Here is a 232,346-nt window from a genome sequence, read left to right on the forward strand (position 1 = left end):
ATATTTCTATAGCAGGCACAAAATACAATGAGTGCTGAAGTCATGTAGATAACAGTGGCTATAAAATGTGGCTGTCCGCTGTTTCAAAGGAAAATTAGACCTTGCAAATAGTGGGCAGGTGTGTTTTCAGGATAAAAGCACTTCTGCCAGTATTCTGTAGAGTATAATGTGATCTCATTGCGTACGGATTTATATGCATAACTTTTATTAAAATCAACCAATGTTACTTGCATAAATGCCCTTGCTTGTCCACAGGAATAAAGTAACCCCTAAAGCTGCAATACAGTTTAATCTGTTTAGTAGATGTAATGTAATACTACAGTATGAAAAAGACTTGGGAAACTAATGCTGAGCATGCACTAACTCATTTTAGGAACATTCCAGATTCATAAATACATGAGCTGTTTATTATCCACACATACCAGAAAGCTTCTATCAAACATAATTATGCAGTAGATTATGTACAATGGATGCCTGCCAATATTCCCTACTTGTACGACCACCATTATAGGATGGTCAGTTCTGAGTATGCAGTCTGGCCTTCATCAAGAGATACTCTCCTTAAGATGCTTTAGAAAACTAATTTTTTGTTTTCATGCCTGCTGCAAGCAATGTGCAGTAGTTATTAAAAGACAACATTGATGTCAGGATGTCACATTTCTAATTTCTGTACCAAGCAGAGGAGGTAAACATGGGATTTCAGGTACCAGATAATGGCTACAGCCATTTAAAAAAAAATACAGAAAAAAAAGAACAGCTACACTGGCTCAGAACAAATATCTCTGTAGTGCTGTCTCTGACAGTGGTTAATAACGTATGCCTAGGAGAAGAACTTAAGCATAGTACTATTGGTTCCCTGCTCTACTATTACTTTTTCATGATAAAGTAAATTGTCTGATGTCTAGAACTGGGGATTAAAACCCCAAAGTTCAAGTTCCTAGCCTTGCCTCTGTTATTAGTACCTAAAGCTGAGCAAATAAGAAACAATGTGTGCACCAGCCCAGCCATTGCTAATGTGATTCCCTTATCCCTGTTTTTCAGGGTGAAGACTGTGAAGGGTCCTACACAAGGGAGTACTGTCATTATTTACGGCAGTGAAGTAAAACCATTATTTATCTCTTCCTAGCTAAGAATATCCCAAACTTTAATGGGAAATTGCATCACCTTTCAAGCGTGGGTGTACATAAGCGCATATGCGTGTACACACACAGCTCAAATATTTTGCCCTGAACAAGATCTAACATCGCTGACAAAACCTCAACAGGTATTAAAAAGAGATGACATTAAAAGGTAAAATAATTACCTGAGGGTTAAACTGTATAATTGCATATTTTGTGATAATGTAAATATATTGAAACCAGATTTAATAAATGACAAAGTTATGAACAAAATTGTACCGAATGCTTGGGCTCCTTCTAAGCTGAGAGACCTGGGAGTGCTGCAGTACTCCATGTCAGGGCAAGACCAGGGTGTGTACAACTCCCTCTTCCTCCTGCTTTCACTGTTCTCTATGCCCCACTTTCCACAGAAAGTAAGCCCAGGTTTCTGGGCTGGACAGGACCTGCGGCACCTTCCCACCAGGACGGAGAGACAGAACCCAGTGACTTACTGGAGTTCTTCACTGCAGATCAGCTTAGATGTACTTCTGAAATTTCTAACACCCAACTAACATAGCTATTTTATTATTTTTTTTATTTCGTAAAAGCTTTGACATATCAAAATTTACTGCATGTATTTTCTAAGTATTAAGGGAAAAACCAAAGCAGAAGCGAGAACAGAAAGCAATAAAGGAGGCTTCATCCAGCCTGTCCATTATTGGTGTAAGAGCAGCTCTTATTGAAATCTTTCTAAGTGTCCCTGCTTCACTGATTAAACTTCCCTGATCTGTTTTTATGTCACAACAGAAAACATCAACCGTTTGGCACAGTTCAGAAGTGAACCCTCCATACTAATTCTATGACTGAATGTTTTAGTTTATTCTTATATATGGCTCAATTCCAGGAAAGACTAATGCATCAAAATGTAACTTGACAAGGAATTTGGATGTCCAGATTTATAATCACAGTCCTGAAAACTCCCACTCTCCTACTGCCTAAATTCAGTACACCAAATTCAGTAATTCAGGTTTCTGCATCTGGGGATACAGCTATTTCCAGAAACGTCCAATAGTAATGTAGTACAAAAGTCATTAAGACAGCAATTTTAAAAATCTATGAAGAACAATAGGCTTCTCATAAGTCTATCTGAAGGCAAAAGTTAGACTGGTTTCTTTCCAAGTATACGTTTACATATTGTTTCCACAGTCCTTGAAAGCTCTTAACGGTTATGAGTAACAACTTTGCTGTAACACCTGCCATTCAGAGAAAACCAAATTGTTGCAGTTAAAAACTAAAGGTGTTCTTACATTCATTATATAGTTAGAGTACTTTCCCATACTTAAACTACTGTTTATCAGAGACTAATTATTCAAAGGATTTTGTTGCAAGATAAGAATCTTATTGCAATTTTCACTTTTTTATTGCATGCGCATGCAGGAGCTAAAATACAAACACGGTGCATAGGACTGCCTTTTCTCTTGAAACCATGCCTAAAGGAAAACAAAATGTCATATGGCACCACAGAAAATATTGATTCTATCAAGGTTCCTTCTCTCAGCTTCAGTCTCTTTAAGAAAATGTGAATACTTGCCTTTGCTGTTCTAAAAACAGCGTAAAAGGTTGGTATCCCATGACAGATGTTTTTCTTACCATGCTTTGCATCACCAAAGAACGCGTCCCCTGACCTCTTCTCTTGGCCATACTTCAGTTGAGAGAGCAGTAGAAGATCAATGTTCCTCTGCACTGTTATTAATAAAAAAATTGCGACAGAGTTCTGAATTAGGGAAAACTAGGAAACACGTGAAAACTATTAGATTTGGGGGTTTAGGTAGAGATGCAGTGGGTTTTGAGGGCCAGACAATGATCATTCATACCTAACCTCAACGTACTCTATAAAAACATGGTGAAGCCCCGCAAAGCTGCTAAACTCAGTAAAGACACTGCGTGAAATTTATGGATAGGAAAATGGAGACAAAAAGACTAGTGCAAGGCAGAGACGATGGAAGAAAAAATGGGTTTTGCCACCTTGATCCACGAGCAGGCAGTTCCTGTGACAGGAAAGGGAGCGGCAGGGCTAAAGGACGAGCTAGGACAGGACTCTGCAGAGCTGAGCTGGATCCAGCTGCCAATGCGGGAGGGAAGGGGAGGGAAAGACAGAAGCACCAGAGACCTGTGGTGCTTGGGGGCCAGCTTGCCCAGCATGGCTAACAGCAGTGCCATCACACTCCCTTCCTCCCAGCAGTTGTCCCCATCTTCTGGAACAGGCAAAGCAGGCAGCAAGGACACAAACACAAGGCTGCACCCTTCCTCCCCTTGCCTCCCCCCATGCCCCACCTTTGCCATTTTGCTGTATACTAAGCTTCTTGAATAAAAGTATTTATTGATATAGCCACGCTCTCCTTCCTCATTGTCTTAGTGATCTCTTGCTACTGTTTTAGCCTTTCTCTAGCATATACACATGCTTTCCAGGACATGGAGCATGGCCTTATCCCTCAAACACAAATTATCCCTAAGTATTAGAAACTACAGTACAATGACAAGTAAAGCCACTTTCTGAGTGATGGAGGGAAAGGGAAAGGGTACTTGTGTATGTCAAAGACTCTTTCACTTTATACAGGGCCCAGCATTGATGCACTAGAGTAAAAGGAATCATTCTTGAAGAGTTTGGGTTCAGCCTGCCACAAAATTGTGCTCAGGGGAGTCTCAGACTGCAAGGAGGAGCTGAACTCCCGTTCATTGAAGGCAAAGAAAGTTCAAGGCTCTTGCACCTCCAAAAGAGGCTTAGTGCCTTTTAGGATGGAACCAACAGTTAATTAATAGGGCAATTTGCATTTATAGTTATGATGTTTAAAATGTTTGTCTTTTTTTAAGTAGGAACCACCATAACAAGGGAAGAAGGCACAGAGCTAGCTGGAAATCTACAGACACTGGGATGCATCAAAAGCGACAGCTTTTTGTATCGGATGTGACAGCTCCTCTAAAAAAAACTATTTAAAGTTCAAGGGGAAAAAAGCATGCAAATGGGATGCCTGGTTTTCAAAAGTCCATCCAGCAGCTTGCATGAGCTTCCAGGGGAGCTGCTGGGAACTCAGAGGCTTTCAAGGACTCTAAAGATTTTAAAAAACATGTCTATTATTTAGATGTCTAACTTGAGGCTCCTGCTTCCAAAGTCACATTTTATATCTCCATAATGGGCTGGGGACTTATTCATGCACCAAAAGAAAGAGATCTGAGGGTAAAGATTATGGACTAATTTCACTTATTATCCATCAATGACATTTTTGGTGCTCATCATTCAAAATAACAAATTTAAGAGCGCTGCAACAGACTCATTGTTCAGTAATGTTATATCAACTCTTAATGATTAAGCACAGAAAAAACATAGGAATGAAACCAGTAACTGTGGTTATCGCTTATCAGCTGCACAAGAAATTTGACTCAGCAAAGTAAGCTGTCAGTGCCACACACATCAGATTAAGCACACAACTGCCTTTTGCTGCAGGGTAATAACCAATGTACAAACTTGAAATGAAACTACAAAGTGGTTATTCTGAATGCTCATCATGGTACTAAAAGATCAACAAAAACTACTGATGTGAAGCGCCTTTGTCTTCTCATGCACTCGGCTTCAGGTATTTGGAAACTGACTTTTATTTAGTTCTTCAAACCTTCAGCAGAAAGGAAAACATACATTGTTCTTGAAAAAGATGGAGTTCATGTGATACCCATTGCAATGAATCTGTAAAATTATAATTTTAAAGGAAATGAACAAGGTTGCTGTGAATTCAGCATTTTACTTGGCAGCAAAAGAAACCTAAAAAAGACTCCTGCAGTATATCCATACCAGTTCAGGCATTTGGAATATAGAAGTTGAGCAAGTTAATATCTGTCTTCCAATTGGAAACAATATCACTGGAGATCTGTATCATAGCATTTAAAAGCCTGTAACTGCAAAAGCTGAATCCATGGGTAAACATATGAGAAAAAAATGGATCTGGATAGGCAGGCTCCCACGAGGTAAACAGGTCTGTTGAAGTCCACCGAAGTCAAAGGCTAGGCCTTTCTTGTTGCCTCAGAAATATTCATCAGTCCTAAGTAACTGAAATAGGCTTTGGAAGTGCATAAAAATAACTGAAATGGAGGAAAAATGCGAACTTATCTTCCTCAACCTCAGTTTCCCCATTTGTGTTTTAAGGTACCTGGATTGAAATTGCAATATAAATAAGTATTATTATGAAATAAACATTTTAATATGTAAAGGAGTAAGAATAGTTCTCTAAGGTGTATTCTAGCACCGCAGATACACAAGTTAGTAAGGAATTTGCCATGGTTCCACAAACATGCCAGCTTCACGCTCAAAAGCTGGTCATTCCCTGCCACGCTAGCAAAGACCATTTTCATCATGCAGAGGCACCTTCAAAATGTTATACCTATAGTTGGAGATTGTTGTCTGATGGGAACTGTCTGCTTATGTAGCTATTCTGAAAGACATGCAGTAGTCAAATACTATGGAAAGGTCCATCTTCCTGAATTCTAGCTATCTAAAATTTAGGCAGCTACTCTAAACAAACTAGCTAGTTTCCCTCCATAGTTACTAAAGGCTGGGTGCTTCCAGAGAATTATTCATACTACTGCTCTTAACTATCATTTAAGGCAAGATGACTCATGCTATGAGTATCTATCTCTTTCTAAACTTAACACCGAACTTTTAGATCACCAACTGTAGGTGAGATGAATGCCCTCTTTGGTGTAGGGGAGTGCGCCTTTCCTTAAGGGAACTGCACCTAACCAAAAAACACCACGAATGCTCTGTGCCTGCCAAGTCGGAGCAGGGTGGGGTGGGAGTGAAAAGCAACTAGCCCTTTTTTGGGGGTGGATAAACTGTAGGATTTAAAACAGGAAACCAGCCTGAGCAGTTTGGCTTTGGAACTTCATCATCACATGCTGGACCCTAAGCCTCCCCTACCTGAGGTATCAGTAATAAGACTGCTTGGGAGTTTTAAGGGTAAGTTGGACCATGGGAAATTTTTAAAGATGAAAAAAATTGAGGAGACTTCTCATTACCCCAGTGCAAACAAAATATTACTAATGGCTTCAGTCTGAAAATCTTTCAGAGCTGACAATACACAGCTTGAAAAAATGATGCATGATCGTAACTCTAAAAACCAAGTAAATTTTTTTTAATGCCTAAAATTAGGTTATTCAGAGTAGCCTCTGGGATCCTGTGCCCAAAGCCTTCCATAGTGTTTCGTCCCCTCGGCCTTTCAGCCATCTCCCAGTTCTGGGCTGTTTCTGATTTTAATTAAAGGGAAATAATGATACAAGGTATTTTCTTTCATGAACTCTAGAAGGGAGAATGAGAATTAAAAAAGGTAAAGGAATACTTTAGACTCAAGGAAGTAGGGATTATGAATTACAGGAAATATACTATTATATTAAACATTCTTTTAAATCAGCATGGTTTGTTTCTTATCAACGGCTTGCTTTTAGCTCCTAGTTCCACTAACTACCTCTTGAAATGGATGCCAGGACTCTCCGTTCTTTTTGAGCTTGTTCGCCTTATCCAGGGGTGGGACATTAATGTTAGAAAACAGGAAAAAATACTTTGCCTCAAAGCGTGCCAAGCCCAGTAGCTGAATACTAGCACTCTATGGGCAAAATGTACTGACTACATTTTAGGCAGATCCACTGACTGCAATAAGAGTTGAAATGAGTACAACTCAAATGTTGGCTCCATTTAATATAAGAAGGGAACCTCTTTTGATTTGTACCTATTTCCATAAATAGAGTGAATTACAATAACCTGTGTCAATTAGGTTTGTTGATATTTTTGATTGGAACAGGCTTTATCTAAGAAAGTAGAGCCTTTAAACAACAGGGACCCACAGTTCAAGCCTTTTGTCAGTGCTGTAGAAACCAGAAGTTCATAAAAATAGTTCCTTCAATTGGGCTTTTTTCATCGAAACATACAGGGTAACAGTTGGTGATGAGAGACAGTTTTGCAAAATTTGATGATATTGTAAAGTATAGTAGTAATTTAAAACACACAGCTTAGGAAACACAAAAATGTTGTACTAAACCATGAGGTCAGTTTCTTTGAGCATCTGAATTACTGTGGAAGTTGGTATCACATTTTGTGACCAGCTTGGAAAAGAAGCTGTTTTCAGGTGAGTCTTGCTATATAGTTGGACCAGACTCCTTCTCAGTCCCTTTGATCTAGAAATACCCCTGCAATGTGTAAAGAATAAGAGATTTCTAGATGTTCTACATTCTCAGTTGGGTCAGAAATACCATCAGAGAATCATTCTTGCGGCATTTTGAGATCTGGTGTCTAAGGACACTAAGAAGCAGAGAAGCTAAAACTAAACAAAAAGCAAGCTGAACACATTTTTCAAGATAGTAAAAACCATAAACCAATGTAAGTTGAGAAAAACAATAATTACCTTTCATTTCAGTTATATGTAAATTATGTCTACAAACTGAAGTTGGTTCTTATTGTACCCACAGAATCACAGAAAAGTCGAGGTTGGAAAGTACCTTTGGAGGTCATCTGTTCCAACCCCCCTGCTCAAGCAGGGTCATCTAGAGCTAGCTGCCCAGGGTCACGTCCAGATGGCTTCTGAATATCTCCAAGGATGGAAACTCCACAACCTCTCTAGGCAACCTGTAGCATTTGTTCATAAAAATGAATGAATGAAAAGAAAGAATTTGTTCTTGGTTCCTGCCAGGACTTACCAAAGTACATCTCACTTCTGTGAATCAAGGATTCAGGATGGATTTCATTGGCTGCTTCTCTCCCTCTACTTCCTCTTCACACTTGATTGATATTGATGACTTAATGGTCCCAAGACACAGGGAAAACTGATTTTAGTGACCTTCACATCTAGGCTAAAGATACTTCTTTCTTAAGAGGGAACACTGGCTCCCACCACACAAAATAATACTGAGTCTGTGGCTCTGGAGCCACAAACAGAGCTTCAGGGCATCATGTGTGGCTCTGCTGGAATCCAGAGGAGCTGAGGGAATTGCTACCTGTGGCTGGGGACGGCAGGGGAACTGTGCTTGTTACAAGAGTGATCCCTGTGATCCACAGGGCAGGGACAGCTGAGCAAACATGGCACCAGGGAGGACCCTTCCTCATTTCTTTAAGTGGCCAAAATAAGGAAAAGGACAATGAGGGAGAGAAAAAAAACCCCAAACTGTAATAAGAGTTTGGAAGTGGGACTGGGGAAAATGAAGATTATGAGTAGAAATGCTTTTTATTCCCTGCCAACATCTACAAAAAAGGTGGGAGTATGATGAGTGAAGTGGTTGAGATCCACAATAAAAGGCTGAGCTTTGCACTATGGCATCTGTCTGTCTTCTACAAACCTGATGATCAAAGGTCAATGCATTCTACTCTTTGATGGTATTTTTCATAACAGAGAAACTTGAGAAGGAAAATTCTTAGTATCCCCATTTCTATTCCACTATGCAGATCTATTGTGGAACAATTATTAAAAAAACCAAACCAACACAACCAAAAACCCAAACCATCCTTGAAGTTGGTGGCAAACAAATAATATCAATGTTTTGCTCTCTAGGCTCCCTCTTCTGGCTCTGGACTAGTAGTTTTTTAATCAGCACTGTTCCTGGAATCATATTAATTTCTGTTAACTGAAAATGACTTCAGAGCACAAAGAAATAAAGAGGAAATAGTGAGGAAATTGGAGAAAATCCATTCTTGCCCAAGTGGAGAACTGAATTGGTATCTCAAGAAAAGTTTAGCATTTTGAAGGTGTGGTGCCAAAAGCAATTTAAAAAGCACAAAATTACTCTGTTAGTTATTAGTAAATGTACAATATACTACATGTTAGATATGATGAATGTTTTAGTTGTAATGGATTAGATCCAGTAAATGAATAAACCAATATCCCTCTTCAGCTTCTGTGACTCGTTTGTCAATATCAATTTTATTGGGATCGAAATATTTCTGTAGCTTAAATATGACTTCTCCCATAGCAGCGTAAGTAGACCATAACAAACTGTCTTAAAGCCTAGAAGATGTAAATCTGGTCTTTGAATTCAGAAATAAATGTATTTTCATTGACAAACATAATCACAAGTAAAGACCTAGTCATATCAACGAAGGAATGGCACAGAGTCACAGCAGAGCACGGGTGCATATTTGGCTCAGGGCATGCCAATACACTTTTTCTCTGGCCATAAAAAACAGAAAACAGGCAGTTGCTTGAGTGTGAAGTTTTGAGTGTGGCACCTTCTCCCCCCTCAAATACTTGATATGTGTACGGAAAGAGAGCTAGAGACTTAAGTAATAATATACCATTTTGTTTTCCTGTTCGCTTTTTCATTTAACACAGCAGCTAAACAACCAAGCTTGAAGGTTTTTTCCCCCAAAAAGTTCTTTCCAGATTTGATAAATCTTAAAGGATTCCAAAAAGTGCCTTAGAAAGCATTTTAAAAGGCATCTTATACTGTGGGAAAATTTACAGTTAATCAGTGGTCAAGTTTTTGGGAGTGCTGGGTGATTACCTCTCCCACAGGAGTCATCAGGAGCTGTGGGTACCTCTGAAAATCAGGTCAAAATTCTTTCAAAACAGAACTGCCAGATATCAGGTACCAGATTTATTCTTGGTGTTATCACACTAAAGCACAATAAATAGCTTACACAGAAGGATTAATTTGGCCAATGTTTGTTAGTTTGTTTTGGTCCCATAGTTGTTGAATCCATCTTTCTAACCTGCTGGAGAACTTTTGTCCAGATCGGAATTGCCAAGCAGTTACAAAGATATCCCACCACTTGGCTTCCAGGCTGCTGGGCTCCCACTGGGATAAACTGAAACCCATCCTGTCGTTTCAGTGGGGGGGACAGGGAGCACAATGACTGCTATAAAAGACATTGATTTAAAAATAAAAGAAAAGATGGGACCCCTCCTTAAAGAGAACCATGAAATATAGACTGAAAGGGATCCTTTTCACTGCAAATTCCCTCTGCATTGCCTGATTTGCTTGCTATTAACTATCTGAGAGCAAAGTGTTCTTGACTTAAATGGGTTTCATCCCTGAGCTCTGAACAGTACAAGTATCTATCCTTTTACCAGCGCCTTCAACCTGTATTTTCCACTGCTGCATGCAGCTATACATGAATATGTCTATCATAACATATAACAGGGCTGTAATAATAGATTGTTTATTTCTGGACTACAGCAGCTCTGAAAAAAAAGATATACAATGCCTATGAAGAGGAAGTCTAACTTTACTCTCTAAGGATCTCTGCTGTGTTGTTTTATAAACAGTTGAACGGCAACATAGGGGCAGTATGCGTAGTTCCCCTTATCTCTAGGATGTCTAATGCTTTCAACCACATTAAAATATCATTAATTTTGTTTGAAAAGTTTCCATATCTCCATGGTTTTCAAATAGGCTTTGAAATTTGGCAGCAGTAGTCCTGGAGTCAAGAAAATGCTTTTTGTGAGAACTATGTAGATCTGTTTAAAACTAGCCAAATTATAAGATGTCAAAATCATGACCTTTTCTGTCTTTCAGATGGCACAGCTTGGTTTTGGCTCTGTACCAGAGTTCCCTGGGATCTGCTAATGCTGAATGTGCACTTGGCCAACCTCTTAGCCTTGCTGTCAGTACCCGGAACAAATACTCAAGATGGGACATGCTAAACAGATCCTTCTCCTTATCCTCCTGCCATCATTTTCATGGGGATCCAAGAGACCATTAATTCTGGATCTTTTCTCACTGCGGTGAATGAATTCTTACTGTATTTTCACGCCGATGCCTTGTTAACCTATGACTGCAGAACCTGCAAAAAGATTCTCATTCCTTTGGATGGCCAATATCGTCTTGAGGTTTTGCCACTGGATCACAACAAATCTGTGAAACTGTACCTAGTGAAAGCAGCTGCTCCTACAGATGAAGCCTGCTGTGGTTTGTGTAAGGGACAGAGCTCCTGTCACTTAACAGTCACCTTGCTAAAACATGTCAGTGCTATGTTTTACTGGACTTTGTTGTTTAAATTGAGAATATTGTGATTATTTTATTCTCTCTTAAAGTTGTGGTGCAGCCCACAGCACGCTGCTGTTGCTGGAGACACCTCCAGGATGATCCAGTACAACTGTGTTCAACAGCAGGGTTTATTCTGTAAGGTTGTATCTGAGCTACTCAACCAAATTTCTCAATGTGTCCCAGAGCAATACATAGACATTTCTGTGAATATAGCATTATAGTAAATTCATTTGACAAATAAAGGTTATCCACTGAGCAGGAGTAAAAGTTGGGTGTTTTTTTGCTTCGTTCTGCTATTATTTGTTGTGTCTTCACTTAGAGGCAGGCAGAATTTGCGTGCAATGTAGTATTTTCACATTTTTTTGGCGTGACAGTGGTATTATGGACTTGCAGACTTGCAGAATCACATGGAACACAAACCATTAACAATATTGGCTTTGTTTACATCCAACTCTGCCACAAAATCTCTTCCTCAAACTTACAGTTTCATGTGAGCTATAAGGCATTTAATGAATACAGACCCTAGAGACAACTTTTATCTGGGCATGAGCTACTCTGTTCTGCCAGCTAGGTCCCTAGTAAATCTCTGTTCGTTTACATCTCCGGATGTTATCAGGGACATAATCATTTATGGAGTGCCATAAGTTAACACAGATCCTGCTATGGAAAGCTTAAAATATACAAGGCACAAAGAAGTAAATTATTATCCAGAACAATTGCACCCTGGTTTGGCTATTACAGAAGGCGGCTCTAAATGGATATCAATACTTTGAGACTCGTCTAGCCTTGAACCCCTCAGAGATTTGGAAGTGGCTGGGGCTGTCCAGTGTGATCCACTTTCACTCAGTTCTTCTCAGCTGCCTTTCTGAACCACAAACTGTTTTTTCTGCATGGGGGTGTTGTCATTCTTAGTATGGGCATCTCTAAAAGCAAGGGGTTAATATATGGATGCTTTGGCCTGCACTCAACACTCAGTATTGTTTAAATGAAAAAAAATCCAAAACATTTTATGTCTTTCATGCATTTTAACATGGTTTAAAGGCTGGAAATAAGGAGGAGCTAGAAGAATATAATACGTGAATACTGACCTCGAGCAACACTCCGTGAATTACTGCCAATAGGCACAGTATCAAAACCAATGCAATTAAATTCATGATAGGAAGTGTAAGTCTACAGACATAGAACTGATGACTATAGATGTAGAACTGATGAAAAGGCAAAAAGATACCTGGACATCTTCCTGTCCAGGCTATTAACCAAGTGGCGTGTCTTTTTCTGTCATTACAAGATGATGGAGTGTAAGAAGTGCTACAGATAAATAGGTCTTAGGTGTAATTTCCCACATGAAGTATACACTATTTTCATGCCCAAAGATGAGGCATGCTGAACAGAGAAAGTGGGAAAAGTCCTTTGATGGTGATGTTTAAGACTATGAAGAAAATAGCCTGAAGAGAGCTTGCATGGGGAATGAAGAGGATGTGAACAGAAAACAAAGCACGGGAAATAGGGAGATGATAACTGATGAAAAAGGGTACTGCACTTGTGCATCATAGGCACTGGTGGAAGGTTTAGAAGTTGGAAAGAGGAGATGTGTTTTGCCATGGGAATGAGGACAACAGTTAGCATCTGGAACAACAGCTGATTAGACAATTGAAAGAGAGAAAAGGAAGAAAAATATATTATGATGATTTTAGAAGCTTTTGAATGTTAAAGCAGCTGATAACAAACTAAGCAGACATTGCCTGTTTGATGATTATTAGATCTTCCTCTCCCACCTCCATACTCTGTAATATCCATTCACAGAGACATTCCCTTCTCTTTGGTGTTGCTCTGAGAACTGAACTTTAAGCTGGCTGTGTCCATGGCTCATGTCTGATTCACAGCGAGTCCAGCTTGGGGAACCCTGAGAACTGCTATTGCAACAATTCACACAGGTGGTCTGGCCTCAAGAGCAGGTTTAAAGGCAGAAAAGTATCAGATTTGCGAACTATCACCAAATTTAGTAGCTTAAGATTCTTCCCAACTAGGCATTGCTTGTCATTGTCGAACACTACGTATGAAGGGAGGTTTAGTCTTGATTTCCTCTGCCCTGAGGTAGGAAGTTTGCACACTCTTATCACAGGGTTGGCTTGTATAGCTACAAATGGTAATGAACAAACAACTAACGAACAATCCTTTTGCAAAATCCAACTGCAGAGTCTTGCAACTACATTCTGCAGTGTCGAATTCCAGTCTGACTGCACACTGCTGAAGGAAATACTTCCTTTTCTTTGTCAGAAACGCACTACCTTTGTATTCTTCATTTTTTCGTCTATCATTGCACAGGGGTACAGCAGATGGGCTGTGAGTTTCTGTGGAATCCCTGAGAATTCTCAATATTTCAGTCAGGTGCCTTTCAACTTTTTGTTTTCTTTAGAATTAAAATCAAATTCATCTTCATAAGCTTTGCGTGTACCTAAGACCATTTATTCTCTATTATCCATTCTTTCACTCTGAACTAGAGGACCATAAAGGTAAGTTGGTACACAAAGGACACCTTACCAGAACTGAGCGATCTTTGCCAGTTTTTTGCTCTGTATCTAGGACAACAGACAAGTTCTGTTACAACTTGTAACAATGAGGTAAAACAGTATTACATTTAATACCCCTAACACCCAAATGACCATTGCTAACATTAGTTGCTGACAAGAAACAGAAATACATTTTATTGCAATTCTATGTCCTCCTTTGCAACAAATCAGAGCCTATCAGCAGACAAAAGATGTTTTTAAAGCATAACTTCTCACATGTTTATCCAAAAAACTTTTGATCTCTGCTATTCAGTCGTCTTCAGCCATGGTACAAAAATTCAGTGAGAAATTGCAGCCGGAATTTCAACTCCCCATAATACTTACTCATTTTTGTCTTTTTCTAATGAAAATAATGGCTTGGAAAACCAAGATTATTTTATTTCCTTTTTCAGGTTTTATCAAACCCTTTTGAAACCTATTTTGAATTGGCTTTCAAAATTGTCAATTACACCTCCTATTCCTTCAGTTGGTGTTTAATTTGAATATAACACCTTTTGAAAATTAAAATTTACTTCCTCTTTCATGGCATGAGTTCTAAGCGTATCAAAGAACACCACTGCCCATAGCAGCAACTGGCATATCTTACTATTTTTTATCACTCTGAAGAGCACCTGTTCATTAGTACTTTGATTTTATCATTTAAGAAATTTTTAATCCAGACAAGTCGTTTGCCCAATGATCCATGAATATGTGACTTCCTTATTAATTTCTTATCAAAGCTTTTTGAAATCCACACAAATTACATCTCCCAGGTTGTTTTTATCTACAGATTTACAACCTACACAAATCCTGTCAAGTTATATTATGTTTACTCGAACTTTGCAGTTTCTGTAGGACTGTGAGGATGCTGGGTAGTCATGTTGTTCCAAAACCCTTCTTAGATAATTTTTTTAACATGCATACTAATAAAATAACAGCAATGCAGCAGCTTTTAAGATTCTAAATACGACTTCTTCTCTGAGAAGTATATTGTTTATATTGTTAAAATCTCAGCTTTTTCACAACATAATTTCTTAACGTTTCCCATTCTTACGCACTTCAGTGAGTAATATCATCTAAGTTGTTTAGGTTGCTCCAGAATATCTTCCAGGATGAAATGTACTCAGACTATTAGTCTATGTGATTTTGTGATAGTACTATTCTAGAATTTTCTGCTCTGATATTCAGATAAAATATTTTGCCTGACTTCTCAATTTGGTTAACTTATACCCGTTGACACGTTCTAGGTCTCCAGTTAAGCTAGGATAACACTGGAATGTAAGGCTGCGAGCGATGGTGCTGAAGGACAGTTATTTCAGTGGGGGTTGCTCTAGTTTCTTGGTTAATGCTGAGACAATACTAAGGGAGACATGCTGTATCTTTTAAATAAGAGGTAAGTAGATATCTTGACCATCAGTCCTATGACATCTTGTAAAAATAGGGTTATAACAACCTGATTTTTTAGCCAAGCTCTGATTGAGACCACTGTCCTATATTCTGACTGTCCTCTGTTACCGTTAGTACAAAACTAGGTTTTAACACATATAAATTACAGATTTTAAGGACTGAATTGGCACAGGGATTGTGTTTCACCTCTGATATAGCACAAGGCATATCTTTTTACCCTTACTACCAGCCTACTAAATGTCACTCGTGCTGAACATAACACCTTATGCTTGACTATACTGTAATTTTCACTAAAACTTCTATTCTTTATTTATCTACATCAAGAGATGGGGAATCAATTATTTATTTCGCACAAGATTAACCCAAGCTAACAGGCTGTCATAAAGCTTTCTACTGGCATCCATTAAATGAAGGTTTTGTTCATCTATGCTACCCATCACTAGTTGGGTTTGGGGTTTTTTTTGCTCCATTTCCTTTCACGACTGTCTGACCAAGATCACGCAGCTAGATAAATCCCAGCACTGCAAAACAGATGATCCATTTTCAAAAAATCAGTAAAATGTCACTTACAAGAAAAACAGCACATGACAATTCTGAAATTTCCATTTATGATTCAGTTTGTTCATCAGCAGGCTACTGAGCACATTGTGCAAATCTACAATATGTTAGGGTAGGAAAAGCTATGAAGAACATATTTTTAGATTTTTTACAAATTAAGTGATTCATAAAAACTTAAAAATATTTGTCAATGTTTTCTGAATTTTGCTATTATTAGAGGAGGGCCAAATTGAAGCAAGGGAAAAAGAAAGAAAGAAAGAAAAAGAAAGAAAGAAAGAAAGAAAGAACTGTCTAATTTCTAGATTCGGGCATCTACCATTGACTCAGACAGATACCCAGATGCCATCAGCTGCATCTGTAATTTATTGCAGATAAGTGTGGGAACAAATGAGAAGCTAGCTGCCTTCTTCCAAGAACTGTGAACATAAAGATAACATTCTGTTTGCTGCATGAACAGCAAGGAAATATCATTAAACTGGTCTGTAAAAGAACTTTAGCAAGGTCATTTTATGGCACTCAATAGTAACTTAAACCTTTGTGAATTTCCTAGCTAATGTCAATTGAACTAGATAAAGGATGAATTGGGCTCACTAAATAAAATTGTTAAAAAAGTGGGGCTCATCAAATACCTTAACAATTCCATGTCACAGTACATTCCTTTTTTTTTCTTGTTCTCTCTCTTTCCTTCCTTTATTTTTCTCTTTCTTCTCTTTTACACACACACACAATTTTGTATTAAACTAGGATCCTGAAAACTGTAAAAACTCATCTGTGAGAAACAACAACAACAACAAAAAAACCAAAAAGAAAAAGCAAAAAAAGAAAAATAAAAAAGAATAGAGGACCTAGCAACAGAGCTGGGATCTGCAGAAGATTTTATGAATACTCTAGGGAAATTCATTGAAATTTTTTTTTATAGATTAAAAATTTACTTGGAAATTCTCCATTGAATGAATTAGCTAAGCGCATGAGTCTTAAAATTTGGCTTCTAAATTTTGTCTGGAAAAGCTCATGCAATATGTGGTATGGCTACAGTAAAGCAGAGCTAAGACCTGAATTACTCTCTCAGCTTTTTGGTGGGGAAATTAACTAACAAATATCCTGACCTATTTGATTTACTTTCAAGTATCTGAGCATTTGAAGCACTTCCTGCTATTCACCCAAAGCTCCTTCTAATAGAATACTTTTAAAAAAAAAAAAAAGTTAACCATTATATACTCAGAAAATCAACATATGTTTCTAAAAGCAATCTTATTCATACATTTTATAGATTCCTATGAAAGTGTGCACTGTGACCTGGACCATGAGAAATGTCAGGCTTTATAGTCTTAAAACAAACTTAATGGAAAACTGCCTGGAAGAGGCACCTATGTTCCAAAATATAGGTTGAAATATGGATATAATTATTTGTGACCAATCACAGAGATGTTGTGAGAGTGAATGCAATTGTTAAAATGTTGTTTTAGGTTATTAAACAAGTAAATGGGTATAGATTTCAAACTCAGTATATTATATTCCAGTTTACCTTTGAGGGGGATGCCACACACTAATTTGAAATAATACAGGAGCTTGGTAAAGATGTAAGCGACCTTCTGATTTAATGATTGCAATCCAGATGTCCGCAGAGCATTGCTCCTACCAAGCTCTCAGAAGAAAGAGAACTTTCATAGGATTTCCCCGTTGAAAATTTTGGCTGAAGTCGAAAGAATACTGCCTATCATGCCAACAGCTGGGGAGATTAGCTCAGTTATTAGAAATCAAAAATTCAATTTTTTGGCTTTCTTTGAATGAGTGACTGAATTGTATAATCCAAATGATGCATCTCCTCTTTAATCATGATGTTGTAAGAAATAAATAATAATGATGACCTAACAGGGGATTAAATGAAGGTCTTTTGGCTGCTATTCTGTCAACCAAACCATTAAAACATCTGCCTGATCTAATGTTTGTTTTGTTGATATCATTCACCAAGCCTATAACTTCAGATGCAGTCTCCAAGAGACAGCCTGATGCCTCATCATAGCCTGCTTGGATAAATAAAAAAACCCTCCAACAACATAAATAAACCTTTTTAAGAGAGTTTAGGCCTCCTCTCCTACCTTATTTATTAAGTGCAATTAGGCAGAGGTTTCTCAAGGGTGTCCACAGTTGAATGTTGATTTGGATGAAAGTAGGATGTGAATTAAGGACAAAATTATTTTTCTTCATATTCTTGCCATTTGGACAGGAATAAGTTTAACTAGAACAACTCTTTGTATGCCCAGAATTAAGCTAATGAATGAATACAATAAAATTAAGAAAATATATTAAGTCATATTTTACTTTATATATGGGGCAGATAAAAACTATTCATGTGGGTTGTGTAACAGTTTCACTGATTAGCAGTGTCTTCCTATGCATGGCATCTTAGTTACATACTTGTACCATGCAAGGGTCATCACAGAGTCATTTAGGCATAGCAGAGCTCTGTGTGGACAAACCATGAGCAAACAGAGAAGCCTTCTTCAAAAACCTCTTTTGAATGGGCCCTATCTGAAGATCTGTGCTAGAAAAAGGAAGGAACCAAAACTGCCAATCAGCTGCTGACTTCTGTTTTCTTAAATAATGGCCACCATACCATGTGCGATTCTTGATACCTGTAAAATTGGGATTTCCCACCCACACTGGCTGGAGTTGGTTTTACCATTATACTGAGCCTTGGTACAAGCAGGTTCAGCCATGGCCATTTCATGTGACACTAGAGGTACAACTACCTGCTAATCAGTCACATGTGGTGGAAGAGAAAGGAGCTCAGACTTCTTTATTTTTCTCTGGGAAAGCTGTGTCTGACATGACCACTTACATCCCAAGCAATCTGAGAGGCAAACATCAGCATCTCATTTGTGCTGAACTCTATTGTACTCTCCTCTACTGGTATCAGAGGATCTCAAATACAAATGGGAATTGGACTCGCTATTTCTTTTGTGCCCTGCAGCACAACTGGCCCTAGTTCCTATTTAGATCTTATTTGTCCTACTCCTTCTCTGCTACTTTTTTCCTTCTGTCTCACAGGAGTCTGGATTAGTCAGCCAGGACAAATCTAATCTTGCGACACTTTGCTGTGATTAGTTTGGCAAGCTACAAACCATTCCCGAGTACTGCAATCTTGGTTAATAAAACCCTCTCTGTTTTCCGCAGACTAGCCAAAGGAAAGCAGGAGCCAGCCAGCCTGTAGAGCCAGCAGAGGAAAGCTGGTGTCCAAGAACGGCTAAGGGGTTTGTGTGCCATGCGCTATACCTGCAGTCTTCCAGCAACTGAACTGTGGCATCAGGGTTAGAAATGATTTTTGTTTACCTATGGCTGTTCTTTTTGCTTGACCTGCGTGTATACCTTTACCTTAAAAACAGAGATGGAAGAATCTCACCTATAGTTTCTGATAACATGCTAATATATTTTATTGGTGAAAAAAAAATATCTATTTGTACTATTAGGACATGTTCAGCTGAGGTTATACCTCACAGAAGAATTTATACAAATGCTGGGAGGAGGAAGAGGACAGCAACATGTGGAATAAATCAATGTCAAGTCAAAACACTGTTTTTTTAAACATCTCTGTATGCATGAGAGTATTAATTGGGCCTTATAAAGCAGCTCTTTTCCTCTGCTCTCTTCCCCTTAAGCGTTAAGTCATTTCCTCAAGGACTGTCAGGAAGATGCTTCCTTCCCTTTACAGCTGAACCATCTATCAAGGGCAGCCTTGTTCTGGGAGAGTGGCACCACAAATCTACCCAGTCAGCATCTTACACCCCTTCCTGACCTACCTAGACCTAGTTCTCATTCACAGAGCTCATGAGAACAGTCCCATAAGGAAATAAGCTCCCCTTGCAGAAGGGTCTGCACAGTGGTAGACATAAAAATCAGTATAAGAAACAGTATTATCTTTTACAGTATTCAACAATTTTCTGCTAAACAGGAACATAAAAGAAAGCTTAAGACACACATTGGCTAGACAACCCTAAAAGCAAGCCAGAGCCATTGACCAAATGGGCAAACTCACTCTACCCGCCAGATACTTGCAAGATCTTCCAGATTTCAGAGACCCTGGACTCAGCCATCAGGAACCCACTTCCTTCCCTTCAAAACTGAACTAAGTTCACAAGAAGAATTTCCTTCCCTTCTAGAGTGACTCCCTATCCTCTAAGGCAAAGCCTTTTTATAGCAGCAGCTGCAATTGCATACAGCTGGTCGGCTTCCTGCCCCTCCTATAGGGGCTGCATTAACTCCTTCTCTGCCTCTTGGTGTGTGTGGACTGTATATAGCTCCTCATTCCCCTGTTTTTGATGGCTGGCTGAGCCCTCACAAACTCTCACTGCACCACCACTTAGTTGTCTCCTAGCTAAAGACTACAAGCATATCCCTTTGTAATTTAACTTGATTAAACAAGCAACTTTTCCCATTGAATTTACTCCTTGCTTTTTAAAAGCTGAACTGGGGAAAAAAGGCATTAATGACGGAGGCTTTGGCTATGTAATGATGCTTTCCAGAAAGGCGCTGGCACCTGGCTGCAATGTGTTGATACCTCCCAGAGTGTTTCTGTGAGGCTGGGACTCCAGAGGCACCCGGCAGGGTCAGTTCAGTTCAGTCAAATCACTGACATGCATATGCATGCTCATGTATACATCTGGAACGTTATTCTACAACATATCATTCAAGGAACAGAATATCTTCAAATGTGTTATTAGGGGTCATTAAAACCCAAGCTGTGGAAAGACTGACATTTTCAAGGGAAACTGTTTATAAATCGGCTAGAGTATATATCTAAGAAATGTCTTCACTTGTAAAAAAAAAAGTACCCCCCATTTTTTCATGTTCTGATTCTGCTTAAATTTCCAAACCCACCAGTTCAGTTTTGGGCAGAAAATAGTGGGCATTTTAATCTGGTGATCAATTTATTTTTAAAGGCATAACTAACTGAAGAAAAAATAAAGAGTAGGCAAGGATTTTTTTTTTTGTAAATTATAAAGCTATCAGTAAGAAAACAGCCAACAACTGCCATATCCTCACACTCATACCTCTGATCTCGATACTGCAAGCAGTCGCACATCTGATGTCTCCTATGAACGTGAACAGTGCAAACTCTCCCACACAGTGGCCTTTGTGCATGCAATTCCAGGAAGCCTGAGCTAATTTTTCACACTAATAGCTCCAAAAATCTGGCCCTGAGCATCTGCAAAATGGGTGACTGTATCAAAACATATAACTTATATAAATAAAAAATTATTTTTTGAAGACACAAGCTCTTAAAAGAACCTACTAAGTTTTCACAATTACATCATAAAGCCAAATTTGAATTTGTTATTAGACACTGCATTCTATACTTTATTGCACCTAAAAGGAAAAAAAAAGGCTAAAAATAACACTTAATTATCTGCTGGTTATTTCCAGACACACAAAGTGCTGAGGTTTTGTCCTTGTTAAGAAGATTATCTTCGCTTTTTCCTCTGGAATGCATGTAAAACAGCTCTTGCCTTGCTGCAAGCTTTAGGAAAAAAGTTCACTGCAAAATTACCTGTTTTCTGGGGACTTACATTTTGCAATAAGCTGCTGAAATTGCATTTTAATAAGGAGTCTTGACCTGTGCTGTGTATTTCCCTTCAAGGCTCTACAAGCCATTTTTCTTACGGGGGTCCTGACCTGAGAAGCTCAACCTGGATAACCACAGCCAGAGGGGGATAAAATGCAACACCTAGGAGATTTCAGTAAACAGTAAAACCATTCCAACTTAATCTGTGCTAAAATGCTTGGAATGTGAGAGCCACCGATGATGCCCCTTGTCTGTGTGTCTGACTGAATCCTTTCTTTTCTTGGAGGAAAGCAGAGCCTGGGAACTAGGCCAAATGCCTGCCACTTACCTTAAATTGATCAGCCACTTTAAGATTAAAACCACTGAAAACTGCAATACCACGAAAACAAGGCTTCCTTCACATTAAATGCAAAATGCAACATTGGGCTTGCTGTGATCTTTTTTCCATTTTACTCAGTGTAGACTTTTTTTCCATTTCTGCTCAAAGGTAGAAGCCAATAGTTACAGCATCTTGGCCAAGCATTCATTAAGGTTTATAAAAAAGAAATTTATGGTTATTTAGGAGTTGGCACAAAAGCACGTTGTTGCTGGAGAAGAAGTATAGTTTTGAAACAGTGTGAAACATTGGAGGTCTTATTTCAAGTAAAAGCTAAATTCTATCTTTGCCTGTTGTATTTAGAGAAGTACTGAAGATTGTGCTTGGGATAATCAGTAGGTAAATTTCTCAGTGGTTTTATGTACTGTAAATACATAGTCAATTCAAGAATTTACTTTGTTCTGCAAGAATTATTTTGTTGTTGCAACAGAGACAAGTGTACAGATAAAATAATGGAACAAAGTCATCATTCATTGAAGCAGGTGCATCTACATGAAACGAGAGTTTTTCTGTGTCTGTCTTTCCTGGAAAAACTGATTAAAAGTACAATACTAAAGGCCTATTTGACAGAAAAAAATTCGGGCTTGATCTACACTCAAATATGGATATACCCAGACCATGGTACCAGTAAAATCTTCCAGTAAAAATGGTACTTTGGCTTGTAGATTTAATATCACTTCCTCAACTTAAACAAGTCAATCAAAGAACACACATTTAAATGAAAATTATTGTGTCTATATCTGGATTTTTCTTTGTATGGAGGTAGCGAGAAATACTTTCTCTCTAACACATGTTGGAAGAAATGCCAATATGAAACCTGGTGTCCTGTAATTTCAGCTGTAATTTCAGTGCTGCATGGCTTAATTAAATTACTCGAGCTGTTTTTCTACGGTATTTCTCGACACAGCCATAAAAATCAACATAATGTAACATAACAGTTATTCACGTAACATCACGACGCTGTTGCTGTGTGCCTGCACTCAGTCCTGTGGGAGCGAGCAAGCTCGTGCCGGGTGGACTGTTGTGTCCATGCAAGCTCCCCAGGGACCACCCTGAGCGTTCACCCGGGGGCCCAGGATGAAGGCGAGGGGGAGTGCGCTCCTGCTCTGCTGCTGCTGTGTGCCTGCCAGCAGCTGGATTTTCTCCCTTCTCTCTTAGGAGAGTCATTTGCTTGTTTTTAATCCTTTTCTTCTCATTTTAAGGTCAGATCAAGCAGAAAAGACACATGACTTTCTGGCCGTGCATGTCTTAGAAGCTGTAAGATGCTGACCCTCCAATGGGTTGGCTTAATTAGGGGGAGGTCAGCCAGCGAAAGAAGGCCAAATGTAAAACAGAATAATATACTCCCTTAGAGGCAGATAAGATTGGTTAAAAGAAGAAAAGCTCATGTTAGATTTACAAAACCTAATGCTCAACAGTGTCTGATTTTAGATTTGTCTCTATGTATTTCTGCATCTGCAGCAACATCTGGAGTCACTGAGCAGTATGGCCACAGCACAGGAAGACGGAGAGTTCTGATCGAAGGCCATGAGATCTGTACTCATAACTGCACAGCTATTTGGGAGCAGGAGGAGCTGAGACATCTCTCCTCTGAACCTTGAGGAATTATGTTGGTGCCTTCTTGTTTCTCAGGATTAGGCCCCCTACATGAAAAAAGCAGAAAGCAGCAGAAAGCAACCATTGCTCCAAAGAATTTATAAGACAAATTTATAATGGAAGCATCAAATTCTTTTTGAAAATGCAGCCGGTAACTTTGGAGACATTTTTTTTGTCTTCCACCAAGAAGATAAGTCCACTTGCAGATTTATAGGCTGCATAGAATGTCACTGGTGAGAAAGTGTCACCTGAAAGACATGAGGCAATGAAGAATATATACCTCTGGTGTGTGGAGATCCCTCAGAAAAAGCATAAGGACATTGGGTTAATCAATGGTCTCACTAAACCCATGGCCAAAGGTAAATGACTGTGGAAAATATAGAACAGTGGGTGAACATGGGAAGATACTGTTTATGGGAGTATTGCTTTTGGAAATCTGTGCTTTGGGAAATTCCTGAACTGCATGATGTCTTTTCCTCATAGACTTCCTGTAAATGCTTTTTGAAGTGATTTAGACCTTTGGTACTTAAAGTGGCCTCAGACAATGAGCTGTAGGATGAAACTCCATGCTTTATATTCCTCTTGTTTGTTTTAAATCTGTTGTCTGAGAATTTTATCTGGTGATTCCTTATTCTTGAGATAGGTGTAAATGCACGAGTTACTGCTTCTAGTCATCCTCTCCTTTCACCACCCTCTGAATTTCTACTCTGTCCTCCATAAATTGTTGTTTTCTAGGTCTAAAAGTCCTAACCTGTGCAATCTCTCCATGGATAGAAGCCTTTCTCTACCTCTGATTATCCATATTGTATCCCTGTGGCTCTTCTAGTTCTTCCATAAATGTTTAGAAAAGGCTTCCCAGAGCCGTAAACAATACTTAATTTTTTTGGCACAAAACGATAATATAATAGCATAATGTTGTTTTCCCACTTTATTCTTCCTTTCTTTCCCAACATGTATTTTCTTTTTTTTGAGCAGTCTTAGGCATGAAACCAATGTCTTCAGGGAACTAACAAAAATGGGCCCAAGATTTCTCTTTTCAGTGCCATTTTTAGTGCACAGTTACTTTATCAAGTGGTATCACAAGAGCTTTCTTTTTTGCTCTGTGTAGTACAACTCCCTAGAGACTCTGCAGGTAGTGAAGATCAACTATTTACTCATACCTCTGTCCCCTGATTGCTAACTACTTTTTTATTTGTGGAATGACCTTCCTCCAATGGCATTTATAATAATTTCTGTTGACAAGCATTGTTAAAGACTTTTTGGAAATGCATTGAATTGTATAAACCATCAGTGGTTTTCTAAAACAGAGTCCTGCAAAAATCTTCAATGGCTTGGAGAGGCATGTTTTTTTCTGCAAAAGATGTGTCAAAGCCTCTTCTAATCTCTTCTAGTATCTATTAATTCAACATTTTTTCTATTTTTATACCATTTTTCTGGTATAGAAGGAAAAGTTGTCCAAAGTTTTACTAAACCCCCTTTAAAATGGAAGTATATTAGCCAGCTTCAGTTCCTTTAATTTAGTTTGGTATTGGTTGAACTTAAGTGATGACATAGCTAAATAGCACGTCTCATAGTTCAGAAACTTCAAATCTGAGTTCCTTCAGAACATCTGGTTCTGGTGATTTGTTCCTGGTTATTGGATAGATTTGTTTGAAACCTCTTCTGCTGACACGTCAATTTGATACAGTGCCTCAAACTCCTCACTTCTGAAAAAAGGCTGTGTGGATTCTCCCTAAGGCTTTTTGTGATGAATATCAATACAATAACTCATTTAGCAACTTTGCCATGGCTGTATCTTTCTCAAGTGCTTCTTTTAAATTGTGATCACCTATTTGGCACAGTCTTACAGGCTTCCTGTTTCTGATATGTTTGAAAAAGTTTTTATTAGTAGTTATTATCCGCTCAGCTAGTTATTCCTCAGAATATTAGCTGGCCTGTTTTATTACAGCTTTACAGTTAATTTGCTGAATCTTACATACTCTAAGATTTTCCTTACCTGAACACAACTTCTACTTTTTGAAGGACCAACTACTCTCTTTAAAATTGTAAAATTCTCCTCTATTGTTTAAATATGATGATTTTTGGGGAGAGGATCCGTTGGGCTTTTTTGTGTGACTGTTTAAATGTCTTTTTGGATTGATATTATTCATTGACCTTGAGATTATAATATGGTGGCAGTAAACAACCTCTATGCCACATGCAAATATTTTACCCTTTTAGATTACAGTTTTAGATTACAGTTTTAATTTTATTTTTAAAAGTGCTCTCAGTTTAACGAAATGAAATGTTACTGAAGAGGGTAGCATGGTTTGACTCTTGCTTTAACAAGGATCCTGAATTAAAACACGTTGTTATCCCTCCTACCCTGCAGGTTCTTCATTGGTCCCCCTTGCACTGCTTAGGACTACATCAAGAGTTGCCTTTGCTCTTATGAATTGCTAACTAGTTGGTCTAGGAGGGCAACAAAAAATTCAGTCTCTGCAACCTTTCAAGTTATTTACTCACGGGCATAAATGAACTGTCCAGTTTTTACTGTGCTTTTTGCTCAGTTGTCTCCCTTGTCTCCCTTGGCATGTCACAGTCATTGTCAGTCTCTGAGCTGGGTGACTGGTGGTATAGCCCTTATGTTACACCCTTAATATTTCACTGTCTCATCACCGTTTTCTGTCTACTACCTGCTATTTTAATATTTTCATTTATCATCTAGTATTCCAGTTCATCCAGCTATTTTTAGACTTGTAGCATATATGTTGAAATCCATATAAGCTTCCTGTCAGCCTGCTTGTCTGTTTTTAGATCCTCTGCTTAAACAAGACTTTTCTTGGACCTGTTCTTCTTGTATCCTTCAGTTGTATCAACTTTTGTTCTGTGTTTTATTCAAGGATACAGGGCTTTATAACTTCATATCTAGAGGATGCAGCATTCCAAAATCTCCCTCACCTGCCAGCTTTCCTTCAAACTTAAAAAATTTCCATTTTACCTTTTCTATTTTTAGTGTCAGCAGCCTGATTCCATTTTGGTTTACATGAAGTTCATCCTTCCTGCTCTATTTATTCAAAAATTTTCCCTTATAAATCAATCCCTTCTTTCCTTTATTACATTCACTGTCATGCACTGAAACTTAGTTTTCTGTTTTTCCTGGTTGCATTGATGGTGAGATAGATCTACTGCCACAATGCCCAGCGTCTCAGTGGGGAGTACAAGAGTTGCTTTCCAGATACTGTAAGACCTGTATTTGAAATCTGTGTATTTCTTTTAATCTATGATGTTCAACCGCTATGCTTTAAAAACTACTAAAACCTAACAGATCAGAGTTTAAACTCTGTGATTTTTTCTTTCACAGAGCTAAATTGTACAGTCTTAGCATATGTCAAAATCTGGCCAGTCTTGGAACCTACAAGCTCTCCCTGAAATTAAATGTTAAAACATAAATTCTTCTGAGGACTCGGTAAGGTATAGAATTAAAATTTATTTTTGTAGGTTTTAAAATTTGTTAAACTCCAAAATGGAATTTAGCCTAAGTAATATCGTAAATCAGAGATAAAAATTTTGAAAGCCGAGGTCACTGAGAGGTGTAGTTGGAACTTCTAGATTCTGAGTAGCTAAACTACAAGTTCACATAGAGTCCCTTTGGAAGTTTAAACTGAAAATACTTGCATCCAACAGGGAACACTGTGTAGGTGAATAAACAAACATAATGTCCCAGTGGACTTTTGTCTTTGCCTCTTGCACTATTAAAAATGGGACTAATGCAATATTTTTGAAGGCACAAATGTTAGTTAGGTACCTGTTGACCACTGCAAGTTAATGGGAGTTGTATCACGTGTTTCTTGAGCCTTTGACATCCTTCCTTTTAGCCTCCTACGTGACTGAAAGTGACTACGTGCTTTTGAAAATGTTACCCAGAGGGTGTTTTTTGCTTAAATAAGATTATCTTTGAAAAAAGTGACAATTCAATTGAATTCTGAAATTAATCCTGAGATTATAATTCTGAAATTATAATCCTGAGATGTAAACAGGAATAAAAGGATCCAGGGGCTCAGGAAAAGTAAAGGACTTGGAGATCCAAGGAAAATGAAGAAATAGCTCTTTCATCTTCTGACCACATCATTTTTCTATCAGCAACTTCAAATTTTAGTGACAAGGACCCTGTGAATTGTTCTTTGCAATTGGATCTATGTACAGGAAGTTATCATCAAAGAAGCAATCATAAAAATGATTGAAAAAATGTTCTTTGCTCAAATTAGGAAAATACACCTGCTAAAACATAACTCCAGAAGAAATAAAGCATGGCTTTCGTTTACATACCAGAAAGGTAAGCAGGATTCATTGTGGTATTTCATACCCTAAGTGTCCTGAATATATTAACTGCTGCACAGCACAGTTTGTCTACTCTTTGTGGTATACATAGGACAAATGACTGTCAAATGTTTTAAAGTTATTACTTAAAAAAGCAAGCACTATAAATAAGAGTCCTTTTTTTTAAACAGCAAAAAAAAAGGTCACATTTTGAAACAGAATTTAAAAGGAAACAAAAGGAGAGGAAAAGAGAACAAACATTATTTCTATAGCTCTTAATATAGAGTAAAACAGCAAATGACCTGCAGTTTCTGGATCATTTTCCATGGGCAAAAGTGAATGTCTGTAAGTTCTGGACTGGACTTTTTGGACCTAACCTTAGACTTAAACTAAGAGATCAGACTAAACTTCCTGTCCCAGAAAGACTTAGATGTCTCTAGAGGGCAATTTAGACCTTAGATGAACAGAACTGCCTCCACAGGTAAGAACCAAGATTAAACAAGAGCAATTAAGCTTGTCATTCAATTGTTTCACTTATGTGTCAAAAGTTGGATAGTTTGAATGTGGGCCCAATATCTTACATAAATGTCCATCCACCTGGCTCACGTTAAGAAGAGAGTGCTCTTTATCAGTGTCCATTGTGCGCAGCCCTTCCCCTATAGGCTGAATGCTCAGCCCTGTATATCCTAACCTGCAAGTGCCATTGCATTTCTTGTGTAGGAAATGAAGGGCCTGGAACAAAGTCTTTTCTATCTGTCTCATGACTGGAAGCTGCTGAAGTTCTTGCTGCCTCTAGAACTCGAGAACTTTTCTTTCACATTTGTTCAGGCACCTTGGGCAGGCTGAATGCACTAAATCATCAGACCATGGGATTGTTTTACCTTGAAAGATTTGTTTGATAGCCTAGCCTGAAGTCAACAAAGGTCCTTTACGATAGGATTTCCATTTTTCCTTTTCTCTCCCCTTCCTCTCTTCCCCTGCATACATTACTGTACACATTTTATAAAGGGACAACGGTAAGATGTAATAGATATATCTGTTTCAGCCTAGGCCATGTGAGAGGCTGGTCATAAGAAGTACTGAACAACTTCGTTGCCATAATACTGAATAGGTATTTTTGTCTCCAAGCAGAACAGAAGATTCACGCTTTTCAAAATACCCCGCCAAGAAGCTTTAGCTGAGATTTTGAATGGAATTAATACTCTCAATTCTCATTCTAATTTTATAGCCAATGAATACTTTCAACATTTATGGTAACTTTTTTTCTATATCCAAGATAGTTCTTTATTTTGAGTGTGATTCAATGAGTGAAGATATGGAATAAAAAATCTACCCGTTTTTCTCATTTATTGTATTGAATATAAAAATGTATGAGGCTTCATGGTGTTAGTTGACTAATACTTAGTTTGGTACTCTGCCTTTTATGTTACTTCAAATATCAAGAAGGCCAATGCCATCCTGGGGTGCATCAAGAAGAGTATGGCCAGCAGGTCGAGGGAGGTCACCCTCCCCCTCTACTCTGCCCTGGTGAGGCCGCACCTGGAGTACTGTGTCCAGTGCTGGGCTCCCCGGTTCAAGAAGGACAGGGAACTGCTGGAGAGGGTGCAGCAAAGGGGCTGCAAGCCCCTAAACAAAGATGATTAGGGGATTGGAACACCTCTCTTATGAAGAAAGGCTGAAGGATTTTGGTCTCTTCAGTCTGGAAAAAAGACGACTGAGGGGGGATCTTATCAAGGCTTATAAATACTTATGGAGGCCAACAGGACACAGCTCATAATAAAACCTATGTGTTAAAAAATAAATATTTTCCCTTGCACCGTAAAAAAATAAAATTAATTAAAAAAAGATTAGGTAGCAATATTATTCTCCCACACCATTACCTTTGAATCCTGAAATTTGGAACAAAAAGATCATATTCTGCCTTGGAAATGAAAGAGATGGTCCTATGTTACAAACATTTAATTGCAAAATTCCAGTAGCTGTCACCTTTGACATTTTCCCTATGTGAGCCATGGACAGGAAGGAAAGATGAATATGGGAAAAGAGTCTAGCAAGTTGCTGAGACCTCTCTGCTTTTATCCCTGTTCAAAGTTAGCTTGGAGAAAAGGAGTGCCCTGTACCTGCTTAGAGAAGAAGGTAAACATAGCTAAAAGTGAATTTGAGAGTGATTAATCTAATCTTCTTCCTCTTTTGGTGAAAGAGGACCAGGAAACTAATGAAGGTAGGAAAGCTCCTTTGGCCCCCTTCAAAAACAATCCCCCCGAACAGGGTAAAGCTGGGGATGTCCTGTGTTTTTCACAAATGTCGTTTTTGCTGACATATGTCTAGCCTAGTGTGATTATGCCATGTTTCACTGAATTAATCAGTTAGAATGCTATGAATCATAATAAGAATTGACAGCCTACCCTGTTGTCTTTGTACAGGCTTCAAAATGTACCAATGAGCACCACTCAGAAGCCGTGGGCTGAAATCACACGCAGATTTTGGACAGTCAGGAACATGCACAATTGAACATACAGAATGAACTTTCAGAATGAATCTGAACAGTGAACGAATTCTTCCCATTTTCCCAACACTGAACAGAGTTCTAGACACTCATGATGTGAATGTCATTCTCTAGGTAGGGCAAAACCAAAGCAATACCAACGGCAAAAACAAAGCAATACCAGAGAGAAGTCAGAAAAATATTTTGTCTGCTGTCTAATTCATGCCTCTTCCAAAGTAATATAAAGGTAGGTCATAGCAGATTCAAAAGTAGATATGAGCAAACACTTGGACACAGTACAAATTTTTGCTTAAGAATGGGTAGCCTCTTGGATTGTGTGCATTTTTGAATCTCCAAAATCATCTTATTAATTTATATATTAAATCTTAAAATCAAACCTTGACACCTCTAGAATAAGAAATATTTTTCCATTAAATGTGACAAGAACTTTCACTGACTTCCATTACAAAGAGAAGACTGAAATGGATCTAGACTAAAAACAGTCCCCCATCTAGGCCCCTTCATCATTATGAAGATATTAAAGAACTGTAAAAAGAATCATCCCTCAAAGCAGTACCAGACAGACTTGTTTCATCACTACCAGATGTTGTCTAACCTGTTATTTCCTTCAACAACAGGGATTCCACACTTCCCAGGACAATCTACACTAGTGCTTGTGTAAGTTCATAATTTTTTAACTTCCTTTAAGTCAGAATTTTTTCCAGATCTTTGTCGGAAAACTATTCTTTAATCCATCTTTGTCATTTTTGTCTTTAGACATCCTTCTATAAAGCCAGGAGGTACCAGTAATTCTCCACACTTAAACCTTTCTCAAAACATAGCCCTAGCAGAGGTCTTTCCCATGCCAGCCTGTGTGTTCGCAAGACAGACTTGTGAACCAGCAACGAGACAAAACTAACTGTTAAATAGAACAAATTAAAGCTGAAGACTGCAGAATTAATGAGCTATGCTATTTAATTCTCAGTCTTTTGGTGATTCAATGTTCGCTTACCTTGCTGGTCTGTAATCTCCAGCATATAGAAACACCTACTCCAGACTGCTGGCTGCTCTGGACAAGGACCTGATTTTCTTCTCTGTAAATCCTTCAGTTATTGTTGGCACTTTCCAGTGACAGGAGTAATGAAAAATACATACTTCATTTATATTGTGATGGGCTCCTTCTCCCTTCTCTGAAGCGCTGGGGAATGTGACTTGAAAATGCAGAGAAGAAGCCTAGATAGCTGTGCTGGAGGTGAGGCTGCCTGAACTGTGCTCTGGATATTTCTGACTTCACTCAGGGTGGTTGTTTTTTTCTTTCAAATATCGCAGTAGTTTCAAATTCTAGAGAAACAAACACACTTTTATCTTTGTCATGTTTACAGTAGAAACCTTGCAGTATGACAGTCAAATCACAGGTGAAAGTGAAAACGCAATGTCCATTGCTGTCTGGAGCCCTTTGCAAAAGCCCGTGACGATCTACCTGCAATATGATATGATGACTGTGAGAGACCTACACTGGAAAAGGCTGTCAACAAGAAACACATAAAAGCAAGGAAGATGTCTCTGTTGAGTAGATTTACTATGTTTAATAAAGCAAATGTTGATCTATGCAAGTAAGATTTTCTTGTATAGCTTATTGCTAATCTGAGATAGAAAAGAACGATCAATACAGCAGGAAGAACTGCATAGCAACAAACTGTTTTGTCAATAGTATATCACTGGCAATACAATTACATGCATTGTTTTAGTACTTGATTAAATAAATGAACAATTATAACCATTCTGATCTGGCAAATTTTCTTGGTCACCAGCATCCCTTCAAAAGAACTCTGACTGATAAAGCGGCAATAAAGTGCTGCTGTTCAGGCATATCTGATTGCACTTGATTATTCAAAAAAAATTAAAATATTTGCAGTTGAGGTTTGACATACGGTAAAATGAAGTTACAAAGGAGGCCGGTTTTCTGTTTGTTAGCAGCAGCTGCAGATATTAAATCAGCTGCTCACAGAGCACTTCAGAATGGCTCATTTTTCTCCACCCAACTGTTTGAATATTGAGTATTTGAACCAACTCATTTAAAACCTTTGAAGTTTTTCCGTGGATACAGAGCGTAAGGAATGAGGTGAGATGGAAAGTAGATCTGGAACCATCAAGGTTCAGAAAAACAAACTTTTTTAAGAAAGTGTCCAATTAATAAAAATATCGTGCTTTTTGGGCCTTGGTCATCTTCCTTCACTCTTTCAGAAAATAATAGTTTCTCCACCAACCTAAACTGAACTACAGTGTATTTTGTAAGTGACAAAGCACATTTCTTCTGGTTAATCTGAAAATGCAGATTAAAGTTGTCAGTGTCTCACTTTTATGTGTTTTGTATTTTCCATCCATTTGTGACAAAAATACAGGTGGCTGTCTAGACAAAGATTAGCAATTTGATTTAATGCCAAAGCAATAGTAATGCAATTAAATTAAAACACATACTTTCACAAATAAGCACATGCAGTTTTTCAGTTTCTCTTTCTTGAGATTCATTCTGTGCTCAGATCAACTTTTTTCTATGATGAGTGACCATGCACTGGAAGACGGCAACACTTTTGGGATCAGTGAAGAACTGTGAAGACTTCCTGGCCCAGGTCACAGATTTGTGCGTAGAACAGTGCAACACTGATGGAAAGTTATTGCTATCTAATGAGCATACAGCGGCTAAATGAAATACGTGCATCAGTCCAAGTGTCCACATCACAAAAACCACAAGTACCACACATTTGCTGGCAATCCTCTCTGTGCCAAAACCCCCAAACGGGCATGGAAATTTAGCTGGTTTTGCTCCTCAGAGATAGTCCAACCTTTCAGGTTTGCGGGCTGTTAACAACATCATACGGAAAAGTTTACTGACTCATGTAGTCAGTTTATGTATACATAGACGTCAGCAGAACCGAGTGAATACTGCAAGGAATATTTGTGCGGAGCTCTTTACATTCTGAATACTGCTTTATTCATACTGCTATGCAGGCACTTTTGAGGGTTTTGTCTGTTTGTTCCTCTTCTGGGTAGGAAAGTGGGGTCAAAATGGCTAATCATCATAAGATAAAACTGCAAAACATGGGGTGATCCTCCTCTCGCTAAAGTGCAGTAATGAATTTCAACTCTCATGCAGAGATTGATTAAATTTATCAGGCCTAGCCAGCCATTTCAGAGCTGTGCCTAGTTGTAGCTAGGTATCTAGAGTCCTTCTACAGTCAACGCAAAAACATGGGAAACTCCAGAAGGTGGTTCATCCAACCTACCTTACACAACTGTTTTAGGGGGCTTCTTTCCCTTCACTCACTGCAGAGAAAGTGTTGAGGATCAGATTAGACTAGACGCTTAACTTTTAGGTGGCTAAATATAGATGTGATTAATCCTATCCGCCCAGACAAATGTACTCAAACAAGAGCATTCCACTTACTATCCTTCTGATTATAAATGTTTGATGCAACCCAAGCCTAAATGACTAATCTGCAGTCAAGGTGATCAGTTGGGTAGTTTGACGAACAGATGAAGTGTTAGACAGTAAATAAGGACAATTCATAAATAGGGTTATTAATATCCCCTGTTCTGCTGAGAGTGACAGCAAGTTTATCATTTGGTAATTCATGACCACATGCACACACAAAATGATGTCTTCTGTATCTAAATCAATAATTACACCAGACAACCCCACTCTCTGAGAGGTTTAATGCATAGGATCATCAGGATATGATCCACTGTCTTCTTAAAAATATATACATTCTTTTTAGGCCTGAAATTTTACTTGTCTCTATACTTTTCTGTAACATTATTTTGTAACCCTCAGATGCTATAAGAGGGGGAGATGCTGGGAGGATGGAAGTGTACTCTAGGAACCAAAAGGTCCTGCTACAGCTGTGCTGTTACTCATACAAAGTGTTTTTACCAACCTTTTCTTCTCTTTTTGCACAAATATCAGGGACAGGTTTCGTAGCTTTGTCATGAAACAACAATATTATTATGCAGCTGCGGAGGATATAGTGTCCCTCCTACATGAGGCTAAAAGATTTTCAATCCACAGACTGACATTTCAGTGCCTAGCTCTAAAAAGCTTCTTTTTAACATACCAGTGGGGTAAATGTAGAAGTCACTTGGAATAAGCATATGCACCTCCCTGTTCAAATTGCTGAAGTGGAGCTCCAAGTAAAGAATGGAATAATATCTTCTCTCCTATTTGTCTCCCTAGAATAAATTAGTAGAAGGACAGGAATCTTTTCAATTGTACACAACATAAACTTGTATCCTGTATCTCCTAAGGAGGACTGTAGAGTTGTAACAGTGAATGAACCCTATATAACCTTTAAACAGAACTCTATTTCAGCATACTGCCACACTTTAAAGCTCTGATTTGTACTTCCTCCATTTTTTTAATCTAAACAAAATTCCATTCTAGTTTTCATTTGGCTTCTTATGCTTCACTGCTTGATGCTCTTCTAGATGTTATTTAACATTTTGAGATTTTTCTTCAATTTTTTCCTGATTTCTCAGTTCTTGGGGTTCTCAGCGTGCCTTTTAGAAGTGTTGAAGTGTCTCTTAGAAGTGTTAGGGGGCCCTAATGAGAGGGAGGAATCCAAGGTGAAGATATTACTTGAAGAAGATAGAATAATGTTTGTAGCCATTTCATGCATGGGCTAATGGAGGTCATTAAAAAAAGAGGGTTGAAGCTAATGAAGGGTATGGATGTAGATTAGAGGAAAGAAGGACTGTTTTGTGTTTCTTGGAAGGCACAACCAATCCAAGCAGCAGATACAGAACTGGGATTTCTCAGCATGAATCCAATACAAATCATTAGGAAATGGAGTTTATTTCAGTTTCTTTTAAAGAGCCAGGAGAAGTTGGACAAGCCAGCAGGAGACCTGAAACTGAGTCCTGAGCTCACTTCCTTACTATTGGACAAGACAATGAGAAAAGGTGGTAGGTGCTGCAAGTTCAGCTCTTTCCTGTGGCCCTGGCAGCTGTATTTATGATGTACTGGAAGGACATGCATCCTTACTCTGACTGAGCAAGGTGGAGGTTACCAGGTGGAAAAGAAAAAGTCTCTGGAAGGTCCCATCTCCAAACAGTGTATATTTTAAGTAACAATAAATCAGCATACGTTGGTTTTTGTTTGATTACTTTCCATGCTTTCCCTTAATACTAATCATACAAGGCATAATCCCCTGTCAGCACTGGAATGGTATATATTACACGAATGACTAACAACTGTACACATCCTAGATCACCTTTACGCTGCACTAGTTTAGTACCTTCACATTAGTACTCATTGCCTGAGTGAATCTGAGAGCTCATGAAACAACAGTAAAATGTAACAGAATCCTAAAGAGCTGCTTAAAATCTGACATTTCGTATACAGCCAATTGCTTTTATAGCAGGTTATTCATAAGCAGAAGGCAAGTGCAATTTGGTTCATGAAAATGTCACCTGACCAATAAATGCTATCTTGGCATCTTCAAAAGACTCTTCTTTCCTCAGAATAAATACAGATTCTCCATTTGTATCATGCCAGTGTAATTATCCCAAATAAGAAAAAAAAGTAGAACTAATCAAGGTACATATAGTTACATGGGAAGGGGAAAAGGGGAGAAGGAAGGAGCAGAGGAAAGATCAGATTTTTCAGGAGAAAACCTGAATTCTTTGAAGTCTGCATTCAAGATGAGGGGGCCATTGACAGACATGTGTAATTACAGAGAGAAAACTGATAGATGTGTGATTATAGACAGATGGTTAGCTCAGCAGGAGTTTCTGACAGCTGGGCTCCAGCACTTCTTCTCATAAGTCTTTATGGCCTGATCTTTCTTCAGCACATAAATATTCATGTACTTACATTTTTATGTATGATTTAGGTGTAAAACAAGTAATGGTTCTGCAAGGTGCTGAACAGCCTTGCGTTTAAAATTAACCATGAAAACTTATGCCAGATGGTTAAATTTAAGCAGTCCTGCTGAGTTTATTTATTTTCATGAATATTTCTATTAGATTCACTGGTCTGTGTCTCAACCATCATAGGTACGTTTTATTTAACCTGATTTTGGCTATCTAAAAGCGAAATGTCTATTTTAACAGAGCCTTTAAAGCATCCTTTGACTCCGTGGAGTGCAGTGACCACCTTCAGAAGGAAATTCCTTCTACCTCAGTAGGATGTCTTAAGCATGTGGGAACAATCATGCCTGATAACAAGTTTGGATATTTTTTTAGTTTGGTTAATAGTAAATAAAATGAACATTTGCCTAAATTGCCTGCCCTGGGAAGTTAAAAAAAAAAAAACAAAACCCAAAGAAAAATTTCTTGTTTCCAACAAACTTCTCCAAAGCAAAAATAGTATGATGGCCATATCCAGTAGAGGCTCTTAGAGCACTTCTGTGTTCTTCAGTTGGGGTGCATGATGTAATTATGCACAAAATCTGTATTAGGGCAAGGCATAGAGAGGCCTTTCCTTTCTAGGCAAAGGACACCAACACGTGGGTAGGAGGGAAGTTACAGTTTGCTGTGATCAGGTTCCTAAACCACATAATCTATGGTGACAGATTCAGGGGCAAACTAAAACAATCCTATGAGACTGAAGTCAGCTCTTCCCTTGGCCTCAAACTTTACTTCTTTTATCCTCTCTTTTTATTCTTTCACTCTTCATAACAATTTCCTCAGCACAGGCAGGGACATAGACTTCTTTGATTCATTCTACAAAAATTGCAAAAGTTGAGGTGCCCTAGATAGAGATGTATGAGATAGAGACTTCTCTCATCGTTATTTCAGCTTTTTGCAATTAGGGCAAACGTTATCAAATTTTTCATCTCAGTAGCCTGAATGCCTTGACAGCTGTAAATGAGTTAGTTTGTAGATCTGTCTATGAGGTCTTTAGGTCTTGTCACTATTGTCAGTTTTAGCTTAAAAAACCCCTGCTTCTGAATTTCCTTTCTGTCTTACCAGTTCTAGGTTATTCTTCCTGAAAATGTTTTTTCCTAAGGTAACTTCATATTTGTTAAAGAAACATAAAGCAAAAGCATCAAACATTTCAAGTCAAACTTCTGTAGATGGTCTCCTAGTTTTGGACCTCTTCTCACATGCATTTAGCAATTAGTCCATTGTGCTCAGCTCCCAGTCAGGTCATGCAGTGTTACATCATGCTGTGGTTTCTATATGGAGCTCAATAGCAAATTTACCAGTGTGAATTTTGAAGCGGTAGTCACTTTTTCAGAGCTGTCAAAACCACACACAGCCAACAAATAGTTCCATACCGTCAATTAAAATGCATCTCATCTTCTCTGCACTCATTAAATGCTAGATCTCCTTCAGCACTTGTCTTGCAAGCTCTGCTGAATGTAGATATTGTGTTTTTAGGACAATACACATTTTCCACACAGAACTAAGCCAGGGATATCTTACACCACAGGATCTCTGCAGTTTGAACATGATCTTACTTTTGAAATGAAAAGGTGGCTAGCCAGACATGACTGGTATTATTTGCTTTCTTTTAATTATGAAAAGCTATCTTTATTGCCACTGGTTTTGACGATCTGACATTAAACTAAATGTATCATATGATAAGGCCTAGAAAGACTAATACAACTTCAATCTTCCTAATTGCTAGTTGTATACAAACTATTTTAGTTCTACCACACAGGTCTAGAGCAAAAACCATGTAATAAACCAAAAGCACTGGCATTATTTCAACTTTCCTGAGCAACTCAGCGATCCTTCCAAATCCTGAGATACAAAGTCACACACTGATATTTTAGACCTGGAAAACTGTTACTCTAGAGCAGACAAAAAAGTTCGCTCTTGCAAGAACCTGTGGTTACAATTCACGCAGTGTCCTGAAAGCTTGCAAAAAGACTCTTTGACTGTTGTATATGACTTTCTCCTTTTAGGGTCATTGATGATGACCTTCTGAAACTGTACAATATGTAACCTGCCCCAGAGCAGGCTCCAAATGCAGTCCATGGAAATCTTTACTCACTAGCCAGGTAAATGCGCGTCTCTTGGATTAAAGCAGCGGTGAGGAACCTGTGGTCTAGTCTCCAGTGTTGTTTTATATAGCTCCCAATCATGCAATCCTTTTATTCCTTATTGCTGGGTAACAGTACAGACATGCAGTTTGCCAAGTGTGTCTAAAAGGTCTCTGAAAAGACACGGTCCCTCATCCATGCATTAATCAAAAGCAGCATTCATCCTGCCATGCCAGATATGTTTCAGCAGGGATGAAGCTAAAACACTGTGCAAAAGAACAGTGGTATTTAAAATTAGCAAAGACTGTGATTAAAAAAAGAAGTTCATAATTGTATGCAATGAGCTTTATGTGAGAAGGCCAGCTGGAAAGAGAAGGTTACTTGTGTGCAATTCCTATCTTTAGATATGTAACTGTTTTTATTGATTGTTTAACTACACTCATTGTGGCATTCTAGCAAAGCAAATTGTGACTGAGCCTGGCTGGTAGTTTGTCTGATGCAATGTAGTTCTAGATTTCAGGAATGCTGGTTTCTCAGAAGAATGTAATGATCTTAGACTTCTGTAATACTGATTGTGTTTGCTGAAAAAAAGTCCACTTCTGTCAGTTCTTTATCAGGTATTTCTTTTGAAATAGCAACAAAAGGCTATAAGAAAATAACTGCATCAATTTCATAAACCTCTCCAAAGATACAACTTTTTTTTTGAAAGACAAGTTGCATTTTTTTTTTCTCTATCCAGTGACAGTTTCAGGCTTCTTGTCTGGCGTATTACATCAAAGCTGCAAATACAAGTGCTATGTCCATTTGTAGCTGCTTAATTCTAAGGCTGGTTCTGCTCTGGTCCTGATGTTCCTCACAGCAGAGTCCTCCCTGAGTCTGACTGCCAATTTGAGAATGGCTGCGAATTTGTAGTGCAGGAGATCCAACTGACATCTGGCTCATTTTTTTCCAAATCATTAGAAATTTTAGTAGAAAAAAAAATATCTGTTCATCCAAGGATAATTTAAGGACTCCTTCTGAGTTGCCAGAAGACTTTCTGAAGGTACTGCTAGCTTCTGTGAAGTTATATCCTAGGAACCCTTCAAGTAAACATAAAGGAACACATATGAAAGGCACTGATTGTCCACTTTCATTTCCTGACCATTTGCAAGCACAAAACTACTGTAAAATTAGCATGAGATCATTTTATAATCACCCTACATACAGTGGACCTGCCATATCCAATGCTTCTGGTCAATTTTTCTCCAGCATAACCTTCCCCATGTAATGGTGCAGAACTGTCCGGAGAAAGGAGATTTGATTTTGGCTTACTCAGGACAATATAAATTAGCCAGGTGCACATCTAGTGCAAAATGGAATCAGTCCCATAAAATGGAAAGAGGGAGTTCACCTCTGTAAGAAATATTTACCTCATGATGCCTTTTGCACTAACAGATCCTCTTATTTTTATTGCAATCACCTAAACCCAACTTAGTTTAGTAAATATTTATCATATTTGAGAAACCAGATACCTTAAACTACTTTAAACTGAGCTGAAATCCATACCTTTAAGTACTGGTGACTGCTAAAATGTCTAGTACAGCCCAATTAATTTGTAACTAGGCAATGCTGTGGGAAACATTTGTTCTATTTTCTTAAGTGGCGTTAGCCTATGTTCACCCTTTAGATTAGCATTCACTTTTTTAGACCAAAGCTATAAGTGTATAAGTGTTTCTGTAGTAAATAATTTCATGCATATATAAAAGATGTCTTTATAAAATAAGATAATGAGGAAGTGATATTTTTGGCATGTTCCTCTATAGGGACTAAAGGCTTCAGTGTTATCCCCTTTGCAGATACACATGAATATGCTTGTTATATAGAAGTCAAATCCTATGAAAGAAGCTCTTGTGAGAAACTAGTCACCATCAGATGCTGTATCCACTGTAAAGTGTAGAAGACAAACTTTAAGCTGACTCATTTAAATGCCTCTTCAGGATCAAGAAAGAGCAGTTATGGATTATGCCTTTTTTTTTTTTTCTTTTACATCTGTTTCACAGTGTTACAAAACAATCTACTAACAATTAATTCTGCTTGGTTGAGATGAATAAAACTCCTGGAGACCATTTCAAAACTGCAAGGTTATCTGCCAATAGGTCAGAGTCTGCATTTATTAATGACACTGGATATTTGCTTATACAAATACCTCTCATGTATCTCCAGTATTCAGAATTATTTTCAGAAGATTTTCCTTATTTTAGCTTATAAAGATTCATTATCCAATACTGATTTGCTTATTTGTCTAAGAACAGCCATTAGCACCAATTTTTAAACCTAATAAAATTTTTTCTGGGATCCCATAGAGTATGAAGTTTTCCTGATTTTCTTGGATTTAATTCAATCTCTGTTTTTTTTCCTCTGTGTTCTCATTCAAAATGTATTTTTTATGTCCTTTTAGACATGGACATTGTACTGTCATTCGTCTCATTGGCCAGTCTGTCCCAAACCATGACAATAAATAAACTGTAATCTTCTACACTTTAGCAATATTACTCTGTAGGCTCTACAGATAATGTCTTAATATTAATTTGTTTTCTTATCTGTGATCAACTCAGTCTTATTAGGTGTGCATCTATATTTCAGTAACTCACACAGTTTTTGACAAAATCTGAAGAGAGTCCAATTCTGCTAACACAGTTTCAATATTTGGGCTTTGATTGTATGGTTTGTACAGACTTAGATGTATTTTACCAAAAGATTTATATTTTTCAGTTTATTCTTTCTTTCCCCCTACTAATTTACACTATTGGTAGAAAAATAAATTACTCTGAATTTAAACCAGAGTTTTGAGTATTTGAACCAATACCTTGATGTCTTTCTCTTATCCCACATGAGCAGTATAAATAATGTATTAGAATGCCCCCTTGAGGAATATTGCCAATGGCTATCTATTTCAGCCATCATCTTTTCAGGCAGGGTTCTGAAAAACCTCAGATTTTAGTTCATTCCACAACTGACTGCAGTATTAGTCAGTTGGAACGAGACACAGCCTGTTCAGAACAGGGGAAAAACAGGGAGGTAAGATTCAGATACCTAGGTCCCCATTTTAAAAGGAGATGATGCTATTTTTCTGTGTGGGGCAGGTAAGAAAAAATATCCTGTATGTATCTACAAGCTGAGATCAAATGTGTTCATTGCTTGTGGAGATTCCCAGCTTTTCACCCCAGACTTCAGGCTCTCACCTCGCACAGATGTTTTTAAGATTTTTTTGTTGGTTACATGGCTGGTGTTGGACCCAACATGTTTTTCACTGTAACGGAATCGAAGAATTGGGGCAAGTACAATGGGGTTGCCGCTTACGCAGAGTAAAATGGGAATCAGGAAGGTTTGGGCAGGTGGAGAGGGGATGACTAGAAGTTTTACTTGATATTTCTATTAATGGCACAGTTTTAGGAAAACATAAAGCCCATTTGGAGTCACTGGAAGAGGAAAAATAAAATTAAAACAAGACTAAAAAGTAACCAGACAATTTGCTATTTTCTAAAGCAAGGCTGTAGAAGACAACAACCACAAACCAGCCTCACCTCAGCCCCGTATATCCTAATTGACCAGGACACTGTGTCCTCCTCAGGTGCAGTGGAATTTAATCCTACACATTATTCCACAAGAAGGACAGGATTTTCTTTGAAGGAGCACGTACACCTCATAGAACTTTTTTTCAGAGAGACCTTCACATGTCATGAATAGAGAATAAAGAAAAGGTAGAAGAGTACTAAATCTGGAGGGTTTGTCTTTCCTTTACTGTATCTGTAGGCATTAGAGTCTATCATTCCCTGTGAGGCAGGAGAATGGCATCTCAGACTGTGGTCTACACCCTCAGCAGTCACCATCTGCTAGTAGAGATAACAACCCCACTGTCTGTGTTGTTCTTCTGATATTTGGCATGATTGATAATGATAAGAAAGGAGATGGTACTCCAGATCAGAGATAGAATAAATTCTGATCAGTGCTGATTTACACCAGCAGAGGACTTGGCCCAGTGCTCCTTACCTAGGGAGACACCCGGAGATACTTGCGTCCCTGTTGAAACCAAAATAATTTAATTCCCTGAATATACTAGTAATACGTGATTGAGGATGACATAGCTGGATGAGATAACCAAATTCCTAAAATGGATCAGCCTAACCCAGCTATCTCATTGAAGTATGGTTTAAAGCTAATGAGAAATGAAAATTTTTAAAAACTTAAACCAAAAAATAACATGAAGTTCTGAAGATTTGAATTAACTTTTTAGGAAACTCTTTGAATTTGCTGATCTGAAACCAACTGAACGAGCACTGAGTTCCGAGTTCACCTCTGCCATAACTCTAACTTGAGTTCTCATTCTCTGGAATTACAGTGGTCTGAACACGGCTGAGGATACTTAGACAACCTAACGTCACCCATTCAAGGAGCTTGTGAGTCAAACTGGAGGAAATACACCTCACACCTCCCATTAAAAAGAGACGAATAGTTAAAAACTATTAAATAACACTGTACTCTCTTCTAAACAGTCATACAGAAATTTACGCCTGCCATCAGAGATATTATTGGTTGTTTGAGTATTGTAGCTTTTCCTTTGATCTGTTTTTAGATGAGAAAATAGCAGAATATTTAATTCTTTAGGTATTTCTCAACATATGGGACTTTTACTGTTTAAATTCTGAAGAGAGTGAGAAAGAGGTGGTCAATGTAACCCTGAAACACAGCATTTGAAAAAAAACCCCAAACTTAAAAACAAAGCACCTGTGTTTTCTGGCTGGACAACAGTCTATCAGCCAAAATAGCTGTTTTAACAATTCTGGCTGTAGTGAGCTAGCTCCCCATAATTCATTTCATAATTGGGAAAAAATGTAGCATTTTCTGACATCATCTCAGTGCAGTTTTGGACACATTGTACTGCAGAGAATCCAACAATAACCACTTAATTTTCCTGTTCATGATTTAAGAATAATCCAGTGACCAGAACTGCATATGGTGTCAATATATGTTCATTCGGGCTTTCTGGTTCAAAATCTAGACACAAATAATAAATGTGCATTTGAGTAGAAATTTAATTGAATCTATGAACTCGTATTATTTCTCTTTCCCTTCTATTTAAAATAAATCAAAGAATCAGACCCAGAAGTTTCAGAGGCAAGAATCGGAAAACTAGATGTTGGACTCTGTGGGAGAGGAGGAAGGTGTCATCTCTCCATTTTGTGGTTTGGTTTGGAGTTATATTTAAATGTTATCACTCGGTCTCAGTGGTAACTGACTCATGTCTTATTACTTGTTTATTACTGATTTTAAACCACAGGCGCAAACACACAACTGGGCTCATAATTCCTCTGTGTCACATATGAGTAAAATCTGTGAACTTCAGCTGGCAGATCTCCCTCCACAGCTGAGCAGGTCATTGCAGAAGGAACTGTTTTTGGAGAGGAAGTGATCTTCCCAACCAGCAATTGACTACAATTCTAGGACAATAATTACTACAAAGATGGCAGCAAAATCCTGATCCTGAACTTGGCCACCCTGATGCAAATCCTGAATACGACCCCCTTGAGTTACTATGAATGTGTAGATTGAAGAATATAGAATCATAGAATCATTTAGGTTGGAAAAGACCCTTGGGATCATCGAGTCCAACCATCAACTCCACTCCACAAAGTTCTCCCTTACACCATATCCCTTAACACCACATCTAAACGACTCTTAAACACATTTAGAGATGGTGACTCCACCACCTCCCTGGGCAGCCTATTCCAGTGTCTGACCACTTTTTCTGTGAGGAATTTTTTCCTAATGTCCAGCCTAAATGTACCCTGCTGCAGCTTGAACCCATTCCCTCTTGCTCTATCGCTAATTACCTGTGAGAAGAGACCAGCACCAACCTCTCTACAATGTCCTTTCAAGTAGTTGTAGAGAGTGATGAGGTCCCCCCTCAGCCTCCTCTTCCTCAAACTAAACAGTCCCAGCTCCTTCAATTGCTCCTCATAAGATTTATTCTCCAGGCCCTTCACCAGCTTCGTTGCCCTCCTCTGCACTCGCTCCAGCACCTCGATATAGTTTGACTTTTTCTTCTACAGGGAATCAGGGACCCATTCTGAGAATACTCTGGTGCTTTTCATCACGTGAGAACTTGCTGCTGAGAAACTAGCAGGTGGCAGTCAGCCTGCCATTTCTGACTTATTTTGCTCTACCTGATCTGGTTTAAAACAGATTAGAGAAAGTGATGCAGATGAACACGAGTCTATGAAGGGAAGACAGAGGATGCATCAAATGCAAATGCAGCAGGGATGGTGCCCATTCAATTCCACCTGGCTGACTGTCTCCAGGGTGACTGTCATTATTGGGGAACACAATCAAGTCCTATTTTTAACTTGAGTAAAAAAAGCAATTGTCCTTTAGTTTATATTGAAAGCCAACCAAATAACAACTCCTATTTGGGAAAGAATGTCTAAGATTCCGCAAGATCAACTTGTAGAGAATGTCCCAAGAACAACAAATCTAAACAAAAACTCAGCTGTCTATTGACATATATCTTTCCAGATTCCTTCACTGTCCCTCTGTCTAGCATCATTTAGAATTGAGTGGGAAGGCGATATAGAGGCAGAAATGAAATGAAAGAGAAGTGAAATGGACACAGAAAGGAGAAGATAAAAGTAGAGAGCAGCAGAAAGAGATGGAGAAAACAACCGCAAAATTCTGCTAAAAAGATCTTAAAAATTGCATGTCACATCCAATTCTTCAAACATAACCCATGACAAAGCAGCAATGTAAACTTTCTCATGATCCAGTCTTCAGTTTCTTCACATATTGCATAAAAGGGAACATTCATAAAGGGATTATGAAGACTAAGAAATTATTAATGACTATTATATATATGCTACAGATGCGAATGATGTGTGCTACACCTGGCTTTAGGTATAGCAGTGAAAGTGTTATAAGCAGTGAGAAGCCATATTATAAACCTCAAATCTTTTATTAGCAGCTTACTTGATTTTGCAATTCAGCTTTAATGTAATAAGGATGAGTTAAAAATTGTCAAAGATGAAAAGTCTTTTCATCTCTATAACCAATTAATTGCAGCAGAAAAGTCATATTTCTGAGGCAGTATTTTAGTTTTTATTGACACTACACCAGGAATATGTGATCTAGCTGGTCTTTAATGGGAATCGCACTACAGCAAGATTTCTCAGCACTGTAGGTAAAACCAATAACATCACCTACAACTGAATTATTCTGACACTTTGTAAGACTACTACTAGATGTCTATAATTTTGTTAAAATATGACTTCTGGAATTAAATTATCCATATCCTCTGCCTCTGTCTGGTTAATCCATGTTGCAGCAGAAACATTTCAGATGTTTCCAAGAAATAGATCAGCAGCAGTATATTATCTTTCCATTATAAATTCTTAGAAGTTCTCTCATGAACAGGTTTAAGTGCCATATTTTCACCAGGCATGTGTGTGGGACACGACTTTTTAGAGTCTAGAAAAAAACTACCAAATTAAGCCAATCTGTAAGAATTTGAATGATCTGGGCTTTGCCTGTTTAAGTCATGAAATAACCTGTCTCACCTGATCATGCTAACAATCACACCTATGATAATGATCATCAGAGTCTTCTGCCTGCAGGCTAATTAGACCATGGTTGAAGATGTTATCCAAAGAGAAGCTTTCACTAGGCACCAAGGCAAGCAGCCTCCAAATGTTCTGCCCATACAGTTCAGGGAACACCCTGGATGAAGTGACCATGGAGGATAAACATGGGTTGTGGTAGAAACCTATGAAGGAAATGATAAGACTGAGTCAGGAGTGTTAGAAGCATAAAGAAAAACTGGGACCAACTGAGCAAGTATGGAGCTGACTGCTGGGACTCATACCAGGAATTATCGGGAAAGGAGATGGGTTAATGAATAGAGTGAGGAGGGACAAGCTAGTTACTGGAACAAGTAACACCAGGCAGAATCAGGTGGAGTTTAAGCAAACAGGGATGCTGGTGTGTCTGCACTTCCCTCCATCATCTGGAGCTCAGCTGAACATCTCTCTTCTGTCTATAAACATCAGTGGAGCTCAGTGGAAAAAGGCACATATCATCCCATCTTGTGTCTGCTCCACGTCGTGGATGGTAATTTGCTCCTTTTTCAATTATTCTTCCCACAGAAGTAGGATGGACATGCTTAATGTCTCAGTGTTTGATCCATGAATGGTTGTTTCAAATACTGATATGTGTGATCTATTTGATCACACACTTCTTCATCCTCTATAATAGTGCTGACATTTGAAGCCAAAAATGTGACAATAGATTACATCATGGTTTCTGTGGTTCAGCTCACTATTTGACCACGTGCTTCAAGTTCAGTTTACCATAATATAGAACAGAGCTGCTCAAAAATGGCCTGGAAAAGGTGCAAACTCCCATGCGGCATACGTAGACTGAGAAACCTGTATCAGAGTACCAAACGCAAGCTAAATCAAATGGTCTCTAAACATGATGCTGTATATGTGCTGAGTTTCTACTACTAAAAGCTGCTCTAGGAGATTCCTGTGTTAACAGGCATGTTGGCTGAATGCTTGTTTAAAAACAAATTTAAATGCTATATTTTTCAGAAACTAACATAGAAGAAACTCATGTCTTTCACTCTGTATTTGAAACCATGTAACCCTACCTGGAAGTCAACTGCAACTCCTGACAGTTTTGTCAGAAAATCTGCTTCTAACTGCATATTGAAAAACAAAGTTCTTGTGAATGCATGCAAATAATAACAACAACAACAACAAAATAATCCCAGCACAACACTAACGCGTACAACTTCACAGCAAGCACAAAAGACACATGTGCACTTTCAGATCAATAGTCACATGACAATAAAATAGGGAGCATTTTCATTTATTTGGCTATGACTAGAAGAATGATGTCCATAGAACTTTAGGGAAATGGGTTTCACTATAGTCAGTTAAAGGATGATTCCTTAAATTCAACTGTTAACTGTTATGGCATAGGATTTTTAGAGACAGTTTTCTCAACTTCCCTTTGCATTGTCAAATCAAACAATGGAGATGTTGGAGAGAGCTGGCTACAGCCATATTTCTCAGCTTCTTTCCTAATGAGCAATGTAAGATGAAGATCCTCTTTTCTCTTTTTTTTTTAAAAACAGTGTAATTAATTTTTATGTTAAAAAATCAAGTATTAAAACCTAGCATTCTATCTGGTAGACAAAATATTGATTCTATGACAGCAAATAAAAATTCTTTAAGGGGTATGGACAAAGACAGAAAATGTGCACATTTTCAAATACGATCATATGCAAAACCAATCAAAATTGCTGCTATAAATGTCGACTATTGGCAACAAATAACATAGGGAGTAAGTAAGCTAGTAATACATGTGTCTTAGAAATTTTAGTATAATAGTGTGTTTAGTATAACTTCACTGTGACAGCTAGTGTAATGATTTTCAGTCATGTCATTTATAGAAGGCAACAGAACTAACTGATATAAAATCCACAAAATCCTGTGCCTATATTTGAAAGGAAGAAATATTAATGGTGACTTCAATTATTTGTTATTTGAGAGAAATAGCTGCCTCTTGATGCTTTTGAACATGTTTAAGACAAACCCAAGACCTTTAACAGAAATTGTTATGGTGTCTAAATTTTGTTCCCGGCAGGCTAGGACTCCAGACACTGAGCCAACTCTGTATCTGGCCTAACTCCACTCACAAAATTTGGCCAAAGATAAATTTGTCACATTGATTTCAAGTAAAGTTTGGATCCCGTGTGGTGCTCTGGGCTCTTCCAGAACAAATTGCAATACAGGAAGTCTGTAAAACCACATTTGGAACTGAAGGCTTTGAATTACTATTCTTTCTACGACTTCCATATAAATGACTGTGCTTGCATTTTTCTAGGGTTATTACGGTTGAGTATTTCTCTATTTATCATAGCTATTTACTAAAATAAATCATCATTTGTTTTCATGGATACTATACAAACACCAGAGAAGTTACCCTAATGTAAAGACTGCCTGAGTAGACTGAAGGAAAAAAAAAAAAAGTACAAATAAAGTTGCCATACAGCAACTGAATACGTTTTGACAATGTAAATTTTGAGAAGCAAAGAGACTTCTAAACTGTCCCTCAGGTTTGCTATTTTAAATCATTTAGTTTATTGCAGATACAGAAATTGTTCTGAAAACAGGTCTTGCAGAGTTACAGTGCAGAAAATAAAGGTCCTGTGACCCAGCTGAGGAACAAAGCATATGAAAATTACACATAGGAAACACCAGGGAGGAAAGCATGGAAAACAGATTTGAGAGAGGCAGATAAATGGAAAACAAAGGCTGGCATCTTTGATGCACCATATGGAATGACGGATGACATAAAAAGAGGAAAAATAGTCCAAATACTGTGGGCTTGGTAGGCAAGGCCAAGAAGTTTGTTTGCAGCAGCTATCTCAGAGATTCTGATTGTTAGGATGATAAATATTTATGAGGAAGCTTTTAAATTGCCATGGTGAAAGAACATGGTCAGTCTGTTAAAGGAATCACTGTCTGGTGTCAGCATTGAACATAAGATACTCCGATCAGCGCATAGTTTATACCAGATGGTATAAACTGTTCTCTCATTGGAGTAAGGAAACTGTGATCTCTGTACAATTACAAGTTCTCTGTTTTTCATTACATCTTCTGAGAATCTGAAATTTCCCACACATAACAAAGATCTCAGCAAGGTACACAATTGTGCAAAAGCTTGTGCAAAAGCTTGTGCAAAAGCCCTTCTGCAATGACAAAATGAAAATCTTTAAACCCAGTCCACAGAAGGTACAAGTTTTGGCAACCCACCTCAGCAGAACTTCAGTTTAAGCTGTTGCACTTTATGTTTACAACTCAGATAATGTCTTGTGTAAGGATCTGAATACTTAACTGGTTTCTGTAGGAGTAAACTGGAAGGCAGAGGTGAGCTGGGTGGAGGCTTTGGTTGTTTGGCACTGACCGTAAGGAATGCAAGCATAGGTTTTGGCAAATTCCCTGGCTCTGGCTGATTTCTGAACACCCCACCTGAGACAGTGGCTGGTGAGTTAGCCAAGCTGCATGAGAACAATTTAGGTATCAGTTTCTCTTTACAGGCACAAGTAAGACAACAAGTGTGAAAATCCATGCAGTGTGCCTCAGTATGGAGCAGAAGGGAGGTACTTTGCATATTTTGTTCAAGAGTCTTAGTGCCAGGCTGCAGCTGGGATAATCACTTTTCAGTGCACACCCTTAGCTCTAGATAGTCCATCTCCTTGCAGCAGGTCAAACCTGCAGTTGTGCGATCCTCACTCTTTAAATACAAGACTTCTTTCTCTACTCCCAAATACTGGCACATACTTGGGGTAGTTCTGTGGTAAAGGAGAAAGAGCACCCACAGTTTGAACCCCAAACCTTTCTCCAGCAGCGGGCTGTAGGCAGAATGACCAGCAGTAGACTAAAAATAAAATTACCTTCCCAACTTGGTGCACAAGTATCACTACTGATCACACCTGTGTGGAAGGTCCCCGTATTGATGCAGAGATCTCTAGCAGAAAAACATCAAAAATACATATAAAAAAAGGTAAAGACAAAGAGTCTTCAGAGGCCAGAGACTGCAAGCTTCTTTTATTAAGGCAAGGGTAATGTCTAAGTGCAGCGTGTGTTATCTTGACCCATTGTCCATTCAGAATACAGATGACAAATATACGTGGGAAAATATCCAATTCCCACATCCAAGGAAGACCAGAAAACGTCTTTCTCCTCAACAGCAGAGAAATATTTTTTTACTGTGTGCAAGTTATTCAAGGCCCGTCAGATTGAGGATATATTTTGTTTTACTAGCTGGGTTACAAAACTTCAGTCATTGCTATGAGCACATGGATATGCATTTGTTTAGTCATTTTACTTTCCAGGGAACACAGCCAAACTGATCTTTGGATCTGAGTTACCTGGTTTTCCTGAAGCTTCATCTGATGCTTTAAAATAAAACTTGTGCCAGTGAAACAATCTAAATTAATCTTACTATCAGGTATTTAAAAACTAATATTTCTCCTCCTTCAGAGTTTCTTTTTTTTTTCACCCTCCTGCCACATAAAGAGTTGGAGTGGACCAATTTTCCACAGTAATCCATTTATGCCAGGACTACATGGCACTGTGTCCTGGCCATCATGTAAGGCTTCAGCCCTACTTCTAATTGCTCTTGGTACCATTTCTTCAAGCCTACTTCTTTCTGCTGTTCTGCTAGATTGGTTCTTATTTAAGCACATAATTTTATTATTCTATCTCATGCCTTTTTCATTCAGTATTGATACCGTTTTGGGCTCTGTCAAGTGCTTTTTTGCACATTTGTGTTCACTGCACCTACTCAGTGCAAGAAGCTGTGCCTTCAGAGTTCTGTGAAATTGTTAAGCATCTGCCTGAGGCAATAAAATGTACTTTCCATCTGCTGCCATACCATATCTCTTAAGATTGTTTCGAAGATTTTCTCATATGCTTGTTGTTAAGTCCAGTGATCTACAGCTTCCTGGTTTATCTTTTCAAGTTTCAGAAATATGCACTGATAAAAATACTATAGTTTCCAGGAAATTGTCCTAATTCCAGTGAATTTTTACATTTTTCATTTCAGAATTCCACCTGTTTCCATGCCAGTTCCCTTTCAGTCATTTTCCTGCCACAGTAAAAATTTCATGTCTTCCTTCATCGTGTCTTTTAAAATATTTAGATATAAATTAGTTTTCCTTAATGTTTTTTGCTGTCTTTAGTGCCTATAGTCTTCTGGTTTGCACATTTCTCCCCTCTAATATATCTAAAAATGTCTCTTCTTAACATATACTTATCTCTTTCCTATAAATATTGAGTTGGGACATTGTATTTATACGATCATAAATCATTCCCACTTATGAGTGATTTTCCTTTTCTGTTTTACTGACTTTATATAGGTTTATATGTATTTTTCTGATCTTCTAGTTTCCCCTCTAATCTGGTGATTTGTCTTCTGTTATCATCTCTTCAGTGTTTTCTTTTTTTCCTTCGTTACTTTTTCCCTTAACATTTTTTCTGCGACTAGAAAGTAATTCTTAATATCTGTTCTTCCCAAATTCTCTAATGATTTAACATTACTCTACCATTTCTCCTTATTTGCTCTGATGTGACATAGTGGTTCCTATCATATAAAACTGGACTGGCATTTGCATAGTCCCTGCCTGTGCTGAATCAGTCCCCAGCTATGGATTTTCTATACATTACTGAATTTCCTTTACCTTCTCGTATAGTTCCAAAATCTGTTTATAAACATCATTATTTTTTACTAAATACAGTCTCTATAAATCCCAAACAAGTTTTTCAATTCAAGTGCTCTCCTCTTAGGTCTGATTCTGGTTTAATACGTACAGGCTTCTGACCCACAGTGGTATAAAGCAAGGCTCAGCTCCTCCGATTCACAGAATGCGACAAAGACTGCTACACAGAATGTAACAAACTGCTCAGAGTTTGTTATGCTTGCCTCATTTCCAACTATTAGGTATAAAATTGTTTCAGCTCTAGCTGGCTCTTGCGTGGTACATTTAAACGTGTCTTCAGTTTGTTGGACTTCCCCCAAATAACAAACACATTGTATTCAAAAGCAAAAACTAATATCAGACGTGAAAAGAACAGTTAAAGACATTTCTTTGGCCTGACTCAGATGAGTAATGAGGATACAGATTTCCCCCCAGACAGATTTGTTAGCTTAATGTTACCCTTGTGAATTGTACTTCAGAAATAAATGTATGAACTACTTATATCAGCTGAACAAAACAGTGAGACTGTTTAAGCAAGAAGGTGCATGTTTTTTTAAGCCATGCTTCCCTAAAATAGTATTAATTTTGGTTAACTTTGTTCTCAATGAGCTTCTCAGTTTACCACTGTTCCTCCTTGCCCTCAGTTCCCTGTAAGCTCTAACCCTTGTCAAGGTGTTCTCAAGTGTCCAGTCTGAGAAACTGTAAATATACGAGTATCGTTGAGCACTGATTATCATACTACATCAGTTCACTTTCATCATCTGCTACAAATGGCCTGCTCAATATTTCAACCTGTTATTAGAAAAGCTAAAAACAGGAGAAAAAAAAAAAAGACTTAATTCTTTGTGGTGCCCATGCAAAGAATGACAGATAAGATAATAGGTAAGATGTCTGGAATAATAACCATACTTTAAACAAGAAAAAGAAAAAATACTTGAGCTCGCTACCAATCAGCATATTTTACACTTTTGCGGTTTTTCTTCTGAGCATCTTGAGACCGTATCAACAAGGAAAGCTGGATTATGTCACCAGAACACAGCTCAGTATGTGAGTTTACTGCTATGTTTCAAATGTGATGGTAACAAGCAACATAGGTATTTTTAATGACAGAAAAAAGGCAAGTATCACATTCATTTTCAAGAAGGGAAAGGAGGATTATTTACAGGCAGTCAGCGTCACCTCTGATCCCAAAAAGACTGTGAAACAAATCCTCCTGGATGACATTTCTGGGCACATGAAAGACAAGTAGGTGACTGGAAACAACCAATGTAGATATACCAAGGGCAAAATAAGTCTGACCACTCTGATTGCTTTTTATGATGAGATAGTCAAATCAGTGAGATATTGTTTGGTTAGGTGGACAAAAGATATTTGGAAAACTGTTTAGGTTGCTGGGCTCAAAGCATTGTGATCAAAGTTCAACCAGTGGATGGTTACTAGTGACATCTAGTTGAAGATGTCCCTGTTCATTGCAGGGGAGGTTGAACTAGATGACCTTTAAAGGTCCCTTGCAACCGAAATCTTTTTCTTTTCTTTTCTTTTCTTTTCTTTTCTTTTCTTTTCTTTTCTTTTCTTTTCCTTTTCTTTTCTTTTCTTTTCTTTTCTTTTCTTTTCTTTTCTTTTCTTTTCTTTTCTTTTCTTTTCTTTTCTTTTCTTTTCTTTTCTTTTCTTTTCTTTTCTTTTCTTTTCTTTTCTTTTCTCTTTTCTTTTCTTTTCTTTTCTTCTTTTCTTTTCTTTTCTTTTCTTTTCTTTTCTTTTCTTTTCTTTTCTTTTCTTTTCTTTTCTTTTCTTTTCTTTTCTTTTCTTTTCTTTTCTTTTCTTTTCTTTTCTTTTCTTTTCTTTTCTTTTCTTTTCTTTTCTTTTCTTTTCTTTTCCCCTCTCCTCTCCTCTCCTCTCCTCTCCTCTCCTCTCCTCTCCTCTCCTCTCCTCTCCTCTCCTCTCCTCTCCTCTCCTCTCCTCTCCTCTCCTCTCCTCTCCTCTCCTCTCCTCTCCTCTCCTCTCCTCTTTTCTTATTAATCTGATACTGAGGCCAATATTATTTAATGTCTAATAAAGACCTGTGTGTTGGGATGTAATGCACCTGTAGTGATTGAATCACCACCCCTGGAGGTTTAAAAGATGGGTAGACATGGTGCTTAGGGGCATGGTTTAGTGGTGGTTGGCAGTGTAAGGTTAATGTTTGGACTTGATGATCTTAAAGGTCTTTTCCAACCTAGATGATTCTATGATTCTACGATTAATAATGGCAAGCCACAAAATAGGCTGTTCTTTCAGTAACATGCTGTGATGTCCAGGTTATCCATCAGTCATAGTGTGTCTGCTTTCCCATCTCCCCTCCTGACTTTATGGGCTGGTGAATCCCTAGCAGTAAAGGACCTATCCAAAGAAAACACTTTGTTGTCCTAAGCAGGTTCTGGTTGAGCAGGATGAATATCAAAGTTTGACCAGGTTGTGTAGGGCATTTAAAGATAAGTTTTGTGTATCTATCTCCAATAATGATTTCACAGCCTCTCTGGGCAATCTGCTCCAGTGCTTCATAGCCCTCAGCAGTTTTGTCTTCAGAAACACTGCTGCTTGGTTCTGTTTCCATGCAGTCTGTCCTTGGTACTTCTAGCTCTGTCTAAACTAAAAATCAAAGCAGGGGAAGGGTCCCCAATTTTTCATACTGTTTAATTGTTACATTGGCAAGTTTTTGGTTTGTGCTAGTCAACAATTTCCCAACCAGTGCTTGGGAAAGGCATTTGATATCCACTGTGAATCATTGTAATAGTGACTGTCTGCAGTAGACAGTTCAGATGTGTCCACCCTGTGCTGGATAAAGGAGAAATAAGATGCATGAACACGTAGGTAACTCCTTTTGATTAACTGATGCACATTTAACCTTTTGTCTTAAATGTGCATCAGAACAAGAGAATAATCCCAAACCTGTTCTGTTTAGTAATATAGCTATGACTCCCGTCACCAGTCCCCAGTGCTTCTTTTATCATGAAGCACTACCATAGGCAGTTGCTGCTGAATTGTGAGAGGAGAAGTTATTATTAAATAGAAACAGTAAATTTCTTCTGACACAGAAGACAAAAACCATATTCTGACCTCACGATGAGGTCTGAGCTGGTGAGCAGGGTACAAGGCTAGCTATCCTAGTAGGATACATGGGAATCATAAAGAGATGTCTGCCAGCTCAGTTCTATATTCCAGTCTAATAGACATTATTTTCTTCTATCCTTGCATAATCTGGTTACAGTATGCCTCACATATACCTGTCTCTTTTTATTGCTTCCATTCTACTGATACCTTGTTTTAATCTTGGTTCATATACAATGTTCATGTACAAATAAAATGGTGCATTGCTACTCTTGTGGAAGTGCTGGTATTACACCTCTAACGGAAAGTCACATCAAAATACAACCTCCGTGCATGTCGTCTAATCATTATATCAGTAGTGAATCACATACAGATATAAGACATCATAAACCTAGAATTTTTCTATTGATGTGCCACAGTATTATATGAAAACTTTTGCTGTCTGAAAACTTTGACTGTCCAGATGGAACTGATTGAAGAGGCACAGGCTTTAAAAACTTTAAAAGATATGGAAATACTGAAGTGTATTGTATTTGATGGCGAATCTCAAACCTGAGAAGTACTGTGCACTGCACTCTTCCAATAATATGAAGGGAGTGAAGTTTTAAGGAACTGTCGAAGTTCCAGTAAGAAAAATGTTGAAGACTCCTGAAATAAACTATTAATACAACTGCAGTCCCCATGCCACAGTGGACCAGAAGGACAGCTTTCTATTTCATTGCCTAGATAAACAACATCTCCCAGACTTGAAAATCTCAGCTGGGATATACATGGAATAATGTATTTTTCCCTTGTGTTTTGAATGTGGTGCAATATTAGCTTGTTCAGTGCTCTGTTTCAGGCTCTCAGTAATGCACAGTACTGCAGCAAGTCACAATTTATACAACCGAATAGAATGGAAGTCATCACATCACATGCAATCTAAGAATGTAAAGACACATCTGTGTTATGAGTCCATCCACATGCCATGCAACACATGCTTCATGAGTAGTCACAATAATAGTGATAATGAGTTTTGTGCAGAAGTCATAAGGCAGAGGCAACAAAAAAGGAAGAATGTTGCTGCACCCACATGCAAGCTGAAATAGGTGTATGGTTTTCACTTCACTTTGGGCAAGCCTTACTCAGGATTGCTGCAGAAAAAGGATTTCAAGAACTCAAGCATCTACTGACAGAAGAAGTGGGAAGTTTAGCTTGTCAACATAAGATCTAGCTTGCTTCTTCTGTTGCCTGCTACTAGCATGCACTAGTGGAAGGACCTCAGTAGCACTCTGTATCAGTGTAGAATAGTACAGTAGCTAACACTACATGTTTACACAAACCTTTTCCAGATGCTGTTTTCTTACCATTTCTGGCTACACCACTTTGGACCTCTTAGATATATGTATGGAGAAAAACATTGTAACTTTGTCACTGAATATCCTCTGCAAAAGGAAGAAAATTGTGCCAGAAGTACAGGGTGAGTGCAAGTTGGTAGTGGCCAGGTTTCTACACAACCTGTAACTGAGCTGAAAATCAGACCTATTTATGGTAGTGATGCTGCTCTGACCTGGGCAACGGTATGTTTTTTCTGGCAAAATTTTTTGATACTCCAACTGAAAAAAAAACCTAATAACAGAGAAAAGGAAAGAAAAAGTGACAAGAAAAGGATAAAAGAAAGAAAATAATTAAGGGAAGAATAAAAGTAATTGAAGATACAACAGTAAGAGGAGAAAGAAAAATAGTTTCAGAAAAATAAGTCAGAAAATAAGGAAGGGGATACTGAGAAAAAGGAGCAGAGGAGAAAGGAACAGAGGGGAATGTAATATGGTGTTTATGTAATTTAAAATTGCCTTTAAATACAAAATCTATTTAAAATTTAGTTGCGCTGTGACTGTGTACATGCAATACTGTGTGCAAGGCCTTGAATGGTGTGCATTTACATGTTTTGGTGTTCATACCAATATATTGATTTCAATACCTTCAATAGTAAGTTAGTGTGAATCTTGTAATTTTCAAATCTGTAATTAAGTCGTTGTTCTATTATTTTGTTAAATCACCTTGTAAACCCTGAAATTGGTTAATGATTAAGTGCTGCTAAAATTTAAACTCTTGATTTACCTCAAACTAGTAATAAATTTTGAATTGTTGCTAAATCATAACGGTGTCAAATATTTCCATCTGTGACAAATTGGCGTAGTAGGCAGGATGGCAAGCAAAATCCCTGAATACTTACAAAAACATGGTATTCAACGAAATCCCACCTTCTCAGAGGATTGGGCTTATAATAATTGGCATAACTTGGAAGAGGTAGAGAAACAGTTAACTGATGCCAACTAAAGTTGGAAAGGATAAAGGTATAATTTGTTAAATATTGGGAGTGCACCTAGAAGCTGCCTGCCAGGAAAGAGGAAAACTTGCTTGAAAAATACAGGACTTACAGGACAAGACACGGGGGTGCAAATCTACTGAACTGTTGTTATCAGTTAAAATAGAACAACTGCAAAAACAACTTAATGTGCCTCAACGAAAACAACAAAAACTTGGAGATCACATTGAATTGATGCTAATACAATCTCCAAATTCCCCCAACATAGTTCAAGTTAAAAAATTAATTGTGTCTCCTGGAGACTGGGATGGTAATATCTGGGGTGCTTCAAATAATAATGGCTCAGACAAAGATAATTCTTCCCATCTGCCTGAGCCTCCCCCACTCCCAGACAGACCAATTATTAAAACAGAATTAACTACAGGACCTTGGGGCAGTAAAGGAGAAAAAACTACTAAAAGAACTCAATTTGATTCCATTCAGATAGCCATTTTACAAGATCGTTACAGCTGTAAACCTGGAGAAACTCAAACTGAATATCTATGGAGAGTGTCTCTAACTGAGGGAGGTAGAATCTTGTGAGATGGCAAGGAAGCCAATGGTTATTGGGGCCCTGGAGTCTTTTTAAATGCCAGCTCCGATCCCCTGAAGGACTCCCACTCACTAACCAGTGAAGTAGCATATTGGGCTGGTGGCATCGATGCCTTAGAAAGGGGAGATCCTCTTTTAATACCTATCAGATCTACAGGTGAGCTCTCCATAGCTTTTACAAAGGCCACCTGTATTCACACCATGCATCAGTGCAACTCCATTGATGCTCCTATCTCAGCACCTGTAACTCCTGCTGTGCTTAAACGGTTAATGAAAGGAGCCCCTGCTGCACTCAAACCTTTCCTTATTGCAGAGAGAGATTAAATCCATAGGAAGTTAAATTAGAATGAACTAATACATTTAACACAGGGAAAAGAGGATGAAGAGGAAGATGAGTCAGGTCGCAATGTTAATGCTATGAGTCATATGTGAGAAATGGGATGGGATGAAATTCCCAGTGAAATGAAAAATACAGGTCGTGCTGTTAGGCAAATTCAACAATCGCATCAAAACAGCTCTCAGAAACAGGATCCCCTGACTGGCAGTTAAAGGGCCAGGAGTGGACAAGTGAATTATAGAAAAAAGCACTGACACTAGGAATTCCTAGAACCACAATTCAGAGACAGCCTACCTGTGTCATTCTGAGTCTAATTCAAACATTCCAGAAACATGACCATCCAAACACTCCAGCTCCTCCATTGCTGAGGAAAAATAACCCTTTCTCCTCTCATAGAGATCAGTTACAAAACACAAAACCAAAGAACTAATAGCACCTGGACAGTGATTGGGCCTGCCTGTCTGACAAGTAGAAACTTATCAATGGCTAAATGAAAATGACCCTTACATTTTAATTCCAGTTTGTCCTCAAAAACAATTATCAAAACTTTTAATTGATACTGGAGCGCAAATTTCAATTATTAAACAACAGGATGCCAACAAGCTAGGCTTATTATCTGGATGGCAAAGAGTTAAAATTACTGGAGTTATGTGAACTTGTGCTGTGTGCCAAACTGCAGAAGCTAATTTATGTCTCCCTGGCAAAAAGCGTATGATACATTCTGCATCACAAAAGGGTAACCTGTTTGGCCTTCCCATCATTCTTTCCTTCTTTCTCTTTAACAGAAATGATGAACTCCACCAATGACATTGTGGGAACAAAACCCATCTCTAACGATCCCAATAGTAGCACTGCGGAAGCAATCTTTATCAGCATCTTCACAGCATGGTACCTACTCCTTCTCTCCCACACCCACACCGCCTTGATTTCCCTCATGATTTCAATCATAGTGGCTTCACTTTGCAGAAAGTGATAAGATTGTTGCTTTTGTCCTCACGATATGCAATGCTTCGGTGTACAATATATATGCAATCATTGAATTAGGACTGAATCACAATGAAACCATACTTTATGCCTTAGAGCACAGAGTGTGGTCCCATTAAAAGGAGGTAAAGTGGCAAACAACGGATGTAAACACATGCATTGTGCGAGAACTAAGTTCCATTTGTGAAAGCAACACTCATAGAGCTCAAGACATCTGTTTGACACAGAACAAAACATTTGCCACTTAGAAATCCACCCAAACAAGGTTCCTGAAACCATAGTCATGTACATTGGAAAAGGATGTGTCTGCATGTGAACATTGTGTGAATCCTTATTGATAGCTGGCTTTGTTTATAACATAACCAATCAGCTCAATTTATGTGTATGTGACTTCTCCATGATTATTGGTTCTGATTTTAATTTATCTGTACCAATAACTGCTCATGATGATCTGTCTTTTGATTACATGTTATATCGCAAGCTACAACCCACACCTATCGGGATGAATCTAACTATAATCAACCAATTCCTTCACCACTCTGATTTAACCAACCTCCTACAACAAGCACTAGAAACCAGACAAAAGACTCTTATCACAGTCCATTGAGGTGTTGAAGAAATACATTGAGTGTTAAAAAGAGTCAAATAGGATGGAGAACACCAATGGTGGGAAGTCCTGTTTGGATGGTCCCCAATGGTTAACTGGAACACTAAACCTGGTGTTGCACCTCATCATGATTTTACTGATTGCTGTTATATTATGATTGTTGTTAAGCATTGTTTTATACACTAGACTTTGGAGGATGACTAAAAAAGTTACAGTACTGAAAAAATTTCTCTGCATGTATGATGTCATTTAACCACATTTAATGAAACTCTCTTAAGAGACTAACCAAACACAAAATTTCCCTCAAATTATAATTGGGTTACAGCATTCTCTGTTTATAGGCATAGAGGCAAGAGGCAACCACACTGCCACTCTATGGACGAGATAAACTGACTTTAGTCATGGGGTGGATTGTGGTGGTGCAGCAGCCCCCCACTTAAGCCACTCAGTGCTTGGGGTGATTTCCCCCCACACGGGCCACATAATAACCCAACATAAAACAGGAAAGAATGTGAAGGACAATGGACCAGAATGTTACGGCAACCCCTCAACACCTGGACCACAGAGCAACCTGGGCCACATAACAACCCAACACTAAATAGGAACGAATGCTAAGGGGAACAGACCAGAACGTTATGGCAATCCTTTAGCCCACCTGGTTCCCATGTCCCCTATTCCTTGCCAACATTTGATAATTGATCACCCCCTGACAGTACCTGGATCGTGGCCCAAAGACGGGGAGTGATACCAGAACTTCAAGATCTAGCAAGTTCTGGACTTGTACAACTGGTGGAAAGTACCAGAATATCCCATCGTCCGAGTTGGGCCAGGGTGGAAAAGTACCTGATGAAAATCTGTGCACTGAAAGCATTAAGTTCACTAGAAGAAAAAATGCAGGATCCATAACATACACAAACTACGTATCACTTAGAAAGTGCATCTGAAACTGAACTGATACCATATATAAATTAGCTGCGTATCATCCTTCTTTGAGCATAAACCCACTCTATCATTGTATGCTCCCAAGGCAACTAAAACCGTGTAGAAATTGACACGTATGCAAAAATCTTAAATAAAGGATACTGATTAAATAATTGCCAGATAAAGAAACATAATGGAGAGAAAAACAGGAAACCAAATGAAAACAATCTGAAATCTGAAAAAAATTCTGAGCAACCTGAAGTAGAATTTGTGAACAAACAGGAGTACAAAGGTAAGTAACAGACCTTCCAAAAGCATTTTTTTCCCTGATTACAGTTGTCAAAAAAGCACCAAGGACTTTACAAGAAAAGATCTATTTCCTTTTCTCTTCATGTTTTTACACTGCATTTTTTAAAATCTGCAATTGGGAAAGCAAAGAAGTTTGATCGAAACAATCCAGAAGTTACTGATAGTGGGAAAGGGACAAATTCAATTAAACTTAAATCAAAGTTCCAGTATGACTGGAGAGTTTAAAGTGTTTTCAATAGCAATATTTTGTCTTTTTATTATCATCTCAAATAAGCCTCTTCTGTTTTTGACCTTCACTTGCTCACACGTGACAAAAACTAGCTGAAGTGCTCCTTATATATCTGAAAGACACCTAGAAATACAACCATGATGCAAACCTAAGAACCAGAATAAAGCAGAATTCACTTTAGGGTCAACTTCTTCTTTATTTATGACAAACAGTCCTCAAGTGAGAAGAAAAACAGCGTGGACCTTTAACGACTGATCAGTGAAGATAATCTCCTAAGTGACCTGCTGTACATTACCCTGTAACGCACTACTGACTGTAACGAGAGTTTAACCTACAAATTTATTAAAATAGGCAGATCTTCCAAACAGAAATCCCTGTGCAACACACTGACTACAGATGTGGTCAGGCTGCCTCCTGGAATTGCCTGTGCCCAGGTCAGCTTTTCCCAAAGTCAGCACTAGATGTAGATGCACAACAACTCAGAAAGTTATATCTTAAAAGATCATTCAGACTACCTGAGGCACTACTGATGGTATTTTCATTATCACTGAAAATACCTGCTACACGCTTAGGGAAGTGGATGGTGATGGTACTTTTACATTTAGAATATAACTTACATGGATTTGTTTCCATATATCAAGGCAACACCTGGGAGCCCAAAGGTGGACAAGAATCCCATATGCTGTTGTACAGACACGACACAAAATGATGGACCCTGCCCTTCCTAAGAGGAAACTTAAACTCCGACGATGGCATTTCTGTCAGTTATGCGTAAGCTTTTTTTTACGTAGTAGGTGCATGGTGAAATGAATTCATCAGGTATTCAGGTAGTAGTGGGTAACTGCGCAGTTGCTCTAGGTCAAACAGACACGAAGCAGCTCTGATCCTGAAACAATTACTGTGCTACTGAGATCCTGTTAAACGAGGTCTGACTCAAAGCTAGAGAAATGTGATTACAAGGCTTCTGGATAAGAGCAGGCTTTCCCTCAGGCAGTTTGGAGCACAGGGGAAGTGGCCATGCAGTTGTTCGTATGCAGATATGTTCTGCAGATACTTGTTTCAAGTTTCAAATGCTTTATTTTATTTTCTTTGGGGAGCAGGCTAGGGTAACCTAAAAGTCCCCCAAGCTTGGAAAAATACTGGGTGGGTGGCAACCTTGCTAAGCATGATAAAATTGTATACTACTACAAGTTGACTAAAAATTTATGAAGTCAAAGTAAAAAAAATCTGTGAAGAGAACATAACCTTGAGACTGATTTCATGCTATCCAGCACCTACTATCTGTTTCAAAATGTGTGTAAAGTTCATGGTGCACAGTTGGCACTGATCACTTGCTACGTACAATTGTAGATGACTTCATGCATGTGCAATACCTCTACAGCGAGTCTGCAAGGTAATGGCTTGATCCCGTGCCTTGCATCATCGATGTTAAGGTTTTCAATGCCTTCAGTTGTTTAGCATCCAGACACTAGAATGACATCTGGAAAAAGCCAGTCTGACTGTATGAACCCAGATTCCCAAAGCAATTCTTCACCAGTTCCTTAGAAATCCCATTCCCTTAACACTATGCTACAGCACATTTCATCCCAACACTGGATGTATGCTTCATGTCATCCAGAAGCACACGTTCTTTTAATGCAGACTTTTCAGGGCAATCACTCTGACGCAGAAAGAAACGGAACCACTGAAAACATGGTTTTGACATTGAGCTAATCAGCACTGTCTGGGAATTATTATTCTTCATACAAAAACAAACTGAAAGGCAGAAGTCTTGTGAACATGACTTGATAAGCATTTTGCATATAGAATTCCCTTTGATAAACACCTCTTTGGTGGTACAAAGGGCTCATCTTGCCCCTTTACTCATTAACTGGTGAAACATGCCAAAGTCTGTCATGTGTAATTAGAAATGAGTTACGAGACCACCTTACAATTAAACTAATTTAAATTTGTCTTCATGTGAAAAAAATGGCCTTGCTTTCTGCAAACACCAATTGTAAAATTGTATCAATTGATCCAGTATTTCCTATAGCTATAAATTAAGTGGATGCTGTGTGCAAGCTGTGTAAGTGAGCCTGAAAGATTCCAGTGCAAATACTGAAAAGAACTCCCTGTGTTTGTGGAGGATCTCATGTAGCAATAGTCTAAATCTGCCTTTCTCTCAGATGGACAGTATCCAAAAGTTAAACCATCTGCTGGGGCCTACATTCAAGATTAAGCACTCAGCCTGTCAGCCAAGAGGCATGATTGATTCTTAGTTTTAGGACACAAAAATGTTAATGTGATATTTATTTTTTCTTATGCTCTTCGTGAACATCTTCTTTTTTAACCTGAGCCCTCTTAGGACTAATGAGATCAGCATGGTTTGTTATACAGAAGTACTTGCTCTACCTGCAGGCATCTGAGACTATTTTCCCTCTATATTGCATGTCCAGAAAGAAACTTTAAAAAAAAAAAAAGGAACAATGGTGGGAAAAAATGTTTGCACAGAAGATGTAACTGTCAGAGAACATGCAAATCTGAGTTAGCTTCTTTTCACATGTAAATAGGTCCTTCTAATGCAGCCTGAATAACATTTACACACCTGGGCTATTACATATCTCTCAAAGTAAACTTTTCAGTTTTAGGAATGTTAAAAAAATTCTGCTTCTTAACCGGGCACACTTTTAACCTTGTTTGCGTGGAAAAAAACAACAACAACTCATCTTTTGCTGAATAGTCAATACCCTGTTCTAGGACCAAGTGATTCTGAAATAATAAAGGCTTCCTGGTTCTACAGAGGTTCTTAGGTCCTTCTGTCTTAGGTCACCTTCTGTTTAGATTTACTGAATGCATTTATCCTGGCTGACAGGCATTCTGATACCTGTAGAGTTGACTGCAGGGTTATGTGGGCATGGATTCTAACCAAACACCTTGTTTACATGTTCTGTCCCTAACCAGGGACATACTATTTCTTTCTTTTAAACAAAAGCAATCACCACAACGACTCGTTAGACTAAACGACCTTATACTGCTGATAACAAACTGCCTGACCACAAATACCAACCCTGATATTTGTCACTCTCTCTTTGTAGAGCTTTCCAGAGGACTCTCCATTTCCAGCTGCAGGAGTACCAGATCTGCACTGATGTGACTGCGTAGAGCTGTGACTGACTCGCTCACCTACAGGCCAACAATGACCTTGTCAAAGCCAGGTCTTAGACTTTTTTGCTCATCACAGATCTGTGTTTTTCTTGTCATAAGCAAGAACTAGTTGAGAGGAGAGGATTTAGAAGCTGATCACAGCAGGACCCTGACTGAAAAATATGCATTGACTTTTCCTCTGAGGGAGCCTGTGCCTCTTCACTAATTGCTAGGAAGCCCAGGGGGACCAGCAAGGTACCTAAGCAACTGAAACTGGAGAATTTAAAAATCTAATCCCCATCATGAGTGAGGTGAAGTACTGGGGCCTCCATCCTGCCGGCTGATTTTTGTGGGTGGATTCCTAACAATTATTTGTTGCTGTGTATGGTGATCTTGTGTGATTAAGTTCTATATAAAAACATTTAAAAGGTGTTTGGTGCAGTTAGAGCTACCACTGCTTACCTGTTACTAAAATAGCGCTATAGTAATGTAGGCCTCCCCGTAGGCACAGTGACTGAAGAAGAAACCACTTCACGCTGACTGACATGAGTAAGCAGTGATGGAGCATTTTGCTCGGCAGCACAATGCAGCGTGCGTGTGTGTATGTGTGGGGTCTTTTTCCCAAAGGAATATATAAAATTAGGTATCCAAGATATCTATACAAAGGCTTGTTTCATATTCATGACTCTAAACACAGTATTTGCTATGAGCTATTTTGAAATATGGTGTAAAGTAACTTTCACCATTTGCTTACACCTAAACCCAAGACTAGTCATAAGGATACCTTCTAAAGATATTTGATGTGAAAACCACTATAGATAGCTACTAAAAGAATGCATGCCCTCTACATTTGTCAGTTTAGAAAGCTCAGTCACACCACATATATACATATATAAATATACACAAAGAAATGCTACATTGAATAAAAAGCGCCAATAAGGAGTTATTGAAAAGTCAAACCCCTGTGAGCAGTTTAATCCTACTATTCAGTTCTAAAAGGCAAGTAAAATTATTGATGTGCGTTGTGCAAAATGCAGAAATACTCAACAAATGTTTCTGTCCCGTATCTGGAAAGAATGAAGATTACACATTTCTCATGCATTGATGATGGAGTAGTTTGCAGTCCATTAGTAACTATGGAGGATGTTAAGCAACACCTTAAAGTGGCCTACCAGTATCTTAAGGGGGCCTACAGGAAAGCTGGTGAGAGACTTTTTAGGATGTCAGGTAATGGTAGGACTAGAGGGAATGGATTAAAACTAGAGATGGGACGATTCAGACTGGATGTTAGGAAGGAGTTCTTCACCGTCAGGGTGGTGAGACACTGGAACAGGTTGCCCAGAGAGGTGGTGGATGCCCCATCCCTGGAATTTTTTAAGGCCAGGCTGGACGGGGCTCTGAGCAACCTGATCTAGTGGGAGGTGTCCATGCCCAGGGCAGGGGGGTTGGAACTAGATGATCTTTAAGGTCCCTTCCAACCCTGACAATTCTATGATTCTATCTACTAGAAATAAACATTTTAAATTCAGCAAGCTAGATAACACACAAAGGGTTGATTGATGAAATGTCTGCTATGCCAAAGCTGTTTTTCAATAAGTCCTGGAATAGTGAGGAAAATCTAGAAGAGTAGAAATGAGTTAACATTGATTCAATATTAAAAAGAAGGACATAAAGGAAGGCCTGAGTAATTATGCTGCTGTGACATCAGGCCCAGATAGAATAATAAGAAATAGGGCATGCCGTTCAGCTAGTAGAGTGAATGAATGGGAATGGAATTAATGTTTTTCAGTAAAGCTCTATGTTCTTTAAATTGAGGATTTTAAACTAAACTGCTGCCATTTTTAAACAAAATTCCAAGTTTGCTTGGTAAAGGTGAAACAGTGTAATTCATAGGATGCTTAAGTCTTACCTGGCATTCTGCTGGGCATTGCCACTGTTCAGTGTTTCACACATTAAAACAGTTTATGAACAAGTTTAATAAGAGTTTTAAAAAGTAATTGACAAATCAGAACCACTTTTCCCTGGAGACTCATTCTGTCATTATTATGCCTCATGCTATTCAGCAGTTTTGCAAACGATCTGGGACTAAATATGAAACTACTTGTGCTAAAGCTAGTAGGCAAAGACATGGTTGCTGGAATAATGCAGAGGAACTAGATTAAGTAACAAGCTGATCCCATTCCAGCAAGACACTAATACAGCTAAATACAGGACATGCATGGAAGAAGAAGGCATGACAACACCACCTTCTGACTGGGGAAGAGCAAAGACAATTTTATATGGAAAAGGTTAGTTTAGCTGGCCTAGTAAAAAGACAATACTTCTCCCTGTATCTTATCTTGCTCATATCCTTAACTACATCAGGACTGCAAAGCAGTGACACTCAAGTTACAGGTCATGCTGGAAATAAAGTTCCACATGAACACCTAGCGTCATACATACATCTCTGTATACATTTGGAGTATTGAGCAGGACAAAGATTGACGATGGCACCTTTGTGAATTCTGTTGGTGTGGCCAACATTATGATACTATGCAATGTCCTGCGATGGAATTTCTCCCACCTAATCACACACGCTCACAGCATAGACTTCTACATGTGTTAATCTCTAGATGGCCTTTACAGTTAATGGAAATGTGCTCATTTAAGGTGATGCTTTTTTTCTTATAAAAGGCATCCTAAAGTAGCTTGAACATGGCTGTCTTGTGGCACACCACAGGTGCTTCTCCTTAGGTTAAATGAATCCCATCTGTGGTGTCAGATACTTCAAAAAATACTGAGAAACTGGAGAACATGCAAAGTTATTCACAGCTACCTGAGATTCACGTACAAGAAGAATCCACAATTGTTTACATTATCAGAAGACTGAAAAATTACTTCTTAGAATACATAAGGAAGAGAATAACAAAAGTATAAATCCGTGGTAGCTAAACAGGGAGCAAACTACTAAGGGCAAATGAAGAAATCCCATATCTGAAGAACAATCATGTATCTTCTCAGAATACACGGTTTAGCTGAAGACAAGATAGAGCACAGTGGTGAATGAGTGAAGTGAAAAGCCATGGCTTGTGATGTACTGATTAGACTGGATGATCTAATGATCTCTTGTGATCTTAACCTTGACGAGACAATGAGTTGCTCAGTTTAATTGCAGGAAAGATAAGATTTTGATGTAGAAATGCTTGCAGTATAAGAATGGAGGCATGATTATTGGCAAACAAAGTTACTGAAGACAAGCTGCAAACCTGTGATTTAAAGTGCAATACGCGTTAGTTAATAGCATTTGTTTTTTTCCACGGAGTTAAATTTCACAGCTTTTTGTGGATCTGCTTGGTGCTAAAGTTATGGCACAAACAGGGTTTCATTATGGGATAGGGACTATATAGAAGAAAAAAAAAGATTTTTTTAGAATGCAGGTGGAAGACAAGTAATAATAAAAGGCAGATAATGCCCATGTTGGCATGTCTTAACTAAATAGTTGTGACTAGCAACCCATTGCCTATATTCTGGAAATGTTTGGCTAAAGATAAGCAGTCTTTTGTGTTGTTAATGCATCAATTAATGTATTACCAAGGCACAGCTTTGTCAAGTGCACCTAGAGAGCTACAACTGTACCTCTTCAGGCTTCCCTTACAGTGCAGTACAGTACGTGTATGTCCATGCAGACCTCCATACTGGGCTGAAGTCTGCTCCTTTTAGTTCTCCAACCTTCAAATGGGGCAGTTGAATTGAGTTGGTTGCTTTACTGGTAGATGAACCTCCTGAGGATCAGCCCTTTTTAAGAAACTGCAGCAAGCTGCATTCGTATCCACAATGCTCAATAAGGTAGTAAGAAAATGTAAGGTGGGTAGAAAAAAAGAGCAGAAAAGATTTGCAGAAGTATGTTTGGCTTTCTTAAATTCATCATACCTACATGCAACAAATTAGGAACTGCACACAGAAAGTAGCATCAACATAGAGCAAGCCACGTACCATTATCAATTCCTAGAACCATGAACAGAACTCTGGTAATAGGGAATGAACATTTCAGCACCAAGTACAAAGACCAGAAGAAAACATATCTGAATGTGACGTATACAGTGATTTACCCTTAACCCACTGCTGCTCCTGATGCATGTCTACTCCAGAATTCACAGAACAATTCATAATTTTTTTACTTCTAAATTAACCAATCCCACTCTAAATTATGCAGTTGAATGCTAATGAAAGAGCTAGTCAGAAAATAAAAGTCTCCAAACCCAAGTTGCATTGTCTTCCAGCTTCCACGATTTTTTACCAATCTTGTACTTTTGATTTTCTTATATGGATTAAGTATCAACCATTGTTTTGCTAGCTTGGGTAAGCCACTCTCTTCATTCTGTTCCCCTTCAGACAATGCTAGTCATTCTCTGCAGCTATGCCATGTAGAGTGTTTTTTGCATGTGAATGACCATGGCTCTACCCATCATTCATGATGCTAAGAGGTTTCCAAATGGAGACCTGATCATGGATATGATAGAGCTCACTAACCAGGGTGGATGTCGTATACCGTGTAGATACACTGATAGAGAGAAACCCTTCTTCAAAGAGCTGACAATAGACAATATAGCTGAGACGGACAAAAGGTGTGATGTGAGATGGGAGGTCTTGCTTCAATACGGTAAGGTAAGAAGCTGAGGGTTGATAATAAAAAATACTTAAGGGTCTCAAGTGGATTTGTAGTAAGAGTTTCAAAAGTGCTGTAGCTGACTGGGCACTTAAATCTTACTGATTGCACTAGAAACTGGGTTCCTTGTCTGCCAATTGCAGATCCACAGCTTCAGGTTAGCAGCAACCCAGGAAGTCTCTGAGGTAGCAGAATGAGGCGGTAGATTCCTCACAGTTTCTACAATTTTCTCCACTTGCCTTGTCCCACTAGTTTGGAGATGACATAGCATTAACAGCCATACATTATAAACCAGACGTAAGTGTAATGCCAAGTGAATTAACTCCTTAAAACATGAAGGGAAACCTTCTCCTGAAATCCACCAGGCTAAGTAGTTTATTTCCTAGGCACAAACACGACCTGTTTCTCTAGAGAGAGATAGTAATACTCCCTCTTATGATGGGGCCAGCGTCTATCAATTCCAGCAATGTCAGATTTAAAAGCCTTTAGAAACTGTCACTAGATCTCCAGGATCAAGGATACTGTTCCTGAATTTTCAGGAAAAATCGCTGTGTGATCTGGCATTTCCAAACTCATATTGAATTGGACATATATTTGAAGTAGCTAAAGTAGTTTGAAAGGCAGGAGAGGAAGGAAACTCCATCTTATTAATACAGTGCTGACAACATTAAAAAAAAAGTGAGCATGCCAACTGTTAATGCAACATTTACAGAAGTCTTTGCAGGTTTTATCCAAGCTGTATCCCTGTCCAGCTAGTGAAAATGCTGTAACTTCCCATCCAAACATGCCCCTCTAACCCTTACTAATTCCTACATTTTTCTCATTCCTCTGCTGTAGTGTTAGTTTGCTTACTAAAGTGTGGGCACCTAACTTGAGGTCCAGCTGCTACTGTTTGTGAGCCAATCCATAGGACCATGCATATTTTTGAAACACTGAGGCTGCTGTTTCCCTGTAGAAAGTAAAAGTGTTTCCCTGATAATGCACAACCAGCTGGCTGACCAGTTTTTGCCTATGCACAGTTAAAGTCTATTGTTCTTCATTTTGCAGTTTTCTGAGAGATTCATCACTGATTAGTGTCCCAAAAGAAAACTTACCGTCTCTTAATCGATTCACTCAGATTTCCCAGGAACCCTTAAGTTCTTCATGCTCATCAGATCTTAAAAGAAAACAAAAGTAAAAGACGTATTACTGTCTGACCTAAAGGGATTTATTAAAGATACTTTAATCAGGATTTAAATAGATATTTATAAAGCAAGATAAACTTTGAAAACAGTAACTTTGTACGTTACTACAGATAACTATGGATATACATATAAGGAAAAATAAATGTGATGAACTATGGTATGAAATACTCCAGTTTTTGTTTAAGCTGAGTTTTAATGTCTTAAAAAGACATTTATGTTGTGGTATGTTTCCTGGACTGAATATCTATGTTATATAAAGGCCACTGAAGTGCTCCCTTCCCCCTTCCGTTTATAGCCTTTTTTACTTTCGATCAACCGTCATCCATCTGAACATGAAAAGCCACTTCTGATATTTTCCCTCAGTGTTTTCTCTACCTGCAGCAATCAATAAAAGAAATTTAAAAAATATAAAAAGAAGAAATCAATGAAATTTTATCAAGTATGAAATGGTGTTTTAACAAAAGAGGGGCTTTTGCTGAAGTAATGTTTCAGTAAGGAAGGAAATACCATTGACTTTATTACAGCTGCCTAATGTTTTCCACGAACTGCAGAAAATAATTCATTGTATCTTAGTGACCTACAATAACAGCTGACTGCTTGCACTTGATGGAAATGTGATTTGTGCCTACTAAAAATTAACTATTTAACTTCTCCGTATTCTTCTCTCTGGTAGCACATTAGTTTCCTTTGCATTCTGTTTTGAACCGCTTCCTGAGATGTGAACTCCAGTAAACGCAAATGCCAATTGCTATGCAACATTCTTCCATGAAAGAAGAAAAATACAGGCGGTCTGCCTGTTTCTGTGAGCTGTAAAACCCATGCTGGGCTTTAGAAGAATGCACTTAGATGAGGCCCCTTCATTTTAACATCCATTTTATCTCAAAGTTTCAATAACATAGTAAATATAAAGGAACATTTCTGACAGTTGCACATATGCAGACACACGCAGACGCATGCTCAGCAGAAAGTTCCGTGGTGCGAATGTCAGAGGAGATGCAAAACCAGGAAAGATCCGGGCTGGACTGGATGAAGTGACAGTGTAAAAGGAAAAGTAATAATTTGTCTAAGCAGTGTGGAGAAATATGAGTGGGGATGAAGCAGGAAGAATGGGAACAAAATCTTTGTCTACTGAGACTTGTTAGAAGGTTTATTTCCACTGTTGTTGCTGCCTCTGAGAAACAGGAGATGGATGCAAGCTGCCCTGCTGCAACTGACTTTGCTGGAAGTCCGACAGATTTCATATTTGCCATGTAATACCACCCCGTCACTACACAACTTACAGAATATGTTTTGTCCTTACTAATAGCACCAAGATATTGTACACACATTTGTGGATATAATACTGTACATATACACAGTATCTATCCACATAGTGTAAAACTGCATTTGTAGCTACATCACATATACAATATCTCCATATTCCACAATCAAACATCTCCATGTCTCCACAATCTCCATTGCATGTATATACAACCACTAATGGATAACTGTGCTGTTTACTAGGGAAGGAGAATTTGGCCAGGGATCATGAGCAAATTTTACTTTAATAGAAGGTGACCTGGGATCCTTTACGTCCATTCAGAATAAACATGAATGAACATTTCACCTTCAAATTTGACCAGTAGTGTATGCCTCCATAATTTGTATGAAAAATAAATATGAAAAAGAGATATACCCACTTTGATTTTTACTGTATATGGCAGGTAAAGAGGACGCTCTTCACACTTGAAAAGCAATTGTATATCTTTGAAGTGCGCTGCCTGTTTTTTCTAGTCTTACTAGTTCAAATTAGAATAACTTGCATGAATCCAGAATTACTTCCACTGAAGTAATGCAACGACACTGAGGTAAAACTAGTGCAAGGAGACCCTGGAGTCTCCATTCTACAACTCCACACCGGTGGAATTTTGTTTTATTCTTTCAAATGTGTGAATGGAAGGACCACTTCACATTACTGAAGTGAAACGAGACTGCAGGCAAGGAAGTGTTAAGATATTACTGGAATTGGAGATCAGCCCTTCTAAACTGGTTGAACCACTGTATAGTTAAGATTGCTATAGAAGTCTAGACCTCCATTTTATATGCTAGTCAGAAAATGTCATAGGGAACACTACAGTGGCTATCATCAGCAAAGAAACTGTTTGCCAACTCATTCATGCCATGATGTCAGGGTAACACTCACTGAAACACGAATATCTTTTCCTCAGAGGTTTATGTTTAAAATATTAAGTAGGCCTGCTTATGAGATGAGGCCTTTTAATATCAGAAGCCAAGAGAACATGCCTGTTATTTAATCCTGCCCTTTCTCTGCAACATCTATAACATCTCTGTAACTTCTCTACTTCATTTCCTGCCAGCTGCTTAAAGTACTGGACCCACGTGTCAGTTGCCTCTATGCATGTCAAGATACAACTGGGCTCAAAGAATAGCTGAAATAGCAAAGTGAGAAGGAACCTGTGGTTGTTGAACCACAAGCTTATATAATGAAAAGTTTGACTCTTCTGTCACTGGGAGTTCATTCAACAAAGTTCCCTGAGGTTGTTTAGTATTTTGTTGGGCTTTTTATTTATTTTATCCTTCCTGTCAAAGGGAAATGATTGGGCAATCAATTGTCACAGGCTACAAGCAAACTTAATGCCCCTATTGAGTTCACTTTTACCTGGTAAAAAGAAGTTTATATTCATATAGACCTACATTTTTCTTCTTCAGTCATTTAAAGACATGAAGAGAAAACATGTGTTGTAAACCTTGATAAACAGGTTCAGAATGGCAGCCATATACTTAGATATAGCGAAAACCAAATTCTACACAAGAGGAACATGCATCATTGAGAGCTGTGTCGTAACAGATGAGTGTCTCCCGTAGCTAGCTTATGTGGTTCTTACAAACTGAAGGTGGATACATCTGACAGGTTTTGTCTTGCTTAACCTCATAGAAAACACCTATATGACGCAGACAAATGTTTGAGACATTTCATAAAAAATACCGCGAAGCTTTCTGTCTTAGTGGGTATTCCGATAGCATGCTTCAGATGTAGAAAACATCACTCACTGATACTCATGCTTCATTTCTAATTTCACTGGATATACTCTTTGGGATATAAGAAGCAAAATACAGATGCCTCAATGGCTTTCTCTACACCATCATTTTCTACATTTTACCTTCAGTGACGAGTGGTGTTCCCCAGGGGTCAGTACTGGGTCCAGTCCTATTCAATATATTCATCAATGACCTGGATGAGGGGATAGAGTGCACCCTCAGCAGGTTTGCTGATGACACAAAGCTGGGGGGGTGGCTGACACACCAGAAGGCTGTGCCGCCGTACAGAGAGACCTGGACAGGTTGGAGATCTGGGCAAAGAGGAACCTCATGAAATTCAACAAGGGCAAGTGTAGGGTGCTGCACCTGGGGAGGAATAACCCCATGCACCAATACAGGTTGGGGGCTGACCTGCTGGAGAGCAGCTCAGTGGAAAGAGACCTGGGAGTCCTGGTGGACAACAGGATGACCATGAGCCAGCAATGTGCCCTTGTGGCCAAAAAGGCCAATGGCATCCTGGGCTGCATCAAGAAGAGTGTGGCCAGCAGGTCAAGGGAGGTCATCCTGCCCCTCTACTCTGCCCTGGTGAGGCTGCACCTGGAGTACTGTGTCCAGTTCTGGGCTCCCCGGTTCAAGAGGGACAGGGAACTGCTGGAGAGGGTGGAGCAGAGAACTACTAAGATGATTAGGGGACTTGAACACCTCTCTTATGAAGAAAGACTGAGGGATTTGGGTCTCTTCAGCCTGGAAAAAAGATGGCTGAGGGGGGATCTTATCAACACTTACAAATACTTAAAGGGTGGGTGTCAGGAGGATGGGGCCAGGCTCTTTTCAGTGGTGTCCGGGAACAAGACAAGAGGTAACGGGCACAAACTTGAGCATAGGAAGTTCCACCTAAACGTGAGGAGGAACTTCTTTCCTTTGAGGGTGGCAGAGCACTGGAAGAGGCTGCCCAGAGACGTTGTGGAGTCTCCAACTCTGGAGACATTCAAAACCCGCCTGGACGCGTTCCTGTGCAACCTGCTCTAGGTGACCCTGCTCTGGCAGGGGGGTTGGACTAGATGATCTCCAGAGGTCCCTTCCAACCCTATGATTCTATGATTCTCTTCTAATACCCCTTCTCCCTAAACTAAATTGCCTCAAAATTTTTAGTCTGCCTTTGTGTTGAAATCTTTCTCTGCCCTAGTAAGAATTAATGAGAGTAAAAATAAAGTTGTATTCGCCATATTGTTTTTGAGCTTGTGTGATCTTAACACTCAGGTTAGAGAAGTAAAATTGTTTCTATGTGGCACTAAAATATCACCTTCCAGATGAGCATGTAGTAGTATCTTGTACGCTTTTTCATTCCTGTGTGCGTATATATTGTCCAAAAGTGTATGTACTGGATGTGTTGTATTCTACTGTCAACATAATTGTTCTTAAATATAGTTCAGAAGATGAGATGGTTAACTAACTGTGCGCTTTCTCAGGTTATAGCCATTCTTAAATACAACAACCTGGAAAACTGAGAGATTACCCTTCAATGTATTTACCCTTGTGTATACCAAAGCAAGTACAAGAAAAGGGTGTAAAATTAATCCTTATCGTGTTGCAGACATTTCAAAGTATTTCAGTCAATAGTTGCAATTCATTCTCAGCTTGGTGAGTGTTTTAGCGTCTGATACATCAAGATTTTCTTACTGTAGCTTCTTAACAAAAGTTGGGTATGTTTCTCTAGCAAAGTTAGATGCGCGTAATTGCAGCTATGTCAATTAGTGTATCATGGGAGTGTAGCAAAACACACCTCCAGTGTTCTGCTTGGCATGTCTTCAGTGAGCTGCCAGCTTTCCAGACAAATGTAAAAGTCTAGAGGGTACTGTAGCAGAGAAACCACAGCAGAATGCTACAATGAAAGAGTTAAGATCGGAAACCCTACAAAATATAAAACATTAATAATTATACTACAAAAAGCTACTCAGTAAATAGCATATGGTAATAAGATGCATTTTTCATGCTATACTAACTGATCATCTGTGGAAAGATAGTCTTCTCTCATACTTGTTAAATATATCCAGACAATGAGACAGCTTGCTTGCCAGGTGGATTTTTTTAATATTTTTTTTTAAATCTTGTGGAATAGTAGAGATAAATCTATGCCTAGATCACCACACTAATTGCTGAAGAGAGTGGTGCAAGTCCATATAAGCGAAATATCTGATGCTAAGCCAATATTGTATTTTCCAGGGGCCTTAGCTAAAAGAACTTGAAACAGACACTTGATAGAGAAATTGGGGTCTCTTGCAGGTTTGCCTCTCTTGAGAGTTCAGTGGACAGTTGCTTCCATGTCTGACATCACGGAATACCCTTCAGTGGCATCTGTCAGGTTTACCAGGGTGCTCTGCCAATTTCAGACCCCTGTCAATCCATGCACTCAGTCCTCCACAATGAATACAGGCAAGTGGGACATCTCTTCTTCACATGCTAAAAGGACTCAGTGTATGTATCTTGCTAGGAGCTGGTGCAGGTAAGCAGTTCTTGGGATGAGGAGACAGCTCATCTGTAAATTGCTTTTGCTTCAGTTCCACAGCTGCAAGAGCAGCAAGCGCTGGAGCCAGATGAGACCAGAGAAGAGACTTTGCTAAAGGCTGGCCAGGAAGCCAAGCCACAGGCAGAGACACTGGTACATAAAATGCATTCCAGTGGTTGGCATCTGGGCCCTGCAGCTGCCAAGCACACCCAGTGTGTGGCCATGGGTGTTGGCTTCAATACTAGAACATTTTGAGGAGGAGGCCAACAACCAGTAACCAGAGAAGAAAGCGCCAAGTTACTACAGAAATTACATTTATGTGCCAATTTGCTTGCTATTTCAAAAGACAAAATTTTATCTCGTAAGTATTGTTTTGAACATACCCACATGACAGTTAACAGAAATATGCTGATATTTGCTAGTGGGGGGAGGGGTAAAGTACTTATATAAGTGAAACGATGCTCCTTGGGGCACTGGTTAACAAAACAAAACCATACCCATTATACTACTCCTTAATTAATGCATGAGTTTCCTTAGAGACCACAGCTCTGTTGGGGGACACAAGTCTGGTGTATTTCTTTCCGAGACAGAGTGGGGAGAGTTATATAAAACAAAGATAGAGGTGAAATGAAAGATAGGCAACAAAACTGAGCAAGTTTCAGCTCCGAAGACGGGCTTCGTGCGCTACTAATGTGTGAGCAGGTCAGAGCATCACGTAAAAACAGAAAGATGGTATTAAATCTTTACAACATAATAGAATTGAACACATGGCTTAGTGTATAGTATATCTAACAGGATGCATGCTACACAGTCACAAACTGTATCAGGCTGTATATCCACTTCTCTTCACTGGAGATTACGTCACAACAGATGATTACATTTAATAATGTGTTAAGAGTATATGGGCTCAATGCATAAGCAGAATCTTTGCCTCCCTCCTGAGAGAGTTACCTTTAAATAATAAAATCCCCTAGGTACTGAAAATACTTGAGCTGTGGTAGCAAAAACTTCATACAGGCTAATTTACCAATCAGATCACATGTTAATTAGCCAAAGGGATTATTGTTTTAAACACAGCATTCTTTTTCCTTTGAACAAGGCTTGAGCATGTTGCTCCTGCATGATTCTGTACTCCCTGCCTCCCCAAGCCCAAAAGCAATGCTGGAGTGCAGTGCTTCTCTGAAGGAGAGCTCTCTAAAAATGTGAGGGTAAGATCCCGTCTCAATGCCTCTCACAGACCTCCCACCAAATCTTCTCACTTCGCAGCATCTGCAAATTCAGCTAAGAATCTGAATGTCAATCAAGGTTTTTCTCTGGCTCAGTAATCATTCACAATAATGATTTTGTTATTGAAACTTCAGCACCAGTTCTGTTGAAGATTTACAGGCCAGAATGGAATCCAGCTCTCTGGCCTTTAATTATCCTAGCTCTATAGTGCTAAAAAACCTAGAAAATATATCAAAAGCCACTGAATTAGGCAGATATAACTTTACAAGCTCTTGGGACATATTAATTGAGAAAGACAACATCGCTAATTGAAATAAAACAGCCCAAGTTTCTATCATATATGGACCCGGATTAAAAAAAAAAAAAAAAAAAAACAAAACCAAAAAAACACAAGTAACCCCAAACTGCACCAGAAACCTGTCAACAACCTACTCTCATAATTTTCTTCTGAGATCTTGGCTTTTAAATGCCTATCTCATTCAGACTATAAATTAGTGGTGAACTCTTCAGCAGTTAAAATGGGAAGATGTAATAGGAATGTTTTCTTAACTCATTTAAAGACTGCAAAGTGAGAAACAACTACCTTAAATCCTAGTTTAACTCAGTAATTATTTTGCCTCTGAACATAGCTGTTGCGTATTATGTGTTTGATTTTAATCCCTTTGTTATAACCGAAAACTTACTCACCAAATTACCATGTTCATGTCAATATAAAAAATATTGTATGTGTATCACAGGAGAGCCTGTGAATTCAAATGGTAATGAGATCTTTTCTTTTCTGTTTCTGTGTTACTGGACTAGATTGTGCTGTACTGGGGTTTCCTAACAGTTTGATGTCTGTGGAACAGATGGCTGAACAGAATGAGTTACTGATGCAGATGCAAAGTTGACACAGAACCATCTCCAGGCAGTGATAATAGAGATGGATGGCTCTGGGAGGGAAAGTTCACAAATCGGTGTGTCTTATCAGCACACTGTAGACCCCAAGTCCTTGACATTTCAGCTCATTCTCAAGAAAGATGATTTCTCTTTGCTATTATGCTCATTTTCTTTCTTTTGATACTTGCCTTTTCGTGACAACTGCAGGCTGACGAAATTTAACCATAAAGATTAGTTGTATTTTCTTGTTCTTCTGTAGAAACTCTACTTGCAAGACTTGTTACAAACAGCTTAACTAGGCAGGACTTTAAGACGCCATTTTGTTTCTCATTTTGTAAAAGGAGACTGTTATTCCTGCTCGATCTTTGCCTTCTACTTGGCCTTTCGGGAGAGCATGTCCATATGTCAACCCGTAAGTCCCAAATGATCCCTGTGACCACACTGATCGTCATTATCTTGAAATTTCCTATACACTGATGCCAACAGGAGTTTTACCAAGTATCTCAGCTGTTGTTTCTGACGTTCCTCTGCTGTGCAGCCCATTGGTCAGTCTATCATGAGGTGGTAACTCATGCAACATAGCATTCATAGTATTGAGCACGCCTGAAGTATTTTTTTGTAACTCTTCCTATGTTTTGTTTCATTGGAGCACACACATCCCATCATATGCATAAACTGGATCCATCTTGACTGCTCAAACTAAAAAGTAAGTTTGTGCTGCTTTCTCATTTCTCTGAATTACAAGACTTAAATACAAGAATGACTGTTGAAGAAGGCGGGAAGCTAGCATGAGGACAGGTCTTCTTTCTTCCCTTCTTTCTGACTCCTTCTCCTTATTATCATTAATCCATAACTGTTACTGTATTCTTTGCTATTGCAACTTTGTCCTTCAGTCTCCCATCTGCTGCAAAGCCGCACCTCTCCCAACGCAGCCATAGCTGCACTGAAGCTGGTGTTACAGCTTGGCTCAGCAAGCAGTGGTGGAGCCCTAAGCTCCTCTCCGGGAACACAGCTGCTGAGTAGGAAAGAGCATGTTTTTCATTCTGAGCTTTTAAGCAACAGCCAGGAACAAGCAAATGCCTATGAAGAGGAAGTCAGAAGTTGTCTTGTGACAGGTTACATAAACTGAAGGTTTGTGGTTCCAACAGGCAAAGGGAAACCCGAAAATGCTTTCTGCAGTGGAGTCCTCAAATTAAAGCAACATGGATTTGTCACAGCCACTTCTCCCCTTGCTGGAGGGTGGGTTGTGCTTCTAGCTGGGATCAACCCAAAGTGAGAAACTCCCTGTGGTGCTGGCTCTCTTCATCCCCCTTGGACAAGGGTAAGTCCCCCAGCTGAGACCAACCACTCTTCTCCCGCTTTTTTCACTCAGGATACATTAACTCTTGCCACATTACTGCCTGGATCGGGCCCTGTGTGAAGCATCCCACAAAGTCCAGGTCACTCACTGCAGCCCCTCTGGTCTCTGGTCCTTCTGCTCAGCGCCTGCCAGAATGGTGGCAGCGATGGAGAGGGCCTGCCATGGGCGACACCCTCACAGGTCCACGCTCAGTCCCCTCATGACCCCGCCGGTGGTGACCCTCGCCTGGCTTCGCGACGCGGGAGCGAGGCGGTCGGGAAGGGGAAGGCCCTGTCCCACTCCGGGTGGATTTTGCTCCCAGTTGCTCTTGTGCAGCTCCTGGAGCAACTTCCCCACAGCTGTGGGGCTTCCCCTCAGGTGGCCCCCGTCACGGGGGGATGGCCTTTTCCTTATCCCTCGCAGGCAGGACGAGCGGTGGCGTGCTACGGCGACCAAAGCGCCTCTCTTCTCCCCCCTCGCTGGCGTCAGTGGCGGCAGCGGCGCCTCCCCCTTGGCCTGGGGCGGTTGGACGTGACACGCGTGACCGCGGCGGCGGAGCGCGGCCCACGCTGGGCCCCCGCGGGCGGCGGCGCGGGAGGGCGCAGCGCCACGGGCGCGGAGCAACAGCGCCGCCTGCTGGCCGCCGCCCACGCCGCCGCCGCGAGCCTGAGGCGCGGTCGGGCCGCGGCTCCCCCGCGGCTCCCGCCTCCTGCCATCTTCTGTGCGGAGCTTGGCACAGGTTCCTTTTCCCTTTTTGTCCTTGCATGTTCCAAGAGCCTCCAGGTTCATCTCTCGCCCAGCAGCCACACGGGTGAAGCGCGTGCCGGCTGCTGGCAGGGAGCGGCCTCTTCCGCAGAGCCTTCCTCCCACCGCCTTCCCTGGGCTGGGGTGGCTCCTGGCGGGCCCAGCTCTGGGCTCTCTTCAGGGTTTTCACCATGCTGGGTTTTTATGTGAGTCATCTTGGTTGCTCCTGCCACACAAGACTACATCATTGCCTGCCTCATCGGCCCAGTGCTCATCTGTGATAAAATTCCTCCTGCCTTATTTTCCCATCCCACAGAGGCTTGAGTTTATTTCAGCCCTGAGTCTTTTAAGTCTCGTACACGTTTGTGTGAGAGAAAACCCCAACAACTCAAAACTAAACAGAAGCGTATTTTTCTGTAGAAAACCTTGGGCCACACCGTTTCAGTTTGAAATAAAAGTGTGATTACTGTAGAGAGACTGTGCCTTCCACCAGACAGAGGCAGGAGGAACACTAGGCTGCAGGACTGTGTTAAGTTTTAGCACACAAGTATTAACTTATTCTTCCATCTTTACTATGAATACATATTAATATGTTCCATTTTACAGGTAGAAATATTGGCATAAATTTGCTTACCTTATGTCACATGGAGAATAAACGACAGACTTGAGATTTCAGTTCAGGCATTATAAGATAACGTGTGGTGCATGTGGCTGCCCACCTCAAATTCATTAAAAGGTGGTTTTTTTCCTATTGAGTAGATATTAATTATAAAGAAATAACAATAAAAAGAGTGCTGAATGATATTTTTTTTACTCATATTGTATACTTTTACAGAGATATGCTCAAATCTTGAAGTGGGTAGCTGAAGTTAAAGAGGTGCTGATGACAAGACTCTCACAGTCTGTGATAACAATGGCCTCTAAAGAGGAAAGACATACTCTTGCCGCATACTTCGACACTGGATTACTTACAGATTGTGTATGGTGAGAAGAGGAAAATCTTTCATTTTGATAGACACATTCTTTGCATGGGCAAAGGAGGGCAGCGTGGCAACAAAGCTACCTGATCTTTGTCTTTGAATATCTAGGGATGGGACTATAGCAGCAGCAGGAGTTGGCAGAACTGCAGAGAAGACAGAACCACCAAAACAATTTTCATCTCTGCCTCTAAGAGGTGGCTGGAATCTCCTCCATGTTGAGCATCTAGGAGATGTCCTCTGTGGATGCTTTCCCCAGGAATACACTTAGCATGATGCTAAAGTTGTCTCTTCACCCTGGGTCCAGGATCTAAGGATCTAGGAAGGTGTGTGATCAGCTGAGCATGTTTATTACTGTCAGGGGACCTCCATGGGTGTAACCTGGCACAAGTGATTTGACACACTTGGTTTGCCATCTCTCATTCTCCTCCATACTGGGTCAGCTGCGAGTGGCATCCAGACAGGAGGTTTGCACAGATACAAGATTTTGGATGAATGGGTGGGAAGAAAGCATCTGATCAGTACACAATCAGAGATGCCACAGAAGAAATGTCAAGAAGAGGAGAATAAGGGACAGGAGGTGAAGGTAGTCCTTGCTGACCAGCTTTGCTACAGTTTGTGTGGTTCCCAGACCAAGCTACCTCATCCATGAAGTAGTCCCTCAAATGAGCATGATTCCTCTGTACCTGTCCAATAGTGCAGGAGCAATGTCACATCTCATGTGGGGTATGATCACTCCATTTTGTTGCATCTTTAGTCATAGATACATTCATGTGGGGCTGGTCCCATATTGGTAAGTTCCTTTGGAAAATATTTCAATGCAACATTATATAAATACAGCTAAACTGTTCCCCATGGATCAGAAGCTTTTCACCATGTTCCCCAACACTATCAGTTCTAGATTAAACAAGAGAAAAGCTAATTCAGAGCTGCCAGCATGATGAGAAAAATTACAAAGATAATCTAGAACTCCAAATTAAATTCAAACTAAGAAGAATAGCTGTGGTATGTGTACCACGGTACGCATACTATATATGCATATATGTATATATACAAATACACACACTGCAAATTATATTGGATAACCTGCAAAGAAAGTTCAGTGTAAACATTTCAGAAAAACTGCATTTTGTACCCAATTGATTTGCTTCAGCAGTCTTACATTCATTTCAGAGGAAAGGCTATATGCTTCTAACGTTTGCAATACAGAGACAGGATAACTGAAACTGTGTTAGAAATGGACTTGCCATTTTAACTTGGCCATACGACAGGCATGTGAGCAGTTACTTAAGCAATGTAAAGCTCTTTGGTACATTTGCTGCCTGAGCCTTCACTTCTTTTTGGAGAGAGGCAGAAGAGAAGAGTACAGGCGAAAAAAAATAAAGGTACAGTGAGAAAAGGAAGGAGAGAAAATATGGCTTGATTTCCAGAAAGAAAGTATAGTCTGGACAAACAGTTAAAGACGCTTAATATAGAAAATAATTATTTTTGGATATCTGGATTAAACTTATGACTTAACTGTTCAAATATTTGACATAACATGTCTATTAAATAATAATATATTTTAGTAGTTCATGCAAATGAAATAAGACTGAGACTTGTTCATGTGGAAATAAGTGTTAAATGTTCTATTTATAGGTAAACCAGTAAATTAAAGAGCTGTGGTTGTATCAGGATTTTCTTCAGTTCTTAGTTTACTTTCTGATGCTGTAAAGATTTTACATGTAAGGATCCCTGGATTTCACTTGAATATTTATTGAGAAATACTTGGAAAATTTCACGCATAAAGATGTTGCTTTGTGTTCTTGGATGCTCGTTTCCCGCTTTGTGTTCTTGGTTGCTCATTTCCCATTTGTGTTCTATACCCTTGGCACAGCAGGTAAATAAAGAAATTGGGTGAGAATGTACAAGGGGAAAGAGTCAATATAGTAATAGGAAATGTCCCTTCCCTTCCCTTCCCTTCCCTTCCCTTCCCTTCCCTTCCCTTCCCTTCCCTTCCCTTCCCTTCCCTTCCCTTCCCTTCCCTTCCCTTCCCTTCCCTTCCCTTCCCTTCCCTTCCCTTCCCTTCCCTTCCCTTCCCTTCCCTTCCCTTCCCTTCCCTTCCCTTCCCTTCCCTTCCCTTCCCTTCCTCCTTGTGCACTTTTTTGTTCCATTGAGCTTCTTTCCCTTGAGCATCATGGCTCTCCATATCTGCCTCGTGTCCCATCACCTTCTGATACCTATTTCTTGGTTCTTATTACCTCTTGCCTAGTATAGACCCTGACACTGCTCTCATCCAAAATCTTAGCAGCTGTGTTCCAGCCTGTTTCCCCTAAGATCTCAGTGGAAATTTTCTGTCACCAGTTGTGAAGCCCCCTCCATATTCTGTACTTCCAGCTCTGATTTTAGACAAAGAAGGATCCTCAGTACTCTTAACTTTCACCCCCTAAACCGATTTTTGCAGGCCTTGCACTCCTCCAGGAGAGGATTCCTCAGCTCCTGTTCCCACCCAGGAGTTCACATTCCACAAATGCTGCTTGGGCCCAGCAGGGACCCTGGCTGCTCCATCAGCACACTGGAGGGAGCTGCTGAGATTACATCGCAATGGTTTGTGAAAGTCAAACAAGCTTCCTGGGCCTCCCTGCCTCTCCTCCTTCCTGCAGACTTGTCTTTGGCTCCTGTACAACCAGGTTGTATCAAGTTGTCTCCTCCAGGTTTCCAGACTCAGCACCGAGAGCAGAGTGCTTTGACTTGGCCCAACACAACCCAATCTGCTGTTAAAACCTAAGCTTTCCTATGCCCATATATGAATGGCAGTCTTTTTCAGGCATTGCAACTTGATAAAATTAGGCTTGTGCAGACAAATGTCTGCCCCTCACATCTATCTTTTTTCTTCTATCAGAGTAAACTCTTTTTTAAACACCACTCCAAAGAATTCCTGAGCGTGCTGGAAAAAGCTGGTAGAGTTGTTTAACATAGGCAATACGGCATATCTTTTTCTTGACCTCACACTTGGAAGCTACTGAGCCCTTTGGCTTTAATTAACACAAAATACGTTTGAGCCAGATATTTGGCATGGGAGAGTTTAGATTTCAAAATACAAAGATTAACAAAGTTATGAGGCATGAAAAAAATGGTCTTTCAAAGTAATGGGAAATAGGAAATACTTGCAAAAAGCAATTCTGTCAGCCTTTGTGTGTGATATGTATCATCAAATACAGTTCCACACTGTGCAATTAAGGGTGTTATCAAATATTCATATTTATTTATGACCTACTGCTTATAAAAATACTATTTTATAACAAACAGCCTGATATATACAAATAATAAAATCTGTATTTCTGTAAACTCACACAGGCATGAAGTGCAGTGTCCAGCATGTAATACACTGTGCCAGATCCCAAGGGTTATTAATAAATGTACACACATTGTGGGCAAAACACTCTCAACTTGGGGAGTTTCACTTAATTTATTGACAATTAACATAAACGTTTAATTACTGATTGGGGTATTGAGGAAGCAAGAAAACAAACAATGAAGAAAAAATCAGGAAAATGCCTTTCTTGCCCTTTCAACTTCAGTCCAACCCCTCTCCTTCCCCATTCCTAGCCACAAGGCCTTTCATTTTCACCTCTGCTCAGTCCTTCCCAATCCCCCTGCCAAGACAACAGGCCTGCAGTGGAGGAGGTTAGTCTCAGTGTGTAGTGGCTGATTTTTGCCACTCCTTGCTCCTGGTTCTTTTCTTCTGCTTCTCCATTCCACCTTCCTTCTGGTTTCCTCTGCCCAGGTGTGGATTGTCCATGGGCTGCAGTCCCTCAGGGTTGTCCCTGCCCTGGCGCAGGTCACCTATGGGCTGCAGTCCCTCAAGGGTGTCCCAGCCCTGATGTGGGTCGCTCCTTTCCAGAAGAGTGTGACCAGCCATGCCCCAACAATGTGCCTTTCCACATGTCTCCAACAGCGTCTCCTTCACCATTTCTCCTGCCCACCACAGCTGCTGCTCTTTATTAAACTTGTCTGATCGCCATCAGCTTCCCTGAACGGCAGAGGTTTGGTGGGTGATGGAGTGCTCACACCAGCTGTGACTGGCCCAAGGTGGTTCATGGCCTCCTGCCACGGGGCACCCCCTGCCACCACACCCTGCCGGCTGTGCCCAATGCACCACCCTCTACAGCGCAGCTGATTCTGGGCACATAAACAGACTTGCAGCTCTTAGGAGATGTGATGGACTGAGATGAAGACCGAAGTCTTCAGTTGCCATGAAACGTGGCAAATTATTTGCTGTAAATCTTTATTTGGAAGGGTAAATGCTTTAGTCGTCGATAAATTGTATGGCAGTATCCTGAAGATTAACTAGAACAAATAATGAATTCTTATGAAAATTGATCCTATAGCACGCGTACTGAAATAAAAGTATGCTGTTAGAAATAAAGTGGATATAGGTTAAAATGAAGTGTGCATTCTTGCCAAGAGAAATATATTTTGTCTAGAATTAAAAAGCAGTCTAGATTATATAATAAACCTTCTTATCCTTATTTACAACTAAGAGAAGAGCTGCATTACAGCAGAATGGTCCACTGCTTTATTCTTTTTCTTCATGTCAATTTTTTTTTACTAATCTGTTGAGATGTCACTTATTTTTGCCTGCTTCCTTGCCTGACACAAAGAGCAAAGAGGACTTGTGGGGTGATGAAAGAGCTGCCCTGCAGACCTCTTTCAGGCAGTTAATTGCATTGAACTCCTCTGATTTTCATGAATCATGAGCATAGTGCAAAGTGCAACACTTTGCACCCCCAGACAGTAATAATTTCTTGTTTCTGATACTTCGCACAAATATCTTTTCCTTTTTTGGAATGTAAATTGTGTCTAAACATAGCAGGCAGCATACACATGAGGAAGGCAGTGCAATCAATGACCACTTTAAGCATTTAAATTGCCAGGTTTTGGAAGGCTCAAAATGGATAAGTCTATCACTGGAAGGAACTAGTGGGATTTACAAGGAAAGGAATGACCAAAGTGGATCAATTTTATATAAAACCCATCACAAAAGAATAAAATCTATTTAATATGGACATCGAATACCAACTGATTTTACAGTACAGCAGAAAGCAGTGGTATCTTTAATAATCACATAATTATTGCCTGAGAAAGGCAAAAGACCAGTGCTTCTGTCCTCCCATGAGATGTACAGCTTGGCTATTAATATAAGCCCATATACAAATGCATTACATTATTCAAGCATGTGCAATAACAACTGAGAAAAAAAACGCTGCTTTGCAACTTAATGGTCTTTTACATTACCCTTGTGCCAAGATGACAGCAGATACAATGGAGCATCAGGAAATGTTACACGATATGTGTTTTCTAATGTACATTTCTTGTTCTTACATTACTTATAAAAGAGGATGAAAATAGTGGTGAGATCCTGCATTACAAGCAACGACAAAAAAGCTAGCAAGATAGTAGGGTTCTTAAAAGTGATGGTATTTAAAGACAACATTTTCAAAATACTCTTTTTTAGAATCCTCCTCTTTTTTTTTTTTTTTTTAATTATTTCTTATGTTGTTATCAACCACAGAACTTAGAGTAGTTAGTGACCAGTGTACAGGACTAACTGCACCAACATTTCAGTTTGACTGACTGTCCAAACAGCAGTTATGACAGTAGGGAGACAATTCTGCATGAGACTGAAAGACTAACATAGTGAAGAAGGAAATATAACAAACCAGCCTGAGGTTGTCATTTGCAATTGTTGACCAAAAAAAACCCCAACCCAAAACCCAGTTAAAGGATAATTTTGCCTGAAAAAGCCTTGTAGATGAGAAATGGTGATACCTATTGTTTTATGACAGCCTTTGTGTGTTGTATGCCAGAAGACCAGCAATGGAAAACCCAAGGTAAAAAGACACTCTTTCTATGTTTGGACCATTTTTCAATAGATATGAGGGAACAGGCTGCACTGGTATCCTAAAGGTTTCATTGCTGCCATAGTCTATGTAGATAACCTTACCCTCAGCTCTTCCGTCCAAACGAAGCAAAAGATCTTGAACAGCCTGTTCCTTCCAGATATTTCCACTCTGCCAGAGGGAATTCAGTTCCTGTTGTGAACGTGAACTAAAAAGCTGATCTATTTTTCCTTTGTGAACAAATCTGTTCAGGCCTTTCTGATCTTTCGCCAGATAGAAAAGAGCCAGAGGGTGCCTGTAATGACGCAGGGTTCCATAGCGCCCTTTGAAAGACTCATTTAAGCGTCTAATAAAGGTTTCCATTTTCCCGGAATCTTCATCTAGTTCTTTTCTATCTTGGGGCCAGAACAACAAGGAGGCTAGGAAGAAAGACTCTACACACTGTGAAATTGGTCCCACTTCCTGTAGAATGCTTAGAAGCAGATTTCTCAGCACCTTGTAAGGATGTAAACTAGTGGGGTTAGGTTTAATGCAGTTCAGAACAATATTTGCCAAAATAAAATTCTGTTTGTCTTTCAGAGTTCCTTGTGCATTCTCCTCACACAGAAATGCATATGCTTCTACTATGTCTTCTATTTCTCTGATGCTATTTGGGTGATTCCTGTGGAGGTATGCCAAAATGCCAGAAAATGAGTCTGCTTTGGAAGCTTCCACAGTGTCCCTGTATGCTTCTACATACTGGGACATGTTACACTTTGAGACCTGTTTATGTTTCAGTTGCTCAAATCTGAAATCACAAAATATTTCTGTGTATTTGGTAAAGTGTTCTTGAACCTTATCATACAATTTTGCTTCTACAATTTCTTTTTCATGGGTCTGTGCTTTGAAAAACACAAAGTAGTCTTCAAAAAAGTCAAATGCCTTTTTCAGCCGTGATCGCAAACTACATAAAAAGCTGGAATGATGTTTAAGAACCTTGAGCATTCCACTCTGTGTGCTAGGGTTATCTACATTCACACCACCATTTCCTGATACATACATTTTCAGACTTCTTCTACGCCATGAGTCTTTTTTGCCAAAAAAAAGAACATGCCAAAGGACATCAATAATGTAAAGGGCAGTTTCTATCTCTCCCCAATAACCAGCAGTATTGTACGTTTGAAACTTTCTTTTACGGTTTTTATGCTGCAAGTACTGTTCATTGTCTGCCTTTTCAGCTTGCTGCTGACATTCTATGAAAGCCTGTGAAGCATGCTCAGCAAGCTCTAGCGAGTATTTCAGTTCCTCAGCTGTCAGGACTGCACTCTTTGCTTTGGAGTCTACATAGTATCTTAGCTTACTTTTAAAGACTTGACCTAGTGTATTGGATATGTATGAATTTTGTGGTGCTCTTCGTTTGGCTTCTTTGGCCCAGTATAATGCAGAGTCAAAATCCCTTACTTTAATGTAGAAGTATCTTGCTAAGGCTTGGCAGATGAAACCATTTTGCTCAAATCTAGCGGAGGCTTGTTTTAACACATATTCCACATTATCACGCTTCTCTTCCCTATGAATGGCTTCAATTAAGGGGGAAAATAAAGTGTCTGACTCATCGCCATGTTCCTTGCGCTGTCTAGTAATGAGCAGGGCTTGTATATCACAAATAAGTTTGTCATGCTTTACCAAAGTCTTATAAAATAAATCTTCTTTCAATAACCCCAATGTAATTTCACTTTTAGGCAAGTCATAGGTTAGTTTCAATTCTGTTAGGCAGTGAGATGCTATCATTGGGTGAATGATACGAAGACCTTTGTATCTCATGTATTCACGCACCTGATCACATATTAGAATATTGGAACAAATACCCATCTTTTCTATCAATTTGTCTTTACTGCAGCCAATCTCTTGAGAATTCATTCCTAAGAATTCTTCACATAGTGTTACTGAAACTGTAGATGCTCTTACATATGAGTTTAGCAGTGTTAGATAGCAAAAAAGTTGTACTGGTTTGGAGGCAGTATTCAACCTATGCAAGGTGTTTTTTACGACGTTTTCTATGTACTGTGGATCAAAGTTTTTCTTCATAATCATAAATGAATAGAAATTGTCAAAATTTGTATGCACCTTTTCAATATATTTCAGTTTCTGATCAAAGGCCCTTTGCTCTTTTTCAGAAAGTGTATGTTTTAAAGAAGTACTGTTCAATAAATTGATTGTTGAACTTTCATCAGGATTCTGAGATCTCATACAGTTTAGAATGATCACTAAAGGAGTTACATACCGAATGCGTTTTTTTGTTATAGCCATTTGAATTTCTTTCTGCAGAACATCAACATTTTCTTGCTCTTCAAAATCATCCACAAGAAGTAACACTGGTAAATAGCCTGTGTCGTTGTTTGCTCCATAGGTCAGTAAAGTTGTCAGCTGTGTTCCGAAATCACTGGTTTTGTTTTTCAGAACAGCACATCTGAATCGCTTCCGGAGATCCCAAAGGATATGCATAGCTAAAGTTGTCCCACCACAGCCTGGGTGGTGGTAAAGGTTGATAATTTTTACAGGTGATTCATCAGCACTCTCAGATGAAGACACAATTAGGTGTTCAAGCTTTTCATAACTGTCCCTTCTGATAAAATCTGAAGTATACTTTTCAGAAGAAAAATAGAAATTCCACCATGATATTTTACCACCTCGATAAAAAACTTCTTCACGCTCTTTCAGGAATTTTTTAAATTTGTCTGCATCCTTCTCTATTCCTGTGCCTTTGCATTCATTTTCACAAAGTATTTCCAATGCTGCCATGGAGTCTTCTTCCTTCTTTAGAAGAACAGTAGAGTGACCAACGGAGGGCAGAAGTCTTTCAGAAGACTGTGTCTCTGATTTTAGTGTCATGATGGTACCATTTACACTTGGCAGGGTTAAATTAGATACACATCTGTTTGAAAGTTCTTCCTCACTAATGCCTCTAGCATGCAGAAGATCTTTCCATCGCTGGTATGTACCTGCACCAATGCAAATGCAGATCATGTATTCTAGTCCCTTTAATTCTTGGTAAAACATTATAAAAGTCTCAGTAAGAGGATCCGCTGAATCTTCCACTGTGGAAAGCAAAAGAAACACTATCAAAAACTTTCCATTCTGCTTTACATCTTTGTGTGAAAGAAATGAAATCATTTTTCTGACACCCGCAGCTCTGTCCTGTTGCCATGCAGTGGGATCTAATGGTAGTTTGCTATTGCCTTCGAAGTCTGATCCACCATTGCAGAAAATCCAGTTGGTCTCCTGATGCAGTTTCAGCTTTGCAGCGTGTTCAGAAACAGAACCCTTCATGTTTTCATAATAATCTGGGAAGTAAAGTTTGGCATTTTGATTTTTTTTGTAAGTCTTGAACACACCATTCATTTCTGATTCAAAATCAAAGTCAAGCACAGCAAACCATTTTATTTCCTGTAAAAAGTCTAAGTGCGAAGTTTGACTTGAGTGGCACTTGTTTGTTACCAAAATGTAGTAGTCATAATAAGAGCTATCTAATGAGTCCCTGTTACCTGTAAGCAGACTAATTAGCTTCAGTCCTTCTTTTTTTGACTTCTTTTGCTTTAAGTTATAGTCTTCCTCTGCTCGTTTACGAAAATCTGCTAAAGATGCCAAGTTATCTTTAAAAGTTTCAAATTCTTTTGTATTTTGAATATTTTTGGAACTGGCTCCATCCCGGATGAAGACAGCTTTAGCAATTTCCCAGCTCTTAGTCTTAAAGTCATATCTGTTGGTACAGAAATATGTTGTACCACAGATGTAGTGTTGGGGGACCACATCTATTTCAATGACAAACATATGTGATGGAGTTCCATTTTGTAATAGTACTTCCACAAATCTAGGCTCTCTAATGCATTGTTTTGCAATGCTGATGTATTGCTTCTGAAAGTACTTTCTGATACACTTATTTAAATGGTCAATGTATGCTTCTTTCTTGGTAACTTTTATTCCTTCGATTTTCCCATGTGGATTGTCACATACTCCAAAATGAATAGTGCCATTTGTGCGGGAGTTCATGCAGGCTGCAGCAAATCTAAAGACTTCATTGCTAAATTTCATCATGATATCCTCTTCTACTGCCTTCTCTGTGTTGGTAAGTAATTTGAATTCATGCGTTGGATCAATGAAATTGAGCGGCCCTGTTTCAGGGACATTAAGAATATTATATTGTATGTATCGAGTACCATCACTGAAATTATCAAAAGGATATGGCATACACATATTTCCAGTTGGGTGCTGGCTGCTTGACAGTGGCTTCTCTGATACATTCTCTTTGTCAGCTGACTTTATTGCTTTTTCATCTTCTATGGTCTCTGTCTTAGAATCCTGCAGTATACTGGAAGTAAAAGACCCAGATTTCTTCTTGCACTCTTTCTTTGCAATTTCTCCATCTTCTCCTTCTCCATCAACACTCTGTTTAGTGCCTTCTTGATCCACAGTCTGGTTTGAACCTTTAGCTAGAATGTCATGCTCTTTCAGGAAATACATTATTTGAACAGCAGGCCCAAGAGGTATGCCCATTTGCACAAAATCTGCTTTAGTCATCAGTTTCAAAATAAAACCAGTCACATCTTGGTTAAACAGTATTTCTGCATATTTCTGGTCAATCTTAACAACTTCAGTTGCCCACTGTTTGACTTCCTCTTTTGTCAACTGTTCAATATGTTGATATGAATGTGATTTCTCATTTTTTTCAGTGTTTGCCTTTTCCATTATCTGAGGAAAAAAATCCCGAAATCACTAAACAAGTGATTTATAATAACACTTATTTCCTTGCTATTATCAACTGTTAGTGTCTTCGTTAGTGTAATCTGCCACATGAAATACAACACTTCAATTAGAGGTCATTGTGGGAATGTGATATAAGATCATATATAAGGCATTAGCTACTTATAAGAGACAGAGTTATTACAGAATTATTTTATTTGAATACTGTTTTTAAACCACTTCTGTAGCTGACACTACACAATAATTGTGACTGATATCTATTTGTGGTCACTTGGACACCCATTTGTGGTTGTATGGGCCATCAAGTAATAAAAAAAAAATATCATAAAATCATAGAATCATAGAATATCCTGAGTTGGAGGGGACCCACAAGGATCATTGACTTCAACTCTTGACTCCACACAGGATAACCTAAAAGTTAAACCATGTATCTAAGAGCATTGTCCAAACACCTCTTGAACACCAACAGGTCTGGGGCCACGGCCACTTCCCTGTGGAGCTTGTTCCAGTGCTCGACCACCCTCTCGGTGAAGAACTTTTTCCTAATATCCAATATGAACTTCCCCTGTGCAGCTTTAAGACATTCCCTCGTGTCCTATCACTACTCCTCTCATGAGGAATTTGTAGACAGTGATGAGGTCACTTCTCAGTCACCTCTTTTCTAAGATGAACAACCTTAGCAGCTCCTCAGAAGTCATGTCCTCTAGTCCTTTCACCAGCTTCGTTTTCCTCCTTTGGACACATTCTAATATTTATTCTAATAATTATTTTTATATAGTATATAACTTATATTTCTATTTATATTACTTACATTTATATAACGTGTAATATATTGTGGAGCCCAAAACTGCACACAATACTCAAGGTGAGGCCACACCAATGCTAAGTATAGTGGGACAATCACTTTTTTTGACCAGTTTGCTATAGTGTGCCAAATGCACCCCAGGATATGGTTGGCCCTTTTGGCCACCAGGGCACATGGTTGACTCTTATTATGCTTACCATCAGCCAAAACCCCCAGATCCCATTCTGCAGGGCTACACTCTAGCCTCTTGTCCTCTAATCTGTGCATACATCCAGGATTACACTGTCCCAGGTGCAGAATCTGGCGTTTGTCCTCAATAAATTTCATATGATTGGTGACTGCCCAGCACTATAATCTGTCAAGATCTCTCTGTAAGGCCTCTCAGTCAATAGCTCCTCTTAATTTAGTATCATTGGCAGATTTGCTTAGTGTGCACTCAACTCCTGTGTGCAGGTCATTGATAAAAGCACTGAAGAGAATCGGCTTTAAAACTGAGCCCTGGAAAACACCACTGGCTGGTGACTGGCCATCAGCCAGATGTTACGCCATTTACTACAATGCTTTGAGTCCAACTCTTCAGCCAATTGTTCACCCATCATGTTGTGTACCTGTCACGAATTGCTCTCATTAACTTCACAACCTGGTGAAGAAAAAAAACAAACTGCGCACAGAAATCCAACCTTTAATCCTTTTTTTAACCCTTAGGTGTGATTAGGTACAGAATTTGCTTGAATAACACTGCAAAGAGACATTGGGGTGGAAAGATACCACTGCGATTAATTAGCTGTTGCTGTTGCAAATGAAAGGAAAATCTTTTCCATATTACCTTCTCAGTACCTTTTGCTTTCACTAAGGTTTCTCAAATTAAACAAAAGCAAGTAGTTCAGCAGCATTTGTGGAGATAAGTGACAGAAAGAGGAGTATCTTACAATCTCCGTGGTAAATGGGGACTTTTTTTGCAAAAACTTTAAAGAAATATAATAATTTCCCCTAATAGCATCAAATTTCACTTTATACTCTCACTTTCTTTAGGCGAATTATATTCATTCATCTGAAATTTTTACTTTATGAAATTGCACCCAGCTACAGTTGTTGCATTAGTGGTAATGGTCTCCTCCATGCACCTTGTCTTATTTGTAGCTGAGCGTTCCTGAGACAAAATGACTTCGTAGATTTTTTCAGTGAAATTTTGTTTTCTGAACGAAGACTTGGTTATCTAAGCCACCCTAGCGACGTGCTTTCCTCAAGCTATTATTTGATTTCCTAAACTGTACACTTCAATGAGAAGCAATAATAAAGATTTCTTAAAGCTAGTGCGGGAAAACAGCTGACCTACCTTTGGCCAAGCTGCCTCCTGGTTTAAATAATGAATGGGAGAGCAGAGAAAAAAGCAGGGCTGCAGGTTACGGAAGCCTGCAGTTTCATTTTCTTTTAACAGACCCTCCCTTTTGCTCACAGAAAAAGAAAAACTAGTTTCTGGTTCTTTAAAATGCCACTATGGTAAAGACATATTGCCAAAAATTAAGAGTGCATGGGGAAAGAAGCTCAATGTTTCTGTTCCGTGGCTGAAGTAGTTATGTGTTCACCAGTAACTCTGCCCAGGGTACGTAAAAGCCGAGAAAGGAAACTGAAACTGAACGACTTCTGCTCAGAGACAGTGTTCAACCCAGCAATGTAAACACATTATTTTAATTCCCACAAAGTTTATACTTTCTAATAGAGGTACAATTCACTCCTAACATAAAAGCAAACATTTTTATGTCCTTAAAACGGTTACTCCATGCTTCAGTATTTGGAACCCCCCTAATGAGGTAAAGCTCCAGAATGGGGTAGTTTCATTTCCTAGATCACTTGCAGCGCTTTCATGTTTCATGTTACTGGCTAGGCAATGATTCTGGCCAACTGAAATACTTTAAAGATGTCATATTATTTCTGCATTATTTCTGTCATATTATTTCTGCAGAATAATTTCTTTGAGGACATATTCCTTCGGATTATTTCACTGTAATCTCATAACAACCACTTTTCATGTGCAGACTTTTAACAGATTTGGAAGAGTTTATTTTAGTAGACTATAGATCGTCTTCTATATAAAACTGATGTCTCAAAAAAAAAAGAAAAGAAATGGTATCAGACTAAGCCATCATATCTCCATAAAATATTCCAGCCTAGAAGTAAATATGCATGTACTTACTGTAACTCTTCTGTTCTTCAGGTTTTTTCCTATAGTTGTTCAATACATGTATTTCCTTCAAGCAGGAATCGTGACAGCTAAAATTCAGCTGAGCTGCTCTTCTAAAGTATGGAAAAAAACCCCGAAAATTAGTTTCTAACAGAAGTCTGGGGTCAGAAATAACAGGAAGGAAAGAGCATCGATAGACATGTGATCAGTTTTGCCCAGTGGCAAACACCCATCTCTAGAGGAGAGAAATGACAGTGCCTGATAGAGAATATTTATTATTCCTTACCTTTTCCTTGCATGCCTCTACTTTACCCTTCCAACACGGTGCTTAATGCTGTAGACTGGGCAAGTCAGAAGCTGAGTGTTGGGAGAGAAATAAAAGGAAACACTTGCAGGGTGTTTGGGAAGTTCTACAGCTCTTGTCCCCTTTTGCTTTCTCTTTTACCAACCAAGGCCGCTTCTGCTCTGCCTCTCCCTAACTTCCTGTTTGCAAGATCATTGTTCTCATAGGAAATTAATGCGAGAATTCGGTTCTATGACGTCTTTATTAAAACACATACATGGCACTCTCTTGAGCTGCTATCCAGAAACTTGAAAAATTTGGAAACACTGAGCAATACTTAGTTAATCAAATGCAATTAATTAGACATATGATCTTAAACCAGATCCAGAACTTTTCTGGAATAAGGGGGAAAAAAGAGAAATAATTCAAGAGATGCTTTTGAGAAATGTGAATATTCTTGAATATAGGCACTTTTGAATAATCAGGCTTACTGACTTGCTCCTCACCTTGGTTGCTTGATTTCCCATGCTGCAAATATGTTAGTTTATTCCTGGTCTCCTCTGGAGCAAACAACTACTTTGATTTTTAGTGTAGTTTGGATATAGTTCTGTGGATAGCTTACTCCAGAAATGTTTTCCTTTAGGCGGTGTGCTCGTATTGCACTGTACCATCCTCCAGCGCCCAATGAACAAGGTTTACATTGTAATACCCTGCTATGGACTGCTTCTACTTTCAGTGTTTCGCAGTACCGGCACTGATCTTACAATACTGTACTCCACTGAACATTGCCATTACCCTATTTTTTCATCTTTTGCCCTTGACTGTTTTGAATGACCATGATAAGCAGCAGGCATCTGAGGGAGATGATGATGATTATTAAAACACATTTGTTTAGAAGGGTGGCAGCAAGAGTGCTCACGCTAGCAGTTGTGTGTCCAATCCCACAGATGAAGAGGTTGAAAATCCTTGTATTTGGTGTAAGGACCCACACTGGAGCAGCTCATGAAGGACTGCAGCCTTTGGGAAGGGCTCAAGCTGGGGCAGCGGAAAAATGTGAGGAGGAAGGAGCAGCAGAGAAAAAGAGCTGTGGACTGACCAAACTGTTATCAGCTGACCACAGCCCCCCATTCCCCATCACCCTTGTGCCACTTGAGGTGGTGGAAGGAGGAGGTGGAAGAGTTGGGAAAGAAGGACTGAAGTTGAACGTGGGAGAATGGAGTAGGGGGGAGGGAAGTTGTTTCAGGTTTTTTGTTGTTTCTCACATCCAATTCTGTTTTAATTGGCAACGAATTAAATTATTTTTTCCCAAGTCAGGTCTGTTTTGCCCCTAACGGGAACTGGTAAGTTATCTCCTTGTCTTTTTCTTGACCTAGGAGCTCTAGCATCTTATTTTCTCCCCTATCCTGCTGAGTAGGAGGAGTGAGAGTGTGGCTGGGTGGGCATCTGGCAGCCAGACAAGGTCAACCCACCATAGTCATAGAATCATAGAATCTTCATGGTTGGAAGGGACCTTTGAGATCATCGAGTCCAGCCATACCTTCAGAATGGTATCTGTTCTGAGAACAACTGGGTGAGGTCACCAGGGTACTGCAAGTTTTAGAAAGCAAACAGCAACTCCAGCCACCACAAAGCCAGCTGTGGAAAAAACAACGTCTCTTCCAGGTGTTGATGCTGATCATAATAGTATTGCTTTCTATCCTTATATGCTTCCCCATGTACTTTAGCTATGTGTATTTCATAAGTCCTGCCATGCACCTGTCTGCTATTGCACAAATTATTATTGGAAAAATTATATCACTACCTGTTGAATCCCTAATTGCTGCACTTTTCAAGAATGCATCCTCAGCAGATAGAATGCTATAGCTGTACATTCAGCACTCCCATATATTCTCATGTCAAGGCCAAGGGATACAAACTAATGTTTGATGTGATGCAGTAAAAACATCACCTTTCCAGGCTATGGTGCAGGTCTGACGTTATTTTAAGCACTGTGCATGAAAAATTATAAGAAATAATAATAATACCTTTGACTCAGCACGTGTGACTCAGAGAACACCAAGTGCCATGGAGTGCAGCATCTGCTTTAGATGCTGCTAGCCCTGAGCACTGCAGATGTGAACCCTTGCTGCATCCTTTTGCCTGGAGGAGAGGGACTGCTTTCTCTAGCAGGCCCCTTTAGGGGCATAGCCTGCTTCACTGGAGATCATTAAAGTTTTGCCCCTGTAGCTGTGTGTGCTTGCTGAGGCACCTGGTTACTTCTCATCTGTAGAAATCGAAGCAATGCCCAAATTGAGCTGTTGCCCCAGACAGGCTGGTGAGTTTCCTCAGCTTCATCTTACTTTATAGGGTCACAGCTCTGATGCCAGTTAGGAGGACTTGCCTGGTGTTCCAGGTTACCTACCCCATGTTTGAGGCTACTGAGTGGGAGGCTGTGCAGACAATATATCCTCATATTAGCCAGATCATTTCTGGAGTGAACCAGATCAACACCTGGCTAGGTGTCTTTTCTCATGTATCATTACCACTAATCAGCTTCAATCCTAGCAGTCTTGTGAGACAGACTCCTGTTTAGCTGCTCTGCTCTCTGTGCTTCAACTAAGTTGTTCATTCATTGTTTTCACAAGGTTTTGGGTCTTTTTTTTTTTTTTGCTTTTGCTTTTTTTGCATTTCTTAGCTATTTCCATTAACCAGGTCTGCTGTTTTGGTAGGGTATGTCTTGCCTATTTGGCCATCAGCATCATCCCCTTCCCACGAGTTTTTTCCCTTCAGATGCCATTTGCAGACATTTAAGCATGAAGTTTGTTGATGTGATTCTCCAGCTGTCCTGGTTTCATCTGGGAAAGAATTAATTTTCTTTCTAGTGATTGCTGTGAAAGGAATGTCAATAACGCATGTTGTTTTGGTTGTTGCTAAGTGATGTTTATACTTTTCAAGGACTCTTTTCAGCTTCCCATGGAAGCTGACAAGGAGTACAGACAGAATGACGGAATGGCCAATGGAATGTTCTGTACCATAGACATCATGTTCAGTATATAAATGGCGATTGGGTGGGGGGAATGGAATCCGTGATCACTGTTCAGGAAGGTACCAATTCGCCAGATGGTGACAGTGACTTGTGTTTCCTTTTCTGTTATTCTATTAAACTGTCTTTATTTCAGCCCACGATTTTTTTTACCTTTCCTTTCCCCTTCCTTCTCTCCCTCTTGTCCCTGCCTTTCTGTGAGGAAGCAGGAGAACTGTGTGAACGGCTGCATGGTCCTAGGTGCCAGCTGGGGTTAAACAATGACACCAGCATAAAATCAACTCTTCTAGAATGACTTCATTATTTATTAAAACAAAAATTCTTATTGTATATCAGGTCTTTCCCGGTAGTCTCATTATTCAGCAAAAGTGAGTCAAAAATACTATCTTGTTTCTCAGTGACTGGTGTGGAAACTAAGCACTGAAATCCTGTCCCCCATTGCATAGGGTTTGTTCTCTAATGTATATTCCCATAATGATACCATTTCTTCTTCATTTTCTTTGCCTATTGAAATGAGAAATCACTGTTCATATCTAGTGTGATCTGTAGATCAGACTGCCAGAGGTTCTCAAGATTCCAGTCCTAAGAGCTTCCAGAGTTGATTCCTGCTATTTCCTCTATTTTCTTTATATTTGTCAAGTCATTATGTGTACAATAGTATTCAGCCATTTAAACCTTTGATCTGTCTTATGACACCTACATTCCATGAGCATTACCTCACTGTATTTGTTATCTTAATAATTCCTCCTATCACATTGTGCACCAACACTTGAAATAATCCAGCCCTCTCTTTGAGCTCTTCTCATTAGTGAAAAAAACATTTGCAAGACCTTTTACAAAACTTGTTTCTTCTTCCCTTTTTAAATTTTTTTTAAATCATCTCTTTTCTTTATTCTGTTCCCTAAATTACTACTCACTCATTTCTTATGTTGTTTCTCCGTGCTGTCCTACTGATATCTACTGATATTTATCTGTTCCAGCATCTGCTCTATTTTTCAGGTGTGGAGGTCACACAGAGGTCTCCAGAGCTTTTTCTTTTCAGAGGCAAATAAATTCTGTGTCTACTCTGGCAATAGCCTCTCAACTTTTCTTTAAAAAGACTTACTAGTCACATAGGCTTGTATTTTCCCTGATGCTGATGTGACTGTCTGGCCATCTCTCTCATCATTTCCTCTGTTTGCCCATCGTACTACCTTTGGTTCTTTCTCAGCACTTCCTGCATGTTACTCTCCTTCCTTCTCGGGTTCTGCTTCTTGAGGCTTCTTTTTAAAGAAAGGAGATGAACATGAAATGACAAATGCTTGTAAATCCATATACGGTGATTACTGCAGTGTATTCTTCATATTTTTCTGCTTGCTGCTACTGGCCCCCAGGAAGATACGTTCCTTGGCATTTACTTAAGTTCTCAGTTGCTGAATAGGGAAAGTTGAGTGAACTGCAAATGATCATTTTCCCTGGCGATGAGTCTTGCAAGCACTGTAATGCTAATAGCAACCAGTCCAGAGGCAGCAGGACCTGCTAGTCTTTTAGGAGCAGTAGGCAGGTCAGCATAGATCATTTCCACATAGTTCTTGGTTTATCAGCCAGCAGAACTGGTGTTCAGACTGGGACTCACACCAGCCTTGCTTGGTTGTGCACTCAGATGAGCTCACAGCCTGAGGGAATCTCTGCAGGCGTAAGCCTGTATCTACATAATATTAGTGCTCAAGTAAAGAGCAGCTGTATTCCTTTGATTGTTGCAGGCCAGTTATCTGTTGAGCCACACTGTGGGTGTTAGTTTCATTTTCTTAAATTGCTGTCTGTTTCCTGATTGTACGGCGTGGTACTGTGTTTCCCTGAGCTGTGTTGTATGGGCTGATGTGACAACCATTCCTTTCCTGCACCAACATTTAACAGATGGCTCTTAGCCTGATGTTCCCCAGCAGCTTGTGATCTCAGTGGGGTTTGAAGCATTATCATCCTTCCCCCAGTTCTGGCCTCTTCTCTTGCACTGTACAATTGTGTGGTGAGCTGGTCCAAGGAACTGGAGCACTCTGGTATATGTCAGCTTAGTCTATGGATAGATTTGATCTGGTCAGCTTTCTGTGAGGTTGCTTGAGCTCCTTACTAGCATGGATTACCAGTGGAAGGAGTGGAAAGTGCTGTAAAACCACATATTTGTATGGACATGTGCATTTGCAGGCTACCAAAATCTACACAAGCAACAGCTGAAATTGTTATGCGTATTCTTTTGTGTTCTGCAATGTCAGTCAAAGTATGGGAAGGCTCTAACAGGTAATTGTGAAATGGCTGTGATTGCTCCTAATTTGTCTTGTTCTTTCCTGTTATCTTTTGTAAGGTAACTGGCTGCTGAAAAGGCTTTGGCATTGTGATCCAAAACACTGCTGTTACCTGGTTAGCTGCCTGTCTTGGAAATACACAGCTCCTTTCCCATCCTCATGATTTCCATCTTTGTTTATGCCTCTTGATATAAAATTATACATCCCAGCCCTTATTCATATTCCTTGTGGTGGAACTCCTAAGTAGATGATATCCTTGACTGATGAAGTTAGAGCAAAGACATTTATTGAGTACTCTTTTTTTTCTGGTTTCCTAAATAGGTATGGTTGACAACTGGCACTCTGGGTGCCCTTCCTATACTGGAAGGCAGATGGAGATGGGTGCTGAAGCTCAGCAGTATTTTTGTGAAGATACATGCTGCTATGACTGCAGGTTGTGCAAACCTATCTGAATTAGCTAGCTTGAGTGCTGGTAACAGTGCAGACAGGCAGCCAGGACACTTGAGGGACTGGACCCCAATGTATGTTACTCAGGCTACTGCTGAGCTGTGTGGCCAGCACTTGTGTCTAGGCACTTGGGAGGTCAGAGGATCGGAGAAGCTGGGCCACTAAGTGTCTTGAGGGAACGAACCTGCAGACCTCTCAGAGGGCCTGAGCTATTTGAGCTAGAATAGACTAGAATAGACTATTTCAGTTGGAAGGGACCTACAATGATTATCTAACTGTCTGACCAAGTCAGCCCTGGCCAAATTAAAGCATGTTTAAGGGCATTGTCCAAATGCCTCTTAAACACTGACAGGCTCGGGGCACCCACCACCTCTCTAGGAAGCCTGTTCCAGGCTTCCAGGAGTGTTTGTAAAGAAATGCTCTTTACAATGTTCCAGTCTCTGTAAAGAAATGCTTCCTAATGTCCAGTCTAAACCTCCCCCGGCGCAACTTTGAACCATTCCCACCCATCCTATCACTGGATACCAGGGAGAAGAGCTCCCTCTCCACTTCCCCTCCTCAGGAGGCTGTAGAGAGCAATGAGGTCACCCCTCAGCCAAACTAGACAAGCCCAAAGTCCTCAGCCGCTCCTCATAGGACATTCCTTTCAGCACTTTCACCAGCTTTATTGCCCTACTATAGATATATTCAGTAGGTCTTTCCTTTCCCTTGTCTTACTAGAGATGGAGAAAAAGTGATCACAGCCCTTTTTGTTAGAAGAAGTTTTTTGACATACTAGAAGACTTATTTCATCTTGGTATCTTTTCCCACCAAGATAAAACATTTTTTTAGGCCTTTTCTAAATGTATTTTCTCATTTTTGTTGCTTCTCAAAGTCTTTCCTCATTTGGCTGTATCTTTCAGACAAACTTGAAAGGAATTTCAAATGGAATCTAGTTTTTCTAACTGCCCTAGCCTGCTGTTTATAATAGTGATCTGGAATATCTGAATGTAATTGGAATGTTCTGTACTTTTAGATACAACTTCTGGATGGGACTAAGCATGACAGGCTTAAAGGACTTGGAAAGTGCTAGAAAGCCAGGTTTTGAATTTAATATGATTTCCCAAATATAAAAAAACAGTAAGGTGAAGTTAAAGAGGGAAGTGTAGCTCTAAGGAAAATACATGAATGACGTCCAACACAATTTTTGTTTTGTCCCAGGTAAGCTTTTGTTTTGACTTAGGAAAACAACCTTATTCATTTACTATTAAGATGAAAAAAAATTATATAGAAGCGACTTTTCAGAACTACAGGAAATATAAAAGATGTACATTGATGAAAATCTCAGTGTTGATGTTAGACAGCACTTTTCTAATTAAGAACATGTGTTTGTTAGTTTTTGGTCAGTGTATGCTGTTGTATAGAAGTGCCCTAGTTCGGAAGCCCTGCCCTAATAGATCTACATTAAATTTTATCTGAGTTATGAGATCCAAAGTGACCAGCAGCTTTGTACTTTGCCCTGGAACGGAGCACATAGCCTGAAGAGATATATACATATTATCTTTTTAGGTGGAGCAGGATTTCCAACACACTGGTATTTGCATTGCATGTTTAACTGAACTGTGATGCAAATTTATACTTGAACAGACTCCTTAGATGTCTAATCTTTTGTTTATCTTCTATGCTCTTTGTCTATTGTTTATTTACCACAGATTCTAATCCAGAAATGATCCTTTGCTTTTTTCCTTATTATTTTAACGACACAGCACAACTGTCACTTTCCATCCCAAGGCTGCATCAGTTTCGTTGTTTATGATGTGATCCCTTTATATCTGTCTGTGAAGTGTTTGGAAGCTTTTGCTCTGGTTCTGCTGCTCTCTAGAAAAAACTTACAGCCTCCACAGAAAGGTAGTGAGGGAGCAGGGCTTCTACTCTGCAGGAGCTGGGCTCATTTTGTACGCTCAAGAGTCTCAATGAAGAACTACTTGTTGAGCAAACATTTCTGTATAGACTGGTATGGACTGTTAAATTGTCAACCAGTGATAAAGATTGGGTCCAGAACTTTGATTTTTTTAGGAGATGATGCTTATGAACAACAGTCTCCAGTTTTTCGTGTGCGAGTAGAGAGTACGCTCAAACATACAGCATGACTTGCTGTTCAAGGGCATTCTAATACAATGACATTAAAAAAAAATCTTTGTTTGGATGCAAAAATATTCTCAACACAGCCATTTAGCTACCTAGAAAGTAGCTGTTATAAATCAGGAAGCCTCTTCTAGGAAGCAGGATTGAGGAATCAGCCCCCCTTCAAAGGTACGAGTCATCTGGGATGTGCTCAATTTGCACGTCTGTCAGAAAAAGTTAGCATTTGCTAGTATACGTTCCTTTTCCTTTCTCCTTCTCCCTGTCCCAAGCATAGTTACCCAGAACCTCCTGCCACCTCCTGTGGGAAGCCATTGCCCTCTAGCTCCCAGAAAGATGTATGAGGCAGATGCATTGATAGCAGCGTGGTGACAGTTTTCCAAAGGAATTATACTAACACTGAAGAAAATCCATAGAAAATATATGATTGTGTTTTATCTGAGTAAGGCATAAAGAAATAAAAAAGAATTAAAAGAAAAAAGTTTTTTAACCTGAAATTATAAAACAGTGAGCTCTTTCCTTTTCCGGGTTCAGCTTTCTACAGGTACAGCATGGAGGTACATGCACAGTGCTGTGCTTGTGTTTTGCCTTCATATCTAGCTTAGCTAGCCACACACGTTTCAAGGGGGTGGTTAGTGGAAGCATACATTCTCTTCATATTAACATGAACTTGCTGTGTTATAACTGCCAGTGACATTTTTGCTGAGATCTACCCACTAATCATCTCCCTCCCTGTGCTCACAGAATCGCAGCATGGCTGAGGTTGGAAAGGACCTCTGGCGATCATCTGGTCCAACTCCTGCTCAAAGCAGGGTGTTAGGAAAACCTCATTCTCTAACTATTATACCAATTAATATTTATAGTGTAAAATTGTATTAACTTTCTTTAAAATATATATAGTCTACATTGTAGACTGAATGGTCATGCTTAAGCAAGCAAATTAAAGGGCCTCAGCTCCTAAGCAGGAGAAGGACATCCTGGCCTCCAAGATAAGGACTTTGCTTCTTGCTGTTCATGAAGGATAAAAGATACCCCTGGACAACCAAGATAATGCCAGTGTCCTGATCCCTCTAACATGTATTTGAAACCTTACCATTGTCTGTCATCATAGATAAGTAACTATAGCAAGACCAACTCCGGGGCCGTCTGATCAATAGAGATGTACCTGGATGACGATACCATAGAAATACAGGTGCTTTGCAAAATTTTACTATGATTAGTAAGCAGTAGTGTGTGTTTGTGAAGTAGCAATCAGTCAAATTGTGTTGCACCTAAATGCTTGAAATGCTTTATAAAACCACATTCAGGGTGCCCCAATTTGAATGGGACACCTCACGCGCGTGTTTAGCCTCTCTCCTTAATCAGTGCGGGCCAGTTGCGAATAACAAGGTCAGCTACAGCAGGTTGTCCAAGACTGCACTCAGTTGGGTTTACAATATCTCCAAGGATGGAGACTCCACAGCATCTCTGGGCAGCCAGTTCCAGTGTTTGACCACCTTGACAGTAAAAAAGATTTTTCTTATATTCATATAGAATTTATTGTGTTTTAGTTTGTGCCCATTGCCTCTTGTCCTGTCACTGGGCACCACTGAAAAGAGCCCGGTTCTGTCTTCTTTGCGCTCTCCTTTCAGGTATTTGTAAACATTGATAAGATCCCCCCGAGTCTTCTCTTCTTCAGGCTGAACAGTCTTTGCTCTCTCAACTCACCAGTGTATGTCAGATGATCCTTCATCGTCATTGTGGGCCTTTCCTGGATTCGGTCCAGTGTGTCCATGCCTTGGACTGGGGAGCCCAGCACTGGACCCAGCACTCCACATGTGTCTTGCGGAGTAGAGGGGAAGGATCACCTCCCTCGACCTGCTGGAAACGCTCCTCCTAATGCCACCCAGGATACCACTGGCCTTCTTGACCTTGCTGTAGTCTTAATAGGATTGTGGAATACTGGTCTGTTGCCCTGTAAGAGGGGGTTAGTTAAAGTTTCAAAGCCATAATGAAGTGTAAGATGGAGCATTCTCATATGAGCAGTGGTGAATGTCCAAAGTGACATTCTTCAGTATTTTTATGAATTGCCTTTAAGCTACGTAGTGAGAAAAGACCAAGTACTAGACACCACCTTGCGATTCGGTAGAAGTGCCTGGAGTTGCTCTGACTGCTGTTGCTCTTCCTACACTCTGGTGCCACTTATGGCTTATCTTCCCTACCTTTTATCTCAAGTCCACAGCCCCACTTCATCAAAGAAAGCCATTCTTCACCCTCATTGGTGGACAAATGGAACAGCAAAAGCCTCCACAAAAGGAAATGGAAGGAAAACACAACAGGATTTTTTCTAATTTTTTCACCCACATTTCAAGTTTTGAACACACTACATTCCCATTATCCCCATCTCAAACTTGAACAGCCCAATGTATACATCATCTAGTTTAATGGACGGACTCTCCATTGGTTTGGGGGAGATTTGGAATAGATCTTATGTCAATAAATAAAAGATTATCAGTCTCTTTTGAATGTGAGTGAGAAGGGCAAGAATCCAATATGAAAAGGTTTTCTTTTTCATCCATTAAAATTCTGTTACATTTCAGAGCCGTTTTTTCTCCATAGTTTATTGGTTTTAGACTAAACTCCACCAAAAGGATTTCTCTGCCAAAAGCAGCTAAATGCACTGTGTAAATTTTGGCAGAATAGTAAAGAACGAGCACAGTTTGAATAGGAACTTAAACCACTAGTATGTTTTTGTTTAACAGCCAGTAATACACAAGACACAGTGAAACAAAAATAGATGAGAACAATATAATATAAGCAGAAGGCAACTTGCCTGTGTTTGCTCTCTGTCCCTTGCAATAACATATTTCTCTTTGCAGAGCTAGTTCTGCTGTTGTAGCTAGAAGAATTATTTCAACCAGACGATGAGCTTTTCTTCTTCCTGTAGCAAAATAAGTTTCCCTGCCAGTTGAGTTTTTTGGTCAGTAAATTTTGCTTGTATGCAGGAACGTGGCTGCCATGACCTGCATACGCATTCCCATACATACAGAGAGGTGGTAGCTCAATGCAGAGAAGACGTCCCAGGGCAGCAGTAGGGCTGGTGGGTACAGCAGGGCCTCCAGGAGACATTTGACTTGACCTTCCCCAGAGCAACAAGCAGATTTTTGTTCCTTATTTATAAACCTAATGATATACGTCCTTTCCAGTAAAAATACATAGCCATACATGGACCTGCAGAAATGTTAGACATCATGTGCTGCATAAACAACATTACTTTATTAAAATACTGTACGGGTATTTTGCAGAAGTTTAAAAGACTGTTAGGGTAGACTTTTGTCTTAGATTGCTAAAGTCACCTCACATTATCGACAGATGGCTTAATTTGAAATGGCTTGCTGATCCGTTATCGAGACATGACCACAGATTCTGAAAGAAAATGTTTCAGGAGCCTTATAATGCACGTAGGCATGGGCTGAATGTGCCTTCGGTGAGCTTAAAAGACCAAAGGACGGAACTGATATTGAACTGATTTATTTTTGTTTGTCACAAAAATACTTAGAACAATGTATACTACTTGCAGTTTTAAATACAGAGGCTCCAGAAGTGGAGAAACAGTTACTTCTGTAAATCATCTGCATTTTTTGCCCCGTGGCCCTGCAGTGGCATCAAACGTGGTAAGTTGGAGTGGTGTCAAGCACTTCAGAAACCTGTATTCTCACTTCAGAGCAATTAAGACATCCACTCCAGTAAGAAGAGGAGGAGGAAAAAGTGTGAAAATCAGACTTTGCACATTGCAAAGGGCTGTCCTAATTTGAAACACAAAAATGAAGTCAGCTTTGAATGAACGATGGAGAATTTGTGGGGATGGCCCTGAGCCTCTCGATCCTTCAGGACAACTGCGGTACTTCAGAGTTCTGCCCAAACGTTTCTACTTACAGCTTCTGCCTGACGCCTTCATGTCAGAGGGTTATTTCTTAGGGAGCAAATCTGGTGACTAGTTATCTTTGAGATCACCTCAGTACTTCTCCCAAATCTGCAGCAGCAACTGCCTCTGGGAAGTGCAGAGTCCTCTCTTCCTCACATGCAATGGTGAAGTCGTCCTTTTCCCTTTTTTTCAGCATCGTGACATCAGAATATTCACTGAAAATCATGTTATTTTTCCTTGCCTTTGAAAAAGGCGGTAAGAATATTTAGTAAATACGGATTAGGGAGGTATTTTAAATAAATGCAAATTATTTTTTGTAATACAGAATGCTTTAAATAATCCCATACAACCTGTCTTAAAGGGTGGACTGTATGCTTTCTCATTTTTCGCCCTAATCATTTTCCACATGATTAGCTGTTACAGAAGTATCCTTCCCCCTCCCTCCCCCAGTCCCGTAGATTATTCAAATTCAATACATAAATCCCCTTTCCCCTGGCTGCAGCTAACCGATGCCATCTAATAGCTGACCCTGTGAAAATAATAGTGAATTTTCCTGCAGGATTCAATCACCTGCTAACAGAAAGTTTATGAAAGAGGATTCCTCTATTCGTGAAGGGACTTGTAGCCCACTGTCTCTTTAAACAGAGTAAGATTGATTTCATTTGCACTGCAGAATTATAATTTTAATGTATAAATAGCTTGAACATTTTGCAGCTTGCAGAAATTACTTGACTATTACTTGCTCTTCTAGTCAATGAGAAACAGGCTCTTCGGCAGCAAATAGAAAACCAGTTCAAATGCAAAGGAAAGAGAATTTAATGGGAACACATTATTTTGAATAATATACATATGTACATTTTTAAACTGTAACTGCCTGACAGATCAGTTTCTGTGTTGGTAAATTAAAAGATAATGCTACATTAAAAGAGTTAAAAGAATGAATTTATTTTAAACCCCAATCTGACACATTGCATTTATTACTTTTCATGCCAATATGAAGACCTTCTCTTGTAAAAGTCAACCGCAATGAAAAAATCCCATACACATATTTTTTGCCATTTTTTTAATAAAACAAGTGTGGGAGGCATCTTGGGCCTGATTCCTCCCTGTGCCTCCCACCTATTATTGTAATAAAATATACAGGTTTTATATTGCAATTTTTAAGCTGTTTGTATTCAAAAATAAGGAAAAAAATGTAAGGAATGAAAAAAACCACATGTTTTTTAAGAAACTATTAGTTAAAAAGAAGCAAACTGCCCTATTAATTAATAAGAAGCAAAAAAACCAATATTAAAAAAATGGGCAATTTGGAGCACCCGAAGGAAAGTTGTTGTCAGTCTGAAGAGAAATTGGTATTTCAAGAAAAGCTGGCATAATCCTTTGCCATTCTTGGAGCTGTTGGTATTTCCTTTCAATATATAATAAAGAAAAAGAAGTCACTTTTTTGTATTTTCAGGTGCTTTGATTTCCTGTTCCCATGTTGTCATATACATCTAGGAAAAAACAGATATGATAACAGTTGTCTACAATGCTGCCTTTCTTTTCTTTAAAGTACACTGGTGCAAGCATATAAATAAACTAAATTCTAAATGGTTCTAATCACAGAAGCGAAATGGTTCTTCAGCATGAGAGACAGCTCCGGGGACATATTTATGATGCACCGATATTTGACTGAATTTCTAGTATCCATAAGATCACGAGTTTTGAAAAGATGTGACTAGTGGCAAGACAGGCCTGAGCCATAAATAACATATTGGCTAATGTATCGCCCCACACGGATGCTTTATCAGTACAGATATTTCAAGTTGCTCGTACATTACCAACAGTAATGTACTTGAGCACCTGCTCTAGGGTAGCGGCACTGGTGGGCTGAGCCAGCGTAGTCCGCGGTGAACGAAGCCGATGCTGAACTGCCTGGCGAGGGTTTGCAGCCTCATGGCTCTCCAGCAGCTGGCGGAGCAGAAACTTTTGAAACGGTTAATGCTTGATCTGAGAGGAACAGCATGTATGACAGGAGAGGGAGAAGATGTGAAATTATCTTCATTTGAAATGAAAATGAAACCTCAGTCACAAACAGTTTGTGCTCTCAGAGCTGTGAGCTGTCAGTGCCTATGTATAAAAGCTGGGTAAACTTCTTGCTCCTTAGCTTTGGCAGCCATTTTTTGATTTCTTTCATGTGTGGAAGAGCCTGTTGTCCAGTTCGTCACAGGATTTATATTTAGTTTAAAACACGTGCAAGGATACACAATCCCCACCCCACCCCAAAAGGCTCTAAAGAGTTTGTTTAATGAAATAGTGGAGTATGTGAGTCACGTGACGTCCTGTGACTGCGGAGCCCAGAGATGGAGAAGAACAGTTTCCCCCAAAATTGATTTTGTGTTTCCCCTTTGATTCTTTGGAGGAGCAGGGGAGGTAAATCTGCAAAAAGTTGTTGTGAACAGTGACTAATATCATCCTGCGAATGATAAAGTGCAAAGCCAGCTATCATCTCAGCTCATTTTTTGACTGCAATTAGGTTACGAGTCTGTCAGTCCAAACCCAAGAGAGTTGAAGAGTTTAATTAGTTTCCAGCAGTATTCTTACTTTTTAAGAGCTGGGGCACATCTACAATTTTGTAATTATTTAGAGTGTCAGAGGCATATGTGCATGTGTGGATGAGTGGATAAAAAGGCTGATAAAAGCATAAGGAAAAGTGGAATGAAAAAGCTATTCCCAGGGTGTTAGGCATTGGCTAGTCCGCAAATTTGCTGGTACCATCACTGGGATTTCTAACAGCAAGAGAGAGAACATCAGCTAGCACACATCAGAGAGAACATCAGCTAACACTGAAGTTAGATTCAAAGAGAGGTTCTGAAAGATTCTCAGACTGTAAATCTGAGAATGAAACAGTGTTTTTGACTTTTTTTTTTGCACATTAATTATAATAAATTTATGAAATTACAGCAGTTCCAGTCAGAACCACTGGAAATAAAACTAAAATGATCACTTTACCAACAAACCGTTTCAGCTCCCATAATATTCGTTCTTTTGTTTTGTACGAAGAGAAATCCCTGCTGTAAGCAGAGCGCAGGCAAGTTCTGTATCATTTTTCCCATGAACGTTGCTGATTACTGTGCAGATGGCTGCATACCAAGTCCGTGGGATCCATCCATAAGCAATCATTACTTTGCACTACAGGAGTTTGGAATTACTTTCCCAGCTCCGTTCCCTGTTCTGTGGTGTTTTGTTTTTCCCTTACACTGAATGCTGAAACATCCTGCTGCAAGTACCGGTATCAACTTGGTTGTCCTTTATTTACCACTCAGAGTGCTCCTTCGCGGCAGGTCAGGAAGAAAATTCATGGAAGTGGTCTTTCTAATCTGAGTACTTAACCCATTATCATGTTTAGCAGATTTAGTTTTGTTAGGGAAAATTGTCTTCCTATGTTTCTTTTTAAAAATCTTGATATACGAAAAGAGCAGCAAAATGGGTTTATGCAAATGTGTCCTTTACAACTACAGAATATATTTTGTGAAGTTTGAGTTGAAATCTGAACTGTCACAAAGCTCAAGTTACCTTTACTTTGAATTTATTCTTTTTTAGAGGGGTCATGTATCAGTGAAAAAGTTGAGAAGAAAGACATGTAGGAGGAAGAATGAGAAAAGATGTACTTTATGAATGCTATTTTTTACATCTGGTTTGAAAAATCATCTTAAGGTTCAAAGTGAGTAACTCCAAGCAGAACAAGAATGTCATTAGCAATTCATTATTGCTTTCTCACTGATCAGCTTGCTTTTACAAGCATGGCTGCATGTTTGGATGCATAATTTGGACACACAGTTGAAGATGTAACCTGCACAAAATTTTTAGTAGTGTAAGTACTGGATGCTAATGCAGTCACATAAACATTGTGATTACTCAGCCAACTGATAGTATATTGGTAAGAGTGTGTATTTTCCTTTTCAACCGTAAGAGAAACAGAACACATCATAAAAATATGAAAAATGTGATATAATAGGCTTGTTAGCAAATAAAGTCTTGTGTGCTGTTCTTAATTTGTAAGAAAGACTGTCGATATTCACAACAGAGTTATGGCAGCTATACCGCAATTACAGAAACTTTACAGTGTATTCATTCTTCCTATGCCAAGAAGTGCTATGAAGTAAGTGACTTGAACAAAACCAGGACTACCAGCCACTAACTGCATAAGCACAACGTGCTGTGGTCTTCCTGGTATTTGACTCAGCAACAGTGTTTCTGTGGAGTTCCCAGCCAGGCTACTGCAAAACAAGAATTCTTTTGCTCTAACCCATTACTTAAGATACAGATGAAGACATTGTTTACTCAGGTAACTAAGCACTGGCCATTAATATTTCAGTGACCACTTTAACAACCACTAGTTATTGATCAGCTCAGCAGGTTCAACATCGCAGCCTCCCCCCAGCTCTACCTGGCACACAGCTGGCCGGTCTGGAAGCCGTGCTGCCGATTAAACTGCTTTGATTGACGATTTAACCTGCTCAGTGGGAATTGCTGATGTCTCAGTGCCACAAAACTATAGCCACCCTCTTAAAACATTTGGGAATTTGGGAATTTTCATTTGAAATTGTGTTTGAAGATCTTTTTTGTTGCACGCTTTGACAAAACTGGCATGATGAAACAACAGACCAGAGTCTTGAGGAAAAACGAGGGATTGGATAGGAAACAGTGTAGGAACTGGTGTAGCTTATACCTGTTTTCCTTCGCTACCCCTCTTGCTGGAATCAAACACCAGCTACAAAAATGGAAATTGTTCTGGATGCAAAATTATTTGTCTTTGAGCTACCACGTGAGCAAACACGGGCTGTAACTTACTGTTGATGGTCTTGTTGCGGCTGCTCAGGAATATGCTGAATAACTTCATAAACTGTGCTAAGCATATCCTGGCCTGGGACAAAGTCAGAGCCAGGAACAGATTGACTTGAAACCTAAAAGTAGCAAAGAGTTTACTACTGTAAGTACAAATGGGAAAAAGATTCAACAGAAGTTAAACTGATAAAGTAACTTCTAGGGTTTTTTTTAACTTTTCCCTATCAATGGAATTAACAGTTCATCTCTATTAGTTTACATTTCACTTTGAGTAAGTTTTTCATCACATTTATAGTACGAAAAGCAATAGTTTTAAATTCAATTAGGATCTCAGAAGATCTAGGATGCAGCTCTTGCATTTCATACAGCAAGTATTTTATATTAGTGTACCACAAGCCAAGGAAGGAACAATTAATAAAGAGAGAAGCAGGAGAATCGACAGTAAAAAAGGAGAAAATATTCAGGGAAAAGGTTCAGCATAAAACTCCCACCAGCGTGTCAAAGACAGAGAACAGCAAGGAATTTCCATAAATAAAGTAATAATGAAATTATTCACTATATCAACTATACAAATCTGTTCTTATGTCAACACAACACCTAGACTCCCCATCCATAAGGAATTCTCAGTCTTTCTGCCTATACCCAACCTCCAGTTCTTCATTATCTCCACTTTCTTATTATTCCCTTTTTCTGCTAAATAACTAAAAAGAATCAGTGGATCAAATGCTGACTTTATCTGCAATGCCATAAATCTGAGTAACTGAACATAAGCCAGTGGAGTTTCTCTTGTTTCTTGAAATTTTACTGGAAATTAGAATAGATTTCATTGCTTGTGCATCCATTCTGTTGTCCTTGTCACCTGTCTCTCTCCCTCCTACTAAGGCCCTGATTCTGCAAGAATGTGACTCTGTGACGTGATCAGCCTAAGGGATATCATAGCGTGCCTAACGCTGTGATGATTTTGGGCCTGATCTCTGTACTTAATAAGCCTCCTACGGTCGGTCATAAACTTTCACAGATGCAGTTTGGCTCCTCTGTTTTCTACAAGCCTTTTATCTCTGCTGCTGTAAAAGTCTGTCCTCTACCTTTACAATAGCACTCTAGCCCTAGAAATGTCCATTTCAATCACCTAACCTCAGCAGAGAAAAGGGTTTATTAATCTATGGCTGCTTTTTCCTAATACATCGTGTATTCTGAGAACTAATCATAATAACAAAATAGGTGTGACTGTTGATGTGACCCTGTGCGCTCACGTTTTAAGAGCTCTCCCTTACCTGACCATATCGATGCTCTCCACAGGTACGAGATTATTTTGCCAGAAATTTTCCCTAGCAAAGGGAAATTGCTGCTTCTACTCCCTCACAGTTTCAGTCTGTTGACCCTAAATTTTGTGGCCCTATTTCTCGTTTTTAATTTGCTCTTTTACACCACATCAGAATGGTCTCCAACTGCTATACAGTCACGTCAGCAAAGCCCCAATGCAGAAAAGTGGCACATGTAGTAGCAGGGCTTTTTCTGCTAGCAAAATTCCTGTGCTTAAGTCCTCCCCTGCAGTACGTGAAGCTAACTAAATAATTCTTGTGAAATATAGCTGAGATTTAGTTTGCATATTTTTACAATGAAAACTTTAAGTACCCCCCTGAGGCTTTTCTGCACTGCCGAAGTTGTACGTTGCATGAGCAGCAATAGTAGGGCCGAGGGAGAGAATGGCACCACAATAGTTTATTTGCTTGTGTGACACAAGTGGTTCAGTGCTACCCAGCACTACCAGGATTCTTTTAATATGGGGTAGCTGAACTGGAATTGTTGTCTTTAGAGCTTGGTTAGTTCCCTACTGCACCGTGTTGATACAAGTACAGAACCAGTAACACAGTAAAGAAGGAGTAAGTACTGGGTAAAAAATAGCCATGAATATGGAGTCATACAGACATCTGTAAAAAGCAACAGAATAAAACTGACAGAAGGATTCTAGTAGAGATATTTAGTACACCTTAAGAAATAGAAAAGAAAGCATCAGTTTATGATGTAAAAACACATACCCTAGAACCAGTGGCAAGATCAGGAATAGCGACAAATTCGTATATCCCAAAATCATCCAAAGCACTTTCATGTCCTAAAGTTAGAACAAACAAACATGAAAAAAGGTATCGAGGTGTAATTTGAACCTGGGAAATAATGACTGGCAAAGTAATGTAGACTAATTTTAAAAATATCTGAATATTGGGGTTTTTAGTTGCTTTAAACCACTTTCATCTTTAAGGTCTCTCCAACTCTAACTGTTCTGATTCTCTGATCTACAGTTCTATCATTATTAAACCAGGTGACAAATTGTATCTGGGACTTCAGATACAACTTGTAGTTAGGGTGGGAGTATCCTTCTCTACCCTCTCACTGGCCAGGAGATTTGAGACTCTTGGTTGTCTCTTTGCTGTCTCCCAACAGCAAAGGCTGCGGCACGAAAGACATTTCCTCCAATTCTCTCCTCCGATACCACTTGCTGAGGTGAAGGACCCTCTGTGACTTTTTCTTACCTTCCTAAGCTTCATATACTTCCCTGTCCACTTGCATGTAGCAGTTTATGGCCTGCTCTGATGCTTTGGTAGAAAGGGATGGGAAAAAAGTGCTACCCTTCCAGAGGATGGCTGCTCGCCAGCCTCTCCTGCCCAGCCTGGTGTGGGGGGAAAAGTGACAAAAACACTGGGTCCTGATGACACAGAGAAAGGCAGTACAGAATGTGGCAGAGGCTAAAATATATATACCATAATGTCATATTAACATATCACAATTTTGGTACTGATTGGTGCCACGAACATTAGGAAGTGTGATCCTCCCATGGCATATCACCTCTCTCTGCTATCCCATAATAACACTCCTTTATTTCATATTGGTGAGAACAGCAGAATAGAGGTGATTCCTACTGGGATTAACAGCTAGAGTTCAAGCCAACAGGGTACATACTGCTGTGAACTCCAGGCATGAGCTAAACCCACGCTTGACCTGTTGTCATTTTGGTTTTATCTTAAGTAAGCTACCATAGAGGGGTGCAGCCCAAGTTAAAAAACACACTTCCCTTCCATTCTTTTTTTTTTTTTTGGATGTGGACATGCTTTTTTTTTTCCCCAGGTATAGATTTTGACCTTATGCTCCCATTTCTTTCATTAACATTACCTGAAAATGTCTGTGCTTTTCTGTAATCAGCCTCTGGCCTAGAAAACATAAACATGCTTTACAGGTTGATGTCGCAAGCCAAGGAAAGAAAATTAATACGATAAAATGCAATTCTCTTGATGGAAAGGACTTCAAGACCTAAGAATGATTTATTTTGTACCTGCTCTGCAGCTTCTGTTGTATCACTGAAAAGAAGAGAGAAAAAAAAATCATTATTTTTGCTCTGATGGTTCAAAAGAAGAGCTGGAGCGTGCTTAACATTTACATACCTCTATGTGGCTGATATCTTTTCCATATGAATAAAAAGGCCATAGCTAGGATCAAAAATAATGAAATTCCCGTTATTACTGCAAGAGATGACAAAGATTTTCCTTTCTGGGCCAGCTTTTCCAATCCTGTGACAAAGAAGATGAGTACTGTATTTAGTCTCTTCTTCTGTACAATGTGCTATTATGACACTGAAAAATACATCTTTTGAAATTCGCCTGAAGCTAGTAAACCTGCATACAGATACAAAATAGACAGAGGCGAGGTGGTAATATTTTTTTTCTGCCACAAATCTCCTGAACTGGAAAAGCAGTGAGACACATATGAGAAATGAGTCCAGAATGGATTGGTACCTAGAACTAAAGGAAAGTCAGTAAATGTAACCCATGAATACGGAATCACAAAAAGTAGATGAATATTCTAATTTTAGGCATAGAAACACCAAACTACCAAGAACTTCGGTGACAATTAAGTGAACACTTTTTGACAGGTGGGAGGGTTTTCCTAGCTGTAGGAGCTGTAGAGTAGGAGGGGATAACTGAACTGTTGTGTTTTTTCGAAAGATTTTCAGATCGCTTACAGTCTGGTTGTTTATCAGATCCCATCAGAAGCTAATAAATAATGTTTGTTTGTATTCACGTCTAAATATATCAAAAGTATTTCTTTCCTTTGCTCAGGCCTTTTGCTGAGATATGTATTAGCAGCAGTTATTTCCCCATACAACACAATTAGGAGGATTTACTAATACACACCAAACACAATACGTATAAAGTCACATACACAAAAGCATGTTGAAAGCATTTGCATAGAATTTGCACACAGGAATATGAAAGTTAGGAAATGCCACACACAGTTGCTTGTGCACCCTTAATTTTCTCCTTTTGCTCTGAATTGTGCAGAATTAAGGTAATTAAAGGCCATGTCACAATCGGTACAGGTAAATTAATGCTGCGTATTTGTCAATGCCAGTTTTATTAATACAATTCAAATGTGCATTACTTAGCTGGATGTGTTTCTAGTACTTCTATGAACTCCTGTACACCACCACTGATGTGCTGGCTGCGTGTGCGGTGGTTATCCCAAAGATTAAATATGTGGATTTCAAACCAGCTGCATCAGGAAGACATGGGAAAATAAATCACTGCAATTTCACCAAATTTTTTTCATACTCTTTCAATGTACTGCTTTCCTCAGGAAAAAAAACCCAAGCCAAACGCTGAAGAAATAGCTGAGACCTTAAAAATATTCTTTGAAAAGAATAATTTCAATTTTAAACTCAAATTTAAACTCAGGGAGAAGGGATATAGAATAACATTCATAATCTTTGTTTATTATGTCTAATGCTGTAAAATTTCTGTTCAGTTCCAACCAGAATTTAGCCTGAGCAGGATCTCAGAGGTTTAGCCTCGTGGGTGAATTCATACTTCAGTCAGTCCTGCATCGCAAAGTGTGGGCTTGACAGCTGGAATTCGTGCTATCTGAATAAATATTCATCAAGAAGAAAATGGCTGCACTTTTTTCTTTTTTTTTTTTTTCAAAATACACAGGATGAAGTGTTTTAAAAAGCTTTATTTAGGCAAAATATTTGTAATTAGGAAATGTATGCTTTTAAGTGCAACTAAACATAAAGCTGCAGAGTTTTCCCTTCTTTTTGGGCTTTGAAAGGATTTTTTTAACACTTATGATGAAAATTCACATATATATATATCATATTTTGCATGAATTTCCTGGAGAAATGTAATTTTAATTTCCAGGAACACGTAGCTCGGGTTGCATTTTTTTTTCTCCACTAACCACAACGTTTAGTTTTGAAGTGCAGTATTCTCATTGTCAAATTGCAACCCATCTTCCTTCCAGCATACTTAAAGCCATGGATTTGAGATGAATCTCGAAGTCAGCCTGAATGACGGACATCTGCTCTCCTTTTTTATCTGACTAACAAATGGCTGAGCTCTTTGTTCTACACAGGTGAAATTGCTTTGTTAAATTTTCTAAAAGGCAATCTATTCTATCTTGTTGAACATTAATAGAGTACAATCCTTATCTGAAAATACTTGTATTGATCTGTATTAATAAGAGATATCAGACTTCCTCAATATCTTGTTCTTCGCCGTGTGCTTCTGGAGATTTTTTGAAAAACTGCTTTGTTGCTGTTCAATGCAATCTCATACAGGAACTGTATAATGGTTATAATGTATGAGAAATAAAGGTGTGCGCTCAGCAGAACCTAGCAGTCAATCCATAGATTCATAAATACGGCAGTGAAATAATTTTTGTGAACAGATTGTAATAAAACCTTTCATCCTCACAGCTTGCATTATTACCATACACTAAACTAAGGTTCTTATAATACCTAACCACACTGGCAAAATATTAAAGACCTTCACTGCTGATAGGTCTGGTTATTTTATATATATTTATATATAGTTATATGTTTTTTATATATGTGTGTGTGTATATGTGTGTGTATATATATGTATATATATAATATGTTGAGCCTGGTTATTTTAGTCAGTAATGTATGCTTGAAACTATCCCATGTAGTGGTCACCTGGTGGCCCCAGGGCTCACAGCTCCTGAAAACTGTGAGACAGTGAGCCTTGGACAAAACCTGCCCTTGGGAGGAAAGGCCCACCTTGGCATTCAGCAGATTTCCACCTCATTCTCTGCATTCATCTTTATCATTTGTAAAGGCAAAATGCAAGAAACAGCATTAGAGACTATAATACTGCCATGTTACTTGGTCATGATGGGGTTTGCCTACCAAGGAAGTTTTCCTACTCAAGGGATAAAGTTCCAAATGGCCAAATATATTTTAGCGTCAAACTCCGACAAAACTTCAGCATCTTCGTGGGTCTTGTCCCAAGCTGTGTCACACTGTGAGTAGAGCCTGGATGCCACTGAAGGGCCATACATAGTTAGCAAGACCTCACTTCCGATATATATTCTGCCTCTAAGAATTATTTCCTTTTTCTGGCATTGACACTCTGCTCAGATGTTGCAGCTACAGCAATAAATTAATGTTCTTACCTACAGAAGTAACGACGACTGTGAAGTGAGTTTCATCTCGTTTTCCAGTCACGTTGTTGAAAGCACGGCACATGTAATCTATTGTCTTCTGGGGCACTTTATCGGATACAACTTCCAGATGGGGTCCATATTTGATTACATGAGTGGTATTGTCAGCCCTTTGAATCCACGAATAGGTGTTGGGTGGATTTGAATCTGCTGAGCAGTCGAACAGTATAACTTCCCCCATGCCAACTGTAAACACCGTCCCTATATTCAGACCTTTATCTGATTTAACTCTAAGTCCATAAGGTCCATCTGCATTGAAAAAAAAGAAAACATAATGGAAAAATTAAAGTATATAATCAAACTTTAAATAGAAGCATATCTATAAACTTAGAATTTTTAGACTAAACTTAGAATTTTTAGACTAGAAATTAGGCTAGCCTTTAGAACGGCTGGCATTGGATTCACTCATTTCAATTAAAAGGCTTTCCGTTCAACGGCTTGACCTGTACTAGCTTTATCTCAGACTACACCCACTTAATAGTGATCTAATCGCTGTTTAGGAAAAAAGCACAGGTCTATGCATCGGTCAGTACAATAAAAATAATTAAAACTGAAAACAATTGGAAAAGCTGTGAAGTAAAGGAGGAGATCTTCCTATTGTTGGACTATTGTCTGACCGTTATGTGCTCATAATTCAGAAAATTGAGCAGCTAGGTATTTTTAGCGTAATCTTCATAGGAAAATGGGAAAGGAAACAATATATTTAAATATGATAAGAATATTTCCCATGCTATTTTTAATAGATCATTTCAGATCATGGGGGTTTTATGTCTTTACATGTTAAAATCTATTTTTACAGGGATCTACATAGACATTAATGTAAAGAATATAAAAATCAAAATATGCCTTATTAAATTACTTTTTTCCAGTCAAAAGAACTAATCATTTTAATGTTGCTAATTCCCTAAGGGCTTACATGCATAATCGAAGTGCACAGACCTAATATTGACAGAAGCCAAAAGAAGAAAATACGTAGAATGACCAGGAGACATCCTTTTTGGTAGGATCCCCGAAGTTCAGTAAAGCTGCTGACAAGCGCCTCACACAGAATGGCACAGCAAAAAGGCAGATATATGCCCATTGTAGCCAATGCAATCAAGCAATATTTCCACCTTCCTCTGGTTGTCTGGAAGCATTGAGATAGTGTAGCTGGGTTTGAATGTGAAATTCCCTGCTACGTGAAGTGGCGCACTGGCACGTTTCAGACTGTTTCTCAGCAGGAAATTCAGGCTGGCGTTAGGCCTTCCTCTAACGTGCAGAATTCTGTTTGCTGTCTGTCTTTTTCCTTATGAGAATGATTTATTCTTCAGGAACACATAGGCAAACAGCATGCAGCACAAAATAGGCCGTTTTGTCTGTGCCTCTGGGTTTTTTTCCTTTGTGAAGGCTTAGACGAGAGAATGCAGACTATCACACCAGGACCTCGGTTTAGTCCACTTTTAACCAAATGTCCATGTTTCACAACATTTGTGAAATTAGTTAACTGGCCGTAAAATTTGTCAGATTTTTAATTTTTTCAACTTATTTCATAGCCGTAAGCTTTTTGCAGTCTCATTTTGAGGAAGGCCCAACATCATGCATGATGTTTACTCGGGAAACGCAATACAGATTCACTTCAGCATGAATTAGCTCTGCTCCCACCTACATGGCACGAGCCACTCTGAAGAATAAAGGCATTTTTAAAACTCTAGGTGCTGGTCTGCTACTTCACAGGTTCTGCAGTGTCTGAGTCATTTGCTTTACTGTATCCAAGAGCCGGCTGACCCTGTAATAAGCATTTCTGGGAAACGCAGGCAGACCTATCACCGCTACTTTGGCTTGGCTGACCTCCCTCGGGCTGAATGCTTCCGTGGATGGCTCAGAACACCAGCCTCTCACACGGGCTCGCCCTTAATAGGGGTTTACTTCCCTTTTTTCAGATGGGAAAGGAGAGGGATGTACTGAACTTTGACTCTTTCATAAATGAAAGGAAAACCCCTCACGTACTATTTATAGGCAGGAACGTACTTTTTACTTTTCAGAGCGATTCAGTAGTACCTCCTATTCAATTCTTTCTTAGAAGAATTAGCTTTTATTTTCACTGATAATATAACGTTTGATGTATGTAAAAATAGATAAATGGCAAGAATAGCTGACTGGTCTCTGTGCCCCCTCACTACAGTGGGAGATTTACCACAGTCTGCAAAAGAATCAGAATTGAGTTGTGCTTTTTTAGCAGTACCGTAACAGTGCAGCACAGAGAGATAACACTAGCAACACAACTACATTTTTGTATGAAAGCTGCAGGTCGAAAGAAACCATTATAAAAACACTGCTGCACACCAGCTGGGGAACTGTTTGGAAAAAACAAAGGAAGGTTTTCTTAAGAAATAGTCAAATTTTGGCAAGGTCTGAAAAGCGGCATTCCTTGATGAAGTCAACACAAGAATTGGGTAACCTGATCTCCTGGATCAGTCTTTTGCCTCTCCCGGGCATCGCGCACATCATCGAGATCCCTAAGCACCAGGTAGCTGAAGGATACATACAGTTTCAAGGATGATTCTGAAGGTAATTAATCATTTCCTCTCTAGGACCAAATTTATTCTAGCTTTGGGAAGTCCCAAGGACGGAAATTCCACTTAGTCTGTTGAATTCAACTCCTCAGCACAGCACAGCAAGTTCTGCTGCAGCCTCCACGACAGCAGCTACTTCAATCTTGAAATAATTTGTTTCTGGGTAACCTACTGCAATAGCCATGTTCTGGGGTGCATTTTCATCATAGCTAATGGTGAAGCAGAATAATATAAGTGAGAAATGAAGAACAAACCGCCTTTGATTCTCAGTAAAAGAGCACAGTGACAGCCTTCATGGATCCCTCATCTCTACTTCTCCTTTCCAGTATCGCTCTCAACAGAAAGCTGCCTCTTGTCCCAGTAAGGCCACTTAACTAAATGACTTGTAAAATAATAAATCATCTGTTCTGAGTAACAATTTACTGCTCTGTGGGAATATTTCCAATTGCTCCTATCACCACGAGACTGTTACAGTTTCCAAGCAGATGGCAGGTATTTACTGTGGGTGACCTTTTTTATTATCACCTCCAGTAACTCCCCCGCAGCAATGACATATGGCACATAGAGATCCCGGGGCCTGTTCTGGATTGTTATTGACAACTGGGAGCTGGGAGACAAACCACCTCTGCAGGCAGAGCAGAGGTTGGACCGGATTATGTGACTTCATACAGCTCAGGAAGTCAGATCCCAACTCCCATCACTAACTTGGACATGGACAGTAGAGCAAGTATTGCAGTCTTCCAGCATTGCACTGTTTTCTCTTAATGATTTTTTCAAATTTTAAATTATGCGAAAAGCAAATCCTCAGTTCTCATGAAATTAAAAGTACCTTATGAAAGTGCAAATACTTAGAACAGTATTTCTACATGTGGAGAAAGACTGAATCTCAAAGTTTTTGATACATATAGATCTTTTGAGCTGTATGACACAATCACTCAAACAGCAAAAAGTTCCATAAATGTGGACACTGATGTAACTTTGAGATTTGGAAGTTCTGTGAAAACACTGGGTCAAAAATAGGTTTTCAGTTTAGAACTTCAAAAGATTTTTCAAATTTGCTGGAAAATACATGTAGTTGAGTGAGGGAGAAGGGAGGAAGCAGTACCAGAACTGAGACTGAAGGGCGCACACCTTGTCAGTGGAAGTGTCCCAGACACCTGTCACAGAATCATTGAATTGTCTAAGTTGGAAGGGACCTTTAAGATCATTGAGTCCAACCATCGACCTAAGGCTGCCAAAACCACCACGAAACCATGTCCCTAAGCACCATGTCTACCCGTCTTTTAAATACCTCCAGGGATGGCAATTCCACCACTTCCCTGGGCAGCCTGGTCCAATGTTTGATAACCCTTTTGGTGAAGAAATTTTTCCTAATATCCAGTCTAAACCTCCACTGGCGCAGCCTGAGGCTGTTTCCTCTTGTCCTATCACTTGTTACTTGGGAGAAGAGACCGACCCCCACCTCTCTATAACCTCCTTTCAGGTAGTTGTAGAGAGCGATAAGGTCTCCCCTCAGCCTCCTTTTCTCCAGGCTAAACCACCCCAGCTCCCTCAGCCGCTCCTCATAACACTTGCTCTCCAGACCCCTCACCAGCTTTGTTGCCCTTCTCTGAACACACTCCAGCACCTCAATGTCTTTCTTGTAGGGAAGGGCCCAAAACTGGACACAGTGTGGTAAGTGCTCTGGAGCCAATCCTGTGTGCAACAGGTCAGAAATTCTAATGCCAAAGGGGCTGTGCCACAAACGAACAGAGCAGTCCAAAAGGTAGCAAGAGTGGCAGATATTTTTTCTAGCCTGACCTGCTTTTATTGCATTGTAAGGCGGCTGTCAGGTTGTGCCGCATACAGGCTCCCCGAGTTTTGTGTAACTATTCTTTGGAGAGAGAGGTGTATAAGGTGCATTCGTAGCTCATTAAAGTGAGAAAAGCAGTAGGGGCAGCACACTCATACGCATACAGCTCTCATTCTTAGCACTTTAAGCACTTAAGTGAGCTGAGATTATGACTGTACAAAAGCAGGCATTTAGAAATGTGCTACCTTGAGGAAAGAATATGATAATTATTTTTTTTTATTATGGTAATGATACATTAAAAATCCATCAGTGCTGGATATTTCCTTGTAGAGCATTTTATTACGATTCCTCTTTCTAATGTGAATGGAAACTCAATTCACATCTGCCCTGTTTAGGACTTTTTGCAGCAGCTCCTTCATCGTCGTGTTTGCATTGCTGACAACTTTATAAGTTGCACCTAAGGGATCAGCTCTTGTCTAACATTGTGCGTGTTAGTTTTCACTAATTTAGGAAGTCTTTTTCTCTTCTCCTGGTGAAGTGTAGAGACCCCACACACACACTTTAGATGCAAGACATCATCTAATCCAATTCTTCCAAGTTATAACTGAAAATAAATAAGTAGCAGAATGGATAACCAGAGATGAAAGGTGGAGGAGGAAAACATGACATAGTAAGAAGTGTAGGTTCTGAATACGCTGGCAGGGCAATCATTCCAGGCCCAGGGCATGGGTTGTCTACCAGCTGCCAGATTACAGAGCCTGGCAAAAGCAAGAGTGAGCACCAGCCCTTGGTTGGACAGGAATCCAGTCCCATTCCTTGCACTGTGCCACCCATACTGTGCCACTGAGTAAACTGGTTATATCTGAAGAGGGCTGGTGGCAAAGTAGATCCTGACTTGTCTGGACCTCAGCTCTTTTCTGAAAAGGACTTTGACCCCCAAGGACATAAGGATCAGAGCCTGGCAAGATCACATACGTAGCATGTGTTATTCGCAAACCTTGGAGGCACTCAGTTTTGACATTACAGGAGGGATAAGGAACAGAGTAAGAGTGCCTTTCCTAAGATTTAAAGTGTAACTGTAGAATGTTGATTAAACCAATTTTTTGTTTCCCCTAACTCATTTCATTCATGAACTCAGTCGATGCTCACTGTTAGTTTCCCTCTGCTATCATTTCCAGTCAAAATATAAGGCTACCTTATGGTCTGTTCTTCTGCAAACGTTGGCCTTTACACAACTCTTCTGGCTCCTTCATGTTTCCCAATTGACGTGGAAAGGAAACACTCCCTTCAGCTCTGATTTTGCTAATTTTAGCATTCCTTTCTGTTCTGTTTCTTTCCAGTTAAAGACCATTGCTCTGGGATGTGCAGGAACTGCACACAATATTCTACATGTTCTCTCATAGTCTGTGTGCCATTAGTATTCCCCTTATTTCCTTATTGGAAATACTTTGCCAACAGTCCCCAGAATTACATGTCTTTCTCACTTCCAGTTCAGATATTTCCCAACCAATCTCCATCTCATCAGCAGTTCATGCTTTTTATTCTCTAAAAGTGTATGCCTATTAATTTTTACTAGCAAATTTCATACCAGTTCTATTACTCTGTCAAAGTCATTCAGTCCTCTCTGTTTAATGTCACAGGTGAACTTTAGTGACATACTCCCAATCTATATGCTGATGTCATTAATGGAAGTGTTAAACAGGACTGGACTTGAAATGATCTTGAGGAAAACCACTAATACCAGTTCTTCAGCCTGGCACTCGCTGTACTTAGCTTTTTGATACAGTTTGCTGTCTCCATTTTAAAAAATATCTTCATGTATAACCACTTGATGATTACTTTTTTCATTTGAGTCACATCTCCTCCAGATCTGAAGATGTCTGTCCTGTGGAATTCACGAAGTTCCTGTGTGAATTCTGCAGTCTGGACACATCTTCACAACTACATCACACTGAGTAACTTTTTATTATACTGTTGTAAGTTAGAGCTGTTACAAACAAGCTCATTTTGAATGCAAGCTCACATATAATGTTGACTCAACTGTTTTCTGCCCGTTTCCATAGTTAGAGGCACTCTTTCCAGCCAGATCATTTGTATAAAGGTAACTATGAATATTTCATATACTCACAATATATGGTTGGTGCAATTATCTCACTTTCCATTGCACTGACAGGGTTAGATACCAGACAGCTGTAGTTCCCAATGTCTTCTTTTACAACAGGAACAATTAGAACTGTTGCATTGTTTGATGAAAAGGTATAAGTAGGACTGGCATGGAGAGGCTTCCCATTTTTCCTCCACTGGTACACTACCCTTGTACCTTTTTCCACAGTACATTTTAATGTAATATTCCCTACGTACTCCACTGCCCCTGAAGATGGTTCAGTATATACAGTTGGCTCTGTGACAGGAACTGTAAAATAAAGAGATATGAAGAGTTATAAAAGTGACAGCCGGTGTATTACAGTCTTCACTGACAAGACGAAACAAATAGCAGCCATCATCCTCTCTGGGAAGTACTCAGATTTCAAATTTTATTTATTAAATGTGGTTAAAGGTTGAAAAAAAAAGGTGTATTCTCAGCTGGTGGCTGTAAGAATTGTTCTAGTACTTAAATAAAACTTGGCTGGTGATATTACTGGTAATAGAACAAAGGCTGTAGTCAGGTACAGCATGGCCTCCAGCTCCTGCCTCGTAGGCACATCCCTGTGGCCACTGAAATGCAAAGAGTGCCCAGCATGACATTGCCCGCGGTGTGCCACTTCTCAGGGTGGCTGCCTGCAGCTTTGCTGACACTGGGCACCGCTGAAATACGCTGTCGATCCAGTCGTGAGGACGGCTGCAAACTGGGACGAGCAAGGGAGTTAAATGGCAGTTACAACTTTGCCAGGTCAATATGTCATTCATTTAATTATTTCAAGCCCAACAGTCACAGGGCTCCCTCTGTATAATCCATAAATTACAGTAGCCTCTTGTCATTCTTTTAGATCATTCTTATCTATTTCCTTTTTTTTGTTTTCTTAGTATGCCCATGAAGGAGCACAGTACAAAGAGGGAACTTCAGTATTTTAGGAATTAAGATCTGGGCTTCTTTTACAGACACAAGGTCACCAGCAGAAGTCAATGGCTCCTCTTCTGTAGTTTCAGAAGGCAAAGGTAACGTTGTCCAGGGAGAAAGACTATTTGAAAGTTAATGCATCCTCATGATTGATAGCACAGCAGAGCCTTATGAAACATTATTTCTTAGAAGTTTGTCTAATTTAATATTAATTTTTTTGCTTGTGCTCAGCAGCAGTAGAAAACAAAGCAACCTAATTGTTAGTATTTATTCTGGTACGGTTGGATTAAATTTTACACTATTGTAACTGGATACTAAGAACTAGTAAATCAAGACTATTGCCATTTTATTTTCAAAATGAAGATACTATATTTTATTAACTTACCATCAACAGCTACTTGAATCTTTTGACTGGCAGCTATTGTCCTATTTCCACGGACATTGACTTTTACAATATAATTGCCCTCATCACTGATGTGCAATGGATTGATCATCAAAGATGCATTTGGTGGTATGAGGGTAAACTTGTGCTGATATTCCAAGTCTGGAACTACTGTTTGATTTACAGAGCTAAGCAAGTATTTTGTATTACTTTGAGGCCTCTCAAAAAGCCAAATTATCTGGATTTCAGAAGCTGTAGCGTTGAAATTGTAGTCAACAGTAAGATGGAGTGGTTGTCCCGCAATACCATGGATGGTATGAGATGGTACCGTCAACTTTAAGGCCGAACAAATACCTGCATAAAAATGAAAGAACAAACAAATAAACAAACCCAAAACACAAATGGAAACACTGGAAAGCTCAAACGAGAAATTCTCCCAGAGAAAAAACCCTCAGACTTAAAGTTTACACTTTTTTGTGTAAGATTTCGGTAAGATTTCAAGTAAGAAAGCGGCAAACTCTCATTGACGTCAGGGACGTTGAGTCTAGCTATAGACCTCCAGCTTTAAAATACGCAAAAAGCCAAAGGAAGGATATTTGCCATTTTTAGGTAGAGGATCTTTTATTGCTGAAAGTCTGACATAAGGTCAAAGGTTTGCATTTACCTTAATGTTTAAAATATTTTCCCTTTAAAATATTTCCAATTTCTAGAGTTTATACTGTCTAACAGTCTTGTATTGCAAACTCTATTTTTAAGATTATTTTTTTTCCTGGGTTTAGCTAGGGAAAAATTTCTTACTGTTACTTTGGCAGTTATACTGAGAAACTGACTGAAAATCTAACAAGCAGCACTTCCACAAATTTGTCTGATTAAAATGATAAATAGTTATTATTGCCGTCTGCACTGTACACGTAAGACTAAATTCAAGAAACATTACTAAACTTGCAAACGTCTAGCATTTCAATTTTAGGAAGGCGCAGAATTAAGGTTTGCTGTTGACAAACAGCACAAAAGCAAAATTTTCAGACACATTATTAATCCTGTTCTCTGAGAATCCTGCCTCAGTTAGAGGGGCAAAAAAGGCCACTCCTGAGTTAATCATCATCTTTCCCTTTCACTTTATTTTTCATTGTGCCAGCTTTAGACAGCTTTATTAACATTATTAAAACTTTACTCTTAGGACTGAGTGATTGATTTCCACAGTACTTGCAAGTACAGCAATGGTGTGAAGCGTTGACGTTAATGAGCTGATTTCACAACACCATTACAATTGGTAAGACTTTACAGATGAGGAATTTATGCACATAGAAAAAGTAAGAGCAAAAATAGCAACTCATTTTGGATGATCAATTTGAAATATTAAGGACCGGATTTTTCAAAATACAGATAAACATGTTTTTGTATGTTCAAGATGCAACTCCAATGGACTTTAGTTGCAGGTTTGTGTGCTCAGCTTTGAGTGCTCAGTATTGCTGAAAAACACACTGCAAGTGCTAAGTCAAAACCCTAGGAAAAAAGTAAGCTATTATTAGTAATAATGTGTAAAAAAGTTAAGTAATCTGTCTACCACTGCATAGGAGTGCACTCGAAACACAGAGAATGCAGTGCCCAGGGCAACAGGCAATGCTTTCACCATGCACCATCTATTCCTTTCCTGCTACCGAACATCTTCCTCTTGACATGCTTCCCAATGCCTCTAACAAAAAAGTAACTCCCCTGCTGAAGTACGCATTCCTTCTACCTGTAAAGGGAGCTATGTGTGAAAAATATGTGACTGTGCTACTACAGATTAATATAATGCAGAGATAACTTTGTTTTTTGAATTTCCTACCTTCATAGCATTTGTCTTTATGACAAAAAGAAATGGTGAAAGGTTCATTTGTGTCTAATTTCCTAGGTTATATAGCAGGAAAAGATAAAAATATCAGTTCTGTAGCATAATATGTATGTGTCTTCTGGGTTAGAACCTTCAAACCTCACTGCACAGCTGTTTGCCATGAGCTAACAGTAAAGAAAACTGTCGCTGGGGATCAGGGTAGGGACACAAAAAGGGGGTGGGGGTAACAGACGCAGCATGGTAATATGTAATGCCAGTAATTAATATTAGAGGTACTCTGGAAGGGTATGAAAAGTAGAAGAGCAGAGATGCCATAGGAGGGGACTGTCTTGTGGGCAGCCAGCAATGTGGTCCGTGCTGCTGAAGGTGCTGCACAAAACCATCTCAGCTATACTGACTGTATTTCAGGAAAAGATCCGATTGCTAAGAAATCTCTGGTCGTATTCTGTCCATTCAGGAACTAGCAGGTTTTATATCAATAGAAAGCCAGCTACAAAATCTACCCCTAAAAAAGTAATTTTATGGCTGGCTTCACTTTTCATAAAGCTCAGTAATACTATACTCAACTAGAGAAGTCAGCGCTCAGCATTTCTGAGGATATGGCAGGGAAACCAAAGGAAAACGTGGCAGAGCACTATAGGGGTGATGTGCATAAAGACGGTGAAATCCCTTGACGGAAAGACCGGCAAACCCATCTTCTCAGGGGCTAAAGAAGAAGCACGCAGAGGATTTCTGGTTGCATGGAGACTGCTGTGGAATGGACGGTCAGGGGACAGGTGAGATGAGAGAAGAATGGGACAAAAAATGGAAGAAGAGTGTAGAAAAATATGGAGAGACTTAAGTGGAGGATGCACAGGAGAGAGATATTTACATGCTTAACTTTTTCTAGATGAAAAACCTCAAGCACATCAAACTGAAGCCTCCTCCCCTAACCTTTTTTAATAATATTTATGGCCTGGTGTTCTTGCAGTGTTTTCTAATGCCGCACAACTCAGGGACTTACTAGACTCTGGTTAATGGGAGATTAGTTTTGCTGGTTGTTGTAACATTTCTCAGAGGCGAATTCCCTCCCTGTGAACCTTATAATACAAATCAGATTTAAACTGCTGTTGTCCATTTGAAAAAAAAGAGCATAATTCCTCAGTAAAATCCTACACAAAATATTTATTGTTGGAAACGTATCTCATACAACACATTAAATACATTTCAATTTTTAAATCTCCTTGAATGAAGTCAAAACCATCTCTCAAACACTGGGAGATCTGTAAATGATCAATTAAAATATCTGCCCATATCCTTCCTCATTCTTTACGCATGACATTGCTTGATTTTGGGGTTTATCTAGCTGTCAATAACCAATTGTTCTGTAGGACAAGAAGCCAGTAACAGCTGCAGAATAATCATAAAATATGTATAACAAATAATATTTCTCACAGATCTGTTTGTGCAAAAAATTGGCAAACACCAACCAGGTCTAGTGAGCACAAGGAAAACGGACTACCAGTATAGAAGTTATCACAATAACAGAGTAAGATAAAGAGAATTGTGGCTGGAAAACTTAATTTTTTCTCAGTTAAAAAATGTGGGAATAGAAACCGTAAATTAACTTGGTTCCACTTGATTAAGGGGAAAAGCGGCTCCATGTAGCAGGCTGACATTCTGTCAGTAGTAGACATTCTGATCTGCAGTCAGGCAAATTATTTTAAAAAGAACAGAGGTGGTCAGGGAATAAATCCCATTTTCCCTGGGAGTCTGTTTGGGGTGGCTTTGGGTGAGCGCAGGCTTTGCTGGCTGTTAGGAGACACTGGTGATCTGCTGAAGGCTAGGGTTTGAGAGCAGCAATGCTGGGAGACTTCTGGCTTTAACAGAGGTCAAATATTTTGCAGTCTGGAATATTAGACTAACTTTGTAAGTTTTGATTTTTAGGCAAAACTGAAGGCTGTTATGACTAATCCTTGAATTAATGTAAATAGTGAAACCAAACCAATGTGCCAAACTCTTACTTCATTCTCATCAGGCACAAATTCCATATAATTTAAGCCTATCTCTATAGCTTTGTAAATATAATACACATTTTCCCAAGACGATGGAATTCCAAAACCTAGTTTTTTGTATAATAACTGTAAAGCAAGTGGGTTTTACCAAAATGACCTCCATTTGGAGCTCAGTGATCTGTGCTTTGCTTCCATCTCGCTTTGTGTCACCAGTATTAGCAAGCACAACAGAATCGTTGTTGACATAAAACAAGGGCTGCAGCTTTAGTTTAAATAAAAAACTATGACATAACTTTTGAGTTTACGGCATAAACTCAAACCTGCTTAGCGAGGTTTGATCGTTCTCTGAATTTAACATGCACATCTCCTTGTCAAAGTGATTTTGGATTCTCAACTGCTTTTCACTAGTGTTCATTTAGCTCTTCCACTCTCCAAAAACCTTGAACTTGGAGTGCAGTGCCATTAGATCAGTGGCAAATATGCTCACTTAAGAAAAAAGAGACATAATGTACCAGGAAATCTGCAATTCCTATACCCCGCAGTTATAGCAACAGGAACTTGGGCATACTCTTCCCCATTTGGGGATTTTTGCCCAAGAACAAGTTCCACTGAGCTTGGTCATTTGACCTAATTCTTGCCTTTGAGGTCAATGTCTGGTGGGCTTTGTGTCATGCCCGATTCTTGCCATGATATGAAGTACAAGCTGCACATTTCCCATAGTAGGAAACATGTTTCTCTGAGTAAGGGTATACGATGAGACTTCTGATGAACTCCGTACAATAAAGCACTCTGCTTGCACACCAGGATCTCTTGCAGGATTTTAATAAAAAATGTCAAAAAAATTTGTAATGTAGATAAAGTGAATATTCATGGTATTTTTTTATCAAACACCGTTTTCATTTTTAAAGAAGAAATCTGATAAACTTTGTATAAAACTGCAATTGTTACAAAGCCAAAAGTCTTGGCAAAGTATTTAGCTTGAAATCAAGGAAACTAGGTGACAGTATATGAAGTTAACAAAGAAGATAAAAGAAAAATTGTCCTTACACACGAATGAGTAGAGGATACACTACATTTGTAATAGTATATATTCCCTCTGATGATATTTACAAAAACAATTACAGAAAAAATGAATTACAAGAGTTTGTAGAAATACAAGTTTATCTAACATTTGATCACAGGATATTCCTGTCAAAGAGCACACAACATCTATTTTTTACCAACTGCACGGATAACAAAAGTATACTTACAAAAACTGCACCCAGATACCAAACAAATGTACTATTAATGGGAAGACATTCTTAGGTTGATTGAAAGCTTAATTTAGTTTTAATACCAAGTAAGTTTAAATATTAAATATAAATTTTCCCTATTAACTGTAAGGCATCACTAAGTGAACTAAAAAATAGTGTGTCAGCACTGTCTCAACATAATGCATTTTTAAAGAGATGTGTAACAGCTTCTGTATAAACTTTGGTTCAGTATCTATCCAGCCTTACTTCTTAAAAAGAACACACAATGTATATAATACTTAATAAAATGTGACAATATATATGTAAACAATGCCCATGTTTTATTTACAGATTATGTACAGTGCTAATTTTTGTCAGTTGCTAAAAGTTTCTCGCTCCGCTCCTAAAACAGGGTGACGCTATCTGATTGAAAGCTTCTAGGCTGCCTTCTCAAAATAAAACATCTGACAACACAACAGAAAGATCTTTAAATTTAGAGGTATAAAACCAATTCACACTTCCACAATGACAATCAAATATAATTCATGCTGTTTCTTACCTACAAGCAGAAAATATATTTTGCACTGTAAGTCCCAAAAGAAGTTGGCTAAAGGGCTCCATGAAAGCATCCTGCCCCACACAATTCCCACCACCTTCTCAGTGCTAAGCCAGGGCTTGGACCTGCAGCTGCTGCTTTATTTGCCAGGGAAATCAGCAATGAGTTAACAGGCCCTATCCTGTCCCCTGCCTTATGTGATTTGAATATGTGTATACAAAGAACAAAGGGAGTGGAGCACCTGTTAAATGAGCGCCCATCTTCATTGCCTCTGACTTCATCGTAACCCTTCCCCGGCAGTCACAGCAAATATGACATAGAATGTAATAAATGAGGCGCAGAATACAAAGTACGTTCAATTAATAAAAATAAGTCAACGCACCCCATGGACAGGTTATATAGGTATTAACATGCTTTCGTTATAGTTTCATAAAGAATACCGTGCTGCTAGATCATTCTGCTTATTCCAAAGTAGTATTCAGAATTTTTTCCTCAATCTTTTCCAGTGACAGCCTCTTCTTTTCTGTTATAAAAAATATTAAGAGCAAGACTTGCTTAATTTTGCACTTTCAAGCCCATAACTTTTCTGTATTATTTTCCTTAACATAAGCATAACTTGGTGATGATTTTGTTCCTTTTCTCTAAACATGTAATGTGAAGTGTCTATCTAACATCTTCTAACATCTTCTAACAAAGAATCCTGTGGCTAGAGTGGACAGCTTACCACAGTTGTTGAGTTAGCTGCTGATTACTGTTTATTCTGCATTAACTTACATGGGTTTAATTAATATTAATATTAATGTATGATTTGGATTTTGTTCAAGGCTGTCACTCGCTGTACTAATCTTATCAGCAGCAAACCAGGCAACCTCCGACAGTTGCACGCACAGTAACAGTTTGCAACAGCAAATATTTGCATCAACGGGGTGGTATATCCCTAGAAAAACACGCTAAGTTTTCGCTATGCAGCACTTACACCGATTATCATAGATTAACAAATATTAGGCTAGACTGCATCCTGCCTTGTGCAGGAGGGATTGGTAGCAGGGAACTGCCTCCCCCTCACTGCAAGGGTCCTGCGAGGTGCTAAGCCCCCACCAGAAGGGCTGAATGCTCAGTTTTTACTGAAGGGAGGTGAAAATACCCAGATCCTTTCTGAATTCTTAGCAGCCCTGTACAATCAAATGTAAGAAACATGAGGGCTATTTCAGGTTAACAAAAATATAAGTACAGTGGTCCCACCAGAAACAATGTCACCACCTGACATGAGCCAGTAGATGAAGAGGGTATTTTGCATATTCCCAGAGGCTTCCTGGGTCCACTGTCCTGCCCCTCCTGAATGCTGCTGTTTATAACCTGCTTAATCCACTTAACTGTAGGCTAGGTATATCCAATTGCAACCTTTTATAAAACCTGAGTTAGAAATTATTATCTACTTGGCTTCAGCATGTAATAAAATATTGGTCACAGGTTGCCATTAATTTCTAACGGCAATGAACGGTAGCTTTCACGCTGGGATAAAGTCTGTGTTGGTGTTTAAATGCCCTATGTGTGCAAAGAAAAAATTTTAAAAAAAGAACAGATTAGCCAAGTTATTTTATTCAAGTGTGTCCCCTTATTTCCCGCATTTGGATATGGTCTTGATGTCATTAATATGCTGCAATTTTTTACACTGAATAACTTACACAAATAAAATGGATGCTAAAAAAGCACATTATGCTTTCCATAGATTTCTATCCTGTGCTGATTGTTAGATGGCATTTAGACTTAATCAGAACTCACTCATTTCTTTTTAATAAAAGCACCTGCATTACAGCAACTTATTTGCAACAGTAACATTCTGAATACTTTTGTTATTTCTGCAAATTTTAATTATTTTACTACTAACAAGTAACTTTGTTACGTGCTAAACTTGTTAGAGGTTCTCCACAGAAATAACTGTGGATTATATTCCCCAATGGTAGCCACAAGTAATGAATTCTTGCTGAAGAACGCAGGGAGGGACCACTGCTCCTGACTTCCCTCTGTCACCATGTCGGTTCAAACAGCGAGCTGCATGCCCGCGTTTTCCTGTCATACCCTGCAACAAGTGTTGTGGTTTAGGCTGGGCTGGCCAATGAACAAACGACAGCTGGGCAGCTAAATAATAATAAGTGGATTAGGAACTGTGTGCTGAGCTGACCTATGTGCACACCCCAATAGTTCCAAAAGGAAAGACAACCTTTTTGGCAGGTTGCAGAAAACCCCTCTGCTGCAGTGGACGTGTTGGTCGCTGTGTGTTGCAGCTGGTATTGAATGTCATCTCCAGTTAAGCAAAGATTATAGGACAAATTCTTCCTTTTTATGTTTTGTATTGATCAAAACCAGATTTTTAAAGTTACAACTTTTTATTTTAGTTGAGATCTACGCAGCTAAAGTACTGAGACATGCAAGCCTGTTTTGGTGAGGCAAAACATCACCCCTCGTGAACAGGCCCAACACCCACGTGTGTAATGCCTGAAATAACCTGAGGCAAACAAAAAATGGTCATTGTCCAAGCGTATTTTCTAGCTAGTCTCTCTCGTTAGACAGTACCTCATTTTGTCTGCTCAGATAATTGCTTTCGAAGTCTAAACACACAAACCTCAATGTTCAAATCCTCTATAAACATCCCCCACAAACCCGCATCCTGCTGTGCCAGCAGTGCCAGCCGAGGCGTTCGCCGCCATGAACCTAACGACGAGGCCCGGGCAGAGCACGGGTGTTGGCCGCTTGAGTGTAGCGGTGCTTTCCAACAGCAGGCTGCCAAACTACCGGCTCCTTCCACTGCTCCGCAGGGCTGCCACAGCCGCACGGGAGCCGCCGTCCCGCCGGCCGCAGCCTTTCCTCCACCGCGGCCCAGTTCTGCCTCCCCGAACGGAGGGGCCCGCCTCCCCGCTCCCCAGGCGGCCGCGGACCCGGCCCGCGTCTCCTCACGACGGGCCCGGTCCTGCCAGCCCCGCGCCTCGCAGACCGCAACCACTTCAGGGCTGCCGGCGCCGGGCCGGCGGTCCGCGGCGGAAGGAGCCGCCCCAACCCGCTCCCTTCTCGGGTGCCCGCCCTGCCGGCCGTGCTGACGGGGGTTGTAGTCGGGCGCCGCCGCCCGAGGACTACCGGTCCCAGGGAGCAGCGGGCGGGCTCTGTCAGGTGGCGTCCAACATGGCTTCCTCGTGCCCGGAGCCCGCCGCCGTGCGGGGCTGCTGAGGGTTTTCGGGGCGGTGGCAGTCCCGGTCCCGGTCCCATCATGCAGAAGATCAAGTCGCTGATGACCCGCCAGGTGAGCGGCTCGGGGGCGCCGGGCTCTCCCCGGGGGCGCCGTGCCTGGGCCCACGGCTTGGGGGATGCCGGGGTGTGCGGCCGTGCCCGGGCACCCTGACGGGCCTGCGGGGCGCGGGCGTCGCCCTTGGCCCGGCTGATGTGGAGAGGGAAGCCGTGGTGTGTGTTATCTCTGGGTACGCACGCATCCAGCTTCTTTTTTCCTCTTTAGACGAAGAAATGGAAGCCTGCACAGGTGCCAGCGCGTGGCTTGTGCCACAACAGGCACACCGGCATTAAAGATGGCACGAGTGGGCTGTGTCCCTTTCCTCTTTTTCACATATAATTTTGGAGCGCTGGGCCTCTGTAACGTGGCTTTGTCCAATGGCAGACGCTGTGGATCAGCGGGGAGGCAAGGACGTGGAGGTGCCGGGGGAGTGTTTGCATGGGCACATACTGAATGTGTGCTAGAGTTCTTAGTGTGCTTCTATTAGCCCACCTCTTTGTACCAGTTGTCTGTATTTAGACCAGTCTACATTTGGACCAGTATTTCTAAGGTTGCGAGCCTTTTTAAAGGAGTGTATTAGAATAACATTCGAGTCATTCACATATGCGAAATACCTCTAAAATGAAGCCTGTTTGGCTGTGTGTCTAAATTTGAGAATGTAAAAAATTGCTTGTGTCACCCACCACATGAGCTATTCTAGGTGGTTATACAAAATGATAAGAAAGTCAGAAACTAAACTTTTTTTTTTTCTAAACTGTGTCCTCAGAGTTACGATTCTTGTGCAGGAGACAGGTCTTAAAAATGGAGATGGGCATGGCAGGGCATGAATATCCAAAATAATGCTCTGCTTTCCTTCAGTATTGGGGTAAACAATCAGTTTTCAGCTTGACAAAGAGGAGTTGTGGGAAATCTGCCCAGTGCGGAAATGTTGTGGTCCAAAAATGATGTGACTTACGCAATTTTCAGCCTTTGGGAAGGATTAAGTTCTATTTAGCATTTGATAAGTGAAACTTTTTGCTGCTTCTGAAGATAAGCTGCTAGTACTTCAGATTTTTGAGAACGTGTGTGGAAGATTTCATGTGAAGTATGAGAAGCTGCAGCAGCTGTTTGTTGCCTTGAATTTCCAATGCATAGAGGCGAGTCATCTTTGGTGGTGGTAACTGGAAAGGAAGGATGTTTTGAAATGATGTGCAAGGAAATCTGAGAATCAAAACTAAAATGAAGAGGTTTTGCATCCTAGGAAGATGAAACAATTGTAAAATGTAGTAGTTACCATGAAAATGATGAACTTGTAAAACACTTCATCAGTTTCAAAGGATAAATATAAACTTTTCTCATCATCCACTCACATAGTAATTGCATTGGTCCTTTTCTTTCAAAGAAAAGTGGGCACCCAGGGCCTGAAAGGGGCTTGAAAACAGGACAGTTAACATCAACTGCAAGAGCTGGAGGGAAGTCTGTCTGAAGCTTGTGGCTCACGTGAATGCCCTGAAGTCTAAAGGGAAGCTGGACTCAGAACCATATCTGAAACTTGGATGTTTAGACTCACCTCTACCTGGGGATCGGGCAGAAAATGCGCTAGGCAGCATGTTCTGTGGTATTGCTTTACAAGATTGTGAATGTGTTGGATGTTCAGCAAACAAGTACTCAGCTGGTTAACTGATGCTTCCTGTACAAAGCTTCAGTCTACTAGAACGTATTCTGTTTATGTGGCTATATGTGTTTTAAAGTGTAAAAACTGTATAAATTATGCATCTTTTCCAGTTTAGTTATGCATACAGAAAATCAGCCCTGATAGTGTTATATGGTAAATAGATAAATACCCTATCAAGCAAAAATAGTATAATTTAGCTACGGAGTAGGTGGTACTTAACTTTAATTCGATTATTTGATTCCATTAAACCATTAAGTTAGTAGAACAAGTTCTGTGATGTTTTTTGGACACCTGCATTTTTAAATTTAAAAGAACATCTGGAAGTTGAGAGGAGGATATAAGCGAACTGTTATGAAGGGAATGTTGGTGAACTGTACTAAAAAGGTACATATTGCAGCATAAAGTTGGAAATGCTTAGATGTTTGAGGAGCATAATTTATACACCAGTGGTCTTGCTTAAAGGTTTATGGAATAAGGTCTTAGCCTCCCAGCCTCATGTCAGTGTAATTTATTAAAGGACTTGTAGGTATATATTCAGCACCAGGTAAGACTTGCGCAGTTTGATTGCAAGATATGTAATCAGTCTTAACTGACTTTTAAAATTCTTTTAAAGGGTCTAAGAAGTCCTCAGGAGAGTGTTCATGACCTCAGTCCTATTGAAAGCTTTCGGATTCCTAGTAAGGTATGATACACAGTCCCTCCACTCCCACCCCCTTAATTTTTAGTTTTTCATTTTATAGTTAAAAGACACTTAGTTGTTTCTTTTCAAAAAACAGGTTTGCTGTTGTTCTTTTTGACAGTTTTATTTCTTACTGAAAATCTTTTAAAATATTTTGATGAAAGGGTTAAGAGCTGTGAGGCAAAACACAGAATGACCTCAGAATGAATTTGCATTAAGATTTCTTTCTTGGAACTTCTGAGTTGTCACTGGATCTTAATATTATCTAGTTTTCCTGCTGGAATGAAGAAAAAAAAAAGAAGGAAAAAGAAAAATGCCCTTTTTTTCAGCTTTGGAAAGTAGATGATATTTGGTAGCCTATATAGTTCTAGTCTTGATATTTAGTTTCTTTGTGGTTTTGATGCCATAAGTATATTTCATAGTTTCATGGTTTTAATCCTCAGCATATATAATTAACTAGAATAATAATGTTTTTTTGGCTTTTCTGAGGTCTCGCTACTTAAATGGTGCCAGCTCACTCTTGTCTCACAAATCATGCTGAATAATCTGGGTGTGAGGGAACAACTGTCACAGTATTTGACTGCTTCTTGTACTCTGTTGATCTGAATGGATGATTCACAAGAGTTGCTGTGGATGTTGTTTATTATTTTCTCCTGATTTGGATTTTTTGCCTTTAATCAATGAGATATTTAGGTTACTGACTTGAATTTGGATGCCTTATTTTACAATAGCCTTAAAAAAACCAAAACAAAAACCCCTTTGTGTTTCTTTATCTCTATATAAGTACTGTGTAATATGTTGGTTGTGCTGAGGCAGACCAGAAAATCAAGTAGCATTTTCAGCATTACTGAAAATCAAGTAGCAACCTCTGAATTGGTACATAATACTCTCTTAAGCAGCAGCCAATATATTGATTTCAAAGAGCGAATGTATTCAGTTGCAGCGATGTTAAAAGAACAGTCTCATTTGCACTGCTTAGATTTCAAAATTGCAGATTCCTGCCACCCACTGAGTATTCTGTTTCAAACTGTCTTTTTTGCTGAGTTGGCTATCCAGGTAAAAGTAGATGTAGGGTATCTTGGCTGGATTTCCGTTCTTTAATGGTTAGATGTTATGTGTCAGGTAAGCCTACACCTTCTATCAATAATAATGCGGAAACAAATACCTGGCAGTAGTTTGTAATTTTTTCATATATCTATGTCAAACATTTGCAGTGTGAAAACATTATCTGCATCTGTTCTGCAAACAGAATCTCATTGTGGTTATGAGTTCTGTACCTGAAAAGACAAGAGTGCATCAACATTAGAACTTGTCACTTGATTATTTTTTTTAAAGTTGATAAAAGTATTACTTTCTTCTGTGCCACAGAATAAGACTTTTATATTTTTCAGTCTTCTAATACGTTTTTCTTTTTCCCCTTCCAAAATGTTTTAGGTGTATAGTTCTCAAAATTCTGAGCTGCTTACATTAACTTTTTTCTTCTCAACAAGCTGTATTGAGTGAAACGCTTATAAAGTTACCTGACTATGCAATTAAATGAAAACATTAGATCATAAGAATCTTGAGTAAAATTACTATGTTTTGATCAGTTTAACTCCTGGCTATGGTCCCAAGCCATTTGTCACGGTGACTTTACTTCCAGCCTTTTTCTTTTGAAGGAAGGATTTGTATCACCATGCCTCCTTAACTTTGCTAAAACCTTTATTGTAGGATTTTACTTTTCAAATTATGAGACATTGGATGAGGCACTGTAATAGGTCTGCTGTCACTGTAAGCATAGATTCAGATAGCCTTTCTTGAAAACAGTATTTTTTGGGGGTAGGGAGGGGGAGATTATTGTCTGTGTTTGTGGTATGAATAACTGCCAAGGAGATTAGGTTTCGGTTCTGCACAGAAGTTGAAAGTCATTGAGCTTTTGGGTATTGGTATTTGTTTTGAGAACTGGAGCTATACTTAATGCCATGGCAACAGACTGATGTCACAGATCAGAATTACATTATAATTATAGGATCAAGGAGCTTTGCTGGATATAAGCTAATGCCCCTCAATAATTATTTTATAATAACGGACAGGTTTGTTAAAGGGAATTCACTTTTGAATGCAAAAGTAAAGACTGAAGAAAATGTGCAGGCAATGAGTAAAAGCGTGATTTCATACTGTTGCAGACTGCTATTTGAAATCATATGTTGCTCTCTGCTGACACATTTTACTAACTGTTTTTGTTTATATCTTGAATAACAAAAGTCTCAAGCTCAGCAGCCAAATACTGTTTTGATGATAGAATAGTTATGATGCTGCTGCTGCACTTTCATTTTCACACTTCCACATTCAAAGTGCTATCTCCTGATTGATTGAGGGTGAGTGTTAGTGAAAGGCTCAAAAGCTGGGTTGAAGCCATTGAGAGGTATACAGAATGAAAGGCTACAGAGCCAGCATCAATTACTGGAAAGAGCACAAGCCATTAATAGGTAATGCTAACTCTAGGCACAAAATAATTTTTTTTAAATGGAGGACTGTCATGCTACTTTGGAGGTCAAATGGGAAATATGGAGCACAGGGAGAAGAACATGTTGACATTGCATCCCCTGAGGGGAAAACCAGCAAAATTCTTTTGGATCTTGATATCTGCAAATTGTTGATTTGGTGACTGATGGCTTGCTGGCAAGTATGTTAAAGTGATGACTGTGCTCCTCAACTTTTTATTTTTAAACAATGAAATGATTTGGTGCCTGGATATTTTACAGAATACCTCCGAGCGTATGCACTCGCATTACCCAGTACTCCAGTAAGTTCTCCAACTATCTTGAAAAATTTCAATTTGCTTCTGTCACATGAAAGCAAATCACCAGTAAACTTTTTTTACTTGTAATACAGACTTATACTGGCACCTTGGTCACAAAGAGAAAGAGTGTATAATAGATTAAGTCTGTGATATAGTCTGTAGATAAGGCAAATATGAACTGTAAGGCAGGATTTCTAGAAGAGAAATTTGTCTGCAGAGGGATTTCATATCTCTTTTTTGATTGAGGTACCTTACTTCATCTGTGTGGCCTGATCACCCCGGGGAACTGCAGTTCTTTTTGAACCATTCTATTATTGTCAGCTTTTTTCTTTCACAATTTGATAACAGCTTTGTTTAGTAGATTCTTTCACACAAGGGTGAGATAGGTATTTTGTACACTTGAATTCAAGTGTGTGGGGTTAATAATGAGTTGACTTTGAATTAGGTTCTGTGTATCTTGATGATAATCAGCTCATATCCAATATACAAATATTAGTTGACTTTGTGGTTTATGGTGGTAAGCAACACTGAAAGTTTATTTCTTAATGCTTTTCCCATAGATACAGAAGTGTGGTTTTCTTAGTCTTTGTGGGTTTCTATTTCCCCAACAGTAGTGGAGTGCATTAAGTGGTGGTGTGACTAATATCAGTTCTATGGATCAAGCTTTGTTGTTCCCTCCACGAGGATAATTGTTTTCAAGTGTAATGTTTGTTTTGGTAGAGTGAGGGCTTTTTAATAAGTACTCTGCACATATACTGAAGAAGGAAAGATCAAAAGAAGGTTCTGGGCGTTTCATGTGAAAGATAAGGGAATACCACAAACTTCCTTTGGGACTGCCTTCCCTAGCTGTGGATTAGCTGCAGGCAGGGGAGGAAGAAGTAGTTTTGAGTTGAGTTTATAGATACAGTTATACATACGTTATGAGACATCTATAATATATAAATATATCTTTTTATATAGATAAAATTAAAATATTGTGTATGTATATATATAAAAATACTTGTCTACACGATTTTTTTCATGGTGGTAAGATGTTGCAATGTCCCTGCTGATTGAATCTGTTGACCAGGGCCCTCATCCTGGTATTTCGGATTACCTTTTAACATGGGTGTAAACCAAGTACAGAATGGAGGGATATAAATTGACACTGTGTTCATTGGTGTGGTTTTGGCTCACGACAAAGAGACGGAGGCTGTTTCTAAATGAGTCTTGTGCAGATGTGGCCCCGGTCACTCTCTGTGTAGAGGTACATAGGCTGTTGCTGACCTTCAGCTTCTAATTATATTGGAAACTTTAGATTTTTTTTCTTCTCTGAGTAGTATCAGTTAATTTTTTTCAATGTCTTTGCTTCCTAAGTCTTTCAGGTGATAGGGCCTGGAATGCAGAAGGTGTTTGCTTCGGCTCTCTACCAGTAACGCTTCATTCAACAGAGCAATATTGGATTTGGTGTTACAGGCAGTGTAGAATGCAAGGAGAGTGGGAGTGTGACGCACTAGGAAATAGCTGGGTAACTCATCTGAAACTTGCTGAACAGCATTTCAAGATGCCTCTGCAATGACATGACTCTTCTGAAATATATTTCAAGGAGTTTGCCACGGGCTCCTAGACCTGTAAACTTCTATTTCCATAGAACAGGAAGGGAAAATGATGTGAGAAGTGTGTGGATGCAAACACTGTGTTTTATTTAGCAATGGCTTTTTTAGGTATGGAAAACTGTCAGACAGGTAGGGTTTTTCTTTTTTCTTTTCAGTTTTTGTTCTCTCCTCAGAAACTGTCTTTCATGGATCTATTTATGTGGCATTATGAAAGGGAGACCTGCTGCTTAGGGTTGCACTAATTGTAACCTGAAAGGAAGTATATTTGACAGGGTAAATTGTCTTTTTATGAAAGTATGATCATGGCAAAAAGCATGATACTGGCAAAAAAAAATGTGCACATTTGGTACCGCAAGCGATGCATGTTTTATGTAGGAGGTGAAGTCTCTCACTGAACAAAACTTCGGGAAAAATGAGTAGCCCATGGAACAGCATCTTAAATGGCTGTATTGGCCCGTTATTGCTTGGAGAGTTCCTACTGCTGAACGTGTGTATTAATCTGAGCAGGTGGATCGAAATGAATGCTGTGCGTTCCACCGTGCCAATGTGCTGCTCTTCCTGATCTCCTGTATAACTCCTGAAGCAGCTAATTGATTCAGTTTAGCAATGATGAAGTTTTCTGTGTAATTATCATCACACGATTCTTTCTGTCTCAATTTTTTATAGGTTTTTCTATTCAGAATAGCGCTTGGAATTGCTGAATTTACATGAAATTTAGTGACAAGTGTGTTTTGATGTTGAATTTCTTTTTAAAAGACAGGTATTTAAGTGACAATAGTTAGAAAAGTTTTGAGGTGGAAAAGTGCCTTGAGGGATTTAATAGAGCTTCTCTCTCTACCTCTGCAAAGTGTGTGGGTGTGAGCTCCACAGTTCTAAATCTGGCCTTCCCTGAGGCCCCTGCAACTATAGGCTTCATATGTATATAGTAAAATTTTTAAAATTTTTTTGTATCTCTAATTGAAGGGATGAGGAAGATTGAATATCAGCAAATAAACTTTAGCCAAGGACGTTTGCTTCCTTCAGTGGTGAGTGTATAGATCAGGCTTGAGCACGTTAGTTATTTGAAACTAGTGGAGCATGATGGACTGGAAGCTGCAGTTTATCATGGCATAAGTCTGGTGGCAGATAGTGTAATTTATACGGGAGCTTGAGTTCATCCTGGAGATTTGTTCTCACTAGACTGCTTTTCTAGAAAGAATGAGTAAGATAAATAAAAACCCTGTCCATTTAATAAATGTTTTCCTAGGTAGTGTTTTGGCAAGAAACACTGAGATGAACAATCTTTCTGAGGTGGGATAAAGTGGTTTCTTAGTAATTTTCCTGGCCACATGAACATCAGCTTTATTCTTGTGGTGAAAACTGTCGTCATCTACAAAGACAGAAAGGTCATTGATTATGTTTCATTGAAATGCTGATATTAAAAACAACCTTCCCAATTTATTGTTACATGGCTCTAAATCTGGAATATGTGTCCACAAGGGCTTTCTTAATACATCTTCAGGAGGTGTCAGTCGCCATTGACCTATGGCGTTGACATATCATTTCACCAATGTGACAAGATATCAATAGTCTAGAAATTCAAATGATCCTAAAGATTTCTTCTTGCGTTTAGTTTTTCTTCTTTTTTCTTTTAACAAACAACCATGAAGGACCGTGTGGCCAAACATCAGATGATAAATTAGATTATTCCATTTGCAATGGTTCGGTGGACAAATTAAGCTGACCTTGTTGCCTGTCTTGGATAATTTTTAATTTTAGTTTCGTATAGCTAAAACTCAATGTACTGTAAGATGTTAAGCTAATTTATAGAGGGATGTGCAGCATAAAGCTGCCATTTGTTAGGGAGTCCAGAGGGAAATAATTTTTTTGTTTGTTTTAAAGGACAGGAATACATACGGTTAGATAATAAATTCTTTGCTTCATAAATTAAATTATTGCAAGAGTAGTATGCCATTGAATCTGAATGTTTGCTTCCTCTGCCAATCTATGCACTCTCATGTGATGGAAGCTTCAAAACCATAGATTAAAAACTTGAAAAAGACTCTAAAGGGGCTATTTTTCAATAATCTTTTCATTTTCATCCCCCATAACCTGCCCTCCTCTCCTCTGTTTCTCATGCTCTTAGTAAAGCTGAAACACGAGGTGGAAAGGTGTCACCACCAGGTGAATTGTGTGGCTGGAGCTGAAGGGACGGGTATTCCTGCCTGGAGTCCTACCTGTCTCTCTGGTGCCGGTGTGGTGCCACAGGATCTCCCCTGCCACTTTCCTGCAAACTTGTCGTGTCAGTACCATCACTGTCAGTGCCATGCAGCTGACCCAGCCTTTGCCCTTGTCTGAGCAAGGTGCTGTTGGGGCTTGTGGCATTGCTTGCTAAGACGCCTCGCTAAGTGCTGGACTGTGCTCAAAACCTGTTTTTAAGAGTTTGTCTAAAGAATAGAGGTAGAATATCAATAGAATTGATCCCACCTGGAGTACTGCGTCCAGCTATGGAGTCCTCAACACAAGAAGGACATGGACCTGTTGGAGCGGGTCCAGAGGAGGGCCTCAAAGATGATCCGAGGGCTGGAGCACCTGTGCTGTGAGGACAGGCTGAGAGAGTTGGGATTGTTCAGCCTGGAGAAGAGAAGGCTCCGAGGAGACCTTACAGTGGCCTTTCAGTATCTGAAGGGGGCCTACAGGAAAGCTGGAAGGGGACATTTACAGGGGCATGTAGTGATAGGACAGGGGGTAATGGCTTCAGACTGGAAGAGGGTAGATTTAGATTAGATATCGAGAAGAAATTTTTCACTATGAGGGTGGTGAGACACTGGAACAGGTTGCCCAGGGAAGTTGTGGATGGCCCCATCCCTGGAAGTGTTCAAGGCCAGGTTGGATGGGGCTTTGAGCAGCCTGGTCTAGTGGGAGGTGTCCGTACCTGTGGCAGGGAGGTTGGAACTAGATGATCTTTAAGGTCCCTTCCAACGCAAACCATTCTGTGATTCTATGAATAGCATCATTTTGCTTTGTTATTGTTATTTATTGTTGCTATATTGTTATTTATGTCTATTATTTCTTTATTTCTCTGACGTCCGTTGGTGCCCTCCTTTTGCCCATGCCTCGTTCCCTTGCACAGCCTCCTGCTGGGTGGCTGTGTGGTTGGGTGGTAGATTGCTGCCTTTGCCCTGTGGTACGAGGTGGGTTTCTCCGTCTGGCTGCAAGGCAGTGGGCCGCCAGTGGGAAGCGCTGGGGACAGTGGCTGAACCTGCTGTTTTCAGACAGCCCTACAGTGGAGATCTGTGGTGCTTGGGGCCTCCCGGGAGAGGAAGAAGAAAAAGGGTAGATTTAGATTGAATATCAGGAAGAAATTCTTTACTGTAAGGCACTGTGAGGCACTGGCACTGGCACTGGCACTGGCACAGGTTGCCCAGGGAAGCTGCTGATGCCCCATCCCTGGGAGCGTTCAAGGCCAGGCTGGATGGGGCTTTGAGCAACCTGGTCTAGTGGGAGGTGTCCCTGCCCGTGGCAGCGGGGTTGGAACTAGGTGATCTTTAAGGTCCCTTCCAACCCAAACCATTCTGTGATTCTGTGTGATACTGTGTGTCTCCTCCATGGCTTTTCTCCGGGTTACCCTCCGCCACATCTCGGCTCGAAGCCGCCTTCCAGCTGCGACTTTGCCCACGCTCCACCGGGTGGCGCTTGAGCACCACCATATTTTTTTTTTCCTGCAAGAGATATTTTATTATTATTTATTATTTATTATGCTTTTCCAAACCGTTCATTCATCAACCCTTGGCTGCTTCTAATTGCCTAGAGAAACAGCACCTTGCTTTCTACTTAAAATGTCGCTTTGCCTCATAACGTCGACCTTATTTCAATTGATGTACAAAGTAAGCAAGTTAGTGGTTGTTTAGTCAATTAATCTAAAATCCGATGCCTCTAACTGGTAAAATAAGCCCTTGAGCTCTTGGTGAAAATAACGGCACCTTTTCCCACTGTAGCAACTCGGTGTTGTTGGGAGGCTTGGGATCTTTGTGGGACCTTTCAGTCTGATGGATCGCTTCACAAGGGTTAAATGCCAATCTTGAGCAATTTGATCCATTTTATCTAGATTTTTGGTGAAAGAATATCCTGGCACTTCTCCATTTTGAGTCTCTGATAAAGAATTTTTATTCCTCCAGTGGGAACAGCCTCCAGGAGAGGGCTAGTATGAGTTGAAATGTCCTGTATAGGAGAGCAAGAGGAGGCTCAGGCTTAGTCCTTGGTTTGTTGTAACCAGTGGAAACAACTGGGCTGTTGAGAAGAACTTCCAGAGGAGATCGTGACGGCAAGGAAAGGGATGCTCACCTCTTGAATATTAGTTTTCAGAAAGCTGACAGCGCATATCTGCTGAGACCACCTTGCTAGTTGGAGAAAAATCTGAAATCTCTTAATTTTGTGCAAAGGCAGCAAATACATTCTGGTTTTACCTGTAAAAAGATCAAGTATTTCATGGTGTTACTTTAATAAATGTGAATTCTCAGGATTGAATTGAAAAGTTATACTTTTGTAGTGACAGTTCATATTTACAATTTACAGTTCATATTTACAAAGATGGATCTTGTGGTTTAAAAAATTCAAGTTTTATTTGTTATGTTTTTGTGGGGTTTTTTTCTGTTGTTTCTTTCTGGAGAAATAGCCTGCCAATTTATTTTTAGTTTATTATGAGAATTTCTAAACTTCAGGAGGAAAAAACTCAATGTGCATTTGTGCCATAAATGTATTGATGAAGTGTTTAAGTGATCTGCAGCATGTCTGCTCTTTGTTCTTTGAGAAGTTTTAAATATCTTGCTGTTTGTAATGGCAGTTTGTACTGATCTTTCTGTTCTTTGCCATTGCTTCTTCTGTTGTAAATGGCTTTTGAAAAATATTTGGTTTAGTAAAACATTGTTCTTATTAGAATGTGATACTGCATCATGGAAATCCTTTTTTGTTTTGTGAAGGAGGACCTCAGAGAACTACGTGAAGAACCAACTGATCCTCAAGCTCAGCAAGAAATAATTAACAGCATTGAAGAAGTTTATTTTTCCAATGATTCCTTTGATATTGTGAAGTATGAGTTAGAGGTAAGTTGTCTTCTTAAAAGAAAAGACAGTAATATAACAAAAAATGAGGGTCAAAAGCATGCTTGTTTCAATGAGCTGTTTTTTGTTTTGTTTCTTAAATCTTGCATTAATGCAAAACTGTACCTTCCCACCTCATCTTGCAGTTGTGTGGAACTTCTAGCATAAAGCATTGGTATCGAGTCTCTGTTTTTAATGTGGTAGAATTAATATCAGTTGTGCTAAGAGGTGGTTCATCATTTAAACTACTGTGAAAAAGCCAAAATAGTTGGAGGGGAAAAAAATATCCGTTCTGTATTTTCAGTAATTTTTAGCAAACTAATTGAGACATAATAATTTCAATGATTTGTGGGGTTGTGTGTATACATATATGGCTTAAAACAAGGTGACTTTGAGGTAATTATGATATTATATGATCTAATTCTGATAATACATGGTTTATCTTAACACTGATTTATTTCGGTATCCATCATTTGAAATAACGGACTAATTCTGCAAATTGGATTGCAGAAGCAATAAGAATGTTTCTTTAATGGAATTGATTGGTTACCTAATACTACATGTGTATTTAACATCCTTTAATTTCTCACTGAATTTAATTTGTTGTTTACGTGCAGAGGCTTCCTCCAGTACTTAGTCTTCAAGAACTGGAAGAGTACAGAGACAAATTAAAACAACAGCAAGCTGCTGTAAGTAAAATTGTTTCCTCTGTACCCTCAGGAATTTGTTGTATTGTCTATAAGTATAGCCAGCAGTGTAACTGAAAAAGTTTTTGATTTCTTAAACACATTGGATATTACACATTTTTTCTTCTGATATTATATTGTGTGCTGTTATAGTGAAAAATCATATCAGTAAATCATATAATCATATGAAAACATGGAAGGAAGTCTCGGTGATAAGTATTGTAACAAGGAGCAAATGTGCTAACAGTTTCTTTAGGAACCTGATTTTCTGAATGTTCAGATTTTCCTATGTATTGCAAGAAAAATAATGTTCAACACAGTGCTGAATAGTGTGATAGTATCTCTTTTTTTGGGGATTTCTGTCTAAAGAAAGAGTTGCTATTTTCTGTCATTTTTCATTTGCCAATTTGTTAACTGTCCACAAGGGTTTCTAGTGGATATTGGTAGAGAGTTATTATATAATAAAGCAAATGAGATGTAACAATGAGTAATAACTGTAATTTATGGAGGGAAGTCAGAGTTGCACTTCTGAAAGGTAGTTGTTACATTTCAGGCTTTTTTATTTTCTATTCATACATTAATTATTGATTCATTGCTCATTTAAAGATGAGTAATATGGTACAAGGAACGAATGTATTAACTGTGGCATTTGGAGAGTATCTGCAAGTAAAAAACAGTAGTAATCCTAATTCATGTCTTTAAATGAGTGGAATGTACAAAAGGAGAATATTGGATCGTTAACAATACATGGAGAACAAGTTCATTCTGCCTAAGATTGATTTTCCCAGAATAAATGTGTGAAATTTTGTAAAGTATTAGTGAGAAGTTGAGCAAATAAATATTCCATGTTTGTCACCTAGAGGTATGAGGAAAGAAGCTGAACGTGGGTAGTGTTTTTTGGTTTTGTGTTGTTTTTTAGTTTTTTAAAGTTTAAGAGGACATCTGGTGGTGACCTATTTTTGCAACAAAATACACTCAAGGCTGAGACAACTTCATTGAGATATTCCTAATACCTGTTACCAATGTCTTGGCCATTCTGCTTGCAGGATGGGAACCGGCTACAGCTACTGTGCAGCTGCTGTGCTGAGACATGTGAACTGGGAAGTACATGCAGCTTATGAATGATAGGAGTGAGAACTGAGCATGAGGTTTCCAGGAGATGTGGCTCAGATGTGCCTTTCTTTTAGGAAAAAAACAAACAGAAATTATCAAAGACAAAACTTTTGACGAGAAACATGTCCAGTTCTTCCCCCACCATGCCCCCCAGTCAGGGTTGGGCCATTCTTGTGTCTTCCTTGATCTAGCCTAAATATGATTCTGCTATAGGAAGGATTTGCTCGGGTTTGTTTTCCATCTTGGGCATGTGCCAAGTTGCTAAAATTTCTTGTATGCTGTATATTACGTCCTTGTGTCATATTTCCAGGTGGAGTGTGAGAGACCTTTGCATGTTTTCTTCTCCTGTCTCAATTATTGTCCATTTATCTTGTGATATGTCATTTAGATTACTGTCTTAAAGGACATTAGTGTCCTTCATGGAAGATGTTACTGCAGAATGTTTTACATTGTTAGTTCAGTTCTAAAAATATTTTAATGGTGATTGTGAATAAATTATTTGATAGAGGACTCAAGAAGCCTGTTGACAGATCACACAATGCCTCTGCTTTTGAAAAGAATAAATACTGCCTTTTTCACTTCAGTGCCCGTATCTATAGCTGACATAGGAATTTACAATAGTGGTTTATGGATAATTCCAACTTCTAAATTTTTGTAACACAAGCACTCAAACGAATGTGAATTATAGGTGATAGAGCTCTGATCTTCCACTTGTCAATGACTGTTACCATTTACTTTTGCACAGGTGATCTTGATCATGCCTTTATTTTTGGGGTCACTATAGACTCCGTATTTTCTGTAGTTTTCCCGTTACAGTTTTCCATTCCGTTGGATGGATTCCATCTCACTCAAGACTTTAATATGTGTATTGTGTCAGCTTTAATTTGTCTAATCGTCTTGGTGCAGACAATTTGAATTAGGAGGCTTTTTAGTTGTACATCTGTCTGGCTTTGTTTTAATTAGTAGACTGATATCCTCAGCTGTATTTTTTTTTTTTTCTTCAGGAGATTAAAGGTTTTTTCCTGATGTGATTAGGAAAGAGAAAATTGTTTTGGAGAAAATTGTTTGGTCCCCTCAAAGAACATTATTTGCATGCATTGATAACTGCAGCCACATTCATTGCTAACAATTGCAACTCTGGATTCCACAAGTTAAGAATTAAAAAATAAATCAACACAATCATATGGAAGATGCCAAAAGGGGTGGGACAATTTGGAAATGAATGGAAGTAACCTGGGATAATATTGCTCATCCAAAAGAAAGGAAGGAGAATAGCTTGGAAACTCAGATAAGTAGAATCACTTAGTTCAGGGAAAGAAAAAAAAATAGGCTCTGGCAGATGCTTGGTACTGTTGAGGTTGTTATTAGTCAGGGGTAACTAAAAACTTGCAAAATAAAAAAAAGCAGTGTAAAAACTGAAAACGAAACTCATCTTTTATTCATATGTACTGCTTGATGAATCCCTTTAGCAGTGAAGAATCAAGCAGTAAGATTTGTGCTAGGGAACAGCATGACTAGCAGGTATATCCCTGTCCTAAAGTTTTTACAGGTACAATGCTAGCGGGAAGAACAGGTCGGGAAAGGGGAGTGAAAGTTTCACAGGATAAACACTGTGCAGTGAACAAAACTTCTTTAGAATGCCAAGGTCATGTAGGCTTGTGTAGCTTTTGGCCTGATAACATCCTTTCCTGCCCCCACCCTGCTCTGGAGTGGGTCTTTTCCTGTCCTGCAGAAGAAAACTTTATTATTTATAGAACGACTAAGAGGTTTTAAGATCTTTTGGTGATTCTGGCTAGTTTTTAGTATGGAAGGAGGAAAGCAGAGCTAGATATACGTCCCTTGTCCAGATTGCCAGCTGATGATATCAGAGTACTTTCAAGATGAGTTGTGTGCAGGTGCTGTACTGGAGGATGGGAACTGACCTGGTGGAGACACTGTAAGTTTGTTACAGGAATGCCGATTGAAGATCCCGACTTTGTGCTGTGTTTGACTAAGCAGTATAAAAACCTCCTTATCTTTCATTCCCAATAGTGCATTGTGGGCTGGCTGGCTGTCATAGCCGGTTTTATTTTATTTTCATTTCTAGGAGTATTGTCCCCCAAGAAGAATATAGAGCAATACCAATAATTTCCTTGTCATGTTTGAAACTGCTTCTTCTTAAATATTTGTAGTCCCTGCTGAAAAACAAAATAAAACACACTGTTCTCAAGCTTGTGTTTATATGACTGTTGCTGTTGAATTTCTTAATTTTTTTAAGCGTGTGTGTTTGCGCACAAGGGACTGATCAAGGTAGCAATGCCCATTTTTAAATTCAGTACAGACAGCGGCTCTCAGTAGCATTCCACTTACTGTTAGTTCAGAACAATGGAGAAAATTTTAAAATAAGCATGTTCTGTGTGCTAAAGAAAGGATATAATATGCACGGAGTGAATATTTATTCATTTTGACACAGATTTTATTTAATACAATATTAGTCTGAAAGGTAGGTGTCCTTAAGGCTTTCTTAAATCCCCATGGTAGACGGTTAACTTAAATTTGTACCTAGCCGTAGCATAAGCAGAATGTAAACAGTTGTCGTGTCCCATATTATTTCTGTTTTCTATTCTAGCGTGTTCCTTAAGCAGAGAGGTAAGGGATTAATTTAAAAATGCCCAGTAATTCCTAGATGGAACAGTAAACATTTTTTCTTATCTTGCTACTAAGGAAAGATGCTTGTCATTTTTAAGGGTTTATTTTACCTTGTTGTGGCATATTTGTTAACAAATTTGAAAACTACAGAACTAAATGATCCAGAATCAGCAACTTGTTGTAGATCTTTAATATAGGGATGGCCTACTTAATTGAGATTGCTATGTATCATATGTATATTCTTCCTTTTAAGGTATCTAAAAAAGTTGCAGACTTAATTCTTGAGAAACAGCCTGCATATGTTCAGGTAAGACAATGAACAGTCACTTTTTCAGAGTTAAACCACTCCATTTTGTGCTGTTATAATGCTGCTTGTGTTTCATTTGGGATTAAATCTAATAATTTGTTCGTAGAGATGCTAGTGCCTGCTTGAAACTAGCTGTCTATGTCTGCTAAACCTGTATCTGTAGAGTGAGAAGAACGAAGGGCATATTGAGCTGGAGGCTCAATAAAGGCTCCTATAAAGGCTTCATCATATGGCCATTTTAAGAAGGATTTCTAAAACAGAAATTCACAGGCTTGACTAATACCTGTAATGCACTTGAACAGGAGCTTCTCTACTGCTGTGTTTAGGAATGGTTTCAGATTTTTTTTCTGTAAGAGGAAACAGCAATGACCTTTCTAAAGAGCACTTAACCAGAAACCTGCCGCTAATCTCAGGCAGTCATGAAACGAAAGCATCTAAGAGAAGACAGAGCTGGAAATAGGGCCTCAACAAGTCAAAGATCTCTGAGAGCAAAACAAAGCAAAACTGCATTAGCTGCTTGTAGTAGAATGTTGGCATGGCTTCTCTCCTTGCTCCCAAAACATAAATGGAACAGCTATGATAATGATTGTCTAAAGAGAAGGTGTTTTTTTTCCTACCTATTTATTTTAAATAATGCCCCTATACATTTGATCAGCTGTGCCTGATTTTATCTGATCTTTCTGGGAAATGACAGTGAGAATTCTGCCGTGTGAAAACTTGGGATTGTTATCAAAGTAGTCTGAGGATTACCCTGTGGTGGATAATTCTGTCTGTGTACAGCACCTTGCGTAAGTGTCGTCATACCAGTGATTATGGCAATTCTCATTTTGGTCAAGAAGCTGGAGAGTGTGTGGGAGGGCAATGGTGGCTGCATTTGGTGGTGGAGGTCTCTTCTCTTTTTTTCTTTGATTCCTCCCCCGCTTTGTCCTCTCTGCTCCTTCTTCCTTAACCTTCTTCCTATTGCATTCCTCTCTTCCTTGCCTCCTGCTTCTCAGCTGATGCTCTGTTGCTGCAGGCTAGGGCTTGTACCTCCTGGGTGTTAACCCATGGTAGATGTCATAGAGCTGGAATTATTTTGATCTTTCATCCAGAGGGCACAACTTCCTTTTCTGCTTGCTTGCACTTGTGGCCCGCACATCCAGCCTTAGTGACCTTGCAAGTGTCCCATCTCTGCTCTGGCATTCTGCTGAGTGGAAGGGAAAGTGCTGCTGTTTAAAGAAAAATGGAGGGGTGAGCATTGCTTGTGTCCTCTCCTGCAATAACTGGTGGAAGAAAAAGGCTGTAAGGGTAACATTATTTCAGTTTTAGTTAAAGGAGTCAGATGGGACGCTATGGCAGAAGGAAGTTGGGTAAGTGTTACAATGTCTGAGTCTTCATTAGGTGGTGTAGAGGGGGGCAGAAAGGGTAATTGTACAGTATTAAATCCTTCTGGTATAGTTTTGCTGTTGTGCATGTTCAGAGTTGATGATGTTGAGCAAGTGCTGCTTGTTCTGAATCCAGCAGCTTCGCTTTGAAAAACCCCTCTCAGTGTATAACAGTACTGTGGAGAATGTGCTTCTTGCATTTTGCTGTGTAATGTTAATATTCTTATCCCAGCAACATCTCAGTTAGGTGCACAGGTTTAATACCAAGAAGTTCTTTCAGATGTTGCAAAGGGACAATTAAAAATCCATTGTTCCAGTAAGAATCTTTTAAAAACGTTTCTCAAATGCATATTTCCCTGATTAAGTCAATAATCCTTCAGTCTTACTTATGAGCACAGGCTTCAAGTTATTCTTGTCAGTAGACTTATTTATCAGAGATTTCTGGTGGGCATCATAGGACTCACTTTCACCCAGACTCATGAAATGAACCTTGTGATATGCTGTGCGTACTTTGTAATGGTAGCTCCAGTTCAGTGTCCAATTACAGTAACAGATCATTAGAAGCGGCAAAAATGCAGTTGACTCTTTTTCTCCTGAACATGTTGTTTCCACTGTGCAAAAGGAAGTGTGGGGAAGTCATGGTTTGTGCCCCATCCCTAGTATGAAGTTCTGGTCTAACAATGCACTAGTATGGGCTGAGAGGCATGTCACAGACACAAGGCAAGGGATTTCTAGTTTTCCCTTCTCCTTAGAAGCAAAGGCAAGCTTTAGGAACAACCAATGGGTGGAAGATTGTCTTTGAGAAGAGGAAAAAAATGTGTTCAGCCCTAAATACTGGGTGGAAGACTCCCTATCTGGGGACTATTAGACTGCACTCTCTCCCTGTGCCTCTCCATCCAGTCATGTTCAAAGGAGAGCTTCTATGGAATCTTTGCAAGATGCAAGACTGGAATGGAGTCGCTCTTTATTGTACGTGTTCCCTCATGAAAAAGGGAACAATGGCCTTTTCAATAGCTCTGACATTTGCAAAGTATGTTTTTAGTGAGAAGTAGGTACTGAGGAAAGTAATCTTTGAATTTGGTTTCTTAAGATATTATGCATATCAGCAACTAAGCTGACATTTTTCCAAAAGCAACATTACTAACATTAAGGAGGAATTGATTTTGGTGAAAGGTGCAGATCAGTGATTTGTCAGAATTACTTGTATCTTTGGAGACTGACCAGGAGCTGATCTTTAGAATCAGATTAGTTTTCAAAGCAAAAGTCTCCCTTCTCCCTGCAGAAAACACTTGATATGCTTTGAAATTATAAGCTGTATTTAAAAAAAAAAGTTTTATTTTCTTTAGCGTGAAGAGAGCATTCGCTTTTCTGCGGTGCTGTTCTTAACAAAAGAAATCCTAATGGGTATATTAAAAAAACTTATATTTTTAAAGGAGTTGAGGTTATGCTAAGCACTTCATGAAGTCAAAATCGAGCTTAATTCAGGTCACCTGTGCTGAAGAGTTTTCAGCTGAAATTCAACAGGATACAATTAACGTTCATTATGAAGTGACATCTATTAAATTGGTAGAACACAAGTGCTTCTAAACAAGAAAATGCTGAGTGAAACATGATTTTTTTGTTATTTTGCTGCTCTCTGGCATATTAATGCAAATTAAACCCTGTGCTTCTGTCCCTGAAGCTTTGATCATTCTGCTGTGGTGTATTAATGGTATAGAGATTCTTAGGCTAAATGTACAGTAGATAAATGTAGAGGGTCCCACTGAAATGAAAATGGATTTAAAGTATCTTTCTTCAAAAGCGAATAGGATTTTAAAAGGTAATTTATATTAATGTTACATTCTGGTGCTTAGCCTATATAGAATGATGAAACAAATAATGTATAAAGTAATTCTACAAAGTCATTATAACATGTCAAGAGAAACCTACTAATCACTAGTCTTCACTGGTGTGTAGCGTGACTTTTTCTGTGTTTATTTAACCTGTTGTCTCTCTGTAGGAACTTGAACGTGTTACATCATTGCAGACTGGCCTTCAGTTAGCAGCTGTTATTTGCACAAATGGAAGAAGGTATCTTGCTTAAATAACGGCAGAGATTGAAAGGGGGGAAAAGTATTTGAGAAGAAATCTGTAAACCCAGGAAGTTTGCTTGCTGATGATATTTCCTATTTATGTGCTGAATGGAATTAGCAATAGTAGTTAAAGATACTGAAACAAATACCAGCTGCTTTCTCTCTAGCAGCTCTTGCTTTTTCAATTGAGAGTTGTCTTTAAATCTGGAACCTTTTGAGATACACCATGGATCCACAGGCAAGTTCTGCAGAAGGGAAAACGTACCTTCTTAGTAGTCTGTTGCTATCATCTCAATTTCTGGGTTCCCCTAACAATGCTGACAGTCTTATTTTCTAGCATGTATTTTGATGGATAGAATTTATTAGAAATAAGTTTTGGTTTACATATCATCGAAGGTTATGTTCACTTTTAACTTTTGCAGACACCTGAATATAGCAAAGGAAGGCTTCACGCAAACTAGTTTGGGGCTTCTTGCGAACCAAAGGAAACGACAGTTGCTTATTGGACTGCTGAAGTCTCTGAGAACAATAAAAACACTGGTATGTACGGTTGTTTTTGTTCAATGGCAAAGTATTTTTGTTCATTTCTGTGTAGTTAATCACTGTGGGTTTGTTTTTTTTTATTTTTAGCAAAGAACTGATGTGCGTTTGAGTGAGATGTTGGAGGTAAGTCCCTGCCAGACTATTATTAAATGAAGCTATTCTAAGTCTACATTTGTTAGTCATCTTAATTTTGTTCCTTTTTTCCTTCCTCTTGCAAACAGGGTATAGATGTCTGCATGTGGTGGAATTATATTTTTACCCTTTTTTTTTTTTTTTTTTTTTTTTTTTTTTTAAAAACGTTGTGAGAAATACATCACATCAAATTAGATAGCCCCTGTTCTGGGGGGGAGTATTTTCTGTCAAAGACTCAATCCTGCATTTAGATCTGAACGCTGAGGCTTGAGTTAGTTCAGTAAGAGTGCTGTGGAGTCTTCCCTCCCCTCCCTACCCTCAACTTACACTTCTCTTCTGGCCTTAGCTTGATATTTGGAAGAAAAAAGAGGGTGAAATTTAGCTGATTGTTGATATACTGGATCTGGATAAAGTACTTCTGCCGGTATATTACTCTACACGCTTATATATGGGCTCCCTACTTACTATTTTATTTGTAAATGTAGTAACTCTCCTCATTCATTGGGTTGGCTTTTTAATAGTCAGTTGTAAAAAACATTGCAGAGTGCAGGCCATGACATTGAAAATTCTATTGATGCAGTATGTATACTGCTTAAAAATGCAGTAGATGCTGCACAGAACAAAAATAAGGTCTTGTCTCAAGGTGATAAAATTGTATGAAAGACAGCTTCAAGCTTTTATTGACAACTATATATAATCATGTATTGTAACAATTTTCGCTTGCTAGTTTGACAAATATTTACAATTAATACTGGATGGAACGTCATTATAATCCCTAATTACTGAATTTGGAAATTGAGCCTTAATAATTGTAACTGTTAAGATTCTTTGAGTTTAATTCCATCTCGGGTAATACACCTTGTTTTAGCACGCTTGCTTATTCTTTACCAAGCAAGAATGTATTCATTTACAGGCTGCATAAACATTGCCTTCTGATCAGTAAGCCCTATACAATGATTAACCTTTAATTTCTGTGCTCTGTTTCGTTGCACAGGAAATCAGCTTTTCACTGTCTACTGGTAGGAGTTGTCTTGAGACAGAGGTGTGGGTGTTGTATCTGCACAAAGACCCTAATGTCTGATTATCATAATTTGCCAGTGATTTTTAAACATTAAGGGCTGGAACTGCCCTTTCTGGCTAAGTGCAGTTTTAGAGCTGTGCTCAGTGTCTGCTCCCAATAAGGTGTCCCAAGTGTTGGTCAGTTTATTGTCTTTACTCCAAGAAGAATTTAGTAGCTTGGAATATGCATGAGCACTATTAGTAGCTATTCACAGAGGAACATTTAGATAGAGTTCCCAAATAAAAAGAAGACCAGACACGAAACTATAATAACTTACAGGGGTGAGCTACATCTGGAATATGTTAGTAATATATGTTATGCAAGCAGGCTTACTGATTTGAGCTCTGTTAGACTTAATGGAGGAAGTACCAGGTTTCCAATGGAGAAAGATGCGAAGAGCTGTAAATGCAACAATTATTTTAGACCAATGTACTGTTCTGTTTTCATCTAATGGATATTGTGTGTGGTGAGGGTTAGTGTTTTTAGCTAAACTTGATCTGCATTAGAATGCTGCTGTTAAAACCAATTTCGTTTCAGAAACTTCTTTATGATAATAGCTGAATATAAATTGCCTTTGTATTTTTACTCTTCAATCAAAGACTTTGAAATTCCAGTAACAGCTTTTCATTTTAGCTCTCTGAAGCACATAATATAACAGATGTAATTAGGACAGAAAAGGGAAGCTTAGCTATTAAAGAGGGGTTTCCTTCCTCCGAGAGCCTTTCTGGCCTCATATCTAATAGAAAACCAAAATAGTAATTGTACCCAAGGCACTGCCCATGTTCTGTTGGCAAGATCCTGGTGTTTTACATTTTTGTGTGTATGTTTTCGTTTTGGTTTTGTCCTGGCATCTTCATGTACTTCCTGATTGATCTGTCTTCTTATTGGATATTCTTCTTATAAAATAGGACAGTATTTCCATATTTTTTTCTAAGTATGTTTTTTTTTGTCCTGGGGCCTTGTGTGAACCAGTTGACTTTAAATTAATTTCTAATTAGCTATAGAATGTGTCAAGTTAAATAGTGTTTATTTGGGCATAATGTTGGAGTGTCACCCTTGTCTCTTTTTAGGTTTTGTAAACAATGGCAACAGCCTGCCAGTGCCTGAACTTGCCTCTTTCCTTGCTCAATAATAGATCATATTGTATTAACAAAGTTTGAAAGTTAACTGGGAAGGTGTTAGTTGTTTTGTAATAAAAATGTTATGATATGTTTTGTATGAATGCGTAAGGAAACAAAACAGCGAGTCATTTGCATAAGGTAATGTAATACATGGTGTTTTCAGATGTTGCTAACATGTTGTCTGTTTCTAATTCTAAACTGTTCGCACATTAAGAGCTGCAGTAGACCCTTACTCGTTTCCTCTAACTTTACTGTGTAGATGTAAGAGGCAAAATATTTTGTTCTTCATGTTTATACATAAGCAAAGCAAAAATAGGTGTTGCAATGTTTGCTTCAAAAGCCAAATTAGCTTTCCATTGTATTTTATCCTAAGGAAGAAGACTATCCAGGAGCTATTCAGCTGTGTTTGGAATGCCAGAAAGCTGCCAGCACTTTCAAGCATTACAGTTGTATAAGGTAAGGTGACATTGTGCAGATTTCAGCTTCTGTATGATTTTATTTAAGTGGTATAAAACAGTGATCAGTAATTCTCATTTAATTTTCTGCTTAGAAAAGTGAAACTAAGTAATTTATAAAAATATAAGCATCCTCAGTAGTTTCCCCCCTCCCTCCCTGTACCACTACTAACCAGCGTTCGCAATCATAACACTATATAATCCGTGTTTGGACTATGTCATTGTTTTGTAACCGTTGTAGTATGTTGGCAGGTAAACTAAGACTGAATTATAAGCGTGCTACAATGTGCAGGCTGGAGATACGTGAGCTAATTTTTTAATAAGCAAGTTTATATTCTGGAATTAATTCACCTACAGCAAGATGGCTCATGGAGAGTAACTTAATCTGATTCTTGGCAATGAAATTAGCAAGTGCAGAGCTTCATGCTGTCGTGGAGAAATTGCTTTCAGAACCAGAACTAATTTGAATATCTGTAGTTCCTAGCTTAGAAAGACTTGATGTTTCCATTGCTTTTTAGAAAGAAAAGAAAAAAGAAGAATTGGGTAAACATTAAGTTCAGAGTTGTAACAGATATGACAATAAAGGAGAAAAACGAAGTGCATTTTGATGTTTCATCCACTAAGAACATCATTAGATTAATTAGATTTTATGTTATTTTTAATTAGAATTTTAAATTTGTGGGTAAAAGGCTAACATTGTTTGATCTCCTGTCAGAATGCTTTCTGATTTAGGAGGACCAAAATCTATGAAAACACATCCTTTGCCTCCCTCTGTCCTCTAAATGTATGCTTTGTTGCAACTTCAGAGTGATTACCCATAATCCTCGATTTCAGTTTAGATTGCGGTTTTGAAGTATAGCTGTTTCAGGATCTGAAGGTGCACCAAAAAAGTGTATGAAGTTAGAAATTGTACCTGGAAATAAGACCCTCTCTATTCTGAAGTCAGATTTAAAAGCTGCTTTTTGCTTTCTTTTTGGTTCCACAAAACTCATGTGTGGATATAAATTGACTGTACAGCTGAAATTTGCTTACATATATTAAAATTTTCAATCTTTTCCTTATGTAGTAGTGAATTAAAACTATTCTTTATTTATTTGAATGAGGAAAAATGACTGTGATCCCTCAGCCCTTGACAATTCAGTTGTTGAGAAGCAAGATGACCCCTGAACAGCTTTTGCTCTGCTTGACCCTGCCTTCTGTAGAGGGGTGGGTCTTGCAGTCTTCCGTACCTGTGTCTTGTCTATACTGTTCAGTAAGCTCTCCTTAGTATTTATTGCTCTTTCAGATGCTCTGTGGCTCCAAACATTAATCTGAGTTATTCTGCATATCTCCTGCAGTTTTTTCTTTTGAAGAAATTAGCAACGTTTATTCAGCACAAAAAGGGAGCTTGATTTCTTAGAACCTTACAGTGCTCGTCTAGAAAACCTTGCTCTTTAGAGATGTAGGATAAATTACGCAGTTTCTTTGACTTAAATGATACAAAAATTTCTGTTTAATGTTGAATCACTTCAAGCTTTTATTGCCGTTTCAAAGTTTATCTCCACTACACTATGTCCAGTATAGCAAAATTTGGAATTTAAACTGTCAGTTCAGATTTTTGCCACTTGGAATACTTCAACTGCAAAAGTCATACTATTTTAAATCTGATAGCGTACTGACAAGATACATGACAAATAGCTGTGAGGATTTACTTTGTTGTTGCGTTCAAAAGGATATCCTTACATCCAAGAATACAGTTTCTTGAAAGAAAGGATGATAACAGAAAAAATCAGCACTGCTTCTTTATTCTGAGAGTTTTTTGAGCTTGTTTTTGTTTGCATTGTGAGAGCAGAAGGACATTTTAGCTGTAAATCCCAGCCCCAGTGCATACATTTCAGTCTCTGTGCCCTGTTTTACATTCAGAAGTCTGAGAGAATACGTATTGTATGGAATAATGTTTCACTAGCAGGGGATTGGGCTAAGTGAATAAATAGGTCTTTTGCACTTCTGTTTCGGACTGCAGTAAAAAACAGCTAGTGAAGAAAAGAGACACCTGCTAGCATTTACAGCGTGCTTATATGAGGCATCACCTCTGTATCCTGCCAGGAAATTTTCACAGTATCCCTTTGTCTGCTGTCCACATGACAAGAATCACTACCTTCCTGTCTACAATCATTCTTCTCATTTTTCTTGCTAGATGGTGGTAGGAATTGGGTGCAGCTCTTAAACAGCAGGGGATTTTAACCTTTCTATGAAGTGTATAATTTTTATTTTGGTGCTCATCCTCTTCAGAAAGAATAGGCTGGATTTCTATTATTTTTGTTCTCCATTGTCTTCTTCCTCTAGAATGCTTGCATAATGAGATTCATTTTTGTTTAAAAATATAAATCAAAGTCTTTTGCCTTCTGCTTGTTGATCAGTTCTGATATGAGTAGACTCCCTTGAAAAAACCTGTAGGAAAATGTAATGTCAGATAATAGGATTACTCTCTCTCTTGCATTTGGGCCAAAATGTTACTTCTGTTATATTGCAGTAATGTGCCGTCTAAAAATGGACTAATTTAGATTTGTATGGATGGGGATGCAAAAAAAAAAAAAGACTTCTAATTTGTTTTTTATGAATGAAATGAACGCCTTGAATTAAATTCTCAATTATGGTAAATGGGCTTTCATAATAATCATGTAGCCATTATGTCCACGCACTACCTTTATAATTCTGGCCTAGATAGATTTAGCTGGACGCTGCATTTCTACATTTTCACATCAATACTCGATCAAAATTACTTTTCTAGTGAAATTTTGTGATCACACCTTCTTTTCCTAAATTAGTCAACATAAATGTAGACTGTATTCTTGCAAACGCCTCCACGTATCGTAGCTTGGTTGAATAAATAAATATGAATGTGCGTATTTAAAACTGGTGCTTGAGCCCTCGCTTGAATGGGAAGACAGCATTGTCACAGGAGTTGAATGGGTAAGAAACACGTGGCAGTTTTACCTTGGTTATGTTTCATGTTGAAAAAGATCTTTTCAATTCCTCCCCATCCTCCTCTCTCAAAAGGAAGGAAACCTATGCAGTTCTGTAATGGCTCCCATCTTGGGGCATTTGCTGGGAATTATGACATGAGGGCTCAGGTCTCTGAGCTGCTGAAGGCTTCGCTGTCACCAGCTGATTGCAAGCTGAGGCTTGCCTGGGATTAAGAATAGTGGAAACAAGGAACTAGCTTTCATAAGGATCTATACTGGTATACAGATTAAATCAGTCAAATGTGATCACCTGCAATAATTACGTTTTTGGAGCTGAGGAAGTTTTTCAACCCCACAGGAGTGACTCTGTGCACAGAGCAAGGTTCTTACTCCTGTTCTAACGTCTTCTTGCTAGCTGAAAGAACTGAATAACAGGAAATGCTCATAAACTCCAGCAGGAGATGTTTGCAGGCTTGTTGCATGTGGATAAACAACAAAGAAATCCTGGCTACTCTATTCAGTGTTTAATGCCACCTCTTTCTGACACTTTTTTTTTCTATTTAAAGCTGTCTTTGAAGCATGTTGTATCCAGGTTATCTAACAGAACAAAAAAAGCAGGGTTGATGGGCAAATCATCTAAGTGGAGAGAATTAGGTAGGAAATCTAGAATCCATCTTTTGATAGTTAACTTAGGCCCCTTTGGATAAGATTCAGAGTGCACGGTAAGTTGTCTAAAATCAGGTACAGTGATTATCCCATGAGAACTCTGTGCTTTCCATGCTGAAGAGAATATCCTGCCTATTTCTTGGTTGCTTTGACCATTCCAAACAAAAACATAGTGGTCATACTTTGTGTCTTATTTGTCTGTCTGGTGTTCTGAAATTTTTAAAGCTGATTGTTGGAAAGGAACAGTTGTGACTTTCTTTGTCTTCAATAGTTTCTCTATTTTTTTTTTAATCTTTCTATATCAAATATATCTCAGAGAAGTGAAATGGTGGTCTTAAAAAGATTTTTTGGAGAGTCTTGTTAGCTTAAGTTCTTTTTTTCCTACAGTGTTTCTGTAAGGGGTTCCTGAGCAATGAGTAAAAGTTACCATACCAGACTTTGCAAAGACTTGGTAGCCCTGACCTTTCAGGTTATGTTCTGCTGTAAACCAGAGTGACAAATCAAAACATTTAAAGTATTAATTTCCTGGGGGGTTGGCAATGTCTTTGAATGCTTGGGTAAATCCTAGCAGGATGAGGTCTTGTCTGGGCCCTCTTAATACTGTTGTATTCTAAACCTAGGATAATGCGCTGCTGCAACAAATACTTTAATTTGAAGTGTTAGGAATACTGCAAATGTCTGCTGTAAGTGCCTTCTGGTAGTAACAGTAGTGTGGTGATGCTAATCTGACACAGTAACAGCAGATTTTTGATAAATTACTATATTGTGGCTCAGTAGCAGGCAAATAGGTTTTTTTGGAAACAAGAAACTTGTCAAATGTTAATATGATCAGTACTTTGATTTTAAACATTTTTTTTCTTTCATTACTAGTGAATTGAATTCAAAACTGCAAGACACCTTGGAACAAATAGAGGTAAGAATTAATATATTGATGTTTAGTATAAGTTACTATTTAACATCTAGGTACTGGAGCTTTCTAATGTAGTGTTATTAGCAGTAACGGAACATGCACGTTTCTTTCAAATATAGTCTTTGGAATGCTATAGTCACTGCTATTCATTTAACCTTTTGTGCTGCAGTCAACTTAAATGCTCTAGAATATGCTGTCAAACTATTGAGCCCAGATCATAATTGTGCCCACTTTAAGTGCCGAAGCAGTCAAATAAAATAGGCACGTAACATTTGAAGTACTGGAGCAAGGTATGATCCCTGTATGGTGAAGATGCATGGTGGTTTTCAGTCCATGAACGGCTGTGAATTCTTTAGACTACTCCTAAATAGTTGTGAAAAGTAGTTTAGCAGCATGCCAGTAGGTTTGTACAAGCTACACAGGAGTTCACAGTTTCACTGGAAATTTTAGCGGTCAGCAAACTGGAAACTGCTGTATAGGGCCAGTGCTGAGACAGAGGAAGCAAGACTTGAATGGCTGGGAAAGATGTGACTAAGACAGAAGATCAGTTGAAGTTGGTAGATAGTATCACAAAATCGAACAAATATAAAATGGTAAGTGTCTTTCTAGAAATTGGTGGGGGAAAAAAAGTTCATGAACAATAGAAATTCTTTAAACTCCGTTACTAGGTAATCTTGAGCTGTAACTTGACAAGCTTTTTGTAAAAAGTCTAGTAATCTAGATAGGTATAACGTATATGTAGTGCATGTAGTGCCTGCACACATAATGCATTAGCAGGAAACTGAATTAACTATCCAAGCAGCTCTCTACACCTCTGGTCATGTGTACTTTAGAAGGTCAGATTAATGCATGTATTATTGTACCTCATTATTTAATTCTTTATACAATTAGAACTTTATTAATTTTCCTTCAGTTATGCCATTGTAGTTGCCCTTTCTTGGAAAGCTCTTCTTTGTTCTTTTACTCTTTCACTGATACATACTCTATTCCGAGCATGGCTGGTTCAAAAGAGCTGATGAAATGACTGTTTTCTTCTCACTCTGACATAGACCAGTCATAAAACTCGTCTTTTTTTTTTTTTTTTAATCACTCAGCTTTCATTCCTTTTGCTTTCATTTATGTGCCATTTTTTTCCTTGTCAGCAAACACTGAAATTGCTTAAAAGGAGACATGCATCTTTACTTCCTTCCGTAATGACTTTGCAGAACAAATTCTGCTTGTACTAAAATCTAGTAAAATGTGCCATGTTGGTTGGTGATAGCAATTTGCGGATAGATAAATAATCATATTCACAATTTATTTATTATTTGTGAATTGTTTTCCTCCTGTGAAAGTATCTTCTTTTCTACTGGAATTATGTCTATGCATATGGGAGAATGTAAGTCATCCTGGGGTTCATAGAGTGTTCCTATGAAATACATGCTTTAATTAATGTAGAATCATATTATGCTAATTAATATTTTAATAATAAGCCTTCTCAATAGTTGAGTGCCTGTATTCCTTTTTTTTCTTTTTTGTTTTGTTTTTTTTTCCTTCTTATAATTTAGGTTTACTTCTATACTATGTTACAAATAAAATGCAAGGTGGCTATTGTGGAAGGAACCACTGAAAAATGTAGCTGAAAAATTAATGTGCACTCTGTGTTTAAGAGCTCTGTTCATGGGCTGTTTGATATCCTGTTTTCTCTCTTTGTACAGCTGTTCTGCATGAAATAAGAGAAGGAAATTTATTTTCTTTTTTTTTTTTAAATCAGTATATGGCTGAAATTCAAATTGCTGAGTAACCCTTTAAAGAAATTCTGAATCCTTGGGTTACTTGTCCTTTTACCATTTTGCTTAGGAAAAAATACAGTACTTGATCGTATTCTGATCTCCGTTTTTGTGCTTTCAGACACAGTAATGCAGGCTGCAAGTAACATTTGAGCACTTCGGAATAGTCCAGTAATGTACAGTCTTAGCTGTTGTACAAGTATAATTATTAGATTGTTAAAATAAGCATCTCTTCCTCACTTGCTGTTGTTCAAGTAATGTATTAGTTGGCCTGTTTTTATTAAGTGTTTAACACATTTTTTCCTTCATTTATATAGGAGCAATTGGACGTAGCACTCTCCAAAATATGTAAGAACTTTGATATCAGTCATTACACAAAGGTTCAGCAGGCTTACAGGCTGCTTGGAAAAACACAGGTTAGTACTCATCTTCTGAGTAAGTCACAAAGAGCAGTGGTGTAACAGCATGAAGCTTTGAGTACTGTGACAGAAATTTATTTTCTTAATGCTGATGAACCTTGCTGAGTATACAAAGACTTGTAACGCTCAGGTAGTAATTGCTAAAGGTAATCGGTTATTTGCAATAGGATTGAAGCAGAATTGCTTGTTCATTTCTTACGGGTATAATTGAGTTCTCAGCTCTTGTCAATAGCTAAGAATGTCAAATAGCAAGTAGTGAAACTGACAATTTTCCAATTGCAGGATCTGATAACTTCATTTTGGCATATCAAATAATTTTTTTATCAATTCCTATATACCATATATACTGATTATTAGCATATCATGAAACAGTGAGAAAATTGTGTCTGAAATGGACTAATGTTATGTACAGTTTATTAAGAAAGAATCAGGGAAACAGCCTGACCTGAAACTCAGGAATGATTATGGCAAAACATATGTAGTCATCAGTGTTTAGTACATGTACTGGGATTTATTTTTTTTCTGGAAAAAGTAAGTTTTGCTGAACAAATGTCACATTCTGTTTTTATTGCAAAGAGGATTCTTGTAAGAAATATATTCATGTGATGTGCATGCCTTTCTGTAACAATCCTACTTCATATTCACAGGATCACAGAATGGTTCAGCAAGTGGATGGATTGAAGGCTTTCTAATTGTGGTTTTAGTTTTATTAATTGCAAAGGAAACATTTTTATTTTCATTGGAAGTGTTTCCAGTGGGAAAAATAGCACTGATCTCAACTCATTTCTTTTTGAGACATTTGTTGATGATTGGGAGGGTAAACGAATGAATGAGTAAATTATATAATTAAATATATTGTATACGTGTAAAATTAATATTTGCTGGTGATAATGTCAAAAACCTGGTGAGTTATAGAAGGGAGAATGGCAGGGGAAAGTTATTTTTCTGGTAGTACCTGAACTCTTTTACGTTACCATATTGTAATATTGCCAAGTCCTCTGTTAGGTATTTTTGAAACAAAGATTGGAAACCATGCTTACAGTCTCCTATGTTCAGTACTGAAAAAGACTTGGATGAGAAGACTATGGCATATGACAATTTGAGTTTTACTATTTGATTTTATGTTACTCCTTTTCTTTCAGACAGCAATGGACCAGTTACATATGCACTTCACTCAGGCCATTCACAACACTGTGTTTCAAGTAGTCCTTGGATACGTGGAGCTGTGTGCAGGAAACACAGACACCAAATTTCAGAAGTTACAGTACAAAGACCTCTGTACAGTATGTAATTCTTGCTTATACGTATATTTTTTTAATCTGAATTTCTCCACTGTTGCAAGTGTACCTTATGTAAGTAGGGACTCAGTTATTTAAATAACCCTGCAGCTACTATAGTTTCTTAATACAACTCATAGTCTAATTGAGAGATTGCTTATTTACAACTTAGTGCTGATTTTGATTGCACTAAATCTTAGCGCTTTGCAGCTGTAATATTGAGATGCAAGAGCCTGATGACAAGCAGATCATGGACTGGGCATAACCGTATGTTTTCCTTTAGTACAGATTTTAGATGCAGTTTCTTGCATGTATATATTTTGTTTACTCTTTTAAAAAAATGTTATTAGAATGAATTACTGTATTTTGAGTACTATTTTTAGTTCACTCTAATTCTTTCACTTGTGATCTTACTGTTACACCCTGAGAAATTTTCTTAAACTTCGGTGGTGGGGAGAGAGAGAGAGAGAGATATTTTAGGTGGTTGTAACGATGATTTAAAACTGGAAATTATGTTTCTATCTTGAATGCTCTTCATGCCTTTGTTTCAGTCACAGGCAGACTAAGCCCTTATTGTACTTCATCAACTCAAGGACCCACCCCATCAGCTGCAATTTGTTAAATCAAAGTACAGTCACAAGGAGATTAAAGTTCATATTCTGATCCGCTTTTTGCTCTTTCACTTCTCAGATCTCCTGGGATTATGTAGCTTCACTTAGTAAACAACGCATCTGCATTGAAAACCGTTTTGTTGTGAAGAGGTGCCCCTTTGTCTTTACAGGCTTACATAATCTAAGAGCCTTCACATGAGCCAAAGTGGATTATGAAAAATTAAATTATTGGGAGTAATTGACATAAGTATGAGTAAGATTCCCGATAGGTTGTATTTGCACTTCACTGAGGTGAATTCTAGTTGAAGAAAGTCAGCAAACCCTGATCTCTGTTCTCCAGACTGCAGCCCTTTTGTACTTCCGCTTTAAATCTTCAGAGCGTGTTTTTGTTTTAATTTTTTAGTTTCTAATGCACTTTGTTTCTGAGTTTTTTTTGCTTTATACTTCCGTATGCCCTCAGTATTATTTCTCATTCTTTGCTAATATTTAGGATACTAAGCCCAGTTATTTATATTTACAAAAAGTGCTATTGAGCTCCTCCTGACATGATCTAAAATACAGATTTTTCTGTTGTTAATCCTTACCCTTTACAGTGCAGAAGGATCTTTCAGATCACTGGAAATATCATATTTTGTAATACACAGTGAGAGAGTGGCTTTAACTGTGTGGTTACAAAATTATTACCTTGTTATTTCTATTTGGTTTTCCTTCTGCAGAACCCTCATGAGATCCTTCTTTAGTTATGTGAGCCTGTAATAGCTGGAATCTGGCAGTCTATATAAAGGAAGTTACCCAAACTTGAGGACTATAAAGTACTATGAATACTGCAGTAATTTCCTCAAAATTTATTGATTTTTTTTTTTCTTATTTTTCAGTACTTCCTTGGTAACAATTGGGTATATAGGGATAGGCTGCAGATGTTAGAAACCATGCAGTTCAGTGTTGGATGTTACCTGTTGCAGTGCATTTGTGAAAATCAGAGCGCTGAATAAGCTGGATGGACTGTCGTAGCAATTCCAATTCTAGCTTCCCATAGAAAACATACTGACAAATTTTCATCTCTTCTGTTCAGTTGTCAGGGAATAAATTGTTTAAGACTAAAATATGAGCCTTCTTCCTCCATGTCTGGTTCTAACGAGAACCCTCTTCAATCTGTCTACGCTGCTAAGCCAGGATGCTCTTAACATATAAGTGGTTGTGGAGTGCTTACTCTAATTAAACAGTGGAAGTCATACAAAATTAAAGTCTTCCTGTTGGGCAGATCTCCTGTTGTGTGTTTCTAAAAATCTTTCTAAATGAACTCGTTTAGCTCATTTCCATTTCACATGAGTAGCGGGGGACTCTGGTGGGGTTTTTTCTTTGTTTTAATTTTTTGTTTGTATGTTTATTTTCTGGAAGTCAGATACTGGATTTTATAATAATGTGGTTTTTTTGAAAAAAATAATGTTTTCAGTAATTCTTAGACATTTATGTAAATTATGTGCCTGTGCACTCAAGTCATCTTTGAACTGACACAGAGTCTGCCTGTGACAGGGGTGGCTGCCATCCCTCTGTGATGGTGAGATGTGCTGACCCTTAGCCTGTATGGCTTCTGTATCTACCTTGCTTTTCCATAAATATAAGAGGTCGTTAATATACAGACCAATTGGAAAAAAAAAAAGGCATTAACAAATAAACTTTGCACTTTTAGACAGCATTTTATTAGTTTATTAGGCATTCGTCAGCTCTCAAATAGTTTTGAAAAGGAAACTGATACATGTCAAGCATCTCAGCTATATGAATATGGAGCTATATGAATATGGAATATTTGTATGGTTTGTTTTGCCTCTGAAAAAAATAAACACAGTTGTTAGATTTCACAATATTATTTTGTTTTTCTGTAGCATATTACTTCAGACAGCTACATTCCATGCCTTGCTGATCTCTGCAAAGCCCTCTGGGAAGTCATGCTCAGTTACTACCGAACGATGCAGTGGCATGAGAATCATGACCAAGATGAGGAAGCAGCTGTGTCTTCTGGTAAGAAACTGTTCTGGAAAGAAAACTTCTGATGTTTGGAAATAACTTCTCTTATGCTCAAGTTGTTAATCTGTGTGTCGGTACCTTTGTGGTCCTGACTCAGTGCCTTCAGCACTATTTCTTATAGTGTACAGTAAGGACTTAAATACTCACTGGATTTTTTTAGTCTTCAGTATAATGTTAATGTGCCATTATTACAGATATAAATAATTTTATTCATAACAGTGATTATTGTTGAGTTGGAAGTAAGCTGTCGTAGATGACTGCAAAATCTGAGGATTTTTCCCTTTAATAGAGGACCAATGTGAAATTTCAGGTTTTTTGATCAGTAGATTGGGATGCTGGATTGTGTCCTGGGAAAGGTGACTGAAAGAAGAGGGAATGAAGCTGTTGTAAATCTGTCGTGATTTTCAGGAAATGCAATTTCCTGAATGTTGTATGTCATCTACACTAGTGAATCCATCATAAGATATGGTCACAATTTCCTTGATACTCTTACAGGAAAAGGCAAATGTTTCATCTTAAAGTATAATTTTGGGTTTCTTTTATTGTTGTTCCAGTTTGGTGTTTTAGGACGGAAGCACAAAACCTTTGTCTATTGCTTAAGTCCTCTTAAGAGCATTTTGCTGGACGTATTCTAAATGAATACAAAATGTCTGAAGACTGACTTTACTTCCCCACTAACCCAAGATGCTTGTGTTTGGCAGAGGGCAGAGTGTGAAATCTACAGTGTTAAGATTCATGCAAAACTCCTATTTATTTGAATCAGAGAAGTTTGCTCTTTTCTTAATGAAAAGGAGGCTTCTGTCAAAGGACAAGAACTGCAGGATTGCTGCTAAAGTTAGACGTTAAGTAGAAATGGGAAAAAATATGAAATAGAAGTAAAGAACAGATCTTGGAACACTGTGCTTCCTACAGTGTAGTTGAAATCCGACATTTTTTTCAAAACTCAGGTTTATTACAGATTTTAAGTCCTTAATGAAATTTGTGCTAATTAGCATTGTCTTACTACTTTAAATTTGAAAGAGTAATGAAAATATTTTCTTCTAAGTGTCATTCCAGTATTGTGTGGAATCTTTAAAAAAAAAAAAAAAAGTGGATTTGTTGAAACTGTTATTTCAGATGAAAGTTTTTGTAAGTATACCGGAATTAAAAGTCAGAGCTGAAATATTTTAATTTTGAGATGCACCATGTGAAGAAAGGTTTTGAAGTTCTGAGTGAATTGCCCGTTCTCAATAATATTTACTTTTCAATTTACAATAACTTCAGTTGATTACGTTTCCTTTTCTTATTTTCATTTTGTTGTGATCTTTGCATGTGTAAAATAAAGCAGGTGTAATAAAGAGTTTATTGCATGGAAATATTATCACAGGAGACTACTTGCTCAGCTCCAGATGTAATTTTAAAAATAGTTCCTCTTAGTGTTGTTATTTGTGATATCCTGAAAAAAGAAAATCAATTACACTACAAAACCTTTTAAAGGAACAGTTAAGCCCAGTAAAGTGCTATATTCAGTCACATGAGTAATTTTAAATGCATTGTTTTTTGAGTGCGTGCCAGAGTGTTTTGGTATGTTTACTGCTAATCCACTAAATCTTCTGTCACTCAGGTTTAAGTTTATGGAGACGTTGTGGCTTAGCTGTTATGTACAACTAGAATATATTTGAGCTACTGAATCACTTTTACAAATACCTCAGCAATGATAAAGCTGAGGGGAATTTCACAAGTATAATTTAATTTCAGAGGGACTATAAATATCTACCAAATGTCTGTTTTTTCTAGAAGTCATTGCTCATGCTGTAGTAATTATTAAGCCTGTACATGGAAGTCTCATTCCATATTTATTGATTTAATAGCTGTGATATGTGCTAAAGCGAAAGAGTAGAATTTCTGTAGAAAGGACAGGTATGTCAGAAGGAACCATGGAGGCAGTTCAGGAGATAATGCTAACATTGTTCCCTTGATTAAACTCCATAGATTGGAGCAATAAAAGGAGCTGTCTTAACTATAGTATGCGTATCTGGCTTTTATCATTTTGAGAGCTCGGAGCCGTCCCAGTATTTTTCTGTCCTTATGCCAGTTAATGTCAGCAGTCTTGCAAAGTACCTTAAATGGGTCAAGGGACTCCTGATCTTCGGGCACAGACCCAGCTGTAGAAGTGAGAAGCTGGACTTAGAGGAGGTGAATTACATAGCTCTTTCTATTTTAATAGTGAAGCTTATCCAAAAGAAGTCCTGCATGGATTATGGAAAGGAGGTTGCACTTCATCTAGATCGTGTGTCACGTATTTGTGATTATTAATGCCTGTTACAGATGTTAAAATGTATTTTGTATAACTTGTAAATAATTGTCCTGCATTTCTGAGGAAAGAGGTGTGTCTGCTTTATATCATTAAGTATTCTGCTTGTTTGTGTTCTGAAAATTAGTCTAGTTTGAGGCTGAAGAACAAAATGGAATAGAAAATACTTTCACAACAGGATTTTTTTTTTGTTTGGAACACTTATAGGAGAGCCTCTTTGAAATTGAGGCTTTTTTTCTTTTTTTCCCCTAGAAATGACTTCAGAATTTGCAGTTGTTCTTTCAGTTATAGTCTGATATATATACATACATATATATAAAAACCCCTATATATAGTTGTTGGTTTTTTTTTTTTTTTTTTAAGATCCTTACTTGGAATAAACTAAACAACAACACGTAATTATCTCTAGGTACAAATGCAATCCTAAAAATTTTTAAAGCATGAGACATGTTTAGTATGTTTCATGAAATGGAAAGTACTAATGAGATTTAGTTTCCTGAACTATTATAGCAGAGTAGCAGTAAATCATAGTGAAAAGTATGGTAGTGATAGTTCTATGAATAGTCAATAATAACACTTAACAAATTGCTCTAATATACTGTTGGAAAAATAGAATTAAGTGTTCATATGAAGGACTTATTTAATCATACTGAAGTTAAAATTAGTGAACTAAAAGTATAAACTCCATAGCATGAAACGAGTTCTATGTCACATTTAATAACTGCTACTTATTCTGTGATCTTGTTGTTCATGTAGCAAACAGCAAAATGCTGTGATGTGTGGTTTCATCCCTGAAAATAAACTGCTTCCTGGAAAATTTTCCATTGCACTGTTGGTCATGGTCAGAGCATTGTTTGTGTTTGTAATATAGAATTAAAGAAAAAAATAGTTTTAAGGGTACCTTTGCAGGTCATTTTGTCTTCCCTGCTTAAAGCAGGCTGAACTTCCAAGTTGCACTGGTTTGCGTGGGGCCTTCTCCTCTCCAGGCTGAACAACCCCAACTCTCTCAGCCTGTCCTCATAGCATAGGTGGTCCAGCCCTCTGATCATCTTCGTGGCCCTCTTCTGAACCTGTTCCAACAGGTGCATGTCCTTCTTCTGCTGAGGACTCTATAGCTGGACGCAGTACTGCAGGTGGGGTCTCACCAGAGCGGAGCAGAGAGGCAGAATGTGAATATGTATGTATTCTGCTACCTTTTCCAAATTCTTTAAAGCACAAAGTGTAAGTGCTCATGGACCTTAGTCCAATCCTTGATTTTTTTTTTCAAGGAAATTGTCCTAAATTCACATGTTTGCATGTGTGAAATTAGCTGCAGCACAGTTCGTTAAAAGACTGGAAACAAGACCTCTTAGCGTGACTGGCCATAAACCAGGAGCACCAGGAGATTGCCAGAGAGAATATTGCATGGAGTTTTGTTGAATAATAGCATTATGAGTGTCCAACCATTCCTTCATAAAGGTCAGCTTGTTGAAGACAAGGGCTATGGGCTTGAGAAGAGGTCAAAGATACTGACTCATTTAGGTTTGGCATCACTCTGCAGAAGTATAGAGGAGAGGAGTTGTTGGAGAAGCTTCTCAAGAGCATGCTGTGACTAAGATATCTGGCTTTGTTTACTCATATAGTCAGAGAAAGGATAAATCTGCTTAGTGTTTCTCTAGTTGAGTTATTCTTTCTGTTTATATTTTGTTTAATCTTCCATGATAAATCACTTTCGAAAATGCCTTTGTCAGAATTATTGCTTTCAGGAGAAGAGGATCTGTTAGGTACAGATACTAGATTATAATTTACGTATGCAGTGGCTAATATTTGCTGTATGATTTTTCTTTCATAAGGAAAATGTCCTGTGAGTGCCCTGCAACAGTAGATATAGTATGAAATTATATTCGAGTCTTGTTTTCACATCAAGCAGTTTTTTATCTTCTCGTTTTTGAGTAATTAATGTAAATTATCAGACTCTATCTGCAAAAGCAGTCTCAATGACTTTAAACAGGAAAGAGTTGAAAGCAGCTTTGCAGCCTTGGAAAAAATGAATATATATCCCTAATATTAGCCCAAATTCCAGAATATATTTTATTATATTTTTAATTGTGAGGTGGGGTTATTAAATTGTACCAGAGCTTTTACATTCTGACTGCACAGAATATTTTACTGGTTCTGTATTCGTGAGGTCTAGGTCATAGGCAGACTAGTTTTAAATTAACTGGCTTGAAGAGTCTTATTTAATAACATGTCCAGACACACCAAATAGCTCCACTTGAAATAAATTAAGCAAGGCCAGCATCCTTCTCAGTAACCATATTCTGCACATTTGCATAATTTAAATAGAGCTACAGATGCTGAAGGTTTCATATTTTTGTTATTCCTATTATGCTTATGTATTATATAAGCATTCCTATAATAGGTAATATATTATATATATTTTTTGAACAAATTTTATTTTTTATTTACATGGGAAATGCAAATAGTTCTTGTTCTGAGAAACATACTCTGAAAAAGTGCAAAGCAGAAAATGGGTGGTTGATGGGGAGAAGGAAAACACATATCATGCTCTTCTACTTACAGAGAGTCTGGCCTAGGACTCGCAGTGTGAGACACTGGTAAGTGCTAATTGGGATTGATGATTGTTAAAGAAGGAAACTCTGCTCGCTTGGCGGTGAGCACCGGATGATCTGAAGAAGACGTGGTCAGAACATGGTCAGAGTCTGCTATGCTCTTTTGTACTTTGGTTTAATTGAATTATCAGTAGCTGATACCAGTCATAACCATTCTTGTTCAGTGAGAGACTCTTTCCTTCCTCCTCTTACATATGCAGTAGTTCAGACAGTGCTGCGGGGGTCTGTTCTGCACACATCTGAAAAGGTTGATTAAAAGTCTTGTATTCGGACTCCCATTCCTCACTGGGCTCATTAGGAAGGTGCTCATGACATTCACACGATATTCATCTAGACTGCAAGGTCTGGATTCAGGGAAAGGCTTGACATGGAAAGAACACCTATGTTATTGACAAAATATTTCTTAGTGCTGGCAGATGAAGGGCAAACATAGGTTCTTTATGGTTCTGGACTCTTCTTCAGCAGCAAAATTAGACCTGAAAAATTGCTATTCTTTCTGGGGAAAGTGCAATTAAGCCAGGAGGCTTTCTGGAAAAAACTATGAAGTCTAGTAATGAAGAAGTGCAAAGGTCAGTCAGGATTAGCTCTCACTGTGGTCCTGGTAGCACGTTGCCGTCTAAGGAACACTACTGTGAGAAGGATTCGGTATGCAGGCGGCATTTTTGTCCTTGCTAGTTTTGAATGACCACGTAAAATCCCGTCCCTGCCTTGATGAGATCAGCTCATGACTGAAAAGCTGCTGGAGCTGCACCTGAGCCGTCTGGCAGCATCACACAGTTCAACAGCTGAACGTACTTCAGAGCCTTAGTGCTGACTCCCTGGGTGGAAGCTGCAGGTAATCCCACTGAGGCAGTTCAATCGATGGCCTTGAATCCTTTCCAAATTCCTTGCTGAGGATAGAAATGATTTCCTTTTTTCTTTTTTTCCTCCCCAAATAATGTGTTCCACAAATTTGAGCTGCCTGAGACACTACCATGAGTTGTTGAGGAGGTGTTAAACATTCTACTTTCCTTTACCTTCCTGTTCGCATCATAGCAGTGATGTATCTACCTGGTCATGACGATTAAAAGAGTCCATCTTTCAAGAATGCCATCTGAGTCAAGTATGTTAAACATGCCCTCGTCAGGTATGTCCCCTTGCTCTCCAAGTAGGTGCAAATTATAGATAGAGACTGTCTTTCACACGATATCGTAAGAAACTTTATTTTTTTCCAGTTCCCTCTCTGGGTTTCTGTAGGATGCGGGCTTTGTGCTGCCTGTTCCCGTGAAGCCTAGGTGCCTGATGCGCCTGCAAAATGATAGCTTGGGGCTGGGTGGAGGTTTTCGAGAGGAAATGCTGGAATCATATAAAGAAATGACTGAGTGGGGAGCCTGTGTGTGCCTGTGGAGAGATGAGAATAGCTGGGCCAGGAACAAGGGAGTGAATAGCCTTCTCAGGTACCGCAAACTAGCTGGGTGTAGCGGAAAAGTTGGAAAGACAGGTCTGAGCTGCATGGCAATGCTGGGGTACTACAGGCAATCTTAGTTCTTTGTGTTTGCAACCTCTTGAGTGATGGGGTAGGAGGAGGGCTGTGCACTTTGTAATATCCCAGTGTACTATTTTATGTGAATTTTTGTCTTTCATGTCAAATCACTAAATGGTTTGGACTTTAAGGGACATGCATAATTTTTTCTCCTTGTTAAGAACAGCAGAGTTTTTTTATCATGGGGAAAGTTTGTATGTGTAGTCTGACTAAGACAGAGCTTTCCTATGGTCAGTCATAGGCTGTAAAGCAAACTGCATGACACTGTGCCATCGCAGACTGCAAGCATAACCACAACTGTATACTCACAAACTACATATAAAATATTACCATCTGTTTTTTAAAATGGAAATAAAATATATTTCCTCTGTGGGGAGAGAGAGGACCACATACAGGAGGAGTTTACCATGCATTACAGTGGTTTTTTTGGAAAGTGATCCAGTGCTGTGGGAATGAAGACTTCAGAATTAAAAACTTTGGAAGAATGAAAGACACCTGACTGTATAATTGACCTTATTTTATACATAAGCATAGGTTACTATGAGAGGCGGAAAAATAGAAAAGAGCATGCTATATTGTTTCATAGTTCATGGAAAAAGTTTCAGTATTTTTCCTCAGAGTTGCAGACAGAATTTACTGGGGCAGAAAGTTAAAAATCTTGCTTATGATTTTTTAAGTTCATGGTTCTTGTCTACAAAGGTACACTATACTGGAGGGTCTTGTTGGAGAGAATAAGCAGTGCTTGCTCCAGCATTCAACTTTATCTTTTGTATTTGAAATATCAGTATCTGTTACTCTCATCTCTGTTTCATTTTTCTTGAGTGGGATATCTTGCTTACATAAAAGCAATCAGAAGCTTTCCTGGTCTGCATTAGCATATGATATTTGTATTTGCTTTATTCATTTCCTTTCAAAAATTTAGAGCAATGGAGCTCTCCTGGAGTTTGCATAATCATAGAATCATGATTGGTTCATGGTTGGAAAGGACCTTTGAGATCATCGAGTCCAACCATACACACAAAAAACCCCAAACCTACAATCTCTGCCACTAGAGCATGCCCTGAAGTGCCACATCTAGACGTTTCTTAAACACCTCTAGGGATGGTGACTCAACCACCTCCCTGGGCAGGCTGTTCCAGGGCCTGACCACTCTTTCAGTAAAGTAATTCTTCCTAATATCTAATCTAAACCTCCCCTGCCACAACTTCAGACCATTTCCTCTGGTCCTGTCATTATTCGCTCAGGAGAGAAGAGGCCAACACCGCCCTCTCTCCAGCCTCCCTTCAGGTAGTTGTAGAGGGCAATGAGGTCTCCCCTCAGCCTCCTCTTCTCCAAGCTAAACATGCCCAGCTCCCTCAGCCTCTCCTCATGTGACCTGGTCTCCAGACCCCTCACCAGCCTGGTAGCTCTCCTCTGGACACGCTCCAGCACCTCAATGTCCCTCTTGTACAGAGGGGCCCAGAACTGAACACAGGACTCGAGGTGAGGCCTCACCAGTGCCGAGTACAGAGGCACGATCACTTCCCTGCTCCTGCTGGCCACGCTATTCCTGATACAAGCCAGGATGCTGTTGGCCTTCTTGGCCAGCTGGGCACACTGCTGGCTCATGTTAAGCTGGCCGTCCACCAGCACCCCCAGGTCCTTTTCTGCCGGGCAGCTTTCCAGCCACTCTTCCCCAAGCCTGTAGCGCTGCTTGGGGTTGTTGTGACCGAAATGCAGGACCCGGCACTTGGCCTTATTAAACCTCATACAGTTGGCCTTGGCCCATTGATCCAGCCTGTCCAGGTCCCTCTGTAGAGCCTTCCTACCCTCAAGCAGATCAACACTGCCACCTCGTTTGGTGTCGTCTGCAAACCTACTGAGGGTGCGCTCAATCCCCTCAAGCAGGGGACTGCTAGGAGCCAGGAACCGAAATGAAGCAGGAATTGCCATTCCCTGGGCTGCAATATTCTCGTGAGAAAATACAGTGTCTGTTCGTGTAGAATGTAACCTGAGGGGCAGACGATGAATAGATGCCTCTGGTCAATTCACGTCCAGGTACCTCTTCTGCAGAGTTTCACTGCTATATTTCAACATGTCACTAGCGCTGCCTGGTTTGGGAGAAAGCACCACAGATTCATTTTGCTTACTCTGTTGAAACATTTAATCACTTCAACCCTCACCTGTCTATGTTTTGATTCCCGTAGCATTGTTCGGTGAAATGAGGTACAATTTCCTTCATGATTTATACTACTAAATTACATGCAGGTAAAATTTCAGAATGAAACTGTGGATTTTATCGTTCAATCCCCTCATCCAGATCATTGATAAAGATATTAAACAAAACTGGCCCCAGAACTAAGCCCTGAGGGACACCACTGGTGACTGGCCGCCAAGAGGATTTCACTGCATTAATCACAGCTCTCTGGGCATGGTCATCCAGCCAGTTTTTTACCCGGTGAAGAGCACACTTGTCTATGCTATAATGGATAATATGATAATGGCTAAGGCAGAAGTTTCATGAGGGGTACAAAACTAGGATACGTTTCAAGGCTTTTGGAAATATCTACAAAACCTTTCACCTTCAGTTTCAGATGGCAGCAATGTGATTGGAACTGAAGAGAACAGTTTTGACCGCAGCTATGTGAAAAAAAAATTGGAACATGGGCTTTCACGAATATGGCAGGTATGTTTTTTAAATTTTTTTCCTAAATATTTATCCCTCCCTCCCCTCATATTAGTTACAGTTATATTTATACTGATCTTCTTAAAAGAAATAAAATCCTGGGAGAGATTTCTTTAAGTGATTTGCTTTGAGATAAATATATCAAAACCATGGAAATATAATTTCTGTGACGCAGTTCCTACTTGGTCGCTATGCTTACAAACTCAGTCAAGATACCAAAACATACTAACATGGCTGTCAGCCTGATTCCACTTTTCCCAACCTGTGTGCTGCCCCACAATCTATTTTCTTATGTGCTTTTCTCTGTTAGCATAGTCATACTGCTTTATGTTTCTGCTGTAACCATAGCTATGGCGAACCTGAAGTCTCGTGAACCTGTCTGGTTTCACAATATTCCTGGTCTGACTGCTGGATCAGTTTGATGTGCAGTGAGACCCCAAATGTATGATGAAAAAGATGTAAACCTTTTACGTGGCTGAATTGTAATCCAAAGCTCTGTTTTTACAGTGACAATGAAGCGTCTCGGATTGACCTTGTGTTATAGAGTGTTCAAGGAAAAAAGTCAATGAGAAATCATTGATATTACAGTAAATGGAGTTCTACTCTAAATCTCAAAAAGAAGTTGAAAGTGCAAACAAACCAAAAAGTTCTAATGAAGCAGGCATCTGAGCCATCACCTTTTTGTCTTTAGTATATTAAGTATACAAAAACTTGTTTGTGTTTTGTAGGATGTTCAACTGAAAGTGAAAACATATCTTCTGGGAACAGATCTGTCTAACTTCAAATACGATGACTTCATATTTGTACTTGATGTTATCAGCAGGTATACTGATGTGGGCATAAGACCACTTAATATGTGTGCACAAACTTCAACACTGATAAGACAGCACAGTTAATTAAGGCTAATATTTACATTCTGATGCCAGCTTTGTTCCTATCTACTGATAGTTTGAAGAGCACTTCTTATGTGGGAGTCTGAGTGAGTGCCGATCTCTCTTTCTTTCTCCCTGCTCCCAGGAAGTACTTGGGAGAGGTAGCATAAATTGCTTTGCTGCTCAAGTAGTGCTTAAGTGTGATATGGTTCCAGTCTTGTCCATCTTTAAGATTTCAGATGTGCAGATCTGACAATTTTCGTGTTTCTGAAAGCTTTTAAAGGGACTCTTAGTCAAGAGCAGTAAAATATTTTAGTACCGCTAGCCTGTACAGTATGATATGCTTCTGTTTTGGTAATAAAATGACGGATCCAGACTGTGAGCTGTACAGCTTACCCTGCATAGTGGGATCTCAAAAAGACATTTAATTTGTTTATGGCTCTTTGTCTCTGTGTGTATGGGACATTATGACAGGATCTGGAGGGAAATGAGACATGGACTTTTGTGAAATGAGTGAAGTGTTTGCAACTTAACTTTGGTGGTGGAGATACATGTATGCTCGTGGTAATGATTGAGGCTTGTAATTCAGATTGGAGCAGCAGTATTAATAAATCAGTGAATATTTCTACACTTTGTTTTATTGTTATAGGCTTATGCAAGTTGGAGAAGAATTTTGTGGCAGTAAGTCTGAAGTTTTGCAAGAATCTATCAGAAAACAGAGTGTTAACTATTTCAAAACGTACCACAGGTGAGACTACTATGTGTGCAGTGAATGAATCTAATGGCATTTATTTTTGTTGGGTTTTACTTTAAATGCTTTCCAGAGGAATTCCACTGCATAATATTCCCGCAATGAGGTTGATAGATAGCAGAATATGTTTCATGATGAGAACTGGGCTCTGTACTCCGGAGAAGGGGATGATGTGGAGAAGCCTTTGCTTCTGTAATAGTTGTGGAAAACTCTAGTTCTGCATCAGATAAAGATGAAAAACTTTTTACGTAGAATTTCAGTAGTTTTTCAGGCTGCCTCTTAAGCTGTCTCCTGGGATCCTGAGTATGAATGCGTCTGAAATCCATACTTCCTAGCAAAATTGTTGCTTCTTTTTCTATGCCGCTCCATAAAAAGAGCTGATCACGTGTGGCTGTGAAACGTTTTTTTATAATGCAGTTTTGTCTTGTGTTAGATGTTAGTACTTGGATATTAGATGTTTAGTACTGAGTCCATCTTTTTGAGTCACGTTTTCATAGTTTTTTCATTGGCAATATCTAATTATGTTTCAGTCAACTTAATCATCATATGCTGTCATATGCTGTCACGTGCAGGCAGTCTCTGGCCTCAGATATGACAGCTTCAAGACTTGGCTGTTTGTTTTAATTGTCTTGATTTCCCAAATGGTTTGGATGATTGACAGCTCTTTCATTCTAGTTATGTAGCATTTATCTTCTTTCTGTGTGTAAATAGCTAGGAAGATATGAGAAGAAATACAGCATTCCTTGCTCTAAAAAACTCTTACTTTCCCAGTCTTGATCTGTTGACATCTATTGTATGGGAGCTGTCATACAACTAATACATCCAAACTCATTTGGTCTGAGACTTTCTGCCTAAAATCTGTCAAGTATGAAAATTATGACAGGAGGACACGAGACAGTGTCCAAATTCAGAAGCTGAGAATGTGGTTTGGAATTTCTTCCAGCTTTGGTAGTTTGTAGCTAGGATTTCTGTCTGGACGGTTGAAGACCTCAGTTCCAGTTGTCTTAAAAGCTTCAGCCTTAACCAGATGCACATTATGTCTTGTCAGGAAACGAGTTAATTAAGGTGCCATGCCACCTATCTTTATTTCTTGAAAGCATTTCTGAACTCTGAACTGAATTTCATGAAGTGATTTGGAAACTGAACTTGCAGCTCTAGGTTCAGAAGAGCTGTTTTGGTCTGCCTAAATGTCTTTTATTGCACTGACGTACCACATAATACCTTACTTGATTAAGTAAATATAGTTTTGACCATTATGGTTTTATTTACGTTTAAAGGACCTATTTAACAGCTTAGGGAATCAGAGACAAATTTTCTGAATTATCTATGAGTAAAATAAAGGTTAAGGAACATTGATGGAATATGTATGGAAATACTAATTTTTCAAAATAACTTGTGTTTTTTGTGAAGGTAATGTTTCTTGTAATTCTTGTGAAAATAAAAGGAAGTACTTACTGATATGATTCATATTATGTGAACCTTTTAATACTTTTTACATATTATATGCTGTGTGGGTATTGTGAAGATTAATTGGCTGATGTTTTCATCCTCAGAAGGAAAAATATAAAAAACCCTTTCTCCCAGCTATAACCTTCACATTGATTTATATAAAAGCTTTAAGCATCTTGCCGTTTCAGATCAAGCTAATGTGGCTTTCCATTCCCTTGCGTATTTAATTGGAGGGGGAAAAAAAAAGCTACTGCTTTTAAGGATTCATTAGTACATAAAAGCTACATAGAGCTGGAATGCTCAGAGTCCAGGCGTAATTAGTTCTTTGATTGTGTAATTTGACATATGAGGTCTCCTGAGCTGTGTGGTGTTTCAGAGAACTGCCGACACAGAGAAAGCATGCAAAGGAACTGGTCATGTCGTTCAAAAAGCGTAGAAGAGCAATGTAATACGAGAGCATACATGAGGCTTTTTTAGGTAAAAGTTGATTATTTTGAAAAGTGAGGATGGGCTTTTGGCAGAGAACATCAATAGGGCGATTTTTGTTCTGATACGTTTGTAAAAGGGTGTGTCTGATCACCAAAGCTTTTCAGTGAAGGAATGCATCAGACCTTGCATGTGTGCCACTTTCTGGGATTGTATGCTGGTGAAAATGACGAGCTTTTGTTTAAGTACTTTGTCAGTACCTTGATTTCAGCTTTGAAATGATAGAAAAACTGGTGCTGTGTGGCATTTAAATGTTTGCTTTTCTATGACTCTGCTTAGTCTTCCTCTCAAGGAATTTTAATCTGCAACGCTGATTTTCAGAGCATCTCTATTTGTTGTTTCTGTTGGCTTTACTGGAAGATGATCTGCAAGCTACGGGTACTCGGTGCCTTGAAAATAGCACTTGAAGTCCCTTTGCATTTACCTGGTGAATTTAAATAGACACAGCAAACTGTAGTCATAATTCAACATATTGCTCACCTCCTTGAGGCATGAAAATTTTAATTGTACTGATGATTATAGTTTGTTATTGAAATAGTGGTATTTCTAAAATATTTTACTGCCTAATTAGAAACCCAGTGCATAATTTACCAAGTGCTACTTGTTAAGCAAACCAATATACCACATATTAAGAAGAAAAGGTACAGCAATGTGACCTCAATAAGCACTTATTGCTGTCTTTTCTGTATGAGTTCTTGCTTACGTGGCAAAAAGATTTTCTTTAATAAAGGTATTTCTGCTTATCTCTGAACGGAGGCTTTTCTAAGGATTAAAAACATAACGGAAACAACGCAGAGATGTAGTGGCTTGATTACATTTCCCTAATACAATTTCTGTGTTAGTACCAAGGTAAAGTTAAGCTATGAAGAAAAATATAGCCTAGGAGATTAATAGCCACTTAAGTTTTTTCTTTTCTGAAAAGCTGAGATGTCTGTAGAACATTCGCTCTTTCCACTTCCCTTTGTACCTGTTGGCTTCAGTCTGTTTATTGAAAGAAGCATCTATCTTGTGTGAGCTCACAGAAGCTGTTGTACCACTAACGGAGTGTTTGTATGTATTATATTGCTTTCTACAGTTTACACAGAGGAAAAACAATCCAGTATTACTGCATAATCACAGATGTTCCTTTATACTTTCTAATGGTTTTGACAAAAAAATTTGTTTCCAAATTTTGGAGAATGACATCGAGAATTTCTCCAGAAGTGTCATAAAACATACACTGTGTTAGTAGCCACAGCTTTCAGATGGTCTGTCAGTTGAAAGAATGACTTAAATATCTGTTTTCAAGCGTGACTTCGTATACGGTTTTTGAAGGCGTTTTTCACTGCGTAAGTTAAATAATTGTCTACTTCCTGATTTACTTTTGCTGCCAATTGATAGTATTCATTTGTTGTATTTCAGAACCCGTCTTGAAGAATTAAGAATGTTTTTGGAGAATGAGACTTGGGAACTTTGTCCTGTTAAATCAAGCTTTAGTATTCTGCAGCTTCATGTATGTTCTCTGAATAACACATACAAATGTATTAATACTTTAATAGCTAAGAGTCCAGGTGTTCTGATAAGTAGTAAGATCCATTAACTATTGTGCAAATGTATTCAATGGCTGATAAAACCCCCTAAATTTCACTTCATGATATCGGAAACTTTAGCTTTAAATGCTTTTAAAACAGTAGTGTTCCTTTTTCAGGCAGGTGGAGGTTTACAGAAGATGCTAGAGTTGTAAGCATAATGTTAGCTTTTATTTTTCATGTTTTAATGTCGGTTTTCAATTTCTAAAGTATTCATCTGGGAGTAAGATGCTAAAAGATGAGTGCCTGAAAGCAGTCACATGAGCGCTCACTAGCTTGCACCAATTTTGGCATCTGTTTCTAGAAACATAGGTCATACTGGCTCATTTGGAAAGGGAAAAAAAAAAGTTAATTCTTCTGAGGTGAAGTCTAACTGAAAGCAAGTAATTGGTGTGCTCACCTGCTGTCCTAAAAGGATTTTTGTGAAGTTTAGCACCTGGTGGGTGAATTTCACCTGTTTTGCCAAATGAAATGTGGGTGCCTATGATTAAAGCTATCACTAAAGTGTAAAAATGGATAAAGCTGAGCAATCCCAAGCAAAAGACAATTGCGCAACTTCTGTAGAGTTAACTGTAGAAGTAAGGAAGAGGCTACTGGGCAGTAATAGCTCGTAGGGAAAAGGAAGGAGGACCCTTAGTAGCATCCAGTAGCAAAAGAACGAATAGTTGTTTCAATAGAGAAATGGGGTTATAAAGCCATACATACTGTTTAAGGGACTGGAGCAGCAGCAGAAAAGGGCAGAAAGTAATTTATTAATTTAAACAGAAATCTAACATTGCAGTCCTTTTAGCTGCGTACATTTTGCTCTTTAAACCTTTAGATAAATCATAATGGACATTTTGCCATTTACGAAGACCAGTAGCTAGAGTTTAATAGGTAAAAATGTCACCTGAGATGAGTCAAGATCCTTAGAAAAAAAAGTCTAAAATCATACTTTATGTGTCCATATATTTGCAAAAGTCTGTGCACTCACCAGTCATCAGAAAATTAATGTGCAATGGGTTTGAAAAGTAATAAATGTTAAAAAGAACTTTTAAAAAATAAAATATTGAGAAAATAAATTCTCGGTAATTTACTAAAGAAAGAAAACTACAGTTTTGCATAGAATTTAGGTCTTGTTTTATCTCCTAATTTATGCGAAATAAAAACTCACTTAGTTTTCACCTAGTTTTAGACAGAGAATATTTTCAGAATGCAGGAGATGTGTTGCATGTCATAGCCAAAACCTGCTAAAACTAGAAAGACGAGCAGTGTAAGATTGCCAATTTCAAGGTTAGCTTGAGCCAGCATGGAAAGCATGTTTAAATAAGCAGCAAGCTTTGGCAAAATGTTTTCATATCAGGTTAATTGTCCACAAGTTTGTTGTTATGCTCTGGTTTTATGGAACTGAAGTCATAATAATACTGAAACTGTCTTGTTGCTGATTAAATTGTACTTTATTTCCATTAATAGGAATTTAAGTTCATGGAGCAGTCACGTTCCCCGTCTGTGTCACCTAGTAAGCAGCCTGCTTCAGCAATTTCCACAGCAGTAACCTTATTTGAGCAGTACTGTAACGGAGGAAACCCATTTGAAATTCAGGCTGACAGCAAAGATGATGAGACAGAAGATGTGTTAGCTTCCAATGGGGTATGTATGGAGTATTTCAGGAAAAAAAAAATAAAAAAAAAGAAAAGCAAATCTCGCTCTTAGCAAATGATGATTTATTTTGTGTATCAATGATGGCAAAATGTCTTAGTACAAAGATCAGTTAACTGCAGTACTATCTAAAATCTCAAGGCACTTTACTCTTTAATTAGGTAGGTTGCTTTGCTTTTAACAGTGCTGGAAAGCCAGGCATGTTGTTTAAAGTTGAGTTTGTTTTGCAGTGGATCAATATTTTTTTCCACTGAAGTCAAGTGTTCCTGAGGGCTAGCAAGACGTGTTCCACTTCAATTAGTATTTTCCCGGGTGTTTAAGTTAGCTTTCTTTGTGGAAGTAATTTTGTCATTTTAGGACTGTCTTTCTGGCTTCTTAGGAAAGGCTCATTGTGGGTTGCTCCTTCTGTTTTATTTGTTCACACCTATGGGATTTGCCATGGTTTATCTGATGTTTGTGAGGCAGTTTTTAATTGTAATTTAAATGCTTAGGACACTCGCTTTACAGTGGGATCTACTGTAAAACTGAACAGTAACTTTGTGCATTTTTTTCAGAATTCTGTCTAGATTTTGACATCTAGCAGTGGTCAAATATGTTTTACTTCAAAATTTTGTAGCATTCTCTTAAAAGCTATATTAGCATATTTTTCTTAAAGCTTTTGCTCTTGTTTGCCCCTTTGATGAATAATGTTTTCTTGGGCTTTTTTTTTGTGATAAGGTTGGGTTTAGGTTTTTTGCTTAAGGTTAGTTAATCCAGCTTGTCACACTAATGGCTCTCTGGTTTTTGTCTTCGTCTTTCTCGCTTTCCTGTGGAACTTCAGTTGCAAAGCAGCTTGATCTGTATCTCGCACACCTGAGTGTGATGCTGCAGTGTCTTTCCTTCTGTGGGCGATGCAGCAGTCTCTTTTCTACTGTGTTACTTGAAGAGAAAATACAGTTGATTTTGGTGTAAAATGTTGTTGCATTGTGCTTAAAGGAAGCTGCTGGAGAGTCTGTTTCCTGGTGGTAGTTCTTCCCGTCAAGTAATACAGCAGAACATGTCCTACATTTTATATAAGTAAACTGAAAAGAGTTGCATGGTTATTGCTGTTAGGCTTATATGTAGATTCCAGGGCACGCTAAAATCAGAATTCAATAGTACTTTGTAGAAACCCACTCTGAAATAAAGTTTCTGGGGAATCTGGGCAGCCATTTGATAGATATTTGCTAAAATGATCCCTAATGAAATAAAGATTAATGATACCAATAGTACTTTGGAGGTTTCCAGAATGATAGCTCTCCCTCTACTGAAGACTTTATTTCAGACTTTTGTACATGTTTGTGAGTAGTTTTGCTTTTTAAAAGATTTTTATTGAAAAAAACTCTGTATGTAAGGCTATTGTTTTCATACCAGTTGTTTACTGCTGTCTCTTTTTTGAAGGTGTATGAGGCTCAGTCCCAGCCAGAGCTGAGGCTACTTGAGGCAGTAAGTGTTAGCTCATTAGTAAAGGATTTCAGGGTTGCCTCATGCTTAGCATGTCGGGCTGCTGTCGCTGCCAGCACCATGGAGGAGATAGGGTTCCCCTAAAGCACTGTCAGGACACCATATGCCTTCTCTGGTGGTGCCGAGGGCGGTTTCCTCAGTGGTCCAGCAGTGGGGCTGTGGTCTTGGTGAAGCAGGCTAGAGGGAGTCACGATCCCATGATTTACCAGTAGGCTGATGTGTCACATGTGTAGAAAAGTCCATGTTGTGATTTCCCTGTCTTTAATTTTGAACAGTGTCCCATTTGGTAGGCTTGCACATTGTCAGGGACTTTCAAGGCTGGCTGCACTGTCCTCTTTTTCAAAGCTTTGTGCCAATTTAGTGTTCTTTATTAGTGAAGCCTTAACACATTTTAAGTTGATAAAATCTGATTTTGTGCCTGGTGAAGAACTATAATGAATTTTGGCTTTCCTTTCACGCCAGGGGGACAGAATGTTCTGTGTGGAAAAAGTAAAATACCAATGATATGATTTATTATGCATTTTTCTTGTGAAATATAGCTTAGATTTACAGCCATTCATATTATAAAATAGGGTTTTTTTTAACCTTAAATGTAGCGGTGTTTGGAGAACTTAGAAATAGTGTATCAGACTAACTTTATTTTTTTTTAACTAGCATGTAAAGTTAAGTTTCAGTTTGTTCAATGTAATTTAAAATTGATTATGGAGGATGATGCTTTTGATTTTTCTTCCTTGTGGAAATCAGTTGTGGTGAACATTTCCTTTGTTTGAGATGTTTCTAACAACTCTGTAAATAAACAGGTTTAGTCCATGTAATAGCTTGAGTTTAATGCACTGGAAAATGGGAACTAACTGCTTTTAATATTGAAAGATGTTAAGTAAATCTGAAGAATCATACTGAGAATGTGGATGAGGGTGTTCAACAATGCTAAGAAGGCACTTGGTTTTCATCAGTGTATTTGTCTGTTAACTCAGTCACTGGAAGGATAAAATCCTTTCCAAAATCTTTGTGAGCCAGGGAAGTATTATGCACATTTGCTCAGACAACTGAGGCACAGGATGGGTTAATTAACTTGTCAGTAGTTGTACAGGACATCCAACCTGGCTGGTATTAGAACCAAGGTTTCTTGTGACCCAAGTGCGTATACTCTCCAGGTGACCGTCGTACCTTCCCTTTTCACATTTTTCATCTCCACTCTCCGTTACCAGCAGTTCCAAAGTGCTGATGCGTAAAAAGAACTCTTATTTTAAAAAAAGTTACACCTATTTGGTTATCCTTCACATAGAAACAGAAATAACTCTCTTAGGTAATATGTGGTAAAATTTCTACAAAGATTTTGTGTGTCGGTTTCTTGAATGACCAGTTAGGGTGGAGGCACATTTTAGCACTTAAAATTGAAATTATATCAGATGAAGGCCACAAAATTTTGTTTCCAGAGAATGCAGACATGTTTCCACATATTTCAAGAAATGGCATGACAAGGACATAAGGGATTGATTTACTTGTCAAATGATTTGTAGGAATGTAAGAACTGTCAGGATTTCTTCTGAGAATTTTAAAGTTTTTTTTAACTTCTTAATTGTTGCAGTTCTGGACGGCTGAAAGCAGGCCTCTGGATCCATTCACCTCAGCTCTGTATCTTGAGCTTCAGTGAGATGCTTTATGACTCTTTCCTGTAGCTCCCTAAAATATCTTTGTTGTGATACAGTTAACTTACAGTTTTGTAACACTCTTCAACTTCAATGAATCTTACTGCTTTCCTATGGGTTTGTTCGGGCTGGTTGCCTAAACACTTGTGAACTGATTATTGCTACAAGAGATCTGAATTCCTTTTAGCACTTTAAAATTTTACTACAGACTGTGCATATTCAAATGGATTTATAAGGTCTCTTCAGGTTGAGGTCATTATTTAATAGTTGTGAGTGACTTACTGCATACTTTAAAATGCAGATATTTTTATCTCATTAAATAACTTTTCCAGCTCATTAATAGCATTAGGTTGAGGAGACTTAATAAAGTATTTTTTCATGTAAAAAAAAATAATTCTCAAAATTCTTTTAATCTTTGATGTTAAGACAGTTAATATGTCAACTGTCAGAATCGTATATCATAGAATCATACAATCACAGAATCATTAGGGTTGGAAGGGACCTTAAAGATCATCTAGTTCCAACCCCCCTGCCATGGGCAGGGACACCTCCCGCTAGACCAGGCTGCTCAAATCCCCATCCAGCCTGGCCTTGAACACCTCCAGGGATGGGGCACCCACAGCTTCTCTGGGCAACCTGTTCCAGTGTCTCACCACCCTCATGTTGAAGAACTCCTTCCTAACATCCAGTCTGAATCGTCCCATCTCTAGTTTTAATCCGTTCCCTCTAGTGCTACCATTACCTGACATCCTAAAAAGTCCCTCACCAGATTTCCTGTAGGCCCCCTTAAGATACTGGTAGGCCCCTATAAGGTCTCCTCGGAGCCTTCTTTTCTCCAGACTGAACAACCCCAACTCCCTTAGTCTGTCCTCATAGGAGAGGTGCTCCGGCCTTCTGATCATCCTCGTATATCAATATGAATTGTAGTTAACAATTGTACTCAATTTATCATTTTACTATCACTGGATTTTAATTGAATGAGCACGTCATTTATTATATATTAATGCATAATAAGAGGTGGTAATTCTCCATGCTAATACTGTTCCAGCCAAGTTAGTTAAACTATGACTCTCTTTGTCTTTAATCAGGCCTGAACTCGGCTCATTTTTGAAATAAACTGAGCTGCTTTCATTATAGCTTTCCTTTGTCAGAAATGTTCGTGAGGGAGAAAAAAAATCCCAGTTGTACACTTTTAATGTGTTTGTGTGGCTTCATAATTGTAAAAAGCATTTATTATTTGTGATTATGAATAGTATTTCTCCACATAAATCATACACTAGCAATAATAATATCATGAAAATCCTATGTTGTGTTATATATGCTGTAGCCGTGTTGCTCATTTTTTTAAATATCACTTGTTAGGCTCAAAGCTTCTATCCTTGAAAATAATTCTCATGTGATCTTTGAAGTTCAATTCAATACTTTTCTTGGTGTTAATGTAGATAGAACAGCATACAGTTGAAGAAAATAAGTGCAGAAAAATTAGTGAGAAAAAAAATTACATGGTAATAGTATCCATGAGAAATACTTATAGTTTTGTAGTAGCATTTGACTGCTTATTGTTTTCTTGAAGTGTTTGTGCTTAGTCAAAATCCCATTGGTTTCTAACAGGTTAAGTGATTGAAAGGCTCTCTAGTGGAAGTGTCTTTTGGAGTGTACTAAAATCAATTTTGCAAAAAACAGCAAGTTGTTTTTATGGTATTGGGTTTTTTAAAAATAAATGTGAACAAAATAAACATGTATTTTTGTGAAGCAATAGTTTAGTCCTTCTTGCATTAATCATTAAGGGTTGTGTGTGGTGCCAGGTTTTTTTTGGTTTATTGCCACCGTATGGCTACATTTTGAGGTTTTATTACTGTTTTTTCAGATTGTAAAGCAAATAATAAAAGCTCAGATATGTGGGTACTTGATACAGCAAGAAGAAGGCAAAAAAAAATTATCAGCTGGGAGAAATAGGATGATGCAAATATTTACTCTTAATCAACATCTGAGAATAGAAGTTTGTTTAGAAATGCGCTTACAAATGGCTTTGTATAATTTGACTGCTTCATTTTTAATGAACATTGTCAGCAGCCTTTCAGCCAGCAAAGTTATATGTATTCTGATTGAGGTAAAAGCCAAGAAGTGACCAAAATGCTAAGTTAAATGAGTGACAATATTATAATGAAAATAATGGCGGTCAAATTATTTTTTTTTTAATATTGCTTTTAACAGTATGAATCAGACGAGCAAGAAAAAAGCGCATATCAAGAGTATGATAGTGACAGTGATGTTCCCGAAGAGTTGAAAAGGGATTATGTGGATGAGCAGACGGGAGATGCCCCTGTGAAAAGGTAAGTAGACAGTGTGAGTCCTTGGTCTCATTTACACGCTTCTCATCTCAGTACTCTAATTACTTCATTTTCTGTTCAATCTACACTCTACAACAATGGAATAGTAATCAAATGATCTTTGTGCTACCTGCATGTTTAGAAAGGCTCAGCAATTAGATCTCTGGAAGGGGGAGGAACATTTAACTGCTCATCATTATTGCAGAAAGAAACTTGGGAAAGCAGGAGTTTGAAGGAGTATAAAGACTCTCTGAACAGGTAGCGGGAAAACTGATTAGCAAGTGTTAGATGTTAACTGAAGGTTCCTCTGCAACTGCTGTGTGCATACGTATACTTTCTGCTGTGTCAAAAGCAGTTGTTCACAGACTAATGGCTTGAGGCTTGGGCTTCTGCTTTTGCAGAACGAAAGTAAACTATTACAGATCAAAAAAAAATTATTCCGTAGCTTGAAGGCAGTAATTTGGAATTTTAAATTCTCTCTTTCTTTAAGAATATATACATGCGCACACACACAAACACACACACAGACATATATAAATGGATATACATATTATATTTTGATGAATATTTTATTTATATATATTCATATAAACAAAAGCCAACTGTGTAGCCTTTAAAAGGATCTGAAATACAGTTTTCTGTCTAGGACACTGTACTACTTAGAGTCCATTCACAAAGTCCATTCAGACTTTGTGAAGCAGACTAACGCTATTTGTATGTAGATGACAGAGCAGGAGAACTAGAAAGCCATCACTTGGGTCAAAGCAGAAAAATGTTGTTTTACAAAATAAGCCTTTAGGATAAAATATTGTTAGCATGATTAATTTCAAAGAAGTGATGGAGATATTGATAAAAATTACTTAATTGGAACAAACCACAGTGACTATCTATAGCTTTGTGCTGTGAAATTGAAGCTTTCTGAATTTTTGTAAGAGTATTGTTTCGAGGTGTGGCAGCTGGCAAAAGGTTTATCTTACAGAATCGTAGAATATCTCGACTTGGAAAGGATCCATCAAGATCATCCAGTCTAACTCCCTGCTTCTCATAGGACTACAATTTATGAAAAAATTAATTTAAAATTTACTAATCTACCCCTGTTTTGTTGTGACTTGCATTCGTTTGATTTTCTTTACTTCATAAACTATGAATTTGAGTCAGAGTGGTTAAAATGATTTCTGAGGCCAGACAGAGGCCTGAAGAACTCAAGCCTTGGACTACAATTGAGAAACTCCTTTCTCTAGCGCAATTTTGTGTAAATTAGGCCAGGCTTCTCTCTTTAAATGTTAGAACCCTAACCCAGTTATGCTTTGGTATAAATAAAATACTGTGCTGGAAGACGTACTGTCATGTGAAAGAAGGGTGGGGGGGGAGATTTATTTTTTACTAAATTTAATTTTTATGTTCTTGAATATAACAGACAGTCACATTTGGTGTATTTTGTTTTTTCTTTAAAGTGTTTCTCGAGAAACTCTGAGGAGCAGAAAGAGATCAGATTATAACCTCAATAAAGTGAATGCACCTATCCTAACAAACACTACACTGAATGTAATAAGGCTTGTTGGTATGTAGAACAATTGTAGGTTTTTATATATGTTTTTTATTTTAATGGAAACCTATTGATGGCAAATACGTTAAATGAATGTTAAGGCTTTTAAAAATATATCTAGTTGGGCTCTATTTCCACTCTTTGAAAATGTTAATAAAATAGAAATTAAGCCGTAAACGAAAGTATTTTTAATTAAGTAGACAAGTTTGGTTATATCTTGGGAGTTGTTTTTACTTTGAAAATTAATCTGCATGCATATATTTTTATATATATTGTATCGATTTTAACTAATAATGGTGGATTAATTGTCTAAAATATTGAATGCGTAAAACCAGTCAAGATAGAAAGGAAATAGATTGTTTTATGTTGCTAATGTGTCTTGGTGGATGAAATGCTTCATTTTGAAGTAGTATAGTTACAAAATTACCTTTTGCTGTCTGAGAGGGCAGCATATAAATCAGAAATTAATTTTCTCAACCATTTTTGACACTTTTTTTTTTCTCTTGGAACATCTACAATATAGACCTGAAATAAGAATTGAGATTATTTTGTTATAACTTTTCTGCTATTGATCTGTGAGTTAGGTTGGAGAGATTTGTTTGCTACCTTCTAGAATAAAGGTTTGCTCTAAGAAAAGTTAAGATTGAATCTAGAAATCACACGTGGCACTTTCATGTAAATCATTCGGTCTTCCCCCAGCCTCTGCCGTTGCCCCCCTGCCCTAACACAGTGTTAGAGCAGGTGGAGCTGTAGTTCTAGTTTTCCAGTTCTACGTAAGGAATCTTTATATTTGTGGATTCTGGCCATAACCCCAAACTTAAACATTATTTGCAAAGCTCATACATATGCTCCCCCCCCCCTTTGGAATGACATTTAATTTTCAAAATTTCTGCTACTGGGGTGTTTTATAGTGTTTCTGTAATGACTGATAATAGCATTATTTGGAACATGGAATTGGAAAGGGATTTCCTGCAGCCTGCTCTACAGGAAGACATGTCATTTAGTACTGCCTGTAAATATGCTAGTTTTGAGCTCCAGCTTAGTAATATTTCTGTTTTGTTTCCACCACTCTATCTATTATTAGGAATTCTATTCTAGAAGCCTTATCAATTTCATGGTTAAAAAAAAAAAAAAAAAGAATTATCCACCTATTTTCTGCCCACTTGATCTTATGCCAAAATAAACGTTGAGGTTTAACAGATCATTTTGTTCTTTGATGCACGCTGCCCTGATGTTTTTACAGAAAGCAAATCCTGTTTCTTCTCAGTCCTTGATTTGCTAAACTAAATGTGCCAAGCTTTTTCATATCCTTTGTATTTATCCACCAGAAGCTTAAGTCCCCTACTTTCTTTACCAGTTCTTTTTCTGCTGTTGTTATAGGCTTATCAAAATCATGTGCAATGCTTTGGATGAGATCTCACTGCGTTGTGTCACTGTTGTATCGCAGCGTCCTGGTCACAAGTTGCCTCCCTTTTGCACCTTGTCAGATTTCTCACAGCTTCCTTGTACTGGCAGTTCAGTCCCTCTGTAATGAGCTTGTACAGCCAGCAGGTCCTTCACTTTCCCAGTTTTTTTCCAATGGATGAGCTGATAGTTTATAGAAAGATGTATGTTTTTAATTAATTGGTCCTCAAATGCATGGCTTTACATTTTGTACTATTGAATTTCATCCAATTTTTATTACAGCAGTCATCAAGGTCCTCCAGTTCCTCCTGTATATTATGTAAATCCTTTTCTGTTTTGATGGTGCCTTCTTATTTTTTTCCATTATCACACACCTATTTTTGTGCCAAAGTCATTAATGACAATATTAAAGAAGAGGCCAGTTGCTGGGAACTCCACTAGCAGCTTTTCCAGATACTTCCCTTTTCAACACGCCCCATTCTGTCTTCTCTTTTATTAAACCCTTACTCTTTTAAAAAACTCTGGCTTCACTTGTTTACTGTGCAATGTTGTTAAATTAATACTTTGAGTAAATCTTAATTGCCTTCATCTTTCTGCTTCTGTCACTTCCATACTTTCCTCAAAACTTGATCTGAAGTCCTGCATCCTACAAATTAAAGCAGTAGATCAATAGTTGAACGACTGTTTTCCCTCCTCTTGATTACGTTTTTATTTGCTCTTTTTCAATTGTAGCCGTACAACCCATGCCTTGACTGCTTATTGCCCATACAGCTTATTACACTGATTACCAGACTGGTGATTTCACGGACATTTTTTGTTATGTACTGATTCCTTTGCTCTTGTAGCTTGACTGTTTTAAGGTCTGTTCCAGCCCATTCTCAGTGTGCCTGAAAGTGGCCAGTTCAGTTCTATTACTCATCCTGTTCCCCTTCTCCTCGTTTTTCTCACTCTCAGTGTCACTGTTGTCGGTGAAAACCAAGGCAAACTATTCATTCTTGCTTTGGGGCTGTCTACAATTTCTGTCCTGTCACGTCCCCCTGGTTTGGTTTGCTTTTGTTGGTCTTTTGTAATTGGAAAACTACTGATTTTTACCGTCTTTGGAAAATTTAATTTTGGAAAGACTTTTGGTACTTCTAGCTCTTAATGAAACTTCCTGAGTAAATAGGTCTGGTTTTCCCCTTTGTCCTTGTCCTAGTCATTCTTCCCTTCTAGTTTCTTTGCTGTTTCTCATTTTCTAATATGCAATGACCCCACCTCACTTTCACCTTAATTTGTACCTTTTTTGAGGAATACCTACCATTTGGTATCATAACTGAAACAGGGTTTTTTTGCATACTGTTATGCGTAAACTGCATGTTACACCTGTGCCACAGAAGTTGAAAATGCCTTCATCTTTCGTCGTGACTTTTGGCCTTAGTGTATACACATATGTCATTCACTTCTTCAGACAAGATCCCCAGGGACATGAGACATTTCTTTATCAAAGGGTTAATGGCTACAGAAACAAGAAACAAATAAGATACCACTGCTTAGCCAGACTGATTTATTAGGTTTTTTTTCCCTTTTTGTCTCCCCTCTTGTCTTTTGAATCATCCCTATAAAACGTGAAGATAAACATGTTGTTGCCGAGCAGATTTGGCTGGGTGTGATACTAGGTTGTAGGAGATGCAGGTTTGATCCAGTCCCCTGGATTGTCCCCATGCAGACAGGAATGCTCTGGAGCATGCCTGTCGTTTAACAGTAGTCTCTGCTAAGGCCATGGAAGGCTTCAGTTTGTCTCGCACTGTCTCAGATTTTTGGCTAGGAAAATGCCATGGCACTGAACACTAATTTCAAGGAGTATAACTGAGGTGGTTGTCTAGGATTCCTTCATTATCAATGGAGAACAGTAGGTAACTCCAGAAGATGATAGAGTTTGTTGACTATCCTGGATGTCTTTGCCTGCATGTCATTGCATAGATATCTTAGCACTTTTCTTCTGAAGCTGCTCCTGTGCTCTGCACAGGAGATCTAAGCATACAGTATGGGCTAAGGGTCTGTTTTTTAGATAAAGAAGTTGGACAAAGTGGATTGCATATGCAAGACCAGCGATGTGGCACCACAAAAAATAAGCTGGGGGCTAATGCAGTACAGGGGACACAGTAGGCATGCCCTACCTATAGAAAGCCTGTACTCTCTTAGTTCTATTCCTTGAAAATAAGGCTCTATTTTAAGACACATTTGTTTTGGTAGCAATAATGTGAGTACTTACGCAGTTTTTGTCCCTACTATATTTTGTCACTGATATTCCTGCCTCTTGTATGTTGCATCAGCACTTTTGGAAGACCTAGATCACCTCCCTGACCTTGTCGAAAAACAAATCATAAAGGAAAGTAGGTTTAAAAAGGGAAGTCTGGAGTGGGTTGGAGATGCAGATTTAAATTGCCCAATCAAGTAAAAGAAATTGTTGCTTCACTTTTTAGGAAGGGATGTATGTAAGTAGTAGTACTCACTGAATGGGTATAACAGTGCTCGTAACCCATTTTGAACTATTTCTATGTGCTCTATGCTTTGTATGGAGGCTAGATGAATAAAACAAAGTGTAGCTTAATAAATATAAACTACATAACTGAGTTGCTATATATAACTGAAGTGAGAGCTGCTAAAACTTTGTTTAACTTGAATTTCAAGTGAACGGTTCAATTTATCTGGTCTTCCCTCAAGTTTGTAAGCCAGGTAATTATTTCTCTGTTTCCAGTATAAATTAACCATTAGATTTATTTATAAGGCTAATTTTTTCCTATCAAGCCATTGAATGTTAACTTAAAATATAAAGGAAGAATGAACCTGTGTTAAATTTGTATGGAATATTTTGACCTAGGTTCTATACATCAACAAGAATAATTAATGACTATGCCATTGTATATATTCCTTGGGTGTTTTCTTATTTTAATTAATGTCATTCTGACTTAAGAAATACCCATTAAACTATTTCTCAGGTTGGGTTTTTTTTAATGCCTTTTTGTGCCTCACTTTTGCTTTTGTTGTGAATAGTTTTTGGGAAGAAACTCTTCGCTTTTTCTTGGTTTGAAACCCATTAACTTCTAAGAAAATAATAATGGTGATGACAAATCTCACAGCAGGTATCTCGTAGCTGAAATAAGCGATTGGTCACATAGCATAGAACCTTATGGGGCATAAAAATCCCAAATCATACAGTCTTTCAAACTGATATAATTACAATGGGCTTTTCACTTTTTGCTTCAAACTGGCATTTTAGCTCCTAATGTATGTCGTAGGAAGCTGCGTGTTTGGGATTGTGAGGCTCCCTAGGAAATGATTTTACTAGTGGCCATAGATATACAAAAACTCAAATACGTATTATTCAGGAGATTGTGTATTTATTTACCTTTTTGATTTTAGTGATCAGTTTCATATAGATTAGTGTGATAGAGAGTACTCTCTACTTACTGTCTTTAAGGACAAAAGAAGTGATGGAAATAATACTTCAAAAAAACCTGGCAAATGTTCAGCAGTTTTAGCTATTAACAGAGAGCCTCTAGGAAGTCAAGCTACTTTGAGTTGTCGAATCTCTAAGTGGTGTTTTCGAGTGTTCCTGAGAGTTTCTAGCACGGCATGGGTTTGGCCTGTTAGTGCTGTTTGGAAATGTTCTCATACACCCCTTTTCAACCAAAATAAGAACTTTAGTGCAACTAGATAAGAATGTATAGAAGTTAAAAGTTGGCATCCCGTTAGAGAGAGCAACTAGGAGGAAATGTTCTTGGAACACGTGTTGTGTCAAGATGCTGAGTGATGTAGTAATAGAGAAATGTTCTTGGCATCAGAAGATTTTTATAGGGACAATACTTGGGCAGTGTACAGTGTGTAGCCCTTTGGAAAAGCATAAGATACTGCCTGTGAGATTACCTTGAATATTCATGCCAACTGCACAGATATTTGGAAATCTGACTGTCCAGAATGTGACACATCACCCTCATATATTGTATGTGTTGCAGGCGAGTTTAAAAATGTGTTTATCACAGAGTAAGCAGAAAAAATCAGCCTGTGGCAATACAAAATATTCCGATAGCACATGTGGAGGGGACAGCTGCTTTGATTAGGGTACCATCCTTTTCCAAACATCCAAAAATTTCCACATTGGGCTGTGCTAGAGCTAACTGCATTTGGTTTTCCCTCTTGGAAGACAAATAGAAATTTTTTTAAGTCTGCTTTGCCGCTTGTTCGTAATGGTGTAGATCAAAACATTGATAATTAAGCACAGAATTAACAATTGGGCTAAACTGCCAAATATTAAGCATTGCAACCTGTGTCAAATCTCCAAAAATAACAAAATATATGCTTGCCTGTGTTAGCAAACTGGGATAACAGATGCATAGTATTCATTCAACCAGGGAGTCTAAGCTAGATAGAAACCTGGAAAGCAGCAATGTCAGATTATTGCTTGATTCTTACCATACCGCTATATCATTTTACCATGTATCTACTGTATCATGTATTTGCCAAATTATTGTTATCTTTACTGACCTACATAAGTATTGCTTAAAAAAAATTCAAATAACCCCCCCTGACACTAACAGCTCATTTTTTTTATTTTGTTACTCATTTTCTCTGCATGACAAACATTTTCTGTATCAATTAGTAATTACTTTGCTGGGCTCAGCATTAACCTGAAAAACAGTGTTGCTGACTACAGGAAAAAGAAAATATTTTAGCACCCTCATGTAATTTTTTCCAATCTGTCACATCAAAACATGGCTGGAATATGACAATTTGTTAAATGATCTGCTATATCCTACATGCTGGGTGGACTGCATTTATGTTTTGGTTCAAAAAAACTATAATAACCCAGAGCTTATTATATATTCTTTATGTTTTTAAGATGCTAATAGGGCAAGCAGTATGTCATTTTTGAGCTAGCCAGCCAGAAATGTAAGGTATCCACAATATCGAGGTTTTCATTAAGTACGCTTCTTGTATGGTTCTGTGAAAAGAACCATGCCTGATGCCGGAAAAGAAAATAACTAAAACTGTAGGCCCTGTGAACTATACCTGTATGGAAAACATTCTTTCCGAGTCCAAATTGTACGATCAGTTTGACTCGGCTAACATAGATGAAGGTCCTGAGGTTTTTAAAAATTTTTATTTTCCCAAGTCAAACGCACAACAACAGACAACAGGAAGGAAGATAAGGAGTTATTCTTCTCCCTGCACGTGCCAGGGACCCGGCATCCTTCTTTTCTGTAGTCTGTCCCTCTAGAAACATTTCAAACATGCATCTTGGGTTTTTTACTCAAGGATAAAAAGGAAGGAGAGCAGGAAATGCTATGTTGCTGATGTGAAACACATCGTTCCTGGAGTTGTTGGATGAAATCCAATCTTGGGCATATCCTTTTTATACTGTGCTTTTCTGTTGCTTGAAAAAGATCCACATGTGCATATTTAAACACAAACCAATGCGTAAAATCTTCAGTGGCTTTATATATCATTTGTTAGAGACTACTTTAAGGGATTATTATTTTTTCGATAAACGAAGCTGAAACTTGTAGAGGATCCAGAAAGCTGTATGTTTTCAATTTGGTACCAGAAGACCAAGGCATTTTGACGTGGATTAACATCCACATTTGGAGAAGTCTTTAGGCATTTGTGGTGTCTTAGTCATCATATTTAGCTTTGTTTTTAAACATCCCAATCTCTAAAATGTTGTAAATTGTCCTTAATCAATATTCAAGGCTAATTAATAAACTTCGTAAAGCTGGTTTTGAGTTTGTCAAACTCAGTGCTGTCTTTGTAGCACTTATGTTAAACAAACTGATCTTCTGTATTTAATTTTTAAGGGAAATATATGCAGATGATGAATATTCTGAAACCAATTGCATTTGATGTGATCCACTTCATGTCCCAGCTCTTCGATTACTATCTGTATGCAGTCTATACATTTTTTGGCCGAAATGACACGGTAGGTAGAAACATTGTTCATTCAAGTATCACTATACACACAGAATGAGAATACAGAGGAGATCTCTTTACTTAAAATACTACCTAATATCTAATGCCCAGAAAAATTAGTGGCACCTGCATGGATTTGAATGCAGAAGTAAGAAAAGGCTGATTAGATCAGGCGAATAAGCACTGGAAGCATCATTATCACCGGGACATGAATCCTATTATGTTTTGAATAGATTTTGTACTCTATTTCCAGCAGTATTTTGAAAGGAAGGAAAGACAACATGAAATACCTAAAAGTAGTGGCAGAAAGTGAGGAGCAAAGGAGCAGTCTGCAGAAGGAGGGTGGTGGTTTGGAGCCTGGAGACTGAGTTGATTTGATTTCCTATACGTATTTCTCTAACTTAGATAAGAATAGCAAAAGGAAGAGGACGAGGGGGACATGAAAGTTAAATAGTAACTAAGGTTTAAGAGGTTTGAAATACTCTCTTTCAGATCTAATATTCTTCTGTCAAACTAATCGAATTAATGAAAACAGGGGTTTTTTGAGTGAGCTTGTAGTTGAAATAAATGCTTGTTGTCGATGTCTGTACATAACATAGATCAACTTTCAACAGAATTGTCTTAAAGCATCTATGAAAAGCTGCATGTAAAAGCAATTTTCTCCTCTCTTGGCCCCTAAATTACTCCGCAAGTAATAATATCGTGGGGTTCCAAATTCATCATCATCTGTTGGCAAACTGTAATGGATTTTCAGACTCAACATATGGTTCTAAATGGTTTTGAGCTGTTCTCTTTGGCAGGACAAATGTATTTGCAATTTGTTTGTGTTTAGAAGATGGGTATTTTTTGTTTTGGATTTTGTTTTTGTTTTTTGGTTTTTTTTGTTAAGATAATTGATCTCCATTGGCTTAGTCAGCTGCTCTGGTATTCACATTCTGTTGCATTTATTTTTATTTTTTTGCACCTCCCATTTTGTGTTTTTAAAGCTCATACTGAGTTCATCACTCTCTACTTCTAACAGAGAACAGCACAGTGCTAGGCAGGTAAACATTATAGCAGATGGGTGGTAAAATTTGATGTTTTTGTAGTGTGCCTAATTTCTGTTTTGACAGATGATTTTCCATGGGAAACATAATGCTTACAAAGGGTCTATAAATGTAATAAACCCTCTTGTAATGCTGCTTAAATGTCCTCACTCCCCATAGTATTTAGTGGGTGATGGTATGTGATTTAGACCACTGAGAGTGTTCTTGTTTCATTTTTATTTATGAAATAGCATCAAATGGGATTCTTAAAAGTATGCTGGTAATAGAACTTCCTTGAGTGGTTGAAATTCTTTGTGAGTATTATGCCTATGTTGTATATGTTAGTACACACATAAGGAGAATGATTAATTTTACAGAGTTCATTGCCAGTTCAGTTAAAAACAAGGATTTAAAATATACGTGTTGAGTTCTATGTCCGGTCATGATGCTAAGTCATTGCTCTTTCCAGACCACTTTAGAATGATTACCCTCTGTAGTCAGTATTTGGCTTTCTTCACTGACAAAAGTTACACACTGTTTTAACCAGAATCGCTCTTTCAAAACCTTTTTAATTTGTGGGATGCAAGTTAAGACTACTTTTCCTCCTTATCTCAAATTATGGAGCAACGTAACATGAAATTAAAAGGAATTACCTATATTAAATATCTGTTCACTAAAGTGTGAGACATTCATAAACACGCCATAGAATAGTCTTTCGCAGAATAGATTTGAGATGAGTTTTAATTTTTTTGACAAGACATAATAGTTTGTAAACCTATGGCCATTCTTATGGAAAACACTTCATTTTATTTATTTTTCTTTTTAACTGTAAGAGGTGATGTAGAATTGGTGATGAGTAAAATTGTTCTGTAAATTGTCTAATGCTCTGCTTACTAACCTTACTAGGTCATCAGTTTGTGGAATTTAAGTATCTACCATTTTGCAGAGAGAAATAGCTTCCATGAAGCAAAGCAGTTATACTGCTGAGTGACACGTTCTGTGTGAAGTCATGAGGTTCTGTCCTTGTGGGAAAAATGCTGAGCAACAATTTTTTGGTTTTTTTTTTGTTTGTTTGTTCATTGTGTTTTTTCCCCCCTCATACATATGGCTGCACAGTTCTGACTTAAGGCTGTAACTGGTTGCCTGGTAAATCTGGAGTTCTTGATAGGTAATGTTTTACAGAAATTTAAGTATGTTTTTGCATTCCTTTTCACTCAGATATATTTCAAATAAGAAATTGCCCTTTTTTTTAGAAAGACATATATCATTATAGAATAAGTAAGCAAAAGTTACAGATAACTACTGGAAGTTAGTAATTGAAAGGCAGAAAGAAAAAGAATTAGTGGCAGATTGTGTGATGTGTAGTTTTGATGGTGCAGGTGCAAATTTCTTAAATTTAATGGCTGAAACTTGCAAATACATTTTTTAATATTTTTTTTTCCTTTAAGCAGAGTATTTTTTCTGTTTGTTCTTTTTCACCCATATACCTGCAAAATCAAATGCAATTCAGAACTGATATTTTCTATGGTAAAAATGTGAAGAAAAATATAAATTATTTTGGTAAAAAGCTGACTTCACTTGTGGAAAAACAAAGGCATGAACACTTCTTTTTATCAAATGTCAACACTAGGATAGTGATTTATGTTTCCTACATCAGGTTCTAGATTGCAGCGGAGTGTACTTCCCATGGGAATTCACCTCAGTTGTAAATTTTCACTGAGTATTTAGGAGGATTGGAGCAGATGAACATCTTAAGTCAGAAACATTAGATGCAGTAAATGGGGACCTAAATTATACCTTTTTGTGTTTAAAAGGAGTGGATGGGATGACATGAACTTGAACACTTCCTTCCCTGATTTAGTGCATTGAAAGGAAGTCTAATAATACAGTGTAGAACAGTGCCCTAAATATTGTTGAGTAAATTGCCTTTTGGTGCAAATCACATACCAGAACTGTATTCAGATACTTCCAGATTCTTGATGTAAATGTGTGTTTCTTACCTGTCCCATTTCTACTTCCTTTGTTGTGTTTGTTTATTCTTTGTTTTTTTTAACTGGAAGTAGAACATAAGTAGCTACATTAATTATGCATGTCAATTCAGACCCTCAGCTGGTATAATTCATTGCATTTACCAGGAAATCAGTGTAGCTATATTGATTTCTCCCAGCTGAACATCTGCCCCATAATACCTCTAAGCCGTGAACATGAAGATGGCACATTTCTCAGGTAGATCTTTTTAAGCATTAAGTAATAATCACTGTTTTATAATGATCAATGGATATAATTTTACATATGCAAGTTAGATATTTAATAAGGAATTACAAGAAATTTTATAGCTTGAGAGAGAAGTCACGACCATTTGGCTTGGGTGTGGTGTGCACGCAAGTCTCAGTGGGGGCATCGTGGTGCACCATTCTGGGCTTATCGCCCAAATGAGAAAATTTAGGGTCCTGCACCCAAATACAGTAATATAACAATAAAGGGTACTGTTTATTTATTGGTATGAAGGGTACGCTGTCATCTTCATGAAAGGTACTTGGGTCATCCTTCACACCAGTGCAGTGTTGAGTGCTGTGACCTGTGCCGATTTTCTTTTCAGTTTGTATGGTTGTGATCATGTGCTAAAACATTAATGTAAGTTGTAGCTGGTGTTTACAAACTGAAGTTTTGCTGTAAAGTTTAAACCAATGGGTTTTCGTTTCCCAACTTAAATGTAATGTATTTCTTCCAGTTTGAATCAACAGGACTAGGCCTCAGTAGCAGCAGATTACGCACCACACTGAACAGAATCCAGGAGAGTCTGATTGATCTGGTAAGTACCTGGATTTTGTTAATGCTCAGTGGAATAGAGGTCTGTGTAGGAAATTTAGGAATTCTATTTCATCGTGGCTTTCTGATTTTTATCTCTCGTCCTATTCAGTGTCTGTTGTGACAAAGGCTTAGTTTCACGGCATATCATGATGTAGATGTTATTGTATAAATCACTTGTTTCTAATATGCAACAAAACTAATTTAATAGCTTTTACTTGATGTAACAACAAAATTATGTATTTAAATCTTATAATGTATTACAGTTCATGTAATAGAGACATTCTAGTATTATCCTTATTAAATGAGACGTTTTATATAAAAAAACACAAACCAACGCAATAGATGACTCATTTTTCTTCAGTAAAATAATAGCAAAACAGTAAGCCATCCTGAAGATCATTCACCTAACAAGATAAATAGAAGTAGTATCCTAAGTCCTTCGTTAAGTCATTTATGAATCGTGGGGAACTTTCCCCCACATATTTTATAGATTACGTGGGTCTATATAGATTATATAGATTTTATCTGTATAATCTCTCTCTCTATATAGATGATATAGATTTTATAGATGACTTATTTTATAGATTATAGCCCATCAGTCACTTCATGAGTTGTTTTCAAAATGTGAAAAGTAAATATGGTGCTTCTGTCACACTGGTAGTAGATTACTGCCCTTCACATCACATTACAAAGCGTAAACAGGAGCCTTCAGGTAGATTTTTTGGATTCAGCCAAGCAGCAGAGTTTATGAACAAATATTGCTAAGAACTATGCAAAAATGGAAATTAGTTCTTTTTTTACACCTAAATATAAAACCCTTGAAAACATTATGAAGAAATTTCCTACGAGTATCATCAATGGCTTGTATAGTAATTAATACCATGGATGGTGCAGGAAGGCTTTCTTTTCTAAGGCATCTGCCTTAGAAAGAAGTAGAAGGCAGATGCTCTTCTCTGGCTTGCACAAGGATTTTGCACTCCACAGAATTGTACTTTATACCTTTTTCATTCCTTGAAGTATTATATTGAATCCTAAATTGATCTTTCAGAGAAGCTTCTTAAAGGGTTTGGGGGCCATTTCTTATAGTGACAGTAGAGGGAGCATAAGATAACTAATAACCCCAAGCCTCTCTAAAACAGAGAAAGGTTAGTCATACTGATAGTCCTCTCAAATGCAGTGTATTCAGAAAGAAAAATTAATTCTAGGAAGATCTTGCAATTGAGTCAGTTATAGATTATGGAAAAATGGCAAGTTATGGAATTAATTTTTTAAACTTACCCTGTATCACAGTACTGTCAGTGCTTTACAGTCTTGATTTATTTTTAGCAGCCAAAATAATTTTAAAAAAATAATTTCTAGGGGTAAATTGGAAAAATAACAGGACTTCTGTTTTCTTCCGCAGTCATTTAACAAGGCTGTTACAGATAATGTTAGTGTCAATTGAAATTAATAACTATGTTCCAGGTAAGATTTGAAAGGAGGAAGAAATCTTAGACAACTACTATGAACTTAAAGGCATTCCATGAGGTTTATTAATATCTTATTAACTTATGCTGGTCTTATGCTATACATGGATTTTTTTTCACTTTTTGATTCATGAGGAAGTGTGTGTCTTCTGGGTATTTTTATTGTTTTCTTACTTTTAAGAGTTTATGGAAGTCAAGATTAATCTTTACTGTGTCATAAAACAGGTATTTCTCATGATTTTATGGACTGTTCTGGACTGCTCTCAAAATTCTCCTCTCTTATTTTAGATTATTGTAAATTGCTTTCTGAAAATATTCATGTCTACTTTGTGGGGTTCAGTCTCATGGCCTGTTGGGAATTTTGTTTTTCTGCGTTGTCTTCTATTCATGGTAACTTTTAAGGACTATCATTTCTGTTGCATTTCAGTTCCTGATGGCAGCATCTTTCAATATTTTATTTCCATAAAGATAGTCTGAATCTGATAGTTCTGAATCTGTGACTAAGGCTCTACCAGAATTGCACGTAGATCAAAATCATTCCTCTAATCTGTCAGTGCCTGTGAAGGTTGAGCTCTATGATCTATGTCAAGACTCTTTAGTAATTTAGACTGGATCATTCCTAGCATTCTTCTTGGACTTTGTCCATTCTGTTTTGGACATACCAAGTGGATGAAGGCCTATTTATTCTATATTTGTTTTCAGGAGAAAGAGGAATAGTTGGAGCATTTAGAGGCCATCTCCTCCTTTTTGTAGACTTTCTGTAGTTCCTGTTTGGGACTGAATTAGTGCTCTCTAAGTTCCATCAGATCCCTTTTAGGACACTACTTTTATTATTGAGGTGAATTTTGAGCTTCCTTTATGAAGGAAAAAAGCAAAGTGGAGGAGGGGGTTTTACTTCTGGGAAAGTAAAGCCAAGCTGCTGTAATGTTCTTTCTCGCATCTTTGTATCGTCTTCTGTATGAAGAGTGTGTAGGTATTCCCAATAGGACCTTATGGAGCCGCTCTATTCTAAGTTTATACTTCCCTATTATTACAATGCAAGAAGGGTGTGCCCTTTTAATATATACTGTGCATCCAGTATACTCACCATACTTGAGAGAGAAGTACTATCCTGGTTTTCAACTGGACCACTGAGAGACAGAGAGTTGGGTTTCTGACTCAGGGCCACTCAGCAAAAAGGCTTCAGCACTTTAAAGCACTTCCGCTCCTCCTCCCTCCATCTCTCCGCATGCACCACACACTCCCTCCTTCTGCTGGAGGGTCCTTCTCCCCTCTGAACAGTACTCAACTGTAGCCGAATCGCTTATCCTCTGTTTCGCAATCCAATATTTCATAGCAAAGCCAACTGTACTTTATAAACTGCAGCAAGTCCACCTGCAGTTTAGATTAATGTTTTAGACTGTGAACAGGAAATAGCTGGAGGTATGAACATGTGTTCAGTCGTGTTGACTTCACTACAGGGCAATAATGTGACCCCTCAGCTGTGGTACATATTATTCACTGTCCGTATGCTGCTTTTACGCTGATATAATAATAAACATTGTAGTAAACAAACAAAAATCCCAAACAATAAACACTGAGCATCACCACTTCAGTTGGAAGTAAAAGCGCCCCCACTTCTTGTATTTATGATACAGAAACGTTGTTTGTCATTCATGTGTTTTTTTAATTTGGATGTTTTGTATGATGTAATCAAAATCACAATGAAGAAGGGACTCTATGGTGACAGTGATGAAGGGACTTAACTCTTTACAATAGTGAGCAAGCACAGTCTTTAGATGCTACTGATTTAAATATGCTTCCTATTTAAAACTACTATAAATATACCGATAATGAGGTTTTGTCCAGCTATGGCTCTTGTTAATCTCTGCACTGCTAATATTGATACTGGTTTAAGTATGGTCTGAAATTTCTTTTGGTATATAAATGAAATGGATTTAGTTAAAAAATTAATAAAAGGAGCCTACAGATTAGCGAAACTGTCTTTAGTTGCTTTAGTAAGTTATGTGGAAATGTGCTGGGAGCTTACAGTGATGGAATAACCAGTTTTCTTTGTCTGAGCTACTTGCCTTTGCCTTAAGGAAATACTTGTATTTCCTAACTCAAAAGTATAAAAAATACAAGCACTTTGAATATTTGTTTTGAAATAGATCAGGGTGCAGTTTCATTTTTGAGAGGTAAGAGAACAATATGACTTTCAAAAATTTGTTTGGCTACATTGTACTAAACTTTATATGCGTATCTGAACTTCATAATCAGGCCTTTCTGCAGCTGGTATAAAATAGCTTCAGTACAGATTTCTGCTATGCAGCCGCTTCAGAGCTAATGATTTGGATCCTCCAGAAAGAGCACTCTACAATACATGTTTCATTCATACCAGTAGGATGTGTTGAAAGGAAAACACAGAAAGAGAAGAGTGAAAAGGGGAGGAAGAAGTGCTGCTGTTGCAGCCTCACTTTACGATGCTAAGGTGCAGTTTTGATTAAGCCAAACACATTGAAACCAAGTGCCGGTTTCTGAGCTGCCAATATCTCTTCACTGACAGTTCCCCTGAGTGGGGTATGTGGAGATGCCTACACACATTTGGTCCTTGTGTTCATCATTTCTACCGGGAATGTGTTTTTGCAACGGTAATGATGTTCATATTAGTCCACTGAGACCCGTACGCCCCCAAGTAGGTACAAGGCATCAGTCATATTGATGTGATCTATGATAATTGGTGATCCAGAAGGGAAATTTCTGCTTCCAGTTCCTTGCTTTATCTGTCTATAAGCAGCTTCCGTAAGGTTCCAAAATGTAGCTTAGTCATGGCACTGCCATTACCTAGATGTTGTTTGTGAATGTCTTGTGTATCCGATAGCTGCCTTGAGTGATACTGCTGCTTCCAAAAGTGAGATTTCTGGGGCAAATCACCATGGAATACTCACAGATATTTAATTGCAAACTGGCTTGCTCAAGTAAAACTGAGATTTAGGATGAAGTTTTTTGGAGTTACTATGCTGTACATAGTAAAGGCATAGTACAGCAGTAAAAAATAAATCACTGTGGTAAAGTACATAAGCATTACAGTGCAATGTATAGAAGAGTAGATAGAATGAATCACTGGTATAAAGAAGTATTAGTTAATGTATTTTAATGCTGTCTCTACTTTAGCTTTTGGTCTCTTTCCCCCTGAAGTGTATATCTTTTGGCAGAGACAGTAGGCTAGAGATTGATGGTGCAGAGATGGAAAATGTAGATTTTTTCAGCTGTATAAATAAGATAAGGAATAATGGGAGGAACAAGTTTTTTTCTTCATCCCTGACTTCCCAGCCCATTTTGGCTTTCACCCTTTGATGCTATGAAATGGCATGGTTCAGTTACGCTAGTCCCAGTTCTGGAAACAAACTGTTCAGTATTACTTAAAGTGTCACAACACAGTCCTGCATTACTTAGTGTGGACACGTCCCCTGTTATGTCCTGGTTTGTCATACCAATGGCAAGCTCTGGAGAGTCAAAGCTGTGGAATTTCTTACTTGAAATGGTTGGCCTAGCACAAGATGCTGCTCTTAAAAGGCGTAGCTAAGCTCCTCACTGAAATGGTAGCTGTGAGCTGTGATTCTTGGTGAGGTTTTGTCTGTCTGAAGATAATTTCTGCAACTTTTACAATCCTTGCTTGGTCTCCTGCTCCTTCAAAGAAAAAGCCTGAAGGGAAAAAAAAAAAAAAGAAAATTTCTAGGTTTTTTTTCTTCTACTCTTTGAAAAGATTTGTACAACATGCCTAATGACAATGTTTAAGGTGTTGTGTGAATTGCTTGTCAAGGGAAGAGAACTCTGTATACAAAAGAAAGTTCTGACATGACAAGCACTTTGAAAATGTGCTAGGACTTCTGCAGCTGTTTTGCTTCATCACATTATTCATTTAGAGCTCTTGATACAACTTTTTTTTGTTTGTTTGACTGTAGAGTGGAGTGATTTACTGCAGTTTTCTAGCTTATTTCTGTGAATAAATTTTCTGGGTTTTGGCAATTGCTTTGTCTCTCTTTGGGCATTCACTGAGCCATCTCATTTTAGTCACTTCAGACTCTTCTTCCTGGGCACCCAAATCTTGGGCTGATTCCTAGTCCCAGAGGAGTACAGGTTTCCGCAGAGTCACAGCAGAGCACCTGGGAACTGGCAGCAGCTCCTCCTGAAAAATCTTTCTTGGGATAAGAAAAATGCTGCAGTAAAAATGTGTGTGACTGGACCAGCTTGGCTGCCTTGTTTTTGTGAGACAGTGGTTCGGGTTCCCAAGGGTGCAGCTGTAGGCATCCTTTTCTGTGGAGGCTCATTTGAGATTTATTTTTTAAAGCATATTTAGTAACTCATTTTCTCAGTTGTCTATCAGCACACAGTGATTCCTAATATAGAGGCCTTGTTGCGTGCGGTTAGACAAGATAATAAATAATGTTGCTAACTTTTGGTAATTTTTAATGCAAAAAGTCTGCCATTTAACTTTGAAGACTAAGAAATAAATGAAATTCAAAGATCCCATAAATTTCTACACAAATTTTATTGAAGTCTGTTACTGAAGTCAGTACCCAACTGAGGTCTGGGACATGTTTGTTTTGTGACAAAGAGCGCAGAGGATCCACACTCTTGAAATGGGAAACCTCATGCCCACCACAGGGCGCTGCTGATAACTCAGCCCTGGGGCTGGTGTGTAGTGCGTGCATTGTAAGTGTTGGCAAGCCTGGGGACCCCTTGCATGGCGCTTCATAATGCTGTAAAGGTATCACTTGCCTGCGGAGGATTGTAAATAAATAGAAAATTAATAGCGTGGTTTCTCAAAAGGGTTTATTGTTTGGTTTTTAATGATCTGCTCTCTTACAGGGTGTTGAGTGGTGACCATGGTAGTAGTTTACTTTGTTTACATTTGATTTACTTTCCTAAGGGCTGAGTCAAGATAACCCACTTTGTAAGCTTTGTGACCCTCAGCAATAATAAAAAATTCTTGTATATTAAGCAATTACTTGGAATTAGTTGAGCGGTTTTAAGGCAGCCTTTGAATACACTAAGGGGTTATGCTTTCTTTGATCAGTGTTTATTTTCTTGTACTCTGTGCTCATAATATTACAGAAACTATCAATTACAGTTGCCTAAACAGAGATGATGGAGCTATCCTGTCTCAGGTAAACATCTTTTCCTTCTCCATCAGTGCATACCAAGTTCTTAATAACAGTGTTGGTATGTCAGAGCTGCTGTAGACTGTTTGACACCAGAACCTTTTCGGGTAGTCTGATTTTTTCCATACCTTTCAAACGCCACTTATTCCTTTTAGATCCGGATTTCTTTAGTAGCATTTAGAGGTATTGCCTCATAGCAGAATCAAAAGTGAAATTGTTCCTATTGTGTATGTATGTTAAATCAAAACAATTCTAAAGCTAAAGTCTTATGCAAAAAGTATTAGGTCAGGAAAAGCTCCATTTTGAAAGGTTATTACTTTGATCTGCAGAGCATTGTGTGCTGGGGACATGTTGTGGGATTTGCTTGGTTTTGTTTAAAGTTAGTAAAAGTGAATGATTATAGTGAGCTGTCAACTATCCCCATAAATGGCAGATAACAGTTATTTTAGTCATGAGTTCTGTTGGATAACTGAAATAAATACATATTTCTGAGCTCACAATGAGATCAGGCCCCTTAAAAATGTCTGTCTTGCAAATTGCATGTCAAACTTTTGACTTAGATAGTTTAGTAGTTTATACTTCTGATTTAGGTAATTAGTTTATAGTCTCTTCTTCTTACTAAGATGGAAGGCTTAACAGAGGTCTGCTGCTGCGTTCAGACAAACTATTGAAGTGAAAATGTCCTCCTGTTACAGAAGACATTTTGTAGAAATTTTCTTCATATTCATTAAAGAATTTCTTCTTGGGAGTAAACAATGAAATGCTAAAGTAAAATACCCAACAATTAATCAAACAATATAACGCTCGCACTTATTTGATACCGGTTATTTGCTAATACATGCCTTTCTGTTGTAAAAACGTGTTCCAGATGAAATTTAATTCAAAGATAGGTAATTGCATAAAGATACTTCCCAAAGCACACACTATAGCTCATATTACTGTTATTAACAACCCTTAAACAGGTAAAACAGTCATAAGCCTGCATTAACACTTCTGTATCCTATTATTTTCAGGCCACAACAGCTTTTATAAATAATTGCTAGCTGTGTATGCAAATCACGTGTAGCATTAGCAGTTCTTTTCCTATGACGGTATGAGGGAGTTAGACTAAGACTAAAGAAAACTGAATAGGTAAGACCTGCAGAAAGGTGTCTGCATGGAATGCTGGTTAACATGCACTGCTGTGCCTGCTACAGATGATTTGATTATTGTTCATGTAAGTTCGGTGCTTTTGATGAATTTTTTTTTTTTTTTAAATCTCTGTGCGTTTTTTCCCCTCTTTGGCAAGGAAGGAGAAAAGTATCTTGTAGTTTGCATCAGTTCCACATGTACCTTGAAATACCTTTTTCAAATCTGTATTTTGCTCAGTTTGCTTCCAAGGGTGTTATGTGGGCTGTAATATGTCTTAGGTATATCACAGTTCTGCTCTATCAGCAAGACCTGCTACTCTGACGCAGTGAAAAGCTAAGCACGTTTGTTCTGCTTTGGTATTGCTCTCTACACACTTGATACTCGGTGCTACAATATGTTTTCAGTCTAACTTGGCATTTCTTGAAATTAAAATTGGACTGGCTGCTATTTAATTTCCTGACTTCTACTCTCCTCCTCCTTCTCCTCCTCTTCCTTCTCTTCAGATTTGGCATAGTTTCACCACTTTCAGTTGTACGGGACTTTACCTGTTCTCTGTGGGTACTCAAAGGGAATCTCTGATAAGAGGGGTTGTCTTGCAGATTTTCTTAAATTACTGGAAGGGTTAACTTTAACAAGTCCACTCCATTGTAAAACATCTGATTTGTTTAAGTAGTCTGTAGCCTTTTTTCCTGTTCCAGCCTGTGTGTTTTGCCCCTTTATTGCTGCTTTCAATCATTTGATCATTTCTGTTAATGAAGGCTGGAGGAAAAAACACATGCATCACTGAAGCCTTTCAGAACGATCTTGTGCTTTTCTTGGGCACACGGCTGTTTCCTTGTGCTTCCTTTTTGCTATCCACATGCTTATGCAGTGCCTGCTTTTTAGAACGAGTCAGGAGAATGGAATGCTCATACTGTGTTTGGCCAGTATATTTGAACCAGAGTTTGACCTCCCTGGTTGAACCCTAGCATCTCTTTGACTTAACCAGTTGTCTCGTGTACATTTTGTGTCTTCAGGTGCGACACAATTTAAAAGGTTCACCAGATATTTACCTTCATGGGAAGCAGGCAGGTAGAAAAAAAACCTGTTTAAAATGTATCTATCTCAGTACTAATTTGACAGGCAACTTTGAAGTGTGGTAAATACCAAATGAAGTCTTTATAATACTTGTTCTTTTACATAATTTGTAATTGGTCTTTGAAAGAAACAAAGATGCTTAAATTTTTACCTCTGATACTCTTCCCCCAGCTCTGTGGCTCACCGTCTCTCTGAAGAATAGAGAATTGGTTGGTGGGCTGTGGGTCTCGTTATTTATCATGTGTAAACATTTCAAAGCTTCTAGGTTTTTTTTGTTGCATTTTGGTTTTTTTGAGAATGATGTGAAGTGAAAAAAGAAAAAAGGAAAGCAGATAAAAGTGGATTTTGATAGTTCATCGGTGCTGTCTTTGGGTCAGTTAATATTTTTAGAGAATTGACTGTTGTGCCTAGATGATTAGATGCTATTACCTGTGTGCAGTATACATGCAGATGTGCTAGGTAGGTGTGTTCAGAGCTGCCTGAAAGAGGTTACATGAGTTTTAGAGAATAGCCAGGCTTTTTGGCTTGCTTATCCATTCTGATAGACTCAGCACCAATGCAAACTTCACAATTTTGTGAAGTGTCTGGCCAGTTTAATTGCAAATTTATCTGGCTGAGTGTAGATACAGATCAGAGCAAAGAAGATTCATTTTTCAAATAACGTAGTGGTGTGGCTAACCTTTATAGTCTTTCCCATGCTCAGTGCAACTGTATGTGATAGCATTTACTGTAAGCTTCTTCTAGAAGTTTTATCTTCTGCTCATTGATCTATTTCTGTGAGATCTTTTAGCGCTACAAATGATGTGTTTATGGTATTGCTCAGTCAGCAGTCTTTGGTTTTAATGTCAGAATTTCTGTGGGGATCCTTCAGGGCTCTCTGCTTTATCTGCTTTCTGCTTCTGTAACCTATAACAAATTTTTTTTAGAAGTCTGAAGATAGTTTCCTAACCCTTGATAGTGAGAACTCCACTTTCCCAGTCTGCACTTTGTTCCATCTGCTGTAGCCCATTTTCATGTTTGTGTTTGACGTCTTTGAGAGACGCAGACCTGAAAGGGTCTTTCTAATTTAGCAAATCCACCTTCCTGTTGCCTTGGGCTGCCACATCACAGGAGGCAACTGTCAACTAAAATCCAAGATAGTTAAAGTGGAACTTGCGATCTTTTTGTTCCTCCACACCTCAAACACATTCAAACCATAACAGCTTGGACACTATAATCTTCCCAGTTGTCTTGTATTCTTAATGTCGCTTTTGGCTTGGCTTTCATCCAAGCAGTAAACACATTCTGATGCTGCTTTGTCTATAGCCGCAAAGTTTTGATCTTTCTGCTCATTCTTTATCACTTAAATTCTCACCAAGTCCTTACGTGTTTTGACATAATCAGTTTTCGCCTGCCCTGGTATTTATTGCTGCAGTATAACCACAATAGGTCTGTCAGGTATTTTGCTACCAGAATAGCCTTCGTGTTGTTTTTGCCCTTTTCACCTGATCATCTGTGCAGTACCTTTTCTCTTGGCTTTTCAAGATCTAGAGTGCGTATTCTTCTTTGTCTCAATCCTGGTATTTAGAATGAGTTAGACTTAGTTCCATCAGTGTTTCTAGTGCTCACTGCTCCCCTTTTCTTCTTAGGCCAAACTGTCTGAAAAACACGTGAATAGTAATTACTCTATTCCATGTCACTCCTCACACTTGTTCTCTGCTGCTGCTGTGAAACCTAGAAGAAGCTCCTGGTGACTCTTGTGGTCAGCTTGAGTCTATTTTTCTTGTTCCTGATTCTTTAGTTACTTCACCGCAATTTCCTCTCAATTTATTTCTATCTCCAGTTGTAAAAGAAAAAAAAAAAAAAACCAAAACGCAACAAACCACAACAAAAAGCAAAGCTGCTTTATTTATTATCATGTTTTTGACTTCATCTTTGTCCAATTTTACAGCAATCCAAGAGTTATGCTAACTTATTTTTTGAGTTCACCATAGATGTCACGTTTAAGCATTATTGTTGTCACACTGGCTGTGTGTTCATACGTTGCTTTGCAGCAGACATGTTGTGCAGCTGATCTTGTTTTTGAAGAAATTATTTTTACCACTACTTTGTCACAGTGTTATTGCCCAAATTTATTTAATTCCCTACAAACAGGCTGATTTGTTGTAGCACTTGTCTAGCCACAGAGTTTCTATGCCCAGGGCCATGGAAGGCTCTTACTTAAGAAATCAATGCCATATCATGCCTACCTTCTTCGTCTGTTCTGGTCATGCCTTGTAGCATTTCTCATATTTTTATAGCCTGTGTGTAAGCAGTAAGCATGGTATGAGTAGTTAATGTAAAGCCAGAACTATGTTTATGTTTTCATGTGCTAGTATGGTTTTGGCAAATAGCTAAGCTTCAGAGGGTGTCCATTTATATACCTACTTAGACCGATATGATAGCTCTGGGAATCTCTTCCTTCTGTGATTCCTCTTCTGGGTGTAACTTGTACTTAACGTTCCTCAAATGTAGAGGTGGGGGTTTTCCCTTTTTTTCTTTTTTCTTGTTTTCCCTTTGTCCCCCCCCCCTTTGTTTTTTTTTTTTCTGATGCCCACTGCTACCCCCATTTTTTTTTTTCCTGTTGTGGGGGGAGGTTTTTAAGTGTCCTTTTTCCTGTTGTTATTTTTGTTTGGTTGGGTTTTTTGTTGTTTGTTGTTTTTTTTTTTCTTCATGGTTGATTTTTTTCCCCTTTTTTTTCCTGTTTCTTTTTCTGTTGTGATTTGTTGTTTGGTTTTTTGTTTTTTTTTTTTTTAATTTTGCAACAGGGCATTGGCATAACCTTTTCAAATTACAGGTTATTTTCATGTGCTGTGAATATTTCCGTGCTTTTTACAATCAAGACAACTGCAGGATAGAAGTTTTCATGGAATGATAACTTTAAAAACACCACTTGTATTTTCCTTAAGTTAGCCACAGCTCACATAAGCAGTAGAGTGCATGCAAAACTAATATTCCTTTGATTTGTCTCCTTATCTGGTTACTGTCAGATTGGAGATCAGTCCATCAGTGTCCCCAGTAGGCAGTTGGGCTAAAGCCTGTATGGGCATTAAGGTGTGGTAAGAAGTGTGTTCTCTGCCTTTTTTTTTCCTGGGATAGATATTGATCTACATGATGTGATTTTTTTCACCTGTTTGAAGACAACACTGTTCAAGTAGAAAAATCTATGGTTGTCTTTTGATTTGGTCTTGATTTAAATTACTCTTTAGAATTAGAAACATTCCTTCATTTTATCTGTCATCTGAAACTGCTGAGCTGGAGACATTCTTGCTGGTTTTGTGGTTTTTCAGTTGTTTAATTCTTTATTTTAGGAGGTATCTGCTGATCCCACAGGAACTCTCACAGCTGCTGAAGAGAGAAAGGAGAAGGTGCCGAGCCCACATCTCAGTCATCTCGTAGTTTTGACATCTGGCAATTCGCTATACGGTTTGGCAGAGAGAGTGGTAGCCACAGAATCCTTGTAGGTTATTTACTGTACACTGCATTTTATGGTCACTGAAAGCTATGGATTGTTTAAGAGATTGTGATTACAAGCCAAAACCTTCTTGAGACGTCAAAAATTCCTACCTCTCAGTGGGATTTTAAATATGAGTGATAGAGGTAATTTCTTAATTAAAGGTAGTGAGGCCTAACCATCCGGTCTAACCACCTGCAAGCACAAGCAGAGAAATTTTACTGCAGCTGGTCCAGCAATTTGTGGCAGTACAAGGCAAATCTAACAGAAAAAAATGTTTAAAATTAAAGAGGCTAATGGGAGTATTTAATCTGTATGGTTCATTTAAACCTTACGTTAAGTATTCAAATGGTGATGGCTGAGACTCAGAACTGCTTAGTTTGTATTGGTTTGGCTTGGATTGCAATGTTCTTTGCAATGGGTGGAAGTGTACCTGTGAAGAAGAGATTATAGTGAGCAAGTAATGCAAAACTTATAAAGTGTTTTTATATGGCCAGAATAATGGTAAGAGTCAGACAGGAATTATTTTTGTTCCACGCACAAGATGACACTTAAAGGTTAGAAGTTCATTTTAAAAATGTATTTTCAAAGGAGCTTATTTTCTTTTGCATTCATTTATGTTTAGTTAGAAATGTATTTCTTTCGTATGTTGTTACAAACAAATCCTGCCCCTGAGAAAGAATTCATATTCTTTCTTTTAAAGATTCACTAGTATATAAGTAATTAGGAATGTTCCTTGGGATTTCTGACATGGGTTTATCAATATTACTGTTGACTGCCCTGCAGTTTGGAACATACGTGACACTTGTCCACTGACTTTAGCAGGCTTTGGGTCAGACTTTTGCAGTGTATTCCGAGTAAAACAGAAATAAAAATAGTTGATATTCAAGCCTTAGTCTCTTTATTCAAGCATTTTCTTGTTTGCAATCATATTCTAAAATTGTCAGAATTGAGGATACCTGTTGATATGCTGGCATGAAACCGATACTGTTCTTCTCAGGACTAAGTTTTCCAAGGTTGCATGTCGTAGAGTAGAGTAGAAGTTGTACAGAGACATGCCAAATGTTGCATTTAGTTCACAGTAAATTTTCTTTGCTTTCAAAGGGTATTTCTGGCAGAGCAGTTTGAGTTTCTTCAGCCTCATCTTGATGCAGTGATGCCAGCTGCCAAGAAGCCTTTTCTTCAGCAGTTCTATTCTCAGGTCAGAATGGTGTAATTCACAGCTGATTTTTCAACAAAAGATTTGAAACTTGTACAGTATGTTGCAAATACTTGTACATCATAGTTATATATGCTCTTATTAGCCAGACATTTACGGAATTGAATTTTATTTATGTTCTGTTTCAGACAGTATCAACTGCCAGTGAACTACGTAAACCAGTTTATTGGATTGTTGCTGCTAAAGCCATTGATTATGAACAAATGCTGCTTCTCATGACTAATGTGAAATGGGATGTGAAGGAAATCATGTCACAACACAATATATATGTCGACGCTCTTTTAAAGGTGAATACTTTCTGGGAAACAGTGTGCTAGAGTTTATATAAACACTAAATTACTGTAATACTTCACTAAAACTGTTAAAGTAGCATGGTTAGAGCAGTATAGCATCCTGACAAATGTTAAGTTATTGTAAGGAGGTCTCTCCAGAATTTTCATTATTCTTGCTGCTAACAGGTTGTTTTCAGTGATGATTTTTTGACTACATGGTGGGTGAAAGTTACCGCAAAAGGTTAATGAGTTTCAAGTCTAAGTCTTGAGTGGTAGATAAATGTGTAGTAAATGGAGTAACACTGAGGAAAATCCAGAGATAGTAATAGTGGTCTTTTTAACAAAGGCTATTTGCTGTTCTGTATAATTTCAATGGTTGTCTTTGAGATGTATCATAGGGCTATAGGTCAAACCACCACCAATAATGATCATGCACTATCTAATTGAAGTTGCTATATTTAGAAGTTAGCATTTGAAAAGGAAGGTAAAAGGGAAGTTATTCACCCAACTTCTCAACCGCATTCAGTAGAAGTGGTTATACAATTGCTGTGTCTTTTGGTGTACAGAACCAGCTATTAGAAGAATCCTTTTATATATGCCTAAATGACGTTTCCAAAGGTCTTTAGAAGGAAGTTCTTGCTGAATTATACTAATTCTTTCAGAGAAACCAAAAATTTTATTTTAAAGATATGTGAAGTATAGATCACAGAAAGTTATGCATCTGTGTTGAATAACAGTTTTGGTTACACTTTGTGTAACCAAACTTGTACTTGTGTAACCAACTTGTACTTTGTAGGTGTTCTCTGCTTAAAAAAAAAGTAACGCAAAGAAGGGAGAATCTGATAGAGGATATATCATTGCACTGAATTTGAATCTTTGTGATTACCCTTCTTTATGCTGCCATGCCTTTTTGAAATCAGTTTATACTTAACGACATTTGGTGTCTGGAGTAGAACTTTTTTCTTTTTGTGAGTGTGCAGCTGCTGATGAATTTGGTTCAGGACAATCAGGGCTAATACCATTTAAAACCATTTCTGGCCTCTACTTTGTATAGCTAATAATAGTTGCTACAGAAGCTTGTTGATTACTGACAAGCAATTAGTGACTTGCTGTCTACCTGGAGACTCCAGGACTGTCAGATGTAAGCACAGTGTTTGATGTAATAACCAGCTACTTTTCGCCATGTGCACACATGTGCAGAATTCTATGCTCAGTCGTTGTATCGAAGGAGATAAAGTAGGGAAAGAGGATTGTTCAAGAAATTCATCAACATGTAGTGTGAGGCATCTTCATCTTCAGAAGAGTGAGTTGTGTGCTGGTTAAAGTATGACATTGTGGTACCCTGCTTCCTCTTGCCAAATTCCTCTTTCAGAAAATTTACGTTAAGCAAATTAATAATTATTTGGTCAGATACTAGGTTAAATTAGTCACTGAGATTCCCTTCTGATTTTCTTCACTTACTGAATTTTTGATGGCAGGAAAAAAAAGGAGGGGGGGGAAAAAAGGAGGAAAAACCTCACCTAGGTTAACAGCCTTGGAATGAAAGCACTTTGTTGGACAAGTATGGTCTTAAATAGGCTGCAGTGCAAACTGCTTTTGCTAGTTACACAGAGCAGTTCATTATCAGTCTGCTTCCTGTTTAAGTCGTTTGCTACTTTTTTTTAAATGATAGAGGTGTTGGTCACTGGCAGCAGACTTCTGTTTCACTTTATGTAAGTCACAAAATCATTGTAGCAGTAATTACGTTCAGTTATGACTAGTTTGTCACTCATAGTAACAGCTTAAATCCATCCAGGTCATTGATGTTTCAGGTGGAAAAAAGTGCCTTCCTTCAACCTGAATTGTTATCTAGTGTTGCGGGATGCTCCTCAGCTGTTAGAATTGGACTCTTTTCAGTGGGTGCTCTCAGCTCCTTTTAAAGCACTGGGGAACTATCTAATGCCAAAGGTTGAAGAGGGAAAAGTGGTTACAATGTTTCTGAGCTTCTCTTTGAAGCTGATGGGCTGGGTATTCATGAGGATAAAATAATCATCACTGGATTTTCTTCAGTGGCTCTGTATTGACTTTTAAAAAGTTGAAGATGAGTTTGGGGAGTGAGGCAATGAAAATGGCATTTGAAGGATTAGCTACTTGGTTAATTTTCAGAGGTATCGCTTTCACAGAGAACTACACCTCTGGGGAACAGAGCAGTATTTCCTTTTTTTTAAAAAAAATATTACTGAAGTAGTGTTGTGAATTACATACTAGAAAGTGGTATGCTCTCTGCTTTACACATTAAGCTTGGCTCTACTGTCTGTGCATCTTAAGCTTCTCTCCTGTGCTTTGCTCTTATTTTTCAGTTTTCTCTTTCACGTGCATTTCTAATTCTTTGTTGTTGTTGCTAGGGATGTATAGAGTATGATTCCTTTTATGCTAAAGGAGTAATGAGCTTTCATGTTTCATCAGGAATTTGAAGAATATAACAGAAGGTTGAACGAAGTGTCCAAGAGAGTCCGTATTCCACTGCCAGTCTCCAACATCCTTTGGGAGCACTGCATACGCTTGGCCAATAGAACTCTCGTGGAAGGGTAAGTAGTTCGTGAAGGTCTTGCTTTCGGGTAAATATGTCTATAATGATAAAATCTATTTTATGGGATTAAAAGATATAATTTTGTAGTGCACTGGTAAGCTCTTGTATTTTTGGGGAGCCTAAAAAATATCAAGGCTTAACATAGTCCTTAGCAGCTGTTTCGCAGAGTCTGGTACAGCCAGGGGGGTTGGACTAGATGATCTCCAGAGGTCCCTTCCAACCCTATGATTCTATGATTAAGTCTAAAGGGGATGGTCTTGTACCTAGATACTGCTGAAGAATGCCATTGAGTGTTTTACTGAAGTATTTGAAACAATTTTTTTTCGAAGAATCTTCTATCTGAAAATTATCATTTCCCAACAGAGCAAAGAAGAACGTTAAAGCGTAATTGTCAACATCTCTATGGTGATGCCATTTGTCTGTGCCAGGAAGAAAGAGAGAGTTGTCAACCCTAGCAGTTATCTTAGAGTAGCCATGGAGCAGGATTTTTCCAAATTCTTCAGGAATAGAGAGGTGTCTTAGTTGGTTTGGTCAATAGAGGCTCAACAGCTTGGTCAGGAACTGCTACACCTGGCTCATCCCTCCCTCTTAATCAGAGTCCCATATCTTTTCAGAGTCGATATTGTAGCCTGAGTATTGTAGCCTGCATTTATTTTTGTGTTCTTATCCTCTTGCTACATACGTCTGGGCTCTCATCACAACTTCTCCTACATCATAGAATACGTGCTGTCTTCTACTCCTTCTACATATGTTTCCATATTTCTTTCCTGGTTATCTTTACCCTATGCACTCCCTACTACCTGTTTGACTTCTTTCCATCCCACTTTCCTGCTGTCTGTTCTAATTTAGGACCTCAACAACATCCTTCTTCTCCAAGTGTTAGCTGTCTATTGAGCATCATCAGCTTCCACTGCTTCCATCAAGCCACAGTTTTTAAAGTCATGCCTGTTTCTTTTCATGCCATCATCCTTTTGCAGTCTCTTAAGAGATCAGTTTCATCTTCACTGAGACTAAATCCAGCCACGATCTCCCGCTGGCTTCTTACTTCCTTCATACGACATACGACTTATACAACTACCTTTTCTTTTTGAAATTTTGTTTTCCACTTGTCATGCCTCAAATCAAAAGAAGTGGTACAGAAGCGTCTTTCTTCTCCTCCCCGTGTCTCCCTTTCCTTTCAAGTGGGTAACACCATCAGTCACTATCAACCTCCTTTGCTTCAGCCCTTGGGCTTCTTTCTTTTTCTTACTTTACAGTCTTACTCTTTTTTTTTTTTTTTTTTTTTTTTTTTCCCTTCAGTGTTCACGACCCACTTAATTCTTAGCTCTGAAGATCACTACTCATATGTCTTGCTCCATGCTGCAGTTTTGGTTCACACTTGTGACTTACCATGAAACTTTCAACTTTACTTTCACCTAAACATTTCATTAACTGGTTAGAGTGGACTGAGGATGCCTTGCTGATAGGATCTGTCCTATGCCCTTTCTTAGAGTATAAAGAGCACTCATTATCATCTCCTCCCAAATACCTGCCTGTAATTTCTCATTCGTGCCCAGTTCTTCTTTTTTCTTGCATATCTTGTGGTTTCTTTTGCCACTGGTGAAGGGGAAGGTATTCTGAACAGATGATTCTATGAATACCTTCGTAACTTCTTTCATCTCTGACTATCATGAAGATATGGAATTAAAAGCCATGAAGGAGGTGTTTCTCCTCCAGTCAGCCAGTCAACTGAAATTGCTTTGCTGAGTAAAGAATCATATCCAGTGCAGTCAGCCATATCCTTCTTTAAATTTTGCCCTGCCTTATCTCCTAGTTCTATGTTCTCTCCTGTTTCCCATCTGACTTCTTGAAGTGCGTCAGTATGTCCCATTGAGAATCATTGTCCAACCTTCTACAGAGCTCCAGAGAGCTTGTGCGTTAGTCCTCTCTCTGTTTGCCTCTGTTATTTTTGAATTCTGCAAATTCTTTCTGTGTACTAACTGTAAGGGTGCAATTTCTTCTTATTCTTAACCTGATCCTGCAGCGTATTCAGTTTCCAACTGCACGTTTCTGTTGCTTCCTTTGCATCAGACCTTATAATCTACAGACTGTGTAATAATTAAGATCAACTTCATGAAGCAATGGAAAACTGAGCTTGTTTTAAATTTGGTACAAGGGAAGAGTGGAAATACTGGGACTCTGGCAGCAGCCTGTGGGTGGGCTGGATTAAGTCTATCAAGATGCTGTGCCCCAGACCAAAGCTTTTTTATTCCCTGTATACAGCTGAAATTGTCACTTTGCGGTGTCATTTCCTTTGATCTTGACAAATGCAATTTCTTATCCATTTGAAAAAGTGCAAGGATTGTTTTCCTCATTTGTTGCCCATCACCCCACTGTAATCCTTCCCGGTATTAACCCTGCCATAAGCTCATCTACTGTCGCTTCTTCTTTGAGCTCAAACCTGTTGCCAGTTTTCTGTCAATCTACTCTCCTTAAAACATTAACCTCTCACAGAGATTAGCCAGTGCTGCCACCCTTTATCCTCTGGTTGTCGTGGGTGTTTTTGAACAAACAGCTTTGTGCCTTTCTCTGATGCTGTCACTGTTGGTTCAGCAAGGTCCTGGTGACCATTCCTAAAGCTGTTGCATTACTTTTCATTCTTCGGTCGTCGTGATCACTTGACTAATGCCACGGTCTAGTGTGCTTGTTAGCATTGATTTCATTTCCTTTAACGCACTTCTAGTAAGTTGTTCAATATAGGATTTTTTTAGTGGCTTTTGGCTGGGGGGATGTATGGGGTTTTTAAGTATCACTGTGTACAATGGGATTCTGTTCTATGAGTGGGGCTAAAACATACATTACTATAATGCAAATAAAACTCTGCATCAGGCATCCTAAAAGGACTTCTTGTCTGGTTTTAACTTAAAGCTGTAATTATGTTCCTCCTCAAGGTTTGAAGGACTTAGTTAAACAACTTTGAGAAGATTCATTTTTATTTCATACTCAGTTTTACTTTCCACTGGTTTCTCTTCTCAGTTATGCCAATGTAAAGAAGTGCAGCAATGAAGGACGTGCCTTGATGCAACTGGACTTTCAACAATTCTTAATGAAACTAGAAAAGTTAACAGACATTAGGCCTATCCCAGATAAAGAATTTGTGGAGACCTACATTAAAGCATACTACCTAACAGAGAATGACATGGAACGCTGGATAAAAGAACATAGGGTAAGAGTTAAATTTGCATTCTTTTACTGTCTATTGGGAAAATTCACGGTAGTGATAGAATCATGCTAACAACTGTAAATGATCAATGCTTCTAAGTGTTAAAAATGAATATATGCATATATATGTATATATTCATCAATTATAATAAAATATATATGGGAAGCAGTATATAGATGCGTGTATGCATGTGTATGTTCACTATATTTATTATCATATGAAGTTCGTATGTGTTTATACTGTTTCAATATCCGATGACTGGGAAGGATAAATAAGCCAGTCACATCTACGTATTGTATCAAAAATTGTAGAGAACTAGAGTGAAGTGGAGTTGAAAACATTTGTGTGCTGTTCAGAATACGCCAAAGTGCACAACTCTGTCATCAAGAAGTACGGTTTGAGATCACACCATGAAATTTTACTTTGCCTTTCAGATTAGACTGCTTAAACTGAGTTATAAGGCACAATATATACGAGTCATTGCTTTCTCTTCCTTCATTTAATAATACTGAATCAGGATCAACATTGCTCTCTGAGATAAGTCTTCATTTGTGTTTGAAAGCATTTAGCATGCTTTCATGATAGCACAACCTAACAATTATAACAGGACTGCATAAGTAATAGTCACATGCTGTTGGAGCTACCTATTGTTGAAATGCAAAGTCTTTTAAAACGGAGCACTTTGAAATCTGTATTTTGGGATTACTTTAAGTCCCACTAGAAATGGATGAAAGAAATAAGTCTTTAATATAATTTTCCTTGTTTTACCTGGAGCCACATGGTGACCTACATGGAAAAACTCTTGTTTAAACCTACTGGTGGCAGATGTGTTTTGGATAGTGTTAGGTATAAAGGTAGTACTGGCAAATGTGGTGTTTTGACAGGTGTTAAGAATTCTTCTCTTAACATTTTTGCCATTTTTTCCACCTTTATCATGTACTGAAATTAACATTGTTTGGAAAGCTTATTGGAAACAAGAAGTCAAAATAAAAAAGACCATCAACTTTTGTCACAGTTTGTTTAGAAAAATGTTTTTCTGTTAAAAGCTTACCCCATTTGCATATGCATTTGCCACCACACCTCCCAAAGAATGGAAAATACATTAAAAATTGATTTATATACATACATATTCACAGAATTACTTTCTGTGAACTCAGTCCAACACTACTAAAGTCGGGAGCATTTTCCGTTATAATCTGCCATGTAGCAAAATACGTTTTTTTTCCTCTGCCTCAACTATGAAAACTGTCCAGACCTGACTTAACTACCACTTTAAATCTCCCTTGTGTACTGACTATTACTATCAGTTGAGAAGTCCACAGTGTGTATGTCTGTGTTTTCTAGTTTTCTATCTTTGTCCAGTGTTTTATTTTGCCGTAACATGATCTGCTTTTGTTTGCCAGGAATATTCCACTAAGCAGTTGACCAATCTGGTGAATGTTTGTCTGGGCTCCCACATCAACAAAAAGGCAAGACAGAAGCTGCTAGCTGCTATTGACGACATAGACAGGCCTAAAAGATAACTGGAGAAAGCTGCTTTCCTTGTCACTTGTACATTTTTCTGTTCATGTGAAGCATGCAGACAAATCTCTCATGGACTAATGACAACATGCTCTTAAAAAACATTGCGCATGACCTTTCTTACCAGGATTGGAGGCACTCTGAAGTGGCGTAATGCTCTAAAATATGACTTTTCTAATCTGTAGAATTCTTTTCTGTTGTATTTCTTCTTTTTTTTTCTTTTTTTCTGTTTTTTTGTTACTTGCCCTTAGTAAAGGGCCACTGTTTCTGTATCATTGGTGAGCTGTATATTTTGCAAAACTCTATACTGTAAGTAAAATCAAAATCAGAGAGAAACACGTTGGTTTAATATATAGTTGATGCCCTTTTTAATAAAAGGGCTACTTGAAAATATGATTTCTTTCCTCCCTGCTTTCATCCTCAGAAATTGTGCTTTATTATGGACCAGTGTAAAATGAAAGGAAATGTACAATATTTGATTGATGTATCTTGCATGTGGATTAAGAGTGCAGATCAACTAAATACTCTCATATTAAAGCCTCTCATCTTCATGTGTATTTAAAAATGTCTGTTTATTTCAGAATTAATTTAGTCATATCAAAATGCTTGACTTCAGATTAATAGAAGGTAATAAATACTGTACACTAATATGATTTCTTTGTGAGACTTTATTTTCCTAATTCAACAATGCAAAATGTCATTTGCAATAGGAATTAGTACCATTCCTTTCATATCACTTCCCTTTTGTCCCTCTGCGAGTCTTCCCTATTCTGAAGCAATAATGCCGGGGAATACGAATAATGTTTTTTTGGCTGAAGTTTGGACTAAGATAATCTTACTATTTCCTGCTCTGCTGTAGACACCCTGAGTGATCCTGAGCAAAGCAAAATTGCTTGGCTGCGTATTTGTCCTAGAAATCGATTTGTCGGAGTGTCACTGACTCCACTGAAGTTTTCAGGTTTGCCTTTGGTTTTCTGTATGTAAAGTTTTAGACATTTTTTTTAATTATTATTACCTAATAAACTTTTTTCAGTACTCTCAGACCTTTTAAAAGGAAATATGCTAATAGGTAAAATAATTGACGTCAAGCTACCATCCACACATGGTAAATTCTCAGTTTTGTGTTCATACTTGCCATTGTACTTTGAATTCAAACACAGGCGAATCAGGACTTACTGAACAACAGCAGTACCTAGTGACAGGAAATTGCCCTGTGGAATCATTATAATTGCTCTTTTCTGTAGTTTTAATTTCCTTTTCGGAAGTGGACTGAGCGTCATTGTGTGAGTACAGTGAAAGCCTGTATACAAGTTTTAGAAGAATGATACAATTTACATTTTAAATATTGACTGTGTAGTATTCAGCTCTCTTGTTCAGCTGTATTTTAAGGGAAATAAGATTTTAAACAACATTTAACTCCATTCTTTATTGACCATGGTGTCATTCTGAGTTGCATTTAAAACTTGTTTAGTGGTCTGTCAATGTATGTGTTGAAGCTGAATCACTTGTACCCTCTTTAAAAAGGTGGTTCAAAAATAGAAAAGGGTAGTTCATTTGAAAGTGTGGACTTTTGTGTCAGTGCATCTGCCCTGCAGTCAGATCCTGAACAAGAGCTTTTGGAAGAAATAGAAACGTGTCGGAGACAATTAGTATAAAATCTGTTTCAGTTTTCTTCTGTTTCATTTTTCTTCTCATGGATGAAATAAGAGATTTAGATATCTTTATCAGAGCTTTGGTGAACTGAACACATGGTTAATTTCTGAACTATTTAGGTTGCTGTTATTTGATCGCTTACAAAAAGGTAGGAGTATAAGCACTGATTGGAATGTAGGGTCAAGGGAGGAGGTGAGCAATTGCATGAATCATAGCCAGGAGTAATTTCTTGTAGTGTATCTATAGTTTGACTTGTCGTTTTTAAGTAAGCCCCCGGATAAAAAATTGTGCAAGGTGCAGTGTTGAACTTGTGCATCAACTGTTTGATCTTCATTCATATGTGCCTCAGAAATTATTATCTTTTCCTCGCTGCCCAGGATTGATGCTAAGGGAGAAGCTACACACCTTAATGGCCTACATATGCTCTTAGATATACGATTTAACTTGCGTTTGCCCTATGTGGAGTCAGGAGTTCGACTTGATGATCCTCCTGGGTCTCTTCCAACTCAGGATATTCTTTATTACTTGGTCCCGAGTGACTAATGAAGCCAAGTTTTGGCTGAATGTTGAATTACTAGCTTACTGAGTGTCTTTTTGGTAATTTCCATCCTCTCGTGTGAGAATTCTTCTCAAACCATTGATTTTTTGAGCCTCTCTGTACATCTTCATTCTGCTATGGAATAAGAAGCCTCTTTATACTTTTTCTGCAGTAGAGAATATGGCTTTATGTTTTAGAGGAGTATTTTGGAATACTCTAATAATAGAAGACAATTTCCTTCAGTCTCCAAGGAGAATGACCAGCACTGCAGAGGTGAGCAATGCACCTGTCAGTCCTTCTTTAGCCTAATGAAGAATTTAAGTCCTGTTTCCCAGACAATGAGTGCTCTGATATTTGCCAAACTCAGCTGGAGCATAGATGACCAGTTTTCAAGTCTCTGGTTAGGCAAAACCTGTCCCTGCCCTGACCGGCATACAACTGGCTTTTCTACAGCTTCTCTCAGTTGCATCTAATGGTGATGCTGTTCGCCAAAGAAGCAGCAACTGGGGCAAAAGTAGGGGGAAGCCAACCGACTGGTTGCTGTGACCCTGGTGTAAGACTGAAGTCCTTGCTTTGGTGTAGATTTAATTATTCATAGCAGAATGGCATTGACGGGAAAGACCATCTTGGATCAGCCGTGCTTCAGCTGATGGGATAGCGCCCAGCCCCTGGAGGTGTAAATTCAAGTGCCTGATCAGGGTAGGGACTTGAATGCTCCATGATTTCAGACGAGTAGCCGGATTTCCAGGTAACTGACTGTTCTTGACTCACACGGGAGGGAGTCTTCTCGTGTGTAAAATAAAAGCTTGGTTTGCTTCTGATCTGCAGTGTGAAAAACCCTGGATGTGGAGTGTAGATTATAGCTTGTGAACACCGCTGAAAGAACAGCCTGCCGCCTTCTGCCCCTGCCCCCTTAGGGGGGACGAGTGATCAATGGCTGTCTCAAAGCTGTCTGTGAAGCCTTTGCATCCCAGTTTGATTTCCAGACATGTGCATGACAAAGGCATGTCTCGTGATACCGAATGCAAAGCTGTGCATGTGGATTGTGTTCTTGGCTTGTCCTCGTGTCACAGAATACACAAAATTATAAAGATCCCCTCCTCTTACTGTGGAAGTCGTATGTTTGGAGTCTTTCCCCTTTAAGACCTTGCTCATGGTTAGTGTTTATGAAATTTCTGTATTGCAAACTGTACTTTGGTAATGCAAACTTTGAATAAAGCCCATATTCAAAACAAAACAAACCTCAAAAACGCACACACAAGGCAACGCTCCACTCTGATTAAATTGATAAATAGTGCTGTCTCTTACCAAAATCCTCAAAAGACAAAATGTCAGCAGGCACCTGCTATATTATAAATGATGCAAACAGAGATGGACAAAAAAAATGTGGATTTATTGTGTGCGGGTGATGGTATCTATTTTATTTATGACCACTGGTTGAAACAGCATAGCATAAAGACTAAACATTGCACCAGACACTAGGATTATGGTGCAAGTATGGAAATAACGCAGTTTGCAAACAGCGAAGTTTCCCTGCTTTTGCTGGCTATTTAAGGGTATTTGTGAGTGCGTTGTTTTTGCAGTGCCAGAGCTGGTTTTCATCACAGTGGGGATTTGGTTTTTAAGGATCTGCTGCTCTTCCATGAGATCACAAAGTGTGATGTGAAGCAGCGTCCTTATACTAAAGACATCGCAAATCTGTGAGTAGTTTTTCAAATAGGCATTAAGTCAATAACATGCCATATGATAAAGTACATGCGTGAGAAACTAAGGATGAGATGAGTGACCTCTTTTTTTGTGTGCGGTGGAACTGTTGCTCGATTTTAATTCAGTGGAGTATTCTGTGCAGTCCCGGAGAGATTACATGTATAAGCTAAACTAAAAATAGTTGGACGTGAACTAAACTAAAATCTGCTTGGCTCTACTGTTAAAGAAAGTCCCCCCAGTGCCCCTCAGCTCTGCTGGATTGGTCTGAAACTTTTGATCTGGATACACATGTGAAAGAAAAACAACTTTGAGAGCAGAGACGTATAGCTCTGTGCGTTACGCTTGTAGATTATCTTGCATAGATTTCAATATTGTTAGATTTAAAACTGTCACACAACTGTCTAAACGTGCGTTCATCTTTGAAAAAAAAAATGTATGAGCAAGCTGAAGATCTAGGAGAAGAGATGCAGTGAACTGCCTCTTTTCACTGAGCACAAAATGACTGCACGTATTTCTGAAGATCTTTTTCACAGGAAATCCAAGGTTCATACCTGTATGTATTTCCTGCCCTATGTCTATAGTAACTTTTATTCATTAGTACCACTATTCATAAATAAAAAACCAACCCATTCATTGTATTTCGGTAAAGAATAAAATAGAAATGTCACCTCAGCCTTAAAATAAAAAGGGTCCTTGTACAGGAAAGAGATCATCCTGGGGCTGCTGCCTAAGAGCTATAGGGTTGTCGTGTAGAATATGCACCATAAAACTGTTCCTTTTGAAATTCATCCATATATTATAATGTAAATATATACATGCACACAGAGCTTTATGCGCGATGTAATGCAACACTGGGGACCATGAAAAAGAATGGCAAAATTCAACAACCAGCACCACATTATTGGTGTCTCTGCCATCACTTACATTAACAGCTGGCACCGAAGCCTGGGTGGGTAGTGCAGGGCGTTTCCTGGTGAGTAACTGTTGTCCACTGAGGACAGGGTCATAATCTAGGTCTGAATTCAGAGATTTGAGTACATCTGAATTACCATACTGCTCCCACTGCCGCCGACTTTGTCTGCCACTGACCTGTGCTGTGCGGGAAGCTTGGGGCAGGAGCTCCAACCCAGCCCAAACCGCTGTAGGCATCAGGTTGGACACAGTTGGCGGAGCATGATGCTCCTGCCCCGAAGCAGAGATCGTGGATAGCCATGCTTGCTGTCCTGGCTGCCCGGGGGGACACCAGCTCCAAATGCACAAAGCTTGTGGATCGGAGGACGGCCGGAATCGGGCTGAAAGGTGGTGGTATGTCAGCGTGGTGAACACGGCTCGCTCCGGGACAGCTCGCTGTTCTCTGGAAACCTGAAACCTCAATAAACACAGGAATTATCATTGCCTGATGCAGTTATTAACACAGTGCTAAGCACCTGTGAGTTTTCAGGACCATTTATTTCTTGAAGTGTAGGAAAATGTCGTCGATGTAAATGAGTTTGACCAGGGGCTGCTTCCTGGCCCTGAGCTGCCAACATCTGTCTCCGCCAGAGCAGTTAGAATATTTAAGCAGCCAAATGCTCCAACCAGCTGAGCATTCACGGGCGGTTTATAACGTGCTACATTTCAGCTAGACAAAATTGTTGCCATGAATAGTAATGCCTCATAGCTGTAATGCCCTTAGCCCTTCCTTCCCGCCTTGCACACGCAGCCCAGCCTTGTGCTGGTGCCTCCACCCTTCGACAGGGCGCTTATTTCTGAGAGTTTACAGAGCCTTTATGCTGGGAAGGAGAGGTCTCTCTATTTCTGAGATATTTACAGCTGCTTTCTATTGCTCAAAATCTCTGCGATAAGATGCAGCACTCTGGGTGATGGGGAGAAGGAGCTCCCCGTGGGTGGCACATTCAGTAAGGCTTTAGAGATGCTGCATTCTGCAACGGCCGGGTCACAGATCTGTCCTGAGCTTTGATTTAGCTTCTGCTCTGTCTTGGTGCCTAGTGTAGAGAAGTTTGGTTTATTTTGCTGTACTTTACTCCCCTAACTGTAAAAGGAATGTTGTTATCTACCATGTTTTATAAAGTGCTAGCAGGCTGTGGTTGTGTAGGGGGAGCTGTGCTTTCTAGCATGAATTAGTGACTTAACCCCAGGGAAGCTGAAACATCAAATCTTCATGGAGAAAAAAAAAACCCATGTAAGGAAACTGCCTTCCCTCTGTCTCAGGCATTTTAGGTGCTGTTCCCTTTGCATTAGGACAGAAGCCAGTAATCCCATGCTTCAAACCACACCGGGCAGTGCCATTGCCTGGGTAGTAGGGGATTCTGCTATGGACCAGAAAACATGGACTAAGCTATGGATGGGGCTCTTCTGAGATGTACCTATGCATTACGATAATCTGGTACTGCCAGAAAGAATAACAAGAAAGATTAGATAGGCAAGACTGTGGACAAAATTAAAGTGAGATTTAAAATGAAAGTATGAAAGGATATTAAAAATACACGCACACATGCATCCCGATGGCTGTCCTCCTCAATAAAAGGTCATACCCTCCGTGTGAATCGTGGGAATAGATATAAGAAGATAAGAACCCTGAAGATACCATATAAATACAGTCTGAGAGATGGTGTATTGGGAGAGACAGACTTCCAAAGAGACACAAGCTGGAAGGAGGCAAGACACTTGCAAATAAGATCTCATCTTTATTGTGGTGTTCAACATTATTTCTAGGTAAAGAAAAATGTGTTCTGGGGGGCTAATCAAGGTATTTTTCATTTAGGGTTCAAACCTTTATGCTCTCCTGCATGAGGGCTTCATTGCATCAGTTCCTCTCCCTTCCCATCCACGTGTACCTGTAGCCGGTATTTTCCTCCCTGTCCATCCAGACACCTGGATTCACAGACAGACCCTTTCCAGAGGAGGGTGACTTGGGGGAAGTACCCAGAGGAGTCCGTGGCTGCGCTGCTGGCAAAACAGTTCTTGGGAGAGGGGGCAAGGCTGCCACAAAGGCAACAGGCTACACGTGGGACATCTCAGGCCAGTCGTAGGCATCTGCTGGCTTTGTGAACCAAATGTTTGCTCTTCTGTCAACAGAACCTCTTACCTCTTGGAAGAAAGCACAGGAAGCTCCAGGGACCACCTTGATTTTATTTTCCTTGAAGGATAAGTTAATTTTCTTAAGGCACTAAGTTATGATCTATATCCCAGAATCGATACATAAAAGAGCTAGACCAGGAGGGCCAAGAACAGCAGTATAGACAAGACTTAAGATCGTGTTTGCTCATAGAACCTAGACAGAAAACCTTCTTAAGCATTTTTCTTTTCTTTACAAAGAACATTGTGTTAAGCCCAAATCTGAGACCGGTCCAAATAAAGTAGGTAAAGAGATTAGGGAAGAGTTCTGTCCAATGCCTGTCCGTGCTTTTTAAAATCTGTCTATTCAATAATGTGAAACGATGGGATAATATCTCTAGAGATTTTTTTTTTTTTTTGTGGGCACTAAGTTGTTTGATTAGCTTCCGTTGCCTGGGTGAGTGTTCAGACTCTTAGCTGGTAGGCTCTGTTTAAGATTCTGGGTGATTACTTCCCATGAACTTGTGTGCTCTTATCTCATGGCTTTAGGTTGAGTCTCATTTCTGTATTAAATTTCAGTTTGCTGCATTTGAAAGGAGTGAGTTGTATGAATAATTAAAACACATTTATTAACTTATAATGAATAGTCAGTAAGGCTGGGAATTGGACTGAGTGACGAGTGCGGGAAGTTTTGAAGCCTACTCTTTGTAGGAATGAGAACAAAATCTTGATAAAGTAAAATTTTCTGGAGTTCAGTATGTCCCTGGATCACAACCTGAAAAATAGAAGTACAGTCTTCTCTGGAGTTGTCTGATACTTCATGATGAACCTTCCTGCTCTCACTATTTCGTGAGGTCAGTGAAGGATTTTCAGGCTGAACTCTTCTACGCTATACCCTCGCATGTTTTCTTGAAAATGGGCTAGTGTTTATACTTGCTCTGTTTAGAAACATTATTTTTTTAGGAAAAGTAAATTAAAAAAAATGCAGAAGACTGGGCTTCTTTATTTTATTAATATGTTCACCTTGCTTTACTTTTACAGTATGGAGTAGAAGAGAGATTAAAGCATTAGCTGCTTTTATGTAAAGCTGATGGCTTACTTTTTGGCATTTTCTTTCTTTTGAATTCTACAGCACACTGCGTAAGACCATATTACTGGTCAGTGGCAGCTTGTGGGGGGAGCCCTCGTCATTGGCATTGCTTCCAACTTACACGAGTATTGCAACAGCGCTTGGGTGCTCAAGTCATGGACCACATCGTCGCCCTGCTGGGCTTTCAGTAAGAAGTGTGGAATAAATGGTTTATGTCGCCTCAATAGGGCCTAAATATAAGAATAGCATAGGTGGAGGGCTGTGCTTGGATAATCACCGCTGGCTTGTATATAATCACAGCACGGGGAGAGCAAGGCCTCATTCCCACCTCCTGCCCCCCTTTCCCGGGCAACTCAGGAGCCTGATGTAGGTGCGCCAAGTAGCCGGGTGGAGCAGCCCCTCTCCCCATCTACTTGCACGAGTCTGCAGAGATTAACGTCCCAGCTGCGCTGCCTGGCGTGAGCACCTTCTGCCCAGACACTCTGATTGAGCACCGGTGTCAGTGAGGATGGCAACATCTCTGGAGTGGAAAGCAGAATCCAGCCCTGCCACTGCCAAGGTGATGAGCTGTAGCTCCATGAGATCTTTTTGACCTTCTGCATTGTGCCACCCATTGTGGCTGTAGTGAGCTTCCAAGGAGAGGGCTGGAAGCAGCGGCGGCGACCAGCCAGGGGGTTCTTGCAAGTCACTGGGCAAAAAAAGCAGTCTGAGACAAAGCCCCAGGGGCTGGTCACGAGAGGAGACCTGGCTGCTGAGAGAAAGGCGTATTCTTGTTTGGTTTACTTCATTTCCCACGCTGTTGAAGCAGGGGAGCAGCCTGAGAGACCACACAGAGGGCTGCCCCTCTCTCCTGGAGTCACAAGCTCTCTGCCACAGTGTCCTGGGGGAACATCGCTCCTAATGAAATCACCAGCCAGTCTCTGCTGCCTGGCTTTTGTATTAGCGGAGTTTAAATTAGGCCATCACTCTGAAGTGCCAGCCTCTCTTTGCTAGTGACAGATGAGGAGATGCAAGCATAATCAAAGGAGCAAATTAATCGATTCTGATTCATCTAATCTTGGCAAATGAAATGCCCCAAGGAGACAGTGGGGACTTTTCAGCACATGCTGGAACTTGGGCTCTGGCTACAGGAGCGTTTCCACACCAGCCTTGGAGCAAGGCTGACAGAGGGTATCAGCAGGGTCTAGGATGCAGACTGGCAGAGTGGCCGGGCCATGGGCCAAACAGGGTCACCGCCTTGCAGGGACAGTATTTCCAATACGTCCCTGGGCTGGAGAGGGACAAAGGCCTGGGGAACAAGTGGTAAAAATCCCACTGCAAAATGGATAACTTTTTATA

At 38.8% G+C, this 232,346-nt stretch overlaps 3 protein-coding genes across 9 annotated transcripts; 1 reads left to right on the plus strand and 2 right to left on the minus strand.

The window, feature by feature from the left end:
- Positions 1–83,532: 83,532 nt before the first annotated feature.
- Positions 83,533–94,314, minus strand: LOC134511218 (sterile alpha motif domain-containing protein 9-like). The gene is made up of 3 exons (XM_063324838.1): positions 94,158–94,314; positions 93,884–93,984; positions 83,533–90,872 (listed from the first exon to the last, which is right to left on the minus strand). The coding sequence occupies exon 3, from the start codon at positions 90,867–90,869 to the stop codon at positions 86,085–86,087; it is 4,785 nt and encodes a 1,594-aa protein (XP_063180908.1). The 5' UTR covers positions 90,870–90,872; positions 93,884–93,984; positions 94,158–94,314; the 3' UTR covers positions 83,533–86,084.
- Positions 94,315–104,711: 10,397 nt separating this feature from the next.
- HEPACAM2 (HEPACAM family member 2) lies at positions 104,712–130,931 on the minus strand. 5 transcript variants are annotated; one of them, XR_010069826.1, is made up of 11 exons: positions 130,674–130,929; positions 125,055–125,405; positions 123,740–124,024; positions 117,220–117,516; positions 114,192–114,317; positions 114,083–114,107; positions 113,923–113,960; positions 112,794–112,867; positions 110,761–110,873; positions 105,939–106,168; positions 104,712–104,943 (listed from the first exon to the last, which is right to left on the minus strand). XR_010069826.1 is itself a non-coding variant. In XM_063324840.1 (10 exons), the coding sequence occupies exons 1-10, from the start codon at positions 130,741–130,743 to the stop codon at positions 106,150–106,152; spliced, it is 1,398 nt and encodes a 465-aa protein (XP_063180910.1). In that variant the 5' UTR covers positions 130,744–130,929; the 3' UTR covers positions 104,712–106,149. The 5 variants fall into 5 exon arrangements, 4 of the variants coding, with proteins under 4 accessions (XP_063180910.1, XP_063180911.1, XP_063180909.1 ...); XM_063324840.1 differs by having other exon boundaries at positions 104,712–106,168; XM_063324841.1 differs by lacking the exons at positions 104,712–104,943; positions 105,939–106,168 and adding an exon at positions 106,429–107,420 and having other exon boundaries at positions 130,674–130,928.
- Positions 130,932–133,809: 2,878 nt separating this feature from the next.
- On the plus strand, positions 133,810–223,609 carry VPS50 (VPS50 subunit of EARP/GARPII complex). 3 transcript variants are annotated; one of them, XM_063324843.1, is made up of 29 exons: positions 133,810–133,965; positions 136,218–136,286; positions 145,619–145,741; positions 146,356–146,427; positions 150,419–150,472; positions 153,836–153,906; positions 154,331–154,448; positions 154,539–154,574; positions 157,138–157,220; positions 161,701–161,743; positions 163,827–163,925; positions 165,071–165,211; positions 167,700–167,835; positions 176,836–176,933; positions 177,662–177,756; positions 178,455–178,553; positions 181,893–181,983; positions 183,512–183,688; positions 189,043–189,161; positions 190,613–190,719; positions 197,943–198,064; positions 199,041–199,097; positions 201,811–201,891; positions 214,038–214,186; positions 215,285–215,381; positions 215,528–215,686; positions 218,117–218,238; positions 221,256–221,445; positions 222,846–223,609. In XM_063324843.1, the coding sequence occupies exons 1-29, from the start codon at positions 133,933–133,935 to the stop codon at positions 222,963–222,965; spliced, it is 2,961 nt and encodes a 986-aa protein (XP_063180913.1). In that variant the 5' UTR covers positions 133,810–133,932; the 3' UTR covers positions 222,966–223,609. The 3 variants fall into 3 exon arrangements, with proteins under 3 accessions (XP_063180913.1, XP_063180916.1, XP_063180914.1); XM_063324846.1 differs by lacking the exon at positions 199,041–199,097; XM_063324844.1 differs by lacking the exon at positions 154,539–154,574.
- The last annotated feature ends 8,737 nt before the right edge of the window (positions 223,610–232,346 follow it).

The sequence above is a fragment of the Chroicocephalus ridibundus genome, chromosome 2 (genome assembly GCF_963924245.1).
Source record: "Chroicocephalus ridibundus chromosome 2, bChrRid1.1, whole genome shotgun sequence".
Taxonomy (NCBI): domain Eukaryota; kingdom Metazoa; phylum Chordata; class Aves; order Charadriiformes; family Laridae; genus Chroicocephalus; species Chroicocephalus ridibundus.

What these genes read in the sequence shown, in the direction of transcription:
- LOC134511218 (XM_063324838.1), bottom strand. Translation starts at nt 90,869, where the DNA reads ATGGAAAAGGCAAACACTGAAAAAAATGAGAAATCACATTCATATCAA.
- HEPACAM2 (XM_063324839.1), bottom strand. Translation starts at nt 130,743, where the DNA reads ATGCTTTCATGGAGCCCTTTAGCCAACTTCTTTTGGGACTTACAGTGC. An exon ending in AATTGCACCAACCATATATT is followed by an intron (nt 117,517 to 123,739) that starts GTGAGTATATGA and finishes TTTTCAATGCAG; the next exon opens with ATGGACCTTATGGACTTAGA. An exon ending in AAAAGCACAGACATTTTCAG is followed by an intron (nt 112,868 to 113,922) that starts GTAATGTTAATG and finishes TTCTAACTTTAG; the next exon opens with GACATGAAAGTGCTTTGGAT.
- VPS50 (XM_063324843.1), top strand. Translation starts at nt 133,933, where the DNA reads ATGCAGAAGATCAAGTCGCTGATGACCCGCCAG. An exon ending in ATTTGCACAAATGGAAGAAG is followed by an intron (nt 153,907 to 154,330) that starts GTATCTTGCTTA and finishes TAACTTTTGCAG; the next exon opens with ACACCTGAATATAGCAAAGG. An exon ending in GTTTGAGTGAGATGTTGGAG is followed by an intron (nt 154,575 to 157,137) that starts GTAAGTCCCTGC and finishes TTTTATCCTAAG; the next exon opens with GAAGAAGACTATCCAGGAGC.